We start from the raw sequence: 265,121 nt of genomic DNA, 5'->3' as shown, positions 1-265,121 counted from the left end.
CTGCTATATCTCCCCAAATCCCCCCTGGTACATAGTTGTATATCTTAGTTGCAGGTCCTTCAAGTTGTGGCATGTGGGACACCGCCTCAACGTGGCCTGACGAGCAGTGCCATGTCCACACCCAGGATCTGAACCAGCACAACCCTGGGCTGCCGCAGCAGAGTGCGCAAACTTAACCACTCGGCCACGGGGCTGGCCCCTACTCTGTGTCTTTTGTTTGGAGAGTTCAGTCCATTTACATTTAGAGACATTATTGTTACATGAGGGCTTAATGCTGCCATTTTATCTCTTGTTTTCTGGTTGTTTATGTTTCCAATGTTTCTCTTCCTTTGTATTTCTGATTGCCATTTCATTTTGTTGGTTTTCTGAGAGGGATTTCTCAGTTCTCTCTCTTTTTGTGAATTGTGGCTCTGCTCTGACTTCTTGTTTAGTGGTTACCGTGAGGGTTGTATGAAAGACATTGGCGATGAGATAGTACATTTTCTTATAGCCTCTTATCTCCGTTAACCTAAGCAGGTTCCTTCCCTCTCCTCTCCTGTTCTGAGTAATTGCTGTTACATATTGTCCTCTTTTTAATTTTGTGAGTTTGTGGCTGAGTTGAAGTGTTTATCATTACTTTTGATGCTTTCTTTCCCTTTCCCTTTTAAGTTGTAAGTGAGCCTTTGTCTCCCTGTTCTAGTGGAGAGCTGCAGGTTTCTGATCATGTCTGTCTGTTTATCTTCTCACTCAGAGTTTTGTAGACCTTTGCCTTTTTATTGCTGGTGTGAGGGTATCTTTAATTATTTCTTGTAGGGGAGGTCTAGTGGCGATGAACTCCCTCAGCTCTTGTTTATCTGGGGAAGATTTTATTTCTCCATCGTATCTGAAGGAAAGTTTTGCTGGATAGAGTATTGTTGGCTGAAAGATTTTGTTTTTCAGTATTTTGAATATATCATTCCATTCTCTCCTAGCCTGTAGGGTTTCTGCTGAGAAATCTGCTGACAACCTGATATGGTTTCCTTTGTAGGTTATTTTCTTCTGTCTTGCTGCTCCTAATATTCTTTCTTCATCCCAAACTTTTGCTATTTTTACTATTATATGCCTTGTAGAGGGTCTTTTCATGTTGATAATGTTGGACGTTTGATTAACTTCATTTATTTTTAAATCTGAAACCATCCCCATGTTTGGGAAGTTCTCAGCAATTATTTCTTTGAACAAACTCTCTGCTCCTTTCTCCCTCACTTCTCCCTCTGGGATACCTAGAATCCTTATGTTGCTTTTCTTAATTAAGTCAGATATTTCTCAAAGAATTCCTTTGTTTTTTTTAAAATCTTAGTTCTGTCTCCTCCTCCACCTGTAGAATTTCTACATTTTTGTCTTCAAGAAGACTAATTCTTTCCTCCATAAAATCAATTCTATTTCTTAATGATTCTAGATTATTATTTATTTGATTAATTGTTTTTCATATCCAGAATTTCTGCTTTTTTAAAATATATTTTCAATCTCTTTGGTGAAGAGATTCATTTTATTGCTGAGCTCCTTGAATTGTCTTTCCTTGTTTCCTTGTAAGTCGTTGAGTTTCCTTATGATGGGTATTTTGAATTCTCTGTCATTTAGATTGTATTTTTCTGTGACTTCAGTGTTGGTTTCTGGACAATTGTCATTTTCCTTCTTGTCTGAATTGTTGCTGCAGTTTCTCATGGTGTTCGATGAACTAATCTTTTTTTGGGGCGTCTGTGGTATTCTTAGGATGCAGATTCCCCTTGTTACTGCTAGGGGGGAGCAAGATTAGTGTTTCTGGTCCCACCCCATCTGCTGGAAGCTGTGGGGGTATTATGGGTGCTTGCTCCAGGCTGGGATGCATTCAGGCACTTGTGTGGCCTGTCCTTGTCAGTTGGGGCTTCCTTGCTAGGCTAGGGCTACTCTTTGGCACCTCAGGGGTGCTCTGAGCTCCCCCTCTCTGCCAGAAAATGATCACCAGTGGGCTCAAAGCTGCCGTGCCTATTCCTCAGCCACCCAGGACATGTTGTCTCTTTGGGAGGGCAGCTGCACCGTGAGTGCTTGCGCACACCTGGGAAGTGTTTGCTCCAGTGAAGAAATCTGCTGAGCTCCCTGTTTACGACCCACAGTCCGCGGGGCTGCTGAGCTCCACCGGCAGGGCTTTCCTGCTGGGACCGGGCTATGGCTGCTCCTTTATGGCACAGGGGTGCGGTGGGCTCCCTCTCTCAGCCGGGAGAGCAACCACGAGTGTAGGCTAATAGTTACTGCCTCCTCCTCTTACTGTCACCTCGCTGCGTATTCCCACTTTCCGGGCACTTGCACCAGGTTAGAAAGCGTTTGTGTGTGTGTGCACAGGGCTACCAGGGGAGAGCAGAGTGTGCTCATCTATCTCTGCCACTTCCCGGGGTACCAGTTCATCCACCCTCAGAGGTATAATTGCATGTGTCTCTCAGGCATCCTGTTATGCTGTGTGGGCTTCCTCTGTTGGTCAGTGAGCGTCCATTTAGTTGTAGTTCAACAGGGGGAGAGACTAAGGGAACAGCTCACTCTGCCATGTTGCTGACGTCACTCCAGGTCTCTCCCAGCATTGGCATCCTGGGACTGGGTGGGTAAATTAAGTCTTTCTAACTCTATAGAAAATAAAGTCAGAAGCTCAAGTGATTCCGTCGTCGATAACCTCTTGGAGGTTATATTTCATGCTGCCACTAGATGGCGCCGGCAATTCTTGGGATGGAGGAGATTCAGGTTATAGTATTTGGGATTTTTGCTTTCCCTGCACAATATACTTGAGACCCCAGCTTAGGAAGCGTTGTGGGGACATGACACTTTAGTTCCTTTCTCTGAGCTGGAGGCCCAGAAGGTGCTGCTATTTTGCTCGACAAGTGATAGAGAGAGACATTAAGTAAACGTTCGATCGTCTGAAGGGAGAGAGAAAGTGAACCCGTGGATAAATACTAGCTCACATTTTTCCTCTTATTTCCAGCTGGTGTGTGCTCCTTCCTCTTCTTTGTATTTCTCTCTCTTTTTCTCTGTCGTGACCTCTCTTTTCCTTTCTCCTCTTTTCTCGGTTTCTGTCTGTAACTGCTGTTTATAATCTGCTTATAATAACTAATGACGGCTTAAGTTTTATTTTACTACCTTTGTGGTTGATAAAAATTTCAGGAATCTAAAAATAACTCAGACACAGCATTCTTAGAAGGGTGAACATATTCAGGTTACGATGGGAGCATTCGTATTCAGAGGACTTCAGCAACAGCTGCAGCAGCACCAGCCAGATCCAGGAAGAAAGAAAGAATGTTATGCCCTATCAGGGAAAAATAGTCAAAATTCTCTCCATTTTACAGCACATCTCGGGTGAGGGTTGAGGCTCTGGGTGAGCACAGAAGTCAGGTTGGCACAATACTTGATATGCTTCTCAGCCGCCTTTCACTGGAACATCTCAGAGTGCACGTGCGGCTCTGTTCTGTGTAGCTGCCCCCTTTCCCTGGGTTGTCAAAATAGGAAGATGTGCTGCGATTCTTTTTCAAAGAGACTGCATTCCTCCGCTGGCTTTGTTCCAGCCCAGCTGCTTGTTGTTCAGGGAGATGCTGTGCTCTTGGTGCCAGGATGCCACTGTGCTTTCTCCTTCCCTGAGTGACACGTACTGATGGGTCACTGCCCGGAACAGTGGAGCAAAGCTTGGTGTGCGTCCATCCGTGAAGATCCCTTGTTGTTTACTCTTCCCTGGTTTCCATATGGCTGCGTCAGATACCAACCTTCATTAAAAAACAAAACAAAACAATCTACCAACAGCAAAAAAACCCGACCTCAAACAATACAACAAACAGACAAATAATACAAGAAAAAGTGTTTCTTTAATAGCTAACATTTATTGAGCGCTTACTGTATGCCAGGCACTCTTTTAAATACTTGACACAAATTGTATCGTTTAATCCTCACATCGACCTCATGGCCTAGGTTCTATTGTTCTTCCCATTTTATAGATGAGGAAGCTGAGTTAAGGCAGGTGAAGTAAATCACTCAATGCCACACAGCTTGTAAGAAGCTGAGCCAAGCTCTGAGCCCAGGCAATCTGACACCACAGACTATGCTCTCTTGACCCTACGTCCAGGTTCTAAAGGTACTGGAGTCCTACAGAAATAAAGGATAGAATTGCCAATTGGATAGTCATTAGGAAAGGATGTACTCTTTGCTAATATAGCTAAATTCCTTTGGTATAAGATTGAACAGACGCTACAAACCTACTTTTTCCCCATTCTTGAGGACCTGAGTGCACTCTGGGATACCCACTTCTTGTTGGCAAGGCAGTCAAGAGGAGGGAAACTTACTTCTTAATTGTGATTGACATTGCACAGTCTATACAATCCTAAATGAGTTTAGGAAACAAGCAATTGGGAGGATGATCCTTCTCTGTTTTTGGCTGACTCACTTTTGCGTTACCTGAGATGGGGCAGAAGATAGAGACCAATATATCTAGAACTCTAACAGATGGCATTTGGGAGCTTTTCCCCACTAGCCATACACTACCTTCTTTAGGTCAACGGAAGTCTGGGGAAAGACAATTACTCAGCCTAGAAGAGTGTGTCCTTAGTGTAATTCATGCAATTTTAGGTGTGAACAGAGCAGATAGTAGTAGTTTTATGAATGAGCTACTTCCAGGGGTATATAGTATTGTGAATGGGGAATCTAGGAGGAAGAAACTCATAGAATCATTAGGACTCTAAAATCTCTTTAATAGACTTCTTTATATTGTCTATTATATTTAACAGAGATATCATGAAGAAAATTTAGCCGCTAAAAGGAGAAGAAGAAGACAGCCCTTGCTACTGAAGAATGATAATCTCAGTAGAAGAACCTGAGAGTCAGCATCACTGTGTAGACATCCACGGGAGCTGATGAAGAAAGACTCAGCATTCAGACTTTCATGACACCATAAGCAACGCTCAAGTCTTAGAAATAAGCTCACATCGCACTGCTGGTCAGACCTCGTGGGTAATATGATGCATGCCTAGAGCAACAAAGAAAGGCTTTTAGAGAGGCTGCTACCCGGGCCACACTGGTTGAAGGTCAATACTAACTCCTTAGTGAGGAAGGACGACAGACTAAACTCAAAACTGACTGATAGCTTTTAGAATTTTGGGCACATAACACCTTGTATATATTACTTTTTTCATTTATATATTGTAATTTTGATGATTCTCAACAAATTTGTTCATGTCAGTATAATTCTCTAGTTAAAGAATTTCTTCAGGTTTTATCCTGAGTCATTGCACCATGAATTGTGCTGAGTTTCAGATTCAACCAGTTGCCTCCTGACGTTTCCTGATGATCCATAGGCAGCTCACATTGAACATTATCAAAACTGAACTCACTGTCTTTCCCCTAGACCGCTTCATTCTCCCTGAAACCATATTTCCGAGAATGACACAACCAGCCACCAGTTACTCAGACCTGAAATATGGATGATACCATCTTACTCTACTCTTCCTCACTCTCTCATCCCCTCAATCTATGAGGCCCACAGTTTCTACCTCCTAATGCCTCTTGAATCTACCTTCTTTTCCTCTTTCCCAGTGTCTTTAAGTTCAAGCTCTTATCATTTCTCCTCTTTATTATTGTCTTTCTGTTTCCTCTTTGCCTGCACTCCCGTGCGTCTTTCTCTTTGGTTTAGTGATTTTTCTGAAATGTGGATCTGATATGTTACTTCTCTGCTCATACTCCGTCAGCAGTTCCCTAGAGCTCTCAGGATGATGCTGAGCTCGGCCTCGATGAGATGAACCCTGGCTCCAGCTCTGCTTGTACCCCCACCTCACCCCTCACGTGCAGTTCCTCACGTAGGTTTCCAGGTCACATCTTTCTATCTTCACACGTGTTCTTCTCTCTGCTAACTCCTACTTGTCCCTCAAAACTCAGCTCATGCCACCTCCTGCAGAAAGCCTTTATTTATTTTTTTTTTTTTAAAGATTTTTATTATTTCCTTTTTCTCCCCAAAGCCCCCCGGTACATAGTTGTATATTCTTCGTTGTGGGTCCTTCTAGTTGTGGCATGTGGGACGCTGCCTCAGCGTGGTCTGATGAACAGTGCCATGTCCGCGCCCAGGATTCGAACCAACGAAACACTGGGCCGCCTGCAGCGGAGTGCGCGAACTTAACCACTCGGCCACGGGGCCAGCCCCCTGCAGAAAGCCTTTAAATGACACACCTCAGCTGTACAATTTAGACTTCCATTTTCCTTTGTTTCTACAATATTTTTCCAATTCCTTTCTTTACCATTTCATTGATGTCAGGCCTTTCTTCCTCTTTATCAGTTATTTATTAAAATGTTAGCTCTCTTTCTTTCTACTGTTCTTTTAATCTCTCTCTTCTTTACCTTCATGCATAGCTTAATATATGTCCAGGGAAACCAAGTTTTGGTCTACTTTTTCCTATGTCTCTATTTCTCTACATATTTGCCCTATAATGTTCTGTGAAAGAGGAAATATTTTATGAAGGAATTTTTAGTCTTGCTTTATTAATGACATTGACCTAAGGAAAACCCAGGAACAAATGTACTGAACTTTTCTACCTAATTCCTTTAACCTTGTCTTCTAGCTGTAATAATCCTGTTCTCAGCAGTTAAAAGTTCAGCTGTATCAAAGATTAATATACTTTATTGGTTCATAATCTTCAAAGAGAGTCTTAAGGTCTCCAAACCAGAGAGCCAGCACAGAGATGGGTCAGAAGTCCAGGGTGCGCTCACGAGCATGACTTATGGTAAGGTAAAGGTTTCTATTTGTCCGTGATAAGATAGGTAGGCCAAGAGCAGCCCCATTCATAAATTTGGTCTGGGTCAGATCCAATTTGTAGATGTTCAACCAATAGAAGTGTGAGTTGCAAATGTCGGTGGCCTTGAACTGCCCCACCTTGGTCCGGGGAAATCAATGTAGCTTTGTTCAGCACTGACTGCCTGAAAGGACCATAAATCAGAAGCTTCCATGTGAACCTTTTACTGTCAAGGTAATGGCAAAGAAAAATGATGGTAGTTATTCCATTTACACAGTTTAGCCTTTTTTCTTTCTCACTGATGTTTCTTCCAGATTTCTTTCCTTTTTTTGTTTATCTAATAGGAGGAAATAGCTTTCAAGCTTTTTTCTAGAGAAATACGTGATACAAAATAGCATACAGTTCTTAGAAGGCTGTCTTAAATAATTTTATTTGTTGAACTTCATTCTGGCTATCCTGTAATTTGAACTGATCAACAAAATGGTTATCCAAAATGAGAGCTTTGTATTTTTGATAACTGCCATCCATCTTTTATAATTTCATGTCATGATTATCTATCAGACCCAGGACATTATATTTGCTATCCATATGACTGAGACTTGTTCCCTTGCTCCTATAAAAAATGATTGGTGACTTCAGATGGTTGTGCTATCCTAGTTTAATTGCCATCAATGTGGCTCTATGTACTCACGAATAATTGCTCACTAATTATCAAGGTACCAAAGATTGTGAATGATTTTCTGTTTTACAAATTCTGCTTCATTTACAGTGATCCCTAGCATGATACTGTTACTACCACTTACTTTCTTTGGTGGAAGAAATAGTATTGCGAGAGCCATTTGTACAAGGTCTTTATGCTAAATGCTAATTATTACCCACTATCTGTTCTCCTCCTTTTCCTGAGTAAAAGAAGCCATTCTTTTTAGCTAGATACATGGGTGGTTAGAATAAGGACGATATTTCCCAGCCGTTCTTGTAGAGAGCTGTGGCCATTAACTAAGTTCTGGCCAATGAGGTGAAGGTGGAAGCGGTATGAACATTTTATAGGAAGTGTCTTTAAAGGCAGAGGGCATGCTCTTTTTCCTTCTTTCTCCTTTCTGTTGATTGGAATGTGGATTTGATGGCTGAAGCTCCAGCAACCCTTTTGGAACAGGAGATAACTTTGGGAAAGCAAGCCACACGAGAAAAGGAACTGGGTCCCTGTTCTGTGGAGCCCCATAGCAGCCCAACTTCTGGATTTCATGGATATGAGAACCATGTTTCTATCTTGTTTAACTGCGACTATTTCTTTTTTCTGAACTTAATTCTCATTATTATAAGATCAAACAAAATAAACGTTGAGAACTGAATGTAATGATACCATGATTCTTAAACTTCAGACCAAAACTTCTGATTGCTGAGCCTTTCCATGTGGGTGATCCATGGGCCCTTCACACCCAACATGTGCCAACTTTAACACATTAACTTTCCCTACAAATTTGCTCCTATCATGTTCTTTTTCTCTGTTAATTCCAAACTCAAACCTTGAAAACATCTTTAGTTCCTTTTCTTCTCACACAGTTATAAGAGAATCTACCACAGTCAAGAAGATTTTCTCTCTTAATTGGTCTTGCAAAATCTGAATACGTTCTTGATTGAGTTTCTTGATCATTTTCTGTATAAAATTAAATGTATTTATCAACTTGTACCAAGTGTTTCTTGTGCTGTATATACCTACTCCATTTTTTTCTACATCATTGTTAATTCTGCCTTATCAGGGTTATTATTTAATACTTTAATTCAAGTTTTGGAGATCTGATTGCATTTTGCCTAAGATGTGACAACTGCCTTCTGAAATAATAGGCAAGTTATGTGAAAATCTCTCAAAAATGTAAAGAGTACATGAATCTGTTATTCCTAATATATATCGTATTATTTTGATGCAATTCTGAAAGTAAGACTGTATCATCCATCTCTCCAGCGTCACTTATAAACATTAAGTAAAGTGTTGTACCTGAAGTTTAAAATATTGAAGTTTACAAAATTTCGTTTCCTGGAGCGTAACGTTTCAGGAAATGTTAGTAGTTTGGCATGGGTCTGATTCTGAATAATGATTGTAGTGGCCATCCATCATTATTTGTAACTTCCCATTGTCTTCTAAATGGCCTTTCTGTCCATGGAGAAACTAATACATCATAAGGATTTTCTTGCCCCACATGGATGTTGAGCTCAAATTCCTAGCCTTGCTTGCAGCTGGACACAGATATGTGACCCATGCCCCACCAATCAGTTGGACCTAAATGAGATTTCAGTTCAAAAGTCGGCAGCATGAGGTGTGATGCAAACGTTGGCCGAGGTTTTTGGGTTTAGCAAGGAGTGATGATTGTTGGAAAAGTTCCTTAGTCATTGGTTCTGGTGGTTGCAGTGATATCATCAGAGATAAGTTCCAGCACACAGCACTGGCAGCTGCAGTCCCCTCATCAGCCTATCTCTGTCGTGTTCCCGGAAGCACGTCTAGATGTTTATTGTTATATATTTATAAACAGTTCTGAGAACTACAAATTGTCCTTATTTATTTACTTATTTATACTTTATCAAATTTCTGATTTTCTGATTTATTCTTACATCGTAATTCTAGAATGAACTAGACGGTGATATATGCTTTGGCATTGATTTCAGTTAAATTTATATAATTTATCTATCTATGTAAATACCTAGCTAGCTATTTCTAACAGCTTTATTGAGATAAAATTGACACTCAATAAACCACACTTATAAAGTGTTTAATTTTGACCCATTTTTGCATAGATATATATCTGTACAACTATTACCACAATCAAGATAATGGATACATCCATCACCTGCTAAGCTTCCTCATTCCCTTTTGTAATTCCTTTTTCCCACCTATCCTCTCTCTCCCTAGACAACCCCCAATCTGTTTCAGTCACTATAGATTTGCATTTCTAGAATTTGATATAAATGGAAGCATACAGTATAAATTCTAGCTTCTTTTTTTTGTGTCTAGCTTCTTTCCCCAAACATGCTGTTGTATCAATAGTTCATGTCTTTTCATTGCTGAGTAGTATTCCATTATATGGTTCTACTGTAATTTCTTTATTCACTCACCTGTGTGAATATCAGGGTATTTGGGTTTGTTTCCAGGTTTTGGCTATTACAAAATAAATCTACTAAGAACATTAGTGTGCAAATCTTCTTACGGACATGTGTTTTCATCTTTTGGGGGTAAATTCCAAGGAATGGAATGAGTGGATCATGTGGTAAGTGTCTGTTAGGCTGTTTATGAAACTCTCCAAACTGTTTACCAAAGTGGTTATAACATTCTACATTCCCATCAGCAAGATATGTGAGTTCCAGTTCTTCCAAAGCCTCCCAACATTTGGAATGGCCAGTCCCTTTTATTTTAGCCATTCTTATAAGTATGCAATAGCATGTCATTGAAATTATAATTCATATTTCCCTAATGACTAATTTTTTTTGGAAGATTCTCTTGTTATAGAATTCTAGGTTGACAGATTTTTTTCTTTGAGTAGTTTAATTGTGTGCCTCCACTGTCTTCTCATTTGCATTGTTTCTCAGGAGAAATAAGGTTTCATCCTTATTTTTGTTCCTTTCTACACAAAGTTGCTTTTTTACTGTGGCTCCTTTTTAAGATTTTCCTCTTTATACTGGTTTTGAGAAATTTGATTATGATCTTTCTTGGTGCAGTTTTTTTTTTGTTTCCTGTGTTTGAGGATCATTGAGCTTATTTGATCTATGGGTATATAGTTTTAATCAAATTTAGAAAATTTAAACCATTATTTCTCAAATATTTTTCTGTCCCCCTGCTCCTCTCCTTTGTGGACTCCAATTATTCATATATTATGCCACTAAAAGTTGTCCAACAGCTCACCAATGCTTTGTTTATTTGTTGAAAAAATTTCTTTTTTCTTTCCATGTTTCGTTTTAGAGGGTTTCTATTGCTATGTCTTTGAGTTCATTGATCTTTTCTTTTGCAATATCTAGTTTGCTGTTAATCTCATTTAGTGGATTTTTAATATCAGACATTCTAGTTTACATCTCCCTAAGTTCAATTTTTAAGAAAATATCTTATGCTTCTACTTAACTGTTTGAACATATGAAATACAGTTATGGTAACTGCTGTAATTTCTTTGCTGCTGATTCTAATGTGTGTATCAGTTCTGGGTCAATTTTGATTGATTCATTTTTCTTCACATTGTGGGTCATATTTTCATGCTTCTTTGTATGCCTGGCAATTTTTGATTGGACGTAAGATATTGTGACTTTATCTCATTGGGTGCTTGAGATTTTTTATTCCTATGAATATTCTTGAGCTTTGTTTTAGGGCACAGTTAAGTTACTCGGTAACAGTTTGACCCTTTTGGATCTTGCTGTTAGGGTTTTTTAGGGAGAACCAGATGTGTATTCAGTTGAGGGTTAATTATTCCCCATTACTTAAGCAACTCTATCCTAAATGACTCTGCCCAATACCCTATGAAGTATGAGTTCTTTCAGTCTGGCCGTTTCTTCTGATCTTCTCAGATGGTTCTTTTTCTGGCCTTGGGTAGTTTCCTCACTTGCAAATGCTGAGTACTTGAGAGGTACCCTTTGCAGCTCTCCAAAGTCCTCTCTCTGTAGCTCACTCCTTTCTGATGATCCATACTGAGAACTCTAGCTGCTTTTGTCTCCTCAGATTCTCAACTTCATGTCCTCAAAGTCAAGGAGTCCACTGGACTTCACCTCAGTCCTCTTTCCCTGAGCCAAAGCCTGAAAAGTCTTTAAGACAGTAAGCTGGGGACAATCACGGGGCTCACCTCATTGTATCCAGTCTCTCTGGGACCCCTGACCTTGCCTGCCTGTTTCCCGAGTCTTGAAAAGCAGTTGTTTCATACATACTCTGGGTTTTTTGATTGTTACATGTGGAATGATGTATCCAGTCCCTCTTACTCTGTCTTAGCTGAGAATGAAAGTCTTCAAAGAGCATTAACCATATAATTCATCCATTTTAAGTCTACAATTCAATGATTTTCAGTAATTCTCAGACTTGTGTAACCATCACCACTATCTAGTTTTAGAACATTTCCATCAATTGCAGTCAATTATCTTTATTCCCATCTCCAGCCTAGACAACTACTAGTTTACGTTCTGTCTCATAGAATTGCCTTTTCTGGACATTTTATCTAAATGGAATCAGACAATATTTGCAATGGCTTCTTTTAGTTAGGATGCGGTTTTTGATGTTTATCCATGTGGTAGTATTTATAAGTAGTTTGTTCTTTTTTATGATTGAATAGTATCGCTTTGTATGGATATATCATTTTATTTGTCCATTGATGGACAATTGGATTGTTTACACTTTTTGGCTATTATGAATAATGTTTCTATGAATATCTGTGTATTAATCTTTGTGTGGATATATGCTTCCATGTCATTTCTCTTGAGTGGATACCTAGGAGTGAAATTGTTGGGTCATATAGTATATTTATATTTAAAATTTTAAGAAACTGGTAAACTGATTTCAAAGCAGCTGTACCATTTCATAGTCCCACCAGCAACATATGAAGTTTCAAGTTTCTCTGTGTTTTCATCAACATTTGTTGTTGTATGTCTTTTGTTTATACTTTATCTAATAGGCATCAAGTGGGTATCTTATTGTGGTTTTAATTTGCATTTCCCTAGTAACTATTTGTATTGAGCATCTTTTCTATTGGTCATTTATATCTTCTTCAGTGAAATATCTATACAAATATTTTTATCCATTTTAAATTGGGTTTTTGTCTTCTTGTTGTTGAGCTGTAGCTGTTCTTACATAGGAGTTCCTGGATAGGAGTCTTTTATCAATAATATGATTTGTAAATATTTTCTTTCAGTCTGTGTCTTATTTTTCACTTTCCTAATGGTACCATTGAAGTTCAATGTTTTAAATTTTGATGAAGTTCAATTTATCATTTAAAAATTTTATGGATCATGTTTTAATGTAGCTAAGGGTATTATTATTTTAAGAATTTTTTTCTACTTAAACTGACCAGAGTAGATTTTATCATTTACAGCTAAGAAATTTGACTGATAGGATAATTAAGAAAGAAGACCAAAAGAATTTTATTTTTATTCCAGAGATCTTGAATCCAAAATGGGAGCAAGATTTTCTAGAATCATAAAACTTTATTTTGGACAGTTATAATTTTTGTTGCTTGTCTCTGCAGTTGTCAACCAGAGAGGGCTATTGGCTCAGCTACCAAGGGACTTCCTTATCTGTATGGTTGAAGTTGTTTTGATCTAAAACACTCCAGAGATCATAGTGGACATTTTATGTTGCTCCTTGGGTCCTTGGATCTCATCACAATCTTAGATAATTAGAAAAAAGACCATGTCATCATTTGTTGAGGCCCTAGATAGAAAAAGAGCACCCCAAAGCTAAGCCCCTCATGAGAAACCCATAGTTTTGGTCTCCGTGGCTCTTGTTGCTGTTAGTGCTGCCCAGGGGACTCTGGCACTTAAAGACCCTGTGTGCAGCAAAGCTGAACCTTGCCCGGTCTTTTTGCGCCATCCTCTCACCTCCCGGTGCTCTATCAGACAATGCTCTGCTGCTATTAACAGGGTTTTCATGGCCAATTTTTTCAGAAGTGGGTGGGCCGGTCCTTCTTCCTAGTCTGTTTTAGTCTGGAAGCTCTGCTGAAACCTGTCCACAATGCATGACCCTCCTGGTACTTGAAATACCAGTGGCATAGCTTTCAGCATCACAGCCACACGCAGCCACCACAGTGTGACAACCAACAGACAGGTGGTCTGGCTCCCCAACCAGGAAGTGAACTCGGGCCACTGTGGTGAGAACAGTGAATCTTGACCACTAGACCACCAGCATATGTACAACGATTAAGTGAATAAAGTTGCATTCTGCAGTAGTCGTTATGATCTGTGTATTTCCTGAAGTTTTGGTACACCATATTTAGTGAGATGGTATATGTAAAAGTGCCTACTACAAAAGCTGTCAGAAAGTAGATACTTAAGGAATATTATTTCCCTTCCCCTGTTTTCTCTATGCCTTGCCCCACAACATGTACTATGCTATTTATCTTTTGTAAGCTTCTGGAATCTTCATATAGCTTTCTGTCCACCCAGAGTTCTCAAATAGTCTGCCTAGACTTTGATTTATTTTTTAAACTTTTGATTTTACTCAAAAGTTACCTACTGCTTGTATTTTTCCTTCTTGGACCCACTAGATTACTAGCTAATAGAACCAAAGGGTAATTTATTTAGACAACATATCAAATTAATTTAACTCATAGTTATTGAACGCTTACTATATGTTAGGAGATATTTTAGTGGTGAGGATACATTGAAGAACAACACAAATAAATGTTCCTGTCTCCATGGAGCTTGCATTCTAAATTGTGAAAAGTAGGGATATGAATCGGTAGTGAATATATCATTTTTGCTGCCCCCAAATCTATTTATCTTTTTTACTTCCTGGTAACTGCACTCCAATATTTCTATGGGAAACGTGTCATCCTCCTTTGATTGGAGTCTTGGTGGGACTCTCCCCCAAATTAGTCCCATCTCCTTTAGCCAATTTGTGGGCATGTGACCATGCTGGACCAATCAGATGGTCTGTCAGATTGAGTAATGAAAGGACTGAAGATTTCTGGAGTGAATTCAGCTCAAAGACAGCATTCTGACAAAGGCCACTGCTTCTTATTACCTAGAACTTTGGAGCTTCACTAATTCTTGTTGGTTTCAAAGACTTTATTCTTTGTTCCTCGTGTGCAAAATCTACACTGTTTCTTGTTTAAGCTATTGAGTTTTGTGTTGCTTGGAACTCAGCGATCCTAGCTACACTAAATTGGTTAAGTAAGAAGTGTTGCATTTCTTTTTCTCTATTTATTAACTTAAATTCATCTCTCAGTCTCATCCACTGGGCTGGTAGGAAATTAAATCTAATTTTTATTACAGGTTTTCCTTCCTGGTAGGGATAAGAGCTTAGCAGGCTCCTGGTGTCATTAGTCGTTTGTCCACATGGGTCAATGATGAAACACTCACTCTCCCAGCATTGATGCCCCAGAAGAGCAAGGGAACTTTTGATATGGCTGGACATCCCTGAGTTAGGATTCAGTTTCTACAGGTGAACCATGTAAAACTTAGCATATGTACCTAGATAGAATTTCCCTGAAACTTTGTACTCTCCAAATAATTATTCCGATCCCAAATCTCCCTCAGACAGTTAACTCATCTGAGAGCCTGTGCTATCTTCTAAGAATAGAGGGCAAACTATCATGTTTATTCTGTCTTGTTCGTTAACCTGTCCTCTCTAAATGAACCTGGATTTGTGTACCGAACTCTAGGGAACAAGTCACTTATTTATTCAATTACTATGCATTTATTTTTGCTCTGTACCAGGTCCTGTATGGGGCTCTGGAATTACAAAGAATAACTTATTACCGTTTCTGCCTGACAATGACTCACAGCCATGGAGAGGAGAGTTGTTTAGTGGAGTAGTGACTAAATAATCAAATAATTATGACAGTGATAAGTGCCACAGTAGAGGTAAAAAAAATAGGCATAGTGGGTGCACAGAGGAAGCTCTTGGTTCTGTCTAGAGATGTCATGCCATGAGTGGTTTGCAAAAAGACAGGTAACTGGACTGAGTCTTAGGGAACAATTAAGAGTTTGCTTAATATACAGGTAGAGTAGGAGTATATTCCAAACAAAGTAAAATGGAGAGGAGAAAGTGAGAGAGAAAGAAGAAGGAGAAGGAGAAGAAGAAGAAAGAGAAGATTGGGAAGGAGAGACTGGGTGAGAGAAAGAGTGACCTGTGGTTGAAATGCAAGCAGTCCTATATGACTGATAGGGCTGGAGTGAAGAGCCCACTGGGGGACTCATGGAAGATGAGCATGGAAAGGCTGGCAGAGGACAAAGCCTAGTGGGTAAAAGATGAGTTTTACAATTAGGCTGTCTTATGTGAACACTCAAGTTCTGCTCCTTTGGTGCTGTCAACTCGAGAAAGTTACTTAACCCAGCGTCCTTATCTGTAAAACAGAGACGGTAGCAGTAACTCCATTTTCACGTTATTGTAAGGATTACATGGATTCATGACTGTGAAGTACCTAGCATGGTGCCTACCCCATAGCAGAATTCAAGAAATCTTACTCTCTCCCCGCCTCCCCACACACCCTGAAATTTATCACAAAAGCCATAAAGCTGAAGGTTATTGATAAAAAGTGCTTGGTGGATGCATTCTGGAAGTAGTGGGAAATTGATTGAAGAGAGAGGATGAAACTGGATTAAAGAGAGCCTTTGAAGCTGGGTAGATGCTTTTCTGAGTTAAAATCACAAGCTTGAACATTGCTTAATTGCAAGCATAGTGTTAAAACAGAAACAGAAACCAATGATACAAGTTGCTGCAATCTTGTCACCTGATTGATCAGTACTGCTATTTATCTGTGATACTTCTATTTGGTAAAGACCAAAACCTTTACTATTTTCAATTTTCATAGATTTGTAGAAATAATATAGATGAGATACTTATATTTGAATTTTTACTTAAACCATGATATTTTTGTTATTCAACAGCCATTTTTTCTTGTTTCTTCCTACCTTCTTTCTTCCTCTTAAGAGACCTTTCTTAATAACTTGATGTGTTTCCCTTCACATATTTCTCTATGCTCATGAAACCATGTACAAACAAAGACACCTATATTTAGTTGTTTTTGTTGTTGATTTTCCTAAAAATGGAATAACAATTCAAATTTCTTTGTAACTTACTTTTCTTACATGGAAATACATCAGAGACATCCAGCTAAGTGCATGACTCCGATAATATGGAATGTTATGCAGATACTAAAAAATAATCATAGAATCTCTAGATCTGTAAGGGACTTTAGAAGTCACCCAGCCTACTGGTTCTCAAAGATAAGTTTCCCCAGTTTAATTATTTTCCTCATGGGCAGAGATTTTGAACACAGAAGGGTTGAAAGTTCTGTCAAAGATTTGTCTGGCAGTGACAGGAAAAAACGTTCAGTGGGAGGAATCTGGAGCCATATTTCATGTCTCATCTTTAATGTTATTTTCTCGGAAAGCATTGCCTGACACCCCTGACTAGGATAAGTCACCCTCCTATATGTCACAGTAGAATCCTCAATTTGTTCTTTGTTACATTCACTAGCACAATATTAATAAACTTCTAGTTATTAGTAAACTAGTTATTGTCCGTCTTTTGAGCCCATTATATCTTCGTTACCTAATATAATGCTTGACAGATAAAAAAGACTAGAAAATGAAGGAATGAGCACAGGATTCTTTATATCTAGCGACGATGATACAGATGTTGAAATTTGATGCAGCCAAGCAGGTTGGGGGAATGAGAGTCGGTGACAAGAAGGCTGCGTCAAGGGCTCAGAGACGCATTTTCCTTGTGAATTTGTGGAAGTTAAGTCTATGTTCCTTGACGTTGTAGGAAATGCTAAAAGGCTTCCGTTCTCAGCACAAGTCACTGTTGCACATGTTGAGGCATGTGAGGACCTGAAGTCGTAGTGGATTGTTTAGTGGGCATATAAAAGGAACAAAAGGGAGGTGATGATCTTGAGACATATTTTGTCTAGGTTGCCATTGATGAGACATTTTCACCCCACAGCAGAAAAACAGGAACCTTTTTAGGCACCCGACTGCCTTCTCTCTGATGAACACAGTACTGCTTTAGGCCCCATTAAAAAATATTTCAACACTGGCTTCCACTTAACATTCATAATTTCTTTATTTGTGTCAAAAGTACCAGTGAAGCTTTAGCAAAATATTATAGATCTGGGTGACATTCTAGATCTCCTCGTATTGTCTATTGATTTAATTTACTCAACTTTCAATCTTATTTCCTTTTTTATTAGTTCAGGTTCTTCTGGTTGCAAGCAATGGAAATCAGTAAGTTAAAAAAAAGGTAACTTACCGGAAATACACCAATGTAGCTCAAAGAAGGGAGGATGAGTCAAATAATAGTGCTTCAGCAAGGGCAGGAACAGTGTCTACTCTGGAGACCTCAGTGGGGAGCCTTGTGAAGCTGTTCCAGCCATGTCTACTACGTTCTTCTTCATTTAGTTGCAAGTCACGTGTGTGAGTGAAGCAGAGCTTTGTCATTCTACTCACTTCCGATAATAGAAAAAGGCCAAGGGAATCTGAAATAAGGTGCATTTAGTAGTAGGAATTCAAGGGAAAATATTGTTGTGAGGTACATTACTCAGGAAAATGCAATAGGGCATAGTGGCTAACTGAATATGGGGGAAGAGAGTCAAGGATAAATCAAAGGAAGTGTTAGCTTTCACAGCCTGGGTGATTGGGAAAATAGTGATGCTATGAGAAAATTTGTAATGTAGAGTGCTTTTTCTGGGTGGGGGAGGAAGGAATTATTATATGTTTGGCTTTGTGCATGTTTGAATTTATCAGGATGGTGAGAAGTCTAAGTTAAGACTTTTAAAGGGACTTATATGAAAATAGGGCTGGAAATATAAAGCTAGGTGTTGTCATAGCTGTGAGAACAGAATAACTCTCCCCTGAGTTAATGTTGTACATCTCTGACTCTTCTTGTTTCCTTGAACACAGGAGCCATGCCTTAATCTCTTAAGGCTTAGCACTTCGTAGGTGTAAAAGAAGTCATTGTGACATTAAGTTGAATTGAAGTCTACAGAGAAAAGAGCAGAGTGCTAAGAAATTTACACTTTCTCCTGGAACTAGCTCAAAATTTCATTTTCGTTTTTTAAGTCTCCGCCAATATAAACCTATTTTAGAGGCTAACTCTTTTGATAACCAGAGAGTCCATCTACGCCATTTATTTCCTCCAGTCAGGCCAATACTACTAGGGAAGCATTTTGTCGTTTGCCGTCTCTTGGTTGTTGGGTTTATTGCATTACAGAGGCTTAAGCCCTAAATGTTAGCATCTTGAGAGAAAAAAATGAGATTCTGAAAAGAAGAAAAAAATCTGGAAAGACTGCACTCCGGAATATTTTTTCTTACTCTTCACTAGTTAATCAATATTTCACCAGCAGCGAGCAATAGAAGGTCTTCCTTCACAATGGAAGTAAAAACTAGGTTAGACACCTTGATAATAAACAACAGTATTGTGGAGATCGATGCGGATGGATAAAATATAGATTTTATTTGGTTTCATCTTAACTACATTTATTCTATCCTCGTTTTATCACCCATTCATTGCTCCATGTCAGTTTAATTCTGTTCTAACTTGAGATATACACACAATATTATGCTAAACATTTTCACTCAAAAGCCTTTTCAGATCTTTTCGCCAGCTAAATCTTCTCTTCCTACGGACTTCGAGTTTCCTGTAATAAATTTTAGGGATTTTAAGCTCCTCATTTTTAAAAAATGTGTAGACTGTAAACATTTTATTGAAAGTGTAGTACTGTTCTGTCTTGGTAGGGCTCACCACTTTATAATTACTTCCGTGATAGGAAGGTTGATACTGAGGACAATTCAGCAGCCTGCATAAAGACATGAGGCTGCTTATCGAAAAGCTGGGCAAAATTGTCAAATTCCTGTACAAAATGGATTGTTATATTATCAGGAGAAATATAATTTTTGATGGGTGGAGTTATTGGACTCTTTAAATGGATTAGACTCTTCTGATCTGGAATCATGTTTGTGGAAAGTGCCAACAATTTGCTTTTCTAAATGTCATTGATCCTTAATAAAGTAATTTGCATCATTTCTTCTTCTATCCGCACCTATAAAATAAAATTATTCACTCTTTTCCATCAAATCCCCTTTTACATGTTGCAATAATAGCAACACGGTTGAGCATTAACTAGAACTCTGCCAGCATTTTAAATGAGATAGGTACTCATTATGGTGAAATTACGGAGGAGGAAACCAAAGCACGTGAATGTTAATTAATTTGCTCAAATAAGTGGTGACATTAACATTTACATGCAAATGGTTTAACTCTAGAACCTGCATTTGTGAGATAATTGTCTTTGGTATACACATGAAGGATGTGAGGATAAACATCACAGGTCCTGAAGCGAAGACCTTTTGTCTGGCCTGCTGTGAGGGGTGTTCAATTACAAGGCAGCTGGTTTACAGTAGCTGTCTTTCGTTGAGTGTTTTCAGTACTGGAAACCCATCCTTACATTAGTGCTGGGAGGTAGATATTAGTATTTTCATTCCTCAGACGAGGAAACTGAGGCTGAGGAAGATTACAGTTAGCTAGAGTAGTAGTTGTGACTGGTAATGGTAAAGTCAGCGGTTAAGCCATGTTCCAGAATCTTCCTGTAGCATCTCAAATACTGCCTTATTATTTGTTTGTATCCCAACCTCCATTCATATTCTAGTTCTGGTGTGTATGTAGTTGACACCTACTTCAGAATCTTCTGGAGTGCTTGTTGAAAGTGCAGCTCCCAGTTCCAACTGTAGTAATCCAGATTCGGTAGATCTGGTATGTGGCCCAAGAATCTGCATTTTTAAAAATCATTGTTTGCAGTTATTGCGCACAATAAGCTTGGAGAACAACTGTCTTAGTTAATATCAGGGGAATGTTCATGAAAGAGATAGCTTTTTAATCTATATTTTTATTTAAGTTTTACACATGTATTTTGAAAAATAACCGGTAACGTTGTCCCAAAGACTCTTGCCACGTCACTAGTTGAATAAAACTACAAAGCTTGAACATTCTCCAGGACATGACTTAAAATTTCTGCTTTCCGATCCAGGAAAAATGATGACAGAAGAAGCAACTTGTATGCAGGTTGAAAGATTATGGCCTTAGGCCTGAAAGCCCTGGGGAATTAATTTTAGCCATAGCAGGCAAAGACAGGAAAAAAAGTATGAACTCTGCAGAACTGATAATTCAATGTTCAGTTTGTAATTTTGAACAGAACTCTCTGCCAGTCGTTAGCTCCTGTGGTTTCTATTTTGCATTGTGTAATGGTCTCTCAATTGTCCAGTGATTGTCCAGTTATTTTAGGGTTTCTATTTCTTTGGTACTTATCATTCCATGCCTACTGAAAAAGTGAACAATAAAGTAATCAATTGGGAACATTTTAATGAGGCAATCCAACCCGAAGCTTTGCATTCAAATATTTGTTCAAATTTGAGTAGGTTATGCCTCCACGCTCTGTTTTACTTGGCCTAATGAATGAGAAAAGACAAAAAGATTAGAGAATTTCTGGTAGCTTTGAGCTGCAGAAAAAAGGGTCATTTGTGGGGAGGAGTTTCTAGTAGAATGTTCTCTGAACAGATGGTTTGCTTAAATTGCTTACAACCCACTACAGAAAGGATTTGGGAACGAGATTATAATTTGGCCTTGATATAAGGTGAAGCTTTAGCCATGTTGTAGGATGTCCTGAATGTTAAGATTTAAGTACAGATGGATAGTTAGAATCCTATTTTTCTGTTCATCTGTGCAGTATGTGGCTTTCTAGCCTGCATTGTCCCTGTGAGATGGAGATCCTTGAATATAATTTTCCCTATTTAATTGCTGGAAAAATGTATAGTTGCACATTAAGTTAGCAGCTCAAGGTCCCTAAGTCAGCGAGGAGAGCAAGGATTTTCTGACTGGTTCATGTGATGCTCTCTTCCAAAGACACAGGGTTTTGTTAACTGAGAATCCTGCAGTTCTCTGGTAATCTTACTCCTTAGGTCTCTGATTAACACTACGTTTCTGCACCATGGTTTTCATTTAGGCCCTGGGATGAAAGTTTGAGCACGTTATTAGTCTTGACTAGGTCATAAAGAACTATAAGGCATTTTACAAAATGTTTAATTAATTCTGGAGGGTTGTAAGGCAGATCGAAACTTCAAAATAAGGCAACTAGGTCTGTATCATTGCCAAATTTAAAGAGAAAAGATTAATGAGTCTTTGACTTAGAGTCATTTCGGAGGGGAATATGTTATTTGGAAAGTATTAGGTTAAAATTTATTCTGATAAAATGCTAAATGAATGGCTTTCTACTTAGCAGTCCTAAATTCTGAATTACTCTCTTGTTTTGAAACAGTCTTTCTTAAAACTGAAGTAGGTGTAGGTTTTTCTGTTTTTCCACTGTTTCCTGTTCCCACTAGGGTACAACTAGGGAGGGAGACTTGTGCACAAGCAATAGCTTTTTAAATTGAAGCGTGCTGTGGTAGAAAGATAACCAAATGCTTCACATTTTCGTGTAGTGGTATGTATTCCGAGGCTCAGTATTCTGAATTGTTCCATTAAATTAAATTGCTTGATATATGTCCTTAAGAGATGTGTATCTTTATATACTATTTAGTGTTACTGGGTGTGAAAGAGTAATTACATAAACATTGTTGTGCCATAAAAAATAAATTAAATTCCTTAAGCTTAGTTTGAAGTTATTTATTTAAAACTTTGGTCTAGCTATTACTGGTCAGATAGCTATTTCTAAATAAAAATACACATTTACCAGTGAGTTTTGTACTAATAAAAATGATTCCTACACATGGGGCCTTGTGGTTGGTAAGCAGTTCTACCAACCTGACCACAGATCTCATCAGGAAGACCGGGAAAAACAGGAAGATTTTGTGGGTTTTTTTTTTTTTTTTTTTTGATGAGACACAGTGCTCAGCCTTAAAGCTCATGCTCTTTGACTGGGATGGACCAGGCCGTCTGGGTTAAGCAGGTCTTCAAGAAGACGACCCTTCGAGAACTAATCTGTCAGGGGCCCCGCTGTGCGAGGGAGGGGCTGGGGAAGTGGAGAAAGGTAGAGAAGAGTTCTGTCTAAGGGGCAGGAGCAGTGCCAAGAAGGGAAGAAAGTAGCTCTTCAAGTGTGAGATGTTCCTGGAGAGCAGCATGGCCATGAGAGCTAGCACCTGGAAGGGCCTGTCGTGTCGCCCCTGCACCATGCCAAATGGCTGGAAGCCTATGGACTCAGAGAAGACACTAAGTGTGAAAAGGTTCCTGGTTTTCTGAAGGCTTAAATTTAGGCCAGAGGTTTGGAAGACTGAAAGCTTCTTATGAGCAGAGTCTCTTGAGATTGCAAAAATAATAATAACGACAACAATAAATAGCAGCTAACACTTGTATAGCACTTATTATATGCCAGATATGGTTGTAGGCACTCTCTCTAGAAATCACTCATTTCTCCTCACTATGATACTATGAGATAGGTAATGTTATTATTCCAACCCTACAGATGGGAAGGTTTGGCACAGAGAAGGTAAGTAGGGGGTTTTCCCAAGTTCGCACATTTAGTAAGTGGTGGAGCAGGAACTGAACCAGGCAGTCAGGCTCCTGAGTCTGTGTTCTCAGTCATAACCTCCCCAAAGAAGGAGATTCCTGACATACGCCCACCAGGTGCAGCTGTGCATGTCTAGATTCAGAGGGCTGGAAGCAGTGGTAAGAGGCTATATATTTGGCTTTCCAAAACAATAAAAATTTATCAATTTTCTAGAAAAGAATCATATAGAGTATTTCCTAGCTTTGCAATTCAGGGGCTTCTTGGACAGTCTCTACATCTATTTCTGGAAGGAATGTGAGGGACCATGCACCAGACTGCGACCTACCAAGGGGGATCAGTCAAATAATCATTAATAAACATTGTGGGGAAAAATTCCTTTCAGAGTAATCAAAAAAGATCCTTTGTTCTTCCTTCTCTTCAAAGGGAAGCCGTTGGGGAGCCGGGGAACCAACCGCCAGAACTCCCTCTGCCTGGTTTAATCAGACAGTGGACGGTTGATCAAGCCAGTGTCCTTAGCTGCCCTTTGGTGACTGTGTCTTGATGAGTCCACACGTAGTGTGAGCGACAGAGCCGTGCTGGAAGTTTGTGCCACGTGTTCTGATGAGTTAGCACCGGGCTGTCGCTGTCACACAGCTTCTTAAAGAAACGCTAGAATATCCCATGGGGAAATAACCAGTGTTTCAATGGCGAAGAGGCTGCCTGTGGAGGGCCTGCCCGCAGAGGCACCCAGCCGGTCAGCCCCGCGGTGAGGGATGGGTCCTCTGTTCCCTTCTGGGATTTCCCTCCACTAGTGCTGGGAAAGGTGTGAATGGCACCTTTGACGGAGGAGGGACTGTTTGTAATCACTTCATCTCTCTTCTGCTTAATGCAAACTCTTTCTGGAAAGATAAATGACTGTCCGTTCCTGTAACAATTACCAAAAACCATTAATATACATTGCTTTGGGTCAGAGTTGTACATTTCTAGGGTTCTTCCGCTGTGGCAGTTATTGTCTTCAGGACACAGTATTGATCCAATGTTTTTGTTAACTTCAAAGTGTCTTAGGAGAAAGAGGCAGTATGTTTCCAGGAGGTCACAGGGGATCTGCTTTATATGGAAATAACGTAATTGATGAGACATTGCATGAGTTTAAAGTTGACAGTCATAACTCAGGTGGACGGAAATGAAATTGTTCGTTTTTCCCTTACTGAACCTAACTTGGCTCAAGTCCCTATTTGCTCAATTGGCTGAAAACTGTTACTCTTGCCACTTCAGCATGGTTCAATTACTTCCAGTTTATTCAGTCAAATTCTGAGACTGTCTTTCTGGCCACTTCTTCAATTATCTCCAGAGATGATTTAAGTTGCTGTGTGGCTTATAGGTCATCGTGGCGTTGGGAGAAGAGTGTCTTGTTTCTTGGATCTTCTCTGGTCCTTGCTGGCTTCCGCTGAGCTGTGGCAGGTCTCCCGTAGCCTTGGGTCTCATGTGCAGCATCTGGTGCTGATAGACTCAGGCTTGGCTATGCCTCTGGTCTAGAGTCCAGGCTCTATACCCCATGCCCTAACTCTGGCTCTCTTCAGGCCACAGGCCCTCAGCTTTTCCCTGTTTTCCCTTAGAGATGTTCGAGAACTCATGGCTGCTTTCTGTGTAGAAAGTGGACTCTGTGGCAATTTCCAGGCTTCCCCTGGCCCATCTGTCTAGAGCCTTCTCCAGCCACTGTGGTGGCCCTCGTGCCATGTTGCTTTGGTGCCATGCTGATTCTCCTAAGAGCTTGTGGTGTTCCCTGGCTATGCTTTGAGAAACAATGCATCTGCATCTCTGCTCTGGGTGTTTTATTTGCCCTTCAACCATAGTGGAATGGGAGGGTAGGCCAAGAGCAGGTTAGGCATCTGCCCATGTCAGCATGCTGCATCATCTGTAAGACTCATCTGGCTCATCTCCTTCCTCCCTCCCTGGTCCACCTCCCATTAAAGGCTTGGTCTACCTTTCAGTATCGAGAAAACCTCATGTTTTATCCCTGCTCTAAGTTTATACTATAAATACTATGCTGAGTAGTTGAAGCTCCGGCTTATTGGAACCCACAAATCCGTTTTCTCACAATAATACCTGAAAGCTTTGCTTTCGAGACTGTTGTCTCAGTTACTGACTTTAAAAAGGCAAATCTGAACATGAAAGCTGAGGAATGACCTTTTGGTCTTCTCCTGGAAGTAAGGAATGCTGTTGTGTGATTCAGTGGGTAGAGAAGGAAACACGAAGGACGCCTGGAGAAGAAAATTCATCAGTTAATATTTCAAAAATATCATCCCAGCTATAATACTTTCTGTTTTTATTGCACGCAGTTAAGAAGTTCAATCTCTGCTCCCTTTGTCCTTCTCCCTTCTTTGATGACACTGAAACTTCCTCATTATCAGGTAAAGTTCTAGGCAGCTGCAGCCTAATCCTTGCTCCCCAAAATTAGATCGCTGCCCGTCTATAGACAGCCTGAAAGGACAATCCACAACACTGACTATAAGGGAGGAGTGTTAACGTCTTCTCACTTTTCAGATGAGAAAACTGATTTAAAGAGATTATGTCCAGATTCACTCAGCTAAGAAGTGACACAGCTGGGATTCAAACCCTGGTCCGTAACTTCTTTTCTAAAATTTCTAAAGTTGACATTCTACTGCCATTTCCAATTCAGGTCTGTTTCAGACATCACACACGTTAAGCTAAATCCATCCTGAACACATTATGTGGAAATTCATTTCCTACAAAAGGATTTTGTGTATATACAATTAAAAATTACATACAATTTTTAAATTTACAGGAAAATCAGTTCTTTAGTTTCTAGTAATCTCAAAGTTTTTTCTGGATAGTTAAAAAGAACCGTTCTGATTAAATAGTGCTTGGGTGGCTCTGTAGATATAAGCCCAGTGGACTGGCAATCCAAAATGAGCCAGTAGGTCTTCAAAGAACACGGAACTACAGATACAGCTGTAGGTATCAGTAGGCAAAACACCTTTGTAGAGAAGAACTTGAATTGCCTGATAGATCTTATATCCATTAAGAGAGAAATGAGAGTAAGCAAGAAAGAACATAAGAATGAGTTATTGGATGCAAACATTGAATAATTTTTAGATTACTTCTAAAACCAAAATTAAATAGTGCAAGATAAATAAACATCAAGAGAAAAAAGCCCATGTAGTATTAACAAGTGACCTCACTGTATCAAGTGGAAGAAATATCAACAGTTGAAAGTATGCGATAAATTTGTATCATGTTCACGAACACACCAGAAACTCAGAAAGATATAAAGTTCAACATTCCCCTCCTTAATGATACCAGATACATTTTCATAGGAATTTCTTAAACTCTTGTACTTTGAAATGCTGATAAGCTGCAGTGGTATATCATATACTATGAATTATCAGTTTTGGTCTTCTGTTTCCTCAAATCACCACCAGGTTCAGGTACAGTACATTGCTAAGTGGTTAATTTTCAAACCAATTAGTGGTAAGAAGGGCTAGTGATAAGGGGAAAGGAACAAAGCAATTACAATTGGTAAAATTCTTTCCATGTGAGTATTTTTCTTTTGCATTTGCTGTGTATTCTGAAAGGGATGACAACTGACTACTTTAGTCCGGTTGGAGTCATAGGCATGGGGTTGGTAGAGACCTCATGTACATGATGGCGAGTTTGCCCTAGCACAGAAATGCCAGTCTCCTTCACATAAATAACACCTGCCGAAACAGCGCTCCCAAGTATTGAGCTGACACACCTGAGTGTTCTGTAGGTGTTACAGCAGGGACGTTCAACTGCTGTTCAATTTCAGTCATAATCAAACATGGTACCCTGAGTCCAAGATGGACATCTTATACCATCGACGTGCAGCAAGCTACCACATTTCCCTGTGCAGTGTGTCATTTTATACGAAAATTGTTAAGACAGCAGTGATCGTTTTAGGATCAGTGTCGGTGTGATTCATCGGGGACTGTTGACAGACAATGTGCTTGTGCTTAGGCTGGCCTTATGCAGAGGCTAAAACAGTCTGTTATCCAACAGAACATGTGCTGTTTCCTCTTCACACTGTTCTGCAGCACCACGAATCTTTTCAGGCTGAAAGGACAACACCTAGCTGTGGATGCTCTTCCTGGAGAAGATGGGTGCTTTGATCCTCCTGGCCTGGGGGAGGGCAGAATCATTCATTATCTTTGCTAGGGGAGCCATTTTTGTTTGTTTGTGGCAGGATTTGAAATAAGAATAGAGATTGCATAATTATCTAATGAAATTATCTTCCAAATTAATAAGGTGCCATTTTCAGATTTCCTATCTTGTCCCAATATACTATTGAAGCTTTAAAGGCCATTATAAACCTTACAGGGGCCTGTATTTCCTATCATAATAAAGCCTCTATCTTTATTTCTTTCCATATTTATGTATATATGCACATAATGATACCATATTTCAAATGTTCTATTTTTGTCTATAACAGTTTGTACGATATAGCCCAGAGTAAGAGTTCAATTGGTCTTTGAAAAAAATCAAGAAAACATAAGTTTATAGTGGCTAATTTATTCAATATATTAAAATGAGATATCCCTACGTATTTAAGTAAAGATATGCATTTTAATTTCAATAATTTACTTCTCATTCTTTTATTTTTTGATAGAAATGATCTTGTCTTGAGTAACTATTTTTGTTTGTGTTAGTGTTCTTGAGAGGATGCCATTGATCCCTATTTTATTACAATTGCATGATTAAAAATCAGTCCACTGACATTCAGTAGAGATTGTAGGATGAACAATGTGTAATTTATTAACTTTCAACATTATCCAATATATATGCTTGCATTTTCTTATAATTTTCTGTAATGTAACATATTGCAGATAAGTAGAGAATTTATAAAATATTACTTATCATCATATTCTCAAACCACCATTTTTAGTATCATATATATTATCAATTTTTAGCAACCTGAGTAGTACCTTGCTATATTGTCAATGTGAAAAATTAAAACATTATGGATAAGGCCAAAATCTTCTTTGACTACACTCCTTCTTATGGAAAAACTCTTCCTGCCACCAGAGAAGAAAATTATTACCAATTTAATAATATCCTTTCAAACCTTTTCCCAGTCATTCCTAGACGATAGTTGTATGGTGTTGTTTGTGCCATGTGTTTGTTTTATTAATGTTATACTGCATATCTTGCTCTGTAAGCTGCCTTTCTCACTCACCAGGACACCTCAGAGATCTTTCTGTCTAGGCTTCACCACTAATTAGTAGGGGAACCTCGAGAAGACAACTTAACTTTCGTGCCAGTGTTCTCATACTGCTTTTGGGTAACTCTATCCCTGCTTGGTTGACCCATGTAAATGCTCAATTTTCCAAGTTCCATCTGCTCACCTATTTCTCTTCAAGATGGCATCTGGTTGTTTGGTTTGCATGATTTGATGGTGGAGACAGGAAGGGTGCATGTACGGATTGATGCAGTATCCTCTGGATCCTTGCTGATATCTACAGAGAGGCTGAGCTTGTGTGCTCTCTGTGCTGGTCCCTGCTGTGGTGTTAGGTCCCATCTGCTCTTTGGGGTGATATTGGCTTTAGCTATTTGTCCTTTGTATGAAATGATCTGCCTGCAGTGTGCTCTTTTCATCTTAACCCTGGGCCTCTTAATTCTTCTGGTCCTATCAGAACCTCTGTGTTGCCACAGTGGAAATTTGGGTTTTTCCGGGTCTCCAGTTTCCATTCATGGAATGCCATGAGCTCTGTCTCAGGTTCACGCATCTGCTGGCCTGCCGCTGTCTCCATGATTCCTTTACTTCCTTGAAGAGTGAACCTGGATGAGGGGCTGGGGAGGGAGTAGGGAAAAGGGGTCCTGACCTGATCTCCTTGTTCCCACTGTGTTTACACTCTTCTTTCCACCACCCCTCAGCCTGGAAGTGGTGAGCTTTGGGTTGTCTGCTTCCTCTGTGCCATTTCGTCCTTTTATCTTCTACCTTCTGCCTCAGTGTCTAGTGATTACAACAGGAAGGGTTGGCCTCTTTGGAATATGAAAGAATGCTATGTAATCTGAGTCCTCTAGGCTAGGTCTGATAAATAAATAGGAGTTCAAGGATTTTAAAATACCTCTTATTTTTTAGGACTATTGTGTTACTGCAAAATACCAATGGGATGCCAGCAGACAACTATTAATTTTTTTTTCTCTTTGTATTCCTGCTATAATAATTCTAAACTATTCCAAAGCAAATGGGGTGTGTATGTGGTGGAGGTCAGTAAAAAGAATTTCGAAAGAGAAAAGAACATTAATACATTTAAATATTATCCCCTTTGGTTCATTTCTGCTGTCGTGATTATCTGTCTATATATCTAAGTCATTCTGTGCATGTTTTAGTGTTTCTCTAAGTTACACATTGAGAAAATGCAATTGCCATAGAGTATGCATATTTTATATGTTTTACTATAGAATGACAAATTGTGCTACAAAGTGACTAGTCCAATCACACTCACACGATGACTGACAGACAGTATCCTTAACTCGCCAGTGCCAGACATCTTACATAACTTATTCTATTTCAATTCTCTCAACAGTACTCCATAGGAGGCATTCTTATTACTTTCTATACATGAAGATACCAAGAATTAAAGCAACTTGCTCAAGGTCACACAGATAGTAAGTGGCTAATCTGGGAAACTTTTCTAGTAAAGCATAAGAAGCCTACTATTTTATCCCTCCATCCCAGAAATCTGTCTCTATTTTGTGTTAATCCTTATAATAGTGACTACTATTTTTTTCCTCATGTCCTAGTTAGTAGTCTAGGATAAAATAGAAAAAGATATCACAAATCATGGACAAATGAGGCTATTTCCTTAGTTAGCTCAATTTAAACATCTATCACTGGTCAAGGGCAAGTAGTTGACCTCAAATCTTTTTGCCTGACAATCATTAGTTCCACAGGAAGGAACAAAATTCAATTGGATGAAGGGCTGGATCTGCAAGTAGCTTTAGCACTAGGAATTATGAGACCTGAGGCTAGCTCCAAGACTCTAATCGTCAGCAGTGCACTGTGTCCAGAGGGACACACACCTTCAGAGTCTGCATCAGCTACTATTACAAGCATCTTTATGGAGACTGACAAAAGTGAATTCCTCAGGTCAGGAAACCGAAGGACTCTTTCAGCTGAGTCGTGATATTTAAAGATCTCTCTTTTTGAGTCTCTTGCCTGGCCAATCAAACTGTCCTCGCAGAACAAATTGTTGGATAATGAAACGCATACACTGTAGCTGGAGAGTGCTGTCCTATTTCCAGCACCCACTTCAGCCCGAGGCACATCTCTGGCTGCTCCATTTCTGTCTATAAGTTAAAGCAATGGCCTCGGCAAGCGGTACACTCTGTACAGCAGCTGCAACTCGTTATCGGCTTTGTCCAGAATAACAAACAGAACAAACACATTTTGCAAGGGCTTTTTCCCCCTCGTATGTAGAGGAGGAGGAATTAAGCAATCAGTGAAATGCTGATTGATCAGTTGTGCTGACTTAGAGAAGTCCAAGGCCACAGTAGTACTGTTAACCCCTTAAAAATGGCAACAAAAAAGTTCTTAGAATTTTATTTAAACCAATTATTTTTGAGATGTGATGTTGCAGATTTCCCCAAAGGGGAAAACAGGAGAATATTCGTGTTTCGCTTAGCACAATTTACTTATCCAGATTGCTTTGTAATGTAATGCTGGTTAATTATTTTTGTAAAGAGAATTCATGTTATTTGGCACATGTTGGTTGTCCACAGAGTGCCAGAGTTGCGTGAACCAAATGATATGGTGAAAATCAATTTCAGTCAACAATCCCACTCCTAAGCCTCAACTTCGAATTCAGTTGCCAACTCCTGTGACCACATTTAGACCTCGCTTTACTAGAAGTTGCATCACCTCCAAATTTCAAATATACCTCTTCCCACATAGCCCCTTTCTTATTCTTTGACTTTCTATACTCAAGTATTCCAACTGTTAAGTTTTTTGAACCTCCTTTCTTACCTAGCTTAGAGTCTAGGGTCTACCACTATAATCATTCCTTTGCAGATACCCTTAACTTCCATGCCCCTGTTTCTCTCTAACTGGCCTGGCAAAACGCAAACCTTTGGTGAACAATCCTCCATCTATATGTCTGCACCCCCTATTTGAACATGGCTGGAGGAAACCACATACATGGATATTCTAGTGTTACTATAAATTCATAATCATCAACCTCAAATGGGAATCCAATACTATTGGATGTCCTGCTATGTTTCTCTAATGAGAGCATGATCTTACTCTTCACAGGAATTATTTCAAATCTTCCTATCCTCAGTTGAAAACCATTATCTCCCACTTCATTATAAAGTAGGAACCATCAAGTGGCCATGCTCTCATCTTCACACTACCAAATCAACAAACCCTAGAGAAGGGATATTTCATGCATCTACTCCTGCTGCCCTCCTGTTAGAATGCTAGACTTGTCCCCACTCATATCATAAACCAATTCTCTCCATGCTCTCTAGATTCCACCATGACTCTCTTTCTCAAAGTCTTCAATTTTTGGTTGTACTCCTTCTCTCATGCAAATTTGCTCCTCCTTTTCAGAAAGAGCAGTCTCATCAACTAAAAATATGGCCTCATCACCTTCCTTAAAAAAAAAAAAACGAGGGTGCTGGCCTTGGCCCATGGCTAAGTGGTTATGTTTGAGGGTTCTGCTTCAGTGGCCTGAGGGTTCACTGGTTTGGATGCTGGGCATGGACCTACACACCGCCCATCAAGCCATGCTGTGGTGGCATCCCACACAGAAGAACTGGAATGACTTACAACCAGGATATACAACTATGTGCTGGGCTTTGGGGAGAAAAAAAAAAAGAGGAAGACTGGCAAGAGATGTTAGCTCAGGACCAATCTTCCTCATTAAAAAAGCATGCTTAAAGCAAACAAACAAACAAAACCAAAACAACAGAAAATAAAACCTTTCTTGCTTCACATTCTCATCCAGCTTCTATCATTTTGAACTGCTTTTCTTCCGAGGTTGTCTCCACTTCTTTATGTTCCATTCACTCTATCTACTTCAATCAGACTTCTCCCTCCACCATTTAAATAACATTAAATATGTGGTCTTGAGGAAATTCGAGCCTTGGCCTGATCCACAAGGGAGGGCTCCGGAGCACAAATCAGGTGGCAGAGTTGTCTGCTCTTGAAGGAAAGGAGTTTGGCCTTTCATGACTCTGGAATGGAGCAAGGCGACAGTCGTCAACCAGGGCCATTCTCTGGAAAAAGTGTCTGATGTGACTGATTAGCAGCGAAGCCTCACAGTGGCCAGGAGATGGATATGCTGGCCGGGTAAGGGGGATCTGGGCAGGGCACCCTAACAGGTCCACTGCAGTTAGCTTCTTACATGGACTCACCTTGCATGTAAGCTACAGCAATCAGATTGATCCTTATATAACAAATGAAATAATTTCACTTTTCATGTACTATGGACTGAAAGTTTAGGCCTCTTCCCTCTCCAATGCATGTGTTGAAACTCTAATCCTCAATGTGATGGCATTTGAAGATGGGGCCCTTGGGAGGTAATAAGGTCATGAGGGTGGAGCTCTCACAATGGGGATTAGTGTCCTTGTAAAAAGAGACACAGAGAGCTTGCCTCCTCTCTCTCTCTCTGCACTGTGAGGAAATTAGGAAGGGGGCTCTCACCAGAAACTGAGCATGCAAGCGCCCTGATCTTGGAATTCCCAGCCTCCAGAACTGTGAGAAATCAAGGTTTGTTGTTTAAGCTACCTAGCAGCCCGAGCAGACTGACAGCATGTTAAAAATCCTTCCAGCTTCCTTTTGTCTATAAATGACAAATCTATGTCTTAACATGTCCTACCACCATGGATCTGGAGTCTGACTATTAGTCAGATCCCTCCTGGTGACAGTCCTCCCTTGTTCACCATCCTCTTGTCCCATCAACCAGTTCCTGGAAGGCATCCTCAATTCCCAGCTCAAAGCCTTCATGAATAGTGTCTCCCAGGCTAGAATGCTCTTCCTCTCATGTTACCCATTGATTAATATGTATCCTTTACATCTCAGCTTAAATACCACTTCTTCAGAGAGACCGTCCCTAACCATCCAATCTAAATTTTTTCCCCGCTACTATTTTCTAGCTAGATATCCTGCTTTTCCCCTGCAGAGTTGTAATTATACATTGTAATATAATTTGTAATCATATATTGTGTGATTGATTATGAAGCTGTCCTAATAGACTGAAAGGCCCAATTCATTTACATTTGTTAAACATCTCCTACGCAAGTCTCCCAAGGGTGGAAGCGTGTCAGTTCATTTCACCATCGCCTAATGGAGTATCTGGTATATAGTAGAAGATAATCAACTTGCTGAATGAATAAATAAATGAATGGATAAATGATGACCAAGTCAGACCTACAAAATCTGGGGAATCAGGATACACTCCCTTTTTTTCAAGTTAGTCCTTAACAATTCTACTAAGGCTATCAATACAGGGCCACTTGATGTTTAATCAGATTGGTGTCCTTTCGTGCTCTCTTCTGAGATCACGGCATTTGATAGATACTCTCTCATTAACTCTTACACATTCCTGTCATTTATGTGGCATTGACTTGCCCAGTTTTTAGAGAAAGTGGGATATAGAAAGGTTAATTGACTTGACTAAGGATGGAATGGATTTACAACAGACCAGGGATAGAATTTACCTCTACATCTTGACTAGCTAAGCATGTTGCATATTTAGTAGTTTAAGAAAATATATTAGAAATAAATTCACATCAGTAGGTTCGTATAACTAGAAACTTCCTTCTGAAATGCATTACTGTAAATAATCCTTCTTTGCACATAGCACACAGGATGAGAGACAATTTTAGGCCAAGAACTGTTTTTTAATGATCGTTTATCTTTCTCAATTTCTTATGAGAAAATGAGGCAGACAAAGGTTAAGTAACTCAGCCACTGTGATAGAATGAATTTATGTCAAAGCTCTGTTTTGGGGTTTCGAATTGACTTGTATAAACACATAGCCGTGTTTTCCATCCTCATTTGAACAACGGTTTATATGTTTAACATTAAAAATTCTAATTCTGCTGATTGCTGAGACTTCAGTATAGCAAAGCAAGGTTAATGGGAAAGAGGATGCTTTGAGTCCGTCTAGGGAAACATTTTGTACAGCATTTTACTTAACTCTTTATGTCATTCATATATGTAAATATTATTTAAAATATTTTTAAAGCCATAAATTATTTTCAGCTGGCTTTAATTACAACTTTCCTCACTCTAGTTTTAGTGTATGGATATTCCTTGAAGCAAAAAATTGCTTCAGGCTTGAAATATAATTGCTGATAAAATCTGGAGCATATTTTTGCTGGTTCATTCCAAGTGTGGTGTGCCACTTTGAAGCACCATATATTAAGTGTGTAAAAGAATGGTTGTCATATTTCATCTTGAAATTTACTAAGATATTTAGGACATGCATTTACTGAGGAAATGTGTTAATTTGGAGAATTTCTTTGTTGAAGTGTCTAGTACATTTTTTTTTGCCCCCACACATATTCTGAGTCAGGTGACCTGGCAGGCCTCTAATGCTGTTGGTCTTCAATACGACCTGTCTCCTGGACTTTGGAGCCACGTCTTGTCTTTGGAGGAGATAAGGAAAAGTGCTTTATCTTAGGTCTGGAAGAAACACAGCATCCAGTATCAAGGTAGTGGAGTAGTTATTTTCACAGACATAGCACAGGCTTTTCAAGGCTGAAGAAAAAGGTTAATCTCCTTAAAAAAGGACTTTGCTAACTTGGGCCTGGACATGGCAATCCTGTTTCCAGCTACCTCGTGTATACGCTTTAACAGTCAAAAGTGTGTTTCCTCTGATTTTGATCTTTTCTTAGCTTCTCATATTCAAGATTTGGAAAAGAAGGAACAGTCGTGAGCTGAGTAATTTATTGGATTCTGGTGAGGAGTTCTTGCGAAATTTTACTATTCCTGAGTTTTAAATCCTTGTAACTTTAATATAAATTTGGTATGACTCTTTACTTTTCTCTTTGTGATTTTTGGGTATGACAGTAGCTATAGATTTATAATTTCATGGGTGTTAGGGGTTTTATTTATTTTAAAGCTTTTTTTTTATACTATGCCTTATGTGTTTATAGCATTCAATGTTAATCTAAATTCATTTAAAGTGCACTTTATCATGAATTTCTCCATCTTTTATATGTTTTCAGAAAGCATTTGGTTGTTTTAAAGAAATTAAGGTGAGATTTCATGGTTTATCCCTTGTCTTTGTAGGCACATATGCAGGGGATATTTATAATTCTACTCTAGTTAGTTGGTTCAGTGTCGATCACTGGCCCCACTACCCAAAATTGGCTGGTGAAAAAGTGTGATTCCTTTTGTTCTCTTGAGAAGTTGTTGGATCTGAAGTGACTTCTAGGGTGTAGGTCAGCTCCTTTGGGATATGAAAGATGACACGAGGCTGTATATTTTGTGAAGTGCGTTAACAGGTGATCAGGTTTCATCCTGGAAGAGCTCCTGGAGAGGAATATTGATTTGGCCTGTTATTCTCGGGTCTTGCAGGTCTTGAGTTTCTGAGGTCTTCAGTTCTTTTGGTTATTCTTTATTGTTCAGTCTTGAGAGTAGAAAATACGTGTTGTGTCTCTTTTCAAGAATAAACCTGAACGGCTTTTCAAGAGAGAGTTTCCAGTGGTCAAGTTTGTGTTTGAATCTTAATTCTATTCTACGATTCAGCACCTTCTTGGCACATAATAGGTCTTCAATAAATGTTGAAAGAAGGAAACATAAAATTAATTATCATTTATGGGCTATGAGAGGTCATAGTTGCTAGTATTTCCAATTTATCGATAGAAAACAGAGACAATGAAGAAACTAATTTAGGATCACATACCGTGAATGAGGCATAAAGAGCCTAAAGCTGTGGAAGAGTGTATATATTGCACTAGCTTTGCAGTGTAGTCAATAAGCAATATGGAGCTATTTAATGATTTTAATCAGGAAAATATCAGTGTATGAAGTAAGAGTATGTAAATAGCAACTTAACTGTGTGGTACAAACGAGATGTACATAAAGTTCACAAAGAAAGTATGATTTCACATGGCTTTAAGGATTGACAGGGTATAGACAAACTGAGAAAATCAATCTAACAAATATTCAGCCTCAAATTTCTTCATCAGGTAAAATATTGCATCATTTATGTTGGTTAAATGATTCACAATCTGTTATATTAATTAATCCTTATCACTTTCTTTATCAATTCCATTTTATGAAGAGAAAACTTCAGTAGGCAGAAGTTGTGTGGTTTTTGACACTGTTGGCAATATGTCAAGCCATTATGAAATTCATTTGCATATTTTAGATGTATATTTTTAGAATCCCACATTCCTCCTTTGACTCTTTTCTTTTCTTGTTCCTTGTACCCCTTCTATATTTTCTCTGGTGAAATTTTTGTGGCAGAATGAGGAAGAGAGGAGAAAAAAGTAGTCAGAGATGGGGCGTATTAAGATACTTTGGCTTCCAGCCAGTGGCCGTTAGCTGAAAGGTGGTAAAAGAACGTCACAGTAGAACTGGACCCTCCTATTGAGTGGCTCTAGTCTCTGCCAGGACTCAGGCTTGCCCTTCAGTGTTATTATTGTTGTTTTTTAGATTTGCATAGGAGTATGCCTTGATTCCTTATAGTACTGTGAAGCTATATGTCTTATCTTCAGTGTTCATGAGCCATGTTGGCTGTTATCGTCCTTGCATCACATCACTGTGTCTGGCTATAAGCTGAACCAAAGACTACTTATAAACCCCACTGCCTGAAAACAACAGTTAAAAAAATGATGGCATTCAATGGTATTTGCTGATTTTTTGTCAGTTGATATGATAAACAACTTTTGTTTAAATATAAACATAATTTTAAAAAGGCTCTTGCTCTTTAAAAGACTGATTTTCATTGAAATTGATTCTGGCCTCTAAGCAGAGAGTTACCCACAAAGACAATTTGCAAAAATCTAGAGAATTCAGGACTTGAATTTTGGGCCATTAAAAAAGTTTATTCTCAAATTGGAATTGTTTTCTTAGTTTACTGTGATATTTCAATTTGCTTTTGAGTGCTATCAAGATAAGTATTGGGATACCTTCAGAAAAAAGAAACATTTGTCTTACACTGTGTGTTAAAAATGGAAGTAAAATGAGAGTCATATAGCCGAGTGGATAACAGTTCTTTTCATGTGCGTTCACAGAATGATCACTGGCTCACAGGTGCTCCAGGTGAGTGTGAATGGGGAAATTAGAATACACTCCTGAGAGACCTTTAGTTGAAGGTTTCAGGAACTTTCATTAGGTTTTAAAGTTTTCAAAACATACACCAATAGAAAAAAAAATTATGTCCTAATAAAAGGCCTGTCTTTAATTTAAAGGCTTATCACACAATCAATTTATCTAGAGGATGTGCAAATCTATCTATTTGTGAAGTTTGAGAAGAACTAGATATATTTTTGAGAGAATCTTTGGTTTGTGTTGGGAGAAGCAATATTTTATAACTACCCTATGTCCCTGAAAACCCTGTATCTATCTCTATTTTGTTATAGTAGGGAAAAATTGATTAATTAATCAAGTACTAATTAATCCTGATAATTAATGGGAGAAAAGCAGACAGCTATGGACAAGTAACTTTTTGAGTCAAGGTCTTTAAAAATTTGAGGAATGCAGTCACTATTTTTAGTACAAATATTATTCTATCCTAACAACCCTTTCTTTTTTCCAAATTACATACTGGTGTACTATCCAGAACAACTAGCATGGTACTAATACTTCTTCCATTATGCAACCTTATTTTTTTCATTTGTCTTACTTTTTTAGAATACGTCTATCATTCTTTTTGTAGGATTGTTATTATTACTGCTTAACCTCAACTTCTAAGCCCAATTAACTTTTAAAAACAAATTTTTGAAATCTTGATACAGTTTGCAACTTTCTAATGTTCAATCCTTTGCTTTTCCAGCCCACAAAGTTTTCAAGAACGTTATCTTGAAATAATCAATTCCTTCACCAGAGTTCGGTTAGCAAAAACATTACGTATTTTCTTCTTCTTATCAGCTGAGGATGATCTTGATGAGGTCAAGTAGAGGTTAAAAATAAATGGCATCAAATAAACAATACCAGAATGAAACATTTAATTCTTCAACACCCAAGGAAGCGTCAGGAGTTAAAATCCTAGTAGACACTTGTGAATGTTACAGTTTGTAGAATTCATGCATCGGGATATTGCTTCTTTTTCTTTTTCCTTCTCTTCTTCCTCCATCTCCTTGTTTTTCTTGTTTTCTGTCAAGAGTACTATTTTTCTCCAAAAATTTTAACCTTGATAAAATAAAAAAGGTACACTGCTTTTCAATGACTCACTCAGAAATCTCCAAATCTGGAGGAAGAAATACCTGTATGGTCCATTCATGGAAATTTGCAATAATATTTTAGGAAGATGGACCTTTACCGTTTGTGAGAGTAGTGGTCTGATTGTTAGGAGGGCAGAATACGTCTTCCTGGGAAAACAGGAGGCCACGGAAGAAATCAGATTTAATATAAGAAATGTACTCTAAAAGGGGGTGGAGTAGGAATGTGGGTAAGTGACCTGTTTTTAGTTTTAAAAAAAAAACCTACGTCATTCCAGTATAACCTGCTGCCCCTTACTTCATGAAGCCGGTAACTTCAAGACACATTGCACAACTTGCTTTTTTTTGTAACCCTCAAATGTGTTTAATTTAAAGAGGGTCCAATACTCTCCTACCACATGCCTGGATTATCATAGGTAACCCCTCCTCATGGCCATGGTTGCTCTTTCGAGCCTTGCAAAATCATTTGTGTTTACTCTCAACGAGATTTAAGAAAACAAGCCTGTCAGAGGTGTTTGTTCTGTTCAGCACATTAGAAGAGTTTTTTTGCGTTAGAATGTTGCGTTGCAATGATAATCATTGTGTAAAACAGGCTGATGACGATTTAAATTTTTTAAACTTTTTTCTTTGAATTATTTGCTCTTTAGAATGACATGTGCTTAACGACTTGGTCATTCTATTTTATAAAATTTACGTGTCAGGCATGTTTAGGCCAAATTTTAAGAAAGTGCTTAGGCCAACATCAAGTGTAGGGTTTGATTTATGTAATTGTTAGTTTCTTTCACCAATTGTTCCGTCATTTATAAAATTATTTCTCCTCGAAATGAAGTGATTATTCAGAATTTATGTTACGACAGTGATTTCTACTAAAAGCTTTAGATCTAGTGTTAAATAACTCAAAAATAGTGAGATGACTTTGGCTTATTTAGATATCTGTTTCTTATATCTACTAAACAAAGGAATTGCAAAAGATGATTTTAAAGATTCCTTTCAGCTCTATAAAACTATCTAACAATTTTTTATAGTCTCTGTTTGCTTAGTGGGAATGTGCGCAAAACATTTAAAAAGCTTTCAATCTTATACAAAGCATCTTTCAGCAGAAAACAATCCTGTTTCCTGATATACTGTGTCTGTTATATAGAAAGCACTCAATAAATACTTCTTGAATTGGTTATTCTTTTAGCAATTCTAGACTTTATTTATGAGCAATCTTGAAAATTCAATGGCATTAAATTATCCAGATTCTGGAATAGGTAACTTCAAGCAACAGGATGTAAGACAGAAAAATATAAAATATCCTTTGCTATTTTAGGTTAAGTCCAGCCAAATCAGGTAGTTAGCCAGAAGTGTGGCTCCCGGACCGATTACTTCTACCAGGTAAATTACTGGAAAAAATCTGTAGTTTTATTTCTATAATACCTTCTTTATTTCTAATATCACTTTAATGTTAAACATAATAATAAATCAGAGAAATTATGGGTAGTTTCTTCTCATTATTTAATTTTTATTGAAGTTCCATTTTACTCATTTCCAGGTTAAGTCATAATATTTCTGAATATTGTTACTTCTACAATCATATATTCTTTCTATGAAACTGGATCTTAACCAGCCTACTCTTTCTAAGTCATTTCATGTCGTTGCCTCTGTTTTTCCCAGATATAACTGCCATGCTGGAAAGAGGTTGGATGCTGGCTAAGAGTTGAGTTCTGATCTTATCAGCTGTGTGATCTTGGGCAAGCTACTTAACTCTCTGGGACTCATTTACCATCTTTATCTGTGAGACAGGAATAGTATTAGCTATGTTCAGTTTGGAGATCATTTTTAAGATTAGCAAATAAGGCATGCCAAGTGCCTCACTTAGCGGCTGGCACTCAGTAGGTGATCAACAAATGGCAAATACCTCAACTTTCATGAAGGATCATATTTATCACTGTTGGAGCCATTAATTAATTTATTTAAATATTTATTTGCACTTACTGGTATAATAGCAAGTGGTATATATCTCTCTCTATATCTCTGATATATGTTAATACCTTATGGTTGTAAATTCCAATGTGTTAACTTCTGTTGTAGGATCTTTCTTATTCATTACCCAAGAATTTTCCCTTTTTTTTTCTTGACCTTTAGGAAGACTGAAGGATTTTGATTAGGAATTCTACATAACACAATTTTAAATTTAATAGTCATCTCATGGTCAAAAATATGTTGTTAGTATTTTAAGTTATTCAATATTTAACTTTCTAGTGAACTTTGAGCTTCTTTTCTTAAGTTCCACTCTAAATTCTGCTTTCTAGGTATGGCTTTAACGACTACAGCTTACTATGACTAACTTTAGGCAGCTTGCTATACTTTATGACTGCTCCATATGCTTTTTGGCCTATTTCCATATAGTCAGTTCTCCATAACTTATATTTGCAGCTTGTTTTTCTTCCTCTTTTTGGACTGACTTACACTTGACCTCACTTTGCTTGTACTTTACTCTGTTTGTGTTTGACTTTGCTTGAATTTGCTGAACCAACTTTCTACAGTATTGTCCACACCGTCCTTCTCAACCCACAAATACATAACAAGCTTGGTTTACTGACGGTTGATTCACCTGTCCTCTTACGCTTATACACATTTTCCAGCAAACATGTATGCAGCTAATAATGGTCTAGAATGTAAACTCAATGCTCTTGAATTAAGGTAGATTGCATCTAATACTTCCACTTGGTCTAGTAATAATGTCTCTCTTTTTAAGGAAAAAATTAGTATCACAAGATTTATTCTTTATACACAACATACTGCTCGTAACTTCTAACCTGTTCTCTTTAAGGTGTTTTCAAATGGGTTCTTATAAATGATAGCTTTTTATTATTCTAGAATATAAATCACATGTGCCTTGGATTTTAATGTGTGAAACCATTTTTACAAGGTCTCTTCTCCAGTTCATTTTTCACAATCTTGTGTATCACTTCAGCCTTTCTGTTATCAAATGTTAGATTGATAAGCACATTCATAAAAATTTGTTCCTCACTTTCTACCCCTCAAAATGCCAATTGGACCTTAATGAACGTGTCTTACTTGATTGGATTTCCCTAGACATCTGGTTATTAAAAAACCCCATCACCTTAACAAAGTAATATCTGTCTATTGTCATTATTGATAAGTCTTCTCCCTGATTAAACTTTATTTGAGGAATCCTCCTACCAGTTTATCATAGTTTCTGTGAGAGGATACAGTATAACTCTTTTATGTGGGTACAGATCCACACCACCTTCCTTCAAAGAGTAGCCACTTTTGTCCCTATCCTCACTTGTGACAGTGTTCTTGTTATATTAGGCTAATAAAAATCAGAATTGAGCCATAATAATCACATGTACCTTCTATGTTCTATTTTCATGCATCCCTGCTCAAATACAAAATAGAATTTCTTTTCTGGGGGTTTGCTTCATCTTCTTTTACTCTGAATTTATTTGCTCTCCAGAAATACCTTGCTTCTTGCTTTAAATTTATTTCTTCGAAATAGCCTTTTGTAGAATTCTTAATTGGCAGTTGTCTTTTCCTACTCCTAAATATCTTTATTTCCTCTTATGTTCATCTGACATAATTTTATTTCTGCTTAAACAAGCCTCATTGATCAGGCAGGAACTCAGTACCCAAGAATCCATTCACTCATTCAAGCATTTTTCCAGAAGCACCTCTCCCATGCTTGCTAGAGAAAGGACATTTTGGTAGATGTGTCACTTTCTTAGAGTTGTCTCTTATTCATTACCTAGCAAGACACACTTCAAGAAGGCAGTTGGCAGTTTCTGTACCCTTTGAGAAGGAATTACTAACACTATTATTTTCTCTTTATTCCAAAACCTGAGGCCTTTATTCTCCATCATGAGCTGGTCTCATTTTACCCAGTTGGTTGCAGGCTTCCCCTTGCTTATGTCAAGGAATCATCCAAATGAAGAAGACACTTGAAATTAGTACAAATGCAGGCTGTTTTATGTTTCCTTTTAAGACGTTTTCTTGATCTTAAATATGAATGGATTCATGGGAACAAAAAGATGTAAAAAAGAAGAAATGCTACTAGTTAAAAGCACGTGGAAGTGTTCAATCTCACTAGTAATTTAAAATTTAAATGAAAACAAAATACTACTTTCTGTGCTCAAATAAGCCAGTGAAAGATAATGTCTAACGTTGGTGAGGATGTATTGAAAGGGACACTAATAGATTGTAACTGGTATGTAGATGGATATACTCTCTTTGGAAAGAAATTTGGCAATATCGATCAAAAATGGCAATACTGATATACACTGTAGCAACTACGGAAGCAATGAAAATGGAATATTTGGCAGCTATTTCAATTAGGGTTTTGAAAGAACATGTAATAACATTGAACATATTTTAACATAATATTACCTCACAAAAGCATAATGAAAGTTGATCATAGTTTTAAAAATTATGACCAGAGCATAGAAATAGATGCTAGAAGAAGATAAACTAAAATAGTAACAGAAGTTATGTTTGGAGGGTGGGCTATTATCTATTTTTTTTGAATTTTCCAAATTTCTTTAAGTATCAAATGAAAATAAATACCACGTAGTACTTGATATAGTATCATTTTCAATACCAGACATCCCAATGACAAATTTATCAAATTAAGTGCTTTTAGGGATTTGGAAGACTGAATACTTTCATTCCTCATAAGAAATAATAAATAATTATATTAGTTAGGATACTTTTCTCTCTCTCTCCCTCCTTCTCTCTCTCTCTACACATAGACACACATATATATATACATATATATTTTAATCTCTATGTATACATATAGATATATTTCAAGGCATTTTCCAACTTAGGAAGAAATAAAATACTTTCTCAGTATTAGATTAAAAAGTACTAGAATGTTATTTACTCCAAAATTGAGGACTGTTCACTTTTAATAATTTTTAGTTTCCTACATGAGATTGTACAGAGGAGAGTAGCCCTAGTGCTGTCAACAGTGATGACTATGATACTTACCTGAATGGAAAAGAAGGGCTAAATTCATATAGAATCTTTTCCTTTTTAGAGTGAGTGACTTGTAAGATTAGAGGACCTTCAATGACCTGGATCATGGAAAACACATTTCAAATGCACAGATTCCCTGACCCACTGTGTGCACATGCACGCACACCTGTCATCCTGATTAGTTGTGTGCGGAGGAGGTCTGATGTGAGGGGAGGACCATGTGAGTGTGATCAGAGAAAAACAAACATCATTCCAAACCAAAATCGCTTTCTTCTAAAATGCCTTCAAAATGTCTTTCATAAAAGTATAATATTTCCACTAAATTTTTCATGTCTGACTTTAGTGTCCACTCCAATCAACTCTTCTCACCTCACCCCTTTGATCTGTCCTAATGTAACCTTCCTTGCTAATGTAATAATTTTTTTTCCAGTCTGGTTGTTGACTTCAGTTTCTCTTGAATGCTCAAACAAGGAACTACTCACCATTTTACTTGTCAGCCTTTCCAATCCCCAAGATGACTGTGGAATCGCGATGGATGAATTTTCTGTCTCTAATTCAGAATATTTAACCAATATGTCCCAGCCTTCTGCCCCTTCCCATTGCATTCTAGTGACTAGAAACATGGACCATAGCCTCCACCCAGGATCTTTTACTGGCAAAAATGAAAGCCCACGACAACTCTCAGGCCTACATTTTTCTTTAGGTTTTAGAGTCATGGAATTATATCCTAGAGTTGTTGGCATCTCTCTGGGAAACCATGTTTAGTCCATCATGCTTTTTAGTCAACTGTTATAAATGGTTATGAAGCTGCTTACCAATGTCTTTTCCTTATTCAAACTCTGGACTCCTCAGTACTCCAAGTGTCACATTGAGTCAAAGCTCAGGGAATGAAGGCAGAAGTACACTGCGGTGTTCAGTGTATGGGCACCTCTGAGTAATGGGACCATGACTGGTTTAAATTCATTTTTCACCTTAAAATTCTTTCATAATAACTGTATGTCATTTTCTAATTAGGCTAAGGAAAGCCTCACTATATATTTTATATATAGAGAGATACCTAGAATAGAACTAAACAGTGAATACTGTTTCTAAGGCCTATGTTCTCTAAGTTGGAATTTTCCTTCTGCCAGTTTCATCCTCCTCCTATTCATTTTTCATGACCTTTCCTTCACACAAATTTCACCTTTATTTCTTGTTCAAAACACTGCCATGACTACTATGAATACTATTTATGGATTGAAACCAACCATTTTAAGGCACACAAAGTCTTCCATGATACGGTTCGTGTTCACTTCCCACCCTGCATCTAGGCTTTATCAGAATGTTCCAACTTTTATTTAATACGCCATATGATTTCATATGTCTGTGCTGTTTCTCATGCCATCCCTTCTCCTCCTCCATCTGCTTCGTATACTCTTATGCATCTTTCAAGATACCACGTTCAACATAATCCCGTACTTAAATCTTACTGGACAAGCACAAGGGGAGTTGAGATTTTCTTATTTCTATCTGTCTATTTATCTACCTGTCTATCTTCCCATTGCACTGGGACACGCTATCATAACATTATTTATTTTATGAATTACTTATATACTCTAGATGGAGACTGTTTGGTTCAGCTTTCTATCATGAGGAACTGTGAAGTAGTTTGTCCTCAGAGAATGTTTGCATATGAATACAGAATTCTGTAAGACAGAAGAAGATTAAGCTTAAACTTTGTTCCTTCTTTAAAAAAAAAAAACAGCCCATCTTCCGTCCCCACCTCTGTTCTAACACTCGTCCTGTCAGTGAGGTTACGGTCTCTGTGCTGTTCTATGTCCTCTTTCCATTATGGGAAGCCCTGGGGAGGCTTTATCCTTGGCCTCCTTTGCAAGGACATCAGAGGACAATGCTGCAGCGCTTCCTGATCTGCCTGGACACACAACTTAAATGAGAGCTTCCACTAGCCAGTGAGACCCTTCAGCTGCCTAATTAAACAGGAGATTGAAGGGCTAAGTGTATCAATTTCAACTCTGGTTGAAATATGAGAATTTACATGTAATTTTTTTTTCTTTTTTTTTGCTGAGGAAGATTAGCCCTGAGCTAACATCTGTTGCCAGTCTTTCTCTATTTTATAGGTGGGTCACCACAACAGCATGGCTGATGAGTGGTGTATGTCTGCGCTGGGGATCCAAACCTGTGATCCCAGGCTGCTGAAGCATAGCACACCGAACCTAACCACCAGGCCACAGGGCTGGCCCCTGTAACATTTTAATAACTGGAAAAAATCTTGACTTAGGAATAGTACTTACATTAAAATCAATATTTGCCATTGTTTCATATACTTATAAATTTAACACTTAAGAAGGACGTAATAAGCTACTTTGCTCCAGTTGTGTTTTATTTAATATTACTGACTGATTTAAAATTTGAAACCCAGAATCATACAATAGGAAGAATGTATGTACTGCTTTATTAACTCAAAAGACAATATAGTTAGGTTTACTCTATATTTGTAGAGAAAAGTTTATTCTGATGTCCTTTTTACAGTATGTGGTTTCCATTGTCTTTTTCCAATCAGAAAATGGCAAGTCTTCAAGTTTCTTCGGGAATCCACAGTCTCTTTTGAGGGAAATTAGGTATCACATATAACACAAGTAAAGCCTTTGCTCCTTGGCACTATCAGAAAGTTGCTCTCTTTAGGGTAAGTGGGATTCTTAGAGTCGTCAACTGTGTCTGGGTCATTCTACTCAGCTACATAAACAATTCCTTTGACGGGTGAGTGGTTTTCTACGACACAGCATTATCTCAGCAGGAGAAGTCAGTGTTTGATGTGTTGCAATTTGTGTTACATGTCCATGGAACATCTCTGGACGTTATCTTGGGAGGAGGGGTTACGAGAGGGAGGAGCTGTGGCTGAAGACATTTAACGGCAGAATGAATGGAAATTCAAAGATCGCTGTGCAGTCAGCCTTAAACCCCGACTGCACACCCCTCCACAGCTTTCCTTCACATTCAATAAAAATTCTCATAACAAAGTTCTCATAAGATATATGTAATTCCATTTAATTTTAGTCACAACTCAACATCTTCAAGATGACGAGGATTTTGACAGCTTGCCAAGTGGTGAAGGCCCTGAAGACTGGTTTTGGCTTCACCAAGGTGACCGCACACCATCCATGGAGATTTTCAAGACCCGGCATCAGGCTCCTTTCTGTCAAGGTAACGTTCCCATAGTCATTGTTTCTGGTAAAATCCTATGGGGTGTAGTTCAGCTCGAAGCAGAGGCGTCACTTATGAAGCAATTTCAGATTTGAACGTAGTTCTGAAGTGCTAATTTATTAATATTTGCTTTACTCTAGAGCCTACTGATTTAGCAAGCGCTCATTTTTATCTGCTTTGAGTAAAATTATGGTAATTTTCACCCAACATAAAGAAGGGTCACAATTCCTGTGAACATACAAGATGTAAGTTTTCTGTTGAGAAAGTAAATATTTTTAAAGGCTGTCGGGGCTTTGTCTGTGCCAGACACTATTGCCCACAGTCTGGGTTCGCACATGGAGTTGCTTCTCTGTGCACGAGCCACGTCACAGTAGGTGGAGTGCTAAGTCTTTATTTTGTGTCAGCTCACTGAAAAGTTTTCTCTTTTGAAATATCACTTTTTGGGAAAAAATTTTGGAAGGATAATATCTACATAATTTGGATAGCTGCAGATCATCTTGTAGACATCGCCTTTGCTTTTTCCTTTTTCCTCTTAGCCCTTCTTTTAGAAGGCCAAATTCACTATTTTTATTTTGCAGATTCAGACACGGAGGCAATTAGCAGCCGATGATTCCGCCCCTCCGAGTTGGTCTGTCCTGAGGGACAGGTCCGGGGAGGCAGCATTAGTGCTCTTCCCCTGCCCTACCATAGAACTGTGAGATTCCAGGAGGAACTTCTGTTCCTTGCTATAGCTTTATGACAACATTTGTTACCAGAGAAGTCTGAAATTACTCCATGGGAACTTTGCCATGAAATCATCCTTAGTGAATATAAAGTTTAAACAATCACAGAAGCTTTAAATATACTGCTTCTATAGTAGTAAGAGCTGTAAAAAGCGAAGCAGGAAAAAACCCCAAACAACCCCTATCTGTTGATGTGAAAATAGATTCTCATGGTTTTGAGTGTTCTGCTTATACTTTGCTCACTGGGTTGACTGCAGAACCCTCCAGATGCTTCCACAGCTCTACTCATGTCAGGACTCAATATGATTGTAGCCTTGAGAGATACCTGCAGGGCTAACCAATCCCCACAGATTCTCACGGCCTCCACTGATAGGAGTGGGAGAAGAATAGAAATAAAAGGAAAGGAAGAGAGAGAGAGACAGAAAGAGGCAGGAGGTGAGGAGTGAGGGAGGGGGAGAGCGAGAGAGAGTGAGAGAGAACTAGCTCAAGATCTCAAGAGAAAGCATAAGGAACTACCATTTTAAATTAAGAAACCCAGGAACAGCCATTTTCTTGGATTCAGTTTAATTGTAAAAAGAGAACATTATGGGCTGGCCCCGTGGCCGAGTGGTTAACTTTGCATGCTCCACTTTGGTGGCCCAGGGTTTCATGGGTTTGGATCCTGGGCACGGACATGGCCCCACTCATCAGGCCACACTGAGGTGGCATCCCACATGCCACAACTAGAAGGACCCACAGCTAAAATATGCAACTATATACTGGGGAGATTTGGGGAGAAAAAGCAGGAACAAAAGAAGATTGGCAACAGTTGTTAGCTCAGGTGCCAATCTAAAAGAAAAACAAAAGAGAGAGAGCCTTAAAGGAGATACGTTCTAAAACATCATCAAAGATGTAGTGACTAGATATAACTATGAGAGTGAATACTTGGTTTCAGTTTAATGTTAGTATATCTCACGGGTACTCATCTATCACTTCGGAGAAAACAAATAGGAGTGACAATAATATCACCTAGTGTTAAATGTGTCTTCTGAGACTTCAAAGTTTGTCCCTTGGAATATCTTCTTCTCACAAAAATGGGTAGATAGAGATAGGGGTATCTCCAAGAAACACCAGAAACAGAGAAATTGATGACTACTTAAAATGGCACAGAAGTGACTGAGATTAGACGCCACTTCTCCATGATCGTAATAAGTGCTCTAGGCAACCACAATAAAATGGTTTAATTATGCGGATGGACAACTCTGAAAGTAGTTTTTCTAGCTCTGGGTGGCAGCTCTATTTTAAGGATCTGCCAAAGTTCACAGCCAAGAATGACAAATTTGTAGGAAGAATAAGCCATCATTTCATGGTATAAAAGCCATTACTCAAACTCAATCATTTCTGGTCAGAGTTTTGGAGAAACGCCAGGTATGAAAAATAGAAGATCTTGAACTTCACAATAGTGAATTAAAATTCTATGCAGCAGTCCAAGGGGGCTTGTGTTGTTACTCACTTATTCTGAAACAGTCTTCTATCTACTTTTCTTCCTGCCTTCAGGAAGAAGGCTCAACTCTCTTAGAAAGACATATCCACATTTACCCTTTTTTGATGGGCGTCATATTTTAAAGATAGTTAAAATCATTAGGACGTGGTTACATAATGGTTGGTGAAGGGCAGCGGGGACAGTTGCTAACCGCCAGTAGCCTTATAGCTGGTTGTAGATGGTAAATGGACTGTGGAGGACACCCTGTGGTCGGATCCATCGGCGCTGCCTTGTAAACTGGCTGTCTTTTCAATGTCTTTGGAGGCATTTTTTCTCTCCCGTTGGTACCAGGCGGAGGAAGTGGCTTGACGACAGCAGTGACGCACCTGTCCCTTATGTGGCGTTCCTCGTGTGTTTATGGCTGACATTTAGAGAGCATACCTTGCCAACAGTCACAGTTGTATTTCACATATAGGGAAGAGGAAAGAATTTCAAGGTGCTTTACATCTTAAAGGAATTTGATACCAAGGATTTACATGACCAACCACCATAAAGTATGAACGTTTTAGAGATGATAATCTTTTTCTATTAGTATTGGAAATGTTCAGTGCTCATTATTATATTCAGCCAGTTGCTGCTGTGCAGTGGAAGCACATTGGGTGGAATAAAAAGATGTGGATTCCAAGCCCTCTTATTCACTTATTAATGCCGTGAACTTAGTCAAGTCACATCTTCTCTCCAAACCTAAATTTTCTCATCTGTAGTGGGGAAATCATTCTTGACTTACTCAAAGGACTGTGTGATCAACACACATGGTCAGTGCTTAAAAATCTATAAAATACCTTAAAAGCAAAAATTGGACTCAAAAAAATTCTGTTCTATACATTTTAGTAGAAGAACTTAGTAGAGAGTTAGATCAGAGTTTCTTCATGGACTACAAATTATCACAATGACAAGATGTCTGATAAAAATTCTCAAATATTTATAACGATGACTTTTTCACCTTTGCCTTAAGAATAAACCTCTCTCTACAGAGATATTGCTTATACGGTCATGAGTTGTTTAATGACGAGGATGTATTCTCAGAAACGCATCATTAGATGATTTTGTCGTCGTGTGAACATCATAGCGTGCACTTACACAAACCTAGAATGTACAGCCTACTACACGCCCGGGCTGTGTGGTGCTAATCTTATGGGACCGCTGTTGTATGCACAGTCTGTCATTCAATGAAATGTCCTTATGTAGCAAATGACTAAAATAAATTAGACTCAGAACTATGAAGCAAATAATCTTTTTCTCACTATGGTGAATTCAATTCCAAAAGTCAGGATGTACATCTTAATGTCCTAATTAATTAATTAATTAATTAACAAGTGAATATTGAAACTTCTACCCTGGAAGTTATATATACAGGGAGAGTAATAAGTGAACAGTAAGTGAACAGTTTCTGACTTCAAGAAACTTATAGATTTAAAAATCCTGGGTTCACAAGTCTTGGAAAGTCACCAAGACCAAATGGTTTTATTTTCAGTTGCAAATGAACTTGGAAATCAAAGGTATTAAATTGAAAAGGTTAAGATCCCTGTGAATATAAAAGAGTTCAATAAGCACTGCTTCTAACATGAATCATTTTTAAAAATGGTGGCTGTGTTATGATTAAGCCGGGCCGTTAGAGTTCTTGCATCCTTCTATCTGGGGCTTCAGATGCGAGGGAGCCCCAGAGATCATTATGCCCTTTGAAAGGTCTTCATTTCGTAAGATACTACATTCTGATTCTAACACACAACTAACTATTTAGCTCAGTCTTGAGGGGCTATTGTCATTTGATGAGAAACTGGCAACTACAAAAATTCCTACAATTAGAATTGTTTAGTTATTGGGATGCAACCACAGCAGGGCTTGATGAGCAGCGTGTAGGTCTGCGCCTGGGATCCAACCTGTGAACCCTGGGCTGCAGAAGTGGAGCCAGCTAACTTAACCACTACGCCAGGGGGCTGGCCCTATGCACTCCACTTTTTGTATACCCCCTTTCTTTCATTTGTTTGTCATCAACAGTGTCTTGACCTTTTGAGCTTCTTGCCATAAAACCCTTGAAGAAGCTGTAGTTGAACAGGGCCCAGACTAGAGGCGGGTGAGTGAGCCCCAAGGTGCCACACTGGAGGAGGCTATCACTACCAGGGCCATGGTGCCTCCTTCGATGTTGTGCCCCAGGCTCCTCACTCACCTCACCCTAGTTCCAGCCCTGGGTCAGAAGCTAAGAATTCTGGCTGGGGGAATGCTGAGAGAACTGGCACTGGCTCAGGATCCCCCTCCCTCTGATGGCACCTCAAGTTTCTATTTGGCCATGCTTAGCCAGACTTACTGATGGGTTAAAGGCCAATTTAGGTCCTACTATTGAAGAAAAAGGAGAACACTCCTCTGTTCTCACGTCTTCCTTAGACATTCTTCATGTTTCTGACTGGTACCAAAGGTTGTAGGTGTAGTAGAGTTCCCAATCTCTCCTAAGCAATGGTCATATCAGAGCTCGCTTCAAAGCTTCAGGAGTTTGCTGTGCACGACAACACCCTTGATTGACCGGTACTCCCTCGGGTCTTTATATGACCGAGGATGAACACAGCTGCATGGGCCGGGGTCAGACTTGGTGATGGACTCCTTAGCCCTACTGGTCTCCAGCTTACACTGCATTTTCTTCATCTGGTCTAAATGAATTTAATCGTGAAAATAGTTTCAAGGCTCCTCTATTCTTTTTATTTTTTTTTTCAATTTCATAAATGCCATATATTGACTTTTAAATTTCATAAGGAGATTATTGACTAATGTGAAGTTCTTACAAGTGAATCAACAGGATTTCTCTATCCCTCAGTATTTTACTGAATAAGTTTCTTCTGTGTTGTTGATCTAAATATAAGACCATGTTACTTTCCTACCATAGACTAGAAATGAGTTTACACTATTGGAGATCCCTCCAAGATTCAGAACAGTTCACCACACAGCAGATGCCCACCACGTACTTGTTAATAAATCTGCACTTTATGACTGTATTTGGTAAAGCAATTTTTCTAAATGCTATATTTTATTTTAATGAGAAACAACTAGAATAAAGATTACTTATGAATTTGACTCATTTGTTTATAAATGTCCAGAACATAGAAGCATTCAAGTAAATTAACCTTGTGATTTTTTCCCCAACATTGGTTTATGTTTAACCAAAGGCAGATGACTGAAATTTAACTTAGAATGTTGTAAGCCTATTAGCTTAGGATGTTGTAAGGCTTAATTGATTACTGCTGTTCCACGACTTTGAAATCATCAAGTGTTGGACATTGTAACTGCAGAGAAGTCTCCTTAAATATTCTAGACATAGCAAACTGTGCTGTAATTCTGAACTTTAGGTATCCGTATTTTGATAACGTAACTCCAAGAATCAAAAATAAATTTCATTTACTAGTAAAGAATACTTCAAGATTTTAACTTTTTACTATATTATCTATACAATAATAAACTGAAATAAAGTCTGGCTTTAAGCTTCCTGCTTTCTAAAGTACGGTTCAGATTTATTTTATTCTTAAGAGGATGAGTACTGATATGAACTAATAGCTGAGAAACATCAGGTAAGTCAGAAATCAAATATGTTATATAACTTTAGGCCTTGGTGAAAACGGAAATGAACACATGGGCCCTCCACTTTTTCTGATATGCAGATACTTTACAAAGACAAGTGATTTACCAGTCGGATTCCCAGAGTAAATCAGTTTCATTTCCACTACTAGCTTAAGGAGCTTATTGTGGCTATAATGTTTTATATTCAAATCTTTTACAGAACTTATTGCTAAATTAGCTTGAGGCTTTATACCCAGAATATTTTACTGGTGAATTCCCACACCTATGGGAGGAAACAGTGCTGTTCTTCCCATCTCACAGATGGGTAAGTGGTATAGTAAATGCAAGGACACGTGGGTGTCTGTTTTTGTACACAAAGTGAAGCATATATGTAGCAAATTTGCTTAGAACTTTAATTAGGCCTCAAATCCCACATGGATCTTTTTTTTTTATTTTGTTATTTTTTAAAGATTTTATTTTTTCCTTTTCCTCCCCAAAGCCCCCCAGTACATAGCTGTATATTCTTCGTTGGGGTCCTTCTAGTTGTGGCATGTGGGACGCTGCCTCAGTGTGGTTTGATGAGCAGGGCCATGTCCGCGGCCAGGATTCGAACCAACGAAACACTGGGCCGCCTGCAGCGGAGCACGCGAACTTAACCACTGGGCCATGGGGCCAGCCCCTACACATGGATCTTTTTAATTGGACATTTTGTGACTGTGCTTGTATATCTGAAGCCATCGTTTAACCTGGCTTCAGAATGCTCCAAATAGTTTCTCCTGGTGTAATTTTATGGGTTGATCAAGAGTCCACTTATGTACTGCACTTTATTTCAATACAAAATAGATTTTTCTTTTCCTTTTCCTTTTTGTTGGGTTCCATTTTGAGAATGGGTTAAGTCAAAGAATCAGTAAGGATTCTTGCTTTTATAGCCATAAGTAATTCTATAAATATGATATTTTACAGCAACGCTGTTTAGTTGACATATTTCTTCCACTTCAACCAAAATATTTTCACGTGCTTGAACAACATTCTGTTCTTCAATTTTCAATTTGCTTCTTTCTCATGTAGTCCTGTAAGCTCCACAGATGCAGAAGTCTAATGAGGTAGGTGTTTGCCATAAGAAATTTTAGATCGCAGGAAGAGTCTCATTTTGACTTGTTTCCGGTGTCTTGAACTAAAGGAGCCAAAGAAAACTGGGTCAAAGTAAAGGATCGGTATCCTCAAAGTTAGCCCAGAATGATGCTGGGATGTGGAATGATAAATGAACAACGAGGGGATTAGTTTTAATAACATAACACTGAACTCAAAGGAAAAGCCTAACGACAATAATAAACACGAGGCCATTTCAAAATTTTTATAGCTTACATTACAAATTATGTTTGAATTTTGACTGTGACTTCCTAAGACTGAGCCCTCTAAATCAATCGAACATAGCACCAGGGACACACTTTCAAAGCTTTTGGAAGGAGAATTGAGCTGTGTGACTTCCATTAATAGCTGCTGCATTGTTCTTCTGCTAGAAATGCTTTGAAACATCTACCCTTTTAAACCTGATCTCAAACAGAGAGAATGAGTGTAAAATTCCGGTCATTTATTCGTGGTCTCACAAAGCCAATCAATCATCTTACTAGGAACTAAAAATAGACCCATCAGTGCTGGTTTACAATGAGTTTTAATTTTAGGGAAAAATTAAAAGCCCTAAAGAGATGAGATGTTTAGGGAAAATGTCAGCTCTACTTGCCGTATCACGTTCTTGAAATGTCATTGAAAAAATACAAAAAATTTAAGATGTGGTGAAACAATAATATCAACATCCACAGCAGACAAACCAACAGAGAAATAGAGAATTTATTGCAATTTCTACTTATATGCAACCCTGTTCACAAATATGTACTTTCATCAAAAATTATTTAGAATTTGTGAAAGAATTCCCAGGTTTTACAAATATGAGAAAGCACAATAGCCAAAGATTGCCGAGCTTGTTAAAATGCCCATTATAAAAGCAATATAAAAATAGCGATCATATAGATATTTGTGTAATTCACTTTAACTTAGAGAAAAATAAAATTGTAAAATAAAAGATTAAGAATGGAGTAACTGCATATATATAGGAAAATTCAGTTTTGGCCCAGTCAAATATTATGCATGGAAAAATTTACAATTTTGATGTTCCTCCTATAAGTTTGCAGATAAAAGTACCATTTAGTATCACTGGACATGGAGACTTCTAATTTCAATCTTTAATCCTCAAAATCATATAAAGTCACTAGGAAACACAATTTTTGACTCCTTATTTTATAACCTAACTGGCTCCCGGATCCACAATATCTGTGTGTTCCAGGCTAAAAGAAATCACATTAGGAGGATAAACTAGTCTTAATGCATTTTCCTTGCAATCCATATTGGTTACAAACTCCTGGCCTATTTTTTCGGGGGAGGGGGAGGGGCTGATTTGTATGTTTTCCAAACATAGTTACACAGATGGGAGAAAAATATAACTCTGAAGAGGTGGAGATAACGGTATTATTTGCAGATACAATTTAAACAGTGGTTCAGGGTGAATCAAGAGCTTTTTAGAAGATGTAGAGAAATTTCTCTCCCCCTCTGTGTGTGCACGAGTTTTATTTTAGGCAGTTGCATGCTGAACTTGTACTCAGTGGCCCCAAGAAAGTGAATGGTCACTCTTGGACATTGGGCAACTTGGGGATACCATTAGCTTTGGCCTAAGGACTTTGACTGACCTTTAAGCGCTGTGTCGAATTCACTTGAAGTTTGGGCTAATTCTCATGTTTCAGGGATACATGAAGAACGGGAATCGTTCACATGTCCTGCAGTGTTCTACATGCAGCTGGTAGTTTATGAGATGGAACCCTCATAAATAGCAGAAGTTTCTTTCTTGAGGTTCTCCAAAGCCTTTGGATTCTTATCCAGACTCGTTTGGTTTAAGCGTTTATCATGACTTAGGCTCTCCGGAAGCAGACAGACACTGACATGGTGTTTGGGGAGTCAGATGTTAATTGGAGAACAACTTTGGCGGAGGGAAGTTCGAGGAAACAGGATCGGCAGAGAAGAAATAAGCTATGATTCAGGTGTGACAAGGCTTCAGGCAACCTGATAGGAGGCTCTCGCCCTTTAACGTTTCCTGTGTTGGTCCTGGGCCTTTATATCCCTGCCTGGCTCGGTCACTCCTGCGGGGCCTAGGCTGCTCCCCGAAGGGCATGGGCCGAGGCGGCTCTCTGTGGCAAGGCAGACCCTGAAGGCCCGAGAGCCGGGGCCTGGCCGCCAGGCTCGCTCCGTGCGGCGGGGCAGCAGGTCCTTCCTGGAGGGAAGCTGGGCGCTCCTCCGCTCCAGCGTCTGTGGTCCTAGCAGTCGCCAGAGCTTGGGAACTCGAGGACCCGGGATCGGTGCGAACAGTTCCCAAAACCCGTTTGTTCTCCTCAGACTACAGGATACAATGAACGACTCGACATTTCACTCTGACAATTTACAGACTTACAAGGAGGTAGTTCTCGGTCGGCCTGGGCGTGTTGCAGCGCACCCATGGCAGTTTCGAATTAAAGTTCTTATAGATAAACTTAAGTAGAGTTCACGATTGAATTGCTTTTTATCTCCATTTAAAAAATTGGAAAGCAGAAATAGAAGTAAGCTTAGAAAAAGTAAAAGGGGTAACACATAACTCAGTTTACGCTGAAATTTTCTACATGTTGGCTCCTTAGGGAAGGACTATGGTAGAGGTGGGAGAGTGTCGATTCCAGGTCGTACTGATGAGGTTCGGAAACCACTACTCCTCCATTTACTAGTGGACTGATCTTTACTACTGTAAGCCTGAGTTAGCTCAGCTGTAGGATGGAGAGCTTAATATTACCTACCTCAGTGTTTTCCGGGAGGGTTAGAGGAGAAAATCCATTAATATCTTTAGAGACAGTGCCTAGCAGTTTCATGTTATCTATTATTAGTGATGTCTTAAGGAGGGGATCAAAGTGGAGTTCTCAGTGAGGGCAATGTGCTCTTAAACACATTTTTCCAACATAGCTTCATGATTCTATTTGAAGTAAGATATCTTTCTCAGAACAGGAAAAGGTTATCATTTAAATCTATATGCACAATTTATTTGTACAACTCCTTTAGAATTTAATAAGCATAGATAACTATGTATGCAGTCTGGTTTATGTCTTAATAGGGTCTCATTAAATAAATGCCAAAGGGTAGAAATAGGATAGTGACAGGTCAATCTGCTTCTATAAGGAATGCTTAAGAAATGGTGATGCTTTAGTTTTTTCAAATATAGGGATTACTCCAGAATTTAAAGAAAACCAAAAAAGTACAAAATGGGAGGTGCTTTAACATATGGACTCAAACTAGAGAAAAATTGAAGTATGTATGTTTACTTAGTAGTCTCAAAATTAATTATACAAATATTTACTGAGTGCCAAGTATGTACCAGCACTGTACATAAACCTCAACAACAATAACCATAAAAATAGAGGAGCCTCAGTTTTTTTAGACGGGGATAAAAACAGACTAATTATTAGTTGTAAACTATTTGAGAATTTGGTATAGAAACGTAATTAATTAATGTAATTATGAGACTGCATCAGTGAATTAAATAAATTTATTTTTTATTTTATTTATTTAAAAAACTTTACTACTGACCTACAGTAGTTTGGCAAGCATTTTAGATGAAAAGTAAAGGGAAAACAGAGAGTGATTGGTTATGTATGCAGAATCCAGTTTTATTCCTTTTTCCCAGTGATGGAGAATTAGATTTTCGTTAACCTAAAATAGCTACTAATATTAATAATGGAAACAATTAATTAGGAAACCCAAAGAATGAAGATTAGAAAGCATAGACGACTCTTCTGAAGATGCTAGCTGCACAACACCTAGCTGGCATGGAAACCTAGGGGTGCTTATTCAGCAATGATTGCTGACACAGCTGCAATTCATTCTTCACTTTCATCTTCCATCCTTTAGCATGAACTATACCTGTGTGGAATATCTGTCCTTGCTTTCAAGAGGAGAAGATAAAATTAGTAAATAAAATAAAATAAAAGCCATGGAAAACAAAAACGGAAACCAGTGGACATCAAAGTACTGTTTTGAAACACCATGGTGTCAGCATGAGGGGCAATGTTATACAGCAGATCACTGGGACTTACTCATCTTGAATAATTGAGACTTTGCATCCGTTGATCAGCAACTCCCTATTTCTCCCTTTCTCTAGTCCCTGGCAACTATGATTCTCTCTGATTCTATGAGTTTGACTTTTAGATACCTCATATGAGTGAAATCATGCAGTATTTGTCCTTCAGTGACTGGCTTATTTCACTTAGCATATTGTCCTCAAGGTACATCCATGTTGTCATATGTAGCAGGATTTCCTTCCTTTTTAAAAACTGAGTAATATTCCATTGTATGTATACACCACATTTTCTTTATCCATTCCCCTGCTGATGGACATTTAGGTTATTTCCACATCTTGGCTACTGTGAACAGGGCTGCAGTGAGTATTGGAGTGCTAATGTCTCTTTGAGATCCTGATTTCAATTCTTTGGATAAGATCTAGAAGTAGGATTGCTGGATCATATGGTAGTTCCAGTTTTAATTTTTCTGAGAAATCTCCATGCTGTTTTCCATGGTGGCTGCACCATTTTGAATTCCCTTCAACAGTGGAATTATTTTTAATTGGAGTAATAACTATTTAAGTAACTTTGTTATCTAGCCCGTGGGACCACATGTGATTTGAAAGTTGTTACTCCCAAGAGATGTGAGGAAAAGATGCCAAAGGGAGAGAGACTGAAACTCCAATATCTTATATTAGACAATATCTTTGATTCTGAAAGATTTGTAAGACTAACCGCTACTAGAAAAATATCGAATTAAAAATGTGTTTTAGAAAAGAGTTCAACCAAAAATAAAACAAATGAATTAAGGATTTAAAATGTGGTTAAGAGTAAGAATTATATTGAAAATAAAATGAAAAAAACAAATGTTTAATATTTTCAGTATTAAAAGAAATAATGGGAAAGATGGGTGCGGGGTAAGAGAGCATGTGCCTATACTTTTTCCTGCTGTAACTTTTCTTCTTTTACCGAATTCATTGTTTAATCATCTAGCAGTAATCTGCTAAACAGTTGGTAGATTATCTGAGTAAAGTAATTTTACCAAAGTGTGAGCAAAGCTTAATTATGATGTAATGGCTTTATAAAAAGGAACTGCTGCAGCCACTTACATCTCCACTTGGTGGAACATGGAAGAGAAAATACCACTGGAGCAGGTGTTCTTTATTCCCTTCCCTCGTCTCCTAGGAGGTGAACCACATGGAATTCAGTATAGCTATAAATTGCCGTGGCTTCTCACCTTTGTGAGCAGAGCCTAAGAAGAAGAGTCAAAATATGAGTGGAGCAAGGCAGGAGTGCAATTTGCAAGCTGGTTATGTCCCAAAGAAACAAACGTAAAATTACACAGCATCTTTGCCACCTATAGTCATTTCTTCATTCATTCATTCATTCATTCAACCAATCAGTATTTGCTAGATATCTACTACCGGTAGGATTTGTGGGGTGATACCTAATCATATCTTCTCCTTAACCTCTAAATTTAGAATCAGTTGAGAAATAAGACATAGTATTCAACAGATGTAGATCTGAATGTTAGCTTTATTGCTGTGAAAGCTATTTGGAAAACATTGCCTAGATATGCAACCAAATGAGCTTCTTAGAACTTACATTCCCCGAGTCAAACGTATTCAGTCACAACTGCACATCTCCCACCCTGATGTACAACTGAGAACTGGTATCTTTGAAAAGAGAGTTTAGAAGGGCTGAACCAGTTTTGCTCAATTCCGTTCCCAAAGCTGCCAGTCACTCCTGTTACCTCTACCTAGTGGCCCCGGGGTTAAATGGCCTTTCCAAAGTTAACTTTGTGGACCAAGGTCTGAATTCAGAGACGTGCAAAATGACTTCCACAATCACCTACTATGTGCCCAATGCTGGGTTATGTGCTGGTGATGCTGCCTTGGACAGAGAGGGCAGGGTCTCCGTCCTCGATGTTGTCTTGTGTTGCCTCTAATCTTATTGGAGAAATTAGTTATATACTTGGATGTAGGGCAGTGAATTATACGTGCCAATTTTTGTTTAACCTTAACTTTGGAAAGGACAAGTCTTTTACTGCTCGTTTGGTTAATGTACAAAGATGATCAGCTGGATTTTGGATAGGTAGAGAGAAGAGTGGGCAGGAATGAGCGTAAGATCTTGGGCATATCTAAGTCATAACGCCTAGGAGCTCTTCAAGGCTTGTTTTTCTGACAAAGTCTCCAAAGGCATCTGCAGAATTGACCTTTAATACAAAACAATTGATCAAGAGTACAAATCCAGGACCAAAACTCAGGAAATAAACAAAAAAACAAACCAAAAAACAAGTGAAATCCATATTTTACCAGGCAGGGTACAGGAAGGAAAGAGAAAGCCAAAGGGTGGAAGGTGGAAGAGATGATGAAAATTGCTCTCTCCAGCCCAACCTCATTTTTGCTCCTTCTTCTTCCCTTCCATTCCAAAGAGCCCAATTTCCAACAGTCCCTAACGGACAGCGTTGTGCGTGGATTGGAATGGATGGGGCAGGGCAGAGGAAGGGATTGGCTGTGATCTATGATTTTTTTTCTTTCCCTAAGGTGTCTGCTTTTCTCCAGAAGTCTGCCCTATCGGTACTTAAAATAATTCCTCCCCGGTTGAATGGAAAATTATAGTCTTATCCCGAAATGTCTTTCTGAACTGGTTTCTAATTTAGATTATGAGTATATAAGCAAATTTGGGTAATAGTTATTTAGGGACTAGAGTTATATATATATATATACATACACATTTTTTTCCAAATGGATAGTTATTTTATCTTTCAAAATCTGTGATCTAAGCATTTGCCAAAAAGAATGCACTTGACCTTATTGAAATGAGATTTCCAGATAGAAGCTTCATTTTTGGCTGCCCCTGTGGTAAGAGTTCTCTTCTTGTTACCTTTAGTGGACTGTGTATATTTGGGTTGATAAATAACATTGAGTGGAGAAAAAGGATTGATTTACATTTGATTAATAAAGGTAGTTTAAAAATCTCTTAACTACTAAGCTGAAGACTAATTATAGAGTAGACTACAACCCGTGTTTGTTGAATTTGTTCAACCCAAAGACTAGATAAAACCCGAAACTTCTTTGTTATAGTTCAGCATTTTATTGTCCATTTGGTTGAGCCAACATGAATAAAAGGTAGGGGCCCAGCCCTGTGGCCGACTGGTTAAGTTTCCGCCAGTTCGGATCCCGGGTGTGCACATGGTACCACTCATCAGGCCACACAAAGGTGGCATCCCACACAGCACAACCAGAAGGACCTACAACTAGAATCTACAACTATGTACTGGGGGCTTTGGGGAGAAGAAGAAGAAGAAGAAAAAAGAAGATTGGCAACAGATGTTAGCTCAGGTGCCACAAAAAGAAAAAAGAGACAAAAAGGAATAAAAGGTAAAAACAACAGCTAACTAGTCCTTTGACTTTGAGGTGCTTAAATCTAAAGTTAGACAATGAATTAAAAGTTAAATTTTTTTATTGGGTATGATCTTGAGATTTGAAGAATATTCTTATAATTTTATATGCATTTAATAGGTGATAAAGAATTGTACTATAATGAAAATGAGTACTCAATTAAAATTAATCCTCTAAGTGGATCTTGTCACACCTGGAATTTAATTTATATGAAGGTTTTACTAAGAAAAGTTATTTGAATATTAGTAAAAGATCCAGAGGGCAAAAAGTAAAATGAAGATCTGTAAAGACATATTAACAGAATTGAGACTGTTTATCCCAAGTCAAGGAAAAAAACCAAAGTAGCCATCTGCAAATAAGGCTCATATAAGTATTCGTAGTTAGAAAGAGAACAGTTGTTCTGCATGTCTAGGGAGAGCAAAACAGACTAAAATCCTTCTCAATTCCACCAGGAGGCAGTTAGATTATACTCACTTTAGGCTTTGTTGCTTGCTTGTATAACTCTGTAAGAGACAGGCAGCAGCAAGTTAGACTCACATTTCAAACTGAGCAAGGTGAATAATAGTACCTGTTTATTCAACTAATTTTGATGATTAAAAAGTAAATAGTGTCCAATGTTCAAAATAATTTTGATGGGCCCAGCCCTGTGGCCTGGTGGTTAAGTTCGGCATGCTCTACTTCAGCTGCATGGGTTCAGTTCCCGGCTGCAGACCTACGCCACTGGTTGGTGGTCATGCTGTGGTGGCAACCCACATACAAAATAGAGGAAGTTGGGCACAGATGTTAGCTCAGGGCAAATCTTCCTCAGAAAAAAAAAAACACATCAACTTTTGAGCTCTTTGAATTTGACTTAGATCTTTCACTTGAATTTACTCTGGCAAAAATATATGAGAACAATATAAGAAATGTAAAATAATTTTTCTTCAAGATTCATTTGTATAAGCTATTCTAAAACTAAGTAGAAGAATATGAGATTTTCTTCCCATACTCCTATATTTTAGAGCACACTAGGTGAGGAGAGCTTTCTCATTCTTTGTATTTGCAAAGTGAAAAAAGGAATGAAAGTTTGTTATGTAATTCAAGAACTGTCAGCCTGTTTCATGTGAAACACCTAGTAAATTGATATAAGCAAAGCTTTCGTTTTGAATTCCCATGATATTTGTCTTAATGCTGCATGAGGTATATTTGAACACTCAGGTGCGGCACACTCATATGCATATCCTGGTGTAACCATCCATTGACCTTTCTCTTTTTCGCCCCTTTCTCCCTCAATACCATTTGCATGTCTTTCCTACGATAATATCTCCAACGTTATGAGACCACATTTACGATATTACAGAAAGGCACTGTTAGTTAAATATAAGGAAATGGCCATTCAAAACAGGTATTTGGTTATTTTTAAATTCATATCTAGAACAAATTAAAAACTGAATGTGTAATAATGCTTTTCAGTATATTTTTATGTTATTTTCTTCAGACTGGCACACAGTGATTCTGTATTCATCCAACGAAAGTTAAATGATTGTCTGCTCTGTGCCAGGCACTGGTGTTGGCCCTGGAGGCAGACACACGAGTGAATGAAGCCGACCCAATACTCTGCCCATGTCAAGCTCTCTTTGCAGTGGGATAAGACAAATATTTTAAATAAGACACTGGCTGATATGTTAGAAGGAAATGGGTGCTATGAAGAAGGAGCGGACTAAGGAGACAGAGGGCTGGCATAGGGGGGCGTATTGTAATTTTACTTTATTTTATTTATTTATTTTTTGGTTAGGAAGACTGGCCCTGAACTAACATCTGTTGCCAGTCTTCCTCTTTTTGCTTGAGGAAGATTGTCGCTGGGCTAACGTCTGTGGCAATCTTCCTCTATTGTATGTGTGATGCTGCCACAGCCTGGCTTGAAGAGTGGTGTGTAGTTCTGTGCCCGGGACCCAAACCCGCGAACCCCAGGCTGCCAAAGCGAAGTGCCAGAACTTAACTATCATGCCACCAGGCCGGCCCCTGTAATTTTAAATAGGGGGTCAAGGGAGGTCTCGCCAAGCAGACAGATGGCATTTGACAAAAGACTTGAAGGCATCTTTAAATTTTGAACTTTAAATTCAAAATTTGACATGAATTTCTTTCTTAAAATCTTAATTTTTGTTACTTAAAGCACGAATGGAAAAGAAATGGTGAATTCTTTTATTAAAGAGAAACCTCCTGAAGGAAAGGGTGGTATTTTATTTATCTTTGTATCTCCAGATGCTTCCGTGATAACCTTCTCGAGGTGTCCTCTGTTTTAGTATCCATACACGTCCTAGCCCTTGACTGAATGAGGGACTGGAGACATTTATCCCTGTATTTCCAGAGCCTTGCCTGATACTTGGCAAATGCTAGGAGCTTAATGATGTGGTGACTCTAAGGTCTAAACTGTCTTCTTGACACATATATTTTTATTAAACACTTAGGGACCATGTCACAACAGAGGTTGTTTGTTTTATAGAACTCCTATTTATAGATCCTTCAGTTACATTTTCTGACATCCTATGAGTGTACAGACTTCATTAAGGTTTCCTTTGTTCTTTCAGCATTCAGAGTACCAAAGTGCCCTGGCAGTCAGCACTTAAATGATCACGTCATGTTATAGTCTAATTCCTAGACAATGGACTTTCTGCTGGGACTCAGGCTACTAAAAATCATACAATGGTAGCAGGGTGATTTCTTTTGGACTCATAGGAATGAAATAGCATTTGGGAACTGTTGGATAGAAGAGGGGATTCCAAATAAAAGCTCTTTCTTCAGTTCCTCCATCAATTCATAGATAGGTCAATTGGCACTCACCATTTTAAACTCATCGGAGGCCAATGTATTTAAGTGGAATCTAAAGGGTACTATAGGCAATAAACGGAAGCATTGTAACAATATAACATGTAGCGGAAAGAGGATTGGAAGATCTTAAATGCTGCCAAACAGAACAAAATGTAATTAAAAGAGCAAAAAGACGTACTGAACACAATCTCAGGGACTATTTCAGGCAACAGTAAATATCCTCTCAAATATATCTTTAAAAGACAGAAAGCGAAGTAGAAAACTAGTCCCACGGAGACAGGAAGAAAAATACCAAATAGAACTGTAGGAACAGGCTAACAAGAGTCAGATTTACTTATGCTAATTTTTACCTTTGTTTAAAATAATTAGATGGTGTCTAACCCATAGATCAGGCAATTTGAGATTCTTAGATGAAGATAGAGAAAAGCAAAGGAAAGATATAAACAGAGGCGATATTTTAGGCGGGTATGGCTCAGAATAGGGTAAACTGGTATATGGAAAACAATTGAAATTTGCAGTTCACACACAAGTTTTGCCAAGTAAGTACAGTTATTTTAGGTTTTATCAAAGTTACATATTATTTAAGAAAATCTTTCCTTCCTTACATCCATTCTGTGAAAGCATGTAGGTTACACATGACTTTCTCAAGAACAGAAAATAATATTTTCAGTAGAAAATATCTTCTGACAGTGAATTTCCATTACTTGCACCAAAAGTTTTCGCCTAGTGAAATATGTCAGAGATACCTGGGGAATTTTCCCATAAGCGTACCCCTCCTGAGAACAATCTTCACAGACATTTGATTAGCTTATGATAATCTTTGGAAATACACTGAACATTGTCATGCTTACTTGCTAAAATCATTAACCTCTGTCTTGAATTATAAATAAACAATAGTTGACAAATTAAAATAAAATATAAAATAAGAAAATAATGTTATTAGAAGAAGTGATTTCCTGGATACGGAAGCAGAATGCAGAACTTGTGTGTGAAGCTGGTCTCTGCCAAGGAAGTCTTGTCATCACTCATATTACGTTAATTACTTATTGTGATTTCCTTTGTGCTGGGTAATTCCAAAAGCTTTTTCAGTTTGTGGCAGAGAAGATAAACCATAACTATTTAAAGATAAAGTGTCAAGCTTGAGATCTCGAACACTGGTTCCAAGGCTATAGATAAAACAAAACTTTACTCAAAGATTATTTGATAAGCCATGAAAAGGACGAAATTCTTTTGGCTAACTCTGCCCATGGACAGACAATACACACTCACACACACAAACACATACAAAATGTGCAGTACAGCACTTTGTCCAGTCTTTCTCAGAAATACAAACTTGAAATCCATGCATTGTACCTCTGATTAAAAAAAATAAACTTACCTGTTGAGCGGAGTATCTTGAACATATCAATTTTAATAGGAAATACTAAAATAATTTTGTGTGTAAATATGAGTTAATGTGTATGCACACTCACATGTAAACAATATTTAGGCACTTGGTATCTTGGTTTCACGATAATCAAACACTGCTTTACCTTGAAGTGCAATCACTCCAGCTTCAAGAGTCTTGTGTGCTTTGCACCTAAAAGAGGCATCATATTTCTACAGAGAAGATTACTAGAGAAAAATAATGAGGTTTTTCTACTTTAACACTTGAAAAGCTGAGAAGTGCTTTTCAAGCCAGAGGAGCATAGAAAGAGAGGTCTAGAAAGAAATCACTTATTGAGTTCCTGGTGTATACTAAGGTTTGTAAGTGTGTGTGTGATGGGAGTGGAGGTGGGTGGCAGGATAGAAAAGGGTTAGACACTATGGGCCTAGCTCCAAAAGTGTAAGGGCAGGAGAGTAGAGAATTAGTATGTTTCCATCTTTAATTGCTGTACTTACCCCTTGCAGAGAGAACAGCAATGATCTCCCTCCTTCAACGTTTTCAACTCATGGCCAAATTGGTTTCATCTGTATTTCTCCCTAAGCCCTGATTATTCTGAAGCAAATCTCAGATATCATATTATTTTATCCTTAAGTATTCCAGTGTATATCTTTAAAAAAATGACTCAAAAATATAACCACAATACTATCTTCAATCTTAAAAAATATTACACCAACTATAAGAAAATATCAATTTACTATTCAAATTTCCTCATTTATTGCAAAGATGTTCCTCCTTATAGTTTATTTTTAAAGTTATGCTCCAATTATTTTGTCCTGTAGAACTTCTTGCAGAATCTAGATTTTATATCTCACAGTGTGGTTTAGCTCATTGCTCATCCCCGGAATTTTATGGAAATTGCGAGTTAGACCTAAGTTATTGTAACAACAGAATTTAGATGATTTTTGAAGAGTGGATGACACCTGTTCTAGGATAAGTTTCTCTAACTGTCCCTCTTCTTAGTCAAGAGTTTTATAGAAGCTGGGTTCAAAGATTAGTATGGCGAAGTAATCAAATTCAGAATGCTTTGTAGTCTAGAGAACCAGACATTGATATTATTAGCTCTACTAAAAAGCAAAATATGATATATGTTTAGATGTTCTCTAGTGCTTGCTTTTGTATCAGTATTAATTGAATGATAAAGTTCCAGCTTCTTTATGACCATCCAGTTGGTGCGGAGGGGACAGCCTTTGGGACAACTCCATCAAACGCAAGGGCTGTGTGGAACACAATTTGATAGATAACCTTGAAGATTCCTTCTAGTTCTAAAACTCAGAGTGATGATGAGCTGTATGGTACAATTCACAATGTTTTTGCAAACTCATGAACTTCCCTTAAAGCTATACTTGAACAAAGCTTGGGAATATTAAGAGGGAAAAGATAGACACATAGCATTTCAGCTAAATTGAACTATTTCTGGATTGTCAATAACTCTACAAGTAGACTTAGAATAGACAATGTATTGACATGCTTCAGTTCCTCTTTCAAGCAAAACAAAACACCTGCCAGTGACAAAAGCCATACATTTGAAGAAAAGTGACAAGTAACAGGAGAGCAGCTCCAAATTCGGATAGTGTGATTTCATCAAGTATGCTGTGCATTTATTTAATAAGTTTGTGTATTGTACCTTTGGATTTTTTTCAGTTGGTTGTCCTTCCTCTTTAGTATTCTGCTAACATTCATGAATCTCTTTCTTTAGGCACAGACGGCACACATTGTCCTGGAAGATGGAACTAAGATGAAAGGTTACTCCTTTGGCCATCCATCCTCTGTTGCTGGTGAAGTGGTTTTTAATACTGGCCTGGGAGGGTGAGTAATGCTTCTATTTCAAGGCTTTATTCTTCCTCTATGTGGAGGAATAACTGGCTGATCTTACTCATGGTGGGAAGTTGAAATCACCACCCCACTGTAAGGCTACATATTGTCCTGAAGTTGCACTGTGCCTGTATGTAGCCTACTCCAGCCATCCCTGGAAAGAGGCATAGACACAAACTCCTCTCCACTGCTGTGAATGAAGGACATGGACACTGGTGTTTCTCTGGGAAAAGAACAAGCTCATTCTAGAAACTTAGGGTGCAAGGACACAGGTTATGTGAGATTATCAAATGGCTTCTGCAAGGGAAATGTGGATCTGACTAAAGTGCAAATTGGAGCGGGGAAGAGGACGGGTAGCTCACTCCAGTGCCATTCCATTAGTGAAGTTAAGAATCAGTTTTGCATGCCTAATATTAGCTGTTTTAAGGAGATAAGAAAGTCCTTAGGTATTTTGCATAGTTTTGCACTCTAATAAGAAAGGTGATATAACAGATACATTTACTGTCTTAAAGTAATCAATGGGAGAGCAGGTGCATAGATTTCATATTTTCAAAATTTGTCAGTTGAGACTCAACTTAGTATTTAAGATCTCCTAATAGACATACGGCAATGAAAAGTTGCTACAGAATCATGTGTAGCCAACAAACATTTGTTCATTTGGGAACCAGGAAGCTGACGTTCTGGTCTCGGTTCTAATAACTGGTCGTGTGGTATTAAGAAAATCACTTAGCCTTTCTGAATCCTAGCTTCTACATATAAAAAGTGAGGGGCCTGTACTATGTAGTAATTTACAGGTGGCAATTTAAAAAAATTATGAATCTTAAAAAAAATGACTAGATGGTTTCCATTAGAGATTCAACAGTCTAAACTACAAAATATTTGATAAATTCTTTAGGGGAATTTAGTTAACCTTTTAAGGACAAAGGGACATTGGGTTAACTGATATTGAAGATATTGATTTACCAAACTTCCTTATATTATTAATGTACATTCTTCTCTAAACTCTTGACTCTGTTTGAAATGAAGACTACTAGGTGGTTTTTAAAATAGTTCCACTGCTGAGAACATTAAATTACAGTGTACGAAAACTGTTTGCAAAGTTGTGCTTTACCAGGCAATTATTTAAGCTTTTCGACAGCACTAATTACTAGCTGTGTTAATATACCTGCCAACAAACAACTGTTTAATATAGATCAGAATGATGGAGGGCACTAGAGTTTTCTTCTCTGTGATAGATTATGGGTAATAAATCTTGTCACATCACAAAAGTCAAACAGGGCGTGATGGATTAATTTTCTTCCAACACTGCAGTTCTCCAGGACAAGCTGTATTTATTCATTTACTAGAGAGAGTATTGTCAGCATATGTTTAAAAGGAACAGCCAGTTCTTTTATGGAGAGAAAGAATAAAGTAAAATTAAATTAATTAAAGATGTTTTTTGAGGTAGAAAAAGGCATTCATTAATAAGATTAGTCTACAGAACCTATTTTCCATTGAGAAATGCTGATTTCATTCATTGCATGGCTCACTCAGTAAGGTGGTTGATAATTAAGGGGATTATTTTGTTTTTCATCTTCGAGAAGTGCGTTTATATTGTGTGTAAGCTTGGTTAAAAAGTTCTCAGTTCCTGACAGGTGAGAGGCACCTGGGACATCAGCTGATGGAGGTGTGGGTAAATATCACAGCATGTAACCACTGTTGGCTCCCTGAGCTGAAAGACTGGGTGTTCTGTTGACAAAGGTAGTTCTGGAGGGCTTAGTCTGGATGGGGTTGAAAACTTATGTTGACTACTGCCTGAGCAGAACTTTCTTGGTTTCAGCAAAGTTGTTGATTCTGTCTCTCTCAGCACCTAAATTCACTTTTGGTAGTAGTCCGCAAGAAAGATTTGGTTTAACTCTTTCTGTAGAAAGTGAAAATGTAAGAGGAGGAAAAAAAACCTCATTGCAATGTGTTCCAATGCATAGAATAGCTGTAGAGAGCTCCTAGTGTTTATGGAAATGGTGTTTCTTACTCAAGAATTCTGTATATATATATTTGTATATATAATAAAAATATGTATAATATATAGTAGATGTAATAAATAGGTATATAATTAAACATATACAATAAAAATAAGAATACATGTATTCTTATTTTTTCCCTCTCTGAACATTAAAATAAAGCCCTCCTGCATTTCTCCCTGATTCCATGTGAGTACTTTAAAATCGCTGTTTGGAATCTTTTAGTTTAGAAATCAAAAATGCTTCAGGTCAATTGTTGTGGAATTGATTTGTTTTAAGTTGATAATTCTCAAACATACACCTCTTTCTAAAACAAAAATATTTTTAAAATCAAGTTTTGATTGAAGGGGTAAAAGGGCACGTGTATGGTGATGGATGGCAATTAGACTTTGGGTGGTCAACCCGATGTAGTCAACACAGAAATTGAAATGTTAAGATGTACACCCGAAATTTATATGATGTTATAAACCAATGTTACTGCAATAAAAAGTTAATTAAATAAAAAATCAACTTTATTTAGTATTTCTTTCGTAGTAATTAACTCAGTGTTTGAAATATTCAACAAATCTTAATAAACATATACACCCGTGCAACCACCACTGACGTAATCAAGATACTCTTCAGTATCCGAAAAGATATTAAAAAAAGCTTTTCAGTTTTGACAGTCGCTATTCTGCTGAAACTGGCGCCCTCAACAGTAAATTTCAGTTTGAACTCACTCGTGCCTGGTCTGCTGGGGGCATATTCGGGATATTAACAAACTTCATATGGAGCAATTTCTTAAAAATCAAGACCCTCTGAAGCAATTTTTTAAGGAATTAATAAACTTAAGCAACAGAGGAAATGAAAATTATATGAGGATGTGCTTTATACTTGAATCAGTTTTTCTTTTCATATCAGTCATATCATGGGATAAATTTCCATATTCCATCATAGAATTTCCCCAGGTTTGCTAAAATCTTTAGACAGGCTTGTAGGATTTTAATCCCATGTTGTCTAATTTTCAAGGGTTCAATAATTAAGAGCATATAAGTAGATTGCATTTACATACGTTTTTTGGTTGGTAATCTTTTGACCTCTGTACTCAGGTACCCGGAAGCTCTTACTGATCCTGCCTACAGAGGACAGATTCTGGCCATGGCAAACCCTATTGTTGGGAACGGTGGCGTCCCTGACACTGCGGCGCTGGACGACCTGGGACTTAGCAAATATTTGGAGTCTGATGGAATTAAGGTAGTTCCAGTGACGACTGTTTAAAGCGTCTCAATCTGAGGGGGTCTAGTTGATTCATTTTAAGAATGTAGGCTGGCCAATGTTTCTTCCTCAGTACTGTAGTATAAACTGTTAAATTCATGTTCTCAACCTCAATCTGCGGTATATGAAAATAATCTTAACGTGACAGCATTTTGAGTTTCATTTGTCAGGACACTTTGGATTTGTTTTAATGCCTTGGATGAAACTTGGCTTCATTTGGAAAAACGTAGTTATAAGTTCAAATAACAACTGTGCTACAAGAATTGGTGATAAATCACCTTTTAAAAGGATTTTGGTCATCTGCTCTGTATCAACTGTTTACCTTTACCCTATCCTCTTTAGGAGATGAATAAAAGAGAGCTTATATACCAGTCTAAAAGTGAACGTATTAAAATTTCCTATTCAAGGTAAATTTGGATAATGTCTTAGGAATGTGGGCCATATCAACAACTCAAAAATGTACACTACAAATTCACCACTCCATTTGTGAGTGTCTTGGACTAGTCATTTAGTTTCTCACAATTTTTCCCAAATTCCCCAGTCTTTTTTAAATGTAGATTAAAAAATTATTTTATTTATCATGTATGTTAAACAGTACTTTTTAATTAGATTATTGACAAATGCTATGGAGGAAAAATATAGGTGCCAGGAAGGGGGACCTCACAGTCTCAGGATTTGTCAAACCAGGTAAGACTGATCTTCCACATGATAATTAAGGTAATAATTATATATTTTAAGAGAAAAGTGTTGATCATCTTTTTTTTTTTCTTAAGTCTCCAGGAGTTTAAGCCTTGTATCAGTGGATATAATAAAGCTTTTTTTAAAAAAGTGCAAACTGACTCATTCAAGTCACCAGAATTGGACAATACTTTGTGGTCACCCATGTAAAATGACAGCCTGTCTTTCCAGGTTGCGGGGCTGCTGGTGCTAAATTACAGTGATGACTACCACCACTGGCTGGCTACCAAGAGTCTGGGGCAGTGGCTACAAGAAGAAAAGGTGAGACATACGGGAGGGCAGCCAGCGTCACCTAAGAACGGTTCTGGGTCCCTGGAGAGCTGGGAAGGTGTATGGAATTGAAAAGGGCCAAGCAGGTCAGGCAGATCACGCAATTTGGATCTTTTTATTTCCGAGGGTGAGTCTTTCTGTTCCTACAGATGAGACTCTCGGGGTTCACTCCCCTCTGAACACTGAGGACCACATATTTTCAGTTTATCCACTAGGTGGCCCTCATAACTGATTGGAAGCGTTTCTCCTCTGTGAAAGGGATGAAAGAAAATTTTAGAATTTTCTATTCTCTGGAACAACTTAACTTCCTCCTCCCCTTTTACTCAGGATCTAGGTATGTGACTTGCATCATGGGTTGTAGTACCAGCTCTGCCATTCACTAACTGGGTGACTTTGCACAGGTCATGTCATCATATCATACTTTCCTCATTTTAATTCTTTTCCTTTTCCTTTTTATTTTTGCTGAGGAAGATTTGCACTGAGTTAACATCTATTGCCATTCGTACTCTTTTTTTTGTATGTGAGCCTCCACCACAGAGTGACCACCGACGAGTGGTGACGAGTGACGCCTGGGAACCAAACCTGGGCCACTGAAGCAGAGTGTGTGGACCTTAACCACTAGGCCACCTGGGCTGGCCCTTCCTCATTTTATTTCTAGATGAGTGTAAATAGATTGCCATTAAGTCTCTTTGGGCTTAAACATTATGACTCTATGACATTTAATTAGGTATAACTTCATTTGAAGTAATAAACGAAAAAGGTTGTAAAGCTTATCTTATCCTTTCCTTAAGTATTATTTTCTAATCAAATGAGAGGATTCTCCTGGTTCGAATGTCAGACGTACTTGAAGTTAACAGACCTGCTGAATTTAGCTTCATCTCCAGTGTTGCCGTGGCTGCCTTTTGTTGATTGCTGCTGGCCTGCAGTTGTCAGAATATTATTCTGAGAAAGCTCTGCCTCTCCAATGAGTGTCCACCAATTGGGGCTAAATGTTGCCTCTTTCTGACGATCAAAACATCTTGATCTCCACTCCCTGGGTCTCATTCTTTCTAAATTTTAAAAGAGAGAAGAAGGCATCTATTTCACCTCCCAGGACTTTATTATTTTCTTCTCAACCATTATCTGAATTTACCTCCATTACCCAGAGAGCTAATGTTCCTAATGGGCATTCAGAAGACTCCCCGTCTCCCCTTAATGTTTCCTTTAGGTTGGCTGGTTTTTAAATGTGCTTCGAATCTTCTTCCATGATCACAGACATAGTACTACTAGAAGAGGGTCTAAGATAATACCCAGTTCACCTCCTTCTGTGTACAAGTGAAGAAAACACCTTGCTCAAACATCGCTCAGATAATTGGGGGAAGAAAGGAAATTAGAACTGATAGTTTGATTGCTGACTCATTGCTCTTTCATTATATCACATCTATCTCTATCCAACCTTGTCAGAGAAACTAAAACAAATGGTGGTGTTGCCTGGTTTACTAATAGGGAGGGTATATTTTATTACAGCATGACTAGTTAAGCACCTTCAGAAAAATCTTTGCCTACTATGTGCCGGGAACATTTGCCTTAAAACATGGATTTGCATATTATTTACATGTCTTTGCTTATGAAATTCACAAATTTAATTATTTAAATCTATCTATCATCTATCTATCTATCTACCTACCTATCTGTATAACTTATGTAAGGTCCTGGGTTAAAAGCAACAAAACTGTAGCAGAAGATTGATGTTCAGAATTCTCATTTTTTATTCTGATGAAGGGCCTGGGTATTAAGAGTCCTGTGCCTAATTGGAGCAGCAATTTACCGTGTTCTGACAACACACTCACCCTGGCTCAGAGAAAAGAAGGAGTAGGGAAATTGTTTACTGCTCAAGAAGATAGATGATGCTAAGTTTGTAACTTGAAAACAATATGCTGGATCTAATTTCCTCCAATTTCACTATCACTACGATTTCTTTTCTTACAGGTTCCTGCAATTTATGGAGTGGATACAAGAATGCTGACTAAAATAATTCGGGATAAGGTATGATCTTCATCTTATCCAAAATCTATGTTTCTTCACACACACACACACACACACACACACACACACACACACATTATTTTTGTTCTCAGTGCCCGAGGAATCCATTAGTATGTAAAAAAAATTGAATCTGGCCAGTTTCTGCCATTTGTGTCTCTGTCATCTTTTACTATTTTGGATGTAATTTTCAAGACTGAATACATGATTGGGATGTTTGTTACCGAATGGACTGGGGGATAATTCACTGGGCAGCAGTTGACTGAGTGCCCACTCTGTGTTCACCATCCCAACATGTCAAGGCCTTTAGAATTCAGCTCACGTGACAGGATTAGTGAAGCAAGTGGAGAAGGTAGCTCGGTGCCTGACAATTTTGCCTCCGTTGAATGCCTACCAGCTGGCAGATGCCACCCGGGGAGTGCACGGCCCTGGTGCTGTTCTTTGTTGGGTCCTCAGGGGGATGTTGTCAATTAGCGAGTTATGCTTCCTGAGTGTGCCACGTGAGCCCTGCAGGTGTCACCTTATGATGTAGTCTTTCTTGAGACTCTACCAATGACCAAGCTGATAAAAGGAAAGTTTATCTTTTGCTTTCATATCTTATTGGTCAAACCTCTGACCCCTCCTTTGAGGATATCACCATCTGCTTGCTTCTTGTTATACAAGGTGGACACTATTGTTTTCCTACATAAACCTTCACATCCCAGACCAGAAAGAAACTACCATGTTAATGTTAACCAAATTCCCCAAATGCCACTAAAGTTTTCTCATTGAATTATATTACATACAAAAAAAAAATAAATAAATGATCCAATTTCAGAGTGAAATTGATTCTTCAAGATAATCTGTTGTAGATTCCTTTTGGATTATATCTTGACACAGGATCTCTGTAAACAGAAAGAAAGAACAGCTTTGAAAATAAAAGCATGACCACATAGCCATGACGAGAAGGAAGACAGTGAGAGCTCTTGGGATCCTTCGAGATCCTTCTACTCTGCCTCTGATTTTATTCCCTCCTCCTTGATTTTCCTGAGAATAGATGTTAGTGAGATCATACATCCCAAGTAGATTCTTGTGTTCTCTTAGCCCAGTGATGTTGTGGGAGCAGTACCCAATAATGATGCTACCAGAATGGGAAGAGCATAAAATTTGGAAATCCAATTCAGGCTGCAGAATTGGCAGGTTGAATAGAATATAGTCAAGTTTAATAATTTGGCAAAATGCTTTACAAGACCATACTAGGTTCTTCATGTTGGATGTTAGTTTAAGATGAACCCTCCTTTTATCAGAGGCAGTTAGGTTTTCAATATTTAGCTGAGTAGCTTAACACAGACAAAACAATCATCTTTCCTATTATATTTGATTATGAGTGATGCTGGTTCATGTTAAAAACATATATTGTAGCGTTCAATTCTATTAATCTTAGGTTGAAAGTAAGATTGTATTTCATTCAGCAAGGTTTAAGAAAAAGGAAATGAGGACTAAAAAACAAATTTCAAAATTAGAGATCCATAAATATAGTGAAGGGATTTTATAATTTAGATTATATAGGAAAGTAGAGACCACCATGAAATTTAATAATCCAGCATGGAAGTGAAAGGTGGTTTTTAGTTATTTTCCCAAGAGTGTGAGGTAGCACTCTGGTTTTAACAATTGCACTGAAATAACAGTCGTGTCTGAATGACATGCGGGCACTTTCTACCCTCCCTCGCTCCCAAGTGACTTTTTCCCCTAAGGAATGTTTCAAAGGAAAACATCCTTTTCAATTTTCAGATTTCTTATTTTCTTCTCAACAGATTGTTTTGTCCACGTCTCCCGTGAAATATCTTTAGGTCATATGCACTAAGGAATAGGTGTCTCAAGTACTCCAGTTTGCACCAGTCTGGAAGCTGGAGAACTGATTCTGATGCCTTTTGCCTTTGCTTACCCCAGGTGATGGCCTCAGCCCTAAGAGAACTAATTCTACTTCTCAGAATGTTTCTGAAAATGTGCCTTGCAAATTACTTCATCTTTCCAGATTGAGAAGATGAAAGCCTTTCGCTGATGGTTATGAGCAGTTATAAAGACATCTAAATCTTGGAGCAGCTAGCTGTTTAGGTCTCTGGGAATTTGTCCTGTTGGCACCTTCATCGCCGCTCCCTTCTAACTGTCTAATTCTTTAATTTGATAGGGTACCACTCTTGGGAAGATTGAATTTGAAGGTCAGTCTGTGGCTTTTGAGGATCCAAATAAGCGGAATTTGATTGCTGAGGTTTCAACCAAGGTGAGAGATTTTCCTTCATATTTTGTAGTTCTGTTTTATTCTCTTTAGACATCCCTTTCTTGTACTATCAGAATCTTAACTTAGGCAGACGTCATCTTCCAGAAGCACAAGAACTGAGGGAAAAAAGGGTCTCAAAGCAGCTAAAATATATATTACAAATCAGTAAATTTAAAGTTACTAATTTTACTTACAGGGAAAACTTCATGTCCCAATTTAGAGTCCATTTACTATTATTTTAACATTTTTTTCTTTTCTGGTTCTCCAGCTCAAGGCTTTAACAGTGTCAAATAAAGGGGCCATTGAATTGACAAAGATAGGCATGGCAGTGATTGGGAGTCAAAGCAAGTAACCAGCCACAGAACCAAGAGCACTTTATAGAATCAGACTCACTAATCAGAGTCTGGGTCATTTTGTACAGGGAAAAGTTTTCCTTCACACTCTGAAGATTTACTGTATTAGAGCTCATTTCAAAAATTAATATTTATAATGATGACTGTGCTGCCCCAAAGTGAGATACGTTTAGTGTATATTTACAAGAAGGTATAGAATACCTCTTAGAAAGATGTCTGTTGGTTTTGATTGAAAATCTATTAAAGTAGTTGCGAGTCTCTTGCTGCAGTCTCTGTCCTTGGGGACCGTGAGAGCCTCGTGGGGTAGATAAACGGGTAATCACCATGGACAGAGTCCTGTGGTAAATGCTATCCTTGGATGGTGCACAGGGCGCCACGAGGGCATGCACGGGTAGCATCCGGTGAGATACGTGGATCAGGGGAGGCTCTGCAGAGGAGGCAGGCTTCTTCTGAGACAAGGAGCAGGTAGTTAGGTGGATGGAAAACTAGGAGGACTGCGTCTCAGGCAGAAAAATTGGGAAATGTTTAAAGGCATAAAGGCATGAAATAACATGGCGTGTGTGAGTTGTGTGTAGTTTGGTATGTGTGAACCAAAGAGGCACACGTTTAGCTAAAGATGGGTGGAGAAGGGCTAAAGCCAGATCTAGACGGCTAAATAACAAAACTGGAAATGACTGGCAACTCATTCAGCATCATTTTGCAGCAAAGTAGACTGGAGAAAAGAGCAATTAACTAGAAGGTTATTGCAGCTAAACCCATGAGAGCCTGACCCGAGCAGCAACAGCAGGAAAAGACAGCGAGGTGGCTTGGATAGAGGGGAGAATGGGGTACAGGATGTGACCAGATAGAAGATCCCCCTATTTTCTCAGTTGGGAATTTCAGCCAGTTTGAGTGAGCATAGTGAGCATTTCAACAGGAGTTTGAGACGTCCGTGGGATACGGCTCTGAAATTGATTTAAAGAAAAGTTTTTGGCGCACTTTGAAATTTAAAGGGTGGATTGCTACTTTCTGTTTTTACCACATGAAATAGGAGACAAAATAGTTTTCTTTTCCTAGGAGAATGTATTTGGTTACCATTGTGCTTTAAATGTGGAGAATTCAGGCCCATGGAAACTTTTTTGAAGTCATTGCTATTGGCTGGCTCCACCTTGGGGCTTATTTTCACTATGGGAGAGATGGCCATGCACTTCTCTTCCAGGGTCAACAGGCTAAGATTTATACCTAGAAAGCTTTGCTCCAGTGTCCAGCTTTTAAACATCATCTCATACTGCCTTCCAACATATTAGCAATAACAATTATTGATAACCATAGTCACGCTATCATGTAATAATATTCAAATAAGTTTGCATAGTTTTACACCATCTATCTTTTACCTTTGCAAAGTGAGACTCAAGGATTTCTAATCAGAAGCTGTAAAATGTATGATGAGATAGTGGGTGGATGCACCAGAGAACTGACTCTGGTTGTAGGGGGTACTCCCCTCCCTGCTGTGGCCAAACCTTCTCATTGAGGGTCTTTAGAAAGGATGCTCCCCAACACCTGCTGATACTTTTTCATTTGTGAAGTGATTCATGTTGTAGTACAGCGCCAATCAGAACAATATTTCATGAGCAAGAGTTCCAGCTGTGAGAACTTTGGTGAACCTGGGCTTTTTTTTTTTAAGGAAATGTTATTAAAAGAATGAAAATAGCCTGATTAGTAGCATGTCAGCCTCAGAGAAAACACACATTGATATCATCACTTATTCCTACTCCTGTCACTTGGAAATGGGGGACCAGGATTTTGGGTCCCTAGGAATCAGTACTGAGTCTTGATACTCATGTTGGGCATGGATATGCATTTACATCATGCTGACGCATAGGAAATATGAGCTGTTGAAGAAAGAAAATCTTAAATTAGATAAACAATTGTTTATGTATTTAGAATCTGATCATGCCATGTGCAATATTCACTTGTTTTTTAATTCCAAAATCTATCCATTCAAATGACATGGAATACTTTCCTGTATTTGTTTCTCCACATTTTCTTGTGAAATGGTTTAGTTTGAGACACAGCATTAGAGAGGGCTATTTTTTCTTTCAGAATGATAGAATTTTAGAATTGAGAACTCCTTTGGGGATCTGGTCTAGCATTTTCCAAATGTGAGGAACATTGGCCTGGAGAAATTCACATTAAAAAATTCTATGGTCAGATAAGGTTAAAAAAAACCCCTGCATAATATAGTCCTCTCCTGGAGAGTCCTCATATATTCAAGCGTCTGTGAGGTTTTGCTTAATTTCCATTGTTTTGTGTGGAGAGTATATAATGTGTTTGTGTAGAGACCAACAACAAGCCTGTCTGAATTTTTTGTCTATGTGAAACAAAGGGAGACACTGCTATGGTGAAAGCTTGCTCTGGTTCTTCATGCTGGCACAATTGGAGAACTTCATTTCAGCTGTGACAAAAATGCATATTTGTATCTTTATAGATATATATAGATAGATTATATTTATTCTGTGAGTTCTTTTTGGATGTGGTTGATAACTTAATTCATTGCCTTGTAATTGCAATTTGATGTAGCTACAACTAGATGGAAACATTGCTTTATTTTGTAGCAGAAGCCTAAGGTTAAGCATAAATTTGTACTTTTTCAAACTATCTGATGATAGAGATTATCTGTAGCATTCATTGATCAGTTCAGCAGTAATTCCCACAGATCATGGAAGGACTGGGGTATTTTTCTCTAGAATTGTCAGCAGGAGAAAAAATATAATAAACTCTTTTCGTATTTTTTCCTCAAGTACAGTTTAAGGATTATGTTTCATATTCTATAGACTTCTTGGGGAGGTAGACATTTCAGTTAAGGTAAATGTTCTTTCAAATATCCAGATTGCAATTTTCATCTAAAACCTCCTGCAAACTTTGAAATCATCCTAAATTTCAGAATGTGCCCGCTAACTCTCCAAGCTGGAGGCAGTGCGGGCGCCCAGCCCCTACGCTTTCTCTCTCTCTATTTCTATTATTTCTCACTTATGACTTTGGGGAACTGCTTCTGGGGTAAATGCCTGTAAAAGCGGATCTGACTCCAAGCAGTGCTTAAGACGTAGGTAATGATTGTAATATGCTCTGGGATCCTTTTATGAAGTCTACCGTTTAAATGCAAACAATTCACAGCAACCCAGCGGGACCAGGGGCTGCACTAGCTTAGCAGTTGTCTGACCCTCATACTGACTTCATCCAATAGCCCCACCGCATCAGCCTAAGGCACAGTAGCTTTACCCCATCCAAACTTTATTGCGAGTTGAGGATGGAGTGCCATTTAAAGCATGATGTATCTATTACCACAACTGTCTAGTGCTGAATCAGGCAATAGTTCTTTAAAATTCCATTGCTGCTGGTTGTTAATGAGGCAAAACATGGGAAAGAAGGTAGTTAACTATGGACGCCAACAATTTCTTAGGGATCATTGTTATTACTGTAATCAACATTTTATATAAAACAGCAAAGTGCTTTTTTCTCATAAAAAAGATACAGTTTGTGGCACTTGCTGTGCCTGTCTTACAAATTGATTGTTAACTGCAAGTCACTCGCTAGTAGTTAGCAATCAATCTGCTACTAATCCAAGTGCAAAGCATCCTCAGATGTGTTGATCATGTTAGTGTGTTGCTCATAGCTGGAACTTCCCTCTCACTCTCTGGTTTTTAAAATGGCAGGATGTCAAGGTGTATGGCAAAGGAAACCCCACCAAAGTGGTAGCTGTGGACTGTGGCATCAAAAACAATGTGATCCGCCTGCTCGTAAAGGTGAGTGATTTGTTTGGTCTCAAAGGTGAGGGTTTGTCATGTTGATCCTTAGTGGTAAGCTGATTGCCTCTGTTTCAGAGAAAGCTTGTGCGCTCTCTCAGAATGTCAGGGGATCTACTCTCTTCTTGTTGCCTTTGATCTACAGAATAACACATTTATCCCTGTTAAAATTAGAGATGTAGGCTACTATATTTAAAAAAAGCCCCTCAAAATCCACAAAAACAGAGAAGAAAATGATGACTGTTCTTCTCACTTACTGACTGACGCTCTGAGACATGTCATGGTCACTTTCTTGGGATCTAGAGATGACCAAAAAGCTAGAGTCAGATGGAGAACTGCTCCATAGGGCTGCATTCATCATGCACCACATGTTTGGAGGGGCCCTGTCCTGATGTAGCACAAACTTTCACATTGCTCTGTATCAAATCTTATACACTGGTTAAAGTTAAACCTTAAAAATGCTTAAGGAGAATGTAACCATTGTCACAACGTTTTCTTAAATTTGTTTTCCAGCATTTCTCCTTCTCCTTCCCTCTTCCATTCTCTTTCTGTCTCTCTGTCTGTGTCTCTGTTTCACACACACACACACACAGATTTGCATAATATCAAATAGGCATGGGCACAGGAAAATTCTTCAATTCATCCTCTCTTTGTTAGAGAATATCAGCAATATTCAAATGATGATTTCAAATCCTGGTCAATTTTATTAAGGAAAATGTGCATAGACTCTTCAGTAGCAGATGCTGTGGATGGCCTATCCATTATCTCCCTCTCATTTTACCATTTGAAGGCATTTTGCCCATCTTCCAGTTGCAAGCCTCTGCATCTCCTTGCTTGAGGGCTCTCTTTGGTTGGTTGGAGCATGCTGGCAGGTAGGAAATGCCATAGAATTAATGATCCCCACAGCAGCCCCAACCAATGGCTAGAGAGGGTCAATGTATAATGCTCCAGCTCCTTTGCCCCGTGGCTAGGCTTCTTTAGGGTGGATATTCTACACTGGCTCTCAGAGTTACCCAGTGGGCTGGAGATCTGGTGGTCTCTAGTGGTAACTGCTTGATCATGCATACTTTATTGGGTGTCTCAAGGTGAAGCTTCCTATTGGTATTTCTTGGAACCCCTTCCAAATAAACTTCTTGCTCTCAAATCCTTGTTCAGGAAATGCTTCTAGAGAAACTGTGAAAGACTTACTCCTATCCACTTTTATATAAAAGAGTTCTAATTTTTCCATCAGAATATACATATTATAGGTAATATGAGCAAACCCTGGGAAAGAAGGCTAATTAAGCTGTAGTCAGACAGAAAAGGCAAAATAGAAAAAGGTGAGAGGTGGACCAACTTAAATTTTGCAGCAAATGGATCTATCTTGTTTGCAGTTCTCTCACGTAGCTAGTGATGATGACCTCTCCCCGTTCGCCCAGTCAGGAAGCCCGTAGGCTCTGAAAACTCCGAGGTGCGGGACAGTGTGTTACCTACGTTTTCAGGATCAAAACTTTCATAGTGTTGTTCCTCCACTTTCTATTGACCATTGGCTCCATTTACATCACCCAAAATGCAATGAGCCACCAAAGAATTTGTTGCTCAGCATTATTTATTTGAATCATGTACTATTTTTCCCTTCCCTTCAGGGAGAGTCAAGAGTAGGTCTAGCAAAGTTATACTATAGCAAAGAGAAAAGTTATTAATTTGATTTGGTGTTTCTTTTCCAGCGAGGAGCTGAAGTGCATTTAGTTCCCTGGAATCACGATTTCACCAACATGGAGTATGATGGGCTTTTAATTGCTGGAGGGCCTGGGAACCCGGCTCTTGCACAGCCACTAATTCAGAACGTCAAAAAGGTGCAGTGAACTTGGGGGTAGTGTGTATCTGTGTGTGAGGTGGAGGGGGTCTGCTCTACAGTGCTGAAAAGGCTGTTATAGGTTTATTTATTCAGGTAATTTTAGGACTCCTATATGACCTCTGTGACATTGTCAGCACAGATATTGTGTAGAAGGAACCAACAAAGAGGGAGAAGAAAAAGAGTCTTTCTTCAGGCAGAGTAACTGGGATCGTGTCCTCGAGTTAAGGGAGCTGGAGTCCAATCTCCAAATGTGTCTTTCTGTACAGCTGGGAAATGATGACTCATGATCCTCGCCATGACCCTAGGACCTATGAGACCTTCAAGTCTCTAAAGAAATACTAATTAGATTTAGTTTAGTCTGAATGCTAAGTACATTTTATTGAATTCTAATGCTACAAATTCGTCAATCACGTCCTTATTTATAATCTAGCTTTTTATTTGATTACTATTCTTTTTACCTTGTTAATTAAGCAAAAAAAAAAAGGATACTTCGTTTTATTCCTCAGAGGCAGCGATTTTTGGCACTGTACTTCTGGGTTAATGAAAGTTCTCCCTGATTTAGGTTTTGGAGAGTGATCGCAAGGAGCCACTGTTTGGAATCAGTACAGGAAATTTAATAACAGGATTGGCAGCTGGTGCCAAAACCTACAAGATGCCCATGGCCAACAGGTAAAGCAGTTCTGCTTCTGTTCGCAGGTCAAACTGCTCTGAAGTGCTGTTAGTAGTGAAACCCCAAAGACTTAGAGAACTTACATGCCATTTTCTTCAGAATAAGTAGATAACCACACTATTACATGGTTCACAGTTTTCTGTTAACTGCGTTTTTGAAAGGCAGCCTTCTCTAACGATAACTTGGCTGTAGTTTAAAGTTATTTTCTTTCCTTTGGCATAAATAGAGGTTATAATACTCAATCAAATGAGATTCCAAGGGAAGTTGTTCTGATTGAAGCTTGATTTCAGAGCACTGATGACATTGTAAGAGTCTAGTGTGACCTAAGAACCAGGAAATCTTCAGATCCTCTCGATGGTTCTACTTCCTTACCCCAAATGGTGTTAATTTATTCAACATGGAGTTTTCCCAACAGCCCGTTTTCCACATACAGTATAATTCAAAATGATTCAGGACTGAGTGGTCATCTCTTTACTGTCCCTCAAAACTCTCCTCTGGCTTTAAAAGTACCATAGCTCCTTAAAATAAGTTGGTTATGTTTGTCTGTCTCTGTTAAGCTAGTGAGCAACTTTTAACTTTTTGTTGTGAGTGCAATTCCTCCTTTTCTAAAACCGATTATAGAAGTTTAATAGACCTGATATTTAACACACAACAAAGCTTCCTGAATTGATTTTTGTTGCTAAAATTATTGGGATTAACGATCTGTGACTTTTCTCGCAGACTAATTTTCACTAAGCAGTTGAAACTTTTGAATTTTAATAGGCTTTTCTTGTTCACAATTTTTGCAACTAATGCGTTCTTATTCTTCTCTTCACTTTTACTTTTCCCCCTTCTTGTTCTCCTTTTCTCTCCAGAGGGCAGAATCAGCCTGTTTTGAATATCTCAAATAGGCAGGCTTTCATTACTGCTCAGAATCATGGCTATGCCCTGGACAGCACCCTCCCTACTGGCTGGAAGTCACTTTTTGTGAATATCAATGATCAAACAAACGAGGTGAGTGATCTCAGTAAACCTGTTCAGTTGGTGACGAGAAATGTGGGCTGTCAATACTCTGTTATATAGACACTTTCCCGTTGTTTATGTAGGCTATTTGGGGTGTCTGTGGAGGAAGTCTTTTTACAGGTTACTTCCCATAGCCCCGTGCTTTAAAAAAATAATTTCTCTGTCTTATTCTCTCATCGGTTGACTCATTCAGATCCACTCTTTGAGTCTTTAATCAATGCCTGTCTTACACATTCATTGTCAATGAGCAATTGTTCCAGATCCGTTTGGGCCCAGTCTGTGGGGGTCTCTGGGACTTGCTTAGCACTGAAGTAGTCTTTGAGAAGACCCTTGGAGAAGTAATTTAGGAGCTGGAGATAAGGAGAAGATTTGAGTTTGATTTGAACAGAGCCTAGAGTGGCACCAAAGGCTACAGACCAAATCAGCTGTTTTTCTTAAGGGAGTCACACTCGCTGAGTCTTCGTTGGTGTATTTTCTGTTGTTACCAAAATGGTCTGATAACGTCAGTTCTTAAATTCTCCAATTATGTTACTTAACAGTACTGTTACTTTTGAGAATGTTCTTATGCATTTAACTCAGGGTTTAAATTTGAACTTTATTGTCCACTGAATAATGTATAGTCTGGGAATTGTTAGCAAAGGAAATTCTTTCTGTTTCTCACTCCTTTAGGGCATTATGCACGAGAGCAAACCCTTCTTCGGCGTGCAGTTCCACCCAGAGGTCAGCCCAGGGCCAAGAGACACTGAGGTATGCCAGAAGGATGAGGCCTATTAAATACTTACATTCTTTTTTTCAAATCAGAAATGCATTTATGTGAAAACTCAAGAAACCAAAATAATCACCCCAGATCATCTGGATACAGAACATTCTCAAGAAGAGGGCTCTGATAAGACACATTTTGTATTAAAATTTCCCCATGAACATCATGGAGAAACTTTCTATCTTTTTTAAAATTTAAAGTGGGAAAGCCCTTAAGAAACCCAGTGTGATGCTATTTTTATTTAAGTCCTTATTATTCTAATATATTTAGTTCTGAAATTTACAATTATTGTACTACGCAAATGAATTCCCTCTTGCTTTCTTGTTCTCATAACTGAAATGAAATTTTAATCCCCCATCTGTGACTTCACAAAAATCCCTATGGCAACTGCTTGTGTCGGGATGAAGAGAACAAACAGCAGAAGGAAGAAGGCGCGTGGGGGAAGGGAGAGGGCACGTGCTATGAGTCAGATGGCTTCAGAAAGGAACCACAGGGACTGCTTGGAGGAGTTTTATTTTTAATTCAAAGAGTTTTGCTTTTTTCTGTGAGCTCTTGATTCAGTGCTAAGGACATCTTTCCAAACAAGAGCTTGCTGTGACCCTCAGTCTGGTGCGATTACTCTCACCCCCATCCTGGGGCCTCCAGGCCTAATGCTGTCAATTCCTCCTTGTCAGCAGATACTCTCAGAAGAGACACTTGGTAAAACGAGGAGGAATATAAGAATTTTCCCTCTGTCAACCCTACTTCCTCATCGCTGAATTGCCTTTTCAGATATTTGTATTTTGTTGCTTTAATATTATTAGGAAATAATGGTTCTTAATAGCCGAAAACAGTATAACATTACCCACCCACGATGAAACTCATAAATAAAATTTAGTTACATGCACATATCGCTTAATGCATGCTGAATACTTTTTTAAAATTTAAATTATTTTCCTATATTGGTACTTCAGATTAGGAACATTGAAATTAAGGCATATAATATCCCGTATCACTTAATCCTTTTTTTTGTCCTGCCAAATGGTAGCAAAATGAGTATCTTTTTGAAATTTGTCATGTCTAGTGCAACAACAAGTAAATTCATTGGTAAAACTTAACAATAATCTTTAGAGATATTTTTAGAGCTGATAGAAATTTTTAAAATCCAGTTATTTCTAATTTTAGGATGTATAAATAATATGGTTTCAATTTTTTTTGCATAACTAGAATTTTATTTAGAAGAAAAATAAGATTCATAATTAAGGGGTTGAAAACTTGACATTCTCAGAAGGCATTATTTGAACTGTTCATTCTGAAAAGTTTATTTTGATAGGATTTGAAGTAACCAGTTAGAAGTGTTTATTTGATCTGATTCTTACACTAGTAAATAGTTTTGCCATAGTTGGCAAAAACCAAATATTGCATAGGAATACTATCCTAAAATACTATTAGTTTCTTCTCTGAGGTTCAGATTTAACTGAGTGCACTGTATTTCATGTGGCAGCCTCATGGGTTTTGAAGCTTCTGACCAGCTGGTTATGTCTTTCTAGTACCTGTTTGATTCCTTTTTCTCACTGATAAAGAAGGGGAAAGGTACCACCATTACATCTGCTCTACCGAAGCCGGCGCTGGTCGCGTCTAGAGTTGAGGTCAGTCTTTGTAGCCTTCCTTTTGGTTTATGTATTTTGGATTTTCTCTATCACGTGATGATTTTTTTTAGTGAATTATGTAAACCATTTTAATGTCTATGAAAGATGATTGGTAATATTGTAAACATCCATCATTTTAGCATCTAATTTTTGATCTGTTCTTGATGATGTTCATTACACTTTTCATGTTTTGACTTAAAATCATACCTTTTAAAGTTCACTTCTTCTAGAATATTTGTCATAAAATAATTTAATAAAGAATAGTGTTTAATTTAATTTAGAATTTGATATAGTTCCCATTACTTAATAAACTATAGCCCTATGTAAGCTTGAGATACAGTTCAGACTACAGAATCATTGTAGATGATAGAATTGGTTGTTTAATGGTTAATACTCAGTGCTCTCACTTCCTCAGTCTGGGTTCATTTCCCGGTCAGGGGACCAAATCACCTTCTGTTGGTTGTCACACTGTGGTGGCTGCGTGTGGCTGTGATGCTGCAAGTTATGCCACTGAGATTTCAAATATGAGCAGGGTCACCCATGGTGGACAGGTTTCAGCAGAGCTTCCAGACTAGACAGACCAGGAAGAAGGACCTGGCCACCTGCTTCTGAAAAAATTGGCCATAAAAACTCTATGAATAGCAGTGGAACATTGTCTGATAGAGTGCCGGAAGGTAAGAGGATGGTGAGAAAAGACCAGGCAGGGTTCTGCTCTGCTGTACACAGGGACTCTAGGAGTCAGAATCGACTCGGTGGCACTAACAACAACAAAGAAGAATTATTATTTAACATCATGAATGGAATAACATCATTTTACCTCTAAAAGCAAATGGATAAGGATTAATGTAGCATAAGCCTTGAATCCTGATTTGTTTGAATGTGTGTGTTACTAGACAAGGTTTCTACCCATTGCTGTCATAGTTAAGCCACACACATACCCATACCTTTATTATATAAGCTTTAGAAGGATATATGTGTTATTTTCAAGTATATATACACATACTTTATGTATATATGTTTATGTGAAATAAGTTGTTTATGTGAAATGACGTTTACATGAAATGTAAATGTTTATATGAAATGATATGTTTACATCATATCATATGTTTACATGAAATGATGAGTTGAGTTAGATGGACTGTTTCGAGGATTTCCATGATAGCTTCTTTTCCTAAAATGGAGAGATTAAAGGTAATCCATCCACTCAGTGTGGGAGCAAACTGTGGCTTCCTGGTAGCTAAAGAATCCAGGTACCACGTAGTGTTTTTCTCAGTGTTAACACATGTTCTTCAGATGCTTTTCTTTTTATAAACGGTGTGGGAAAAGGCATAATTTGGGATCCCCCAGTGCCTTGCATAGAGTAGGTGCTCAATAACTATTTGTTGAAACAAACCAAGTTTCCCAGGTCATGGTCTGTCTCAGTGACCAAGAATATCTTTCTCTTCTGAAGGTCTTGGCGGTTGTGGCTGGAAAATAAGCAGTATCATTACTTGTTTGAAATAGTACAAACAATTTTGTATGAATTTCCGTTATGTTGCCAAGACATGATCTTCTTCTTATTGTATTTTCTGTAAATATTTCTGGCGCTGAACTGTAAAGGCGAAATGTAAATATGAAGGCATACCATGTCGCCTCACCTCCTGACTTCTGTCTTCATTGGTTAGGGAAAGCCTTGAGGCTCACTTGTATTTATGCTGATCCTTTGTCCAGAGAAAACCTGTGGAATATTTAATTTAGTTAATTAAATTTTAAGGAGATTCTTATCTAAAAATAATATATATGTATTCATATACACATATAGATGTATATATTTACAATGATATATGAATTTATATATATTTATATAATTATTTTTAGATGTTTATATATGTTTAAATAAAATGTAGACCTCTTCCAAAAACTTTTTACTGAAGAGAAAAAAACTGCACGATCTTTAGAAATTGCTTTGAAATTGGAGATGTTTAACTTGTTAGTCTTTTTACTCATATATTATAGTTTTCTAAACATTGTACTCTAAATCACCACATAAACTCAGACAATATAATTTGTCTTCCCCACTCTTGAAAATGCCTCATGTCTCCATCTTAATAATAAAAGCAATGTCATTTTCTTATTGCTTACAGGTTTCCAAAGTCCTTATCCTGGGATCAGGAGGCCTGTCCATTGGTCAGGCAGGTGAATTTGATTACTCGGGATCACAAGCTGTAAAAGCCATGAAGGTGAGAGAATATGATCTTTGCAAGAATTAATATACTCCCTGTAATGAGTCTAATTAGTACTTTACAGTTTAGATTTATGACACTACCTCTTTTCAAAGTCACTATAATTAATTCCCTTAACTGTTCCTTACGCATCTTATATTAAAGAAAGTTTGATCACAGACAAGATTTTTAACTTTCTCAAAGGTTCACACCTGCAAATTAAGAAGGTTAGATTGGTCTCCAAAATCATCTATGTTCTCACCTATTTATATTGAAAACATATAAAGCTGCATTTATAGATGTTGCTCATTCCTTTTGAGGTAGTGAGCTTTTAAAATCCACTTGTCTTTTGTGTGAAGGATGGAATTTGGGCATCTTCCCATGTTCTACAGGATGCTTCAGGCATCTCTGTGGTTGACAAGAGAAGATCCAGTTGGGGGAGCAAAGGCAACCACACCTGCTTTAGAAGCTTTAGAAGTTATTACCTGTCACTAGGGGACCAAAGTCCCTGGCCTGTGACTTGGACTGGATGGACCTACCAAGATGGTATGGCTGGATTTTCAAGTGGAAAAGAGGATTCGATACCGAAGTTGGGAAGAACTCCCTCCCTGTTTCTTCAAAGTCTCTCGTGATCTCTCCAACCCTTACCCCTTACCTCTCCTTTACCCTCACAGTAAAATAAACCATTAGAAAAATTCCACTGTACATGTAAGGTAGTAAGGTATTTCCATTGAGGAGCTAAATGGCTTCTCTTTGGTGTCTTTATTTCCCTGGCTAGTTCCCATTTATTCCCCATTTTGGTGATAATCAGGCCATCCAGAGGCAATGTGAGCTCTCTGTGGCCTTGCCTCAGGCTTTGCGCTGTAAAACAATTCATCAGAGACCTGGCTGGGTGAAAGAAAGGCATCAGGAGACCAGGACAACAAACACAGAAAACAGTTGGCCAAAATCTTTCTCTTTTTTCTTTTTGCTTTATTCAGTATTCTATATACGAAGATTTTCACCTGACAGATATCTGTTGAAAATAGGTGGAATGCAGCCCCTTCCTCTTCTGCCCATTTGTTTTTATTGAATAGTCCTCTCCATGCATGCATGGGTGCACACGTACGTGCACACGTATTATTTCATGCACATTTTCAAAGTATGCCTTACTTCATTGTATTATGATTCAATTTATTTTTAGATAATTAGTGGAAGTCCAGTGGTTTAGATTGGTTAGAACACAATCTAAAAGTGTTCAAGGTTTAGAATGCGTTTAACTAGCATACAATTTTTTTTTATCTTATTTGGTTGTTTTATATAGAATTAATATTTTCATAACTTGTATTTTTTTTGATGAGGGAGATTGGCCCCTAGCTAACCTCTGTGCCAATCTTCCTCTTTTTGCTTGAGGAACATTGTCCCTGAGCTCACATCCACGCCCATCTTCCTCTATTTTGTATTGGTTTACCTCCACAGCATGACTTGGTGAGCAGTGCGTAGGTCTGTGCCTGGGATCCAAACCCATAAACCCCAGGCTGCTGAAGCAGAGTGTGTGAACTTAACCACTACGCCACTGGACCAGCCTCTACAGCTTCTATTTTTTATGTGCTTTACGTCCATTAGGTGAAGTTATATATTTTAACTGAAGAATACGAATTATTAGATATAGTATTGTGATTAATTAGGAGGTTAATAGAGATGAATTTATGAGCTAAATATCTGAGAAGAATTAGATTATTTATGTTCTGTAGCCAGAACTACATTAGAAAAAAATAATTTAAAATTTATCAAAACGGCTTGAAATGATTTCTAAGTTTTAAAATGCATGGGCACTCATCACATGCATTTATGGGAACTGTTCCTGTATAATTTGATTTATAAAAGTAGCTATATTCATTGTACAGCACATTCAGGAAAAAACAAATATGCCTAAATCTGTAGTTATTTATCTATGATAGTGAGATCTATAACTTCTGTTGAGGACGTGTTCTCAGTTTGGACTCTATTTAAATTCCAACTCACATTTTAAATGCATTTGCTTATATGTGTGTATCTGTTCGATATTTTGTTAATCAGACTCTTTTAGAACAGTTCATTAAAATCTTGAGAGATGACTCATATTGAGGAAAGGGCATAGGACTTGAGTCACAAGACTTGGATTTGAGTCCTAATTTTGGCACTAATCAGCTGTACGATCTTTGGAAACCTTATTGAATCTCAATTTCTTCATCTGTAAGGTAGAAATTTCTCTCATAGTCTTGGTATAAAAATCATACAGATTAGTGAAAAAGTACATTACCAGTTTTAAGGCACTACTTGAATTTAAAGTAGTGTGAAACACATTTAATTTTTCATTCAGATCCTCCCTCAGGGATATGTAGGGCTTTCAAGGATGATTTCTATACTTTCATCTGATATCTTGCTGACTTTTTAGAAGAGTTCAAAATTGACATGCTAATAGGTAGAATAATAAGCACCATCTGGCCATATTTCATGATAATTATTTTGCTAAGTGTCTAATACACAAAAATGTGCATTTTGCTGGTTTAGAAAGCTATTATCCTTAGTAGCCTACGTGAAGAATTGTTTTGGAGGTCTCTCTAGATGTCAGGAACAAGGTAAGCCCATGGATACGTTCACACACACACACGTTTATTTTACTTTTTGCCATATGGTCATTTTCTTTCTATGTTATATGTATAAACAGTTGTATAATGCTTTTTGTTAAAGCACAGACTTGAAAATATTAAAAAAAAATGGAAACCAGCAGAAGGCTTTCAGTGCCTCCAGCAAGAAGGGAATACGTTACCTTGCATTTTAAATGTGCACTCAGTGTTGCTCTCTGACAGACATTAGAAAGGAAAGAAGCTTGGACGTTGCCTCTTGTTTCATTTTATATTTTAGTCATTTAAAAGTGTGGGGACTATTTTATTCTTTTAAGGTTCATTGAGCTGTAAAGTTCAGTAGTACTGTGGTGTCTAGTCAAATTCTGTAGAAGTCATCTCCAGCTTTGCTTGATCCCTCCAGAGGCAAGGAATTCAGGGTGAACCTCATGAGGCAGCCAGTTCTTTTTAGATAGTTGTATTTTCAAGCAATTTCTTCTTTCTTCTCACCAAATATTTGTCTCCCTTTACCTCCCATTCACTAATGCTATTACTGATCTCTACAGCCCACAGATTAACTTGAAAGCTTTGTTATCCAATAGTACTCTTCATTCAAATATGGTCATTCTCTTCTTTTGACCATGTATTCAGATTCGGCATATATTTTGTTTCTTTCAGGAAGAAAATGTCAAAACTGTCCTGATGAACCCAAATATTGCATCAGTGCAGACCAATGAGGTGGGAATAAAGCAGGCAGATACTGTCTACTTTCTCCCCATCACCCCTCAGTTTGTCACAGAGGTCATCAAGGCAGAACGGCCAGATGGGTTAATTCTAGGCATGGGTGGCCAGACAGCTTTGAACTGTGGTGAGTTCTTTTAAGTTTAATTTTTGAGTTTTGGCCCATACACTTATGTATAATATTTTTGTTTGACCCCATCTCACAATTGTGCTCTGTGTGTTCATAAAAGCTTCACTCAAATCTGGGAGGAAGCAGTTAGCAAACAGCCACCTGAAAATGTCATATGATGGATATTACTTGTTTATTTCACAGGACAGCTGAGGGACAAAAAGACACCTTTTGCTGTATTGCTCCAGGGCGGCCATGTGGATTTCCTGGGTCTCCCTCCTCCATCCTGGGATCTTGCTTTTCTCTGTTACCACTGAAGCTTTGAGAACTATTATGAATGAAAAATGAGAATTCACATTGATTGAGTGCTCTGGGCTCTCATGTGTCTTATGCTGTCTGCAGCGGTTGTCAGTCTTCTCCCGCCCCTTCATGCATCCGCTGAGTCCAATGCTCTGTCTCCTTTAAAACGCTTTGAACCTTTGGCACTAGATCACGAGTGAGAATCTCGTTAGCTATTTGGGGTAAGCAGTTGGTGATGTAATTGGTATGTCAAATATAAAAGACTTAGACAAAGTTAGATGGCAAGTTGTGGAAACACAGAGAATTTTAATGATTTTTAACAACGACAGAAAGCCGTATCACTGGGATTATTTAAATGAGAGTCTCGTAGGAATGGACCTTAAAAGGAAAGGATATATACTAAAATCGTAAGGCTCACTGTGATCCTATGATTTTTATTAATGAGGATCATAAATCATTTGAAGAAGATGGTAATATAAGTAACATCATATCAGAAAATATTTTGTTTGAATGTCTTCAGAATTTTTATTTCAAATTTTTATCGACCGCCTGTATAACTCCATTGTGGACTGTACTGCTTCTTGGAGTTAATTTAGAGATTTAAAAACAAGTTCTATTAAAGAAGACATAAGAGTTTGAGATTTTAAAAACTGATTATATTTGCTTCTTCTGTAGGAGTGGAACTATTCAAGAGAGGTGTGCTCAAGGAGTATGGCGTGAAAGTCCTGGGGACCTCGGTTGAGTCCATTATGGCCACAGAAGACAGGCAGTTGTTCTCGGACAAACTAAATGAGATTAATGAAAGGATTGCTCCAAGCTTTGCTGTAGAATCAGTAAGGAACCTTTGTTCTGGAGAAATAAGGCCATTATTTGCCTTGCATTGTGGGGAGAATGGTTTGTCATGCCTAAAAATAATACATAAATTATTATACTTGTGTATGTGTTCTTCCAGAAATGTGTTAGTGCCTCAGAGACATTGTGTATTAATTGCAGCGTTCAATGCTGAAATGTTAGCGATAGGTATTAATATTTTATTTTAAGAAGAGAAGCGTAAGCCCAGAGATAAAGTGGTTTATCAGTGATTGAATTGCTACTGAATCGCAAATCCCTTGAATTAAAATTAAAAACCACACCAACTTGCAATGCCAAAGTCATTTTTACCTTCTTCCTGGGATCTGTCACACATCCTGTATGTGCGAATGACCTGCAAATGGGAAATGACTAGATTTAAATTTTCCTGTTAGAAGGGAATAAACATTTAAAAATGAAATTATCTGGAAAAAAGGTCACTGGATCTAATCAATGAGATTTATGACTGAGAAACCTGTGGCTTAGATGTTTAAGGAGGACAGGTTATTTCGCATTTCTGCTAATCATTTTCCATCGTATCCTGCGCCTATGGATAGGTGATTACCAGGCACCAGGAAAAAGTCAGCTTGCTGTATGTCTGTTTTTGCCTCTGACTTTATTCCTGATTTCAGGCATAGTCAGTGGAGTGGCGGTGCTGGAGGCAGTTTATGACGCAGCCGCCCCATTGTAGAAATAGGCAGATCCTTAGGGATAAGGCAAGTACTGCTAGGACAACTGGAAATGGGTTATGGACGTTTCAGAAAAGAATGGTATCAAGTACCTGCCGTGTTGCACAGCTGTCAATCATGAATAATCCCAGGATAGCGCTGCTGAATATTTGGAAAGCTTCTGCCATACATTTATTCTTTCGTTGCCAGGTTTAATTATGTCCTTGCTTCCTCACGAGGAGAAGCAGGCATATGGGAAAGGTGTAATTACATTCCCATTGGTAGTGTAATAATATTCCATGACAGAAAAATATAGCCACCATATGTTGTAGTCTGTAAGTTAAAAAAAAAATTCCAGGCTTCCGGGACTACTCTCTGACTACACTTGAAAAATGAAAAATCTTTTTCTATATAGTATTCCTAATGGTTTATTGTAGTAACACCAAGTTAGTTTCAGCAGTGGAAAACTTTGTTTCATTAAGAGATGAAGACTTTTAAACTGAATTTAAAAATTCAATATGACCTGCATTCTCAAATTAATAATGATTATTTCAGCTTTCGCCATCACCTTATTTTTTACATGGCAAAATAAAATTTACCACAAAGGGATAAAAAAGGGCCTTTCTTGTATGTTAAAAAAAAATCCTAGAATTTTACTTAAAATTTGTAAAACAATGCTTGTTTTTCAGAAGGACATGAGGGAATAATAGAACATTTCCATAGTCCTTCTCCATAAATACACTGATTTATCTGAAGTGCCAGTCTCTCTTGGTATGATCTTTTCTGCTAGTGTGGTCAGCTTTTAAAACTCCGAGTCCTTGTTCTTGACAGACTGAGGATGCGCTGAAGGCGGCAGACACCATTGGCTACCCTGTGATGATCCGTTCTGCCTATGCCCTGGGCGGGTTAGGCTCAGGCCTCTGTCCTGACAAGGAGACCTTACTGGACCTCAGCACAAAAGTATGTATGTTCAAAGCCCAAGTTCTTACCAACCAAGAAAACTGACTTGATATGCCCTTTCAACTGAAGAACGTTATATAGATGAGAAACAGCCTTCTCTCTGTTTATTAAATCACTGTTATGTTCTCTAAAAGCGTTGTCCAAGGGACAACACCTTTGAAAGAGAAATATGGTACAATTATTTACACTGGAACTCAACGTTAACCCAGACAGTCCCGGGTAAACCGATGCTCACTTTACCTAAACATCCATCTTTACTGTACTGTCTATTGATTTCAACGCTAGGAAGTCAATCCAGTTCCGTCTTCCTCTGCTTCAAAATCTGCTCCAAAACACTCATAATGCCAAAATATATTTTAGTGGTTAAAAAAACCCTTGGAATATAATCTCCCATTTCTCCATTATCTTTTGAAATTATATGACATGGATGACAGCCAGTAAGTGAAACAAAACACATGGAGTGGTTTAGCTTTACCTCAGATTTAGTGGTTTAAATATATACAGTATAAACCTTTTAGTAACATAAATGAGTGAGCTCTCCACCAACTGCCACACACACATAAGCAAAAGTGATATTTGAATGTTTATAATTTATTTTATCTCAAAATCACTTTCCTATAAGTGTTTTCTTAAGTGTTAAAGGGAAAATCTTGAGAAAATTAAGATGCGCTACAAGAAAATAAATTAGAGATTAACACAGAAAATGTGCTCCATGAAAGTAGAGTTTTGCTTACACTCTATTCCCTGAACAGAATAGAACAGTGCCTGGCGATGCTGGGGCTTGATAATTGTTTATTGAATAAATGAAGGTGTGTGCAGCCGAGAGGCCTGTATAACTTACATGCCCTCAACGAAATGAATCTGAGGGCTATTTTGGGGCATTCTGAGTAAATAGCTCAAGCACAGCTTAGAGCTTTATCATTACTTACTTGTTGGAGTGAAACAAAATGTGGCCCTTGAATTGCTGACATAGGATTTTGAGAACAGATAAATAAAATTAAATATATTTAAATAACTATTTACATAACTATAATGACAACCTCACATGTCAACAACTTGGATTTAATTTTTCTAAAGTTACCAAAACAAACCAGAAAAAGAGAAATATGTCTAATATAAATGTTTCTTGTTTCCACTCTGGACTTCTGAATCATGTATGTAAAGAAAAAACATGTTTATGGAAGTATAAGATTCTTTTTCTTCTAGCATATTAGATGTCCCCAACGTTTTAATATTGGCAATCTCGTTGTTACTGCCAATAGTGACAACATGTACTTATTTTCTACTAAAAATATATTTTTTACAGTATATAAAACCATTCTGAATACTGAATTGTCTAAAAATGTTTACAATGAAGACAACTTTGGAATGGGATAGTTTTTGATTATTTATATCCCTCTGAAATAATCAATAGCCATCAAATGGTCCTCTTTGTTGAAAAGCCAGCTCTTCCCTTGAGGACAATGACTTGTATCGCTCTATCCTAAGCACCTCTTACTCTCTTGAGATTACGTTTAGCACCGTTAGACTCTGCGTTAACTCCTCCAGGTCCCTAAGCTAATTTTTTTTGTATAAAATCTAAGACTTCAAAGAAAAAAAAGAAGCTGAGGCAACAGGAGAAGATGATCTTAATTGTCCTTGTGCCCCAATATCCAGTCTACGCCGTTAGAATTCAAAAAGCTTTCCCAACTTCATACCCTTCGTTTCCCAGATTTCTTCGTTTAGTAGGCAATCCTAAAGACAAATTCATCATTATTAAACTGTCCACACTGGCTGCAGAGTTTCCTAACCGCTTTGAAAACCTCATCATGGGCAGCTGTGGGGACAAATGTGTTATATTTTCAGTTGCACATGCTGGAGCCTGTGATGTTGAACGAGGTTATAAAATTAGCGTTGACACACGTTACAGAAAAACTTCTAGTGAGTTACTATTTCATTACACTGCGTGCTAACAATTTGAAAATATTCAAACTACTTTCCCCAATTGCTTTCTCTTCCTTTCACTGCCATGGCAAGTCAAATATATTATGAGACATAGGGACATTTCTGTTGTGGATTTTCAGCCACTAAAATGTCTTAAGGTCAAAGACTGCCTCTTGTATATTTTGGGTTCAGTAATCTCCCCACTGGTGGGTACTGGTGGGTAAATATGAAATGATAATTATAGTAATTCATATCTGTTTAATCAGGCATACATGATATATGACTCAGAGTATTTAAGCACTTAGGCAGTGATTAACCATAATAATGGTCGCATATGATTCTTCTAATTCCCCAGTTTCATATGCCGTCTTGGCTAACTGTTTACAACCATCATCATCTCCTTTCTTCTCCTCATCAACATCAACTGGCTTTTATTGTGTGTGTCACTGTACAAAGCACCCTCAGCTATTTTAGAGAAAGCCAGAGTCTTTAGACTTATTTTTCCATATTTATTCACACTTATCACATTTTCTGGTTTCACAGAAGCCTAGCTGCTGAAATAATTTCATTTCTCTTTGCCTGATTGCTCAATTATTTTCTCTTTTTCCTAAATTGGTTTGATTTAATGTCATATCAGCACTTTGAATGGCAAGCCTCAATAATGTAAATCAAGCATATTCACTGTGGGATGCTATTCCTGGCACCTCACTGATTTTCTGACACATCGTGACTTCTAGAGCACAGAGAGGATGGAGACTAGGCTGAGACTTCAGTGCTGACCAGGTTTTAGGCCAGGGAATTTTGCCAAATATCCATGTTTAACATTTTTTAAAGTGCCTTTCCTTATTCTTTTCTCATCTATTTCCAGGCCTTTGCTATGACCAACCAGATTCTGGTGGAGAGGTCAGTGACAGGTTGGAAAGAAATAGAATATGAAGTAGTCCGAGATGCTGATGACAACTGTGTCACCGTCTGTAGTATGGAAAATGTTGATGCCATGGGTGTTCATACAGGTATGCAAAGAATGTTCAAGAATTATAGTAATGACTTCAGTTCATATCTCTGATGGCCCATAGCAGTCTTTATTAAGTTCTTTTCTTTAAATTACTATTCTTAGCCAACAGACTAACGATAAAATTTTACACATATATAGCATTGTACAGTATTGAAAAAATATTCTCATATTTAATCTGATCTTCACAAAAATCCTATGAAGTCAGGCAGGTATTATTATCCTGATTTCATTTGAGGAAGGGTCAAATATAAGCAAAATACTGAAGGTAACATCTATAAGACTTGGTGTTGAGAAGTAAGGAGCTGAGACTGGGGTATTAGTCACTAAGTGAAAGAGAAAATAGCCACAAGTAATAGATATAGATTCTCAGGAAGGGAAACTAATTAGACTAGAGGGCAAAGATGATCACTTAGAATTTAGAAATGCTAAATCTGAGGTGTGGCCAGAACTCGCAAGAAGAGGGTTAAGAATGTGGAACTAGAATTCAGTAAAAAGGGATTGAAATATAGAAGTTGATACAAAGTCATTGGTATAAAGGAAATAATGGAAACTGGAAGCAAAGACTGAGTGTTCAAGGGCATAGGCATAGAAAGAAAGAGAATAGGGTCAAGGACTGAACCTTGGGAAACGGATTTCCAGGGCAGGAGAAGGATGAGTGTTGAGGAAAATGAAGGAAGAGTGACAGTTAGGAAGAAAGCCAGGTTAGTATAATACCAACTAGGCCAATCCAAGAAAAAATTTTATCAAAGCTTTGGTTTGAGCTGTGTTAAATGCTATGAAAGGTCAAGAATGGGGATTTAATGTGGCTTTTTGAATGTGCAAGAGGACAGTTTCAATGCAAAGTTGGTTATGTGAGCCATATGGAAGGGAATCGTGTGGCAATGAGTGAGGAGCAGAACTGGTAAACTTTCAAGAAGTTTAGTCATGTAAAGAATGAGAGAGCTGGTTCTCGTGATGGTCTGGCAATGTTGGGAGGGAGGCTACTTCAGCCAGTAGAGATCTGAGCATGTTTGTAGGCAGAAGGGATGGTGACTAAGGACCAGGTGATTGAAGATTCAAGGGACTGTGATTGGAGAGGAGTGAGAAAATGGGAAGAGATGAGACACAGAAAACAGATGGATGAACCAGTCTGGGTGAAGAGGAGATGGTATTTTATAGAAGGAAGAACTTGAGAGAGAGAGAGAATGTGAGATGAAGAGACTGGAAATTAAAGAGGTTAATGTCAATCCAGTAGGTAGATGACTGAAGCCTTGATAGCTGGATGAGCTTGGGAAAGGTTAGAGGGCTTTCTGTAAATAATGCGTCAGAGTAGTGCAGGCAAAACAAGAATCAGAGGGGATAATACCTGACGTGTCTTACATGCATCACCTTAAGATAATTCTTTTCCCAACGAACCCTGACACTGTTCTGTGTCTTGTATCATGCAAATAGATTAAGTCACTAAAGCTGATTATTTAGATATACTGTCTAATAACGAATGCTGCTTGGATGTACAGGTGATTCGGTTGTTGTGGCCCCTGCCCAGACACTCTCCAATGAAGAGTTTCAGATGTTGAGACGTTCTTCAATCAATGTCGTTCGCCACTTGGGCATTGTGGGTGAATGCAACATTCAATTTGCCCTTCATCCTACCTCAATGGAATACTGCATCATTGAAGTGAATGCCAGACTGTCCCGCAGCTCTGCCCTGGCCTCGAAGGCCACTGGGTAAGACAAGAATGATCAACCACGGGTGTGCAGATTCTTCACAGATAGAATTGGAAAATTCTTCGCAGATAGAATTGACAGCCAGTGGAAGACTGTGCTGCGTTTACAAACCATAGTCGCCATTCCTGTGTGCTGGCTCCAAATTATTTAGGACCCTAAGGACATGATTATTAATGAGCTTGCTGCCAGATTGTGGCAAACGGTATTGCTAGCTGGCTTTGTTTGCTGGCTAATCATAAACTAATCAAAATCTGGGCGATCAATGCAGGCTGCGAAAAATCTTCTTCTTAATTGAACTTTACAGATGTTGTTAAAAACTGCAAATTAATCCTTAATTTTAGTCTTCAACTGGCTTCTTCAGGTGTATAATAAATGGTAGACAAATAATATAGTTCACTTGACCCAAGAATTCAATACACTGTATTTTATTTTAGCAAAACTCCACAAGACCAAACAATGTTGGGTTTCTCTACAGGTGAATGTTGTAAAAAATAAATAAATTTGCTATCTATTTAACAACTGCTATCAAGCATAATTGGGGGAAAATTAATTAATACCTTTTGTTTCTATTAATATGTTTAGCATATGGCATTTCAATGAACAAAATATTTACCTCTAATGATATTTTAATGTAGCTCCACAGTGCTTCATGAAATGGTGGAAGGTGCGTTGCTCTAAGCAAGAGTAGAAGACCTGAGTTTTTATTCTGTTTCTTCTGCTGACTGTGATTTTGGACACATCACTTATGGTCTCTATCAGTTTCCTCATCTTTAGATGAGAGAGTTATACTAAATGACTCCTATGTAATTCTATAGTTCCATGAATTATTTTCTCAAGTACAATTACCAAAACTGACATTCCAGAGGATAGTCAAGTTCCTAGAGTGTTAGTTTTGTAAGGAGCCTAAAGTTCAAAGATAATTTGGAGACAGAACAAGGACCCAAACTTGCAAAGACTACATTTTCTGACCATTACATACCCCCTAGTACCAGCCAACTCCACTGTCTTCCTAGGTGCAGACATATACATATTATTTCAAAAGAGTATTTTGCAGATTTTTATCTTAGTGGAGGTTATACACAAGTGAGCACTTTATTTATCAGGGAAGCTATTGATTTTGGATTGAAGAGGTGAAGGTTGGGAGTTGTAGCACCACGTGTCAGGCACAGAGTGAATTCTTTTGTGATCTGTGTCTCTATATTTTATCATGCCCCATTTTATAAGTGGCTATTCATATAAGGTCTGTTTTATACCTAGATGTGGACTAATATCAAAATTTCAAAGAAAGACCAATTTATATTTTGGGCTCTTTTTAATACTTATTGCTGAAAGAAAAAAAATAAATTTGTCGCCTCCTTCATAGCTACCCATTGGCATTCATTGCTGCAAAGATTGCCCTGGGGATCCCACTTCCAGAAATCAAGAACGTTGTATCAGGGAAGACATCAGCCTGCTTTGAACCTAGCCTGGATTACATGGTGACCAAGATTCCTCGCTGGGATCTTGATCGTTTTCATGGGACATCTAGCCGAATTGGTAGCTCTATGAAAAGTGTAGGAGAGGTAAGTCCTTGGTTTCTACTTGTATTTCATCCTTGTTCTCAGTTCTTTTGTCAAATTCCTGACATCACTGAAAATCCTGTTTGCCTGGATACTGGGTTCTTGATTGGAGGATATATAGGAATTTCATTTCCTCCCTAGCATTTCAGCAGCTCTTTATTTAACTGTTAACATAAGTCATTTGTTAGTGACCATTTAATGAATTCTAAGAGCTTCTATTCAAAAGGAGAGGCCTTATAAGTGAGTATTTAATATATATACATATATGAAAAAAATACGCATTCATATATATAAATGAATTGTAATGTGTTTTATAACCAAATCAAGAAAATAAAATGATGTAAAAAACAACATGGTTAACCAAAAAGACCACTGAACTGAAGTTAAGAATTCAACTTTAGCCCATTCGTGCAAATTGTGGCTTTAACCTCTGTGAACCTCACTTTCCACACCTGTACAAGAGAGGGCTGGGCTGGAAAATCTGGCATGGCCCTTCCAGCTCTGAAATTCTACGTGGAGAAGAGTACAGTGCAATATTTAGCCGCTATGAAACATTTAGTGCAAATGTCCTAGGCTTTTAGCACCTTTCCGTTTTTCATAATGTTCTATTTGAAATTTGAAATTAAAGTTAGCTTTTCATTATTCCGTCTTCAAAGATGCAGTGCTCCTCTGTGCAGGAACAAAGAAAAGAATTCGGATCCCTGCTTCTAAGAGTCACTCTCTTGCCTCCCTCACCAAGGCGTTTATTTCTTTTTGCATCCAGGAGGCTTGGCATAGTGGAGAGACCACAAGCCTTGGAACCAGATTGACTTGAGTTTGACTCTTTGTGTTGTCACTTGTTAGCTTGAGACACTTATGGAAGACAGTGAACCTCAGTTCTCCACCTGAAAAATGGAGATGATAATACCTACCTTGTGGAGTTCTCAGAAGGTTTAGGATTAATATATGTAAATGTTTAGCAATGTCTTTTAAGGTAGATCCATAGCACACTCCCAATAAATGTATCCCATTAATATTATAATCATTGTTTATAGGTAGAATTGTTGCATACCAGCAGTATGCATGAATCTCAATCTCTATAGTCCATCTATCTGTCATCTATCTATCTATCCATCTATGTATCTTACTTTATCTCATCTCTATCTCTATATGGCCAGTGTACGTGCTCTGAGTCTCTTTGTCTAGGTATCTAAGCTGGTTAGAGTACAGAGGAAAAAGCTATTTATGACGTATCTTTCTATATTGACCTTCATTTGTCCCGTGACACAGATTGTAGCCTAAACTCAGACTAGCCATTTCAGAAACGCATGCCACTACTCACAGAAAATATGACTTAAAACCATCACCAATGCAGGGGAAAAGAAAAACAAAAAGATATTTTATGATCAATTTTAATATCAATCAGATTCACACATGAAAGTCAGAATTATTACTATTTTGGTTTCCTTAGTTTCCAAGATATTACTGGAAGGTTTTAAAGTAATGACAGATAAGGAACAACATGACCTATTAAATTAAAATTTCCTACTAGTTGTACAACACCAAGTAGTAGTTTTTCCTCCTTCATAGTCATTTTAAATATTATTTTTTCTATCATGCTTCAAGGTTCACAATAGAATTAGGACTCAAATGCTACGAAAAATTTTGTTGATAGTGCTTCTGTCGAATAAAGACCTGTTCTTCAGTTTACATTTCAAGAGAAGTGTCCCTTTTCATAATGTTGACAGTAAAATTTGTAGGCCAAAGAGTATGAGATAATTTTGCAATGTTTTCATTTAGGGCTTACTATCTGAGGGACTTTTGTTGACAGTGACTATTTAACACCTTACATTTAGTTCAACTCAGGCTAGTAAACGTTTCCTGAGTTCTTACCACATACAAGACACTAGGAGGCTAAAATGGCGAGTACGATGAAGGTAATTGTGGCACATTATCTGCAGTTGGTAAGTTCAGAATATATAAACAGAACCAAATGCAATAGGAATTAAGCTGTGGTAAAATTTAAAATACTGTATTTACATATAGGTGCTATGAGAATGTAGTAGAATGGAATCAGGGAAAGCCATGATAGTTATTCCACTAAAAAATGGTGAAATTCTCACCTCATGAATGTGAATTTTAATAATATAAAGTATTAAAAAGCACAAATTTTGAGCAAACACAGTTATGTATTCATTTATTATTATACATGTATGTTTACTTCTCTTTTAGTGAATGTATTCCGTATACCATCATGCACAGTGTACTTACCCAGCCCCGGTGGTCTAGTGGTTAATATTCGGTGCTTTCACTGCAGAGGCCCAGGTTCATTTCCAGGTCAGGGAAGCACACCACCTGTCAGTGGGGTGTCATACTGTGGTGGCTGCATGTTGCTGTGACGCTGAAAGCTATGCCACCAGGATTTCAAATACCAGCACGGTCACGCATGGTGGGCAGGCTTCAGCAGAGCTTCCAGACTAGACAGACTAGGAAGAAGAATGTGGCCACCCATTTTTGAAAAAATTAGCCACAAAAATCCTATGAATAGCATTGTCTGATGGAGCACCGGAAGGTGAGAAGATGACACAAAAAGACGGGGCAGGGTTCTGCTCTGCTGGACGCAGGGCTGCTGAGAGTTGGATTGACTTGATGGCACTAATGACAACAAAAACAGTGTATTAAAAATAATAAAAAATCATGTTGAGTTACTTATAGAACTAGTTACTTTAGGGCCAACTTTTAAATATGTAATACAAATTTTATTAAATATTCTGAGAATATTTTCTTAATTTGATAGTACTATAAAATGTCTTATTTCTGGCACTCTTTCCCACACCTAGGCTAGCGGGTCTATGAGCATATTTTCTAACTCTTCAAATGCAACTATGCCTCATGAATCGCTCATCTGAGCTGGACTAACATTTTGTTTATCTCTCCTCCTGAGAACTTCCCCTTATTTCTAATTAAATTTGGAGTAGTTTGAAAAGGTTATCTGTTTGGCATTAGTGATCTTTGAATATGTATCTTGTCGCACAATTGACGTAAAGATTACTAAACTGACATTGATGGAAATTCAGGTCTATTTGAGGAATCACGGAAGTTTACTGAAGGCAGCGTTGTGACTGTTATTATTTTAAATTGGAGACTAAAAATGCATAGCAATCCATAGAAGATTCAAAGACAGCGTGCATCTACTGAAAATAACAGGCAGGCTTCAAGGTCAGTTTAAGTTTAGTTCTGACTCGTAACTTGTCTAAATTAAAAACCACAGGGTTTTTCTAATTGATTAGTGTACAATGAGCTGCAAAGATGGTGGGAAGATGCATTGCATTTGTCATGGGGAATTTGGTCTCCATTTACATTCAAGTTTGAATCTGTCAGAATTTGTTACGATTTGTTATGATTCTCAAGATTCTATTAATATCAGTGCTTAGCTATAAAGAAAGCCAACCAGGCTTGGATACTGACTGATACCTATTTAGAAATAGTTCTGTTTTTGTGTTAAGAGCTGTCTGGTTTCTCTTCATTTGCTTTCTATTCTAAAGAACTTCTGCATGAAAGGGACGATCTTAGTAAGGAAGGGTCCATATACTCTTGGCCACAGACTCCTTGTCTTAATACTCTGATCCAGGGCAGGTCCAGGTGATTTCCTCATCAGTTTCAGCAAACACAGCTAAATTCCCTATGTGGTAACAGCCTGACCTAATGTTAAAGACTCGTTTCATCAAAATCATGGAGAAGAGGCGAGAGGACGAAAAAGAGCAACAGCTAAATTTGAGTGGTGTTCTTCCGATATGTTTTGTTTCTATATCTGTTTTGAAAAATATTCCGTTATAGTTCTGTTACAAATTAAAAATATATAAGCGCTTTCTTTAACTATGAGTTCTTAAATGTGTGTTGCAGGTCATGGCTATTGGTCGCACCTTTGAGGAGACTTTCCAAAAGGCCTTACGGATGTGTCACCCGTCTATAGATGGTTTTACTTCCCGTCTCCCAATGAACAAGGAATGGCCATCCAGCCTAGATCTCAGAAGAGAGCTGGCAGAGCCATCCAGCACTCGCATCTATGCCATTGCCAAGGTAATTGGAGCAAGGGGCCCAGAGCCACTATTTTTTTTCACAATACAGTCCGCTGGACTTTAAAGTAAAACTGAATCATAAAATGGTCTTGAATTTAGGGGTTTGTGGAAAAATTTTAATGCTCTTCAATAATATTAAACTGGAGACTTCTACGGATTTCATTGGGTTATTCTAGAATGAATGAAAAATTACCCTTTTTTATTTGACTTTAAGCCTGGACTTAAGGACCCATTGCAGTTTTAAAGGATGATCGCATAGATAAAGTGTTCCGCTCTTTTGGCGTATATAATATCAACACTCTTAAGTAGATTTGATAATATTGACTTGTCATTTCCTATCACTCTCATTACTTGCTTCTTGAAAATGTGTAAAATTGTAGTTTAGAAAGGAAGATGCATAAAACAGTATCACTTAGTATGTGTTGCCCAAGACTCTAGAATAATCTTTTATTTTCTTCTTTTTCTGTGTTTAAACAACACACGATAAAGAACTTCTATGATTATGGGCTTTTCTATGTAACTATTTTATTGGTCTTACTTTTAGAACAAACAACCCCCACGTTTCTCACTTCCACCCACTAATTCCCTTTTATGCAAATTAAATGTCATGTTAATCTCCTTTTATGTTTACTAAGCTTAGAGTTTTGAAGCTTTGACTCATCTGATGTTATAAAAGGTGACTTGGGCAGCTGGGATCTGCCTGGTCAGAAATCCCAGAATGGCTTTTTGACATTTAAGGAAGCTTAGGCGTTATCCTCCAACAATATCAAACCATGCTGGAGCCACAAAACCCCACTGACCATTTTGTCTGTGCGTGTGTGCATGTGGGATGAGTTGATGAAAATATGGATTTTATCTGTCTTTGTAATTTGAAAATATGAATTTTATCCGTCTTTGTAATTTGAAAATATGAATTTTATCCGTCTTCGTAATTTGCCTTTGTAGCAACAGAAGAATGCTATCCGTGATCTTGAACTCACTGCAACTGTGTCTGTCTATTGAGAGTCTTCCAGAGAAGGGAAGAAGGAGAGGAAATGTTTCCTTCGTTGCATATGATGCGTCTTCTGCTCACCTTTATGGTTTCTAAACGCAGAATATTTAGTTTCCGTTTAAATTCTGGGAGATACCAGTGTCTTTTGATGGACGTTTCTCAATGTTGACTTTCAAAGTAACAGAGAGTGGTAGCGGGTGGAGTAAGGATCAGAGGTTATTCTAAAGAGCCATTTCATCTTCTCTGTTGTTCCTATTCCAGTCTTCTGTTTCAAATGCAATCCACCATGTTTGTATGTGTGTGTGGTTGTGTATGTGTGTCTTTATATGTACAACGTTTTCCCAGACAAAGGCAGTAAATGGATTTTTTCCGTAAGTCTAGTTATCATGTTTGCCATTTTGAGGCAGATGAAAAAGTGAAGTATTTCCAAGTTCCCAGTGAGGTTGTGAAACTCAAACAAATCTCTCATTCTTCCTTAACTGACTTATAAAGGATGAGAATTCAGGGAAAATGTGTGGAGATTCTTTCTTGCACAGAGCCCCCTCCACAGGAGCAAGAAGTGCAGGTCTGAGGTGTAAATTATTGTCTGGCAGAGTGCCGGGAGAAGAAGTGATTTCTGTTTGTTAGAGGTCACCATTACTGTTCATTTCCACAGCAACCAGGAACTGGGTGATTTTGACAAAGGGTAAGGACTAAGGAGGGCTGAAGGGGAAAAAGACTGAAGGGAGTGTGTAAATCTTCGCTCGCTTTCATGATTCTTAGAAAAGGGCAGCTTGCTCTGAGGTCTGATTTTTGCAGCAGGCTTATTTCAGGATGACTGAATCATCACCTCTTTTGATTTGGGGAGAATATAGGGCATTATTTTTGATTTGGAGAACATTAGAGTAACTTCAAACTTGTTTGGGGTCAATATGAACTTCATTACGGCCGTGTGACAGGGCAGAGCTGCAGTTCTTGAAGACAAAGTCCTAAAACTGGCAGGATCTTGCTTTCTGTGCACAGCCATGGATGTGACTATAGTTGTCCTTCCTAGCAGTGAAATGACTACAGGATTCTAGGTCCTCCGTCAGTAGCAGCGTGATTACTGTTTGTGACCGTGTGAAAACTTCCTTTGGTCTGTCAAAAGTGTCACTAACTTAAGGTTCTATCCCCCTCACAGTGTTGATGGCCAACAGCTACTTCTACCTTTAATCACTTGGAAAATCAGAGAATATTCAGTCTGTGGGAACCTGGCTATAATTACAGGGAGAATGAAACAAAAGAAACATAAATAGATTATGAAATGAACATGCCTTTGAGTATTCCCATTGGATGTCATCTTATTCTAGTCAACAGAATTATGAGTTGTGCTATATCTCAGCACCTATAATTATGGTCTCTCTAATACTAGAAATGAGTAAAAGTTTTAAGAAAATTAAGCTCCCTGGGTTAAAATGTAACAAGAGAGTTACTAGTTACATATATTTCTCATTGGGATGTAAAACTATAGTATGCCATTTTAAAATATGTTATTTTGAAATGTTATCTGATTATTATGTTTCATTGGGTGTAAATACAGATCTAAAAATAGTGAAGAATAAGAGTAGACATCTTTTGAACATGAAGGTTTGGTTTTGAGAGTTTCTCTCTTCTTTCAGTTGCTTTTTCTATTCAGCCTAAACCCATACTTGTAATTTTACTTTTGAGAAATTGGTAAAGTAAGCTTGAGAAAAAGACTGGGCTGCCTTTCGGAACTGGTTATTGCTGCGTTGTTTTGGATTATATTAGGATTCCATAAAATGCCTGTCAGCGCAAAAGTTGTAGTTACTGATTCAAAATAATTTTTTGTTTGAAGTCTGTGAGGAAATAGTCTGGAGAAATAACACCCAGCCAGATTTGATCCATAAATTCTCACTGACTAATTTGTGAATGTGGAATGAAGCGACAAAAATACTCTATTTGCTCAAGGGTAATTATCCAAAATACAAGCCAAATGATCATTATAATGATTCTAGATTTTCTTACCAATTTGGCTTAACTCTTGTTTTAAGAGATTCTGCTTAACTCCAGAGAGATGTACCAAATTGAGGATGTAATTGGTAATACAGTCACATAAAGAGAGGGCGGCTCAGCCTGTTAGGGAGATTTTTCTGAGCACACACCACTCTGAGTAACTGAGGCACCTGCTCTGTATCCCATGGTGGATATGGTTGCCAGTATCTGTAGGTTGATTGAGAGGAACATCAATGATATGATACCAGTTTCATGATTTATATCTCAGTCTATGGCCTCAGGCTCTCTGGGGCACATGGAGAGGAGTGGCTGCTGTATGTTTTCAACCAAGTAAGACATTTACAAAATGTTTGCCCAAGAAAGTCTCTCTTCTCCTTTTGGCAGGCCTTGGAAGACAACATGTCTCTTGATGAGATTATGAAGCTCACATCCATTGACAAGTGGTTTTTGTATAAGATGCGTGACATTTTAAACATGGAAAAGACACTGAAAGGGCTCAACAGGTAAGCCAGTGTTGCTCTGATCCACTCCAGATATCTTCTGTGCATTTTTTGAATAGTCTTCAACTTACCCTTAAGCATTTGGCCAAAATTATTCTTCAATGAGGTAAATAGTGCCAAGGTTGAAAGCAGTAGCCGTAGCCAGAAGAAATGGCAGTTTTTAGATGTTTAACTTTTGAAAGATTTCTATTACTATTTTGAACTATCCCCTATCCCCGCCTTTGCCATCAAACGTAGTGAGATTTTTATTAGGTATTTTGAATTTATGAGAATCAGTGTACATTTATGAATTCATGTGCCATTTAATTACCAAACATTACCAAGATTTAAATTTATTAATCAATAATTGAGTAATATTCCTGTTTTCTATACATTGTTTGAGTTCTGAAGTCTGTTTTTTTCTTTTAATATCAACCCACATTGATATCAACCTACAGTGCTGTATGTCGATGAGCAAATATATTCTTGTATTCTGCTGATATTTTTAACATTGGGACTTCCAGTCCAGCACACAAATCAGCCACATTCAAGTTTCTGTTAGTAAACTCTTTACCTCTCACTAATTTACATTTCTTATCTCCTTCATGGCCAATTATTTTAAAATTTCATTTCATGTTCAGAATGTTCGATAATGTCAGTGCTTTAAAATCTACTTTTTTATTTTTTGTAGGAAGACCGTTTGTTGGGGCACCTCAGGTTTATGAAATTGTGGATAGGTTTTAAACATGTATATTTGATAAGAGGAACATTTTTTACCAGTTTAAGGAATACTGTATAATATTCTTTAGCTTCTCCTTTTTAAGGAAATACACTACTCTTGGAAAGATGTCTCCCCTACAAGGCTGGGCTTGTGTTTAGAGAGGGAAAATTTTGTTTGTATAAATTGTTCTCAAATGATTTGTGAAAATTAATCACTAAAAATGTTGTTGAGGACAGCTGGGGAAGATCTCAAAGCCCTGATTTCTCAACTATTTAGCAACTGCAACATACAGTTGGGTTGCTGTGTTTACCTAAACAAGATACACACAAACTGGGAACTAAAAACACTTGCTTTTTGTTGAGAAGATGAGGTTCTTTTTCATCTATTCAACAATTTGCCCACAGCAAGTGCTTGGTTTTAAAAACTGGGGATTCCAATATGCCAAAAATGAAACTAGCTCTAGTTGCTTGTAAGCCATCCTTTCTCTTGATCACATAAAATGAACAGTAGATAGCAAAGAAGTTAAGAGTCGAGTGTATACATCCATCTTAGAAATTTGCTGACTTGAGTTTTCCTGTCTTGGTTTATGAATTCAGCAGAACTACCATGTTGAATTATAGTCTGTTCCACTGTTTTCAGTTTCACACAACTGATTTCAAGTGCCTATGAAACTGCTCCAATTAGACCACATGAGGGTGCTAGAAACTTATAGTATCCCAATTGTAGCAGTCGAGAGACCTGGGGTGAAATACAGCAGATGTTATTGTGATTTAAATTTCCACTTGTTATACATTCTGATTTTTGGACAAATTCAATGTTTTAATTGAATAGTTTTTGTTATAACCAGAAGGCAGGTTGAGATTCTAGCTAAGCAGAAATAAGTGTATATTGATAGTGATAAAGATGCCTGGAGGATTAGAATGAGTCACCATTACAGATCACTTATAGTATCTTTCTGACTTCCACATCCTGTTGCGTACATTTGCTGATAACTTGACAGTTTCCATTTTCTAGTATAAATATATTTGTAAGTAGAGATATTTTCTATTGTTCATAAGGATCTACATTAAACACTTCTTATGTAAAACTTTTAATAACTTTAAAGTTTCTAAAAAGTTAAACTTACAATTATCTGCTGTTTCAAGAACTCAACAGATGATCCTTGGTGTTAGGAAACCTAAACCCTGAACTCATTATCATCTGAGTGCTACTTTACGGTTTAACTCATTTTGGGGGGAGTATTGTAAATATATGCATAGCAATTCAATAATGATTTAGAGGTGTTATATAAATAAAATAAGAATAGATGACCACTGAAGGTACCTGTCTCAATCATTCTATGGCACCTAGGGGTCTGAAGTGGAAAGGATATGGCCGCTGATAGAATGTCAGTGTGCAGGACTTGAGTTTTCTTGTCCCGTTTTGATTATCTTCACCATTAGCTTGGTTTGTGACGTCTTCTACTTTTTCTCAGTCTCTAAAATCCAGAGAGGCTTAGTCATCAAGGCATATATTGCTCCAACACTAACAGTGGCTGTCTATTAACGGTTGGCATTATGCGGGTGAATTATATTTTGCCAGTTTAGAGAAGGGTTACGAAGATCAGTTGTCTTTTTCACTTGTGTTTATTTGTGGTTCACTTTGTTTCAAGATCTCAACTGCTCCAGTGTTGGGAAGGCTGGCTTCAGGTATGGGCCCAGGAGGAAGCTATTTGTTTGGTGTGATATGAGAGGACCCTCAAGTCTCTTGCCTCAACAGATCTCTGGTGCTAATGTCCTCAGGTCCCTTTGCACTTTTCTTATAGGTCCCTGGGAAAATAGGCAATGGGGATCTCAGTTGCAAGAAAAGGAGAAACTTAAAGAAGATGAAGTGTAGAATGCTAGACATGGGTTAAGTTTCACCTGGTTCCTTCCTTGTGTGTTGGAAGGAGCACAGGCTGTGGAGCCCATCAGACAGATGGCGTGTGGTCTTACCCACTGTGAGTCATGGGTGCATCACCTCCCTCACCTCTCTAGCCTCACATTCTTCCTGCTAATGTCTGCTCTATAGTTTTTCTTGTGAAGCTTAACTAACCTAAGTGTAAAGGACAGCTGGCACATGATGAGTGCCCAAGAAGGTTTTCCCTCTTTCCCCCTAAAAATGAAAATGCTACTTATTATAATGAAGAGTATTTTGTGATTTTTGGATATATGTATTTAAATACTCATTTTCAGAGTCACCATTTGCGTTTGCTTATATATTTTGCAATGTACATTTCTTAATTTTCTTTATGATGCATTGTCACTTGTTTTTATATGAGACATACTTTTTTAAAGGAAGCAGTGATAGCTAGTAAAATGCTATTCTTATCAAAAGATCAATAGCACTCCATTATGCTAATGAACAAAATTTCCCACTCTACAGTTGTTAATCATGCTAAAATTCTTCTAAAATCCAGTAAACATATTTCTAGTAGAGGATGAGAATATCACTCAAATTGATGGCCAGTCTATGCCTTATATTTACATACAGTCATCTGAAATGAAATCCAGAATTTGACTCTCAAATTGAATCTACCCACATATTTCATATATAGGCGAATGTCCACAGACTGGAGAGGGGAACACAAAATAATGCTTGTAACAAGGTTGGCATTATGGAAATAACTGATGGATTTTCCACATCTATGAGAAAGTGGAAATTGTAGTAAGAAATCCCTATCTTTGAAGAGTGGAGATAAACGTGTATCATGCTGAGGATGATGTATAGAGTTGCAGCCTTCTTTAGGGTGATGAGATGAGTTAGATGGTGTTAGAATAATCAGCTTGGCATCCCACCTCTGAGTGCTTGCTGCAGTCAGAATTCAGTCTGCTGTCCCAAATTCGTGAGCATAGCAATGGCAGCCTGGTGAGGCTTCCAGAGCGGTGTCCAAGCTTACCACGAGGTGATAACCATTATTCACACGGCTTCAGCAAAAGTTTCTCCTCTTTATCTGAGTTCACGGACTTTCTCCTTTTCCTCTTAAATTCTTTATTGCTGCCCAAGGGCATGCTGGAAAGCTGACTGGCCTAGGCAGTGTCCCAAATTTATAAGATGGTGTAGTGGCATTAACAGATCTAGAGTGATAATGTATTTTACAGTGGATTTCTTTAGGTTTTGAAAAGTTTCTCTTTCCTCAATGTGATGAGAATTGTAGGACTCCAGTGTAGGGTTTCATGTAGGCTTCCAACGCCTATTATGCGTATGCATTGGGATTTAGATGTTTGATCTATTCATGTTACCAGATCACTTTGTAAGGAGTTTAAGAAAAGTTAAATCTGTCAGAACTTTTACGAGAGTTGCAACATTTGCATAAGTTCTATCCATTGGCCTTCACTACTGAACTATCTAGACTTTAGTGTGCCTATTTTTCCCACACTCACTCATTACCAACACCAACTCTTTCATACATAGTGCTCCTCCCATATAGCATTTGCATAAATACTCACTAGAAGAAAAATATGCTTATTTTGATCTGTTGAAAACTACAAAAATCTCACGTGTAACCCTTTCCCCACTAGTACATAGATTCAACTTTAGTCATGCAAATAAATCTGGCCTGGAGGTATAAATTGAATAGATAAATATATCGAATGTCTTCATCAACTAGGTTCTCCTGATATAGCTGATTTCCTAAAATAATAAGATAATGGATTTAGAACTCTGTTAATACAGAGACTTGAATTTTGATTCAATCAAACAATTTTGAATGCCTTCCGAGTGTAAGATAATAATCATCACATTTTCTAACTACATATCAGGCGCTGCTCTAAGTGTGTATATGTATACACACAAACATGTATATCCACATATATGTATGTGTATGCACACATATACATATATTTATGTATGTATGTTTAGTGTGTGGAAAGGTGGATTATATAACATCTGGAGGCATTAAGACTACATACAATAGACACTTGCAGTATGGTAATAGTAGTCGATAAAGGAATGATCGTCCTGTCAATGTTGAATCAGCACATATGGTGGAGGTTTCAATGATATTAGTAATTAATAGACAAACACAGGTACAAGGATCTTTCAGTTGAACCCCTTTTCCTGTCAGTAAAGAGGGAAGTCACCTATGATAAGGTTTGTTTGTGAACTGGAGCTATTTCAGGATATTGCACCCCAAACATTTTTATTTATGCTGTCAAGTTGGATTAGCAATTTTAGGTTGAAAGACAATCATGATACTTAAAAAAAAAAAGTGAACAGGCAAGAAAAAAATGTGACTGCTAATTACTAGCTTTGAGCGTCTGCTTATCTTCTGCCTATAACACTTTTATTTTTTTACTTCCTTATTTTGATTTTTGGTTACTTTAGCTATTTCTGACTGACATATCTAGCTCGAGGATTTTATTATACCTGCCTACATTGTATAGTTTTGCTCTTTCACTGGCTAAAACTAAGTTGAATTAAGTTTGCAATCCTGCCTCCAAGTGATTAGCTTAAAAGAGACAGCCAGCCTCTGCTTGGCCTGTGCCATGTTAAATCACCAAATGTAATGTTTCCGCCATTTGTAACTGTTTGTTCTTCCGCATTTCATTCAATTTGAGCAATTTTCCTTGAATGGGCCATTTTGCTCTCTGCTTTTTTTCCCCAACAATGCTACTATTTATGTTAGCAACATTGTAGATTACTGTTTAAAAGGAATCTGTTTTCATACACTTTAGATGTTCAAAAGTAGGGGATATGACCATTGTGATACAGTTTATTCCATACAAGTATGGGAAGCTAAGATTTGTATCTATTTCTCTATTAATTATTGACATACACTTAATTTATTATGGATTAATGTGCAAATTTATCCAGAAATTGCCTTTATCCAATCTTATATCGGCTTCATGTGATTTTTCTTACTATTTTAATTCTGAGAATATTAACGTTCTCTTGCCCCTTCATTGCCAATTACTGCTACAGTCAATGCAGTATAAAAAGGTACACCTTTGTAGGGCCTAATTTTCATCCAAATATCCCTATGTTCAATGTGATACACTGCATCCATTGGTGAGTGCTGACAAATCATAGATGTGCGTATTGCTTGGGAAAACAATCTAGGGCAACCCTGGTGAGTTCCACATGGGCATTCAAGTGCTAAATTGAGCTCCGTAAGGTTGGCCATTTCCCTGCAGCCACAAACTTCAGGCAGATGTATTAATGCAGGTGTCACCTTAGCTGGAACACTCCCTCTGATTGTCCTCTCCTACATGTGTTAGTTTCTATTGACTTTTTATTTAACTTGCTCACGAGGCGTGACAAAACCAGACGAGAACATTTTGTACTTGTATTTGATTGATATTTTCTAGGGGAAGTGTCACCTAAAAGTTGTTAAAACTTAGCTGTAAGAAGAAGGGTCAGTACTCTACTTTCCAATGATAATTTATACTTTCTGGTAGAAAAAAATTAACAGTGAACAACTTTAGCCTTAAAATGTATTAACTATAAAAGTAATTTAGGGAAAGAAAAAAATATATTTTCTTACATATAACATATACAACATATAATGAGAAGTTATAATTTTCACGCTACTTTATTGTGATATATGTTTGTGATACCATTTGTTGTTTTCCCCACTCCAGTCTGTGGACATTCACATACACTCGAAGTATGTGGGTATCTGTTATTTTGAATGCAGAGTAGGAATCGCGATGGTGGGACACTTGAGTGAAACCCATTGATTTGATTTGCAGAAAGCAGGTTATGTCTTCTGACCTCACTAGTGACTCACACTATATGTCTACGTCTCAGATGCACACTAGTTAAAAAAAAAGAAAAATCAAAAGCCTGAGCTCTAATTGCAGAAGCTAGATAATCACTCCCTGACCCTCCAGCAGCGTTTCACTGCTCATTCATGGGGATGCCTTCATGGGGGCACAAGGCCTCCGCATCTGCTCTTGGAGTTAAGTTCATGATGTCTGCCCTGAGCAGCGCAGGGCAGCAGCTGTGCCTCCCCACAGCAGAGAAACACCTGGGTGCGCATTCTGTCCAGCAGACCAACTGTGATGTGCAGGGAGTACAAAGTGTGGTGACCCTCGCCACCAAGGCATGGATTCAGGGATGCTTCAGAGGAGAGGGAAGAGACCCAGAAGAGCTGAGGTGCTGGGGCCACAGGGAGGTGTCGTGCCAGTTTTATTCCACTTTACGCTCCTCTTCCTCTGTCTCCTCAAATGTGTCTGCTCCTCCCCTTTTCCTCGTCCTCTGGCATTTGCATTTATGAAGCATTTATTATCTGCTTGGCATTGTCCTAAACACTTTACAAGTTTATCATTTCATCTGATTGTTGAGGTTTTTTCTCAGCATAGTTGGGGCCTGACTCTAGATTCGGCCAGCGCTGTTTGCCTATCTGAGGTTGAAATCGGAGGTAGGTGCTATCTGCCTGTGTAAATATAATGATGATAGTGTAACAGCCGTCACATCCACATCAGCATGGCCATGTTGATATTGCACATACTGCCTCATGCCCTATCCCACCACCTCCTCTTTAGCAAGTGGACTGACTAATCTGATTAACCATCCTTTGCTCTAGGCAGCTTGAAGAGTAAGCTACTCAATTTTTCTTGAGTATATAGTCATTAGATGAAGTAGATGGAAATTTTTGTTATCATGGGTATTAATGTTCATTTTTATGTCTTCTTTCAAAAAACCCTCAGTGATAAAGGTGTTTGATTTCCAGGTAGGTAGTAATCCTCAAATTAACGTAGATCTAATGTGATATGTCACTGGGAATTTAATTCTAGAGTTTTTTCACATCATCCTAGAAATGGCTTCTAATTTTCCCTTTTTCTAGAAAAGGCTTACATTTCTCAGCAAGAAAAAAATCTATGCAGCGGTTATCGGTAGAGAGGATTCAGTTAAGCAGTTTATTTTAATAAGATTCTAAGGAATAGTTTCTAGAAGTCAAAGAAAGTTATATATTGAAAGTTATACATTTGTTGCTTGGGACAACATATGTGACATTTGGAAAAATACTCTGTGCAAACATGATTTGCTTTAAACAAAGATGATGGAGAGGTTTTAAAATATAGTGCTTCCAAATAAACTTATTTGTGAAAAGAACAGATTTTAAAACACCAAAGAATGCTCATTCAATCTCAGTTTTTCTACTGAGGCCTCATACAGTATTTTGTTTTAATCTGTTGGATTTAAATTCCAGACATATTAAGAAACCTATGTTCCTGGGAAAACCCAGGATTTTGCTTACTTGATATAATCTCTTAATTTTGGGCAAAGAATACATTGAATGGATTTAAAGCTATAAATAAATTTATTAATCAGAAATAACAGAAGCAATAGTCCATAGTATGGACTCTGCCCTTTAGTTCAATCTGATCAGGTGAAAGCTATTTGATTAGCAGAAGTACACTTTTTTGAACATAGCAGAGTATAACAGAATACTTTCTTATACACTAATAGACATGACTTACTATTGTGATTTGGTGATTTGTTTTTCATCATTACCAAATCAAGGGCAGAGAAAGAGAGAGTCACAGGATTTTCAATTGAGAATTCCTGAGATACAAAATGTAATTTATTAAAGCTCAAAAATTATAGTTAACCTATGTTAGGTTATTTTCCCCGTTATTATTATTTGATATTCATTGAGTATAATTATTATGTTGTAATCAATAGTATATAAGTGGCCTTACTAGATTGAAAGTAATATCACAATATTTCTGCATTATTGGGATCACTAAAGATTGGTAAAAAATGAACATAGTATTTAGAAATTAAAAATTGTCTACTTCAAAATATCTACAGTATCAATTTCTCATAAGGTTTTCTTCTTTGTTTTTATTTGTTGTTAATAGCCTTTAAGGTGAAATATAGTTTTAAGTGTGCCATCCCTTTAAAATCAACACTTGAGATATTATGGCATTATTGTGACTAAATGGAACCAGATCCTAAGAGACAGTTTTCATGATAGCATGTTTTTGCATGAACATTGGCTCTAGGTATTGCTTGTCTTGTATGTGACAGAGAAAGATTGAGGTTTTCTTTAATCCCTCCAAAGACCACATTGCTGCACAGAAACAAGGCATGGTGCTCTCAAACATTAAGAGACAATAGTAGCATTTACCATTGCCTGTGTGTTATCTTTTGCTTTTTTAAACACGACTGCTGCTTTTGAAAAATATCTTTCGCATTTCTCTTAAGGAAAGAGGTAACAACCTGTCTCCTTGAAAGAAAAGATGAGAGGACAACTTCTCGACTGATTGCATTGCTGTGATTGTGGCATGGTCTCGAACCTGTGAAATGCCAAAAATAATCAGTGAAGCTGTGCAAAGCTCCAGAGAGAGGCTGGTGAGGGGTCTTGGGCAGAGAACAGATATCTTACTCAGTTCTCTTAGTAAAGCAGGTGTCATTACTGAGCATCAGCCCTGGTGCTTTCCCAGCATCTGCCTTTTGGGGGATTTTTTAAAAGAAGGTAATAAAATTGCAAGCCCATCCCATAATTGTAGGCCAAGTGGAGTGCTCATTTTCACATTAGAGCTTGTGCAATCTGGAGGGAAATTTGTTTAGTATTACTTGTGAGTTGGTGGATCAGATAAAAGCCAGTGAAGTAGAAGAGAGGACTGTGTGAAGTGTGCTGGCTCCCCTGGTAATTGGAGTGCTGCGGGCGTTCCTCCAGTCGGTTAATAGATTTCCCCAGCTCCTCTAAGCCAGGTGAAAATTTCCTCATTAAGGGGAATTTATTCCATTTCCTTTTATCATTTATTATTGAAGACTAAGTGTGAGTGGAGGAAGTTTCAGAGATGATGGGGTAGAATTTTAACCAACAACAACATAATCTACATTGGAAGTTGAAGAGAGAGAGAGAAGAAAGGCTTGTATTGTTTACAAAACCAGAGAGCACACGAGAGACGACCTGCTGTGGAAGCCGAGGCACGCGGTCTAACCGTTAGATTACGGCAGTGTATAAAAGTCTGATTGTCTGTTCTTAAGATGTTTTTCCCCCTCTAAAATTTCAGACTGTCATTTTGTGCTGCTAAGTAGAGAGAAACTGAAGATTATGGAAACGCCAGCATCATGGCTATTTGGTGTTTCTTTGTTTTATTGTTTAGATTCTATTATGCCATGATGAAAGTGTAACCTCTGAAGAGTTTGCCCTTGAACTCTGAAAGCCAGGAAAGCTGGTAGGAGAAAGAAAACTTGTGCTTATAGCATATTTTAGAGGACAGCTTTGAAATATAGATTTAATGTTTTCATGTTCAAAGGAGTAAATATCAACATACTAGTACACACAAATACATATCAAATAACAGAGGGGTAATTTATTTATTATACGTATTTTAAAACTGTGTGCTTTAGGGCAATATGCTCCATTCAGCTGATCACATTTCTCACTTGGTATAATGCTCCCTTGATTTACAATATAACATAAAGGAAGCGTTCCCCACTGGGGCTTCACAAGCAGTTTTGAATTACGAATTCAGCATTTATATTTCTTTTAGTAATTATTCTGTTTTGAGTTTGTTCCAAAGGAAGGTTTTCATTTTCCTTTGGAAAAATAGAAACCTTACAGCCCTGCCCCCCAAATAAGCTTTAACCCAGCTTGATTAAAAAAAAATCTCGCTCTGGTGGAAGTTCTTTTTGGTAGACAAAATGGAGGGCAGCCCCATATGGGCAGATAAAGATGAGGAGCATGTGTCTGAATCTCCATCTTGTTAAATGAGCTTTATGTTCACTTAAGGTTATTCATCTTGTATTTGACTCTGAAGAGGTTTAATCTTATCTAAATCACTGGCCCAAAGCTAATGAATTGTGTCTTCAAACTGTCTCTTCTTTTATTTTATTATAATGGGACTCAAAGTAAAATTTTGCATTAGAGTAAGTAGGGAATAAAGTCAGTTTTCTTCTGTGTGTAGTGACATGCCAGCTAGCCTTTTGTTATGCAGAAGCAGCGGAGAGAGTGAGTGAGGGAGATATAGAGTGGCAATGTGTCCCCTGTTTTGGTTTTTAGGTGTACCCTATAGAGATAGGGCACCATGAATGTGGGAAGGGGTCTCACCTGTCTATGTCTCTGTGATTGCTGCGGTAGGTCAGAATCAACATCTGTTTTTCCTGGTGAGGAGGATTGCAAAGTGCTTTGCACTAATATTTCATGAACATGTCTAAAGAGTAGAAATTAACAGCCAGAGAGACTATGAATGAAATACTATAGAAGATATGTCACTTTGAACTTTAAATGAACAGACCTACCCAATATTTGCATTCAAGATGAACATGAATCTATTCATATGCCAAATTCAATTTAATACACCCTAATTTTCAAGGTGTTTAAAAATATATCATGCTATTGATCTAGTTGTTTGAATATTGGGCAAAAGTTAAAGCAGTATTTGGCTCACCAAGAAAATATTCTAAGAATCAGCTTGTGAGCTTAAACCATGTACCCTGCGGGTCTAACTCGATGCGTCTGTTTCAGATCTCTCTCCTGGTATGATGTGAACCGGCACCTAGGGAGAAATAGTTTTCACCCCCGTTCTGAAATTCTTTCACTCATGATTCATTGTTTTGTGTTACTGTTGCTCTTCTCAGGCATCCCCTTTAAATAATGAAAAACTCTCTGGGGTGGGGATGCTATGGGGAGCAGGAACGACTGAATTAGTCTTAGTGACAGATAACTATTTTTTGCCACCAGAGCTGAGCACAAAATTAATTCACTTTTTTTTTTTTATACACAAGGCAAAATCTGTCAATCAGCCTTCCTTTTCTGTTCTTTTAAAAATTTTTTTATTGGTAAGAGTCCAATTTTATTTGGTGGGTGGGGGAGCAAGACTGTGTGTATTTGCTGGAGAGGTCTTTATGTGCTCTCTTGGACTCTTTTGGTGGAAGAGAATAAGAGGAACTAGCATATTTCAGCAATAGAAAAGACTGCATTGCTAAATGTGGACAAAACAAATGCAAATTTATTGCATTCCTAATAGAAACGTGATAAATCTAAATGGCTTCTTTTTTCATTTGTTTAATACCGTTATCTGTGATTTTCATTTAAAGCAATATAGCAACCTTTGAAGAACTGACTGATACTTGATATAAGAAGAAATAAAAAGAAATCATTCAAGGCAAAAAAAAAAAAAAAGAAAAAGAAAAAACGTGACCAAAAGAGCTAAAGATAAATACATTGCTTCTGGTTGTCTTTGGGCTTGAAGGACTTGTGGTTGTGCTGGTGCACAGTCATAACTATAGGTGTGATGGTTCTTTTCAAGGTGTGTTGCTTAAGTGTGTCCAGACCTCTGTGGTTCAGGGTTAGGGTTTTAGTCATTAAAGTCAGTGTGGTTGTTGATATAATAACATAGATAGCTTTTGCCTCAGATAGTTTTTGTGATAATAAGGGAATGTCTTATTGAAGATCTATTTATTCTTTGCTTGTCTTTTCTTTTACTGCTATCCAACAATGATGGGAAATGTTCTAGGAAGTAGCTAGAAAAATCTATGGGTAAGAATTGGCTCAATGTTACACGTACAGTATTTCTCCACCTAACAAGCTTCATACCTATGTTTTCAATAAAATTACATATCATGGAGAAAACGTGTAGCCTTTCCCCACACATGTATACATTAACATGCTTTGAGATCTTCCGTGAGACTCACGAAGATATTTATTCAAAAAGAACATCATCCAAAGTTCTAATTTAGAAGGATAGCGTGTTTGTAAGCACTTCCACTTTGAGGCTGAATACACACTTGCACATTAAGAAAGGAGCAATTGGTTTAGGAACATAGTCTTGGCAAGGAAAGTGGAAATATACATTTCTAGAATAAATAGCAGTAACAGCCAAAAAATCCCTCCTCTGCTTTTTTCTCAAAAAATTGTTTTGCAAAACTGAAGGTAACCATAAATTTGGGTGTTTCGAAGGCCCTCCGAAGCTTGGCAGTCACCTATTGGTAAACCTTTCCAGACCTCCCCAGCAGGATCTGGGAGGGCTTCCTCTGAGCCACAGCCTCCTGTTGCGTACATTTCTCTCATAGCACCTCTCACAGTGCAGACACCTCTATGGCTATTTGTTTGCTTCCTAATATACTCTGACCTGAAGTATATTAGTAATTAGTAATATAGTATAGTATAATTAGTAAATGTAGAGATTTGATTTGATTTCTCCATCATTAAAATAGGTAGCACAGAGTCTGATGCACAGCACATATTCGCTAAGTGTTAAAACACTAATGAAAGAATGACATTGAGTATCGTACCACCTTCACCACCTACAATTTCCTGCTAACTTTTTACAACTGCATATCCTCAGTATGTTTCCTATACGTGCCATGCCCACTGCTGCCCTCAAATTATTGCAAAGGAAGTTGCCCTTGCCTACAGTACATCCTTCAAGTCCTTCATCCATATAAAGCTGAACTTTCTTTATGGCTCTGTTCTCATCTCTCTACTGTCATCGTATGTCTCAGCTACAACCACTCACATTATTATCTCTTTTCTCTGACCTCACATTGCACCACATAGCTTATCTCTCCATAAAATGTTTTGAATCACTATCATTCCATTGTCTCAAGTATTGTTTTGTATCTTCTTAAGCAGCACCATCTAGTAGAAATTTCTGTGAGGATAAAATATTCTATAATCATCACCATCTAATACACTAGCCACTAGCCATCCGTGGCTATTGAGCACTTGAAATGTGGTTAGTGTGACTGTAGAGCTAAAATTTTAATTTTAAAAAATGTTAATTAATTAACATTCAAATTTAAATAGTCATATGTGGCTAGTGGCTACCATAGTGGACAGCATGGTTCTAGAGCATGTAGCACGGTGCTTGGCATGTATAGCAAATGACTAATTGTATTTAATAATCAATTGCGTTCAAAAATTTGACAGGAAAATGTGTTGCTCTGGGAGAATGCTTGTCAAATTCTTCAGAAGATTAAAAATTCAAAATGGGAAAAAGAGAAGAAATTAAGTTCATTGGGAGAAATAAGTTGATTTGAGAGACAGAAGGGAATTTAGGTGCAATAGAAAAAGTGAATTGGCGAGGAAGAGCTATTGCTATAAATCTTCGAAATAGTACCGATACCAAAAAGCTAGAGAAACAGATTAAACACACCAGCTTGATTCACTCTTCTCTAGACTCAGACTATGAATTAATTAAATAAAGCAGATTAAAGAATAGAATGAACAAAAATGCAATAGATTTAATTCAACTATAGTCTATTAACAGAATTTCAATGAAAAGGCTTTAGTTATCATTAGGTTTTCTGAAAACACACTGTTATATTTTAATTTCGTTGTCTTCCCTATAAAACTGTTATAATTGAATTTCATTGTATTGGCTATTAAAATAGCTTGACTTGAAGTAGCTGGCCCACAGATATTTGATTAAGATGTTTTTACAGTAGTACTTTATTCTTCTGTACCTTGACCCTTTGCAAATTATTTTTGTGTGCATTTTGAATTCTAGTTACAAGCTGATTTCAATAACACCTTTGTCCTTTCTATAAAATAAAAAAGCTACAGAGTTACAGTTTCCTTCATTCATTTAGTAAATATCTATTGAATGCCGCCTGTGGGCCAGACAGTGCGCTAGGCTTTGGCAGTGGTTTGATAAATGAGCCAACTGCAGTCTTTGCTCTTGTGGAACTTGAATCTAGCAGAAAGAAAAGTCTGGTTGGTGAGTAAAAGCTAAGAAACATTAAGAATATTGGTGATGATGACATAGGGTTCCAGCTATGCCCCTGGCTCCATGCAAGACTCAGCTAAGAGTACAGGAAGATCAGTGTGGGTAGGGCAGACTAAGAAGGCTTTGATGACATTTGACTTCCACTGACGTTGAAGGGTAGCTGTGAGTTGGAGAGCAGTTGGTAGGTAAAAGGAATGTCAAAGACATTACAGGTGAGAGAAACAACGTGAATACAGTCTAGACTATGGAAATGAGCATGGGGAAAGCGAGGAGACAGATCTGGCCAGAGTGGAAAATAATCACAAATCCACAAAACTATCTGCTTAATGTAGACAGATATGTGATATTAGTGAGTAGAGACAGTTTATCGAGAGGATACCCAGTCTGATGTGGTGCTGGGAAGCCCAGGTGAAGATGATTCTTAAAGCTCATCTACATAAAGACCTGGAGCACAAGGCCAGGCATTGGAGAAGGGGCTATGGATTTGGGAATGATCAACTAGTTAGGCTACTTGAGCCAATGATGGTGGCTAAATTTAGAGAGGGGAGAAGGTAGCCAGGCAAATGCAGGTAACAGGGAATAGAGCCTTGGGGAAAAAATAGTAAATGGTTGTCGTGAGTAATAAAGTAGGGTGAGAAGCAACTTGCTAGAAGCCAGAGGAAGATATCTTTCTAAAGAATAGAACATCAAAAGTGTTATATGCTGACAGGTTGAGGAAATGAACATTGAGAACGGGTTCTTGGATTTAGTAACAGGGATGTCCCTGATTATTTTCAAAAGAGCAAATTCATGAGGACAGTAGATGCAGAAGCCATTTTTCAGGAAATAAGGGAAGAGGGTGCATAGGATGTGAAAGTAGGAAACCACAGGTTTGAGAAGGCCAGCGTTGCAAATAGTAGACTTCATACAGGCTAGAAGATTTAGTAGGTTATTTGTGCTTTTTAAAAAGATACGCGATCTATGGGGCTGGCCTGGTGGTGCAGCAGTTAAGTTCACACGCTCTGCTTTGGCACCCAGGATTTGCCGGTTTGGATCCCAGGTGTGGACGGACATACATACTGCTTGTCAAGCCATGCTGTGGCAGGTGTCCCACACATAAAATAGAGGAAGATCGGCACAGATATTAGCTCAGGGCTAATCTTCCTCAAGAAAAAAAAAAAGAAAGGAGATCTAAACATGTTGCAGGTGGAAAATAAGGAACCTTTGGTGTTATTGAAATTGAATAATTCACTTCTTTTTATTGCGTTTGGTCCAAACTTAAAGCTCTTTTTCATTAAATCCTAGTGAGTCCATTACAGAAGAAACCCTGAAAAAGGCAAAGGAAATTGGATTCTCAGACAAGCAGATTTCAAAATGCCTCGGGCTGACTGAGGCCCAGACAAGGGAGCTGAGGTTAAAGAAAAACATCCACCCTTGGGTTAAACAGGTAAAGGAGTTTCCCTTTCTTCCCAGGATTCCTTGAGTGAAATGTAGGCACCAACTCATAGAACCATTGCCAATAAAAGGAGAGGTGGGACTCCAAAGTGACTCCACTTGTCTAATTAATGCCCGTGATGTCACCAATTTAATTCAGCACAGGATTGATTTGTGCTTAAAAGGGAAAGGATGAAAGGGCACTGGGTTGTAAAGGTAAGAGGGACTACATGATTTTCTCGGCCTAAATGAAAAAAAAAATCAAAATGACCTCTCCTCTCCTTTTTGACCTGTGTGCAAATATATCTGTAGTAAGAGAAGTCCTTAGTGTAACAGAAGAACTTAAAATACCATCGCATGGTGGCTGACCCTCTTGAAAAGAGTAGTTATCTCTTTTAGCACTAACTTTTTACAGGGTAATACTTTATTTTAAGTGCCCTATCATTATGGTTCATTTAGTATTCATTGTGATAGGGTTGGGCACAATGAGCTCATCTAGTATTCACGACAATCACACAAGAACTTTCCTAGGTGTACCATTGTGATTTTTTTTTTTTTTTTTGGCCTTTAGTAGAAGAGATATCTTGGCTTGAAGTACCACCAGCTGGTTTTTGTCCTTTAAAATCATTGACTTTTCCCTGTGTGCTCAGGGGCACATGCATACTCTTAGGTCTCAGGCTTGATGTTGAATATTTTCTATTCAGCAATTATTATCTTTCTTCCTTTGCACCTGCCTTACACTTGCTTGCCCTGTCGGCCCCAAATTCTTGCTCACTAAGCTGAGCTCCTGGCCCTTGAGAGCTGAATTGATTTACTTTTTCCAAATATGTTCAGTGAGATCTCATCCCCTTCCTCTCTTCCCCAAGCTTTATGGTATTCCTGTCATCCCATTGCCCAGTGCCATAGGGAACTGAAACCTGTGCGTTAATTTGCAAACCAAAGACATCCTTATATATAGGTCATTTTGCTCGGGTTTTAGATTTTATATGCAGCTGCTTTAGATAGCTGTCTGGGTAAGTTTTTCTGGTAACCAGTTGACTATCTGACTACTGGTCATGTTCGTGACAGGTACTATTGTAGTGATCCAGCGATACTCTGGGGTGTGTATTGTCATTTATTGCTCAAGTGATAACTAGATTGTATCATTGTTTTATCCCCCCTCTTATTTTCAGAATTGGAAACCAATTGGATTGTACTTACGTTTTTATTGTCTTTATAGTGGACAGTAATAGGCATTGTTAAAAGAATACGAATGCAGCACACACAAAAAAAACTACAGTCATTCTTGAAAATAATTATAACAAAGGGAGTAAAATCCCTATTTCTTTATTTGTTTTCTCTTGCAGATTGATACACTGGCTGCAGAATACCCATCAGTCACAAACTACCTCTATGTTACCTACAATGGTCAGGTAGGAACTGCCAAACTGCTGAATGCAGAAAGCTCTACATTTAGGAAATGATCCACCTGGAGGGATACATGTTTTTTGTGTCTTTGGTTATCTAGTAATCTTGGTAATAAAAATGACATCCTGTGGGTCAGATGTGATGATGTATTTCTGTACTCAGTTCTCTAAGAATTGCTTTAAGATGATGAAATTAAAGTGAAAAGGTGATAAGGTCAATAGTTACATGATCACACAATTATGCTGTATTCTCATGACTATTTAACTAAAAAATATTGAACTTGTATTTTTATGAATAAGTAGAGGTTACATAACATTTATACTTGTAGATTCCCAGAGACTAAGAGAGGATGCATGTCAACGAGAGAAAGAATGAGAAAGACACACTCAAAATCAGGACACATAGTTTAATTAGAGGGAAGAATAACATACTAATTTCCACATCTTCTGTCCTTCCCTCCCCGCAGGAGCATGATATCAATTTTGATGACCACGGAATGATGGTGCTTGGCTGCGGTCCATATCACATTGGTAAAGTGATAACATATTTACATAGGACTTTTCCTACATGTTAATTCCATTATTTCAAGAACTATGTAAAGTAGATGCTGTTATAATAAATATTTTGCAAATTAGGAACCTGAGGTTCAGAGAGATGAAGGCCAAACTTATACAGCTGTTAGGTGGTAGAAGTGGTACTCAAATGCGGGTCTCAACTACAGATTCCATCTCCTTTCATTTCATCATGTCACCCCTTTATCATTTGTATCTTCATGAACTAAACTGAGCCTCTCACTGGGGTTGGGCAATGAATTACACTTTGACTTTTTCTCTTCTAGCATAGCTGTTCACAAAGATCTGTATTGGCTCAAGAACATTATACATCAGCCAGAAATTACATTTTTGAATACAGTCTCTGACCTAACATATGACTTCTGTTCATATCGAATGCAAGGAGCTTTTCTCATTGGTGCATGGGCAGGACATTATGATTTAATTAAAATATTCTCACCAGAAATTGGTACATTTCCCCCTGGCCACTTAAAATTAGATATTTAATAGTGAATTAAGATCTATTACAGTTACAAAGTGTATATTTAAATAGACAATGATATTTTTCAACAGGTGTTTTTAACATTTAGTCTCTGCAAGGTATTCTAATATGGAAATGATGAAATATATGATTTAAATGTATATAGTCTTACTCTGTTACTTTAAGCATAGTTTATTTTAGTTTTTTACAATTAACCGAGTGTTTCAGGATATGCTAGTTTACCAGTCTTTGGTCAGATTTTGAAGTAAGCCAAAAGTGTTTATACCTTTCCCGCCTGAGTTATCTTATGGCTAATTGGTCTGAAGACCTTCATTAGGTCTTACCCTTCTCTAGAATTTTCTTCCTTCTTCTTCAAGTTTTATTTCATTTATGTAACAATCTTCATTACTTTAGGGCCCAGGGAAGACTAACCAGCCTAGCTGACAATCAAGTGCGTACTTAATTGGTAATGAGAATTAGCATGCTGCTATATTTGGATAACTTCTGACAAGAATTTTTAGGAGACAATGTCAATGCAAAGAATTAGTACAAATCTCAGAACTTTCAGTTCTATGACATCCCAGTAGAGGCGATATTTTGAGGCATTTAGGCCATTATTATACTTCAAATTGCTTCCTAGAAGGTCACTCACTCTGCATGGGGTGGCCTTGCCAAGCTTAAAAGGAAATGCTTGAAAAGGACCAGACTTTTCAATCAATCAAGACATGTCAGAGCTGCAAGGCACCTCAGGATGGATCACTGGGTTTAGCCTTCAGACAGCAGGATGAGTGGAAGGGCTGAAACCAGAACTCAAGTATTCTGGTGACTGCCTTAACTACTTTCACGTACTGAGGTCCATGTGTTCGCTTTGAGTTTCTTTTCAGTAAGTGAGGGTTATCTTTTTTTTTGAATCATTGCAGTGATCTCCCATTAACTTTTAGGTTGTGAAGGCTTCACATGTGGAGATTACCTATTGCAGAACGTAGCATATAACAAGCCGACATGTTCTTGTTGTTTAATTAGTCTCTGTTTTTCCTACTCTTAATGTAGTGTGCATAATAGATCTAAAATTTATATTTTGGAGTTTTAAAAATTGAGCTGAAAGCACGTTAGCTTCCTTAGCTTGGATTGACTGGCGATCTATTTCTGCTTTTCTTTGTGATGTAACTCCATGCTTCTCTTACCCCTTTCCCCAATCTCTCTGTCTCTGCAGGCAGCAGTGTGGAATTTGATTGGTGTGCTGTCTCCAGTATCCGCACACTGCGTCAACTTGGCAAGAAGACGGTGGTGGTGAATTGCAACCCTGAGACTGTGAGCACAGACTTCGATGAGTGTGACAAACTGTACTTTGAAGAGTTGTCTTTGGAGAGAATCCTAGACATCTACCATCAGGAGGTAAAAAAAGGGAAAGAAAAAGGAAAGAAAAAAGGAAGAAAAATATATACCATGCACACTTTACATAGGTGTATTCATGTATGTAGATTTATATTGTAGTTCCCTTTTGAAGAATGAGCTGCCAGTGTCTTCCATTGTCTAATTTTGTAGTGAAACTCTAAAAAATTTACCCTAACCTTAGATTCTTGAAGCCCTAGGACAGAGTGATTATTTTCCATATAAAATTCACTTTTCTCTCTAAGCTTTCCAGCTAGACTGAAAACTCTTCTTGGTAACATGTACCAGACTTATCAACTAGTAGAAGACAACCCCAATAAATATTTTGCAGAATGATTTAATTGGTCATCTAGACATACAAGGAGTAGCCTCTCCAGTTCATGTGCTGTTGCGGTTCAATGATGAGTGGTTCCCAGAGGAGAGAAGTCAGTTGTTCATAAAGGACTGGTTAATCCTTTGTGCTATCAGATGAAGCCATCAGTCTTCAATTTAACATGGATGAGTCCATTCTGAATGATTTGGTACCTTTATAGCCTTCTCTCACCCCTGCTCTTCTACCTCCGCTCCACTGTTATCGAGTATGTGTTCACTGTGGCCATATCATCAGAGGTTACTTAAGTCTGTAGAACAAGTTAAATTATCTTACAATTAAAGAAATAACTACTGGAAAACTCCAGCGTAATGTACAGTAGTTGTGCCTTTTGATGTCATTACAGCTAATTCCTTAGCACGGAGAATCATCGCGATGTGTAAAGTATGGTCACTTAGAAAAAAAGATACTGAATTAGAGCCTCCATACTTAAATTCTAGTTTTAACTTGGGAACTCATTGACTTGTGCTAATTGCTTAAGTTCTCTGTGCTTCTTTTTTTATGTTAATGAATCATGTGATTGTAAACGTGTGCTCCATGTAGGTACTGTGAAGGTACGTGAGACTCGTGGTTGAAATCACGTTTTAAAGTATAAAGAACAGTGCTGGAACGACGTGATGATGTTGTTATTGTAAAGAAGAATAGACAAGTTTAGGATAGATGTATCATTGTAGTTGTCTATTTTGGCCTGGCCTACCGATATTTTAATATAATGACATTAAACCACTAGGTAGAATATACACAATTTTTAGTTCTCTCTCTGACATTTTTTTAATGATTCCTTAATATTCGTTTCAGATATGTAGGTTAGCATCAAAACAAGTGCATTCTACAAATGTTACTTGAGTACCTTTTAAATACCATCTTCAGCAGGATAGAGAGCTATAAAACCAGGTCTCTACCTTCAAGACATTAAAATAAAACTGGGACTTCAGATATAAATATGTGAAAAATTGCATAATTGATTAAAAAATATTAACAGTCTTTACAAGCAATAGCAGCAGGCATTTACACACAATTAACTAGTTCCACATGAAATACTTTAAGGAAAGATTAAAAACTTCTATGACTGCCTTTGGATGAATTACACATAGATATTAATGAGTCCTTTTATTATAACTGAATTCAGGATGGTAGAGGGAAATAAACCGGCTTCTTTGAAGCTAAGTGGCATTTAAAGTATAGTGCTACTGTATATTTTAAATGTTATGTTGGAGAATGTAAGAAAAATCTTCCACTGCTGTGTCACCCAGGAAATGTTCCATATCATGCACACATGTCATACATACATGCACACGTGTATGTGTCTCTTTTGTGAGGTTGTTATCACGTGTCTGTGTGTGTCTCTTTTGTGAGGTTGTTATCACATTTGTGTGTGTGTCTCCTTTGTGAGGTTGTTATCGTGTATGTGTGTGTCTTTTGTGTGAGCTTGCTATCGTGTGTGTGTCTCTTGTGTGAGGTTATCATGTGTGTGTGTGTCTCTTCTGTGAGGTTGTTATCACACGTATGTGTGTCTCTTTTGTGAGGTTGCTATGTGTCTCCTCACAGCAGGCGCCCAGGCTCCCCCATCTCTCATGACGGGTGCGCCTTGACCTTCAGGAGACTACCCTAACTGAGCTTGGTTACCCAAGTGGTGCTGAAGGCACTGAGGCACTCAGCCGTAAGTTGTAGAAAATTGGAAACATGTCTAAACTAATTCAAAAGCACACATTTGAGTCGCTTAACAGGGCAATCATCTTTCCCACCGATACGTAGCTACATGGGATGATAGAAAGTATGATGGGTTTCCTGGTCCGGGTCTCTTGGTCTAGTCCAGGACCAAGGCTGTTTCCATGGCATCATGGAAGCACCTCTGAGGAACATATTCAGGGGAAGTCAGAAAAATAAAATGCCCTGTGAGGAAAGCAGACTGCTTTGGAAGATCTTGATCAGAGGTTGAATGAGAGGGGAAGGTAGGAGTGCTGAAATCTCCTCCCGACTTGTTCTTATTTCTTTAATAGAAATGTTATAGTAATGTATTCCTTTGGCTGCAGACATTTTTTAATACTTTATGAAGATCGACCCTTTAAACTTAATCACAATTTACTTTTTTGTGATTGTGTTCATGGGTTCTGCTCCTGGAGAAGAGATTTGCATATTTATTTATTTATTTACTTATTTTTGATGTGTGAGTGTGGGGCAGGGTCAAGAAAGTGAGACATTGGTGTCTGCCATCTTCAAGGCTTTGATAGATGATATTTCGCTAGTTCACAGTTTTGCTTAGGACACTGCTTGTAAGAGAAAAGATGTTCTCAAATTAGTTTGAGGTATGTGAGTTGAAAATTATCACATTGTGTATAGAAGTTGCAACCTTGTGCTTCTCTTTTATTAGATCTCTTATTAGATCTATTTCTGGGGATGAGTTACCCAATAATCTTTATAGGCTACAACAATGAATAAGAATCACACAGATCCATTCTTAACTTTACGTTTCTCCTTTCTTCTTTTGGAGACTCATGGTTTGAAAAGTTATGTAAACAAACTACATTTGTTTTCTTCTACATCCAAGCCACATTTAGGACCTGTTTCTCGATTCTTTTTGTATTTATTCATTAAGAAACAGATTGAGTCTAAAAATACCAGACCACGTGTCCGACACCTTTGATGTCCCTGTCTGGTTTGAGTCCTGCTTAAATAATTTTTCTTGCTTTGCAATAAATATTTAATTGGATAATATCCCATAAAAGTATACTCTGATGAATTATTTAAGTATTCTATTTTTAAAACCTAGTATTTTGCGTATATATAAACAATGGTACCTCCACAACACACCTTGAGTGAAATGAGTGAAGGAGTGACAGACATTAATTAGTGAAGGGTAAAAAACAACTGGTAATTCTTGACTCTAAACTAGAATTGGGGCTCATCCCTAGCATTTGGTTTAACGTTAATTAAAAATAATCCTGCGCTGGCCCAGTAGTGTAGTGGTTAAGTTCACGTGCTCCGCTTTGGCACCCAGGGTTCGCAGGTTCAGATCCCAGGCGTGGACCTAGCACTGCTTGTCAAGCCACACTGAGAGCATCCCACATAAAATAGAGGAAGATGGGCACAGATGTTAGCTCAGCAACAATCTTCCTCAAGCTAAAAGAGGAGGATTGGCCATAGATGTTAGCTCAGGGCCAATCTTCCTCACACACACAAAAAGAATAAAATAATAATCCTAAGGTTCTGCCTAAAGTGTAAAATATGTTTTACTAAAATGTGAACTACTAAAATGTAAAACACGGTGATTATCACTGACAGATATATAAACAGCAGAGTTTTGTAAAATGGAGAGAAAACATAAAATTCCAAAAGTCAGGGTCATTTTTTAATGAAGTTAGGTGCCATCCCACATGGTAGAACTAGAAGGACCTGCAACTGGAATATACAACTATGTACTGGGGGGCTTTGGGGAGAAGAAGAAAAAAAAAAAAGATTGGCAACAGATGTTAGCTCAGGGCCAATCTTTAAAACAAAACAAAACAGGAAGCTAAGCTGGGTAAAAAGGATACAAACTAGTCTAGGTAAGATGAGTGGAACTTTGGGAGCCTAATGGAATTATTCTAGGCCTAATGATTTTAGAAATCTGTGAAACAATATCTGAATTTTAGAATACTGTATTTCAGTAAATTACTTGAAACTATTGAGGAGTAAGTGATTCTGATAATGATGATAATTTTCCTGTGTGGGATCTTGGGTTCCCTTCCCTAATTCCCTACAAGTTCTGGGCTTGGTGTTGGGGCCCATTTAAGATAGAATTCCTCCACAACACTGTCCCTTGTCAACTTCATCCTACGAATATGTTCTCTTTTGTTGGATTCCTTTGCTATATGGGCAAAACCTGCACTACAGTGTCACACCATTTCTCTAAAACATTCATGTGAGTGGGATTTATCTTCCCAATGATGATCTTTATTTCCGGAGGTCAACAACGAGGATAGGGTTTTGCAGTGAAAGTTTTTCTATTTACTGCTTTTCAGAAAGAGTGCTTTAGAAACAGCTCTTCTCATATTCTCTAACATTAACCACCTTTGAAACCAGCCAGAAAAATAATTAGCTTAAGATTCAAAGATTTAGTATATTAGTTAAGCTCTGCTGCTTTACAGAATGTAGAACCGGGTGTAAGTACTGGCTCTGTACTTATGAGATAGGAAATACGGGCACATCGTCTTACCTTCACAGAGCCTCAGTTTCTTTAGCTGTAAAATGGGGAGAGTAATAACTGCCTCAGAGTATGCTATGAAGGTCAAAACAGATTGTCTAGGGTACATAGTAACAGCCTTAATAAATAATAACAATTTATGTTATTATTGAGTTGAAAGTTGTTAATTTCTTGAAGAATAGAAACCAATTTCATAGAGCTATTTTAAAAAGTATTGGTCTATTTGTTATTAAGACTTTTTGTTCAGCTTTAAGCTCCTATTTAGTCCAACTGACTTCAAATTTTGCTCATACGTTGCTACTTCTCCCTTAATTTTAGAAGTTATTTTGAAGTCTTCTTTCATATGAGACTTTTTGTATACACTTAATTGAGGAATTAGTTTTTAAGCCTCTAAAATATTAACACTGCTAATAAACTAAAAATAATAAGCAAATAAAATATTATTATAGCAAAGAGAATTATTCTTCTTAAAGGTTTGGCAAAAATGTGTATTGAATACAAAAAATGATGATAAAAGTAGCTTAAGTCCACTTATAAATATGCAGAACTGTGGATTATTCTCTCCAATACTGTTTACAATTCATTTAAGCTCTCGAGGCAGGGTGTTTGCTTAGGCAGTAATATCATTTCTCTCAGCAGAGAGAAATTAGCTTCGTCCCTTTTAAGAGTAGTAGTTCAGAATGATTTTGAATAATGATAAAATACATTGGACACATATCTATTACTTCAACAATTCTAATATTTGTTAGTAGGTCATTAAGGCAAATATAAATTATGCCAAGATCAATGGCCTATCAGATATTATATTTTCTGAGATTAGTAATAATGTCTTATTTATACACTTATGATGTATAAGACCTTAAGTGTTTATTATCTTATTTAATTTACAGAGTGGCCTTGTGAAATAGGTGGGTATTATTATCCTAACTTTACAGACAAGAGGACTGAACCTCAGGGAGAGTTTCATGAGGGACACAACATGAAAAGGGACTTCTAATTTCACATCCAATTCTCCACAATCCCGCACTGGCTTGCCCTCACGCTGTCACCAGTCTCAAGAAAAGTTGAGATTTAGTCATCTCCCAAATAGATGAAGGTTAGAGATCCAGAGACTGCTTGAAGGCAAATAGTAGGAAAAGGGAACTAAAATCAGTTACTGGGTACTGTAGACAGGTGCCCAGGAAGCAGTAAAGGAGCGAAGAGGTCAAAATGGGAGGGAGGATTTAGGCTGGACTTTAGTTCAGGTGTGTGAGACTTTAGCGAAGGGAGAGGACAAGCAGAGGAAGAAAACAGCAGCAGGGGAAGGCTGCCTGGTGCAGAAAGTCTGCTAGTGGGAATGCACCTTGTTGGGGACAGTAAGTAGAAGTCTTCTTAGGGCTGAGAGGAGGGATGGGAGATCAGACTAGAAAGTCTTTAGTGCCCTGATGGTAATGAGTTTACACTTTATCCTTGCTGCAACAGGAATCTTTGGAGAACTCTGAGGATAGGAGTAACTTTGTGAAGTGATCTTGTAGGATGATTTATCTGAAAGTGACAGGCGGGAGTGCGGGGGAACAGAAGAGTTGAGTGTTAGAAGGAGAGACCTGCATCCATTTAGGAAATTACAACAGTAGCCCAAGAATGAATTGATTATAGTGGAGAGTACATGATGAAAACATTCATTGTCTTGATTTCCTTTTTCTAATTGCCACAAATGTGAATGTCACACCTTTATGTAGTGTGTGGAAGTCTTACATGGTAATCATGTGTAGTTGCGTGGAATCTTACATAGTTTAGCATGCAAGTGCCTGGAAAGTCAGGACTAAGACCGTTTATCGCTTTGTGGTATAACTTGATATTACCCATTGATGGGAGAAATGATAACATCAAGGTCATGTTAAGCATTTTCAGTAATGAAATGAAGACAGTATTAACATAGTTGTTCATTCATGATGAGGTTACTCCATGGCTGACATTGTGGACGTCTTTTCCAGGCATGTGGTGGCTGCATCATATCAGTCGGGGGACAGATTCCCAACAACTTGGCAGTTCCTTTGTACAAGAATGGTGTCAAGATCATGGGCACCAGCCCTCTGCAGATCGACAGGGCTGAGGATCGCTCCATCTTCTCAGCCGTCTTGGATGAACTGAAGGTGGCTCAGGCACCATGGAAAGCTGTTAACAGTTTGGTAAGGAGAGAAACACCTGTCTGTTTTTAATGTTCTCATTTGAAGAGTTGTAACTCAAATGTTAGCTACTACGGATGTTAACTACAGGGCAGATAGCATGCACTATGCTCCGTGAATTTACTTTAAGTTGCTATATTTCCATGATTGCAGTTGAATGCTCATTATAAATTGATAGGAGTATTCTCATTAAGATTCAGACAATGAAAGGAAATTCAATCTATTTTTGAACTAGATTTGATATTTAGAATTAGAAGCTAGACATTTTATGTATTTCAATGTCCAATTTACATTTTAATGGTGTCTTTTGAGAGAAAGAATAAAAAGAGTTGGGTTACTACTTGTTATAATGATCCATTCTGCATTTTTATTGAATCTCTTAAACGATTTATACGTTTTTCTGTCATTTCCATTAATTAGAATGAGGCATTGGAGTTTGCGAAGTCTGTGGGCTACCCCTGCTTGTTGAGACCTTCCTATGTTTTGAGGTAATATGCTGTTTTCCAAAATAATGATTTAAAAATCAGGAGAGAGAGAACTGCATTTTGTAATAGCACTCAGCTTTGATGTGTAGTAATTTGTAAATCCATCAAGATCCCCAAACCAGCATGGCCAGATTGAGAACCTGTGCACGGCCCCTCAGCTTCATGCTCTCCCTTCAGGCTGTGGCAATATGAAGGGACTGCAGTCCTACGTACTAGAAGCATGGCTTAGGGCATCTCCTTGCCAAAATGAGGCAGGATAGTTTTACATTAGAGAAGAGGGTAATTGAAAAAACCAAAATGCAAAAATAAAACAAAACGAACTTGGGGTATCTTTCTCCAGAATCTGTTTTCTAATTACCCAGAAATGATAGCTTATCTTTGACTGCTCTTCAGCTCCTTGTGATGGTGCCTCTGGTTGGAATTTTTGAGATTTTGAGCTCACCTTTTTTAAGAGATGAATTGTAGTGGTAAGGGACACGGACGGTGAGGATTTTCTTTTATTATTAAGCTTTGAAACTAAGTTCTATCATCAAAGGAGAAGTTGTGAATTATCGCTTACTCTCCTCAGATGTTGCCACATGTAAGGTACTACTTCACTGCACGGGAGATAACAAGACAAACACAATTTGCTGTGCACAATTTGAAAGTGTAAATGGGATTTGAGATGGAATCCTTTAAAATAATGAAAAATTTCAAATGAGGTGGAAAACTTTCCTTTTTATTTGAATGACATTTTGTGTAAACCACCGTCTAAGGATACTCCATACTTCTTTGGGGTATTAATGTGAGTTAATTTAACCAACACACAGACATTTGAAGGATGATTGCAGAAAGCAGCATTGACTACTGCTCTTCTTTTCTCATCTGTGCAATCTACATCTTCGTTCCAGTTTCCTACGCTGTGAATTATCAACGTAATTGCCTTAGCCTTTCTGTCTGAAACAGATGAAGAAATTGAAAGCTCTTTACTCAGAAATTTGTAATAGAGTAGAAAAGGGAGAGAAAATACTACTTTTTAAAAGGAAGTGGAAAGTAACATTTTTCTTATTTCTTCCCCTGAGCTTATTGCTTTGTCTTTCCTCCCCTCCCATTTCACTTTGAAAATATCAAAATTCAGAGTAAATTGATTTCAGATAGCATTCTTTCTCAAACATTTAGGAATACGTCTCAGGCAGATACTGTACATTATGTTTGCACACGTTACTAAAAAGATGGATTTTTTGTAACCTTGGGTAGCTTTTTGCTGTGTTTGATTGTTCTGTAGATTAAATGGAATAAAGTCTCAACGCAGAAAAAGGCATCTTCTTACTTAGCCTGGACTAGAACTAGAGGTTGCCTGGAACTGTTCTGAGAAGCAATCAAGTCTAACATGCTTTGCTTCTGAAGTTGTAAAAGAAACTGATCTGTTTCTTTTTTCTCCCGCTTTTCCCAGTGGATCTGCCATGAATGTGGTATTCTCTGAGGATGAGATGAAGAAATTCCTAGAGGAAGCCACTAGAGTCTCTCAGGTAGCTTCCAGTTTCCTCCTGGCGACTTTTACCTCTTCTGTTAATTGCTACGTTATTTCATATGTTGTTTTTCCTTCCACACGGTGTTGTTGGGATGTTTTCCCTTTTTTCTTCTACCTGTTAGTCTCCTAAATATGGGATTGAGAAAACACAAATACATTTAATTATATTTAGATCCTTAGGGTTAGTGGAAGAAAAGGAAGACAAGTGCACATTTGAGATTGATAGGATTTTAGAGCCCAGGAGCAAGTCTGGATGAGCATCCTTGTCTGTTTATGATTTCGATGCTGGGCGAGTTATCCCTGGGATTTCCCGCCACAAGGGCTGCCCAGCCGTGCTCTTCGTGAACCAGGGAAGGCTTTCCTGATTTTTAATTCTCACACCTGGAGAGACTGCCTCAATCAAGCCTTAACTTTAATAGTAAATCTCCTCTCTCACCTATTGATTTTTTTTCATTTTGGCACATCCATTTATCAGTTAAAAATGTTTATAATTTTGTGGCGACTCAACCATCTTTCTCTACTGCCCCCAGCTTTTACTTTCTCCTTTGGCATTACCTCAGTGTGATCCATTTAAGATTTACCCACTGGAATTATTGATCTGCAGACCTTGTATTGTAGAGGATGAAAGTAATGTTTTCCTTTTAAAAGCTTTCAAAAGTTAGTTAGGGTTAAAAAAAAAAAGAGAGAGAGAGAGAAAGCACAACTCACAGAGAAGAGTTTGATGTTAGGCAAGTGGAATTTGGAGGGAGCTGAAGAGTGAAATCAGAGGCATTTCAAATAGGAATAAGAACATGGATTGTTCCTGCACACATGAAGCTGGACCTCCCTTCTGTGTGGTAGTTGCTCCCCAAAGAAATTTGGTCAGCGGAGTGAGTGGATAAGGATAAAAGGTGAGAAGAGACAAAGAGTGTAGAAAAAGAAAACCAAGTGGATTTCGAATTCACTTTTATGTGGAGGTCAGATGGCTGAGGAGGGAAATCTCCAATGGGCTAGTTTTCATCGCTGTGCTCTAGAGGGAGATACAGACTGTCCTCTTTGTCTTATTCCCTGCGGGAGCTCCTGCCATGCTCCCGTTTTGAGAAACTAGCAGCTAAGACCCAGCTGGTCGCATGTGAGTGATGAGGCAGGTGTCCTCTCTTTTCCGCCTGGAACACTGGATCTCGTAGGGCCTCTACTTGGTGGAATATTTGTAAACATATTTTTTCTGCTAGCATGTTGATAGAACCGATAGAGGACCAACGTTTCCTAGCAGAGAGGTTCTGATTGAGTATTTTCTGGTTTAAGTCTCCCCATCAAACTACAGCAGAATCTGGGACACTCAGTTCAGTGAACCTAGAAGAAAACCAGCCCCATCGTTTGTGTATTCATTCATATTTAGCACCTGCTGTATAATGGCTTTGGTCTCAGTGTCAGGAGTTACACTCATAAAGAGATGGATACAGACTCTGCTCTCACAGAGGACTCTCTTTGCCAGGGACATCAGACATCAAATAATTGCAATTAAATATGGATGATGAGCATCACAATGGAGAAAATACAGGATGCTGAGGGAGAGTAGACTAGTATTGGCGTCCAGTCTCTGAAGAAGGGACTTTGAAATTGATTTAAAATAGCTCATTCAGAGTTAATTGGATCAAAGTTTCACATCGTGTGTGTGAGTAGAAGAAAGACCAGCATGTGTAAGGCCTCAAGGTGAGAGAGAGCATGGAGTTTCTAGAAACTGTTAAAGCATCCACTGTATGCTAGGACACCAGACGTGGTGGGGAGTGTTGATTACAATGATGATGGAGAAGTAGATAGAGCAGACAGGGAGCAGATAGAGAGGACCTTGTCCATCATTATAATGAGTTTGGATTTTAGTCATATTTTTATTTTAAAAAGATCACTCTGCTGTAGTAGAGAGAAGGAATTCTGGGGCAAGACTAAATTCATGGATAGAGGTTAAGGGGCTGTTGCTGTACCTCACGGTAGAGGTGACAATGCCCTGGGTCAGAGTAATGATCGCAAAGATGGAGAGAAGTGCACGCATTCTAGAAATGTTGAGGATTTGCACTGAAGGGAATAGTGTGAATGGATGGAGGTGGAGAGTGAAAGAGGATAAAAAGTGACTCCAGAGTTTCTACCTTGATGGATGGTGGTACCATTTATTGAAATAAACAACACTGGAGAAGGAGAAATTTTAGAGGGGGAACTAATATATTTAATTTTTGACCTTTTGGATATGAGGTACCTGTGAGGAGTACAAGCAGAGCTGCTTTGAAGGCAGAGGGTTAGACAGATTTGGAATTGAGGATCAAGATCAGAGTTAGAGATAGAGCTGTAAGTATTGATTTGGAAATATATAGCATATCATTTTAATTGAAGCTTTGAGAATGGAAGCAGTCACTGAGGAGAGAGTATAGAGGAAAAGGAACAGTGATGACAGAAAGGAGAGGAATATCGGCCTTTAAGGGCTGAGGAGAGAAGAAAGAACTGTGAAGAGTCTGAGAAAGCATAGGAACCAAAGGAAGAAAGTGTTTTAAGAAGGCCAACAATATATAATGCTGCTGAAAGATTGAAATTTTTAAAGAAATTTCCTTCCTTAACATAGTATGGACTATTTCACACATTTTTTCAATTAGCCGGGATGGTGGACACTGTTTTTCCACACTCAGATCCCTTTACCTGTGGGAGCACCCCTCCCCCAACTCCTGCGATAGCAGATACCTCCCAGCAGCACTTCTCTGGAGAACTATTCTCAGTCAAATGGGAGCCTCGTCAATCAGGAGGCAAGGGCCCTCAACTCACCACCACCCTCAAAACCCTAGTCAAACTTTTGCCTCAAGATGCAACTTATTCTGTACTGCAATTCATGCTCCAGAGCTCCCTATTGGGTAAGGCTGAATCCAGTCTCCACTGAGACCACAGGCTAACTAGATTTTTCCTGCTACCTCATCCTGCTTTTCCAGCTCCCTCAGTAAATCACTCAGGCTGGACTAGAGAAGCTGACCAAGACAGCTGATAAGCTTGATCTTTTTTGAAGTTATACCACTATCATTATAATACAGTATAGAAAAAAAATCCCAACCCCGTGTTGGTAGTTCTTAACACAGCTCTGCCAGGCCTGCCACAGTAATAGCCAATATTTAAGAAAGAGGGAATGGAGTTGGAAAGAAACCTTTTTTTTTTTTTGACTAACAAGCAGTTGTTTGCCCAATAGGCTTTTGAAGAGAAGGAAGTGTGGAAGTTTGCCTTGTGTAATAATAAATTTTAAGAAGAGAGAAGCTTACTTATAGCATAAAACAATGGTTATTTAAAATTTTCTGCAAAATCCAATTCTATTTACAGTGTCCTGTTAAAGAAGATGAGATATACTAAGTTTGACACATGCAGAAGATGATGAACTCCATGATAGTGGCCAAAAGGGGTCACTTTTTCAGAGGAAAAAGATGTCCAGAGAAGGCTTCAGGGAGGAGGCAGCATTTGGGTTAGGCCTTGAAGGATGAGTTGAGATTTGAAAGATGAACCTGAGTTGAGGAAGTGGAGTGAGTATGGGGACAGAGGCATGCGGACAGGTGAAGGCAGGGTCCAGTAAGACAACAGCAGGTGGTACGGGTTGCTGGTGCCCAGGACATGGAGAAGAAGAGACACCTACACCCCAGAGCTCTTCGTTCAAGCTCTTCATTTAGTCTGGAGAGCACAAGTAGTAGTCAGGTTGTGGAGGGCAATCATAACGCTGTCATGAAGGAACTGAGTGTGGGAAGCCCCTCAAGTATGATCAGCGGTCTGAAACAGCTGAGAAAGGAAGAGTGTTTTAAGACTAATAAAGAAAAACATTTGATTTTGCAGTTGCAAACATCATCCTCCATGTGGTTTAAGTCATGCCAATTCTAGGGAGAGGATTTGTCTTTGGCCTAATAACACTGAAATGGAATGCTACTCTCCTTCTAAGTTCTTTCACCATTCTCATATGGAGAACTGACTTAGGAAACCGCATTGCTTGGCAAAGATACATGTAGGAAGAGAGAAAGGACTGGAACTAATAATACATATTTATAGTTAGAGAGAGATTCATGATTCTGGAAACAGAGAAGGAACCCACATTCCACCCCCTCCTTAAACCCCTCTTTACTCTAACTCATCCAGAAGTCTCTATGTGAAATTTCTAAACTCACGTTCAATTTGCTGAGGACTAAAAATTGGATAAAGACCTTTTGCCTCACTTTAAGCAGAGAATGGCCTTGTTCTTACAAAACGAATTGGCTAACAAGTTCGTATAGTATGTTTAACATTAAGTTTTTTGCAAGTATTGCCCTGGTATTTACCTAAGGTACATGATTTCCTTGATACTATACACACAATTTCAGCTAAAGTTTCTGACTGTCTGTTTTCCTTGGTGACAGGAACACCCAGTGGTGCTGACAAAGTTTATCGAGGGGGCCCGGGAAGTAGAAATGGATGCCGTTGGCAAAGATGGAAGAGTAAGTATTTTATCCCTGTCTCCCCATCTCCCCCTTCCCAGCAAAAAGTTTTTTTCTTGGCAATTTTGAAAGATAACACAGATTAGGGTTCATGATCTCCACAAAACAGGTTTCTAATAATAGTGGACCAGCTGCTCAAAGAAATTCTCAAATTCACTGACAATTCAGTTGATGTGCCATGGGTGTCATATTTCTTGTGTTTCATACTGTTAGAATTTCTCTTTGATGATATTCACAATTAATTATCATCCTGTACTCATCATTCTCTTTGAATAGATTTTCTCTCTCATTTTCTTTTGTCCGTCGTCTTCCTTTTATGTTTCAAGGAATATTATAAAAACATCTAATACTTTTCTTTCTGAAGTTCCTAATTGAATCCCTAGTTTTTCTTCTCTCTTGATTTCCCACCCTTCCGTTTTTCATTGGGTTAATAAAGGAAAAACTAAACAGAGTAGGGTGGATAAGGATAATAAGATAAAATTGGCTTGCCATATCACATCTTGTATTGCGAATACAATGATTGCCTCCAACTTCAGGGAGAAATAAAAATGTGAAGAACGCTTTCCTTTAGTTTGCTGGTTGTGCTGATAAGGTGTATGCATTTATCCTGAAATACAGGAAGTTATATTTTCGTGAGTCCAGAGCATTTTGTTTACTTTAAGGGAAAGTAAAAAGTTGGCCCTCATCTACTTTCCAGATACTTCAAACATTACTGAAGATGTTAAATCTTCTTTTTTTCTTTTTCTGCCTTCCAGATTAACAGTTTAAAGTAGAGTTGTTTAAAAAAATATGTTTATATGTAGTAACGATGACTTCTTACCACAGAATCATATGATCTTGAATTGAAACATACTTAGAAATAGTTTCAAGCCTTCACTCCCCACAGATGAGAATTTGTTTCACAGCATCCCTGGAACCTGGTCATCTGTTTTCTGTTTAACTCTTTTGGTGATACAGAGCACAAAAAGTTGTAAGATTATATATATTTTTGATTTTGGAGGTGTTTTTTTTTTTTTTGGACATCTCATATATTCCTCCTCTTGAACTAAGGTGTGCTTCGCTAGAATTCTCAGCCTTGACCTCCTGGCCTCCAGGGTTGCAGAGCATAAGTTTAATCTTCCTCCCTTTTCAACACTTTAAGTATTTGAGACTGACGCATAAGATAAGAAGAATGTGATCATACTAACGTGGCAGTGGAAAACGTAAGACTGGCCTAGAGACATCCACATCTTTTCCCGTTGTGTGCTGGGAGAGTCATGCTGGTCTGTTGGCCTGAGCAGGCTCCAGGTTTCCAGGAGGTGCTCTGGCCTAAGCTTCTCTCAGACGTTGACCGTCACCTTTTGGAAATGCTCCACGTTATTCACATGATATTTTAACAGTCACACTCAAAAATGGACATAGCACTTCAGATATATTACAGTTTTTTCAGGGGTCAGTGGGACTATTTCCTCCTCATTTCTGGACACTATAAAAAGACTTGAGTGCTTTCTATGCACTAAATATTATGCCAGACACTGTATATATGTTCTCGTTTATCCTTACAAACATTCTGTGAGACAGATAGCATTGTTATTCCCATCTTATCAGAAACCAAGGCTAAGCAGATAAAGTACCTTGCCGAGGTCACAGAGCTCATAAGTGACAGCAGGAGGACTAAGACTCAAATGTCATTCTGCTTTAAGTTCCCTATAAATCTGATAAGCATATCTTCTCTGGAATTTATTTAAGTCTTTTACAGTCACTCAGTTATTCTGCACCACTCTCAACCTTCTCATTGCCCGATGACACACATATTATAACATTCAGGTTATGGTGATTGAGACCGGAAACTTTGGATCTTACAGATAAGGTTCAAGTCCCAACTTGGCCACATAGTGGTCACATGTACTTGGGTTATTTATTCTTATATTTTTTCTTACCCTAGTTTCCTTACCTCTAAAAGAGGACAAGAATATTTTCCTCTTCTCTCAAATTTCAGTTTAAAGATCTCTTGATCTTTAGATCTCAAGTCTTCTTTCTGGTCCACCTAAGTTATGACATCTTCCTAGCTAGATATTCACCTCTCACATGTTCTTTTCTTTCCCAGTATCTAAAATTTAACCTGGATGAAAAAGATAAAGATACCCCCAGTGCCTCCCAAATGCTTTAGTTTCCTATCTGTTCTTAAAAGTTGATATAAGTTGGTTTTCTTGTCCTCTTTTCCTATGATTTCTGCCATTTTGATGGATGGAAGAGGGAGGTGGGTTCTCAGCCACTCTTGCTGCCCCTAGTGGCAGCCTGTCCCTGCACAGGAGGCGTAATAAGTCTATGCACACAGTCCTTTCTGCCTGTCATCAGGGACTTTGCAAAGGAACTGGTTAAGGCTTGAGGCATGTGTTAGAATCAAAGGGGTGGGCGAGGCAGTAGCTGTGAAGTAGGTGCCTGATAATCTTTCTAAAATCTTCTTTTGGCCAGGTTATCTCCCATGCCATCTCTGAACATGTGGAAGACGCAGGTGTCCACTCGGGAGATGCTACTCTGATACTGCCCACACAAACCATCAGCCAAGGAGCCATTGAAAAGGTCATCATTTATAAATAAAAGTGGAAGAGGAAAAAGCAAAGTTGAAAATATTTGTTTTAATGAGGTAGCAATGTGGGACATACTCCAGGTCAATTGGATTGTGAGGGACACTTCCTTGCCCTGAGTTGACTGGGTATTTTAAATGCGTTCTCCTTCACTGCTCTTTAGGCCTCGTTAGGTTGGATACTGGTGCAGTGGTTCTCTAGCTTCAGTGTGCATCAGAACCACCTAGGGTGCTTGTTAAAACACAGATTCTGGACTCCTTCCCCGTTTCTGATTTTGTACTTCTCACTGGGGCCCCAGAATTTGCATTTTTAGCAAGTCTCCAGGTGATGCTGTTGCTACTGGTCTGGGGACCACATTTGGAGAACTATGCCTGCAGATGATTCTAATGTTTGAGAGCCACTTACAGGTGAGCATCATATAAAGCAATGTCTTTGAGTTAGAAGAAGGTGTACAGCAGTCATCCAAGAACTTTCTGGAACCGATGGTTTCACTGTCCACCCCTAACCTCCTCTCACCCCATCACTTTCTCATATGTATCTTTTGACTCCTCTTCTAGAACTATGGCTTTAAAGAGCTTCCCAACTGTGCTGACTGTGCCTCCATACTCACTATGCACTGCTAGGTGAATTCTTAGTGACTCTCATCTTAGATAACTGTTATATTCCTTTAGTCTTCAGGTATATTAGGTCTGGCTTGGCTTTTTTAGTGAGACTTTCCAATAATCCTGCCACCAGAATCTGGGCAGGCCTGTCTGGCTGGCTGTACATTTGGCTGGATTTTGCAAGTCTTCCCTTGTTCTAGAATGTGATGGTAGTGGGATGTTTTGTAATACCAGCAGCATAAAAGAACAACATCCCCAGATTTCAAATGTGCTTCAGTTTCTCATGTCAGGCTAAATGACCTGAAGAACTGAGATTTTTCCAAATCTCTCAGAACTCAAGGTGTCGTGGACTCTACTTCCTTTTATAACCAATTAAGTTGCTGGACCACTCTCATAAGGGTAGTGAATGAGGAGATCTTGTTTCTTATAGTCAGTGCCCTCTCTCCGCATAGGTGCCTCTGGCTCCCGTTATAGGATACAGGAATGCCTGTGTGTGACAAGCAGAGCCTCCTGGCAAGGAAATACTATTTCCTTCTGACTATAATATCCAGCCTTGTAGAGTCCAGGGCAACAGAAAAGCAGCATAAAAGAAATCTCTGTGGTCTCTTTGCAATACCACGTAATTTCAGGGCCCGCACCTCTCAGCAGGTAGGTTATTAGATTGATAGAGAGTTTGGACGGCGGTTTGTGATGCTGAGGCAGCTAGTTTGAAAGGATTCCACTTGGCCGTCAAAGTAAAACCACAGTATATAATTGCCGGTGGATAGGGGCATGCAGCAGGGAGGTGATCCTGTAAAATTATTGGTTCTTTTCCCTACTATCCTGTGTGAATATTTAGTACATATTATTTTATTAATAGAAGCCTGATAGTGGCTTCTATTATTATTATTAATGGAGCTGTAGTTCTTTGTAAAGAGAAATTAAAGAAATCTAAATTTAGGGCATTGTACCTTTTTTTTTTTTTAACTAAGGTGTGCTGTTTAGCATTATGTCATTGTCCTTTTGACCTAGGTGAAGGATGCTACTCGAAAGATTGCAAAGGCCTTTGCCATCTCTGGCCCATTCAACGTCCAGTTTCTTGTCAGAGGAAATGATGTCTTGGTAAGAAGTGCCAAGGTCTTTGAGAAGACACCACTGCTGTGTTAGGTCATGTTGGTTTGGGTGCCTCTGGTAATCTTCTCTGTAAACATCGCCACAGAGCCACTGAGACCTCTGCAGCTGGTCGTGCGCGTGTGTGGGATGTTGCAGAGCATATAATGCCTGCCTTGTGTGAAGGCACAGGCTCTTGGTGGCACTGATATGTCAGTCACAGCTTTGTAAAACACTCTGACCACTGGAAAGAAGATCACTGTTCTCCTTCTGCAGGATAATGCAGATGGGAACGGGAACTGTCATGAAGTGATCTGCATCTGTAGAGTAGCCACAAATGATGTGTGCTAAGGGCTGCTTTACTCCTTGCCCAGAGAAGAAGGCTTTGTGGATACTATTTAGCGGAAAAAAAAAAAAAGTTGAATCAACTGGGTTACCCTTAATTAATTTAGTCTATTTAATGTAACTAATCAGTAAGCAATGTTGATTCAGCAGCTACTATGCCAAGTCATATGGTGACTACAAAGATGTGTAAAGCACAATGTCTGCTCTCAAAGATTTTTTAGATAAGTATAATGTAAAGTAGATTATAATACAAGGGATACACAAATAAAATGGTATCGGAGTCACAGAACAGACAGAGCATTTCTGCTAGTGTGTGTGTGTGTGTGTACATGTGTGCATGAACATGTATTTGAGTGTGCTATGCCTGGTTTGAGGTGGGTCATAAAGACTTCAAGGTAGATTTTGATTTTGAGCTGGATCTTAGAGAATGGCTGGGATTTTGACAAATAGAAGGTGGAGAGGGCATTGCACATAGATAGAACATCTATGAGAAAATTCGGCACATTTTGGGAGATTGCGACTAGTTCAGTTTAACAAGATCATTTTTCTAGGGGAAAAGTGGAGGGTACATTGGAAAGTAAGGTTGGGGCCAGGGAGTGATACAAGAGAAGGTGGAGAGGTGTATTGAGGCAGAGAGTAGAAGGCCTTCAAGGGCTAGCCTTTAATCTGATGGTCAGTGGAAATCCAATCCAGGCTTCTCAGCAGGGATGTGGCATTATCCGAGCTCTGCATTAAAATAAATTTGTCAGCAATGGGTGAGGATGGAATTGTGGCAAGGAGGTGGAAGAAAGTCAGGGTTCAAAGATACTGACTGAAAGGAAACCAGTTAGCAAAAGTGCCAGCAGTGGGGAGAGAAGGGAGAGCCTGGAGGATCAAGAGCTGATCCCCAGGCAATGACAGCTGGACACCAAGTGGCAGGGAGGAAGGCAATATTGTTGTTCTTGGCTCTTACCATCCTTCTTTCCTCATGAATTTTGCACTCTCTCCAGGTGATTGAGTGCAACCTGAGAGCTTCTCGGTCCTTTCCCTTTGTTTCCAAAACACTTGGAGTAGATTTCATTGATGTGGCCACCAAGGTGATGATTGGAGAGAACATTGATGAAAAACCTCTTCCAACGTTGGAGCATCCCATAATTCCTGCTGACTATGTTGCAATTAAGGTAACATTTTCAACAATCTGTTAGTCATTTTGTAAATTCCAAGTAAATTAAAGGAATAATTTTTTGTCAAAAATAATCTTGATACTTTATGAACCTTCTAACTAAGGTGCTGGACTATGGGTTTATGTTCCCTTTGAATAATGAATGCAATTGTACCACAGGCAACTTTATACGAACTATTGTGCATTTCAAAAATACAAAAAAATATTTTAGACTTACCTGAGTTCAAAACTGTCTAGCTGATTAAATTATAAACTATATATACGCAACTGATGCATGGTGGTGCCAGTTTAGTAGGTAAGCAGAAATTCTGGACATATTTTGTTAGGATAGGGCTTGAATTATGCCTCTTTTGAATTGTGCCAAGACTTCAGGAATGCATGAATCTTGTAAAAGTTTGCTCTGTGGTGTTGGTTAAATTCTCGCTGCCACGGCTGCCTTTGCTTAGTTCCTATTTTCTTCAGTGGCTTGATTTTTCTGCTTGAAATGTTGAGACAGGAGTTGCTATTTACAGTCGTGCCGGGAGGGTGATGAAATTGATGGTAACTTTATATGAAGTGACCAGGAAAATTCAAGATTTGTTCACTAATTTCCAATATATATGTATGTCTCTAATAATACCTTAACAATAAAACCGTTTTGGTCCCCTAGCTGCCTCTATATGCCCATGCACAGAGCATTCATAGTTATGAACTTTAACTACTTCACTGGACAGGCATGAGGATTAGTGAGATATGATATATATATGCTTGAATTTTTTAGATGATGCACTTTTAGATGAAGCATTAATTTATAAATTAATTTATCTTGTGTGATAGACTCGTGGTATTTACATATTTTGGATGCCTTCAGAAGATTTTCCTTCCTATATGACTTCAAGCATAGTTGTGATACAGCTAAGACTCTGACCTCTGACTTTTACAGTGGAAGCTTTAAGTTGAAGCTATAAATCAAAAAATACTTATTAATCTTACTTCAGTTAATAATTTAGGATGCCTTGGGTTTTATACTGCACTGAGATGGAATGTCACTTTTTATGTTGGGGGAGGGTGGCATTTTATTGCTGGAGACTATGGCACGACATAAATTGTTAAAGATTTCAGTGGGAATATATATTTCATAGGAATTTTTTTGTTTGAGACCAACAAATAGGAAACCCTGAAACATATTTTTCTACTGGAGATTCTATATATGAATTCCAAGCTCATGTTTCTTTATTCATAGACACATGCAAGCATGGATGCGCATATGTGAAGGAATTTCCAACTAAAAACAATATTGATGGATAGATATGCATTTTTCAAAACTCACTGTATCTTCTAGTTTACTTATTTCCTAGTTATCATTGCATATGAATATTGACCTTTTTTTTCCAATCACTTGTTCATAGTCAATCTTAATATAGCCCAACGAGGTGGGGGGGATATCAACAGATGAGAGTGTAGAGAAATTGGATTGCAGTAATATACAATAACTTGACTAAGATGGCCCAGTGAAATGACCCCAGCTAGAATTCCCATGATAACTTAGAGGAATGCCAGAATCAAAGGAGAAATAGTCTAGACTAGATAAATGGATCTAGGCAAGAAATAAGAATTTGATTCTTAGTAAATTGCACTGATAAAATAAATGAGAAGAAAGCACTCCTATCTGTGTTCTAGTTCATATGAAAGTTCTGGGCAAAAGTGTTTCCAAGCAGAATGTTTATCAAAGATTTTTAAGAGGTGTCAACAACAGTTTAATGTCTCAGAAGTCAGTTTACAGACAGACATTTTTGGCAAGGTGGCTTGTTGCAAGTTCAAATGATCAGAACAAGAAGAGAAATGTTTCAAAAGCCTACCAAGAAAAAAAAAATGTGTTTGAACTCTGTATTTGGGGAGACCAATGCCCAGTAGACTTTGTTTGAAATCACTCCAATGAGAATATGTGTAGGCCAGATTAGAAACACTGGCCCAGACTGGTCACAGGGGCCCTATTTACAGAAATAACTTGTGATTATTTAACCCAAGTTTTTGGCCTAGAGCTCTAGAAATTCTTGGAACAGAGTTTTAAAGATATTTTTCAAGTCAGATGTTGAAACCAAAGAGACTTTTTACGTGTTCACCATAGTCTAAATGAATCCTATGAGAGATGATTCACTAAATATATTTATCTTCTTTTATTCCTTTTATACCTTTCTCTCACATATTTTTCCTCCCTGTTATTTCTGACAGGCTCCAATGTTTTCCTGGCCCCGGTTGAGGGATGCTGACCCCATTCTGCGATGTGAAATGGCTTCCACTGGAGAGGTAACTAGTTAATGATCCATGAACACTTTCATTAAATCTACTTTGAAATCTATGGTTTTATGATCTGACTATAGTAACATAAGTACGTTAGTAAGTAGTAAGGGGGACACAAATTTCTTCTGCTATTGGAGTAAGCCTGAAAGGGCTTAAGAATTTTGAACCGAAGAAAAATCTTTCACTTTTGTGGACCAGAGTCTAAATTCCCATTTCTATTTTAACATGTGAATATAATGCATGTGTCCCCAATTCATTTCCACATTACACATTGAGAATATGTTTCAAATATTTCTCTAGACGTCTAAGTAAATATCTTCTGGGTGATTCTTTTTATTTTAAGGTTCTCAGGTCCCTCTGCAACAGCACCTCCTCCTCGCCCCTCCTACTTGCTAATATGAAATTAGATCCTTGGATTTTTCTCAGCAATATGTAAAATGAATGTACAGCATTAGAAAGATCATGGACCTAAATATTGTAGAATCTGTAGATATATGCAAAATCCTAGAACCACTTTCAAAGCAATTTTCAACCTCCTGGGGACTATCTAAAAACTATAATGGGTCTGGCCACTGGATGTCCCTCTTCACTTGTGTTGGGCCTCTGTCAGCAGAAGGTTTCTTTAAGAATGTGAAATGTATTTCTTGTAGAGAGCTGTCAGATTCTAGAAAGTTCCCTGCATGTCAGTGCCAGGACATTTTATGAATCACCTAGCCCTTGACAGACTTACTAGATACAACCTTCAGATTCTCATCAGTGCACATCGAAGTGGCAACATCAGACTCTGAGGCATCATTGTTTCCTCTTGGTATTAAGGGAAACCTGAAAGGGAAAAATATTTAATTGCGGCAAATACATGATGCTTTATTTGGTTGCCTGGTTACAAGTAAGATCTGTGATGAGGAGCCAAGTGAGACAGAGAGGCAGGCAGTGAGGAATAAATGACTCTCTTGTTTGTATTTGGACCGATGCTTGCTTTCTCCGAGCCTCTTTGCTACTTCTTTTAGTTTAATAGGTGAGAAAACCTAACTTTAAAACAAGGGACCTACATTCTGTTTCTCAGCTGTTTAAGGAGACACTCTTTGGGTTCCTCTTGATCCCATGGCCACTCAGTAGCAGGGCTATTTTCAGTCAGTCCTGGTTTCAGCTCAGGGAGAGATCTGTTTTCCTTCACACTGTTTTCTTTAGTGTGGAAAATAGATTTTCAGTGCCAGTGTCCATTCTGCCTCCAGAAATAAATTATTGGAATTGTTGAAATATGAAAATATGAAAGAATTAGAAATTCAGCTCCCCCTTGTTGTCTGTGTTTCAGAAGTGTAGAGAGGGAATTCTTCCTCCATTATCAGAATAATATTTCCAAGTGTCACTAAGTGTGCTGTTACAAGGTCTATTTTATAACTGAAATCAGAATAATTCTAGCTTAGTGAAATCTCAACTCTGCTTCAAAGACAGATTTTCAGTTTCAAATCCCTTGTTGTGGGATTGAATAAAACTTTAGCTCCTGATCTAGGAAGGGGCGTTTTATTTTCCTGCTCATGGGGTGGGAATGTTAGTCTTAGTCTTTACTGGACTATCTGACTACTTTCTGTTTTTTGTAGAGAACTGCTGAAGCCTCTTACATGTGTTGTATCTGCACTTATGATGGGATTCCCTTGGTTCTTGCAGTAGAATTTGGGTCCCATTAACTTAGGTTGACATTATGTAAGTTAGGTGGCCAGTGTTTGACCAAAGAAAACGTTCACTGTGGAGTGAAAAGCAGCGTGTGCTGGCAGTCGACTGAAGGTCATATTCCTGAGAACGTTCCTTTCAGAGTAAGGGAGGCACTGGCTCAAAGAGTGAATTTAGCCTTTGGTGTTGTTTACTAGAACGGTGGTGCTGTACCTGTGCCCAATGACGATGTGCGTGGCAAAGTCTGCTCCCAGCATGCTCAAGTATGCCACTTATCTTCTAGTTATGGTGGCCATTAGATTTGTATTTATACTGTAGCACAATTACCCTAGATGAAGTTTCTGCATGTCCTAACATTATATGTTTGGAATTGTTTTTTACATACAGCTGTGGTATTCAGGATTAGTAAGAGGGTATTTTGGTTCATTTTATGAAAATGATAAAAAAAAAAACAAGCTCCTTTGAGATTCTCATGGATATATTGAATTTCTCAGAAGGCTTTCTCATAAGCTGTGTGAAATTACTCATAACCCATTGATCAGCAGTTGTGCATTTGTGCTACTGACCCATGAATTCATGCACTGCTGCATAGCATTCGTGACTTACACTGTTATTTAAACATTAAGTCATATTAACATTTGGTAACTCACCGCATTATGGACCAGAAGCTGTGATTTGTATCCAGATAACTCACAATAGAATCTAGTTATGTAGCTCCATGGAGTGTTGTTGGATGGAGAAAGAATTGCTTTTTCATTCATTATGCTTAATTAAAAACATAAGATACGTCTGCCCTAGCCAGCCTTTTAATCCCTGGATTCAGATTGCACGGTCTTTGGGCAACTCAATAAAATCTAGCAAATAGCAAAGGAGTCTATGAGTAAAGTGCTTTCCATTTCTATGTTTTTTGGTAAGAGCAGTTGACTATTATTTGCTTCCCTTTATTTTATTTTTTTCATTTGTTCTAAACAGGTGGCTTGCTTTGGTGAAGGTATTCATACAGCTTTCCTAAAAGCAATGCTTTCCACAGGATTTAAGATGCCCCAGAAAGGCATCCTGATTGGAATCCAGGTAAGTGGTGTGTGGTAGTGTGTACGCCTGTGGGCACATGCTGGGAGAGGCTGAGGGAAGGGACCTTGATTGTGTTAAAGAAGAGGGGTGATTTGTCTTAAATTCCATTAAAGAAAACAGCAATTTATAGAAAGAATGGACATTTGTTCTCTATATGTACCCCGATTTTTGTCTTTTCCATTGCAGTGGCCAATACAAATAAGTGAGTAAATTAAAAAACAGAAAGAGAAAGTCTCTAGTGAAGGAGTATTTGTTCTGAAAGGGATTTAGGGTTCCCTGAAAAAGAATGTCTTCTATTCCTTGGTTATGTCTTGTCTATGTGTAGCTCTCAGTTCTTCCTCCTTAGCCCCTGAACATGGGCTTTCTGTAAGGTTGGGTCTCGCTTCCTCGTTCTCTCTCTCTCTGCCTGTGTCTCTGTTTGTCTCCATCTCTTGACTTTCCCCTTTGCCAGCTCATCCACGTCTGCAGTGTTCACTGTCCTATCTGTAATGATCTCCTTTAAATCATCATCCTCAGCCGTCCTGTATTTCTAACAATCTGCTGGATATCTCTCTGCATGTCTCAAACCCAGCATGTCCCAAACTGAAGTCATGTTATCCCTTCCTGACCTCTGTTCCTTTCTTCCTTATATTGATTCATTTGCATTTCAATTTCTGCTATATGTCAAAGATTCAAAGTTGAAGAAGACAGGGCCATTACTTGAGAAATTTTCTTACCCTGATAGTCTGCAACTAATTGAAAGTTCTTGAAAGGCAGTAACTTGATGGGCCTAAGAAAGTCAGCGTATCCCACAGTATGCTGTGGAGGTTCTTGAAGTATTATTATTCAGTAAGCCTTCTAGGTCAAAGCAGGTGAAATAATTAAAAGTGAATATTGTCATACAAGGAAAAGGGCATAATTGGTTTATCATTGCAAGTCAAATGTAAATCTTAGGGCAAAATGGTAGCCAGGAAACTTGTATTACTCCTTGGAATAATTATTGCAAGAATGTACAAACTGTTCTGTTTATAAATTTTTTTTTTTTAAAGATTTTATTTTTTTCCTTTTTCTCCCCAAAGCCCCCCAGTACATAGTTGTATATTCTTCGTTGTGGGTCCTTCTAGTTGTGGCATGTGGGACGCTGCCTCAGCGTGGTCTGATGAGCAGTGCCATGTCCGCGCCCAGGATTCAAACGAACGAAACACTGGGCCGCCTGCAGCGGAGCGCGCGAACTTAACCACTCGGCCACGGGGCCAGCCCCCTGTTTATAAATTTTATGAAAAAAATACAAGATGCTTCCCAACTGGTCATTCACGTTCATTTGAGATTAGTCATTCTTGAATCCTATCAAAACAATAGATGCTCTTATATATCACCCCTGCTGTATTTTTAATAAGCTCAAACCCTGCATGGTTACACAAAAATCAATAAAAATATAATTAGAACAGTACCAGGTATTCTCAAGCCTGTGGGTGATTATTATAGATGCTATCTCATTAGGGTATCTTAATATCAGCAAATTAGGCTCTGGAGACTGGATGGGCAGTGGCTTTAGAGAAGTTTCTGCAAAGAGTAACTTGGGATTTTACTTCATAAAGGTACCAGAAGGGCAATGGTGAGCAGTTAGAACAGAGGCTAACAAGATGACTTGCAATTGCAGAGCTTAATGGCAGTTTAGAGACAGATCACACCATATGAGAGACTCATCATGTTATAAATAGATATTAAGTATTATTAAGCCACAAGTGTCAGAGTATTTGCCCAACTTCCACTTATGGCTTAAAGTTTAATGTGATACCTGGGGGCATTCAGAGGAGACCATGCCCTTATCCCCATCTTTACAACTAATCATAATAGTGCTAACATTTCAAAATACCAGTTTAAGAAGGCAGTGATGTATAAAATTGTGCCTTGTTTGGTTCCAGTGCTGCAGGGAGACGGGAAGCAAAAATTAATTTGATCTCTATGAAGTATTTGTGTGATTTTGGCATCGTTGAACAGAACTTTTGCTTTTAGGAAAAAAGGGTTCTATAGGGAAAAAAAGAGTTTTCTTAAAACAATGAGGCTCTGTCCATTGAAATTCTACCTTTAAATGTATTTTTTAAAAGAAATCAATGTTCTAGTAATTATATGAGTTATTGCAAAGAACTTTCTCCCTGTGACTAAGTACATAGTGTTAGGGATTTAAAAATATATGTATTTTAATTACACAGTTTAAAAAAAGTGTATTTAAAGACACATTTAATAAACTATTTACAGCTGTGGCAAAATTGGTCAGCAGATGTCTAAGCTTCCAGAATTGACAAGAATTATTTTCTGATCTACCTTATGTAGGAAGCAAGGAAAAGCTTCCATCCCCAACAGTTAATGTATAGTCTTTCCATTACTATATGGAGGAATTTCATTTATAGCGATTTTTAAAAATGTGTAGTCATAATTGTATTTGAATAATATAACAGAATATACTAGCTAGAGTGTTAAAAGCTATAAAACTCACTGGGCGTCTTCTTAGCTAGAATGGGACCAAATCTAATCTCAACTTTTTACCCAGCATTCATAGCAACTGTAGGTAAAGTAATTAGGGTTCCATATTTCAGGATACATTATATTTTTTTAAATCATTTTATTTAACATGATTCCACTTGGTCAGAAAAATTTATATAAACTCATTAGAATCTGTAATGTCAGAACTGAAAAGTACCTAAAATAGTACTGCTAATACAGTCATGTGTGGCTTAATGACAGGGACACGTTCTGAGAAATGTGTCCTTAAGTGATGTCATTGTTGTGTAATCAGAGAGCGTACTTACACAAACTTAGATGGTATAGCCAATACACACCTGGGCTATATGGTCCTAATCTCATGGGACTACTGTTGCATATGCAGTCCGTCATCTGAAACATTGTTATTTGGTGCATGACTGTATATAAATGGGAGTTAGGGCCAGTAAATAGAAGGGAAACCATTTAGTTGAGTGATGTAATGAAGTTCTAAGAAAGAAAGTCTAAAATTTCTTCTTGATTTCTTAAGATAGTCATTCATATCATATGATGCTGTGTAGAATTCACTCACAGAAGAGCAGTGATAGCCAGTGCTGTTGAGTTAATTTGCCTTCTTAGTCCTACATATATAAAATGGTCAATATCTACCCCATTTATTTGAGATAGAGCTCTTCTTTTCTCTTCATCTCCCCACCCTGACCCAGCTGCCTGCTATGAGTAGAAGAATTTAATGAAAATATCTTAAATCAGTTTTTCACAACTGGTTGTAAGAGAAAATTGAGGGAAAAGAGAAATATGGAGGAGAGGTAAAAGAGATTCTAAGCCAGGAAACATGTTTTCTTTTGTTGGTAGTTGAACACATATTTTAAATAGTAGTTGAGTAGTTACTAGCAAGTATTAGCCACTTCTCAATATTTAGTAAATAGAGTGTGTGTGCTCATGTGTGTGAGCATATGTGTGTGCTCATTGGTTATATTGTAGTCTTCCTAACTTTTTATTTCTCTTCTCTTTCCCATCCTACTCTTTTGCACACATACCCTCTGTTTCTGCCCTCTCAAAATTAAACCCTATGGGTCAAATTACCCGGGAAGTTTGAAATATTCATAATATTAACCTTGTGTAACTAGCACTTAGGAAAAAAAAAATCAAGACTTAGATTTCATCAAAGGATCCTTGTCAACTTAACTATTACATGCACTGTGTCTCTGCTTTCCATCGACATAGATCCTAATATAAGAAAGGTATAATGCAGGTTTATATGGCAACAAAGTCATCTATGATTTTCCTGCAATGTTTCCAGCTTCCTTTCATCCCATAGGATTTATTTTTAGTTGCTGTGAGTAGGCAGTCTGGCTCGTTGTGAACTTTTCTGGAAGATCTTTTAGCAATAAATGATTCACTCCAGAGTTGTTCAAGAGCCCTTACTGTTTTTCCCCTCTGATTGGGCTATTCAGTGACGCTTGTGGAGTGCTGAGCACCATCCTGATGTCTGCACTTCAGCATTGCTCAGAAACACAAAGCGAGCATTTTATTTGAAAAAGACAACTCCTAGTGACGTGAATAACCTTTTACCTTCAATACGGAATCATTAGGAACAACTATAGAGTTCTCAGTCCAGACATCCCCGTGGAGTCCACAAGCATCACACGATATTACCTTGGCTTTCTTTTCTGTAGCCAGAAGTTGGATTAATGTGAAAATGATAATTGGAGGAAATATATATTTTCTTCATTTTTAAAGGCCTTTCTTCCTTATAAACATTTTCTAGGAAATAAATCAGCTTGTACTTTTCACCTTTAGTAACAAACGGTTTCTTGCGCAGGTATTTTCAATCAGCTGTTGACTCTAGGGTTACTCAGATGCAAGCCGACAGCTGTAATTTCTTTTTGTAGAGAGGTTGTTTTATGTGTCACAAGTGTTCAGTACATGTTTGATAGAAGTTTATAATGTGGCTATGAAAGCCAACACCCCAGACCAGAGGCAGAGTGGTTCCCTGGCTGGGAACTGCCAATACTGTCATGTCAGATATTTATCTTTTCCACTTGGAGGACAGCACTGAAACAGTTCCATAATGAGCTTCCGACTAGTGTCTTCAGGTCTTCGACGACTTGCTGACTTATTTTACTTTAAAATGGCAAAGAAAAAAGTTAGATTCTTGTACTCCTTCTTCAACATTTTTCATTGTGACTTTGGCCAAGCTTAATGCATTTTTACCTCAAATTACAAAATGAGTGAAGGAGGTTCTTCCTATTCCCTATTTCCAAACTTAATTGTGCATCAGAATCACCTGGAGGGTTTGCTAAAACGCGGATTATGGGAATCCACTCCCAGAGTTCCTGATCCCGTCGATCTGGGATAGGGCCCAAATTTTATATTTTAAACAAAAATTCCCGGGTGATGCTGATTCCCCGGGGGACCACTTTTTGAGAACCGCTGTACTCGTGAAATGGTATTTTAGAAAACTGGTTCAACGTTATGTTCATATAGCCGTATATCATTGGTGAATTTTTGCTAGGAAAAATTTAAGAGACTGAGAACAGTTCGTTCAGTGCATGATTAAGGTACCAACTAGTCAGTAAGCATTTGCTGGACACCTTTATGTTGACCTTCTAATGTGCTTTGGTGCTTACTTAAGTCTGTTCTGTGTTTAGCAGAAGGTCACAATGTAATGTTCCATATTAGCGGGAGTTGACAAAATTCAGAAATTCATTTAGAATGTTTAATACACACTTGCTGAATTTCAAGGAGCCTTAAAACATGAAAAAACCTAAAATGCCATCTAATTCAGCCCCTTGCTTTCCAAGCAGAATCAAACTTGAACAATTGTCCTTTTCTTCTGCGTAATCTGTTCTCAAAGAGACTGCCACATACCTCATTAAATTGCCCTGATGTCACTGAGTTACTCTCTGATGTTTATACTTACTTTAGAAATTTTATTGTTCATGTCTAGCCATGAGCTTCTTGCATCCCAGTGCATTTCGTCTTGTTTGGTCCTAAGCAAGAATAGAAAGCTACTATCCTGGGCATGGTTACAATTTGTGTTCTAGAAGATTGTCATGAATAACCCCTGAGCCTGCCTTAGCTCAGATTCATCCAGTTGCATTTATCTTTTCTATTTGCCAATAGTTTCCTCTCATAAAACTGCAGTTCTGGAATTGAGAGGGCCAGAATCTGAAAGAATTTTATATTTGAACATAGTCTTTGGAGTCTTTTCCTAGGACTTAGATCTGTTCTCAGAAATCCTCTGCGAGTAAATATTAGGAGGTTTCATGGGCTGAGCATTATCAAAATTGTGCAAGGATCTTGATATGTTTTGTTATCACAATTCTTGGTTTCCCTTAAACTCTGCAATAAGGTAGTATCCATGATTTGTTTTTCAACCATTATTAATACAGTTTCTAAATAAATTACAAAACATTTACTAAAGTTACCACGTTATGTCATCTGTTTACAAACTTTTTACAAGATAAAACAGCCAAAATGTCCTCATTTAAAGCAAAATGGGCATGTTTTTACTTTGTATGATTTGGTATACTCTGTGTAGCTCAGTTACTCAGCTATTCATGTTAATGAGGTCAAGGTCAAGGGTTGATCTTTAGGTAGGCCACTTAGCTTTGTTTTCTTTCACCTTGACCACTGTCTTGCACATACTCGCTTTAGGGCACAGGAAGGGGGTATGTTCAGAACTGGGGACCCCTGATGGCAATGTGCAGGCATCCAGGGAAGCAGCACTCAGAAGCTAGATGGTCCAGCTTGGGCTCTAGGAAGGTCATAGTGATGGACTGTAAGAAAATATCTGAATAGTGAAATGGAACATTAGGAAAGCCTGTCCAAAAATAAAATATGTGTAAGGAGGAAGCTGGTTTGTGTTGTAAGTGTGACAGCCAGTAGAGGAACCCTGGCTTGGAAACTAGGGTACAGGGGCAGGAATCTAGTCTCTGGCAACGTATGGCATTGCCTTTTATGATGATATGAGGGAATACCATATTGCATAAGACTAAATCAAGAGCATGCATATCTAGAAAGTAAATTTTGTAATTTGAGGTGAAGATATTAACTTTGGGCAAATATTAAAAATTAATATTTAATGAGAACTATAGAATGGGCTAGTAACTATGTTAACTTATTATTCTAACACTTAAGTAGTGCTTTCTTATAAATTAGCTCTTTGAATACTCACAACAGACCTAGGATGTGGATACTGTTACTATTCCTATCTAATAGAGGAGAGTGCATAATAGAGAGGTTAAGTAAGTTGCTCAAGGTCACACAGTTAATTGTGGAGCCCCAAGAAGTACATATACTATTATCCTTATTGCTCTTTTAAAAATGAAGAAATGGAGGCTCAAAGACACTGTCTTTTCTAGGCACACGCTACTAGTGGATGGTAAAGCAAGGATTTGAAATACAGCTTGGTGACTCCAGAGCACATTCTTTCAACTACAACCTTTCATTGCCTTAGGGTAAATGCAAAATTGAGTTCCAAATGATTGATTTATTTCAGGGAGCTGTGCGTGAGCTACTAGGACAGTGCCTACATAGCAAAGGCCAGTGCAGAGTTACACCTGAGCAATTACAGCAGGTTGAACAGGCAAAACATCCAGCAAGGCTGACATGGTGTTGAGTCCTAACCTAGGTATCTTTAAATTCTCCTTGACCAGGAAAAGGACCCATGCAGATCTGGGTGCTCTGAATCTACAGACAGAGACTAAGTGGATTAAATAGGGAGTGAGGGCATTTGAGGACACGGGGAAAAGCAAAACAGTAGAGAGCAAGATAATGTGGATGGAATTTCATCTATATTGGAAAATAGCTAAGAACTCATACTCACTATAGGAAGATAAAAGGACAAAACTTGTCGTATTTGAATATCAAGCCCCCTGGCAACATATGGCATTGCCTTTTATGATGATTTGAGAAAATACCATATTGCATAAGACTAAATAATGAGTGTGTATATCTAGAAAGTGAATTTTGTTAATTCCTTTAATTTCAGCAATCATTCCGTCCAAGATTCCTTGGTGTGGCTGAGCAATTACACAATGAAGGTTTCAAGGTAGGTTATATTAATCTTTTTTCCAAGTTGTTTTCTGTCAGCATTGAAATCTATCCATAAGGAGAGTATTGAAGAATCTTAGAGAATGAAATAGCTCAAATATATACTTTCAACCTGAAAGGTACAACTAACTTGATAATTTCAAAACTTCAATGAATAAAATAATGTGAAAGACTAGTTTTAAGTTATAGTAAAATTACCACAAACTCATACAATTTGCCAGGTAAAAACTTAGTTTAGCTTCTACAGAATTTGGACAAAGTTACAATGCATTTCTATATATTTTCCCTTTTTTCTTTCCCTGTTTCCATAGGAGGTCATAGTTTCCAGTTGTCACAGTTAGACACAAAACTTCTTTGAAATGAATACCTCCATACAAAGGCTGGTTCCGTAAAACAAAATTATTCCCAAGGCTCAGGGTGGGCCCATGGTCATGGTCTTTGTTGACCTGATAACGATGAATTCTCAGCCATGAATAGTTCTTCATTTTTCCTCCTCTACTAAACCAGTTATAATTGAGGTTATTAAATTCTTCTACTTTATGTTTTAAATAAGATGCATATCTCAGTAGGCTTCTCTGCTCCAAGAAGGCCTTCCCTGTGATGCAGTAACTGACTTATCCGTTTTAAATGCAGCTCTTTGCTACGGAAGCCACGTCAGACTGGCTCAATGCCAACAATGTCCCTGCCACCCCAGTGGCATGGCCGTCTCAGGAAGGACAGAATCCCAGCCTCTCTTCCATCAGAAAGTAAGAACTGGGCAGACTTTTTTCTGACTTAACAAAATAGTTAGAGGGTTATCCCTGGGAACTAGTATGATATGAATACTTTACCTTAACCTACTGAAGTTTTCTAAAAGTCTTCTTAGTCAACTAATTTAAAGTGAGTAAATTTGTGGATGATAGTGAAGCTTCATTCTTGTGAACTTTGCTATTACAATAGAACACACAATGCCATATACGTACATGGTGATATGTCATGTCTTTCAAAGTATTTCCTAGTAAGAGTGCTTTCCTTGATGGACACCAAGGTAGTGATGAGAATCATGGGCATGAAGAACATAATGCAGCTCTTTATATTTCATATCAAACTAATATTGTGTATACTACATGTATATATCAAGTATAAGATTGACCACCTGCATTTCACTGAGGTTGTGCATTAATGAATGAGTCCATTTATTGAGCGCTTGCTACAAGCAGGAGACTATGGTAAGTGCTATGATAATGTCATCCTTTGAATTATCTAATTTTCCATCCTTCGATCAGGTTGGCTACTATGTCTTAGGCTATATCATCATTAGATTTTGTCGTACATATTGTTTCAGCATACTATGTGGGCCTTCAGGAACATCATGACATCAATACTTACAGAACTATGTGGCATGGGTACATAGGAGATAATTCTTGGTTGCTCCAGGATATTATAGCCTATTATATGGCTGAGCCCTACCAAATTCTATGCAATATACTATTTGTTAAGGTTCTTCAGAAGGTAACCTATAAATCATGATCAAATTAATAAAAGAAAGGCAAATTATTCAGACCTTAGTAGACTTCCAATGATGCTATAAGCCCTTACTTGGGGCTTTGTAAAACAGTAATTAGTGCTGCTTCATGCTTTTGACATTTAAATGTCTCCAAGAGTTTGTAGCAGCCCAGCAACAGAATGAGAAATGGTTTAATTCAAAATCAAGTGACCTGCACTCTCATACCAGCTGAAGGCACTGGGAAGCAGGCAGTGAAGTAAAGTTAATCTGGGAGGGGGAGTGTGGAGATGGAATGGCCTTCAATGCTGGGGGAATCACTTCCTTGTAAAATAAGTAAATATCTATCAAAATATCAATTCTTACTATGGCTAGAATTTTAAAGAGAAAACAAACCTTTCTATTCAATGTTAGACTTTCACCAGAATTCTTTCAAGAACACAATAAAAAAATTATACCCCAAATGAGTATAATTTGAACATCTACTTAGGAACAGAGGAGGCAGGTGGCAGTCAGCTCAGTATGGTATCGACTTGAATGGTTAAGAGAGTAATTTACGTTAGTATTTTAAAAACTAATTATAAATTATACATTGTCATCTGCAAGCTTTTGTTTATTTTGCTTATTCTTCCAGATTGATTAGAGATGGCAGTATTGACCTGGTGATTAACCTCCCCAATAACAACACTAAGTTTGTCCACGATAATTATGTGATTCGGAGGACAGCTGTTGACAGCGGAATTGCTCTCCTCACTAATTTCCAAGTATGTTCTTTTCCTCAAATATAGCCTGCATGAGAGTTGTTATTTCTGTGCCTCCCTTAAAAGTGTTCATCAATATATGCACATCTCTCTTCTCCCCTTCTTGTCACGTTCAGAATGGAGAAGAATTTCTAAATAGAGTCTAAAATAATGGTGTGTTTATGGTAGGTCACGGTCTGAGACAGTTGGTGATCAAGTAATTGAGATAATCAAAAGCCGAGGATAGCCATGGCTCTCTCGTCACCCGTACAATTATCCTTGAAATAAAAAGTGTGGTGTGGCATGGAATAGAGATACAAACTTTTATTCCATTGTTTCTAAATGAAAGGCCCCACATAAAAGCAACAGGTTAATGATAATTGAAGATCCAGATATAGTGCGAGGACTTGTAGAATTCACAGAAAATGATCACTGAGTGTGTTCACTTCTACTTGGACATGACCCACCAAATTTATCAGAGGGAAAGAACTGTCTTTTGAGACTCAGCTTTCTGCCCATCATACTTTTTCTCTTCATCAGTTTTAATCCCTGTGGGGGAAAATAAGCTTATTCATGATGAAGTCTGAGATATAGGAGAAAGTCCACATTAAATAAAAATTTTTGTGTCTTTTATCCCATGCCCTTTTGAAAACTGGGAGCAGAAACTGACTTTTCACTCCTGCTTCATTAAACATTCACTTTCATGTCATGTAGGTTGCTAAAATTCCTACCCTTATATTTTCAGGTGACCAAACTTTTTGCTGAAGCTGTGAAGAAATCTCGCAATGTGGACTCCAAGAGTCTTTTCCACTACAGGCAGTACAATGCTGGAAAAGCGGCATAGGGAAATCGACACCCCAGCTCCATTCTTCAATCAATTGAAACCACGTTTTATCTAAAGGAACTGATTCCCAACTTTCTTTCCGAGACATGAATATTGATACCAAACTTTATTTCAGTTTACTTAGTCATCCCTTAATATTCTTTTCTTTCACAGTTAAATTGTTGTCAGTCACTTTTTAGAAACTTAAGTAACGTGTTCTTCGTGAGCATTCCTCCATTTACTAATGCCTTATTTTCGGTGGGCTAAGCTTACCTACATGCTTATTTGCAGCTAACATTTTGTGGTGCTGATTAACAATGATCAAGGTAGAAAAAGTTGCTGCTTTATCTTCTGAACTCTTTCTCTATATACTTTACTGACATTACTGTTGTTGTTCTTAAGTAAAATCTGCCACACTCAGGACGCTTTAACAAGGCAGAATACTACAAAAATTTCTTAAAATGAAACACGGATTTCATTTGTGAACCCCTCCATTGTGATGTTGGTGTATTACTTCTTTTCAGTGATAATTCTATCTGGCTCATCCAGGAATATCATTGTTTCTTCCCTCCGAAGTAAATTTGAGAAGTGTGACACAGGTCTTAAAGAATGGATTTCTTTAAAGGACACTGGTTTGCAGTTTTATGTTTTGGAGTATGTCAGCAAATAGAAGATACTACTGAGTTGGTTTTGTTCTTCTTTTTCTTTGGATTTTAATCTGAGCCAAGTGAAATTTTCGGATTTATGCCCTCCCCTCCCCCAGCTTTGGAATAACTTGGAAGTTACGGTCTCCCTTCAGATCAGGGATTCTTCGATGTACTGAGTCCCACACTGCACTGTGAGTCCCAAATGTTTTAAGTACAAGGTCCGCATTCCTTCTGCATATGAGAAAAGTCCTTCCTACAGGGCAGCCTTTGTTGCTTTTAAACTTTTTGTGTTATTACAAGTGCTCTAATGGTGAACTTTTAAATAAAATACTAAGAGGCAGTACAGTTGCATTCTTGCATTTATTTATTTTTTTTACATTGATATACAAAGTCAGTTCACTTCTCTGATGAAACAGGGTTTTGGTCCAGGATTATGCCACTTTTTCTTTTTCTATACAAACCCATATAGGTTATGAGAAAATTGATATTAACAATAATGAAGCCAAGGCTGTTACACTTTTTTTTGTCCCCTCTTGTTCATAAGTCTCATTAAAAAGATTTATTATATGGTTATGTGGTTATATACCACCTTTGATCTGGATCCTTTCAAATATATAGCTACAACCACATACTGACTAGAGATTTCCACACATATATAATAAAGTAAACTTTTAAACAAATATCTTGCATAACACAGAAAAAAGTACTTGAACCCAATCACAGGCTGTTCCATGTTGCCTGATGGAGATAGTGCCAATAGCCATGGTGACACCATATCCCAGAAATACCACTGAAGTGTGGCTTTGTGAAGATCCTAAGATAATGATGATGTAACAGCTTTTATCCCTTCTCTCTCACACCGTAATCAAGGGATTACCACTTGCCATAGATCTACATGGAGGCTTTTTAAATTAATTTTCTCCTTCTGTCCTCCTTGTTACCACTATTGTTGAGACCTTTATTACTTCTTCCCCGTAATGTTATAATAATGTACTCTCTGACCATCTGTTCATTCACCTGAAAATATTTAATGAGTTTCTGCAATGTTTGGTGTAGGATATACCATGATCCCTCCTGCTCCTATTATTCTAGTATTTTTCTGATATTATGCTACTTATCACCATCACACTACCAGCATCACCATAATAACTAACATTAGGAGCACCTGCTTTCTTCAGTACCATACATTAAATGAGTTAGCTCATTTAATCTTCAAAATATCCCTATGAGTAGGTGCTGTCATCTCCATATAATAAACTGAGGCATACAGAAGTTAAGTGACATGCCTAAGGTCACACAAAATGTAGTCTCATTTTTTTATATCTTCTAATGAAGACAGTCATGTAAAAGTCATTTCTAACAGCACTTAACTTGCCTGCAGAGCTTAAGGAAAGGCTTTTCTGGAGAGAGAGCTTGATGTGTTGTCTTAAACACTGTGTCATAGGTCCCCAGGTAGACTAGAGGATAAGGGCATTCATTTGAGGAAATTACAAGTAGTTTGATATGACTGGAGCACAGGGTATTTTTGGAGAGAAAGGGCTATGGACAGAAGTTGAGACTGGATTCTTAGTTGTGCATGTTTAAACCACATTGAGGTTTTAAAACTTTCAATTGGGGAGTAATATTGGACTTAAGAAAATTGTAAAAAGAAAAATAGTACACTCTTTACCCAGATTTACCTATTGGTAATATTTTACCCCATTTGATTTATTATTGCTTGCTCTATCTATTATCTATCTAACAACTATCTATCTATCTATCCTTCATCATCATCATCATCATCTTTCTATCATCTATCATCCATCCATCTATCTATCTCTCTATCTAAACACACACATACACACACATAGAGGAAAAATATACTTTTACCAAAAGTAAGCAGGCTGCTAATGACCAATTTAGAAATGTGACTCATAGTTTGAAACAGAATTGCTTGCTGAAAGCACCAAAATTTTGAAGCAGTGGTTCAGTTTTATATTGTGGGAATTTAATAAAGGTTCTCAATTTTCATATTAATTTGAACAGGTTATTTGTGAAAATACAGCAAAATGAGAAGAGTAATAATAATTAATCAAACAGCATTGTTTCTAAATAAACTCTATATTTTCGTTTATGAAATAAAGGGTCTTTGGAAAACAGAAGACACGATACACTCTCTCCATGGTGCTGAAAATGGAATTATGTCAATTTTTGTTTTGTTACCTGTTTTCTAATGTTCCAAACTATAAGAAGACTTAAACACAAACAAATAATGCATTCAAGAGCTGTGGTTGGAGGAGGGAAATGTAAGAAAATGGAAGGAGATTTGTGTTCAGATTGGCAAAGCTTTGCCCTTTTGGGACATTTTTATTCTTTCACATAAACAGGTTAACACATTTTTAAACGTCTGAATCTGTTATACATTGCAAGTGCAGACAACATAGGGGCTATGTCTGTAGAGCTGAACAGTAAGTCAAAGTAACTTTTTCCACACTGAGAATTTAATAGCATGCGAGGAGGACCGGCTCGCCTGGGTGGGGTGGAAAGGAGCTCAGCCAGCTTGTGAAATGAAGAAGAGGAATAAAGAATGATGTATTTATAGATTTAGGATTTTATGGCTTTGGAAAGGTAAGGAGAACATTTTAACTATACTCCTGTCAAACTTTCCTCTTAGACAGCATTCCTACCGAAAACTTTTACAAACAGCTCAACATTCATTTATCTCAACAGCTGCAGGTACTTGAACCTCAGCTTCTACAGTGTCCACAGCCTCTTGAACAATGAAAGTGGAAATTATCAGAGAAACAAACCATGGCTGAATGCAGTTAAGTGCTCTGTAATTACACACCAGCGTTACCATTTGGCTGCTGGTGCAGCCCCCCCACAGGCACAGGTGCCATAAACGCTCACACACACCCGATCAAACCCACAAAGACCTTTCATTACACATAATTTGAGACACCCTTAACTTGAAAAAGACTCACTCAACTTTCTTTTTCTTCTTTCTCTTACCGTATCTTTTCCCTTTGTTCTCATATATAAAAATTCTATTCTTCCTAATGAAATTACTGTGCTATTTTATGAGAAGCTGTTGCAATTGGTGAGTGTGAAGGTAATGTGGCAGGAGGAAGAACCTCTATCCTCCTCCTGAGCAGCTCTCTGGGTTTTGTGAAAAATTGGTGATAATTGTCCCTACTTCTTATCTTGTGCATAATGTAGGGTGTAAGGGTTCAAGAAAGAGAGTTTAAGTACCCACAGCTGTTGAGATCAATGCACTAATAGAAAAAAACTTCAGCAAGTCAAAATTAGTGCCATTTGTGCATGCTTCCTGTTGTTTAAAGATCATTTTTTGAGTCTTTACAACTTTCATTTTATAAAAGACTTGTATCCACAAAGAAAACTATTGATTGTTGACCAAAACAAAAAATTGGCTTTTCTGGCAGCAGTAAAGGTCCGCTTTCTCTCTCCCGAAACTATCAGTCTGCTAATTATTTTTTTAAGGTGTTCCCTAGAAGAAACACACAAACCACAGAGAAGTGCATTTGTTCATCAAAGGAAGCAATGCCAGTAGTATCACAAAAATGTCAAAGGTGCTTGTGTGCCCAAATCACAATTTCCCACACAAAGCTTAGTGCTGTTCGCAGCCATGATGAAGACAAAGTATCAACATGTGAAAGAAGAGAATCCAACAAGCTCAAAAAGTGTTGTTAAAGGAGAGAAATAACTGGAAAAAATGTATGTATTTTATTAATAAAGGTACATTCTAATAGCCAGTGTCTAGATGACTATATTTTTCTTTCTGAAATTTAAGGGCATTCAGGAATCTCTTTTATAGCCTCTCTTCTTTGTACCTATGCAAGATCCTGAAGGATGAAATATTAAAAGGCTTTGAGGTCTTTAGCATAACAGAAATATTCTGCTAAATGTTTTCGATGGCTCTTTACAAATTTCCACATAGAATGGTGCAAATGAAATTTATGTGGAATAACTTAATTAGACTGTAACATTTATTTTAATCTTTCCATTCAAGAGGATTTACATATTTATCCTTTTTAAAAATGTTTCTAATTAAATTGAGGACATAATGTCATATCATTTGCCAGGTTTGATATACTTTCTTTCCCATTCATAATTAAAACATATAGGGAACTGCAGGGGAAAAATGGTGTTGTTGCAGTTAAAATGTGAGTGAGTAGGAATTTCTAAACATTTTTAAAACCATGGGGCATAAGTATTTGATGTAAATTAGGCTCATACTTTATTCACTGTATCAATACAATTAGGCAACTTTGAATTGACTTTCCCAACATTGGGGGCCTCCAGAGAAAAAAAATCACCCTGTGCTAAATCTATCTTTACCTGCCTTGCCGTACTGTGTGAAGTCCTGTTTACCTCAGAAGTTACTAACTCTACTGCCTGGTTCTGTTGAAATCCATTGATCTGTGGACCCCAGGGACTTCTGATTGCAAACAGATGGTACTTTGTAGACTGACTCATCAGAGAATGATCCCTGGCTCACCTTATTTGAGTTTTGCCATGCTAATCTCTCTGGAAGGCTGATTCCAAATTGACATTCTCAGAAGGCCATGAAGCACACAGGTTCTTTGGTTACTGTACTTGTACTAACGTCCATATGATGGGATTGGTTTTAACCAATGATTGTTTTCATTGATCCGTTGAGGTTGATCCATATAAATAATTCCAGATCATCTCAGCATCCCTTTTCATCAAGCTAAAACCTAGAGCTGTGAACCAATCAGGAGTTTCTGGTACTTATACAGGTCTATGAGAGGGACATATTCCCCTTATTGATTGTTGTATTCCCCAAATCTAAATGATAGTAGGTGTTCAAAACCATTGAAACCACGAAATTTTGATTCTAAAAAATGACTGTTCTGAGAAGTGTTTGATCAGAATGGTGACATTCTGTCCTCTCTTTTAATTACAGGTTTCTATCTCCTCTCTTGGCCACAGGGAACTTGATCCAGTTTACATTGGGTCTCCTGTCTTAATTTCACTCTTCACATCTTTAGGAGGCAGGAGCAGTTTGTAAAGGACACACAGATAAACATTAATTTTCATAAATCTTCAATCTACTTTCTCTTCAAAACTAGCATAGATCAATAGAATTATCTTCAATCTTAGTTATTGTTTCAGTAATGTTATGAATGCTTGTGTATATCTCCTTGACCATGATATTAAATAAGGATGTATTTATAGACCTCTGGAAGTTATATTTTATCTATACCTTCATTTTATTTTTTTCTCCGTTGTAGTTTTCTCATGGCCATTTACCATTCTTCTGACTGCTTTTTAATTTCTTATCATAGAATATTTCACACAGAATATTCATGCAAATCTGTTTTTTGTAGAAAATAGACAATTTAATTTAGAATTATGTAGTTTCTTGTCTATAATATCTCTGTATCACTTTTCTTTAGCCTTGTTGTGTCTTTATTCATTTTGTGAACTTTATTCATTAATTTCACAAATATTTATTGAGTAGCTACTTTAAGATAGAGAAGTTTTGGATTTAAAAAGCTTATAGTTCAGTGGTGAATGCAGAGTTAAAAATAAAACTATTATAATAGAACTTGGTTAATGCTGTGTGAGGGAAGTTTAGGGGCTATATGAATGCATGCTGGGGCAGATCAGGGCAGGCTTCCATAAGATGAAACCCAAGGGCAAAGTAAGAATTTGCCAGGTGAAGAAGTGTGGTGTGTTCTGTAGGGTGTATGTGCAGTGGAAAAAGTGTTCATGAAGACCCTGGAGCAAGGGAAACACACTGTGCTTGAAGAATTGGAGGAAGCTGAGTGTGATGGGAGCACTGAGCATGCAGGGTTGATGGTGAGGCTGGAGAAGAAGCACACCAAATCATAAGAGCCCTGGAAGCCATGTTAAGGAGTGTGAACACTTCGCTAAGGATAACAGAAAGCTGTTGAAATGTTTTAAGATAGAAGGTGACATAATTACTTTTGCATTTTGGGAAATCCCACCTTGACTAAAGAATGGAGAATAGATTGAATGAATGAGGATTGGACACAGAGAGGCTAGCTGGAGGCTAATCATTACAAAGATCCAGGACAGAGAGAGTCACTTGGACTAGAGTAGGAAAGAGAAACCAATCTGAAGAATAATGTGGAGCCTGGGCAAACAGGTGAGAGGCCACATGCTGATTTTGGGCACCAGAGAACCCAGGAATTAGAGCAGGTTTGTGGTTGAAAATGGTCACTTCTGTTTCAGGACCTTGAGTTTCAGGTGTACATGAAAGGCAGAATGGAAATGGTATGTAGTCAGGGGTTAAAAGCCAGACTGTGTCCACATGGGTTTATGGCATTATTAAAAAGAATTTAAACAAACAAACAAAAAAGCCAGACTCTGGAGCCAGTCTTCTTGTGTTTGAATTCAGGCTCTGACACTCAATAGCTGTGTGATCTTGAGTAGGTTATTTAAATTATTCATACCTCAGTTTCCTCTGCAAAACGGGAACAATAATACCTACTCATAGGGTTATTGTGAAGGTTAGACTGAGAAAATGTAAATTAGGCACTTCTAATAGTGCTAAATAAAGAGTAAGTGCTAAGCGTTAGCCATTATTATTGTTGTTATAATTGTTTTGGAACATCCAAATAGAGATGTCTAGTAGGCAGTTGTATATTCAGTTTTAAAGACTAGAAAGATATTGGTTATCAGTAAGTACACATCTTGCTAAATATCTATTATATTCTCAGAAAGAAAATGAGCCCTAAAACTGGAAGTCCTAATAAATATCATTAACCTCTTAGTAATATAAAAATGACGTTGATGCAATGTTAAAATGTTTAGAAATTCCTGAATAAAAAAGTATTCTAGGAAGACAAGATTGCAAATTGTTATTTCTCTTAATATACAAGAAGACATATTTCAGTACCATATTATACTACTTTGACTAAGATAGCCAGATTTAATATTCTGCAAAGTCAGATTAACCCAATTTAAAATAAGTTTGATATATCCATCAGAAATAATATAATTATATTGAACAAAACCATAAAATTATAAAGACTAATTTTCACAAATTTGGATTCCTGGAATGGCCTCAGTGACAGTTTGGCAGACAATTTCTTTGTATGATGGGGTTGGACATTATACTTCTTCACACTGTGACATGTGATTTTCTGGGCAGTGTGGTTATTTTGATTTGAAGGTTTTGATTATGGTGGAGATGGTCTCGAACGAGCCTAAGCAGAATTTAGATTTTTATGGAAAGGAGTGATGACATGTTGTAGTTGGTAATCAGACGTGTTTATTGGTATGAGTTGGCTGGCAGGACCGCTACTGCCTTAGGCTGAAAGATAATAGTAACTGACTGCCCATGGTCTTACAGAGGTGAAGGGAGGAAGTATAGAGAAGCAGTGGGTCTGGGAAAGAGATGGAGCTGCAAGGGAGAGGGTAAACAAGAGCAAAGGGGAGATCAAAGGAGCTGAGAGAAGAGGAGAGGCGAAATGGACAAGCAGATGGAGGCAGATTTGGCTGTTGTCTGAATACCCATTGGGTCACGTGAACTGAACTTTGGGTCCTTGTGAAGATGTTCATGAAAATGTGAGTTGTAGTTAGAAGCTCTGGGAGCTGGTAGCCTTTCAGTGGACCCAGAGGTTAAAGAAGTCTTCCAGGAGAACAGCCAGCTTGAACGGACTCATTCCTGAATACATTGGAGATGCACTCTGAGGGGCCAGTTACAGGGGAGAGTCAGAGGTCCATACTTATTTAGGAGGATCCTCATATAGAACTGAAATGTTGTTTAAAATGTGAAATGACTTCTTTAGGGCCTGGGGACTTCAGGATTATGTGATGATAGAATCAGAATGTTAGGTTTGATTCCACTGTGTTGATCCATTGCTGCATAACAAACCACCTCAAGACTTAGTGTCTTATAACAACTATTTTATTATATCTCATAATTGTGGAGGTGAAAAATTTGGACTAGATGTGGTCGTACGATTCTTCTGCTTTTGTGACATTGGTTGAGGTCATTTTGTGTACTCAGGTGGTAGTGGGCTGGTTTTGAAGGTCCAAGATGGCTTCGCTTGCAAGTATAGCACCTTGGGAAGGATAACTGGAAGCATGGACCCAGCTGAGACTATTGACCAGAGTACCTATAATTGGCCCCTTCAACACGCTCTCAGGGTAGTTGAATTTCTTACATGGCAGTTGGTTTCCCCCAGAGTAAGCATTTTGAAAGACCTAAGTGGAAGCTTCAAGTCTTCTTATGATCTATCTTTACAATTCCCAGAATGTCACTTCCCCTGAATTGAAGTTGGTCAAATAGATCACTAAGACCAACTCAGATACAACGAGAGAGGAACTAAACTCCACCTCTCAATGGAAGGAGTAGCAAAGAATTTACAGACATATTACAATTAATCACACACCCTTAATTCCAATTAAATGACTTGCAAATAATTTCAGTTGATCCAAAAGTCTGAAGATTTCTGTACACAGTCACCATCACGGCTGTAAACACTGTTTACAATGCAAACCTCATCAGCGGCACCAAGCAACATTTTCCTATTTGAAGAGATACCTAGATCTCCCACAGCACAAAATAATATTTTGCTATTGAAGGCTACGTGGTACTTTAAATTCAACTGTGGTCAAGGTCTATAATAATGGTAATTTTGACTGACTCAAAAGCAAAATGGAGAATCTTTGCTGGAAAGATATTTTTGGATGAGGTTTAGAAAAGGAAGTTCTGAAGGAGTTGCATAGCTAGAACTAGGAACAGACTGGGTCTGCTTGGCAATAATTATTACTTTGGACACAACCTACCAAAGAAACACCTAAGTGTAGTAAACACATGTATAAGATGTTATGGTATCAATCACAGTGCTTTGCAACGGTAAGCACATGATACGTGTCAAAGAAATGAGCACAAATGTGAGTGTACACACTCTACTACCCTCTAATCAACTGAGAGTACTGGGGTATAATGATTAAAATCTGGATTTCTTGGGTTTAAAGTCCAACTCCAGGGGCCGGCTGGTGGAGCCGCAAAGTTCACATGTTCTGCTCCGGCCGCCCTGGTTTTGCCGGTTCGGATCCCGGGTGTGGTCCCGGGTGCAGACATGGCACCGCTTGGCAAGCCATGCTGTGGTAGGCGTCCCACATACAAAGTAGAGTAAGATGGGCACGGATGTTAGCTCAGGGCCAGTCTTTCTCAGAAAAGAGAGGAGGATCAGTGGCAGATGTTAGCTCAGGGCTAAACCTCCTCAAAAAAAACAAACAAAACAAAACTGTGAAGTCCAACTCCACTAGTGACTTGCTGCATGACCTTGGACAAGCTATCTAAACTCCTTGTGCTTTATTTCCCCATCGGTAAAGAGGGAGCAATAATGGTACCTAGTTTATAGAACTGTAGTGCAGGTAAATGAGATAATCCATGTAGGCTGCTATAGAAAAAGTACCAGGCACACAGCAAACATTCAATTAATATTAGCTTTTATAATTACTTTTAAAGAATAAACTGCTGATTTCTGGGGACAGCTTAACCCTTTGTGGATAGAAGGATCACTAAATCTATAATGTCCTTGTTAATACACTTTCACAGGATGAAGGTGTCACTCACAACAGTATAGGATCTGGCAAAATCAGAATGAATTTTGAAATGTTTTGCTTTGGTTGTACACTCAAGCACAGATGCACCTAAAGATCAATGTAGAGACAGTTACCCAGCTGTTCAGAGATGAGAGGAAATACTCCTTTCAACAGATAAAAAGGATAGAATTTCTCTAAGGTGCAGAGAACACCGGTTATGTAAAGACACATTCAAGAATTTAGTTCTTAACTAATTGTTCTCCAAAATATAGGAAATAAACTAAAGTCAAGGGCTGTATTTGGTCTACCACTACAAAGCAATGTTATACCAAAGCTACTTAGCTAAAAACAAAATGATATTAAAAAAATTAACTGTTGGAAAAATAGCCTCAACAAATTTAACTCACTAGCTATGATCAAGAAAAACCCTATTAACAATAATTGGTGGGTTCTTAGTTTTTAAGAATCCATAATTAAATTTTATTGTCTTGTAGGGGATTTGGATTAATTACATCCATAATAGACTGATGCTCATTCTCCACTTTAAGGGAAGAAATGGCAGTTTCACAGAATCCAGTCATTTACTGCAATCCTCGAGCATTCTGTTTCCTGCCAAGGCAAATCTGTTACAAAGCCCTAGTTCCTCTTAGGATTTACTGAAAAGTGACAGGTGTTGATTTGCTAGTATCTTTCTCAACAGATCCAAATGAGCTAAACAAAACGACTTCTCTACCCATTTAGGCAGAAAAATAAATAGGGATACCAGTTAATGAGGGAACGTAGAGTTCACTGGACTAAGAACATTCCAAGTTGTTGGCAGCTGCAATCAAAAGAGGAATCACGCAGACAGTCGCTCATGTTTATCGCTGAACGTGAAATTAGAAAGATGCTTCATCTTCCCCACAGGTGCAAGAACATATAGTTATTAATTACAGCAAAACACATTTATTGACAACCCCAAGCCTACAAAATCCCACACTCAGCAAATGGCTTTCAAAGTTCATCCAAAAAGCACTTTGGAATCAATACAAAAGCATGGCATAGCTGATGAATCTTTATCTAATAAAATTCTATATCCTGAAGGCATGATGTAGACTGTCTCTTAATATTTATACAGTTGAACATCATCAACACTTTCTTTGTTCTTGTAGGAAATCTGCATAAAATTCCCTAATTTCCCATTGCTTTGATAGGTATGATTCCAGAATATTAGGAAGATTGAAGTCATTTTGTTCTTTTTCAGAAGTTTTAAAAACAATTTTACCTCTTCATTGAGCCATGTGACGTATTAAGCCATTTTCTCATTCGTTGAGCTAGTAAAGGTCTATCGAATGCCTGTTATGTGGCAGGTACTATTCTAGGAGCTGTAGAGAACATTTATAAGTGTATAAGGACTTAAAATAGTACAGGATCTATGTTATAAAACAATGAGAACACACTGTAAGAGAGTATTAGATCAATGCTGAACTGTACCCGATGGACTTTATGAGCCACCTTTGTTCTGGGGAGAGTAGGCACTTCCAGGATTTGCAGAGGAAGGGATCCTGAGCTAGGCTGCCTACAAATATTGAATACACACTCATATTTTATACATTTGTCATTTTTTTAACTTGTCTAATTCCAAGTAGCATGTAAGACAACTTACAGAAATGCGTACAGTACAACATGATAAAATAAAATAAAATAAAGAAACAGAAAAAAATGATACTATGTAATGACTCTAGGGGTGAATTCAAGACTCCAAATGTGCACCATAAATTTCTATCTGGCTTTTAGAGATGAGTCTCAGATTCGGTCCTGTGTTTCTTCGTAGCCAGGGATAGAAACAAAATAGGGTACAAGAGACTTCTGATCCCAGATCAGAGCACACAAGCTGTTAGTTGCTCTTGTGCATAAATATGCAAGATAAATATCTCCTACAAATCATTTAAAGGAATGTGGGATATAGTGGATTAAATCCTCAAAATTGTTCATATCGTATAAAACCTAGATTTTATGGCTGCTTGTCCTTCGATGTAGGTCACTACTTTGATAATCCAGCTTTATGTATTTATTCAATTAATAAATATTTAAAATATTTATTCAGCACTTGCTAGTGCTGGACACTGTTCTAAGCCCTGGAGATAGACTGGTGAACAAGATGGATAAGGTCTCGGAGGTGACATACTGTTAGGAAAATAAGCAAACAAATCACTAAACTCAATAGTGATAAGTGATATGAGGACGATCTAACAGAATTAGATGATGGAGAGTAACTAGGAGGATGAAGAAGACCTGTCTGAAAGATAGTAGTTGAGGCACATTTAAATGACAAGGAGGAAACATTCATGACAAGATTAGGAGGAAAGATACTACATGCATAGAAAACAGCGATTTCAACTTCCCAGAGGAAGAAACAATCTTGGTGAGTTGGAGAGATAATGATAAAGTTGGTAGGGCTGGACTACAGGGAATGAGAAGAAGAGGAGTAGAGATGAGATTAGAAATAGCCATGGTAACCTATGGTAAGACGTGAATTTTATTCTAAGGGCAATGAGAAACAGGTTATATGATTTGGAATATCTAGAAAAATGAGTAAGTAAAATTCTCTTTACACGCTTATTTAAGGGATCCGATTAAATATTTATTTTTTATTTTATTGAGGTCATAATATTTTATAACACTGTAAAATTTCAGTTGCACATTATTATTTGTCAGTCACCATATATATGTGCGCCTTTACCCCTTATGCCCACTCCCCAACCCCCTTCCCCTCTGGTGACCACTAATCTGTTCTTTTTGTCCATGTATTTGTTTATCTTCCACGTATGAGTGAAATCATACAGTGCTTGTCTTTCTCTGTCTGGCTTGTTTCACTTAACATGCTATCCTCAAAGTCCATCCACGTTGTTGCAAATGGGGCGATTTTGTCTTTTTTTTTACAGCTGAGTAGTATTCCATTGTATGCATATATATACCACATCTTCTTTATCCACTCATTGGTTGTTAGGCACTTGAGTTGCTTCCACATCTTGGCTATTGTGAATAATGCTGCAATGAACATAGGGGTGCATACGTCTCCTTAAATAGTTGATTTTAAGTTCTTTGGATAGGTACCTAGCAGTGGGATAGCTGGGTCATATGGTATTTCTACTGTTAATTTTTTGAGAAATCTTCATACTGTTTTCCATAGTGGCTGCACCAGTTTGCATTACCACCTGCAGTATATGAGGGTTCCCTTTTCTCCACAACCTCTCCAACATTTGTCGTTTTTTGTCTTGGTGATTATAGCCATTCTGACTGGTGTAAGGCGCTATCTCATTGTCCTTTGATTTGCAATTCCCTAATGATTAGTGATGTTGCATATCTTTTCATGTGCTTGTTGGCCATCTGTACATCTTCTTTGGAAAAATGTCTGTTTATATCCTCTGTTCATTTTTTAATTGGGTTGTTTGGTTTTTTGCTGTTGAGTTGTATGTGTTCTTTATATATTTTGGAGATTAACCCCTTGTTGGATATGTGATTTGCAACTATTTTCCCCCAGTTGGTGATTGTCTTTTCATTTTGTTCATGGTTTCCTTTGCCTCATAGAGGCTCGTTAGTTTGATGAAGTCCCATTTGTTTACTTTTTCTTTTGTTTCCCTAGCCAGAGAAGATATGGTATTTGAAAAGATCCTTCTAAGACCAATGTCAAAGAGTGTACTGCCTATATTTTCTTCTAAGAGTTTTATGGTTTCATGTCTTACCTCAATTCTTTAATCCATTTTGACTTAAATTTTGTGTATGGCGAAAGATAATGATCTACTTTCATTCTTTTGCATGTTGCTGTCGAGTTTTCCCAACACCATTTATTGAAGAGAATTTCCTTCCTCCGTTGTATGTTCTTAGCTCCTTTGTTGAAGATTCACTGTCTGTAGATGGGTGGGCTCTTTGAGTTTTATTTCTTGTTAAACAATTTTTAAGATATTAAACATCAAATAATTTGAAAATATCTTCTTTGGTTAACTCTAGAAAACAGAATTTCAGTTAAGGTCAGGGCTCTTCCTCACCTCTAATTGCTATCTGAATTTAGGTAGAATATTTGACAAGCCATATGATTCCAAAGTATTTTTTAGTGTCAGATCTATTCCAACAAATGAATAAAAGGGCACTCAAATTCCCAAAACCTTATGCCAGAGAGCTATATAATATGGACATAAGAATTCTATTCTGGAAAAAAAGATCAAAGCAGGTGTTCCCAATTGTTCATGGGGGCTATAAAAATATTAATAAGCCAATGACAGACATTTTCTGGTACACCTCCAAGATAAACTGGTTACAAAAATTCACCCCTAGGTGACGAAATGAATTAACCTGTGATATCAGTTGTTGACTATAATGCAATTAAGCTTTGGAAGTCTGCCAAATGATTATTAAAGCTTTTGAGTAGGTGTTATTAAGTCATACTTTCTGACAGTAACTAGGGGACAGGATCAGTTATCCACTGAGGCCACTCTTAGTCGATGACAATAAAACATGGGATCAGTATATACATACTTTCCTCCCACCCCCACACTTTGGTCTCTTCCCTAGGGTTGCGGGGAGACTGACCTTTCTCATCAGCCAGGTCAGCCAGTAGAGAAGTCTGCTTTCTATAACCTGGGTCCTTGGGCCATCTTGATAGAGGAGAGTTAGCTTTGGAGTAAGAGTTTAATAACTATTCTACTCTAGCTAAAGGCATTTAACAAATGAGAGGACTCAAGCTGTTGACAGCCTCACCTAGCCAGTTGAAAGGGTGATCAGACCAGGCAACAAAAGAATTTAGATTGTATCCCAAGAGTAATGGGAAGATCCTGTTTTAAACAAAACATGGTGATTTTTAAAATTAATTAATTTACTTTTAGGATAAGAAAGTTATGCACATTGTGAAAAATTCAAAATGTAAACAGAGCTCATGGTGAAAAAATGTGTCACCCTCCATAAGGATCTTCCAGATAGTCGTTTCTCCTCTCCAGAGCAGCTGCTTTCACGAAAACATTCAAAGGAGGACTTTTTTTCTTTTTTATTGAGGTAACTCTGGTTTATAATATTGAATCCATTTCAAGTGTACATCATTATATTTCACTTTCTGTATAGATGACATCATGTTCACCACCAGAAGTCTAATTACCATCCATTGATGTACACATGGACCCCTTCACCCCTTTTACCCTCCCCCAACTCTCCTTTCCCTCTGGTAACCACCAATCTGTTCTCTGAATCTATGTGTTTGTTAGTTGTTGTTATTTTATCTTCCACATATGAGTAAAATTGTACATCTCATTCTCCATCTGCTTATTTCACTTAGCATTATACTCTCAATGTCCATCCATGTTGTCATAAATGGCAAGATTTCATCTATTATGGGTGAGTATTATTCCATTGTATATATCTACCACATCTGCTTTATCCATTCATACATTGATGGGCACTTAGGTTGTTTCCAAGTCTTGGCTATTGTAAATAACACTGCAGGGAACATAGGGGTGCACATATCTTTTCCAGTTAGTGTTTTCATATTCTTTGGATAGATACCCAGAAGTGGAATAGCTGGATGACATCGTAGTACTTTTTTTAATTTTTGAGGAATCTCCATGCTATTTTCCATAGTCACTGGGCCAATTTACATTACCACTGGCAGTGTAGAAAGGTTCACTTTTCTTCACATCCTCTCCAACACTTGTTATTTCTTGTCTTTTTAGTAATAGCCAGTCTGACAGGCATGAGGGGCTATCTCACAGTGGTTTTGATTTGCATTTCTCTAATAATTAGTGATGTTGAACATATTTTCATGTGCCTGTTGGCCATCTGCATATCTTCTTTGGAAAAATGTTCATATTCCCTGCCCATTTTTCAATTGGGTTGTTTGGTTTTATTTGCTGTTGAGTTGCATGTGTTCTTTATATATTTTGGAGCTAAACCCCTTACTGGATAGATGATTTGCAAATATATTCTTCTAAATGATAGGTTGTCTTTTTGTTTTGTTGATAGTTTCTTTTGCCATGCAGAAGCTTTTTAGTTTGATGTAGTCCCATTTGTTTCTTTTTTCTTTTATTTCCCTTGCCTCAAGAGATATATTCCAAAAGATACTACCAGACCAATGTTAAAGAACATACTGCCTGTGATTTATTCTAGGAGTTTTATGGTTTCAGTTCTTATATTCAAGTATTTAATCTATTTTGAGTTAATTTTTGTGTGCGGTGTAAGATAGTTGTCTACTTTCATTTTTTTTGCATATGGCTGTCCAGTTTTTCCAACATTATTCATTGAAGAGACTTTGTTTTCTTCAGTGTATGTTCTTGGCTCCTTTGTCAAAAATTAGCTGTCTGTAAATGTGTGGGTGTATTTTTGGGTTCTCAGTTCTGTTCCATTCATCTGTATGTCTGTTTTTCGGCAAGTACCATGCTGTTTTGATTATTATATCTTTCTAGTATATTTTGAAATTAGTGCAATGCCTGCAGCTTTGTTCATTTTCCTCAGAATTGCTGTGGTTATTCAGCGTCTTTTGTTATTCTGTATAAGTTTTAGGATTCTTTGTTCTATCTCCATGAAAAATGTCATTGGGACTTTGATAGAGATTACATTGAATATGTAGATTACTTTATGTAGTATGGACATTTTATGCTAATTCTTCCAATCCATGAGCACAGAATATCTTTCCATTTCTTTGTGTCTTCTTCAATCTCTTTTAACAAAGTTTTATAGTGTCAGTGTGCAGGTTTTTCACATCCGTTAAATTTATTCTTACGTATTTTATTATTTTTGTTATGATTGTAAGTGGCATTGTATTCTTGATTTCTCTTTCTGCTATTTTCTTGTTAGTGTATAGAAAGGCAACTGATTTTTGTATGTTATTACAACTTTACTGCATTTCGTTTATTATTTCTAACAGATTTTGTTGATTTTTTTAGAGTTCTCTGTATATAAAATCATGTCACCTCCAAATAGTGACAGTTTTACTTCTTCCTTTCCAATTTGGATCCCTTTCATTTATTTGTTTTTGCCTAATTTCTCTCACTAGGAGTTCTAATAGTATGTTGAATAAGAGTGGTGAAAGTGGGCATCCTTGTCTGCTTCCTGTTCCTGGAGGGGTAGCTGTCAGTTTTCCACTATTGAGTATGATATTAGCTGTGGGTTTGTCGTATATGGCCTTTGATGTTGAGGTACTTTCCTTCTATACCCATTTTATTCAGTTCTTATCAAAAATGGATGTAAATTTATCATAAATTGTCAAATGCTTTCTCTGGGTGTATTGAGATGATCATGTGATTTTTATTCCTCATATGGTTAATGTGGTGTATTACATTGATTAATTTGCAGATATCAAACTATCCTTGCACCCCTGGAATAAATCCCACTTGATTGTGCTGTATACTTTTAACATATTCTTGTATTCAATTTGCCAATATTTTCTTGAAGATTTTTGCATCTGTGTTCATCAGGTATATTAGCCTATAATTTTCTTTTTTGTGTTGCTTTTGTCTGATTTTGGCATCAATAAAATGAGTTAGCCTGGTGAAATGAGTTATGAAGCCTTGTAAAAATGTTGGCCTTTTAAAATGAGTTAGGAAGCATCCCATCCTCTTCAATGTTTTTGAAAGAGTTTGATAAGGATAGATATTAAATCTTCTTTCAGTGTTTGGTAGAATTCACCAGGGAAGCTGTCTGATCCTGGACTTCCACTTTTTTGGAGGTTTTGTTTTTAAGAGGATTTTTTTTCTCCCCAAAGCCCTAGTACATAGCTGTACCTCCTAGTTGTAGGTCACTCTAGTTCTTCTATGTGGGATGCCGCTACAGCATGGCCTGATGAGTGGTGTACAGGTCCACGCACAGGATCTGAACTGGTGAATCCCAGGCTGCCTAAGCAGAGCATGTGAATTTAAAGACTTGGCCACGGGGCCAGCCTCATTTGGGAGGTTTTGGATTAAAATTTCTGTCTCCTTACTAATTATCAGTCTATTCAGATTCTCTATTTCTTCTTGATTTAGTTTTGGAAGGTTGTATGATTCTAGGAATTTATTCATTTCTTCTAGATTATGCAATTTGTTGGCATATAGCTTTTCATAATATTCTCTTATAATCCTTTCTATTCCTGTGGTATCTGTTGTAATTTCTTCTGTTTCTGATTTTATTTATTTGAAACTTCTCTCTTTTGTTCTTAGTATGTGTAACAAAAAGTTTCTCAATTTTGTTTGTCTTTTTAAAGAACCATCTCTTAGTTTCATTGATCTTCTCTGTTGCCTTTTTAGTCTCTATTTCATTTATTTCTGCTTTGATTTTTATTACTTCCTTCCTTCTACTTTTATTTTGGTCTTTCTTCTTCTCTTTCGAGTTCCTCTAAGTGTAATGTTAGATTGTTTATTTAAGATTTTTCCTGTTTCTTCTTGTATTGCTATAAATTTCCCTTTTAGTACAATTTTTGCTGTATCCCATAGATTTTGGTAGGTTGTATTATCATTTTCATTTTCTCCAGGAATTTTTTGATTTCTCCATTGACCCCATAGTTGTTCAGTAGCATTTCACTTAATTGCCACATATTTGTGATTTTTCCAGTTTTCTTCTTGTAGTCGACTTCTAGTTTCATACTGTTGTGTTCGGAAAAGATGTTTGATGTTGTTTTGATCTTCTTAAATTTATTGAGACTTGTTTTGTGGCCTAAAATGTGATCTATCCTGCAGAACGTTCCATGTGCATTTGAAAAGAATCTGTATTTTGCAGTTTTTGGATGGCCTGTTCTGTATATATCTATTAAGTCAATCTGGGCTAATGTGTCTTTTAAGATCAATGTTTTCTTATTGATCTTCTGTCTGGATAATCTGTCTACTGATCTAAGTGAAGTATTAATGTCCCCTGCTATTATTGCATTACTGTCAATTTCTCCTCTTATGTCTGTTAATATTTGCTTTATGTATTTAGGTGCTCCTATGCTGGCATGTAGATATTTACAAGTGTTATAGCCTCTTGTTGGATAGTTCCCTTTATCATTATGTAGTGTCCTTCTTTGTCCCTTGCTACAGATTTTGTTTTAAAGTTGATTTTGTCTGATATAAATATTGCTATCCTAGCTTTCTTTTTGTTTAATATTTTCATGAAATATCTTTTTCCATAACTTCACTTTCAGTCTGTGAGTGTCTTCAGCTCTGAGGTGTGTCTCTTATAGGCATCATTTATATGGATCTTGTTTTTTTATCCATTTAGTCACCCTATGTCTTTTGATTGGAGTATTTAGTCTATTTACATTTAAAGTAATTATAGTTAGGTATGTACTTATTGTCATTTTGTAACTTTCTTTCTGGGTGTTTTTGTAATTCTTCTCTGTTCATTTCTTCTGTTCTTACTCTCTTCCCTTGTGATTTGATGACTGTCTTTAGTGTTATGTTCGGGTTCTTTCTTTTATTTTTTGTATATTTACTATAGGTTTTGTTTGTGGTTCATATATACCATGAGGTTCATCTATAACAACCTATGTGTTCAGCAATTTATATTAAATCGATAGTCTCTTACATTCGACCTCATACTGAAAGCTCTACACTTCTACCCTTGCTCCCCACATTTTATGTTTTTGACATCGTATTTTACTTCTTTTAATTCTGTGTAGCCCTTAAACTCTTATTGTAAATATAGATGATTTTAGTACTTTTGCCTTTTGACTTTCATACTAGCTTTATAGGTGGTTGATTCACTACTTTTACTATATGTTTGTCTTTACCAGTGATATGTTTTCTTTGACCATTTTCTTGTTTATATTTGTGGTCTTTTCTTTTCCACTTAAAGGAGTCCCTTTAACATTTCTTGTAAGATCAGTTTAGGAGCGATGAACTCCTTTAGTTTTTGCTTGTCTGGAAAATTCTTTATGTCTTCTTCCACCCTGAATGATAATCTTGCTGGGTAGAGAATTCTTGGTTGTAGGTTTTTTCCTTTCAGCACTTTGAATATATTGTACTACTCCCTTCTGACCTGTAAGGTTTCTGCTGAAAAGTCAGCTGATAGCCTCATGGGGTTTCCTTTGTATGTAACTTTTTGCTTTTCTCTTGAAGCTTTTAAGGTTCTCTCTTTATCTTTAATTCTTGATATTTTAATTGTAATATGCCTTGGTGTGGACTGTTTGGGTTCACCTTGTTTGGTACTCTCTATGCTTTCTGTACCTGGATGTCTGACTCCTTGACTGGGTTAGGGAATTTTTCAGCTATTATTTCTTCAAATAAGTTTTCTGCTTCTTTGTCTCTCTCTCCTCCTTCTGGGACACCTAAATGTGAATATTACTATGCTTTGTATTATTCCAGAGGTCCCTTAAACTGTCTTCATTCTTTTCAATTCTTTATCCTTTTTCTGCTCAGCTTGGATGATTCCCTCTACTCTTTTGTCCAAATCATTGATCCGTTCTTCTGTGTCATCTACTTTGCTGTTGATTCCCTCTGGTGAATTTTCCATTTCCATTATTGCGTTCTTCAACTCTGATCAGTTCCTTTTTATATTTTCTAATTCTTTGTTAAAGTTTTCACTGTGTTCGTCTATTCTTCTCTCCACTTCTCTCCACTTCTCCCGACTTCAGTGAGCATCCTTATGACCATTACTTTGTAGTTTTTGTCAGATAGATTGTTTATCTCTGTTTTGTTTTGTTCTTTTTCTGAATATTTGTCCTGTTCTTTAATTTGGAGCATATTCCTCTGTCTTCTCATTCTACCTACTTCTCTGTACTTATATCTATGTATTAGGTAGACCAGCTACATCTCCTCAACTTGGAAATGTTGCCCTGTATAGGAGATGTCTTATAGGGCCCAGGAGCATGCTCCCCTCACTTCATTCATGCCAAATACTCCAGGGGTGTCCTCTGTATGGGCTGCTATTTCTGTGGGCACATGGGTAGATGTGGTTGGACCCCAAGCCAGCTGGTTGTGAGGCCTGGCCATGTGCAGCTGTCATGGGCATGTTACTGGGCAGAATAAACCCCTAGCGTGGCTGGCTGAGTTCTGGTGGCATACAACTATTGTGCAGGTGCTAGTAGTCAATCAAGCCCCTCGTGTGGCTGGTTGCAAGTCCAGTGACACACAACTGCTGCAGGCTCCCTGGTGGGTGGGTGAGGCTCCTGGTGTGGCTAGTTGCTAGGCCTGAGGGTATGCAACTGCTACAGGCCCCTGGTGTGGTTGGCTGCATGGCCTGCTGGTGCTCGACTGCCTTGGGCACACTGGTGGGCAGGGCAGGCCCCTGGTGCAGCTGGCTGCCTGCCCCGTAGCTATTGCTGGCTCACTCTTAAGTGAGGCAGGATTCTGGTGCAGGCTGGCTTTGCAAGCCAGGGGTACACAACTGCCTTGGGTACATTGATGGGCAAGGCAGGCCCTTGGCATGGTACAGCTGTGTGGCCTAGGGGTGTGCAACTGCTTCAGGTGTGCTGGTGGGTCAGGCAGATCCCTTGTGTGGCTGGTTGTGAGGCCCTGTGGTGTAAGTGGGTTTCAGGCACACAGGGTAGGTAGGGCAGATTTCTGGGCTGGGCTGCCTGTGCTGCTTGTCTGGGCCTCATTGCCTAGGGTGCTATGGTGGGCAAAGCAGGCGCCTGCACTAACAGGCTCGAGGAAGGATTCCAAAACGGTGCTTGCCAGCATCTGTGTCAGCACAGCTGAACTAGGTCATAAAAATGGCTCGTACAAGTGTCTCAGTCCCTGGGGGGCTGGGGGACCAGCTTCCTCCTGCCTCTCCGGGATAGACTCCAAGCTTAGTAAGTGAGTCTTTTTAGATAATGGACTATGCAGTTTTCTATCTGGTGTTTTTGTGCTGGTTTCTGGGTCAAGTGAGTCTGCGTGTAGGCCCTTTAAGAGCGTGTTTCCCTTTCCCTGAAGTTCTATCGTTTTCCTGGGTGCATTCCCCTTTGGTTTTCAAAGCCAGGTGTTTTAGGTTCTTATGTCTCTTGTGCTGGATCTGAGGGCTGGAATCCTAATGTGGAGCTCAAGTCTGCGGCTCTTCAGGAAAAGCTCCATGCTTTTGAGCAGCACTGTGGCTAGGGTGTGGTTTTTCTTCAGCAAGACTGTATGTTTGCTTCTTCCACCCTCTCTGTGCTGTCCCTTGTTGTGAAGGTTCTTTTTCATCCAGTTTCCAGATCTTTCTCAGATGAATTTGATCACCATGTAACTTGTAGGTTTGTTGTGTCTGTGGAAAGAGGGGAGCTCAGGATCCTCTTGTGCCACCATCTTCCAAAACCCTCTACAACAAACTTTTTAAACTCCAATTAAAGCATGTCTTGCTCCTTTTTTCATTTACAAATAGATTTCAGATATTTTTCCATATCTGTACATTGAGTTGCTCCATTCTCTTTACCGATTGCATAAAATACCATTGTACAAACAAGCCATATTATGTTTAATTATTTCTATATTGATGAAGTTGTAGGTTGTTTTTAATGTTTTGCTATCAGAAACACTGTGATAATGATATTCTTGTCATGTGTGAGTATAGCCCACACATCTCTGGGTGTGTCTATAGAATAATTTCCCATGAATGGTGTTGCTGGATCAAAGGGAGTGTAAGTTTTTATTTTTAATAGATATTGACAAATTTCTCTCTGTAAGTTTTCCATTTTTGTCAGTTAGCTTTTACTGTGTAACAAACCATCCTCCAAACCAATGGATAAAACAACAGTTATTCAGTAACTCCTGGTTCTTTGGGTTGACAATTGGGAGAGGCTCAGCTGGGCAGTTCTGCTGATTTTGCCTGGGTTTCTCCTTGTGACTAGTTAGCTGGTGGCTATTTGGTCCTAGATTACTTTACTCTCATGTTTAGAGGTTGGTGGGTCAATGAAAGATGGAGCCATGAGTCTCTAGCAGCTTGCAGGCTAGCTTGTGTTTTTTCTTATGGTGACTAGGTTCCAAAAGCACCAAAAAAGCAGAAGCCCCAGTGTTTAAGCATGTTTTAAGCTTCTGCATGCATCCTCTTTGCTAGCATCCCATTGGTCAAACGAGTCACATGGCCAAACGCAGATTAAGAGGGTTAAGATGAATCTCTTGATGAAAATATTTATATGAATATTTTCCTTTATTTATTTTTTGTTGAGACAACATTGATTTATAATTTATTTTCCTTTTTGATGAGCAATCTCATGTCCTTTGCTCATTAAAAACAAAATTAACTAGCAGAAGCTTTAATATACAGAAGAAATTATGCTTTTGTACTTTATTTAGATCTGAATTATTTTTCCCATTTTGATTTTGCCATTTGTTGTTATTTCACTTTTGAGTTTGTCTGAGATGGATTTTTATTTATTTCTCTGTTAAGAATGAGTAGTCTATTTTTAAGTTCTTGAATTCATATATGATAAGTGTTTTGTATATACTTAAAAGATTTTGTCTATCTGAGATTACTACTTATGAAAAGCTCATGTTTTATTATATTATTTAGTGGTTCAAGATTTTTTTCAATATTTGTGTCTTTGATCCATTTGGAGATTTAAGAGAGAGGGAGGCAACCAACATTTTTTTTTTTCTAGAAGTTTATCTAGATACCCCAACACTATCTATTGAATATTTCATACTTCTATTGAATATTTCATATTACTTGGGGAAACCCAAGTAATATTCTTACTACATTTGTTATATACTAAATTTCTATAAGTTTGTGGACTTCCTTATCTATTCCAATAATCTGTCTATTTATGACAGCTATATTTCTGTTCCCACTGATAGTGTGTATCAGTCAGGACTCCTGTAGGAAATAGATGATACGCTCAAAGGGTTATTTGAAGAGATTACTGAAAGGCATTATTTACAGAGAAGTGGACAAAGTTAAGGAAACTCACTAGGTATAGTGAAGCCTTCAGGGAGGAGAAATAACACAAGAAAGCTTTACTACCCATGGGCCTGAAGAGACAAGACAGGGAGCACTGTTGCCATAACTCAGGGAGGACTGTGGCCATGGAAATACCTGGAATGAAAGGAGATGTGGCCATTGAGAAATGTGACTACTTCCAAAATTACAGTCCTAGCACAGAAGGAGTTGATCCAGGGAAATAATTACCTGACTTCTTATTCCTCCTTTCCTCCAACTTCCGGCTAGTGCCTACCGTTGTTGAACCCAACCAGAAGTCTGCCTGATGATAACTCCACAGAGTTTCAGTCTCCTAGGGGCACAGAGCAGGATAGAGAAAGGCAGATAACGGATCTGGAGGGGAAAACAGACAATGACTAGTTTGCATGATCATGCCTTTAATTATCGTAACTCTGAATTATGATTTAATTAAAAGCTGGTGCCTTTTCATTATTCTTCAACTTTCCTAATCTCCAAGCTAATTCATGATGTTAGTTTTTCTAGATAAAGTTTGCTTTGTCTTGTTATAAAAGTTTGCTTTAGTAAACTTTGTTTTTGAAGTATAGCACATGTATAGAAAAAATGCACATATCATAAATATACATCTTGACAAGTTTTCAGAGTGAATATACACATGTAATCATCACCCAGACCAAGAGACAGAACATGACTAGCTCCACAGAGGCCCCTTCCAGTCTCTACTTCCTTTTCAGGGTGACTATTATCCTGCTCCTAACACCATAGATCAGTCACGACTGCTTTTGACTTCATATAAACAAAATCATACACATGTACTCTTTTGTGTCTGGCTTCTTTGGCTCAAAAATATGTTTAGAATATTTATTCATGTTGTTGTGTGTAGCTGTAGATTGTTCATTCTCATTGTTGAATCATGGTCTGTTTTGTAAATATACCATTCTTTATTTATCCATTAGATTATTGATGGACATTTGGGTTATTGCCGCTTTTTGGCCATTCTGAATTATGTTGCTATGAACATCTTTGTATGTGTTTTTGGTGGATACATGTGTTTATTTATGTTGGGCATTTATCTGGAAGGAGAATTGCTGAGTCAGAGAGTATCCATATATGGTCGTCTCCAGTAGATACTGCCAAACAGGTTTTCAAAGTTATGCTCCCACTAGCAGTAAATGACTTTCATTTGTTCCACACCCTCACTAAAATTTGTCCGTTTTATCGTTTATTTGTATTTTTTTTACAGTATTTTAGATATTCTGGTGGATGTGTGGTGATATTGCAATATGGGTTAGATTTGGACATCTGTGATGATTAATGAAACTGAACAGCTTTTCACATGTGTGCTGGTCGTTTAGATATCCTTTATTGTGAACTACCCTGTCAAGTCTTTCACCTATTCTCCATTGGGTTATCTTCCTTTTTCTTACTGATTTATGGGAGTGCTTTATATATTCTGGGTTTGAGCCTCTGGTTGAATATAGTTGACTATTGTGTAGCTGTGTGTATTACAAATTTCTTCCACTCTGTGGTTTGCTTTTTTCAGAATTTTAATGACGTATTTTGACAAATCTTCTTAAGGTTTAACTGTTAAATTTAACAATGTTTTAATTTTTGATCAGCACATTTGGTATACCATTTCAGCAATTTTTGCCTACCCAAATGTAATGATGTGTTTGCCTATGTTTTAAATTTAGGAACTTTATAGTTTTCTCGTTCACATCTACATTTGCAATCCATCTAGAATTTGTTTTCTCATGTGGTGTGAAGTGGGAAGAAAGATTTATTGCTTTTCCAGCATTTCTCCATTGTTCTGCTTGTTTTTTATTTACTGAGGTCACCTTAAATTTATAAATTAATTCATGGAGATTTGACACCCAAGAACAAGGATTATTATCCATTTGTTCCAGTCTTCTTTGGGTCTTTCCCAAAACTTAAACTAACACTTTAAGATTTCCTACGTAAAGGTCTTATACTTTTCTTTAGTTTATTCCTAGTTATTTTTTCACAATCACTTTTTCAAAGGACATATCTTCTTTCATTATATCCTCCAATAGACTTTTGTTTGTATATTTTGAGGCTATTATTTTCATATATTGATTTTGTATCCAGCCATCATTCTGAAGTCTTTTGTTTGTAGTTATTTTTCAGTTATTTCTCTTGAGCATTCAAAGATTTCATCTGCAAATAAAAATTCCCTTTCTTTTCAATTTTTTACTTCTACTTTTTTTTCACTCATCTTTCTTGTAGCTAGTTCTCCCAAAATAACCATAAACAATAACAGTGATCGCTGATATATTTGTTGTGTTTCTGATCTTAAGGGTTTTTTTCTAGGCTTTTTCCATTAAACTCAATCATGTTAAGAAAATACCTATTTTCTCTTATTGTCTTTAGAATTCCTATCTTTGTATTAATAAATGAGATTAGCTTGTAGTGTTCTTTTCTGTTTTATCCTAGTCTGGTTTAATATATCTGGACAGCTAACTTTTGACAATGGTGCCAAGATCATACAGTGGAGAAAGGAGAGTCTCTCCAATAAATGGTTTTGGGAAAACTGGACAGCCACATGCAAAAGAATTAAAGTAGACCATTATCTTACACCATGCACAAAAATCAACTCAAAATGGATTAAAGACTTGAATGTAAGACCCCAAGCCATGAAACTTTTAAAAGAAAACATAGGCAGTACGCTCTTTGACATCAGTCTTAGAAGCATATTTTCTAGTACCATGTCTGACCGGGCAAAGGAAACAAAAGAAAAAATAAACAATTGGGACTACATCAAACTAAAAAGCTTTTCACGCCAAAGGAAAACATCAACAAAATGAAAAGACAACCTAACAATTGGGAGAAGATATTTGCAAACAATGTATCAGATAAGGGGTTAATATCCAGAATATACAAAGAACTCATATATCTCAACAACAAAAACCCCACAACCCAATTAAAAAATGGGCAAAAGATCTGAACAGAAATTTCTCCAAAGAAGATATACAGATGGCCAAGAAGCATATAAAAACATGTTCAACATCATTAACTATCAGGGAAATGCAAATCAAAATTACAATGAGATATCACCTCGCTCTAGTCAGAATGGCTATACATAACAAGAGAGGGAACAACAAGAGTTGGAGACGATGTGGAGAGAAGGAAACTCTCCTGTACTGATGATGGAAGTGCAAACTGGTGCAGCCACTATGGAAAACAGTATGGAGTATCCTCAGAAAATTAAGAATAGATCTACCATATGATCCAGCTATTCCACTGCTGGGTATTTATCCAAAGAACTTGAACACACAAATGCATAAAGATACATGCACACCTATGTTCACCTTAGCCTTATTCACAATAGCAAGACTTGGAAACAACTTAGATGCCTATCAGGGGACGAATGGATAAAGAAGATGTGGTATATATACACAATGGAATACTACTCAGCCATAAGTAATGATGAAATCTGGCCATTTGTGACAACATGGATGGACCTTGAGGGTATTATGTTGAGTGAAATAAGTGAGAGGGAGAAAGTCAAATACCATATGATCTCTCTCATAAGTAGAAGATAAAAACAGTGACAAACAAACACATAGTAACAGAGATCGGATTGGTGGTTACGAGAGGGGAAAGGGGGAGGGGGGAGGGAAAAAGAGGTGATTAAGCACATGTGTGGTGATGGATTGTAATTAGTCTTTGGGTGGTGAACATGGTGTAATCTACACAGAATTCAAAATATATCACGATGTACACCTGAAAGTTATATAATACTATAATCCAATGTTACTGCAATAAAAAACATTCTTTGATATACTAGGGCTTTAAAAATTAAAGACATAATATCAATCCACTGTGAAGTTGTCCAGAACTGGTGCTTTTTTGAGAAGGGGATGGCTTTTGAAAGTCGTTTAATCTAAAGTCATTATTCTGTTTAGGTTTTCTATCTCTTTTTGAGTTATTTTTAGAACTTTGTATTTTTTTTAAGAAAAATCATTCATTTACTTTAGGCTTTATAATAAATTTGCATAATTAAATTATTTAAAAGTTAAGCAATGTACGTCCATGTTTTAAAAAATGTATTATGTGATTGGATCCTCACTGCTATTCTTCTTTTGTATATTTGTGCTGCCCCATCCTTTATTTCTTCATTAAGTTAACTAATAGTTTGTGTATGCTATCGTTATTTTCTCCTCTTCCCCACAATTAACTTGCTCAGATTTATTTATAGTTCTAAATCTTTTCTTCTAAGTAATTGATTTCTGCTGTTTCCTTGACTAATCACTTCCTCCAATTTTCTTAGTTTGTTTTGTTATGTTTTGTTTGGAACATCATCTTTTGATTGCTCCATTAGTTTGTTTTATTCTTTATAAATAATGTTTTCAATGCTAAGAATACTATTTTAAGCCATAATTTTATCTGAATCTTATAGATTCTTATCGCCACTGTTTTCACTTTAGTTATTTCCTAAGTAATCTGCAGTTTGAATCCTGATTTTTCTTTTCTTTTTTAGTGTGTGAGAAAGATTGCCCTGAGCCAACATCTATTGGCCATCTTCTTCTCTTTTGCTTGAAGCAGGTTGTCGCTGAGCTACCATCTGTGCCAATCTTCCTCTATTTTATGTGGGATGCTGCCACAGTGTGGCTTGATGAACAGCGCTAGGTCCACGTCCAGGATCCAAACCTGTGAACCTTAGTCCACTGAAGTGGAGCACACGAACTTAACCACTATGCCACTGGGCTGGCCCTGAGTCCTGATTTTTTAATCCAATAATTCTTTAATAAAAAGGACTACATTTCCAAGTGTTTGGACTTTAACTGTTTTTGAGTTTTGTTATTAGTTTCTAGTTTTATTGCATAATGAACAAATCCCCTCATCTGCAATATTTGTCCTTTTAAAACTTTAATGGAAGTTTTTGGTGACTTTACATACAGTGAATATGTTTGAATTTCCAAGAACATGTACAAATAAGGTATCTATGGTGCTTAATATTTATTTATTTTCTTCACTTGATATGTCATGGCCAGAGACAGGCAAAGTTATTTGTTTTTGCGTATTTCTCTTAATTTTTTTAACAGAATTTTTTCTCAGGGGGGAAGATTAGACCTGAGCTTGCATCGACTGCCAATCCTCCTCCTTCCTTTTGCTGAGGAAGATTGGCTGCGAGCTAACATACATGCCCATCTTCCACTATTTTATATGTGGGATGCCTGCCGCAGTACGGCTTGACAAGAGTGTGTAGCTCTACACCTGGGATCCCACCAGCGAGCCCTGGGCCGCCAAAGCAGAGCGCCCGAACTTAACCACTCCACCACCAGGCTGGCCCCCCAGATTTTGTGTTTTGAATTTCAACACTTTATTTGGTAAAAAGATAATCATGGTGGTAAGATCTTTATTGCATATCATACCCTCTATCATTAAAAATGCCCTACATTATTTTATTGCTTTTGTCTCTGTATTCATCTTGGTTAGTTATTATGTTTATGACCAAACCCTGATTTTCTTACTTTTATTTATCTCTTTCTTTTAAATTTTCATGTGTCGGGTATGTCTTTGTTCATCCTTTTGTTTTCAAACTTGAAAGTCACATTTATTTAAATACATGTGTGTTTCTTTCATGACGCCAACAGTTGGGTTTGGTTTTATAAGCCAATTTGTGTATCCATTCTTTTCTTTTTTTGTAAGTAAACTTTTTTTTAAGAACAGTTTTAGATTTACAGAAATGCAGCAAAGATAGTACAGGAGTTTATATATAATCTATGCTCAGTTTCCCCCATTCTTATCAGCTTATGTCATTATATATCTAGTATTGTATATCCCATTAATGAACGAATATTGATATATTATTATTAACTCAAGTCCATACTTTTTTCAGACTTCCTTCGTTTTACCCTGATATTCTGCCTGCTCCAGGATCCCTCCCGGGAGACCACAGTACAGTTAGTCATCTTGTCTCCTTAGGCTTTTTTTTTGGCTATGAGAGTTTCTCAGATTTTCCTTGTTTCTGGCGACCTTGGCAGTTTTGAGGAGTACTGGTCAAGCATTTCAGAGAAAGTCTCTCAGTCAGGATTTATCTGAAATTTTCTCCGTGATTAGAATGAGGTTATGTATTTTGGGGTGGAAGACCATTGAGATAAAGTGTCCTTTTCATCTCATCATATCGTGGGTCCATACTATTGGCATTACTTATCACTGTTAATGTTAATATTGGTTACCTAGCTGGGGTGATGATGCTCATCCGATTTTTTCATTGTAAAATTACTCTTTATCTCCCCCATTCCATGCTGTACTTTTTGGAAGGAAGTCACTATAAAAAAACCCCACACTTAAGGAGGGGGGAGTTATGCTCCACCTCTTTGAGAATGAAGTATTTATATAAATTATTTGAAATTCTTCTGCACTTGAGATTTGTCTCTTCTCTCAAATATATTAATATAGTTAATCATCTATCTATATCAGTATGGGTTAATGGATATTTATTTTGTACATTGAATTATAACCTGATACAATTTTATTATGTTGCTCAAATTGTTTGAGCATAGATCATTGGGAGTTCTCTCATTTGGCTCCTGTGTCCCTTTGTTTCTTTGATGTAAGGCCATCATTGTGAGGGTTTTTTTTGTTTTGTTTTATAGTACTTTCTTACTTTTTGATTCTACAAGGTGTTCCAGGCTCATCTTGTGTATTTCCTGTCTGAGTGATGGAATCAGTCATTTCTCCAAGGGGCCCTGGTTTCTTTTGTTGGGGAGTGGTAATAGAAGTCAAGGTGTGGATACTATATGTGATCACTGCTACTGAGGTGTCATTGTTTCTCAGCCCTCCCACCTGACAGACCAAGAAAATACCTGCGTGTAACTAATTTATGTATAGACACATATCTACACATACTTTCATATGTAGCCATCTGTATCTGTATGAAGCTAAACATAAGTTCATACTGATGTCTCCAAGTCTAATCCATTACCATATGATCATTTTAGCCTCCTCCTTTAGCTTATCTGTAACCTCCCGCTCCAACAGTGAAAAATATGGCTCTCACCATCTGCTGTCCATTTACTTATTGTTCACTTCCAGTATACATGTGTAGAGTTGTCAGAACTGTTAACCTGTACCTCCATGGGAAACAACTTTATTAACTAGAGTACAGAGCTTATGTGCAGTTTCTTTTGCCTTTATTTACAGGCTCCATTCACTTCCAAAGTTACTTAGGTCAGCCACTTTTCCACCAGTCCCTTCGGTAACATTGATATATTTTTAGTACAGTTAAATTGTTTTGCCACATTCTACATTCCATTCTGGGATCACCTGATTCCTAAATGATTTTTAAAATTTGCATACATAAAAGTTCACATTTCATGCTATAAAGTTCTATGGGTCTTGACAGATTCATAGGACACTATGAAACCCTGACAAACCCCTGACAACCACTGATAATTTACTTTCACTGTAGTTTTGCCTTTTTCAGAATACCACACAACTGGAATCTTTGAATCATACAATATGAGCTTTTTCAAACTGACTTCTTTCACTTAGCAATATGCATTTGAGAATCACTCAGATCTTTTCACAGTTTCATAGTGTTATGGGTTGAGTTGTGTCCCCCCAAAATCCATATGTTGAAGCTCTAACCTGCAGTACCTCAGAATGTGACTCTACTTGGAGATAGAACCTTCAAAAAGGTTGTTAAGTTAAAACAAGGTCTTTAGGGTGGGCCCTAATGCAATCTGACTGATGTCCCTATAAGACGAGGAAATCTGGATACGCAGAGAGACACCAGAGATGTGTGTGCAAAGGAAAGACCATGTGAGCACACAGAAGAAGGTGGCCATCTGCAAGCCAAGGAGAGAGGCTGAAGGAGAAACCAAACCTGCTGACATCTTGATCTTGGACTTCTAGTCTCCAAAACTGTGAGAAAATAAATTTCTGTTGTTTAAGCCACTTTGTCTGTGGTGTCTTGTTATGGCAGCTAAAGAAACTAATAAAGATACCTCATTTCTTTTATTGCTGACTATCCGTTGTATGAATGTACCACAGTTTGTTTATCCATGGCCCTATTGAAAGACATCTTGATTGCTTCCAGTCTTTAGTGATTATAAACATTTGGCTGCTATAAACATTCACCTGTGGATTTTCCTGTGGACATAAAATTTTAAATTAGTTGTGTTTCCTCTGCTTCTATTTTCAGAAAGAGATTGTGGAATATGGTATGATTTCTTCCTTAAGTATTTGATAGAATTCACTAGTGAAACCATCGGGATCTGGTGACTTTTTTGGAAGTTATTAATTATTACTTCAATGTCTTAAATTGTCATAGTCCTTTTCAGATTATCTATTTTTTTTGTGTAAGTTTTGTTAGTTCGCATCTTTCAAGGAATTGGTTCATTTCATCTAAGTTATCAAATTTATTGGCATAGAATTGTTAATACTATTTCTTTATTTTCCTTTTAATGTCCACGGGATCAATAGTGACAACATCTATTTCACTTTTATTTTTCTCTTTCAGTTTTATTGAGATATAGTTTACATACAGCTTTGTATAAGTTTAAGGTGGACAGCGTAATGACTTGACATATATATTGCGAAATGATTACTACAAAGGATTTAATTAACATTCATCACCTCATCACCTCTTTCACTTCTGATATAAGTAATTTATCTCTTCTCTCTTTTTCTTCCTGATTAGTTAGAGGTTTATCAGTTTTATTGAACTTCTCAGAGAACCAATCTTTTGTTTTGTTGATATTTTCTACTGGTTTTCTGTATTCAATTTTATTATCTTTTGCTTTATTTTTTTTCTTGTTTCTTTAGGCTTAAATTGCTCTTTTTTCCTTTAGTTTCATAAGGTGGAAGCTTGTGTTATTAATTTTAGATCTTTCTTCTTTGCTGATATAGGCATCTAATGCTATTTCCCTCTAAGCATGGCTTTCACAAAATTTTGATGGGTTATATTTTTATTTAGTTCAAAATATTTTTAAAGTTATCTTTATACTTCTTCTTTTACCCATGTGTTTCTTTTAGAAGTGTGTTGTTTAATTTCCAAATATTTATGGCCATCCTAGTTATCTTTCTTTTGTAGATTACTAGTTTACTTCTATCATGGTCTGAGAACAAACTTTGAAGTATTTCTATTTTTTCAAATTGTTAAAGTATATTTTATGGCTCAGAATGTGGTCTATCTGATGAATGTTCTGGGTGAGCTTGAGAAGAATGTATTCTGCTGTAGTCAGATGGAGTACTGTATAAATGTCAAGTAGATCAAGTTGATGGCGCTTTTCAGGTCAACTATATTCTTACTGATTTTATGCCTGCTTAATCTGGCAATTCCTGAAAGAGGGGTGTTGAATTATCCAACCATTATGGTGAATTTGTCTATTTCTCCTTTTAGTTCTATGAGTTTTTGTGTCACATATTTTGATGATCCAGTGTTAGGTGCATTTATGTTTTAGATTGTTACGTCTTTTTGAGAATTGATTCTTTGTGATTTTGTATTGTTCCTTTTTATCCCTGATAGTTTTCCTTGTTCTTAAGTTTGCTCTTTTCAAATTAACTACTCCAGCTTTTAAAAAAATTAGTGTAATCATGGGATATCTTTCTGTATCTCTTTATCTTTAACCTGAGTCTTTATATTTAAGGTGGGTTTCTTGTAGATAACGTATAATTCAGTTTTGTTTTTACATCCACTCTGAAAATGTCTGTCATTTATATTTAATGGTATATTTAGAACTTCTATATTTAAAATGATTACTTATGTAGTTGAATTAATATATACCATGTTTGTAATTGTTTTCTATTTGTTATTTATTTTATTTGTTATCCCTTTGCCATCTCTTGTTTCAATTGAGGATTTTATGTGATTCCATTTTATCTTCATTTTTAGTATATTAATTATACTTCTTTTTTTAAAGTATTTTTGTCCTCATTGCCCTAGAATTTGCGAAGTACATTTTCAATTAATCTAATCCACCTCCAAGTTAGGCGATATTAGTCATTAGTCCAGGTAACTTATAGCATTACAACAGAGTATTCCCAAGTCCTCCTCCCATCCTTTATGACATTGCTGTCATTCATAAGCACCTAGTACATTGTTGCTGTTATTACTTTAAACAAGTAAGTTATATTTTAACTCAAGTAAGAATAAGAAAAACAAAAGATTTTATTTTATTTACATTTATCTCTTCTCTGAAGCTCTTCTCTTTTTGTATTTTGTAGATCTGAGTTCATGATCTAATGATCTATATCATTTTACTTCTTAGAATGAACAGAAATGAAATTAGAATATGGTCCCTTTTTTTAGCCCCTTCTCTGTGAAATGATTTCCATGGATTACATTATTTTTCTTAGGTCATCTATTGTTTATCTCTAAATAAACTTATGCCCCTTCTTTGATTTACTGTTTAAAGTATATATTTTACATACTGTATATGAAATTTGAGAGAATCGGTGTTATACACTTCCTTCTCCTTCTTTTCCTAATTATAATTTCTATCATTTCCAATTCATTTTAATTGTTTTCTCCAAAATTCTTCTCTGTATTGATTACTGTGTTTTAGTAGTCTTGTCTTCTTTTTGTTGCTTCTCTGATGTGTTTCATTTTTTGTGATTCTTTCTTACATCTTTTCTGAGCTCTGCAAGGTTGTGTTTCATCTTCCTGTCTTGTTTCATTATATGGTTTTTCCTGAGTTCTTTATAATTCCTTTTTGTACTCTGATTAATTCACTTGGTTAGTTTGAATTCATGGCAGTACCCTTGGCCAAGATTTTTATATGCTTGGTTGCAATATTTTTTATAATTATTGTGTTTTTGGTCTCTCATTTATTTTTCTTGTTCCTTTCTTCTCAAAGTATTTTTAAGTAATTATATCTGTGCTGTATCCTTTTAAAAATTATTGGAATACATTCTTGATTGAGGTGACACATCACATCTGAGTCAGCTATTTGCACAAAGCCTATGAGGGGAGGTGCCTGAGCAATATTATAACTGGCAGAGATTAATTTGTATGCGAGTTGTTTAGCCTTTATTTGCCCTACTGTTCCTATATAAACTATTGACTTTTCAGCTGCCAAAAAATGACTGGAATTCAGAATCTCTTTAGACTCACCTGCAGACTACTTTCTGTAAAGATTGCATGTCTTTGCCTTCTCATTCTGTGGTACCAAATTTATCCTAGGGAAAGTCCAGCCCCCAATCCATTTACTCTGTTCCTATTGTTCTAAACAATGTGTATCAGTCAGTATCTCAATAGGAACCAGGTGGCTCATTTAAATGGAATAATTGGGAAGAACTTAATAAAGAATTTCCTTACAAGGATGTAGTCACAGCTAAGGGAAAACACTAAGAGGTGTTGAAGTACTATAAGGCTAACAATAACAGGGACACAGGGTTTCTAAAGGCAGGAGGGTATAGGAGATGGCTTCATTATGGGAACACATACAAGGACATTCACACACACACACACACACACACACACACGCAGAGAGAGAGAGAGACTGTAGCTATGAGAGCTGGCCTCCCAACAGGATCTGTGTCCTTTGGTAAAGGAATACAGCACTGCCAGCCTGTGGCTCAGTATGCAGGGAACTGGGAGAATAAATACCCCATCCGTACTTTCCTTCCACATTACCATCTCGTGAGGTGTTTCCCATTGGCCACATCCAATGGGAAGCTGATGGCCAAGGCACCTGCTTCATCCAGTACATAAAAGTGAGTTGACTATAGGAGAGAACAGATTGGAATAGGTGTAGAGTGAATTACAAGAGCAAACAGACAATATAAACTTACAAGCAATTTTGGTTTTGAATTTTAGAGTTGTCATCTATTCTAGATTAGTGGGATATTTTAGACAAAACACAGTGAACTTTGTCTGAGATAAGTAGCCACAGGTTTCCTTTCTTGATGTATTCTTGCACTCTTGTTTTGCCTTTATTGCATTTGACATCTTTCCTCATGTTTTGTTTTACAGATATCTGTGAATTTTATTAAAGATAAATTTTGGGGTATTGTTTCGTGTTATATTGGGTAAATTCTAGGAGGATGAGGGAGAAGAGATGACTTAACTTTTCACCTCTGGTTACAGTATGATGATGGTATGCAAGAACTCAAGACTAGATGTGAAGATGCCTTTTGGAAAGCTATTGCTGTATTCCAGGTGATAGAAGATGTTGGCTTGCATTTAGGTGGTAACGGTAGAAATGGTGAGAAGTGTATGAATTCCAAAAACATATAGCAGGGTTAGAAGGACTTGGTTGATTGATTGGACATAGTGAGGGAAGTAGAGATATGGATATTTACCACATTTCTGTCGTGAACAACTATATGAATGTTGATTCCATTTGCTAAGAAAGTGGTTCCACAATAACAAATTTGTCTTTACCACCCTTCTTTCTTGAGCCTCCTGCTCTATTTAAAAAAATAGGAAGTAACTTTTAATACATAAAATTGAAACTTTTTATTTGATAAGGAGGTAAGCCAATAAGATCATAACCTTAACAGCAGGATATGTCTGAAAATTTGTATATATTCCTCCAAGAGTATAAACAGGTTGATGGAATCTCCCCCGATGTTCTCCTACGTTGTGATGTAAATCTTCTTTTCCTTACGTATCAGTGGAAATGGGCAAAACAGATAATGACTCAACCATGCTTGGGAATGTGACATAAGAGGATATTGGGACTTTGGGAGTGAGTACAGCTTAGAAAGGGCTGACGCCGCTGAGAGAGGGGAGGCAATATGTTCTTTATGCAGAGAAAAGGGTGTGATCCTGTTGAGTACACATGTGATGTCCTACATAGTGCTGGGGAGACAGACCAGGTACACCTGTCCTCAGTCCTTACTTGAACTTGAAGTTAGAAACTTATTTGGAATTTAGGAGCTCTTAGTTTATACGTATGTGTTTATTTTGGGTTCTGTGTGTGTGCCTGTGTATGTGTGTGTATTTGACAGTCTCTAAAGAGGGTAGGCCACACTTCACAACTGCCCTTTCCCCTATCACTAGCAGATATATACGCTTTGTCAGTGGGGAAAAATTAATTTTCTGGTAAGAATGTTTCCTGTCTCTGACTGTCCTACCTTCTCTCTATAAGATAAAGGATATAGTGACCAAGTTACACAGAAAATACTTGATAAGGGTCAGGTTTTGGAGTGAAAATCATAAGTTCAGTTTCAGCATGTTGAGGTTTAGGTATCTGTGAGCTATCCAAGTGGAGACTTAGATTAAGTAGTGGGATAGACAATCTGAGGCTTAGAAGGGACATCTGAGTTGGAAACATAATTTTGGGTATTATGATATAGAAGTTAATTGAAGCTGTAAGAATGATGAGATTGGCTAAGAATAGGGTGCAAAGTAAGAAGTGTTCTAGAGAACCTGGGACTCCCCCCTGCACTTGCATTTAAAGGCTGAGGAGAGGAGAATGAATTATCAAAGGAAACTGAGATGGCTGGTCATAGGAAAGCAGAAGGAAGCCCTGGAGAATCTGAGGTCATGGAACCCAAGGAAGAAAGTATTTTAAAAAGGAGAAAGAGGCCAAGTAGTGTTAAGAAGTCCTACAAAATGAAGAATCAAAAGTTTCCTTGAGTCACAAAGATTCTTGGCTTTATTGAAATATGTTGTCATTGATGGTGTAGCAGAAGCCATATTAGAATGAGCTGAAGAGTCAACAGAAAGTAGAGATAGTGAAGGCAGAGAACTCTTTACAAGAATTAAGGGGAGACAAGAAATAGAAGAATAGCTTAGGAGAACATGGGATCCAAGGACTCTTTATCTTTTTTATTTCTTAAGGGAATGATTAAAGCATGTTTAAGTGCTAAAGGATAGGCTCTAGTAGAGGGAGATATTCAGCACAGAGACTAAGGAAGATAACTTGTAGTCATGGAGTTGTGATAAGGTGGCAGGTAAGTCTTCTTTAAGAGGAGAGATATTTCTTCCATTTTCAAAGTAGAGCAAGAGGTGAATCTGGGTGCCTACATGAGCAGGTCTGTGTATTTGGTAATGAGAGTTGTATAAGTTCCTTTATGACAGTTCTAATTTCTTAGCAAAATCAGAGAGAGGATTATCCACTGAAATTCTAGAGGATAGAGAAGAGGCAGGATTTAAGGAGAATGCAGAGGACTTGATCATTGTGAAGAGCTGGAAAGCAAGCTAGGCAATCTTAAAAGCCTTGGTAAATTGGGAAACCATAAATTTGCCTCGTATTATTTTTCTCCAGCAATTTTGAGCTACCTGAAGAAGAAAGTTTAAATGCATGCCTCTGGCATCTTAGCCTGGCAGAAAGAGTTTCTGTGTTGTCTCTCTCCAGTGTAATTAATACTTGACCACAGGTAAGCCAGTTTGATCTCTGTGAAAGAAACTCCCTTTGTTACTTAATTGAGGAAACTCGTGTAGTAGATACACTATCTCAGGTGATTCTATTCTCTTAAGTAAAAGTTTCCCCTGAAATAGTGATTGGAAAGGCCAATAGGTAGACATTGAAGAAAGAATTAAAATCTGCCTTTCGTTGATTATAGTCATCTGCCTCAATTCTCCACTTCAAATTTATTTCAAAGTGCTTTTTAAATACTCACGTGCCTAGCTGTGTGGTAGGCACATTAGATAAAGAAATATAGAACATAGACCTTCCTTCAAGGAATGCATGATGTTCTAAGCTTAGTTTTAAGAGGCTATTTCTTAAATATTCACATCAAAGCTTTAAAAATGTGTTAACCCTCCAAATATTAAATTTATGTATATAAATCTGTGTTTAGACTAAAAACAAGTCATTTCTAAGACAATTGTTTTATAATTCACTATTTCTGTAACAAATTAAACTTAGAAATTTGTTTTTGCTGGTATTCTGGTGACATTTCTCCTTAAAAAGAGCAACAAACTACTTTTGTAGAACATAGGTAAACTGTTTAATATACTGTGAATTTTTTAAAAAATTAGAGACTAAGTTCCAATTTTCCAAAATTCTCTTTTTTCTTGTATCAGAATATGAACGATTTCATCTTCCCCTGCCTCTCAAACGATGCTGAGGAATGTCACAAAAGTTAAAAACATTTAAGATTATGTCTCCTAAGGTGTCAGACTATAAGCCACACTTGCATGTGTTGAAGAGTGAGTAGGAAGCGGAAGCAGGAAAGTTAGTGGATAATGCTTTCCGGGAAGCAAGAAAGTTAACTTCCTTATTGAGTCTTAAGTACCAGCATGCATGAAAAATTTTACTGTGAATATACAAACTCAAAATACAGATAATGAAATGAAACCTGTCATTTTCAGCTGCTTTGTGTGACCTATTCAGAATTACTAAGAAGGAGGGACACTGTAAACTATTTTGTGCAAGAATTGTTTTTGTAAAAGGCATGGGGGAGTAGCTTTCATTTGAGATTAAAATATTTTGAGAAATCAAAACTTCAACTAGAATTAGTGTGACTAAATTTAAATCCATACATTGAGATATAAAATGTCACTAATCACGTATTTCAGCTGTCGCAATCCCTAGCAGAGTGGATTAGTGAAAAACAGATATCATAAAATTAAGAAAAAAATCTGACAAGGAAAAGAAAGATGGCTATGAATGCAACAAATTTTCTCTGTTGATTCAAATGTTTTCACTAAACAAGTCAAGAAAGAATCATTGGAAATCTCTCTAAGAGTATTTAGAAAGTCAAAATAGACATGAAAAAGACAGACCATGCAAGTGACACTTAAAAGAGTGGGGAGACATCCCTAATAATTTTTATCTAAGGTCTTTTAATCTCATTGAATTTAAATGTGATTCTAACTTGAAGACATTAGGAAATGTAAGATCAGATTTGTTTTTCCTATTGATATTCAGCTAGAAGGATAAGTCATGTATTATTTAAATAAAGAATAGTAAATCCTTTTGAAAGGGCTAGATCAAACTCATAGAGATAATGTATTATTCTCCCAGAACTTCACAGACTCCAAAGGCAAGTAGAAGACCCCAGAGGTCATGCAGTTCATTTTCCTGTACTTAGAGCCCTCCAGAAAGACAGCTTTGTTTCTTCTTATTAATTTTACAGACAGGCAGTTGCTGTACTGCTGGTCCAATTTCCCTCATTAAATTTTGGTTCAATGATTTCTTCTCTATCATCTTCAACATCCGAGTTACTCAACAATTAGCCAACATCTAGTATATGTCAGATACTGTGCTAATCACTGAAGGAACCAAGGTCAATAAGGGACCTCTCTCCTTGGGAGAACACAGAGTGCTATGTGGAATGAACTGGGTGCCCTGGGAGTTTGGGGAAGGGCATCTAAACCAGACAGAGGGGGCCTAAAAGGTTCATCTGAACCTAGTCTTGGAGGTGTGGTATAAATTAGCTAGGGGAAAGAGTGAAAACGGAACATTTCAGGAAGAGGAAAGAGCACATGAAAAGATGAGAGGGTGTCAGGAATGTGATGGGTTCCAGAAGCACGACTGGGTAAAGGGTACTGCAGGGAGGCAGGTGGTAGGAGGTGAGGCTAGAGCAACACTTTCACGAATATCTCTTGAGGAACATTAATCCTGTTAGAAGCACTGCAAAAAATATTTCTAGACCCAGTTGATTTTGGGAAACAAACTAAATTATATCCTTGTTCAGGAGATTCATAAAGATATGATCATACTTTCATTTTAAGAAATCCTGCAGTATTAAAATTTATTTAATACCAAATTGATTATACCAAAGAACTTCTTTTAGTACAACACTCTGAGTACACAGAAACAGTGCTCCATGATGCACACTTTGGGAAACATGGAACCAGCATGGGAGAAAAGGCCATGATATTTGGCTTACAAGACAAACTAAGAACTTTAGATTTCATCCGAACACATTGGTGGACAGTTGAATGATTTTTGTTTTTGATGTTAACCCAGCACATTACCAATATCTTTAATTATAGTTATTTCTTACATATCGGTCTTTCTAGGTAGGATCATATTCCTTTGATGGAAAATAATTTATTTAAATTTTCATTTAACATGATTCTGCTGGTAATAAACTTCTCAGAATTTTCTTTTTAAAAAATATTTATTTTTTTAATATATGAAGAGCTGTACATAATTAACGTATACAACTTCATGAATTTGGAGCTAAGCACACACTCGTGAAACTGTCTCTAGAATCTATGCCATAATCCTATCCAACATCTCCAAAAGTTTCCTCCTACCCTTTTATAATTATTATTTGTGTGTGTATGTATGTGACAAGAAAACATAAGATCTACCCTTTTAGCAAATTTTTAAGTGTATAATATAATATGGTTAACTATAGGCACTATATGCGTAGTCAATCTCTAGGCTTTATTCATCTTGTATAACTGAAACTTTGTACCTTTCAACTAATACCTCCCCATTTCCCTTTCCCCCCAGAATCTGGCAACCACCATTCCAGTCTCTACTTCTATGAGTTGGACTGTTTTAAATTCATCATATAAGTGGTATAATTTATTATTTGTCCTTCTGTGTCTGGCATATTTGACTTAGCATCATATCCTCCAAGTTCATCCATGTTGTTGCAAATGGCAAGATTTCTTTCTTTTTAAGGTTTGAAAACATCCCATTGTATGTATATACCACATTTTCTTTAGCCATTCCTCCCTCAACAGATATTTAGGCTGTTTCCATGTTTATATTGAATAAGGCTGCGTGAACACGGGAGTATATATGTCTTCTCCAGATCCTGATTTCAATTCCTTTGAATATATCCCCAGAAATGGGATTGCTGGATCATATGGTAGTTCTGTTTTTAAGTTTTTAAGGAACTTTTGTACTGTTTTCCATAGTGGCTGCACGAGTTTGCCTTCCCACCAGCAGTGCACAAAGGATCACTTCTCTCCGCATCCTCTCCAACACTTGCTCCCTTTTGTTTTTTTTATAAAAGCATCCTAACGGGTGTCAGGAGCTATCTCATTATTTTATGGCTTTGATTTGAATTTCTCTGATGATTAATGGTGTTGAGCACGTTTTCATATACCTGTTTGTCATTTGTACGTTTTCTTTAGGGAAATGTTTATTCAAGTCCTTAACCTGCAGATTTTCAGTTTGACGTAGTCTTACTTGTCTGCTTTTGCTGTTGTTGCCTATGCTTTTGGTGTCATGTCTAAGAAAACATTACCAAAGCCAATGTTTTTTTCCCTGTGCTTTCTTCTAGGAGTTCTATGGTTTCAGGTCTTATGTTTAAGTCTTTAATCTATTTTGAGTTATTTTTTGTGTATGATGTGAGATAAGGGTCCATTCTTTTGCATATGGATATTCAGTTTTCCCAGCACCATTTATTTAAGAGACTATCCTTTCCCCATTGTGTATTCTTGGCACCTTTGTCAAAGATCAGTTGACTGTATATATATGGGTTCATTTCTGGGGTGTCCATTTTGTTTTGTTTGGCTATATGTCTTTTATGCCAGTATCAGACTGTTTTGATTACTGTACCTTTGTAATATATTTTGAAAACAGGAAGTGTGATGCTTCCAGCTGTGTACTTCTTGCTCCAAATTGTTTGGGCTGCTTGGGGTCTTTTTTGGTTCCATATGAATTTTAGATTTGTATTTTCTATGCCTGTAAAAAATTTCATTGGGATTTTGATAGAGATTACATTGAATCTATAGATAGCTTTGGGTAATATGGACATTTTTAACAACATTGATAATTCCAATCCATGAACTTGGGATGTCTTTTCATTTATTTGTGTCTGCTTTAATTTCTTTCATTAATGTTTTATAGTTTTTTTTAGTGTTTCAGTGTAAAAATCTTTCACCTCCTTGATTAACATTATTTATATATTTTTCTCTTTTTTTTCAATTATTTTATTGAGGTCATATTGGTTTATAACATTGTGTAATTTCAGGTGTACGTTATTATATATCAGTTTCTATGTAAACTGCATTATGCTTAACAACAATTGTCTAATTTTTATTCATCACCATGTATATGAGCCCCTTTACTCCTTTTACCCATGCCCACATCCTCTTCTCCTCTGGTAACAACTAAACTGTTGTTTTTATCCATGTGTTTGTTTATCTCTTACATATGAGTCAAATCATATGGTGTTTGTCTTTCTCTGTCTGGCTTATTTCGTTTAACATAATTCCCTCAAGATCCATCCACGTTGTTGCAAATGGCACGATTTTGATTTTTTTTTATGACTGAGTAGTGTTCCATTGTATATATATACCACATCTTCTTTATCCACTCATCAGTTGATAGGCACTTGGGTTGATTCTACATCTTGGCTATAGTAAATAATGCTGCAATGAACATAGGGGTGCATAAATCTCTTTGAATTGTTGATTTCGTGTTCTTTGGATAAATACCCAGTAGTGGGATAGCTGGATTGTATGGTATTTCTATATTTAATTTCTTGACAAATCTCCATACTGTTTTCCATAGTGGCTTCACCAGTTTGCATTCTTACCAGCAGTGTACAAGGATTCCCTTTACTCTACGTCCTCTCCAACATTTGTTATTTTTTGTATTGGTAATTATAGCCATCCTAACTGGTGTATGGTGATATCTTATTGCAGTTTTGAATTGCATTTCCCTAAAGATTAGTGATGTTGAACATCTTTTCATGTTCCTATTGGCCATGTACATCTGTACATCTTCTTTGGAGAAATGTCTGTTCATATCCTCTGCCCACTTTTGGATCAGGTTATTTATTTATTTATTTATTTATTTATTTATTTATTGCTGAGGGAGATTAGCCCTGAGCTAACATCTTTGCCAATTTTCCTCTTCTTTATATGTGGGTCACCACCACAGCATACCTGAGGAGTGGTGTACGTCCGCACCCAGGATCCGAACCCACGAACCTGGACCATGGAAGCAGAGCACGCTGACCTTAACCACTGTGCCATGGTGCTAGCCCCATTTGTTTTCTGTTGTTGCGTTGTATGAGTTCTTTATATATTTTGGAAATTAACCCCTTGCAAATATTTTCTCCCAATTTGCGGGTTGCCTTTTCATTTTGTTCATGGTTTCCTTTGACTTGCAGAAGATTTTAGTGTGATGTAGTCCCATTTGCTAATTTTTTCTTTTGTTTCCCTTGCCTAAGGAGACATGGTATTTGAAAAGATGCTGCTAAGACCAATGTCAAAGAGTGTACTGTCTATATTTTCTTCTAGGAGTTTTATTGTTTCAGGTCTTACATTCAAGTCTTTAATCCATTTTGAGTTGATTTTTGTGTATGGTGTAAGATAATCATCTACATTAATTATTTTGCATGTGGCTGTCCAGTTTTGCCAACACCATTTATTGAGGAAACTTTCCTTTCTCCATTGGAAAAAGGAAGTTCTTGGCTCCTTTGTTGAAGATTAGCTGTCCATAAATGTGTGGTTTTATTTCTGAGCTTTCAGTTCTGTACCATTGATCTGTGTGTCTGTTTTTGTACTAGTACCATGCTGTTTTGATTACTATAGCTTTGTAGTATATTTTGAAGTCAGGGATTGTGATGCCTCCAGCTTTGTTCTTTTTTCTCAGGATTTCTTTGGCTATTTGGGGTCTTTTGTCATTCTATATAAATTTTAGGATTCTTTGTTCTATTTCCATGAAGAATGACATTGGGATTCTGATTGGGATTGCATTCAATCTGTAGATTACTTTAGAAAATATGGACATTTTAACTATGTTTATTATTCAAATTCATGAGCATGGAATATCTTTCCATCTTTTTATCCTTCTTTGGTTTCTTTCAATAATGTTTTATAGTTTTCAGTGTATAGGTCCTTCACCTCCTTGGTTAAATTTATCACTAGATATTTTATTCTTTTTTGCTGGAATTGTACATAGGATTGTATTCCTCACTTCTATTTCTGCTAGTTCATCATTAGTGTATAGAAATGCAACTGATTTTTGTAAGTTGATTTTGTACCCTGCAACTTTTCTGTAATTGTTGATTATTTCTAACAGTTTTCTGGTGGATTCTTTAAAGTTTTCTACATATAGAATCATGTTGTCTTCAAACAGTGAGAGTTTCACTTCTTCCTTTCTAATTTGGATCCCTTTTGTTTCTTTTTCTTGCCTAATTGCTCTGGGCAAAACCTCTAGTACTATGATGAATAGGAGTGGCAAGAGTAGGCAATCTTGTATAGTTCCTATTCTCAGAGGAATGGCTTTCAGTTTTTCACTGTTAAGTATGATGTTGGCTGTGGGTTTGTCACATATGGCTTTTATTATGTTGAGGTACTTTCCTTCTAGACCTATTTTATTGAGAGTTTTTATCATGAATGGATGTTGGATCTTGTCAAATGCTTTCTCTGCATCTATTGAGATGATTGTGTAATTTTTATGTCTCATTTTGTTAATGTGGTGTAGCACATTAATTGATTTGCAGATGTTGGACCATCCCTTTGTCCCTGGTATAAACCCTATTTGGTCATGGTGTATGATCTTTTTAATGTATTGCTGTCTTTGATTTGCTAATATTTTGTTGAGCATTCTTGCATCTTTATTCATCAGCAATTTTGGCCTGTAGTTTTCCTTTTTTCTGTTGTCCTTGTCTGGTTTTGGTACCAATGTAATGGTGGACTCAGAGAATGAGTTAGAAACATTCCATCTTCAACTTTTCAGAATAGTTTGCGAGGAATAGATATTAACTCTTCTTGGTTGTTTAGTAGAATTCTCCAGAGAAGCTGTCTCTTCCTGGACTTTTGTTTTTTGGGAGGTTTTTGATTGCTATGTCTATATCTTTACTTGTGGTTGGTCTATTTAGATTCTCTATTTCTTCTTGATTCAGTTTTGGGAGATTGTATGAGTCTAAGAATTTATCCATTTCTTCTAGGTTACCCAATTTGTTGGCATAAAGTTTTTTATAGTATTCTTTTATAATCCTTTGCATTTCTGTTTTATCCATTGTCATTTCTCCTCTTTCATTTCTAATTTTGTTTGTTTCAGCCTTCTCTCTTTTTTTCGTAGTGAGTCTGGTTAGGGGTTTGTATGTTTTCTTTATCTTCTCAAAGAACCAGCTCTTAGTTTTACTGACTTTTTCTACTGTTTTTTGGTCTACTTCATTTATTTCTTCTCTAATATTTACTATTTCCCTGCTTCTGCTGACTGTGGACTGTGCTTATTCTTCTTTTTCTACATCAGGTTTCGGCTGTTAGGTTTAGTTTAAGATTACTTATTTGAGATGTTTCTTGTTTGTTGATGTGGGCCTATATTGCTATAAATTTCCCTCTTAGAACTGCTTTTGCTGCATCTCATAAGAGTTGATATGTTATATTTTCAGCTTCATTTGTTTCCAGATTTTTTTTGACTTCTTCTTTGGTTTCTTCATTGTTTCAATGGTTGGTCAGTATCATGTTGTTTTATCTTCACATATTTAAGGGTTTGCTTGCTTTTTCTTCTAGTTCATTTCTAGTTTCATAGCATTGTGGTTGGAAAACGTGCTTGGTATGATTTCAATCTTAAATTTATTGTGGCTTGCCATTTTTGGATGGAATATTCTCTATATATCTATTAATTTACCTGGCCTAGTGTTTCATTGAAGGCCACCGTTTCCTTGTTGACTTTCTGTCTGGATGATCTATCCATTGATGTAAGTGGGGTGTTGAGGTCCCCTACTATTATTGTGTTGTCAATTTCTCCCTTTAGATTTGTTACTACTTGCTTTATATTCTTTGTTCCTCCTATGTTAGCTGCATATGTATTCATAAGTGTTATGTCCTCTTAGTGGAATGTCCCCTTAACATTATATACTGACCCTTTTTGCTTCTTGCAGTCTTTTTTATCTTGAAATCTGTTTTGTTTGATTTAAGTATGGTAACACCTGCTTTCTTTGGCTTGCCATTAGATTGGAGTATCGTCTGAGCTTGTGTTTGTCTTTAGATCTGAGATGTGTTTCTGGGAGGTAGCATATTGTTGGGCCTTATTTTTTAATCCATCCAACCACTCTGTCTTTTGATTGGAGAATTCAGTCCATTTACATTTAGAGTGATTATTGATATACGAGGGCTTAATACTGACATTTTGTCTCTTGTTTTCTGGTTGTTCTATATTTCCCTTGTTTCTCTTCCCTTGCATTTCTGACTGCCGTTTGAGTTTGGTGGTTTTCTGTGATGGTTTTCTTAGTTTTCTTTTTATTTATGTTTTATGACTGCATTCTGATTCTTTGTTTAGTGGTTACCATGAGGTTTGTATAAAAGATCTTATAAATGAGACAATCCATTGTCCTTTTTTATTTTTTGGAGAAGATTAGCCCTGAGCTAACATTTGCCAATCCTCCTCTTCTTTTGCTGAGGAAGACTGGCCCTGAGCTAACATCTGAGCCCATCTTCCTCTACTTTATATGTGGGATGCCTACCATAGCATGGCTTAACATGCAGTACCATGTCTGCACCCAGGATCCTAACCAGCAACCCCAGGCTGCCGAAGCAGAATGTGTGAACATAACCACTGTGCCACTGGGCCATCCTCCAAGAGACAGGCCATTTTCTGATAGCCTTTTATCTCCATTAGCTTAAGTACATTCTACCCCCTTCCTATTCCCCTTCTGAGTTATTGTTGTCACAAATTCTTTTTTTGTGTTGTGAGTTTGTTACTAAATTGAAGTGTTTATAGTTATTTTCGATGCTTTCCTTCCCTTATCTTTTATGTTATAATTAAGTGTTTGCTAACCTGATAGAGAGCTCCCATTTTCTGATTTTGTCTGTTTATTTATCTTGTTGCTTAAAGCTTTGTAAACCTTTGCCTTTTTGTTTGAGGTAGGAGGCCTTCCTTCATCATTTCTTGTAAAGCAGGTCTAGTGGCAGTGAACTCCCTCAGCTTTTGTTTATGTGGGAAAGCTTTTATTTCTCCATCATATCTGAAGGATAATTTCACTGGATAGAGTATTCTTGATTCAAAGTTTTTGTCTTTCAGTATTTTGAATATAGCATTCAATTCTTTGCTAGCCTGTAAGGTTTCTGCTGAGAAATCTGCTGAAAGCCTGCTAAGAGTTCCTTTGTAAACTAAGCTGTTTTCTTCTGCATTGCTGCCTTTAGTATTTTTTCTTTGTCATTGACTTTTGCCAGTTTTAATATTATATGCCTTGGAGAAGGTCTCTTTACATTGATTTAATTAGGAGTTCTATTAGGTTAATCTACTTGTAAGTCCAGTTCTTTCCCCAAGTTTGGGAAGTTCTCAGTTATTCTTTCTTTGTACAAGCTCTCTGCTCCTTTCTCCCTCTGGAATACCTATAATCCTTATATTGCTTTTCCTAATTGATTCAGATATTTCTCAAAGAATTTCTTAATTTTTAAAAAATCTTAGTTCTCTCTCCTCCTCCACCTGAACCATTTCTATATTTATGTCCTCTAATTCACTAATTATTTTATCCATAACATCAGCTCTATCTTTTTGGATTCTAGATTATTTTTTATCTCATTAATGGTGTTCTTCATATCCAGAATTTGTTTGGCTTTCTTTAAGGACTTCAATCTCTTTTGTGAAGTATTCCATGGGCTCATTAATTTTATTCCTTGGCTCATTGAAATGTCTTTCTGAGTTTTATTATAACTCATTGAGTTTCTTTATGACAACTATTTTGACTTCTTTGTCATTTAGATTGTAAAGTTCTGTGACTTCAGGATTCGTTTCTGGAGACTTGTAATTTTCCTTCTTCTCTGAAGTGTCACTGTAGTTCTTTCTGTTGTTTGATGAATTGGTCTTTTGCCAGTGCATTTGTGGTAGTATCAGTTCACAGATTCTACCTGCTACTGCTGGCGGGGAGCAGGAGCTGTTTTCGGATCCCACCCCATCTTCTGGATGTCGTGCCAATAGGGCTACTCTGCATTTGCCCAGGATGGCAGTATCAACTCTGCAGGTTTCACTTACATTGGAAGAGCCTGTTCTCTGGGTGGGCAGGGTGGATACCATAGGTGGGGCCGCTGTGCTTGACAGGGGATCAGCTGAGCTGCTGCACATTAGGTGGGAAGGGTGCCTACATGGGGGCTGAACTGCCACTTAGTGCATACCGTGGGCTTCTGTGCTCTGCAGGTGAGGCACTTTCTGAGCTGGTGGGGCACCTTCCCTGTGCTTTGGGGGAGGGGCACCCACACAGGGGCTGAGTCACCATTTGGTGGATCTTGTTGGCAGCTGTGTGCCTTGTCCAGGGTGCCTTCTTTTCCTGCAGGGTACTTTCTTGCCTCTAAATATTTTATTCATGTTGATGTTATTTGTAAATGGAATTGTTGTAGTAATTTCATTTTTGGATAAAACATTGTTAATGTATAAAAATGCAACTGATTTTTATACATTGATTTTATATCATACAACTTTGCTATATTTGTTTATTAGTTGTAATAGTTTTTTTGGGCAGTCTTTAAGGATTTCTACATATAAGATCATTTCATCTGAAAACAGAGATACTTTTACTTCTTCTTTTCTGACTTCAGTGCATTTTATTTCATTTTCTTGCCTAAATTCTGCTGGTTAGGATTTCCAGTACTATGCTGAATAGAAGTAGCAAAACTGCAAATCTTTTCCTTGCTCCAGATAGTAGAGGAAAGATTTCAATTTTCATCATTGAGTGTGATGTTAGCCATGGGCTTTTCATATAGGACCTTCATTGTGTTCTGGTGAGTTCTAATTTGTTAAGAATTTTTATCATGAAAGGACATTTGAGATAATCACACAAATTTTATTCTTCATTCTGTTAATGTGGTATATCACATTAACTGCTTTGGATATGTTGAATTATCCTTGCATCCCAAAGATAAATCCCACTTGGTATGGTGTACATATATAAAAAAATAATCAAATCACAAAGGAAGACGGCCAGAGAAGAAGAGAGGAAGAAAAGAACTACAAAACAGACAGAAAATTGACAAAATGGGAATCATAAATCCTTCTCTATCAATAATTACTTTAAATATAAATGGAATAAACACCCCAATCAAAAGGCATGGAGTAGCTGAATAGGTTCAAAGAATAAGACCCCAGCATATGCTGTCTATAAGAAACTTACATTTAGGGACACATATAAGCTGAAAGTAAAGAGATGGAAAAAGATATTTCATACAAATGGTAACAAAAAGAGAGCAGAGGTGGCTGTACTTATATGAGACAAAATAGACTTAGGTCAAAAACTGTCACAGGAGACAAAGAAGGATATTATGCAATAATAGAAAGGGCCAATTCAACAGGGAGAGATTACAATTATAGATATACATGCACTCAACATCAGATCACCTAAATATATAAAGCAAATATTGACAGACTGAAGGTAGAAATAGATAGCAATAAAGTAATATGGGCGACCCAAAATTATGGACAGATTATCCATTATTATGCAAAATATTAATACATAAAATCAATAAGGAAACAGAGGACTTGAACAACACTATGTTTTATTTATTTATTTATTTTTATTGTAGTAACGTTGGATTATAACATTATACAGCTTTCAGATGTACATCGTAATATATTTAGAAATCGGTGTAGATTACATCATGTTCACCACCCAAAAACTAATTATAGTCCATCACCACACATGTGAGCCTAATCACCCCTTTTGCCTTACCCCCTTCCCCCTCCCCCTGTGGTAACCACCAATCCAATCTCTGTTGCTATATGTTTGTTTGTCATTGAACCACACTATGAATCAAATGGGTCTAACAGATATACAGAACATTCCACCCTACAGAAGCTGAATATACATTTTTCTGAAGTGCATGTGGAACATTCTTCAAGATAGATCACATGCTAGGTCACAAAACAAGTCTTAACATATTTAAGAATATAGAAATTGTACCAAGTATCTTTCTGACCAATATGGAATCAAACTAGAAATCAATAGCAGAAGGAAAACTGAAAAATTCACAAATATGTGGAATCTAAACAGCACAGTCTTGAACGCCCATTGGGTCAAAGAAGAAATCAAAAGGGAAATCAGAAAATACCTTGAGTTGAATGATTTTAAAGCAAGGAACAGACATGATCAGATGTTCATTTCAGAACTCTCTCCGGCAGTTTTGAATACTGCCAGGTTACCAGCTTCAGAGGACACACTGGACAAAGGTGAAAGGGAGCAGAGAGATTAGTTAGAGAATGCCATGGCCTTTAAGAATGCAATGCAGATGTGAGCTAAATCATAGCAATGGAATGGAGAAGTGAGGACACGAGGAATGTTGATGAAGTAGATAGAATTTTATGGGAATTCCCAATGAAAATAGTGCGTTCCAGAGGCTATAGGAAGATTTGGTTGGGAGGACAGGCATAGGAGGAAGCTCTGGAGGCAGAAAGCTTGGAGAAGGATTAGGATAAAAGTCCAGGCAAGGAAGGAAAAGCAGAGGTCCTTACATTTGTAGCAGTGGCTCAGGAACATGAGGCTGACGGTAATGTCTGAACTTCCATTTCTATCAATACTAGATGGAGGCACCATGGAGGTAGTATCCAAGACTATGTGACACTTCAAGTGTGTGGTCCAGTCAGGCATTGTCCACAGATCCTTTCTAGCAAAATGTTCTACCTTCTGGCTCCTCTCCAAGTGGTATGGTTAGCTGCACACTTGCTTGGGCTCCTTTAGACCTTCTTTCTCCATTGGGTGTCTACAAGTAGGTCACAATCTGTAGGAGATTTCCTCAAGGACAGGTTAGAGCTTCAAGGACTCTCCTTTGGTTCTGTCAGCTGGTTGCTCACCTGATTCCCCTAGCATCACCTATTTGTAATCTAGTTCTTGATTCTCCCACCAGCCTCTTTAGAATCCTGTAATTCTCAGGCTCACTTCAGTTCAGGATGAAGGATGATCATTTTTCTTTCCCTTTTGACCACTTTCTGAAACTTCAGTATCATGCTGTGGTCATATCCTTGCTGGCATCTACATATAGTCTGTTACATTGAATGCTCTGGCAGGATGACAAACTGTCCTGGTTTGCCTGTGGCTGAGGAATTTCCGGGATGTGAGACTTTCTTTGCTAAAACCAAGAGTCTTGGACAGACTAGGACAGTTGTTGCTCTGTCTGTCTTATTCATCACTATCTCCCAACGTAGTGCCTGTCACATGGTAGACCTTAAACATTTCAAATAAATACTAACAATTAATTGAACACCCATGATTTACCAGATATTCATATGCATTATACAATTTTGTCTCTATGGTAGATAATATTCTATTTATCTTACATACGAGAAAACTGAAACTCAGGAGGTTGTCATCTGCCCCGGATCACATGATGACAGAGTCATGATTTGAACCTGGATCTATATGATCTCAGATGTATTATTTCAAGAATGCATCAATGTCTGTGTAAACTCCCCCTATCCACCTGCTTGCACTTTTGTGTTAGTGCTGAACTTTGGGATCTGTCAGAGACGGGCTCCAGGGAACGAGAAATGTTAATAGGGTATAGCACTTTATAAACTCCGGTAATAGCTACTACCCCTTTCTCTTCAGGGCCCTTTTCCCCAGGGTAGCTTGTTATCTACAAGAAACATGACTTCATGAGAAAGAAAATTCCTATCAGCATGGGTTGGAAATCAGACATTTGTAGTTACTTTTATCTTTGTGCACATATCATAAAGTGTATTGCTTTAACAACCCTAAGGCTTCATGTACTCTTTAAATAACAGCTTTTATTACTGAAATTAAGATTCCATAAGATGAAAGGTTTCTTTTCTGTGTTTACTTACAGGTATCTTCACAATGGAGTTGGTGCCTTATGTATTTTCTATTGCCCATCTCATGACAATAGTTGACATATGACATCAATTTTGGAACAAAATAACTCTCCAATCACTCTAGATTGTCTTTGTAGTTTCTATTTATAATGCAATGTTGAATCCTCTTACTAGAATATTATTATCAGATTAGTTGCTCATATGGAAGCTATTATTTTAGTCTAATAAACAAACGTAGCTCATAATTGTAAATTGTATTATGATTAATGAATGTGTCACTCTTGCACAGCAGTAACATATTTTCTCTTTGTTTAATCAAATTTAAAAGGAGATGGAAGGAGGAATTATGATATGATGCTTACCAGAGATGAAATTGATAATGGAGCTCTGGGTCAGTGCTTCATTTCTCTGTATACGAGAAGATTCCTTGATAGGAATTATTTGTGTAGCCAGGGGTCACAGTGGACTAAAATGTACACAGGGTCACAGTTCTATCATTAATTAAGTAATCTGGTGTGAAATTTCCCTTTTTAAAAAGAGAAATGAAAATAATTGAGCCCCCATCAAAAAAAAAAATGGTAGAAACTATTCTAAAGCACTGATATTCCCTAAATAGTCATAACATTGTGAAAACAACTTAAACCACAATTTTAAATAGAATCGGTGCTTGTCAGGTACGGCAAAATGCTGAACCGACTGGGCATTAGTAAGAAGCCTGCGCTTAGCCAATCACATCCAATTCAGGAATCAGGCCTTCTAGCTCATGGCAGCAGCAATAAATCGATGACAAGGAGGGATTATTAAATTCCGGTAATTAGTGGTATATCACTCCTTCTACCAATTTTGAAGTATAATTGATTAATCCCTTAACTCTGACATATGTCACATCAATTTATTTTGCATCTCAGTAGCAATCTTTCCATGTTCTTAACAGTTACTCCAAAATTATAGATCAAGCAATCAATACATATATCTAAGTACCAAAAATGTGTGAGTTATTACACTGGACATTATAGGGTATACAAGGATAAATAAAATCTCTTTTGTCACCAAGGTACTTAAATGTTAGTTAGATAATTGCGACCAAATAAACAAAAGATTTTTTTAAAGCCAAAAAAAAAAAAAAGAGAGAGAGAATAAGATGTAGCAAGTAAGCCAAGTGAATGATTTAAATCTCTTTAAAGCAGTGACCATCGTATTAGTCCTCAGACCGTCACACACGGGGTTTATTACTCCTAGTGCTCAAATTGGCTCCCCAAAGCCTCTGGTACATTTAATGGGAGAAAAAAGAATATTATCATTTCCTTCAAAAATGAAAACTACAAAACAGCCCTATTTCTAGTTTTGTTTTGTTTTTGTTTTGACTTGGTGATATAAAATATTGGCCTTTAAATTTATTCATGAAAATATTTCTTACAGCATTTTGACAATCAATTATTAATTTCTGCATTAGGCTGTCATTTTTATTAGTGAATATTCTAATGACTATGGTATATACACATTTTTAAAAAGTTTAATCTGCTCAACCAACTAATCTATAAATTGCAGAGTTGTCTATTCTTCATGCACTGGGAGGGAGGAATTAAAAAGAGTAACACAAAAGAAGGGACAGCACTGCTCTCTGAAAGCAGGCTTTCTGAGTGACATGACCAAGGGGAGAGGTAAGGAGGGAGGCAGAGGTTTCTCTTTTCTGCTAAATGCACAGAAGGATATAGAAGCTATCTCTTTTCTGCTAAATGCACAGAAGGATATAGAAGCTAGAGACGCAAATAGGTTACAAACGTAAACCTGCTTTTTTTCCTAATTAACATGGACACTCTGATTAATAGTCTATGGTTGTGACAGAGAAGTTGACAGACTCTTGGACACTCAAATACTGAGGAGAGTTGAGAATAAACTTCTGGAGAGGTTTTTAACCACAAGCTGAGATGTGTAATGAATGTTAAAAGAGAAACGTCTGCAGTCTTTTGTTTTAAGAAACATATCCTAGGTCTTTATTTGTGAAAGAAATCTTTCTCTAAAAGAACTATGTTTCATTGGCTAATATTATTTATGTTCACTTGTTTTAATAAAGAGTTATATTTCAGTGCCAATAGATATATTTCAATCTCTTTTCTTAAATGTGAATGACTAAACTCTGCCTTCTTGAAAGGCACAGATGTGGTGTGGAAAGCTAAAATTGCAGGTCCAGTGTTTTTGAGTGGTGAATAAGCCTAATTTTAAAGGTTGGCTCTCCTAAACTAAAAACACAGCATGGAAGCACGTTGTATGCCTGAATAGAATCACTCATAATCAACTAAGCAAACCATTGATTTGGTAACAGAAGGGACAATATGGATTCTATTTACTAAGCCTCAGAACCTTGTGAGGCAAACCCCACATCACTGAGCAATATTGAACTTCTCAATTCCTGGCTGTGTGTTCATTTATAGCAACATATACTTTATGATTGAAAAAAAAATATCTGCAAAGAGGCCAAGTAATTAAAAATTCTCACCTCTCTCCACCACACAACTAAAGGGAGGCTCTAAAATTTCTTGGGCAAAGACAAAATTTTAAATAAAATTCAAATAGTGTAAATATAATATTAGTTCAGTTAGGAAGGTAACTGGTTGCATTGCCAGTTTTTTAAAAACAGTTAAATTGGAGCCAGCCCTGTGGCTGAGTGGTTAACTTCCTGCACTAGGCTGCAGGAGCCTAAGGTTTCACTGGTTTGGATCCCAGGCTTGGACATGGCACCGCTCATCGAGCCGCGCTCAGGCAGCATCCCACACAGCACTGCTGGAACGACCTACAGATAGAATATACAACTATGTACTGGGGCTGGCCGTGGGGTGGGGAGTGGTTTTGGGGAGAAGAAGAAAAAAAAAGAATATTGACAACAGATGTTAGTTCAGGTACCAATCTTAAAAAAAAAAACAGTTAAATTGATATAATTTACCTACTATAGAATTCACCCATTTAAAGTGCACAATTCAATTGTTTTTAGTATGTTCACAGAGTTGTGCAACCATCACCACAGTCAATTTTAGGATATTTTAATGACCCCAAAAAGAAACCCCATAACTAATAGCAGTCACTTTCCATTTCTTCCCAATAGCCCAGCTTTAGGCAAACACTTACTTGCTGTCTTTTATGGACAAAATGTAGTCATTTGTGATTAGTCTATTTCCTTAGCATGATGTTTTCAAGTTTCATTCATATTAGATCATATATCAGTATATCATTCCTTTTGTCAATGCAAGTAATCAATAATCATTCCACAGCAAAGAAAAGAAGAGAGTTTTATTTCAACCAAAACTGAGGACCGTAGCCTGGGAGGCACAGCCTTTGCAAGGGAAGAAAGTGCTCCAAAGAAGAGGAATTTCCAGCAGAGTTATACACCATTTCAAGACAAAGACATCAAGCATGGCAGGGATATATTCCTTCAAAGGTAAAAGAAGATATTTGTTACAGATTATCATGTACACAGTAGGTCAACATGACCCTGGCATCATGGGAAGGGAGACAGCTTCAAAGAGTACTGGCGTCATAAGAAGGGAGCCATCAATTCTTATCTTTGAAGAGTACCTTCTTTGGGATAATAAAGCAAATGTATAATGTACTTCTGACAGGCTGTAAGTCAGGGTTTTTGATTCAAATAAAATTTAGGCTAAATCAAGCTCAAACCAGAACGACTTCCCCATACATCTCAATATATATGAAATTTTTCTTCTATTACTTTCTTATTGCCAAATAATATTCTATTATGTGAATATGCTACATTTCATTTATCCATGTACCAGTTGATGGGCATATGAGTTGTTTCTGGGTTTTTTTGGTTATTATGGATAATGCCATGAACATTAGTGTATGTTTTTGTGTGGAGATATGTTTTCTTTTTGGGGGGGCATACACCTAGGAACAGAGTTGCTAGGTCATAAGGTAGCTGTATGTTTGACCTTTTGAGGGGCCACCAGATTGATTTCCAAAGTGGCTACACCCTTTTGCATTTCCACCAGCTTTCTACGTAGGTTCCAACTCTGGATACTGATAGCCCCTCCAGGGCTTGCTGTGATTGTTGACGTTTGTTTGTATTTTTAGTTGCTTGCTGGACTATTTCAGTGAAATCTGTTTCTCTGCAGTGTGCTGCCTCAGAGGATGCAGCCTTTGGCATAGCACACAGTACCCTGAGATGACAATGTTGCAGCCTTCAGCATAGCACACAGTACCCTGGGATGACAATGGTTTAGCAGGGCTCTTTGTCTTTTTCCCAGATCTCTGTTAAACTGTCTGCCTCCATGATATCACACCCAGCTGCCAGCCTCCTCTAATTGCTGGCTGATTGTCCTATTGTTTTCAACAATGTCTTGAGTCATAAATTGCTCCACAGTCTAATCCAATTAAGCTCTAGTCTGTGTAGGGGTAGTCTTTGAAGTTAGCCTTTGAGGTTTGCTCTGGACCCAAGGGATCTTCTTAGCTGTCTCATTCCCTGGTTCTCTATGTTCAACTTCTACCTGGTCTATGGTTTAGCTTGTTGCTCTCATGGAGATACCAGCCTCCTTTTAACTGCTTACCACCAAAATCTCTGCACGACCGCTCCAGAGCTGGGGGCACGGGCACTGACCTGCTTCTCTAGAAGTGACGTCCCTTCTTTGTAAGTGGGACATTGTGTGTCTTCTTGGCTTGCCTCAGGCATAAAAACTCTGCCCTACTGACAAGCGAGCAGAGACAAGGCAATCAGGAACCATTTTTCTTGGTCTGATGCAGCTGGAGCAGGGCCTCCACCATTTGAGTGAGGGCTGGGTGCAGGAAGGGAGCCCCAGACCGCTCAGCCACTCTTGCCTGGAATAGAGCTTCAGCAACATGGATCTGGAGGATGAGAAGTAGTGGCGGCCTGCCCTGCCAGGGGAGATACCATACCACTTGACTGGGAGCTGGGGGACCAGGTGTTCTTGGCTGCACCTACCTGGAGTAGAGCTATGATCATGGTGAACCGGTGGAAGGGCAGTGTGAGGTCGCAAGCCCAGCTGGGCTAGGGTGGCAGGGTATAGTGTCGAGAGACCAAAGAAATGACCCAGAGACTGTGAACGAGACATATAGGTTTATTGGGACTTACTTACAGGGAGAGGACCAGAGCCCCTCCCTCCTTCCTCGAGACCTTGAGGGTCTTGGTGTCAATTATCCCACGAGAAAGCAGCTGGCTTGGCCAAGCCCAGTACTGCTATCATTGTGAGTGTTGGCGGGTGGCCCAGATAAGAAGCGTCAAGGACACACGGCCGTTAAGGGGCACACTGGCTAACACTCCGATAGGCAGGTAAAGGCTCAAAATGCCACAAACTCTCTGTTCTTACTAAGATGGTATAGATTTTCTTAAATAAGTTTCTCCGTTTGCTATATGCCCTTAAGACAATATCCAGAAAGTTAAAATCTTTTTTCAATAATTTTCACCAGTTATAGTTGTTTTGCTGGTGATAGGGTCCACGGAGCTCCTCATGTTGCTGTTCCGGAAGTGTCTCTGTCCATGCTCTCTTAAGAAAAATGTGCAATCTGTATATATGTCAATTCAGTTAAGTCAAAAAGAAAATTCTAACAACTGCAAAAGAACAAGAGCAGATCACCTACAAAGGACCGAAAATCGGTTTTACGTTACACTTTTTGCAACAGAAACCTGGTTGGAAGAAGATAACGGAATATTACTAAAGTATTGAAGGAAAAGAAAAAACTAAACAAGGTATTTATTACCTCACAGTTTCTGTGGGTCAGGAGTTCAGGCAGGGTCTTACAATCTGCAATTAAGGCATTAGTCAGACTATATTTTCATCAGAGCCTTGACCCCCTCCAGTTGTTGACAGAATTAATTTCCTTGCAGCTGTAGAACTGAGATCCCTGTTTTGCTGCTCACTGTTAGCTGGGGCCTCTCATAGTTCCTTGCTATGTGAGCTTCCTCACAGACTCTCTTAGAACATGGCAGTCTACTTCAAAGCCAGCAGGAAAATTTCTCTCTCTAGTCTTCTAAGTCAGAGTTTTATATTATGTAACATGATCATGGGAGTGACATTGCGTCACCTTTGCTATACAAAGGAAGCTAATCAAAGACATGCATCCTATCACTTTTGCCATAATCTATTGTTTAGAAGCACCAGCAGGTTCACACTCAAGGGGAGGCGATTATAGTAAGGGCATGACTCATGTGGTCAGTTTACATTGTGTCCATCAAATCTTTCTATACTGGGAACATTTTAAAAGAACATTTAATAAATGCTAGTAGACAAGTTTTTATTTAATTTCAGAGCAGTCAGTGGTGGGTTGCTAGTTGAACGGTTGGTTCACAGAGATCTCCTTCCAAACCTCCCTGATGCACGGTCTTCTCTCAGGGCAGGGCACCAACCTGTATGTGTTTACTCTATAAGTTCTGATGGGAATCACAACACCAAATTACATTATTTATTTTTCATTTCTGCTTTAAATTCTGTGTTTTCAGCCTCTAAGGATTAGGATACATCCTTCCAAACTTTTGGTTCTGCACTCGTCTTTAAAATGTAGGGGAAGAACTTTAGGAGAAAGAAGGAGTGAAGAAGCAGGACTGGGTTAACCAAAGGGAAGATTTTTAAGAGGCAAATGCATACACGAGATAAGGAAGAACAGGGATAGCAAGGGAACAAAAGGGTGGACTTGCTAATCTTGTTTATGGTTCTGTAGCAAATCAAAAGAGGAAGAAAATCAGCTCAGTTGTTTACTCACAAACCTATTTTTTTAATCTCCAGCTAATCAGTTAATGAAATGTTTAAAAAAAGTTTAGAAGCTGTGAGGAACATGTAAGGCTAAGGCATTACTCAAGATTAACACAGTGACTTTCATTCTACAGTCAGCAATGACTTCAACTAAAAACTGTTAAGGCAGCCGGTGACTTATCTACGTGGCACAAAAAGCCAATATCTCTGTACAGATTTTTGGTTGTTTAATTGTTCTGTCTTTCTACATGGTTATAGCACTTGGTGGACTGCAAGTGTATGTCAGCATAGAGGCTGCGGTAGGCTTTGATTTCCAGAAGCTGATTTATGACGGTCTTCCTAAGCAAGCAGAAGTTCCCAATAAAATTGACTCTAATGGGTGCTTGGGGTGGTGTTATTACACAGCTGCAGACAATAAGCCAAAAGAGGAACAGCTGATATATATCTTGAGCTCAAGATAAGAGGTGGTGCTTGGAGCTAGAGTTTAGTAGAAATTGCAGAGTATTTATAGTACTTATTGTATTAGTGGTGCATTAGTTGAATTGATGAGAGTATAGTATTAAGAGAGCCATGGATCCAGTGCTCAAAACCATGCTGAATAGAGGCTGAAAGCTCCTAACTCCAGCTGGTCTTCCAATATGTCTGTGCCAGTCACTGATGTGAGAGAGACAAATCAGAAAATCTGAGAATTTTCATCTGCTTAATCTCTTTATTGAGTTTTTTCCTTTTAGGATGAATTCCCAAAATCTTACATAACCTACAAGACCTCCCATTATTTTTTCCTTGGCTCCTTTCCAGCCATTGCTTCAGAAGCACCTGCCTTCTTGGATATTATTTTCCTTCAAAGTATCTGGCTTCACGTTTCTCCTGAATTCTGCTCCTTCCACTACCAATACTCCCCCTTTCTCTTATTGACCCTACTTATTGTTCATCTCTCAGGTTAAATGTCCCTTCTTTGAGGAGGCGTTTCCTTTTCCTCACAGTAAAATTAGTCTCTCTGTTATATGCCCTTAGAACTCCTTGTGCCTCCTATGGTCCATAACACTTAAGTACTGATCAGGGTGTGTTTATTTACCACCTTCCTTCATAGACTGGAAGCTCCATGAAGGCATGTCACTGCTGCGTCCTCAGCACCTATTCAGTGTTAGGCACCTGTGCTCTTTTATATCTATTACTCAGGTGAAGTGATGAAGATCAGGACTCTGAAGCCAGAAGAAACCAGCCCCTGGTTGAATGCAGGGTGTCTCCATGGGCATGTTACCTTGTCTCACTAACCTTATTTTCCTCCCATGTGAAAAGGAAGGATGTTTTCCGTGCACAGTTTTCTGAGAATTAAATTAAATGAGATCATGCATATCAACCTGTAGGAAGAGCATAAAAACAATGGTTGATGAAGCCCAGAAAATTTGGATGTAGCCTTTGCATGATAAGGAACTCATTATCCTCCTTTGTTTTTATTTCTTTTCTTGATGGAAAATTTACTCTAAATGTCCCAGAGTAATGAGAAACATTGTGGATTTCACAATATAGGTAACTAATTTAGTTCATTTTTGACAGTTTTAACTAGGGTTTCTTTTTTTTCCTCTGGGTCATCAGCCTATATGCTGGGTGATTCAGGGTCGTAAAATCTATACCTACTTCCTTCTACAGTTATGTGTGGACATTCCTGCCATGAGAGGCGCTTCATAAAGGTTAGGTCTCTTGTGTTAACCTTGTGCCATAGAAAGTTTCCTTGTCTTTTGATTTATTCTCGCCTTCTTTCAAGAGATTGACTGTGTAAGGAATACAGTAAAAGGTCAAAAAAGAAGATTCAAAGACTAAACATTAGGTTTTAATGAAGAATGTTTAGCACGTTGCAGGAACTGCAAAAGTGCAGTAAGTAGTCCAATAGGGTCACCACGTGGATTTCATTGAGACCCCACTTTTTTTTTTTACTGATTTACTATTTTAATCTAGGTAATGTTACTCTTAATAACAGCAAGAGCCAAGATTTATGTAGCCAGGCATTATACTAAACACTTCCCATGTGTTAATCTTTGCAACCAAATTTTGGGATATGAACTAATATCCTCATTTTGCTAACAAGACACAAAAAGAGGTAAAATGACTTGCTAACGTGGGTTGTACCACCATGTGGTGTTATGGAGCTAGCATTCAAAGTCTTAAATACTATGCCATTCAGCAAGATACTGGAAGTACATTTTTCGGGTTTTAGAGTAAATAAGAGCCTCCTGGAAAACTTTTTTTTTAAACTTACATTTTCCCTGAATCTATTACCAGAGAGATTCTGGTTTAGTAGCTTGGGTTGGGGCTTAGAAATCTTTATTTTTAGTCCATGATTCTAATGGAATAAATGCAGGTGTTCCATAGCACACTTTCAGAACCACGGATCTATACATCCTTAAAGAAAATTCAATTAATCCTTTGAGTTCTTCTATAAGGTAAAATGTAGAACTGAAATTCTGAAGTGGTTTTGTAGGTGCAAAAATCATTTCTATGTGCAAAACCATTCTTATGTTGATGCAATCTAAACCAAGATTAGCCAGATTAACTATTACTACATTCAAAATCAGGAGTTCCAGAATAATTCTCATAAGTATGTATGCTGGTTGGATAAGATTGTCTTCAAATGCTATGAACAACACTCTTATCTGTGGTAGGTTGTGATTTAGGTCCCTCATCCACATGTTCCATTCACATCACATAACTCCCTTTTAGTTCCTCTTCTGGGTTGCAAGCAAGAAAGAACTTGCAAAGAAAAGTAGATAAAGTATACTAGTTAATTCAGGTGAAGGAAATCCAGGGCCTCCTATAAAATAAACCTTCTAGCTTATTATTATAATAACTCCCTCTGCTCCACTCTGAGAACATAGGATGGGTCTGGAATGGCTTGTTTGTGGTTCATTGTGCTCTACCCCAGAACACTGCTTCCTTTTTTAACCTGTTTTTTGTATTTCTCGCTAAAAATGACTTCTCCAGTCAGATAGAAATAGAGCACCTGTCCCGACTTCAGGCTTTCCTTTGCCAAGTTGCACTTGGTGAATCCGTGATCAGATTCTCCTAAGGCCAATCAAACAGGGTAATCAGCCTACCTAGACTGACCCAATTAAGTTTAATTAGTTGTTTTTTTATCTTTAAATTTCTTGGCCAGGTGGATTTTATGGTTTTTATTAAACACCGAAGAAGCACTGAATCTTTGGAATTAGTTGGCCTCTCAGGTGCTTTCTGTGGGTAATAAAACTCCAGGCAATCTTCAGGTCTCCATAAGGAAGTCAAACGATGCTAAGAAACAATTTGGCTTTTCTTCCCTTTGGCTTCGCTCTTTAACAGAAAGTGTTCTGTCTCAGTGTGAGCAAATATCAATCTCATCTGCTATTCTCTGCTAAGCTTGTGTTACACTGGTGAACCTTACATGTGGCAGTCTAAGTCTTGCCACTCGTCAATGGGTACCTTTTTCAACTTTCTCTATTAATTGAAAGTCAGTTGGATGAGTTGGAATATAAGCTGTAAAGGGAGTTTCAACAAAGTAGTAAAGGATCTAGAACGAAAGCACAATTAAAGTAAACCCTGAGGTGAATTAGATGGAGAATAGATGGAGAATAGGATGCCTAGGAGGTATTTGCCTTGGAGAAAATAAATGAAAATAATTACTAATAATGGGGACCATAAGGATTATGAATTAGTGTTGAACTAATTTCATAACGAGCTATTTTGTGAGCAATAGTTTTATATAGATATTATCAATATTAGGTGCCAGGGCACTTGAAAAATTGTTTCATTTTCTTTAGTTAATTCTCACAACCATTCTGTGAGGTGATTATTGCCCACTTCTCATAGGTGGAGCCTAATTGCTTAGTTCCATCAAAGGACACCTATGGTTCTTCCTTCCTTGGCATTCTCTCTCCTTCTCTCATCTCTCTCTTTCCTTGTCTCTTGTTCCCTCCTTGTTCCCCATTTTTTCTTTCTCTTCTCTTATTGTCTTCCTTCTCTCCTTTCTCTCCCTCCCTCCCACCCTTTCTTCCTCGTCCTCCTTCTCTGTATTCCTTGTCCTTCCTCTTTCCCATCCTTTATCTCAGTGCTTTTCAGACTTTCTGTACATTGTAATCACCTGCGAGCTTGTTAAAACACCAGATGCTGTCCTCTGCCCAGACTGTCTGATTCAGTAGGTCTGGGGTGGGGGCTGAGAATTTGCATTTCTATCAATTCCTCAGGTGCTGCTGCTGCTTCTGGTCCGAGGACCACACTTTAAGAACCACTTCTTTAGCTGACAGGATAACATAGTCTCTGCTTCCAAAGTTAAACCAACAAAACTTTAGATCAATTTTAGAATTTGTTTGTAAAATTTTCAGTGCTGTCCTAGGCGACCTCTATTGTCATTTCATATAATGAAAATTGCTGTAACAAATACTTAAAAATGAATATTTGATAGCTTTTCTGATGCAATATAATAATATTAATACTATCAATCAGAATTACTTTCAAAATGGGAAGTCAAGCTCCCAAATTGGGGTAATCCCTGAGCTGTAGGTAATGCTGCGGCAGTGAGTTGTGGAGGCAAGAAAATTAGAAAATCATAAAGGATTGCAAAATGTTCCATCTGATTTAAACACATTTTAAGTTTATGTCCAAGATAATTGCTTTTCAAGTCTGTTTTTCTTTGCTTCTGCTATCTCTTGCACTATTAAACCCTTGCCCCCTGATACATATTAAATGTGATTTAGTTACCCTATCTTTGGGAAGAGATGCTAAAACTTAAAAGGGCTACGTTCCTGGTTACTAGGAGAGCCAGTTGTTGTCAGGTGGCAGGACTGGACGAGGACAGAGCAAGGAGTAAGGCCAGGGGGACACAGAACAATGATAGAATGGTATCGCTGAAAACATTTTTCAACCCTAAATTTCAAAATGAAGTGCTCAGTAGCTTTTGATTACTTCTTTCTCCTAGAAACATATTCTCACATATTCATTTCTGATACTCTGTGGATCTCATTGGAAGCTCTTTTCTTCTGTTTCCTTTGCTGGATTCCACCCTCAACCTCTGAATGTTGAAACACCTTAGCATCCTCAGATCTTTCTCTTTATGCTCATTTTCTGAGCGATCCGATGCAGCCTCATATCTTGAAATAATGTACTTGTGCTAATGCATTCCAAATTAATATCTTTGATCCTGATAATCTGCCTCTTAATCCAGACTTCTATTTGAATGTCTAGTTTTCATCTCTATCATCCCTGGTCATAAATGATGTTCTTGATTTTCTCTAGAAATGGTTTCTCTCCCAGTCTTTTCATCCTAATAAATTGTATTTCCATTTTTCAAGTTGCTCAGGCCAAAAATGTTGGTGTCATTCTAGTTTTCTCTCCTTTACATTTCTAATCTGTTAACTAATCCTGTTAGCTCTATCCTCAAAATATTTCTTACCACATTCACCTTTGTCTGAGCCGCATTGTTTCTCCCAAGGACCCCAGAAATACCCTCCTGATTTCTCCGCTTCAGCTCTTATGCTTCTACAACCTTTCTTCATGGAGCATCCAGAGTTATCTCATAAAACATAAATTTTATCATGCATTTTTTTCCTCAGAATCCTCCAATAAGGCCCCCTCACACTAGACCCCCAGTTATACTCACTACAATGACCATAAAGGGCCTCATTTCTTAGCTCTCTTATTCCACTTTACTTTGTCACCAACTCTGGACTGTGGCTCAGTGCGTACGCCATGCTGCTTCTTATCTCTGTGTCCTCTAGGATGGGTTCCTCTGCTTGGATTGTTCTTTCTTCCTATTTGTCTGACTCCTAATAACTCACATTTAGCACATCTCTCTTCTATTAGACTTCTTCAGGTCTCATTCCTTTCTCATTCCTTCTGACTTCCCTTGCGTGTTTGGTTAGAGAACTGCTTTCTTTGCTCCCCCAATGCCCTGTGCATGTCTTTATCACTTTATTCAACACAACAATGATCAATTGTCCATTTCTATGTCTGTGCCCTCTGCTAGGCTCTGAGTTTCTTAAGAGTAGGAGCTGGGTTTTAATCATCCTTAGATCTCCAGAGCCAAACCCAGTGCATGATGCATGGTAAAAGATGCTGAAAGTGTGTTTATTGAAGAAATGGATAAAGGACGAGACTGAACATTTGTTTGGGAAAGGAAGTTGGGCAACTTTTCCCATAGTTGTACCAAAGAGAAGGAGGATAATAGTGGACAGAATGGGTTTGACCATGTGCTATTTTTAGGAGGGTCCGAAAAGTTGAAGGAGGTTCCACATGATAGCCTCTTCTTTTCTTTTTTTTCCCATTGTTACCTAGGTAATAAGAGCATCTACAAAAACAAGGAGGGTTGGAAGTAGGTAGGGCACCTGAAACAACTAGTATCTGGCCATTTTATAAAGTGGTTTGTTAGTCAGATTTCTTATGGGACTAAGTGACAGAAATTCAACTCGAAGTACCTTAATCTTAATACCCACTCCGCCACCAAATGGATACCGCAAAGAACTGGTAAAGCTATGGGTGGAGTTGGTATCAGAAATTCACATGATGTCAGATATTTTACTGTCTCTTCCACTCCCCTTTTCTTCCTGTCTTTGCTTCCCTCTGTGTTCTGTCTTCATTCTCTCTTACTGCTGATCATCTCTGGTTCCTGCCAATTTCTAAGCCTGATTTTTTTTACAGCTTTTTATTTGATTTTTAGAGCCTTCTGATATACTTTCAATTGTTTCCACTTTTTCTTAATGTAGCCAGTGTTGTTTTTTGTTGCTTAAAAGATGGGATTATATAGCAATGTTTGACCTCTCTACCAAACTCTGGAGGAAAACCTCCGTGCTGGATTTATAAGTCTAGCCTGAGGAAGAAAAGCCATATCTTAGTCTCTTCTACTATAACTTTTTCCTACTGCTAACTATAAAATTCTCTAGATGCTAAAGCAGGGAAGAATGTATCACTCCAAGTTCCCTGTGGCTGTTTGGAAGGGACATTTGACTTTTTTTCTTAATCTCCATAAAATTTTGGTTGGACTTTCCACTATCGGTTCTGTCTCAGTTCTTCTTTCTTTTTGTCTTAATCCTGCTGTGGAGAGAATAATATCTGTTGGCATTACAGAAGTGTGATGAGAAATGTTTAATGAGTCACCATTTCCTCGGGCTCAGACGATTCAGTAAGTGAAACAGGATGATAGGTCTACTCTGCCTAACACAATTACATTTAATTAGTGCTTTCCTATTTAGTTTTTCTCATTCAGGAAGATTTTACAATTACAAACACCGACTTTCTATTGGCTAGATCTCTACTAACAGCCCACAAATTACTAAAAAGTAGGGAAAAAAAGGTAAAATAAGTCATCATGTGGCCGTTATGATAAAAAATATTCAATTTTGGATTTTCTAAACTAAAATACATTCATCAACAAGTGATTTTTGAGTGAGGAATGTGGACACTCAGCACAGCAGGATGGTTGGGAGAGGGTGTTTAAAACAAGTGTAAAATTGTGGTCTTTATCCTCCTGAAAATTTGCAGTCTCATTGAAGAGAGCAAGAATTGAATGTTCCTGAGCACTGGCCACACTATCACCTCACCTGAAATAAAAGATGGTTTAGTCAAGTTTGGCCAGACACTTTGGTTTGGCTCCCCCCCATACCCCCTTTTTCTGACCTGGCCTTCTGTATTTTTTGTTCTTTGGTTTTTTTTGTTTAGTTTTACACTTTGACTGACACTGTTGACTGAAAGTCTATTCATTTTATTGTCTCTCCATGCCACAGACAGTAGGCATGCCCTCCATGGAAGTCTTAGAAAGATCTACTGACTTTAGGATGCATGTTGGCATCAAGAGATTACATAACATTTTAAAGCATAACTCAAAGGAGTAAACTTTCACAAGTTTATTTAGACTACATCTCTCTACATATCATATAAGATCATTCATCACAGCACTCATTCCATTATAAGCAGCGAGGTCCTTGGCATAGAAGATAAGTCAAAAGAGCAAGTCAACAAATGAAAACTTTATCTTCATTTCAGAGTAATTTATCTTAAAATCTTGTCCAGGCATCTTATCTTCCCTTAGTGAGCTTTTCAAACAGTAAGTCACCCCAGCCAACCAGGACTTGACAGTTCCATGTCAATTAAGACATCCCTGCTAAGATGCTGCTCAGAGTCATACCGTCCTTCTTAATGTCTAGAAGCAATTGATAAGATAAATGTAAATATTATTAATCAATATGAGTTGTCTCACTAGTAACAGAAAGCCAAACTCATACTGGCTTAAATAACAAGACAATGTATTGGCTCATGCACCCACAAGTTTCTTAAGTGGCATAGTTTTGATGCAGAAGTTTATTATATCATCAGGGTTCTGGCTAATCACATCCTGAAGGAGAGAAAGACGTTTTCTAGCCCAAACCGTTAAACAAATTTCCTGAGATTCATTATGATCAGATCAATTTATTTCATGAGCTAATCCCTGAGCTAGTAACTGTAGCAAGGGGATTGGATCAACTTTCTGGAGCTGGGTGGAATCTATCAGTATGGCCATTTCATAACTGTGGAGGATGGGATGGATGCTGGGGAGCAGCCCTAATGCCTGTGGCATTTAGGTTACATCAATGTTATATTAAATCATCCCAATTCTAACTATATGGTAATAGGATAATCATAAAACCTGTAAAAAATACTAGGATAAATGGAACTGCAAGTTTTCACTGGATACTTTTAAACACAGGTGGTGGAGACCCATAAAATATTAGTAAGGAGAATTAATCAATATGGAAAACATTATCCATGACGGTAAAAATTTAAGGATTATTGGGGGCAGCAAAAATAACTAATGATCCCCAGTATTCCCTTTTTCTTCTTTTTTGTAAAGGATTCTGCAAATTTTAGCTAGTACCTGGCTACGTGGCTAAAGGCTGTACTTCGTAACCTTTGATAGTTAGGCATGGTCATGTGACGGTTAGAATGAATGTTTCAGTGGGGAGTGAATGGAAGTAATGATATGTGCAATTTTTCTTTATTATTGTTATTTTTAATAAGACTATTTCTTGCCTTCCACTTTCTTTAACCATTCCAGACTGGCTGGGAAATAGTGGCAACAAAATGAACTGAGATGGGCCCAGAGTTGAAAGCCAAGTGTTGAGGGTGGCAGAGCCAACCACCAGATTTGGACTACTCACATTTAGATGGTTATGTGTGAGAAAAATAAGCTTCCATTATATTGAGTTGTTAGATTTTTGGCTCTTGTTGTTACAGCTCTTAACCCAACCCCTAAATGATACACCAAACAACAAAGGTGAGGCAGAACTGAAATGTTCATTGCTTTCATTTATCCTTCCATCTGGATGCCTGGTGTAGCTCAGCCCAGTTCAGTGTGAATAGCCTCTTTAGAGAAGGGACTCTGGGATACCTGGGGCCACATATCCGCTATTTCTGGGATCTGTTCATATTACGCAGAAGGCAGGCATGCCATCAAACTGCTGCTCTCTGATCTGTAGCCACTTATGTCCACATTATATATCTGATCCTTGCTAGACTTATCAAATTTTCTCCCCTGGAATTAGGAATTTTGACAAGGGAAATGCAGAGGCTGTAACTGGCCATAATCCAGATGAGTACCCAGGAGCTCCTCTCCTGAGCTCCGAGCTCCACTTCTTCATTCTTTCCTTGAGGTCTGGTGACTCAAATCTCTTTTGCCTTTAGCAAAATATTCCTGTATCTGTAGAATCACGTGCTTATTTTTTAAACAAAAATTTTAGTTCGGAATAGTTTTTACATTCACAAAAAAATTTTAAAGATACTACAGAGAATTACCATATAACCTCACACCCAATTTCCCCAATTATTAATATCTTATATTAGTATGATACATTTATTACAAATAATGGAGCAATATTGACATATTATTATTAATGAAAGTCAATAGTTTATTTTGATTTTCTTAGTTTTTGCCTGCTGTCCTTTTTCTGTTCCAGGATCTCATCCAGGACATCACATTACATTTGATCGTCTTGTCTCCTTAGTCTCCTCTTGACTGGCATTTTCTCAGATTATCTTCATTTTTGATGACCTTGAAAGTTTTGAGGAGTATGAGTCAAGTATTTTGTAGAAAGTCTCAAAATTCTGATGTCCTGGTGTTTTTCTTTATCGTCATTAAACCGACCTTATGTGTTTTTGGAAGGAAGACTACAGAGGAAAAGCGCTATTTTATCACATCATATCAAGGCTATGTTTTATTGATAATGACCTTTATCACCTGGCTGACGTAATGTTTGTCAGGTTTCTCAACTATAAGCTTACTCTTTTTACCCCTCCTTTCTATACTGTAATCTTTGGAAGGAAGTCACTATGCACAGCCCACACGTAAGGAATATGATGTTTTACTTACTTTAGGACTGAAAAGTACTTTATGTACGTAAATGATTTGGAATTCTTCTGCATAGGAGATTTTTCTGTTCTCATTTATTTATTCAATCATTTATTCATATAATATGTACCTGTGAATATTTATTTTATACTTTGGGTTATAACGCAATATAAAATTTATTTCATTGCTCAAATTGTCCCAGTTATGGTCCATAGCAGTTCTTTCAGTGGGCCTCTGTGTCTTTTTGACATATCACTATCATTGCAGTTTTATAATTATTTTTTTAGCACTTCTTTGCTTTCTCGTACTACAAGATGTTTCAGGTTCAGGTTGTACTTTCCTGCCCCAGTCCTAGAAAACCATTTCTCTAAGTAACCCAAGTTCCTTTTTACTGGGGAATAGCATTAGAAACCAAGATCTGAGTACCAGGTGTGCTCATTGTTAATGAGGTGTCATTGCTTCCAGGCCCTCTCAGCTGACAGATCAAAAAAATATGTATATAATACTAGTCTGTGTATATACACGTATCTATAAATATTTCTGTATGAAACCATCTGTACCTACATTCAGCAAAACATGAATTTTACTGATGGCTCCACCTCTAATCCATTACCACATGGATCATTCTATCTTCATTCCTTTGCTTACCTATAATATCCTACTCCAGTAGTGAAAAACCTGGCTCTCACTTCTGCCAACTATTTACTTAGTTGTTCAATTTCATTACACATGTATTTCAGTATCAGAATGTTAACTTGTATCCCCAATGGGACATAGCTTTTTTAACCAGAGTACAGTGCTTCTGTATAGTTTCTTTTGCCTTTAGTCTTACAGTCTTTGACTATTTCCAAAGTTACTAGGATCAGCGCCTTTTCCCCTAGTTGCTTCAGCAAGGTTGTTTCACTGTGTTTATAATACAGTTAGATTGCTTTGTCACATCCTGCATTCCTTCTGGGATTCCCTGACATTTTAATTATGCATTTATTTTTAAATAGTGCTAAAGCCATTTGAGTTAATTTCTGTTCATTGTAGCCAATCCAACTTTAAAACACCTTACAATATAATCGATGTGAGCTGAGGTTTGCAATAGCAAGGAAGTCCACATCCAGCCCAAACAATGCCTTTGTGTGAATTAGAGATTCCCTCCCCTCCTCATGACATCCTATTCCCCTCTGCCAGAAAATTGGCATAATAAATTACAAATAGAGAGAGACCATGACACGAATGGTGCACCTTGCAAAACTTGCTCTACATTTCGAAGTGACCCTAATCCATTATAAGAATAACTGAGTAGGTAGACAATTTTTTCAGTACCAAAATGCAACGGTGCTAGCCTAGAGGTGAAAGGAGTGCCCATTTGTGGTCATAGGAGAGACGCTTTGACGGAGAACAGCTCTAGAAATTGAGGTTCAGAGAAATTCCATAGTCTCTGAAAGGACTTTAGACAGAGTGACAAGAAAAAGACAGACCAGCTCCACAGGATATAAGACCACGCAGAGAACCAAGGTTGAAACTCAGGTTGGTAAGAGAAGACACACCAAAGGTTTGTCTTAGGAAAAGACAGGAAAGGTGAAACCCAAGAATAAGTTCAAAGCAGCACCAACATGAGGACTTAGTGGAGGCTATGCCTAGAGCACTTTAAATCTCCCATGAGAAAGAATGGAGCTTGTCTGAAGCAAACTGTTTAGTTTATCCACATATATTTCACCTATTCATATGTTTTCTTTTATTCACACAATTATTTTTTAAGTATTAAATTAATTGCCCATATTTTAAGAAAACAGTAGATTGCATATAAACATATAGATTTCTGACCTCTGTTGAGCAATTGGAAGATCTAACTATATGGGCCTATATTGCTACCTGACGACAACAGCCTGGAGTAGAACTGAGTCTGCCCCCATGAGAGGGGCATGCACCCTCTGCTTGGCCAGCATCCCTACCATTCATGCTGTTTTACCCCTGGATTGCTGAGTTTGCAATCCCTGCTTCAGAGTCCAGATCTAGGGGTTGCATAGTCCATGAGAGTTTGAAAAGTTTAAAGGTCACAAAACCAAAGAACCCAGTGAATTACTACACCTATACTTCTAGCTTGATTCCAAAGCATGATGAGAGAAAGATTGTATTTTCATGATCATATGTCCTATTTTTCACTTATCATATCTGTTTCTTGATTATATGCTATTCTCTAGCTTGTATACTTCTATTATTTTAACTAAAGTGCATTTACATTCTTGTCTGTGTGTTTGTTTTGACAGCCACCCACCCTGTGGGGATCACAGTGAACTTGCAAACAGTTCCGTCTTGTTCATGTTGCTGCCAAGTTCTGCCAGTTTTAGTCTTTGTGCTTTTGAATCTTTCAACTGTCATGACTGCTCTTATTCTTTCCAATGCAGTCAGACATTTCTCCTCCTAAATTTTTAGGCCTTCGCTCATTTCATTGAGAAGAAATATGGATCAGCATAAGGACACCTTTCTAGTCAGCTGGAAGATTTAGACCTCAGCCTCCAAGTTGACGCTAGAACTCTGTCACAAGGAAAACTGTTCACAATGGTGTCGCTTTTCTCAGTGAACCTGTGATGGTCATTCCTGACCACACTTTCTTTTCTCTGTACTTAGAACCCATTTGTTTAACAACTTGTTGTAAACTTTGGCCAGGGAACAATGCTGATATAAACAGTTGGTATGGACAGAATTTAATAATCTCTTCTGTCTGAAAATCAAGATATTTGACAGGGTTTGGTATTATAATATCTCTTTTAAAAATTTCTATAATTTGAAGATTCAAAAAATGATTAATCTTATCTACAAGTTCTTTCTGTCTCCTGGATATTATTTTTCCAAAAGGAAGCTAATTACCTTCTCATCCATATTATATTTGATTTTAGTTATCTCCTAATAATGTTCCTGCTCTTTCCATTTTGAAGTTTACTTTTAATTTTTTAAAAGATAGAATTTTAATAATTTTACTTTCTCTCTCATATGAATTTTATACTATTTTTTATAAGAAATTTTAAAAGTCAAGAAGTTTTTTGATACAAGAGTTATTACCCACTTACCATTCAGAAGACTCTCACATGAAAATTTCATGACAAAACCTTTGCTTTTGAGTAATTTAATTCATGGTGCACCACTCAAATGAAAAGGGAGAAAAATATCCAAAATACGTACCCCTTAGTAACTAAATTATTTAATCTGTTCTTATTTCTCTATATAAATCGATGAAATTCGAGGGATGTCTGCTCAACTCTACTTCACCACAGTTTCTTTCTCTTCTGATGCTATGCCTGGTATCTGTTTCTAGACTGTAAAATATTTCTCTCTTTTTCCTTCAATTTAAAGACATTTGGATTAGTCAGCAAATACCCTACCTATCGTGTTTTCCCCAGTTCTCTTTGGCGTTCTTCCTGTCACTTGCTAAAATTCTTCACTCTGCTATAAAATTGGCAAGAATTGCTAATACCAACAATTTAAGGCCAGCATGTTTGACTATGCTTCAATTTTTCTTTTCTCCAGTGTACACACACACGTGCGAGCACAAACACACACATGTGTGCGCACATGCGGACTTCCATGAAACAAGCCATCTTCTTAGGGTAGCTAACTAAATGGAAGGTCACTGCTTTTTCTTTCTTTTAGTATTGTACTGCCTCCTACTGGCCTTATGGTTAGGTTATTAAAGTGGTGATTATTAACCCCATTAACCCTGTAAGGACCATTTGAGAATTTGATGGAAGCTATAAGATTCTCAGAAAAATGCGTAGATTAATTAGTATATGATGTGTGTTGCAGGGAGGGGTGGTTGGAGTTTTGGACTCCCTGAACAGTGTTTGTGGACCCTAGACCCAGTACTCTTGCACTGAAGTGCCAATCTGAGTTTCTTTGGGAGATATTTTTCACTCTCCTTATACAGAAGAACACCCAAGTTGTATGATGGCCAAGTGTCTGCACTCTCTGTGCTGTCTCAGCAGAAGGACAGTCATTACTGTTAATCATGGTTAGCAGGACCAATAACAATGCTTAATAATGGCAGTATGAATATAGTCTTCTTTCTTTTCCTCAAAAGGCTTTCACCTTTATGTCTAAAATAGAGATTCTTGCCTGCTGGGGCCTAAGGAATCCCTCTTTTGGATCCTGGGACTGTCTTATTAACATTTCTGCAAAACTTTGAATCATGCATAAACGGAGATGCAGATTTTCTTCTCATGTTCTTCCCTTCACTTTATGATGGATTATATTCTGTTTATCTGGTTTCAGCTTTCAGGATTCCCCCCACTCCCTCTCCCCTGATCTTTCCATGAATATTCATTTTATGCGTTCTAAGATCTGTTCATTTGCTCCAATAAACTAGAGTAGAAAGAAGACATTCTCAAGATACTGCCTCGCCTCCTCTAACAAGATCAGCAAGCACGTAAGGGCAGATGCTTTTCTGTGCATCCAGCAGCAATGAAGACAGATTCTTCCCTGTAGATCAGTGGGCGAGTTTCCTTATTTTTTTGCAGTCACAGTACTGCATGACCTTCCCTGGGAAAATCCTCCATAAACATCACAACAAATTGCCTATTTGCTCCGCCTTTTGACATCTGGACCACTTGACCTTGTGTTGATTTACTCTCCTTCCTGTTAGTTTCTCTTGACTCATTAATCATTTGCAATTGGCACTCACAAGACCTAGATGTCACTTCTTCTCCTTCAGCAAACCTAAGAGGCCCTTTACTTCTTTTGTAGTTAGTGTCAAACTGGATGTTGAGTGATTTATTTTGGTTTGGGAAAAAGATAAAGTTTGTTTCTCAGCTTTAAGCATGATAAAGAAGTGCTTCCCAGCATGGTCAGTTAGAGTGGTGGTAGTAGGTATGCTCCTCTCTCACTGAGTTTGAAACTTGACTCTGGAGGGATCTCTTTAAAGGAATGGAACGCAGTTCCAAGTAATCACTCTTATCAGATGTAGTGGGTAAAGCATGAAGCTTTGAAAACAACTTGCTGCTTTCTTTTTTTCAAAGCAGTTGAATCCATCTCATGGATCTTTAAGACATCAATTACACATAGAATAGTCAAGTTTAAAATTTACTAATCTTTCTTGGACCCTGGAAGATGATAGCAAAAATCCCATATGGGTAGATTGACAGGAGTACTATGTGAAATTTGAAACTGGAAAATTCTTTAATATTTGGAAAGTAACAGTTTTCCTATTATTTATATTCCTTTATTGATATCTTTCTAAAAGTGACTTTCGCCAAATAGAATATGGGATTTGAGACAGTCATAAAATTTATGAATAGAAATGCTTCTCATTTTAAAAATGTCTATTGAATTATTTCATTTTATTTCTGGGCTTCAAATATCCATACCTTTTGATGTATGTATGCCAAATATGAAAAATAAATTTGCTGATAAAGAAATTACAATTGATTATAAATAATGTTTTTGCAGGATCAGTACGTGATTTTCCTTATTGATTTTAGTATATGCAAAATTAAGTTGTATGGAATTACTGTTGTAATTATTGATAATAATTGTCAGCATAATTACAAAACCTTTCACCCAGACAAGCAAAAAATACATGGAGTTAAGTAATTAGTATAAATCCAGAGAAACAGAGGAACAATCAAAAGTGTGGTTATTTATTGACCCTTTGTTTAAAGAAATCATTTTCTGAAGACTCTTTGAACCAATGACAACTAGAAAATTATTGGACATGCGTTTCTTGGAGAGGATAAAGTTTACACAGTGTTTGTATTATATTGATAACATTAAAAAGAAGTATAGACAATTAAGACAAAGCTTTTATAAAATGCTAATTATTACAATGAATTTGGGTGGATGCAGCTTTTTTCTTCTTCCTCCTCCTCCCCTTTCTCCTTCTTTTTAGTGAAATCCTTTTTGTTTCTTTGTTCCTTCGTATTTTGAAAATCTGGGAAGAACTGAAGCAAAAGTATTGAATATTCTTAAAAGAATCCAATCCAGGCACAGAAACTATTACAGATCTCCTAATGAGGCAGCCTGCTGGGGAAGTGGGCCCAGTTTGTAGTCCAAGCAGATTTTCTTTGTCTGGAAAAGCACATGAGTTTATAGCTGACTCACTGAAATTAATGTGGCTGATGTGTATATTTGACTCTTTGAAAGAGAAAAAAATCTTTTGATGAAAATTTTCTCGTATCAGGCAATACCCAGTTAACAGGTACATTAAGAATTTTCTGCATGCCCAGCTCTGTTAGTAACTCTGCAAAGACAGTTCCATGGTTCCTTATCTACAATTCTGAAATCGCAAACCTCAGAAAACCAAAAGCTTTCTTTTAAGTCACTTGGCTACAAAATCTGACCTTAACTGAGCTGAGGTGGCTTAGAATCTTTTTACAGCTATATTCAATTTGAATATTCATCCATTTCACTATAGAATATTAATGTGTTTGATTATGAGGTGCTGCCTCAGACCTCCCTGGATGTATGAAATATGCAGACTTTGCTGTATATTATCTTTCTAAGATCTGAGTAATTCTGAAATAGGGCCCAAGTGTTTTAGTTAAGGGACTGTGGACTTGTGCTAACCATCATTCTAAAGCATTTGGCAAAATGTTTTATGAGCAATTCTTCGGTACTTTTTAAAATACCATATTGATTTAATATTATTATTGATTACTTGTTTGGCAGACAAACTTTCTAGGAATAAAGTATATTTTTTGAAATATCTTTCTATTGAGTATTTACTATGTTCATGGTTCTACTGTGTTTTTATATATGTATATTAAACAAATCAGAAGAGTGAGGTTAAGTAATGTATCTGCCCAAGATCATATTAATAGCATGTCTGAGCCAGATTTTAAAGCCAGATAGTTCTAACTCTAGAGCCTGAACTCTCAATCATATACTACTTTTTCTATATTATTATTTTCCCGCTTTTTATTCTGTCATTACTTTTATGGTTAAAAAAATTAAAATAAAAACTAAAAAATTAAGAACCAGCTATACAGAGTTTAACTCATGCAATACAGAGCAACCCTATGAGGTAGGATATTTCCGTTTGCAGATGCAGAAACTGAGCCTCAGGGAGGTCAGAGAACTAGCTGGAGGGCTACACAACTGGGTGATTGAGGCAGATTTTGAAACCAGACAGTCTGGTTTCATGCTCTTAACCATTGTCTGAAATCCTATAGAATTGCTTCTGTATTGACCTGTGAAGTGCTTATTTCCTTGGTCATGGTCTCCATTTCCTGTAAGTTTCTACTATAATTTAAATGCTTAACTTTATCTCGGCCTTCATACCTGCAAATCATTCGACTGTTATCTATATGCGTTGAAGGGAGGCAGAATATGCCACTGCAAAACATGTCACTTTGGCCTTGATTATTTTGAAGTAAAGTTACTTGAGAAACAGCCAGCACCAGAGGGACACTCTGACCCTCCTTTGTCTCCCTGAAAGCAGGAGACAAATCTCCCAGGGGAAAGGTACCGTCCCCGCACCAGGAGGGGAGAAGCCATCCTCGTTCCCAGAGACAGGGAATTCAGGCCAAAAGAGCTGTATAAACAAGCCTTGTTACTTCACCAGTTTACTGCCCCACGTCCAAACTCCTTTGTATTGTCAACTCTTCACAAATTTATTATTTCTTTGTCCAAAAGGTATTCAAACTTCCTGCTTTGATCACTTCAACTCTCATATTTTTATGGAGCTTCTGTACATATGAAATTAAATTTGTTTTTCTCCTGTTTATCTGTCTTATGTCAATTTAATTACTAGACAAGCCAAAAACCTAGAAGGGAAGAAGGGAAAATTTTTCCACCCCTACAGCGTAATTTCTGATGGTAAAAACGTATTGAGGCAAGCCCTGGTGGGCTGCGGACAGACTCAGTCATGATCACAGTCATGAGTCCAATGTCTTAAATGCAAATATTCTTAAAGTAAGAATCAAAACTTTAATACACATGCATAATAACTATGACTGTATATTCAACTAAGAGTTTGTAAAATTGCTACATGTATTCTTAAGTGTGTATTCTGTACTTTACGGTTGTGCTATCTACCTGTGGTTATTGTATTTTGAAAGTAGCAAATCACAAAATACGATTTTTAAAAAGAATAGAAATTTGGTGGGTAGCATACACAATTAAAAAATTGCATAACTTTGTGGGGGCCTGGAATTGGCCACCCCAAGATATGTCTCTTTGGCATGAGGATTGTTTGGGGCTGGTTACATTTTTTTTTTAAAGATTTTATTTTTTCCTTTTTCTCCCCAAAGCCCCCCAGGACATAGTTGTATATTCTTCGTTGTGGGTCCTTCTAGTTGTGGCATGTGGGATGCCGCCTCAGCATGGCCTGATGAGCAGTGCCATGTCCGCAACCAGGATTCGAACCAACGAAACACTGGGCTGCCTGCAGCGGAGCACTCGAACTTAACCAGAGACATTTACATTTGTAAGGGAAATCTCCATGTGTAAAGGTGTCTCCCCCTCTGTACCAGGAAGAAGGGGGGATGACCTTATCTCTAGAAATTCTTATCAATGCAGAAGGCAAGGACTTAAATCTGCATAATAATCTTATTCCTGTTTACTGTGCTTGTTTGGTAACTTCCTGTAACTGACTCCCCCCACCCCCAACATCCAACTTTATCTTTAGCTGAATATGATATTTAAGGTGGTGACTTCAGCCATTTTGATGAACTGCTCAGCTTGCCTGAGCCTCTCCCATGTATACATGTTATAAAGCTTTGTTTAATTTTCTCCTGTTATTCTGTCACATATGAATTTAATTTGTCCTCCAGCCAGAAGAACTCAGAGAGGGTAGAGGAAATGTCCTCCTCCCCTACAACTTCATATTTTAGTAATTTAAAAAACCAGTCACTTTTATTGGACTATACAGAGGAAAGACTAAGTATTTGTTTTATTCTTTCAGAATCATTTTCTACATATATAAACAAATATGTATATCCTCTATCCCAAGACACTTTTAAGTCTAAAGGTTAGCATACTATCCATACCTTCTGCACCTTTATTTTTTTTTACGTTGATATATTTTGCATATAGTTTCATACCTGTATCGTGAAGGGTTATGACATTTAAAATATAATATTTTTTATTTCAAACATAAATAAAAGATAAAATAAAAAAATGATGAGGATTATGTTAGGCTGGTTACTTTTAAAAACTGCAGATGAGAAGGAGGCTCTGAGGAGTGGAGTTTGCTTGCCCTTTGATGAGAGACATTTGCATTTGTGAAGGAAGTCTCCATCTGTCGGGGTGTCTCCCTCTCTGCACCAGGAGGAAGGGGGGATGGCCTTATCTCTGGAAACTCTTAATGGGGAAGGCAAGGACTTAAGTTGTTTACTGTCTGGTAACCTCATGTAGCTGACTCCCCCCACCACTAACATCCTCCTTTGTCTTTAGCTGAAGACAATATTTAAGGTGGTGGCTTCTGCCATTTACTTAATCTGGTTCGATTCTTATCTAAAAGTTATAGGACCACCCAATAACCAGACACTACCAGCACTGATACCATTTTAACAGCTCTTTTTACATATTCTTTCCTTTGTCTTGTAAAGGATAACTCACATACCTATGCCTTAAATTTAGCCCTACTCTCAACCCATGTTTGCAGCAGTGGCAGTGTCAGCGGCAGTGTCAGCAGCAGCTCCTCCTGCCTGTGGGTCCTGTCCCCATGCCGGCAGCATCTCTGACTGCCCATGGGTTCTGTCCCCATGCCAGCAGCAGCTCTGACTCCCCATGGGTCCTGTCCCCATGCCATCAGCAGCAACTCTTTACTACCCATGGGTCCTGTCCCCATGCTATTCCACACTATTCTCTAAATAAAAGAGCACTACTGCCAGACCTTGAGAGTCCAAGAAATCTTTCTTTCGACTCCTAAGCTCACTGACCCCGCATCATTTCTGGTGGCCCATACGAGGATCTTGCTTCATCGGCTTGTGAACTCAAGTTCTGGTAAGTGCCCTTTTCTTCCTTGTGCCTTTCTCTTTCTCAAGGATGGATCTAAATTCACTTCTTCATCGGGAACTTTCTTGGACAGCTGTATGAATCCATGTTTGCTGCCTTTGGCTACTCTATGGGGCAAATCATGGTATTCAGGTTGAAGAGAATCAGTACCTTAGGCCTCAGGGTGATGAAGAATGAATTAACCCATTCCTTTCTAATCCTATCTCTAATACATAAATTTTACGTTGGCATGGGTCGACCACTTAAGTCATTAGGACTGTCACCAATCTCCAAGACTCCTGTGGAAGGTTTCTTTTCCCAAGGCTGGATTGGTATCCCTCCCTTTGGCTCCTGACCACACTCTGAACCGCAGGAAAGTCCCAATCAGGACTCTGGTTCAAGGAAAGTACCAAACTCTAACCTTTGGTTGAGTATGGGAACCCCTTCTTGGGAGAATGGCTCCAGGATGCAATTGGGTAGAATGTCCCCCAGACCGTGGAAAATTCCTCACTGTTTTTCTCTATTCTTTTATCTTGGGGACCATTCACCAGGTGCCTATTACTGCCAGGCATAATAGGGAAGGTATACAAGGGATGCCCCCATCATCCCTTGCTATAGGAACCCCAACAGGGGGGATTTTCAAGGTAATGGCTCCTTTTCTCTTGGGGACCATTCACCAGGCACCTATTACTGTCAGGCATAATAGGGAAGATATACAAGGGATGCAATGCAGGGGAATGCCCTCATCATCCCTTGCTATAGGAACCCTAATTGGGGGATTTTCAAGGTAATGGCTCCTTTTCTTTCATCTCTCTTAAAGTTCTTTTCTCTTGGGGACCACTCACCAGGCACCTGTTACTGCCAGGCATAATAGGGAAGGTATACAAGGGATGCAATGCTGGAGGACACCCCCATCACCCCTGGCTATAGGAACCCCACAGGAGGAACAATGGGTAGGATGCTGCCCTAGGTTCAGGGGGGATTTTCAAGGTAATGGACCGGTTTCTTTCGTCTCTCTTAGGGCTACAGTGGCCATTTTGGTCTCCTTTTGAGCCTTGCAACTGGGAAACAAAGAAATCTTTAAAGAGTAAAAGGCTCCACACCTGGGACCCCCCCCACTCTGGTTTCCGGGCCTGATCACCCCGGCGACCCCAAGTGGGGTGCCCTCTCTTGGCGGTTGACTCATTGAGTATTTTAGTCACCTACAGAGTTGGTTATGATTCATTCTGTGAACTGTCCTGCTGGGGTAGTGTGCCCCAGCACGGGAACTGTTGCGTCACTCTTATCTTGATAACCCTCTGAAAGAGGCCATGAGGGTGAGGTCTGATCTCTTCTTTTCCTTTCTTTGTCTTGTTCATCACCTCCTCTTCTGTCACCAAGTGAGGTTACGTTCAGGCTGGACCTGAGCCGAAACTGGACCTTCTGTAAAATTGAAAACTTGAAATGCTTCTACCAGGGACTTAACTCTCAACCCTGGTGCTGGGAGCCCTAGCCTCCAGCCAATTCCAGACCTTTGCCTCCTGCTTCCCTGCCTCAACTGTGCTGGCTCAGAGACAAAGTGCCCAGGCTGAGTGGGATTTGACTAAATCTTATAACTATATTTACACCCGAAGTTGGGCTCTGTACCCTTTCTCCAGCCACTGTTAGTTGGGCACTGGCTTTACTGCCATGGGGAACGCCCTAAGCGTCACAGCTTGGTGCATTCTAACCAATTGGAAACACTTGCAATTGGATAGGTTATGCCCCAGAAACTCCAGCTTGGAGAAAACTTGAGGGGTTTCTCTGTGCCTTTGTGATGTAGTTGGACAGGTAGGTCAATCTATAATGTCATTTGAATTACAACCCAGTTTCTGAGAAATCAAGAGCAACTGTCCTTGGAAAATCCTTGTAAGGCTGGAAAGCAGCTCTAGAGGCATTCAGGTTCCACCCATTTCCCTTATCTCAAAGAGCTTGAAAATCCTCTGGGGAACTACCTAGCCCATCGCTAATTCCTAAGACTGAAGGAAAAAAACGGGAAAAAGAAAAAAATGGCCACAAGCATGCCTTTGCAAAAAATATAGCATCTTGAGTGTCTTCTCCACAAATATTGGTAAAAAGGCTCAAAACAAAGTTTGGATTCATAACTGGTGAGCTTTGTATTACTGTACTTGATTCATGACAGTAATTTTTAAGACAATTGCTGTGGAGACTCTGTATGTGTGTCTATGTATGTTACACATGTGTGATATTTTACCTCCGGATGCTATGGCCAAAATTAAGAGCTCTGTTTAATTGGCTTCAAGTAAGCACTTACATAAATTCTAAATGTAGTAGAAATTAATCGAATGTCTTTCAAGTTAATGTGATGTGAATTAATCTTTGGTAAATGAAAGCTTGTTTAAGTTTGTTTGATTGAAATAGGCTTGTTGTCAGAGTTGTTGGTATTTGCATATGATGTAGGCATGCAACCTGGGTATACTAGTCAAATAAGTTCATGTTGTCTGTTAGAAATTCGTCAGCAAAATAATAGCTTTAAATGATGACCAGTTTTGTCTAATGTCTCATGAGGTTTTTGTGGGTAATCTGAACATAATTGTTGGAAACAAACAGTTTAAATGGATTAAAGTGGGTAAAATAACTTTTATGATCTGTATACTTGGGAAAAAACAGCTTCCAAATTCTTTTTGGTAACAATCTTGAGTTTTGCCAAGTTAAATGATAAAAATCCGCGTATCTGGGTCATTTTTGGATTGGATAGAACACAAACATTATTGCTAAACATATCTAAGTTATCTACTTTTGGCTTCTTGTTGCAGAGGGGCTAAAAGTCTTTGGGTTTGTTATTGTAAAGTCCTGTGTTTCTAGAAATTATGAAGTGTTTAGAATGCTGATATGAAAGACAATTCATAATTCCTTACCTTTTAAGTGTTTACTAGGGTCTGTTAAGGGTTAAAAGTTCTAATTAACATATATAATTAAAGCTACTGGAAATTAATAAGGAAAACGGTTCTGTATTCAAGGAAAGTAAAATGTATGTTTTCAGTAAAGAGAATATAAAGAATGGAAATATTTTGTTTGATGGGTTAAGAAAGATAAATTTGTCCTGATATACTAGAAAGTAAGAAAGAAAGCATGGGACAAATTCTGAAGGCAAAAAGAAAGTTGTAGAAGGTTTGTGAAAGAGAAATTCTGAAAGGAGTTTTATGCCTGGTCAAGTAGACTAAGATTAAAGTAAATCCAACTAAGTAAATGAGTTTTGATGTTAAAAATAAGCTGGTACAGAAATTACAATTTGGTTTTCTCTCAAAGGATGATTATCTTGAACTTTTCAGCCTGGTCTAAGTCTGCCTAAAAGACAAATCTGTTTTGTTAAAATAATGACTGAGGTCACTCTTAAGATTTTTGACTGTATCCATTGTCACTTTGAATGGATACCTGAGCACGTTTTTTGAACAAGTGTCTTAAAATCTTTTGGTATTTTTGACAAGCCCTCAAAAATATTCAAATCCTGAATGAAGCCTTTCTTTTGAAAATACTCAACTAATTAGGCTTATTTTGTCTATTAAATTACATGGGAAGCATTGTAAAATAAGTGATAAACTTTCTTAGGTGGTATTATGTGGGTAAATGTTATTAATATAGGTGTCTTAAAATTATACAGCATTCCTAAAATTCTGATCTGTCCTCGTTATGGGTCATAATTCCAGTTATTAGCTTGAAGTGTTGTATGTCACAGAAGTAGCTAAGTTTCTTTGTCAATTGCCCTTTTGAGTCTTTTGTCCATTTGCAAATAATTGCTGTTTTTACTGTGATGCTTTTTGCTTTTGCAAATATGTTTCGTCTTCAGAGAAATTCCTGGAAAGGATTCTGACACAAGATTCTAAACTACAGGTTTCTGATAAAATTTCAGATTGTAAAACTGAACTGGGTAAGAAATTACAGAATTCTAACAAACAGCTCATAAATCTGCTAACAGGAGATTAAGCTCAATAATCAATTATACAGGACTGTGTGAACTGATGAGGATGATTATAATTTTTTATGACTTCTGTTTGAAACATTGTTGAGTTTTGATGTGTTGTTTTGTTTTCTCAGATTTAAGGAAATCTTTTCTCTTATGCTAACCATGACTTACAGCAATTTAGTGAAATTATATCTTTATGAGCAAAACGGAAACGTTTATCTTTTTCTCCCTACCTGATCCCTCCAGAATTTGGAAACTCTTTGTGAGTGAGCATGGTTATTTCATGGCAATCTAGTTATTTGCATAAGTTCAATAAGAATCTGTTCTCCTTATAACAGGACACATTGGTTATATTACTAAAGCTTTGACTGGAATGTCATATTTGAGAAACATAAAGGCTCAGATTTGACAAGACAGCTTTTCAGGCACAAAGATTGGACATTCTGAAATACAGCCACTTGGACATATGGGCCTGGCACCTTGTTTACAGAGATTCTGGCAATCATACCTGGTAAGTAAGGAAGCTTGCTTATCTGGCAGGTTCAAGGAGCCTTAGAATATTTTGGGGGACCTCGAGAAGAGAGGAATCTACCCAAATCTGTAGGTACTGCAGGCAAAATGTGATGGCAAGTCCTTGACTTGGCTTTTCTGGCCTTGAGAGGCCTCTACAGTTCCATCTGAGATTCCTCATAAAAAATTCCAGCAAAGCAGATTTAAAAAGGCCTGTATAATCAATAGCTTTTCTTGCTACACTTATGTAAATAATTGGACCAAGTTTTATCGAAACTACACTTATTTTGCAAACCAGTTTATCTTAATTTGGCTATCTTTTGTAAAAATGAGTTGATTTTAGAGAGAAAAAATTATGTTTCAGTAGAAGCTATAGTACACATTCATGCACATTAGATTCTAGCTCTTCTCCTCTACAAGAGTCACCTATTATTAATCATAATATCTCCTTGTGGCCATCCATCTCTGATACCTTGAAGGTCCATCCATGTTTTTGTGAATAGGACAGTTTTATCCTTTTTTATGGCTGAGTAATAGTCCATTGTGCATATATGTGTGTGTGTGTGTGTGTGTGTGTATATGTATATACCATATCTTCTTAATTCAATCATCAGTTGATGGGCACTTAGGTTACTTCCACGTCTTGGATATTGTAAATAATGCTGCAATGAACATATGAGTGTATGGAACTTTTGGAATTGTTGATTTCAAGTTCTTTGGATAGATACCCAGTAGTGGGATGGTCTATTTTGTCTGATCTAAGTATTGCTACCCCCACTTTCTTTTCTTTGCCATTTGCATGGAATATCTTTTCCCATCCTTTCACTTTCAGTTTTTGAGTGTCTTTAGGTCTGAAGTGTGTCTCTTGTATGCAGCATATACATAGGTCTTGATTTTTTTTATCCAATTGGCCATCCTATGGCATTTGATTGGAGCATTTAGTCCATTGACATTTAAAGTAGCTGTTGATAAATATGTATTTATTGCCATTTTGTTACTTCAACCCCCTGGAGCACACCCCAACACCACACTGCAGAGACCACCACATCTCCACAAATGACCATACAGTTCACCTGGTCCTCACACAGGCCCTGCCTCACAGAGGAGGACACGCTCACCTGCCTGTAGAGGATCAAGGCACCCAGTCAATGCAGGCCAAAAAGTATCCTGAGGGCTTGCTGTTGGGTGGGGCCGGTCCCCAGGGTGGGCTACCTGCCCTGGCTGAACTGGATTAAATCTGTGCCCTACTGGGTGTGGCAGACCCCTGGGCTAACAGGCCAAGGGAAGAACCTCAGTGGCACCCACTGAGGTCTGTGTCAGCACACCTGGACCAGGTCAGAACAATGGCCCCCACCAATGTCTCAGTCTCTGGAGAAGTCCCTCCTCTCGCCAAGATGCCCCCAGAGCTCACCAGTTGAGTCTCGTTTCAGTATAGGACTGTCAGCCTTCTCTCTGGTGATTTTAGGTTGCTGCAATGAGTGAGTTTGTGCATGGGCCTTTTAAGACCTGGGTCTCTTGGGCTTTTGGCCAATAGTTTTTCTGGGGGTATCCTCACTGCAGTTAGTAGCAAACAAAGCCAGACAGTAAGACCCCTGCCTCAACTGGGCTAAGTCTGAAAGATGCTTATAGCAGTATTGGCCCCCACTCCAGACCTCACTTCTCCAGGGAGGGCTGCGTACCTTAGGGTGTCTCCCACCTGGCCAGCTGAGAAGCTCCACTCCTCCCAAAGATGGCTTTGTTCCCTCCAGCAGGAATTTCTTCCTCTTCTGCCTTAGTCAGTACTGTCCCTTGTGGGGGTTCTTTTTATCCAGTTTTCTATCCAGGATAATTTTTCCAAAAATAGTTGTAACCTGGTTGTGTTCATGGGAGGAGATGAGTTCAGAGCCTGCTTATGCTGCCATCTTGACAAGATCCCGAAGTCAACTTTCTTGTCTTACCGTTGATAATTGCCAGTAGGTCAGAACAAGTGACTACTCTTCTACTGGTTCTGGAACCCTTTACGGTGACATTGAAAAATTCTATTTACAACTGCCAGTGAAAGTGACCAATGTGGACACTAAATCTATGTCTAATGAAGTTGACTGGTTGTGATCAATTAAATCAGTGGTGATGATAACATGATCAGATATGTTATTATGTGCAAAACTGATTTTTCATGGATGCATGATCAGGCTGGCTGAATCTCTATGTTTTAAGTCTTTTGCTTTGTTTAGAAATTAGCAGCTGTTGAAGAGAATGAGTGTCTTTATTTATTTATTTATTTTAGGAAGATTAGCCCTGAGCTAACTATTGCCAATCTTCCTCTTTTTGCTGAGGAAGACTGGCCCTGAGCTAACATCCATGCCCATATTCCTCTACTTTATACGTGGGATGCCTACCACAGCATGGCTTTTTGCCAAGCGGTGCCATGTCTGTACCCGGGATCCGCGTTGGCAAACCCCAGGCTGCTGAGAAGCAGAAGGTGTGAACTTAACCACTGTGCCACCAGGCTGACACCCCTGAATGAGTGACTTTAGATGACCTTAGAAATTCTGACTGGAGTAGCCACAAAGTCTAGGGAGAAGCAAAACATGGTTAGACAGAAGTACTGAAGAATTTCCACAACAGTTAGGTAAAATTATTAATGGAAATACTACTGCTTTATTCAAGTAATGTCTATAAAATAGGGAGTAAGGAATTATTGAAGGAAAAATAGCAGCCATGGAATTTCCCCCGTCCAAGAATTTATCATTGAAATAATTTTAAATGTATTCATAAAAATCAAATTGACAAGGAAAGTTTGAGACAGATGATGATAATTTTGAACACAATTTAAAGATCCTTCGACTATTAGCATATTTAAAGGAGATATAGCTGGTGAGAAAAACAGGTATTAATTCTTTATTAAACTGCTACTTTAATATGCTATAGCATATAGTTAGTATTTGTATCAACTGGTTTTGTTTTAAGCAGTTAACATTTCTAAAAACATATCTGTTATATTTTTTAATGTTTGATATTTTTATATGATTAATTAGGTTTATATCAGAAATCCAGCATATACTACTGAAATAACAATACAAATTGTTCACTTGTAGTGTCTGAAATTGAGATGCTCATCCAGGAATCAACTAAGTCTTAAATACAGGTTTCTCTGCTTGGAAAGTTCATGGTCCTATGTTTTACCAGGAACTGATGGAAGTTTCTGAGGTAGAAGGGAGTACAATAACTCAAATCTTGAGACACTCATGAAACAGTATGGAAATATTATTTCAAAGGAGATGAATAAAGAAGAGAGAAGAGGTAAGGTACTGTCCTGAAATGCTCATAAAATTGTATTTCAGTGAATCCTGGAGAACAGTAGATGGTAGAAAAGGGTCAATTCTAATTCCATTTTTTCTTACTTTCAACCAAGGAAATTGATTTATCAGAATTATCACTACATATCCTATTCTTATAATGTACCACATAGTCATATTCTACAACCTAACATTGTACCATTTATTACTACATACTTAATATGTGTTTTTAATTTTTTCTAAATTTTTATTTTGAAATAATTTAAAAGTTACAGAACAGCTGCAAGAATTCAAACAACTTTCATTTCCTCCTTCCCAAGACTTCTCAGTTGCTAGCATACACCGTGTTTGCTTTATCATTCTCTGAATACACATATGCACACATGCACACACACACACACACACACACTTTTTTGCTGGAACTTTGCTAATATGTTACAGACATGACGGCCCTTTATCCTAAATTACTTCAGCGTATATTACCTGACAAGAACACACTTATACAACACAGAACAATGACCAAACTCAAGAATGTTATATTGATATAATGCTATCTAATCTACAGACTTCATTAAAATTTTACCAGTTTTCCTAAACATTATATATAGCTGAATATATGTTTATGCATATGTGTGCATATTTATTGTCTGGTCTAGGAACCAATCCAAAGTGACACACGAAGTTCAGTTGTCATCTCTCTTTAACCTATAACAGTTTTCAGTACTTGTCTAACAGGTCATTGTTATTTCTTAAGAGAAGAAGCTAGATATTTTGTAGAACTGCACTCTGTTGGGTTTGTCTGATACTTCCACATAATGAAACTCAGAATGTGAAGAACTTAAAGGTCCTTAGAGAAATGAGGAATATATGTTTATTTAATGGGTATGTATCTGGCAAGGAAGACAGCATATTAATTTCCTGTTTGTTAAACTAGTACTTTTTAATATGCTTTAGTACTTTGTGTCAGCTTTTATATCAACTGTTTGGTTTTAGAAAATTAATGTTTCTAAAAACAGATATCTGTTATCTTTTTAATGTTTGATGTTTTATTATCTAAATAGATTTGTGGTAGGAGTACCAACATGTGAGGATATGTCCTCGGTGCATCATATCAGGAGGCACATGGTTTGTCCCATTATTAGTGATGTTATCTTTGATTGCTTGGTTAAGGTAATGTTTACCTGGCTTCTTCACTAGAAAAGTATTCTTTTCCTCTTGTAATACTAAGTAATTTGTAAGAAGATACTTAGGACTGTATGCTTTGCTTTTCATCAAACTTTCAGCCACTAGTTTTAGCATCCAATGATGATTCTTGCATAATTCACTCATGGATGGACGCTAATGTAATTTTGTAACTTTAGCATTGTTTCTACATTTGTTAGTTGGATTTTACTAGAAGGAAGAGATTTGCTTCACCTTTTCTGTTTATTTATTTATATCAGCATAGATTGATGGATTCGTTTGTTAAATTAAATTGAGGTGTAATTTACAAACATAAATGCATCCATTTTAAGAGTGCAATTCAACGAGTCCTGACAAATATAAATACCCATGCAACCACCACTACCATCAAATTATAAAAGTTCCATTACTCCAAAAAATTTCCTCACGGGCTCTGCATAGGTCCTCCTGCCTCATCCACAAACTAAGGCAAACACTGATTTGCTGTCTAAATCTTTAGATTAGAGGAAACTTTTATTTTTGTGTCTGGCTTCTTTCCGGCAGTCTAATGTTTTTAACATTCATCCATATTGTTGCATGTATCAGTAGTTTGCTCCCTTTTATTGCGTTTCATATTTAGAGACACTTGAAAGTAATATTAAACAGTACTGCATTTACTTGCTAATTTTTGCTTTTTATTATTTCCTTTTTTTTGGTTTCCTTTATTGTTGTTTTCTTGTTTTAAACTGGGGAATTGAATTCATTTAGTTTATTTTTCTATTTTAATTGATATGAGCTTCAGTTTATGAATTTTTATCCGATTACTACTTTCAGTGTAGCCCAGAGGTTATGATACATAAAATTTTGTTATTATTCCTTTTGAGAAATTCTATCATTTTGGTTTGTTTTTTGTCTTTCATGCAAGAGTTGTTCAATATGGTTTTTAAATTTCAATATAGAAGAAATATATTAATTTCTAGTTTTATTTTATTTAGAACAGAGTATTATTTGTAATATTTCAAGTTTATGGAATTCATTGATGCTCTCTTTATAACAGCATATATAAGAAGATTTTGTAAATATTTCCTGTGTTCTTGAGAAAGATTTTTCATTGTCGTTAAGATGTAAAGTCTAGATGTGCACAAATACATACAAACAATTTTTGTTATTGATTATGTTTTTTGTTTTCTATATCCATGCTTACTTTTTGTGCTCTTAATTAGCTCTTGTAGTGAAACTAATATGTTAAAATCTTCTATTATTAGTGTGTGTCTCCTAGCATCTTCTAAAGTTCCTACTTTTTGACAATGGTTACTGTGTTATTTGAAGTATAAGTAGTCATAACTGTTTCAACTTTATTGTGAATTGTGACTTTGAACATTATAAATTGTTCTCTTTCATTATATTTACTTTATATCTTGAATTGTACTTTGATATCAAGATTTTAATTTCTCCTTTTTCCAAAAAATATATTTTTATATTTAAGAAGGTTATTTTTTTTCTAGTGGTTACCTTTATAATTATACATTTTTATGCCCCATTTCTTTACTTTTTTATTTAACCTTTTAATGCCTTTTTGTCAGTTTTTAATAATATTTTTTGGTTGTTACTCATTGCCTATATAACAGTTAATTGGCTTATTATATTTGCCATTTTATATCTGCTTGCTCCACTGACTTTTAGTTGCATTATTTCCACTTTCAGAACATAAAATTTTATGTTATTCTTCCTCTCTTATCACCACATTTAAAAGAAATAGACTTTAATTTTTGGACAGTTTTGGTTTCACAGCAAAACTGAGTGAAGGGTACAGAGAAGTCCCATTTACTCCCTGACCCCATGTGCACACAGCCTCCCCTACTATCAGAATAGCTCATGAAAATGATGCATTTGTTACAGTCTATGAACCAATGTTGACATATCATTATCACTCACAGTCCATAGTTTACATTAGGGTTCACTCTTGGTGTTGCACATTTTATGGATTTTGACAAAGATGTAATAACACGTATCCACCATTATAGTATCAAACAGAGTAGTTTCACTGCCCTAAAAATCCTCTGTGTATCCCTATTCACCCCTCGCTCCCCCCAACACCTGGCAACTACTGATCCTTTTACTGTCTGTAGTTTTGCTTTTTCCAGAATGTCACTTAGTTGAAATCATACATTATGAAGCTTTTCCTGATTGCCCTCTTTCACTTAGCAATGTGCATTTAAGGTTCCTCCATGTCGTCTTGTGGCTTGAGTACTCATTTCTTTTTAGTGCTGAATAAGATTTCATTGTCTGGATGTATCACAGTTTATTTATTCATTCACTTCCAGAAGGACATCTTGGTTGCTTCCAACTTTTGACAATTATGAATAAAGCTGCTATAAACCTCAGTGTACAGGTTTTGTGTGGACCTGTTTTCAACTCACGTGGTAAATACAAATGATTTATCTTATGGTATAGTAAGAGTAAATTTAGTTTTGTAAGAAACTGCCAAACTGTCTTCCAAAATGGCTGTATTATTTTGCATTCCCAATAATAACGAATGAGAGTTCCTCTTGCTCCACTTGCTCACTAACACTTGATGTTGCCAACGCTTTGGATTTTGAACATTCTTTGACTAATGTATGTAGTGGTATTTCATTTTTTTTTAAATTTGCAATTCTGTAATGACATATGATGTGGAGCATCTTTTTTGTATTCTTCATTGCCATATGTGTATCTTCTTTGGTGAAGTGTTTGTTCAGATCTTTTGACCATTTTTTCATTGGGGTTTTCCTTTTCTTATTGCTCAATTTTCAGTCATTTGATATTTTGCATAACAGTTCTTTATCAGATAATATGTTTTACAAACATTTTCTCCAAGTCTGTACTTGTCCTCGAATTCTCCTGACATTATCATTCACAGAGCAGAAGGTTTTAATTTTAATGAAGTCTATCTTATCAATTATTTAATGAATTGTACCTTTGGTATTATATCTGCCATATCTTGAGATATACTCAAAGTTATCTAGATGTTTTCCTATGTTGTCTTCTAGGAGTTTCATAGTTTTGCATTTTACATTTAGATCTGTCTTCCATTTTGAGTTAATTTTTGTGAAGCATGTATTGTCTGCTGTGTAGATTCATTTTCTTGAGTGTAAATATTCACTTGTTCCAGCACCATTTGTTGTAAAAACCATCTTTGCTCCATTGTATTTCCTTTGGTCCTTTGTCAAACATCAGTGGACCTTACTTATGTGGGTCTATTTCTGGACTTTCTATTATATTCCAGTGACCTATCTATTTATTACTTCACCAATACCACAGTGCATTATTGTGGCTTTATAACAAGTTTTGGAGTCTTAAAGTCCTCCAACTCTGTTCTTTTTCTTCAATATTATGTTGGCTATTCTAGGACCTTTGTCTTTTCAAAGAAACTTTAAACTTCGTTTGTCAATATTTGCAAATAACTTCCTGGGTTTTTTATTGGGGTTTTGTTGAATCTATAGATCAAGTTGGGAAGAACTAATATCTTGACAATATTGAGTCTTTCTATCCATGAACATGGGATATCTCTCTATTTATTTAGTTTTTTTATTTCATTCATCAGGATTTTATAGTTTTCATTATAGAGATCTTGTACATATTTTGTTAGACTTATACCTAAGTATTTCATTTTTTGGGTGCTAATGTAAGTGTTATTGTGTTTTTAATGTCAAGTCTCACTTGTTCATCACTGAAAAGTGATTGACTTTTGTATGTTAACTTTGTATCCTGCAATCTTGCAAGAATCGCTTATTAATTTCCAGAGTGTTTTTGTCAATTCTTTGGATTTTCTACATAGGTGATCCTTCATCTGTGAACAAAGACAGATTTATTTCTCCATCCCAAACTGCTTCCTCAAGGATAGTTTCTATTAGTTTCTTCTGTCAATGGGCCACTCTTTCTTGTTTCTTTGCATGTTCCCTAATTTTTTGTTGAAAGCTTGATATTTTGAATACAATCATGTGGTAACTCTGGAAATCAGATTCTTCCTTCTCTTCAGGCTTTGTTTGTGTTGCTTGCTGTGGGCTGTACATGTTTGCATGTTTAGTGACTTTTCTAAACTATTTTTGTAAAGTCTGTATTTTTTTGTCAAGTGTGAGCTCTGAAATCTGTTTTTTCTTGTTTTAGATGTGTTCAGCTAGTGTTTTCACAGAAATTTACTTGAAGGCCAAGAGACAAAAAGAAAAGGAAGAAAGGAAAGTGCAACTCTCCTAGGCTTTGCAGACTGGCTCTCCTTCAATGCTGTGCCACATCATCTACGACTCTGCCTTAGCCTTAACTTCTTGCTCCCCCTGAGCCTTGAGGAGAGCTAGAGGCGAAAGCATAGGATCTCCTCAAGTCTTTTCTGAGCATTCATCTTGCCCTGCATATGCACATGGCTTTCTAAACTCCCCAATACACACACACACACACACACACACACATATGATTTTGATGTCCTAGTTTCCCAAAGGAACTCTCTCCCCAACTTTTCCTCCCAGGCTTTCCACACGTCCATTGTTTACCCCAATTGTTCATTTGCTTACAATGTTTTCTAGGAATGCTCTCTGTATAGCTGCTTTTCTTCTGCGAGGGCATCCTGAGTTAAACAAAACAAAAGCAAATGCTTTGGGTCAGTTCCTCGAGTAGGTTAGAACAGACAAATGCAATTCTTTGAGAATAATATCTGCTTTGTTCCCTCCAGAACCCAGGACCAAGGTTCCCCGCTATGAACATGGGCTGCCATCTCAAGACCTCCACTGAGCTGTGAAGGTAGGTGGGCAAGAGCAAGGAAAAACGCTGCAACATTTCCCAGCATTTTTAAGTTGCATTTTTTTGATTAAGTGTTCATTTGGTTCCTAAAAACCTTTGACTTTTTCCAGAACTCTTACGAAGTTTATTCTTACAGTTAAGTGTAATTTTTCAATAATTCCATGGAGGTATGAGCCTTTGGAGCTACCTACTTTGTCATTTTGCTGATGTCACTCTCTGTGACTTTTTAAGTCATTGCTCTCATGTAGTAGAGCTCTATGTTTTGTTTTTTTTTTCTTTACGCTTCTTTTCATCTTTTGTGGGAGTATATTTTATCTTAATCCACTCGTCTCTCTTTTCATCTGTCTGTCCAAATCTTACTAACTCTCTACAAAAGGTGTGACAGGAGCTCAAGAAATAGTTCTGTTGGAAATCAATGTTTATTTTTCTATTTTCAGGTAATCTAAAGTTTGTTATGTTCTCTGTCTTCTAGTTTTGCTGAAAACATGGAATTTGTGTGGTTTTATTTGTCCTTTTGTTGATCTGCATAATTTCTGGAAAACACATGGAGAGATTTGGCTTTAGGAAGCCACCATTATCCTGGTTACCTGAAAGTCCTTTTACTATATATTTTATTGGGTATGATGATGAGGGTGGTGGTGTCATTTTATTCAAATTGATTTGTCATTGCTTGCTATTATATTAACAGTCAATACTTAGTGAGTTTATCTTAAGTGTAAAATTCTGCTTTGTGTTTAGTGTTGGAAGTTTAAAGACACAGTGACATGATCAGTATTCTGAGAAACTTATATTCTAGCAACGACAGAAACAGTAATTTTCATATAATGTGGTAACTGCTCTTGTCTCATCACTTTCCACACTCTATTTAAAGGAAGAATGTATGTATATATCTCATGCCCATATTCTTAAGAGATATTTCTGCTGGGAAATAAATGGGGAACTCAAAAGCTCTTCTGTGTAATTCAACAGCAAGATGATATAAATCTTATAAAATCATCGGGTGGCAGCTGCAGGCAGTTTTTGGTACCAATTAAAAGTGAATAAAAAACACCAGGGAAAAGATGGTTTACTTTCATATCTCTAAATCTCCAGGTTTTCACATTTCAATTAATTTGTAAATATCCGTTGAGTATCTACTCTATGTGAATCCCTATAATGATTTGATCTTCTATGGGTAGACAACAAAAGATAAGTAAGACCAAATCACTACTTTCCAGTTACCTGGTACAAATTAGTGGAGAAAAAACTCATACACAAGTTATTTCAAAACAAAGCAAGACTTGTGGTAAGTGCTATAAGAATGCTATATTTGAGGCATGGGCAAAAAGATATAGGCAACAGGATATGTAAGGTTAGGTGTTAGGGGGCCATCTGGAGTTTTAGAAGCAGGGAGGCATTTTCAGAAGCCTTGGGAAATGTTGCACTCGGGGAAAATCTTAATACCTTTGCATATTGAAGTTTAATTTAAATACAGTTAGCAGTCATGCCAGCCTCCTTAGGAGAGTAGACTTTTCTAAAGTGAAACAATAAATATCAGGGACAGCTACAGGGAGGGTACAGGAAGGGACAATAAAGCTGACTTCATCAGCCAAGCCTCTGAGTGTTTCTGAGGCAGGTAGCTAACAGGACTCTTGACTGGGTTGCATCCTATAACTGTGTACTTGTGAAACGTCTAAGCAATGCTTTCTCTGCTTTTCTGAAAGGATGGCAGGTATGTACAAGCCAGAAGCCATAACGCATGTGTATGTCAACTCAAGATTTGTTTCTAGATTAAAAATTAGCTGCTTTGGTAGCGAAAATTTTAACTGTTGAATCTGTTGTGATTCTGGTTTTAATTTGTTGTTTATTGCTTGTTTAATACAGATTGGTGATGTTGATTTGCAGCCGTTTGTGATCATAACAAACTTGCTTACATAGGATGTTTCCTGATAATTTTCTTAGAGTTTGTTCTGCCTGTCAGAGTACTGTGTGTTTGCCTAATTGAAATAAGCCCATCCCAATCCTTTTGTACGTGTCAGGTCATGTTGCTCAATTAGTTTGCATAATTTTACAAAAGGAATCTGATTTATTTCCTGGATTAGTTTTCATAAACTGAGTCACAGCTCACAGTTTTGTGTCTGAGCATCTGAGATGTGCAGCACTTTGTTCAAAAGGGAAGGAATGCTGTATGAAATGGATTTGATTTTAAGTGTCATTTCACCAAAAATTTGCACGCTAGTGGCCAGAGGTCTGAAGATGGGTCGTATCCAGGTTCCCGTCACCAACCCATCTTGCCACCCCACACAGCTTTGAATGTTAAAAAGTTTGTTATTGACATTTAAAAATAATATGAAATTTGGATTTCTGGCTCCCTTGAAATTTCAAGGTGTCTGGCAATGCTTGGCCTACGTTCCCACATGGCAACTCCCAACTAGAATGCAGCGATTACACCTCCCTCTTCCCATGGGCCACATTCTCCAATTTAACAGTCTCTACCTTCCGTATTCTTTATACTTGCCCACTTCACTGCCTGGGCATTGTAGGCATTTAGGCTTAAATGGAAGCACGTTTAACCCATGTTTCAAACACCAGAATTACCAGACTTAGAACTCAGTATACTTTATTTGTATTGAAGTCATGGACAGTAACAGTGATAACATAAAATATGTTTCATTCAGATCAGGAACAATTTCAAGAAATCATTTGAATGTTTTAGCAAGACCCTAGGAATGGCCATATATTCATATCTGGAAAATACTAGAAATCAAGGAAGAAATGAAACTTCAAGTAGCATGCATCTAACTCTATTCATTGTTCTGAAAATTACTCTTCATTACATGAGATTCTTCACTTTATTATATAAATATTTAGTTGTATATATATATTTACTGAACACTAGATAAATAATAAAATTTCAGAATGGGTAGAAAACAATCACATTAATTTATTTTTGTTTATCTTAAATTTAGTTATACATTGTCTACTTGTCTACACATTCTGGTACATTGTGGTTTACTTCTGTATTTTATGAACTGGAAATTATGTGTTTGTCAATTTATAATTACTTTTGTAGTCAGGAAAATATTGATGACATATCTGTTTCATCTTTGCTTGGTAAAGATGAGGATGTTACCAGTAACTTAACTCAATTATTTTTCATTGTCATTGTCATAACGGAATTTAATGATATAATGCCTTGATGGAATTCTGGTCAAGGAAAGGTGCTGCTGGGGCTGGTCTGGTGGCATAGTGGTGAAGTTCGTGCACTCTGCTTCCATGGCCCAGGGTTTGCAGGTTCAGATCCCGGGCATGGACCTAGCACTGCTTGTCAAGCCATGCTCTGGTGGCATCCTCCATAAGACAGAGAATGAGTGGCACAGATGTTAGCTCAGCAACAATCTTCCTCAAGCAAAAAGAGCAAGACTAGCAACAGATGTTAGCTCAGGGCCAATCTTCCTCAAAAAACAAAAACAAAAACAAAAGAAAAGGTACTGCCTACATTTTAGTTTTATGGAGATGGAGACAGAGTCAAGAGCCCATGATGTTTGTTTTCCAGCAAATTTATAAGTGGAACAACGAAAGGAGATTTACGTTATTAAACTTTTAAACAAGAACATTTTCTTTTCTTTTCTCCTTCAAAGCCTGTTGTGTAGATCAAAGGTGAGAATGGCAGATTGGGAGAATAATCAAACCACGAGCAGTTGATCTTTTCTAAAATTGTGATTTTATTTTTCTATTTTCCTTTGTTATGTTTAGAAGAGCAAAAGATGAGGTAAACCAAGGCTTGATCCTCCACACTGCAGCACAGAACATTAACCTCAAAATTATTTTGTGGTTATCTTGAGACTTCCCTCTCCTTCCTTCTGCCTCCAACTGTCTACCAATCAGATTTCTTAGTAACTTTACAGACTGTGTATTTATTAGTTTCTACTTATTAGAATATTATCAGTAATATTATTTTTATAACTATTGTTATATTAATGAAAGCCTAATATTTTATACACTATTTTTGAATTTTTCGTGGACATTTTTCCAACAAATATTTATTGAACATCTGCTAAGTCAGGCACTCTGTTTGGAGCTGGAGTTAAGTGATTATGAATCTAGATTTGTTTCCAGTTCATGGCTAAAATCCCAGGGATACAGAATTCCTTAACATATGAACCTAGACAAGTTATTTAAATTTTCTAAGCCTTAGTGTCTTTATCTGTACAATAAGGATAGTACAAACTATCTCAAACAATAAGGACAGCACAAACTATCTCAAACAGTAAGGATAGCACAAGCTATCTCAAGCAGGAAAAGCCTCTAGAGTAGTCAGGATTCTCTAGAGAATTGATTGAGGGGCCATGACTCTCTATTTTTATGATTCAAGTTAGACTTTTGTTCGCTTGACCTAGATTATACAGATGAAGCAGGAATACAGTTAACTGCCCATCTATTTCTCTTCTAGGAATACTGTGATCAACTAGCCACACCATAGGTCTGTGTGAGTCAGACTTCTCTGATTACTGCTTTGACTCTGCTGTCCATTATGGTAGCTATGCCCACCTCACCTTTGGTGATTAATTGCTGTCCCTTGATTCCTGCCACCACAGCATCCAATGGTTCCTATTGCATTTGGGTTTCTGATTGAGTGGCAGCAGTTCCTGCTGTACTTTCTGACCTACAGAAGAGAAACACAGAGCTCTTCAAGGATGCTGGAGTTCTGCTCACAAATTTATTTGTCACAATCAAGATGAAAAGTGTGTCCTCTGGACTCTTCCAGGATGGGTGAGCAGGTCTTAAGTGACAAATCCACTCTAATGTTCAAATTTCCTTAAGCCTTTTGATCCCTTCCTCTCCAGTATATCAAGGCAGTTTTGACATTTCATCTTTTTATTGTAGGTCACGTTTTGATCATGTTTCAGCTAACCAACCAAGCAAACTGTTAGAACCCTTTCTCACCTGCCAGACTGCAACATTAAATTCAGAATCTTTGCTTAGTAGGCCCATGTCGGTAAATTCAGCCTGATGCAACTTTATGTTCCTTCCACTACTATCTTACCCCATTAATATCCATTCCCACACATATTCCCCAGATTTCTGTCTGCATAAATTGAAAACAAGCTCAACCTTCCCCTGGGTCACTATTTGTGTATAACCTTTTTGGGCCTGCTGGAACTAGAGTCTAGTTTAGGTCTAGAAGCAAAGAGAGGTGGTGGGAGTGGGCTCTGAGGTGAACTTGCAATGTCTCGCAAGGCATTTCCTTAGGGGAGGCCATTTCAGTTTCCTCAGACAAAACAGGGTTAATCACCTCAGGTGGGTTTTTGAATGCTGCTCCTTCTGCCAAAGGAGCCTCCACAAAATTGAGGGGTTCAATGTCACCAGCTTCATTAGGATCCTTCCATATGTCCCCATTCTAATTTTCAGGGTCCCATTCCTTCCCAGTCCGTGCTCTCATTTTAACACCAGACACCCTGTGAGGTTGGGAATTCATTCCGTGTTGTAATTCAGCCATTCACAGGAGGTTCTGGGTTTAGTTTTCTGCAAACCCAGTCCTACAGCAATAGGAGATAAGGATTTTTTTTTTCTTCTTTTCAGGGCAGACATAGAAACTTGCAGATCATTTATATGGTGCTTGAGCTGGGAATTTGAATCCCTGAGCTCATCCTTCTCTCTCCCCAATTTGTCTAGCACGATTAGGAGGAATCAGCCAATCTCACTATACTCATTAGTTTGGAAAAATGTTCTAAGGTATCAAATACACGGTCACCCAGAACCTTGCCTCTTTATCAGTATTTGATTAGGAATATTCACTGGTGATGTTTTCCATCTCTCTATTGCCACAACACACTATGGACTATCAGTGCTCTTTTTCCCACTGGAAATAGCCATTAGTGCCTTTAAATATAATCGATTAGAAAACCAATTCCAGAAATCCCAGAACCAATTCAGAAAACTCATTTTTAAGATTCTGTTTCTCTAGAGCTACTCTCAGCCCCAAATCTGTATTATAGTTAGAATTCTCCAGAGAAACAGAATCAATAAGATATAAATCTTTCAATATCTCTCTATCTGTCTATCTATCTATCTATCTATCCATCTATCTATCCAGAGATTTTAAGGACTTGGCTCAAATGATTGTAGGGGTTGGGAAGTCTGATGTTTACAGGGCAGGCCAGAAGTGCTGGAAATTCTAGCAAGAGTTGAGGTTGTGGTCTTGAGCCCAAAAGTAGTCTGGCAGCACAATTTCTTTCTCTTTGATGGAACTCAGTATTTTAAAGCCTTCAGCTAATTGGATGAGGCTCACTCATATTATGAAGGGTTATCTGCTTTATTCAAATCTATTGGTTTAAATGTTAATCACATCTAAAAAATACCTTCATAGCAACATCTAGATTGATGCCAAATAACTTGGCATCATAGCCTAGGCAAATTGACACATAAATATAACCATGTTGGTGTAATTGTGAAGATAATGTGAACATGATGTAATCTATGTAAAGACTTAGTTTTCCCCATAGTAAGCACTCATCAAAAGTTACTATTAATAATTACTTTATTTAATACACGCTAAGTACTGTATTCATTTTTTTACATACACTTTCTCGCTTAATACTTACCACACACTGTGAAGTATGTATTGCTATTCCTATTTCACAGAGAAGCATGGAAACTGGCACAGGGTAATTACAACCATCATACAAAACTGCCAGACTTGCCTAAGGTAGTGCATTCAATATTATATTTTTGTCCTGAAACTTCTCCTTTTTTCTCCAATAATCGAAGCACTATTTCTCACTGTCATTCTTATTGTTAGAATGCAGTTAACTGACTCTTGGCTCCAAGGTGGACATAGTCACCAACCTTACCCAGTCACTGCATATCCCTGGGATCAGTGATTGGTTTGGGATGGGCATATGGCACAGAAAGAGTTAGAGTGACAGCGAGAAAAAACATCTTCTTTCTACTGGGTCTGCTTAGAGGATAGGAGGAGGACGGGGGGCATTGCAGACACCTTTGCACCTGGAGAGGTGAGTCTGCCTGAGAATGGGCATCGCAGAGGAAGAGATGCAACTGAGAGGGAGAACATGAGGAGTTCCTTACCATACCGCCCAGCCTTTTATGGCAGCACAGTTCTCAGGAATCCCAATAAAATGTTAAGCTGTTAAACCAACAACTGTTTTAAAAACTTGGCTAGTGGTGTTTATGTCCTAAATACTGGCATTAAAGTCTGGTTTCACTCCATGGCCAGGGCACTTGCTCTCTGACGTCACGTATCAAGACAGAGCACTGGGAACAGGAGGAGTCTACCCTGGGGGTATGGCCTATCGAGAATATAAAAACGATAACAACACAGAGTAAACTCAGTGTACTTTTCAGTATTGCCATAGGTTGACAATTCTAAACAATGACAATGATAAAATACTCCTTCCTAAAAAACTCTTTTGTTGGTCTAAGTTCTAAACAATTGGTCTAGGTACTTTTGATTTTTAATAATAATTTAATTAAAATAATAATTTTATGTAACTACAGTTGGCTCAAGACATGCAGACTTAGATACACATGTTTATTTCAAGAATAAAGAGGTTTTCAGATGATTCAGATTTCACTGGGCCTGATTTTTAAGTGTTCACTTAGCCATTCTATTTTACTGTTTTAATGTGAAACACAAACAAACCCTCCAGCATGACAGACTGACAGATTTGAAGTAACTCAAGTTCTTTTTTCTATTCCACATTACAATCACTGTGCTTTCATAGTTTATTTCAAATCTATGTTTTAAATGAAGGAATATGTAGCAACAAGGACTTTGCTCAATGAAACTTGAACATTTCTGATCAATTACAAATATACCAGGAGTTCTCCAGATTAACTTCTTTGTAAAACACAGTGTTTATTAAAGGATTTGTTACTATAAAACGGTTAATTTGAAGCTTATTACTGAAAATAATTTTGTCAAATAGAGGAGGAGTGTGTTGAAAATGATCTGCCTCAGGTATCAATTATTCTAGATATAGGGTTCCTGTATGGATGACCAATTTGGCATTTATCACATACTATTTTATACTGTAATGTATTTTAAAGGTTCCTGAGGACAGGAAGAAGGCTTATGTTTATTGTCATCCCTTTGGCTGTTCAGGACAAGGGGAGACCTTGTAAGTCCTTGCATTTAGTGAGAGTGTATATGAAATTGATGGAGGTGGTGAAAGCACTAATATTTAGTGAGTCCCAATTATATCCTAGGTGCTTTAGAAATTAAAGGTAAAAGTTAACGCTGATTGGTTTGGATACTTAGTCACAGACTGCTGAGATAGACAGGTGGGTTTGGCTGCCAGCCTATACTATGTAACCATCTTTGGATGTAGTTAATTGCCCTTACTGAAGGAGGGGCCCTGGTGTCCAGGCTTATACCAGATGGTGCTATCTCTTCTTGGACCAAGGATGGATTCAGAATCTAAGCTGAGGATGTCAAATTCTATTTCTCTAAAGAATTGACATATTCTTAAGAGAATCAGAGGCTGAATCAGATCTTGTTAAGCCTGGAGACCTAGAAGTTGAGTGAATTGGGAATTCAGCATGAGCATCATGGCAATCCAAAGCCAGACATAATCCAATGTTTGGAGAAGCAAAAATTAGGAGCCTGTTAGAGAGAGGTGGCAGGCAAAAGAGCAGATCAGATACAGTGCAGAGTAGAAGAGAGAGGGAAGGCAAGAAAGAGCATCTCAGTTTCCGTGCCAGCGGGGCATACTTCTGGGGTCAGTGCAGTCCTCCTGATTCCTAATAATAAATTCCCTTTCACGTAATTCAGTGTGATTCGGTTTCTGATCCTTGCTCAGATAACTCCCTGGCCTTTTCTCTGAACTGTTTTGTGTAAATTTTATTTATCTTTTAGAGAAGAATAAAAGCTCTAGAGGAATTAGGTCTTGCCTTAGGTTCTTTGTGAGAACCGCAGTACTCTGCTCTTAGAAGACGCTAAAGAAGTCTTTCTGACTAAATACTAAAATATTTGTCTGAACTCTTATTTTTCTTGTCACTGCAATCATTCTTTCATACTGATTGTACCATAGTTCTTAATTTATTGAGTAAAGATTCTCTTTGAAACTCTGGTGGAATCTATGACCACACTTCAGAAAAATTCATATTACACACACACACACATACATACACACACACACACACAGAATTTTGCATATAATTTCAGGGATTTTCCCTACTCCAGGAAACCCGCTAATGAGTCCTAGTAACCCAAGACAGAAATCTCAATTTTTAAAGTTTAATTCCATTTCCGTAAATATGTTGACATCAATACATTAATAATTCACTATGGGAGCTCTCTAGTTAATGGAATCCTATAGTGATTTGTTTTGTAAATTAAAGAAAACTGCCTGAAACACAAAGGTATTTTCAAATTATTTTCTTCCATAATTCTGAATTTTAAGGTATATAACATTTGATACCAATATTATAGAATTCTAAGGATGTGTCAGATTTAAATTGCTTATATTTTCTTGGTTGTAAAATATCTCACCATATGTCTAGTCCAGAGGATGTCATCAACTTTTCATATGAGAAAAAATTCCACTGATGAAGGAGAGTTTTAAAATTTAATATTAAATAATTAATATCCATCCTCACATAGACATCTCAAATTAAGACTGTTTACATGCTCTTTAATTAGATGCAATTAAGAAGCTCTCTCAAAGCATTCAAGCACAGAGGGAGCCTTGCTTGTGTTGATAGAATGACTCTTAACATAGAGGAGGTTGCCTTGGTATTTGTGGAGGAGATTCTCTTTGGAAGATGCGACAGGTACACTTTTGTTTTTGCCACATGAGGAAACAGATGCTCAGAATCTTCATTAGAGAAAGATGGATGAAAAATTCTGCCTGACAGTCCTGGATGGTAGGAAGGCTTCTCTGTCCTGCTGTTGTCCTTCCAAACTGTTTTCTCATCACAGCCCCATAGTGACACCTAAGCCAGGTCATGGAGTTCCTTTGCTCAAAACCCTTTAACGTCTCCCCACTGAGAGTAAACCCAGAGAGCCTACGCTGGCTGGCCAGGCGCTGGGGCTGTGCATGACCGTGCTCCTCCATGTCCCTGACCTGCACCAGTCTGTTGCTCTCTCCTCATCTCCAGCTCCTAATCCTCTTACTCTGGCTCACTTGGCTCCAAACACACATCTGTCCTCTTTGCTTGGACTGTTCCCTGGATGTGCACGTGGCTCGTTCCTTCATTTCTGTTCAATATTTGCTCACATGCCCCCTATCAGTGGGTCCTTCCCTTGCAACCCGCCTTATCCCCTCTCAACCCTTCA

At 37.7% G+C, this 265,121-nt stretch overlaps 1 protein-coding gene across 1 annotated transcript; it reads left to right on the top strand.

The window, feature by feature from the left end:
• Positions 1–46,197: 46,197 nt before the first annotated feature.
• Positions 46,198–162,675, top strand: CPS1 (carbamoyl-phosphate synthase 1). The gene is made up of 38 exons (XM_046644516.1): positions 46,198–46,459; positions 66,704–66,813; positions 69,908–70,052; positions 70,983–71,072; positions 73,050–73,106; positions 75,271–75,363; positions 79,406–79,495; positions 81,202–81,330; positions 81,895–82,001; positions 82,857–82,995; positions 83,674–83,751; positions 85,294–85,392; positions 87,516–87,611; positions 90,857–91,046; positions 92,004–92,161; positions 93,677–93,805; positions 96,597–96,741; positions 98,240–98,450; positions 99,814–100,012; positions 103,892–104,068; positions 107,435–107,553; positions 123,187–123,328; positions 124,662–124,727; positions 125,189–125,252; positions 126,968–127,149; positions 133,673–133,867; positions 134,285–134,352; positions 135,782–135,857; positions 140,242–140,319; positions 142,774–142,881; positions 144,500–144,589; positions 145,912–146,082; positions 148,296–148,370; positions 151,005–151,103; positions 158,581–158,640; positions 159,276–159,388; positions 160,760–160,889; positions 161,611–162,675. The coding sequence occupies exons 1-38, from the start codon at positions 46,334–46,336 to the stop codon at positions 161,707–161,709; spliced, it is 4,503 nt and encodes a 1,500-aa protein (XP_046500472.1). The 5' UTR covers positions 46,198–46,333; the 3' UTR covers positions 161,710–162,675.
• Positions 162,676–265,121: the final 102,446 nt, after the last annotated feature.

Source organism: Equus quagga, chromosome 17 (assembly GCF_021613505.1).
Source record: "Equus quagga isolate Etosha38 chromosome 17, UCLA_HA_Equagga_1.0, whole genome shotgun sequence".
Classification (NCBI taxonomy): domain Eukaryota; kingdom Metazoa; phylum Chordata; class Mammalia; order Perissodactyla; family Equidae; genus Equus; species Equus quagga.
The sequence above is the reverse complement of the archived record's forward strand: the minus strand, read 5'-3'. Positions and strand labels throughout refer to the sequence as shown.

Excerpts from the sequence above, each read along its gene's own strand:
- CPS1 (XM_046644516.1), top strand. The coding sequence starts at position 46,334 with ATGACGAGGATTTTGACAGCTTGCCAAGTGGTGAAGGCCCTGAAGACT. Across the intron at positions 73,107-75,270 it reads CTAAAATAATTCGGGATAAG|GGTACCACTCTTGGGAAGAT; the intron begins GTATGATCTTCA and ends TTAATTTGATAG. Across the intron at positions 83,752-85,293 it reads CAGGGCCAAGAGACACTGAG|TACCTGTTTGATTCCTTTTT; the intron begins GTATGCCAGAAG and ends ATGTCTTTCTAG.